At 42.0% G+C, this 230,870-nt stretch overlaps 2 protein-coding genes and 1 pseudogene across 6 annotated transcripts; 1 reads left to right on the top strand and 2 right to left on the bottom strand.

Moving 5' to 3' along the window:
- Window positions 1–62,902: 62,902 nt before the first annotated feature.
- GOLM1 (golgi membrane protein 1) lies at window positions 62,903–120,678 on the top strand. Its single transcript, XM_045469010.1, has 10 exons — window positions 62,903–63,010; window positions 74,512–74,660; window positions 76,474–76,653; window positions 93,287–93,341; window positions 96,573–96,675; window positions 104,544–104,673; window positions 109,081–109,240; window positions 109,930–110,202; window positions 111,732–111,845; window positions 118,445–120,678. The coding sequence occupies exons 2-10, from the start codon at window positions 74,532–74,534 to the stop codon at window positions 118,519–118,521; spliced, it is 1,221 nt and encodes a 406-aa protein (XP_045324966.1). The 5' UTR covers window positions 62,903–63,010; window positions 74,512–74,531; the 3' UTR covers window positions 118,522–120,678.
- Window positions 120,679–121,876: 1,198 nt separating this feature from the next.
- Window positions 121,877–218,719, bottom strand: NAA35 (N-alpha-acetyltransferase 35, NatC auxiliary subunit). Of its 5 annotated transcripts, none has more exons than XM_045469004.1 (23): window positions 218,601–218,719; window positions 217,614–217,742; window positions 206,212–206,245; window positions 201,258–201,372; window positions 200,153–200,227; window positions 199,402–199,569; window positions 181,047–181,113; window positions 180,924–180,967; window positions 179,645–179,695; window positions 178,684–178,767; window positions 177,608–177,722; window positions 152,366–152,544; window positions 147,565–147,624; window positions 142,891–142,997; window positions 134,571–134,637; window positions 132,613–132,711; window positions 131,664–131,842; window positions 128,679–128,815; window positions 127,746–127,813; window positions 126,667–126,807; window positions 126,149–126,271; window positions 123,015–123,095; window positions 121,877–122,264 (listed from the first exon to the last, which is right to left on the bottom strand). In XM_045469004.1, exons 2-23 carry the CDS (start codon window positions 217,735–217,737, stop codon window positions 122,205–122,207), a joined length of 2,178 nt encoding a protein of 725 aa, XP_045324960.1. In that variant the 5' UTR covers window positions 217,738–217,742; window positions 218,601–218,719; the 3' UTR covers window positions 121,877–122,204. The 5 variants fall into 5 exon arrangements, with proteins under 5 accessions (XP_045324960.1, XP_045324961.1, XP_045324962.1 ...); XM_045469005.1 differs by having other exon boundaries at window positions 218,469–218,694; XM_045469006.1 differs by lacking the exon at window positions 218,601–218,719 and adding an exon at window positions 218,156–218,252.
- Window positions 161,850–162,484, bottom strand: LOC123593330 (annotated as a pseudogene).
- Window positions 218,720–230,870: the final 12,151 nt, after the last annotated feature.

Genomic DNA, 230,870 nt, shown 5'->3' with positions numbered 1-230,870 from the left:
CAGAATCGAAGCAGGCTTCAGGCTCTGAGCTGTCAGCACGAGCCCGACGTGAGGCTTGAACCCACGAACCGCATATTGTATTGGTTTAACTACCGCCCCTTCCTTGAGAGCAGGAACCATGCCTGAAAGTGCCTGGAGGTCACTCCTGACTCTCCTCCTCACACATCCTCCATATCTATCACCGAGTCCTGTCCATTTTACCTCATATGTGTGTTTCGAATCCCTCCATTTCTCTCCATCTGTAACACCACCTCCATATTTTGAGCCACCATTATCCCTCCTGTGGATTACCACAATTGTTCCTCTCGCATCATTGCCAATTCTTCTGTAATCCTCTCTGATGTATTGTCCACACCTCAGCCAGCATGATCTTTGAGAAATGCAAGCCTAATCCTGTTCAACTCTCACACAACTGTTCTTGGTATAAAGATGTGATCTAGTCGCACCCCCAAGGGGAGCAGAGACCCCGAGTCAAGCCTTGAGGGCCCTGTGTCTCCATTCTCAGCAGCAAGGTGGGGAAGGACAACCCTGTCATCTGATGCCTCATGGTCCTTAGTCTGCCACAAACGAATGCTTCACATATCATTCATTCACTTAGCATCTAGAGATCTTTCTGTATGGGCAAATAGAGACCTATTTCTTTTTTCTAATGACTGCACGGCATTTCATTGGGCTGATGTTTTCTAATTTATTTAACCAGTCTCAACCCCACTTAAGATTTGTCCAGGGCTGTAGGCACACATTCTTGTACGTATATCTCCAGTGACTATTCTTTTTCAAAATTATTTTTAGCTCTTCCTAAAACATTCTTCCTCTTCCTGTATCTTCCACATAAACTGTCGATTCAAAAAGCTCCCCAAAAAATTCTCTTGAAATTTTGCTCAAGTAATTGCAAAGAACTGCAAAAAAGTACATAGGGTGTATGTAAAGAATGAACAATGAGGATATGAAATATGATTCTCCGTAGTCTGGCACAAGCTGTTCTATGGGAGCAATAATTCTGTGCAAGAAGCCAAAAAAGAAAGAGCAAATTGGAAGCATAATTCAAGAAAGAAAAGAAAATGTAGTTTTGTTGAATTGGGAGCTCATTCAACTAGTGATTAGAAGAAGACTAGTGATTAGAGTCCCATAATCAGGCAAATAGACAATGTCTCTATATTCCAGTAAACATATAAACATGCACATAATGCACATATGCAAAGGTCCCGGATGGCGAGGGGGCACTAGGTGAAGGAATAAACACAAGAGATGGGAACTGGGTGACCAGGGAAGCTCGCCCTGAGAAGACATGTTCAAACTGAGCTCTGAGGGACAAGGGTCCAGAGCTGCAAAACCCCAAGGGGAGAGCATTTCGGGCAGAGGAAACACCCAGGGCAAAAGGCCCAGGGCAGGCCTGAGATGGGCAGGCTGGAGGAGCCAAGAGATTGTGGGCGGTTGCCAAGGGGAAGCACGGTGACTGGGGGGCCGGCTGAGTGAAATATGTCAGAGACTGACAAATACCACACCCTCTCACTTGGATGTGGAACCGAGAAACAGACAAGCAAAAAACAACAAACACCAGGGCGCCCAGGTGGCTCAGTTGGTTAAGTGTCAGATTCTTGACGTTGGCTCAGGTCATAACCTCACAGTTCAAGAGATTGAACCCTGCATCGGGCTCTGTGCTGACAGTGTGGATTCTCTCTCTCCCTCTCTCTGCTCCTCTCTCTCTCTCTCTCTGTGTCTCTCAATAAGCAAACATTTAAACCAAGCTCAGATACAAAGAAGAGATTGGTAGTCACCAGAGGTGGGGGTAGGGGTGGGGGAAAATAGGTGCAGGGAGTCAAAAGGTACAAACTTCCAGTTATAAAAAAAAGGTGTTTCGGGGGTGTAACATACAGCATGGTGACTGTGGCTGATAATACTGTATTGCGGGGGCGCCTGGCTGGCTCAGTCGGTAGAGCATGTGACTCTTGATCTCAGGGTCATGAGCTCAAGCCCCACGTTGGGTGTGGGACCTACTTAAAAAAAAAATACTGTATTGCATATTTGGAGTGGATCTTAAAATTTCTCAACAGAAGGAAAAAACATGTAACTCTGTAAGGTGATGGATGTTAACTAAGCTTATTATGATCATTTCTCAGTATGTATTACATATATGCACCAAATCATGTTGTACACCCTAAACTTACACAGCATTACATGCCAATTATATCTCAATAAAACTTGGGAGAGAGTGAGAGCCCCGCAGATAATGATCTTCTTCAGCAGGGCCAGAGACTAGCAAACCTGGCCTTCTACGTCTAACTCTCTGGGAAGGACTGTTGCATCCACATGACTCCTGCAACAGAATGCTACGGGCACCAGTGACAGTCACAACAAAGTTTATTACAATGAGAGGCAAGGCCGACCGATCGGGACCAACACTCTTGATACGAGTGCGGCCTAGAACAGCCGGGGTACAGAGTTTTTAAAACCGATCACATGGTTTTATCATCACCTGGGAACAGAACAAAGAAACAGTTTCCAGATGAGTTAGAAACAGTTGCCTAATGAGGTGTTTACTTTAGACTTTCTGCCTCTAAGTTGCAACCAGTGGATCTCCTTGACCCTGCCTCTGATGCTCTTTTCTTTGAACTTTTGTTCCCTGTATGAGGCGTAATTTATAAAAGTAAAGCAAGGCTGTTATCTCTGAACCTTCAATGTCAACACAAAGCTGTTATTTTTCAAGCTAAGCATTAGCCCTACACTACAATTTAACCCTTACAGGACCACAGGTGCCCTGTCAGTACAGAGGTGTGTCCCAATGTCGTCATCGGTCACCTTCTTCCTAAGGGTCCCAATTACCCAGGGCCTTTCTCCCCAGTTCACCTTTGCAACATTCAGGTTGAAGAAAAAAACAAAAGACAGCCCATTAGGAGCTCAAACAAAAAATTCCGTTGAGGATTCTGCAGGGAAGGACTAAGAAGGTCTCAGCTAGAAAAGAGCAGGGGTCCGGTTTCCTTTCACACCTGGATCCCAGAAAGTCAGTAACTGACGTCTGAGGGAACCTCTAATGGCTCTAGCCTGAGCCAGGCCAATTATGAAATGGAGTTTTCACTCTCACTCCCCGGCTAGCTCCTATGTATCCTTCAAAACCCTGCTCCAGGGGCGCCTGGGTGGCGCAGTCGGTTAAGCGTCCGACTTCAGCCAGGTCACGATCTCGAGGTCCGTGAGTTCGAGCCCCGCGTCGGGCTCTGGGCTGATGGCTCGGAGCCTGGAGCCTGTTTCCGATTCTGTGTCTCCCTCTCTCTCTGTCCCTCCCCCGTTCATGCTCTGTCTCTCTCTGTCCCAAAAATAAATAAACGTTGAAAAAAAAAAAAAAACAAAACCCTGCTCCAGTATTACCTCCCTACATGGTGTGGGTTATTGTTCCCATTTTCCATCTCTTTCCCCAGGCTAACACTAATGCACCCGCCCCCTTTGCGTATGACTTTGTACCTCCTCCCACTAGTGGGGAGAGAGCATATTTCTCTGCCTCCTGGCTTCGCCATGTTGAGCTGTTCTGGCCAATGCCACGTGGGTGGAAGCTGTGCTGTGACAGTTCTAAGCCAAGACCTCAGAGATGTTGCATGTTTCCACTTGTCCTCTTGCATTCCTGCCATTTGCCATGAGACTATGTCCTGGGGTAGCCGCTGGTCCAAAGTGGATGAGACACCTGTGGAGCAGACCTGCCCCCTCCTGCCTACCAACTTGCAGACTGTAAGTGAAATAAACAAGTATTTGTTATGATAAGCCCTGGAGTTTGGGGGAGGGTTATCATGCAACATTATTGCCTCTGTGAACCCTTCTTGACCCCACACCCATGCACACACATTAACACTCCCTCTGAGCCACTTTCTCACCTCCCACACTGGTTAAAGTGCACACACTTAGATATCGGATGTAGCAAGCGTGTGTCTGTCTGCTCTGCCAAGTCAAGCACCTTACTTCCCAGCAGCAGCACAATTCACCAAGTAGCTTCTTAAACTTTTCTTGAACTAAAATGAATCCAAAAAAAAGCTCCTTGAACTTTGCGTTACATCATTCTCTTCAGACCTCTCTGCCCTCTCCCTTTCTGCCCAAAAGCAGGGCATAAGATTTCCCTTTCCCCTTTGTGTCCCCCCTGCATCTTCTGTACCAGCAAGGGGAGATGATTCTTACCAGTGGAGACAGCACCCACTTGAGTCCACATATCAAATCTTGCTAAATGTCCTTTCTCTTCCATTAATTTTCCCTGTATATTTACCCTCGTACAGTTCACTACTCTTAGAAGCCAAAACTTTTTTCTTTGTCTTGTCACTTCTGCACAATGTATTGCCCTTTTTAAAAATGGCACAAAGCCCCCAGGCTTAACCACCTTTGGGGGTGGGGAGTCACATGGCTCCCCATGTGCATATGAAGTAAACCTTTTCAAGGCATCTGGATAGCTCAGTCCGTTAAGCCTCCGACCCTTGATACTGGCTCAGGTCATGATCTCTCCATTCATGGAATCCAGCCCCACATGCTGGCAGTGTGGAGCCTGCTTGGGATTCTCTTTCTCCCTCTCTCTCTGCCCCTCCCGTGCTCGCGTCCCCTCTCTCTCAAAATTAAAAAAAAAAAAATTTTTTTTTTTGAAGAAATAAACCTTTTCTCCTGTTAATCCATCTTTGGTCAGTATAATTTGCAGAGCTCAGTCATTACATCTGAGAGGGTAGAAGAAAAGGGTCTTTCCCTCCCATACAGAATCCAATGCACCTTTAAGGAAAATCTTCCAAAAGTCACTGCTGGATCAATTACAACAACGGATACAATTAATTTCACACCACTGTTTTGTAATTTCTCTAGCCAGTAATTCACAAGCTGTCATAAAGTGTGTGATAAAGTAAAGCTTGCAAGTTTATTAGCACCAGGCAAATTCTGACTGAATAATGACTAAAAGAAAAAAAAAATGTTAAGTTCCTTGAGGCTTTGTCTTTAGCCTTATATCTAGGTAGCAAGTGCTTTGCTGTTTAGAGGGTGTCTTCTGTTCTTGAAGAAGAAAACCTCATATTTGTGTATGGAGGGGAGTCCACATAAAAGAAGGGCTTATATTCTTTCCCTTCCCAGGTGTAATCATCTGAGAAGGGGTAGAAAGCAAGCAGTGGGGCCAGAGAGAGGACATCCAAACGCCGCCCCTCCCCCACATGTGTGCAGACCTTGCAGGTCAAGATAAAGAAATGCTATTTTTATTCAAACCAGTGGTAAATGTAAAGCAAATGTTCTCAAACATCAGAGTGCATCAGGGTCACCTGGAGGACTTCTTTAAAAAATTTGCTGGCCCATCCCCGGCATTTCTGATCTAGTGGATCTGGGGTGAGGTCTGAGTATTTGCATTCTAAATAGTTTCTGGTGGTGGTTCTGCTGCAGCAGGTGCTGGCCCCCATCGAGGGGCCACACTTTGAGAACTGCTGGTATAGAAGAAAGGAATCCGGGGCGCCTGGGTGGCTCAGTTGGTTAAGCGTCTGACTTTGGCTCAGGTCATGATCTTGCAGTTCGTGAGTTCAAGCGCCCCATCCGGCTCACTGCTGTCAGTACAGAGCCCTCTTAGGATTCTCTGCCCCTCCCTGCTGGTGCTATCTCAAAAATAAGTAAACATTAAAAAAAGAAGAAGAAAGGATTCTGTGAAGATTAAGTCACCTCCCCAGGGAATTTTGTGGCCAGGCCACTGACACCTCTTAGGAATCCTTCTGCTTCTCACAGAAGCATAGAAGGCTGTACTCTTTTTGGTCCATGGATGGTTGGTGTCCTGGGCAGGGTGCAGAAAGGAAAGCTACAAGACAAATGCTCAGAAGCAAGGACCACCCCTTGTGCTAGTTCAGGTTCCCCCGAAAGCAAAGCCTGAGGCAAAGACTTGGGAGCAGTGACTATCTGGAGGTGATCCCAGGACGCAGGAGTGAGGGCACCTCGAGAGAGACAGGAAGGGAGGGCACTCCAACATAAGGGCGCACTATTCAGGTCCCTCAGTTCTCCTGGGACCTCTGGGAAGCTGAATGCAAGAAGCAGACGCCAGAGGCTGCAGGCGCAGGTGTGTGTGAAAGCTGGGAGGACCCGGATGCAGGTAGGTACTGTGGGCTCTCCTTGAAAGCCATTAAAAAGAGTTCTACTTGGGGGGCCCGGGGGGGCCTGGCCCGTTAAGCCACCACCTTCGTCTCAGGTCATGATCTCACAGTTCGTGAGATGGAGCCCCCCTCCCCCCACACCGGGCGCTGTGCTGACGGCACGGAGGGAGCCAGCTTGGGATTCTCTCTCCCCACCGCTCTCCGCCCCGCCCCTGCTCATGCTCGCTTTCTTTCTCAAAATAAATCAACCTAAAAAAATCTTTAAAGAAATAAAATGAAAATAAGAAGAGCTCTAGTTGCACACCCAGGTTCATAGCAGGACTGTTATAATAGCCAAGAGTAGAAGCAAGCCCTCTTAAACACAGAGAAAGAGCTGGTGGTTGCCAGAGGGGAAAAAGCGGTAGAGGGATGGGTGAAGTACGTGAAGGGGATCCGGAGGTACAGACTTCCAGCTGTAAACTAGTAAGTCATGGACATGAAAAGTACAAGGTAGGGAATATGGTCAGTAATGCTGTAATAACGTTGTACAGTGACAACCCTTACTGTGGTGAGCATTGCACAACGTGGAGAGTTAGCGAATCACTGGTGCACACCCGAAACCAATATAACCAATTGTAGGTGAATTCGTCTTCAATTAAAAAGACACTAAGGGGCGCCTGGCTGCCTCAGTCCGTAGAGCATGCATTCTTGGTCTGGAGGTTGTGAGTTCAAGCCCCACGTTGGGCACAGAGCTCACTTAAAAAAATAAAATTTAAAAATAATTTAAAAAAAACCCCTGAAAATTATGAATTTAGAATATCACATCATTGCTTATTCGTTTTATTTCCTATTACCCACAGAAAAGTCCCAGAATAGCCAGGCCAACTATAATTTCTGCAGTTTTCATGTCATTTCTTTTTCTTCTTCTTCTTTTTTTTTAATGTTTATTTTTATTTTTGAGAGAGAGAGAGAGACAGAGCACAAGCTGGGGAGGGGCAGAGAGAGGGAGACACAGAATCTGAAGCAGGCTCCAGGCTCTGAGCTGTCAGCACAGAGCCCGACGCAGGGCTCAAATCCACGAACCATGAGATCATGACCTGAGCTGAAGTCTGAAGCTCAACCAACTGAGTCACCCAGGCGTCCCTCGTCCCTCGTGTAATTTCTTTAATCCCCTCTCCTTCAAGGTTCACCGTAGACCTTGCCAGACGCATGTGCGATGCACAAGTGTGGAAGAATAACGCCAACAGGGACCAGGGAGTGGAGAGCCGGGGACCCCTGCTTCTCTCCTCTCTGGCCGGGCTGTCCCCAACAGCCGTCCTGTGTGTGCCTCTCAGGAGCCAGTCCTGTAAGAAGGAGCCACCAGTCACGGTGAACTCCCCAGATGGGTCTCCCTCCAGTCCTGCTCCCTCGCTCCACTGTTGTCTCCAGGGATAAATCTGGGGTATGTAAACCTTTGCCTCAGGCTCCACACTCTGGGAAATCCAAGCTATCACTTTAGTCAAAGAAGATGTGATTTCTAAAAAGTGGTTCCATTTTACACTGCCATTTACCCAGGAGCCCAAGTGTGACCAAACCCTATCTCTGCCAATCAGATAAATGGAAATAATCCCATTAATTAATATGCATTTCTTTTGTGGTGAAAGAAATTGAATACATTTTCATATGTTTGTTGGCTACGCTTATATCTTATCTTTTCTGAGGTTTTTGATGTGTTGTGGCCTGGGAGCCAATGGTCAAGAAAGCATTCTTAAGATGTTTTCAGCGGGGGCGCCTGGGTGGCTCAGTTGGTTGAGAGACTGACTTCGGCTCAGGTCATGATCTCATGGTTTGTGAGTTCGAGCCCTGCGTCGGGCTCTGTGCTGGCAGCTCAGAGCCTGGAGCCTGCTTCTGATTCTGTGTCTCCCTCTCTCTCTGCTCCTCCCTCTCTCTCTGCTCCTCCCTCACTCATGCTCTCTCTCTGTCTCAGAAATAAATAAACATTAAAAAAATAAAAAAAAAAATAAAAAAGTGCAAGTCTCGTAAAAGAAAAGATGTTTTCGGTGCAGAAACATGTTTTTATTAACGCTCATGGGCAGGAAGAGCTTCACTTGGGATTGTGAGGAGCGGTTGATTATATATTTTTAAGTTGGGGATGTAGAGATAAAGGAGGTTTCCGGAAGAATTTTCATATGTTAAAGAAGACTTACGGGATCCTGGAGGTCTGGCTCTTGTCAAGCTTAGGTTGCCTTGAAGGCAGTTGTGAGCTCCCTGAGGACCGTCATACTCAGCCTGTCTCAAATATTGGTCCATGGGCGGCAAGTTGTAAGGAAATTTAATTTCTCTACATTTCTTTTGCCTTTCTTCTCCTTATCATTTTGCCCATTTTCCCTTGGGAGTATTTGTCTTTTCTCACCGATTTATGAACACTCTTTGTACTAAGGACATTAGGCTGTTGACAGTCATATGTGTTGCAAATATATTTTCTCAGCTTGCATTTTTTCCTCAGCCGTGCACAGAATTTCAATTTTCACTTATTTAAACTTATCAATTGGCTTATTTATTTGCCTCGTCCAACATTATAAATGTATTTTTCTGGGGCACCTGGCTGCCTCAGTTGCTATACTGTACGACTCTTGATCCTGGGGTTGTGAGGTCAAGCCCCACATTGGGCATAGAGATTACCTAAAAATAAAATCTTTTTTATTTTTTGTTTTTTAGAGAGAGAGAGCACAGGTGGGGGAGTGGGCAGAGGGAGAGAGAGACAGAGAGAGGAAGAGAAACTTAAGCAGACTTGACCTTCAGCACAGAGCCCAACAAGGGACTCAATCCCACGACCCTGGGATCATGACCTGAGCCGAAATCAAGAGTTGGACGCTCAACCTACTGAGCTACACAGGTACCCCTAAAAATGACACCTTTTTAATAATAATAATAAATAGATAAATGTATTTTTCTATGTTTACTTTTATTCCTTTTTTTGGTTTTAGTTTTTACCCTTGAATCATTGCTATATCTAGGTATTATTTTGCCATGAGGCATTCTATAATTTCATCTAATAAGAGGCCTAGAGTCCAAAATGTACTAAAGAAAAATCTGCCTCAAGAAAACAAACACAGAGTTCTGGGTATAAGTGGATTTCTGGCCTACAGTAGCAGCAAAATTTTAAAAATCGGGGATCCTTTATGCAGAAATTAATTCTGAGGTAACATCTTTTTTAAAAAGTAAAAAGCTACATGCACAAGCACTTTATATGCATTTTATTTATAATATAAAAAGTTATACAATGCATAATAATTGTGTTATTTTAATTTGAAATGTTTTCTTTAAAATTAGAATTGTCAAAACTATATAAAAACATGAAAATACATATACATTATTGTAAGGAAATACAATATCATATTTATGCAATGATTACAATGTATAAAAAGTAACATGGAAAATGAAAATTTTTTTCCACGAGGGTCTGAGTTTTTCTGATGGGAAAAAATCTGAAGTAACCACAATGAGATCTTGGCTTAGGGAGAAAATGACAAAGATAGGTTATTTAAGGCAAACAAAGGCATGTTGATTTTCAAGAAAAACAGAGGAAAAATACAAAATATATTTCAAATCTTATAAATGTGAAAATCTATTTCAAATGAAGTTGTTGCTTTTAATATTCAATGTGAAAAAAGAATGGCCCATAGCAATGGAGGAAGACTGTTGTGGGGTTTACGTTGTCCTTAACTGGGAACTTGGTAACCAAGGCTCTTGATGGCATTGAAAGATGATGGCTCTCTTTCTGCCCTGTGCAAGCCAACACATTCCCTTACGATTTCCAAAAGAAACTAAGTGAATGTTTGGTTTGGTTTTTAATAGACTTTATTTTTTAAAGCAGTTTTAAGTTTACAGAAAAATGGAGTGGAAAGTCCAGAGAGTTCCCATAATCTCCCCCTCCCCCAGTCATCTATAATTAGCATCTTGTAGAGTGTGATACTGGATAGGGAAAGAGTTAACATTAGGCAGGAAGAGATAAGGGACCTTCAGGGAGGCAGGCTGCAGCTGCAGGGGGGAGGCTGCAGCTGCAGGGGGGAGGCTGAGAAAGCTACAGCAGCAGCAGAGTTTAGGAAAAAAGAGGATGAGAGAAACGTGTTCCAGACCTGCCCGAGCTAGGTGCCATGCATGAAGTCTCACAAACTTTCTGATAAGGTTCCAATAAGAAGTCAGGGACAGAAATCCTCAGCGGTAACCCATTCGGGACTCCTCTCACTCTTGAGAACTTTATCTTCTCCCTCAATAAACTCCATCTTTGCTCACTCTCTGCTGTTGGCGAGATTCATTCTTCCACTCCATGAGACAAGGGCCACCCTCCTGTACCAGTACATTTGTTGCAACTGATGGTCATTATTAACTGAAATCCATAGTTTAGATTTTGGTTCACTGTTGCTGTTGTATATTCTGTGGGTTTCATGTAATGACGTCTATCCACCATTAAAGTATCATACAGAAAGTTTTCACTGCCTTAAAAACCCTCCCTTCCTCCCTCCAACTTCCTGGCAACCACTGATCCTTTACTGTCTCTGCCGTTTCTTCTTTTCCAGAATGTCCTATGGTTAGAATCCTACAGTATGTGGCCTTTTTTTTTTTTTTAATTTTTTTAAAGTTTATTTATTTATTTTGAGAAAAAGAGTGAGCAAGAGAGAGAGAGAGCACAAGTCGGGGAGGGGCAGAGAGAAGGAGAGACAGAATACTAAGCAGGCTCGATGCCATCAGCAAAGAGCCAGATGTGAGGCTCGAACTGTGAATCTCGAACTGTGAAATTACGAGTCTGATGCTTAACTGACTGGGCCACCCAGGTGCCCCGTGGCCTTTTCTGACTGGCTTCTTTCTTTTTTTTTTTTTTTTTTTTAATTTTTTTTTCAACGTTTATTTATTTTTGGGACAGAGAGAGACAGAGTATGAACGGGGGAGGGGCAGAGAGAGAGGGAGACACAGAATCAGAAACAGGCTCCAGGCTCTGAGCCATCAGCCCAGAGCCCGACGCGGGGCTCGAACTCATGGCCCGCGAGATCGTGACCTGGCTGAAGTCGGACGCTTAACCGACTGCGCCACCCAGGCGCCCCTAACTGGCTTCTTTCACTTAGCAATACGCATCTAAGTTTCCTCCAAGTCATTTCATGGATGGATAGTTCCTTTCTTTCTTTCTTCCTTTCTTTCTCTTTCTTTCTTTCTTTCTTTCTTTTTTCTTTTCTTTTCTTTTCTTTTCTTTTCTTTTCTTTTCTTTTCTTTTCTTTTTAATTTTATTTTAGAGAGAGAAAGTGTGCCTGAGAGGGGGAAAGGGGCAGACTGAAAGGGAGAGGAGCTCAAGCAGTTTCCAACGCTCAGCAAGGAGCTTGACATAGGGCTCGATCCCATGCCCCTGGGATCGTGACCTGAGCCGAAATCCAGAGTTGGATGCTCAACCGACTGAGCTACCCAGGCGTCTCTATAGCTCATTTCTTTTTGAATAATATTTTATTCCATATATCTAGCTGCACCACAGCTTATTTATCCGTTCACCCTAGGGAAGGAAGGTTTAGGTTTTTAATTACAAGTTCTGTTTTAATCAGCTTTAAGTGGCTAATGATAAACTTCCTGATATGCTCATTCATTGAAAATCTGGGCCGAGAGTAAAGGCAAGCAGCATCAAAATGGATGAAAGCAGCCTACTAACCTTGAAATTCATATTTTGGCTTTAAAAAAAAAAAAAAAAAAAGAAACTTCTCATTCCCTTATTCGTGCTTTATTATACTTTGAAAATAAGGGGCACCTGGGTTAAGCGTCCAACTCTTGGTTCTGGCTTGGGTCATGATCTCACAGTTTGTGGGTTCAAGCTCTGTGTTGGGCTTTGTGCTGGAGGCAAAGAGCTTGTTTGGGATTATCTCCCTGTGTCTGCTCCCCTCCCTGCTCACGAGAGTTCTCCTCTCTCTCTCTCTTAAAATAAATTAATAAGCATTAGGAAGAAAGAAAGAAAGAAAGAAAGAAAGAAAGAAAGAAAGAAAGTGATCAAATACTGGAAAACGTTGATTATATTTCCTGTGTGAAGATGTGCTGAGTCCATTTTAATACCTACAATTCGAGTAATACATTATGAACAAACTAGAAAATGCAGGTTGGCAAAAATGAGAAAATGCCAATGACTCTAATTTCCATTCCTTACCCAGAGATAATCACCATTTGTATATCTGTGTATCATTGGCATGATCTTTCAGATTTTCCTATGCACTTGTAGACATTTATGCATGACATCAAACTTATTTAAGTGGGTATATAGTTGGCTCTCATTATTCACAGGAGTTACGTTCTTTAAAGTCACCGCAAACCCCGAGTTAGAGAATATTTAACCATTGCTCCTAGAGAAAATACAGGGTTAGGTTCCTATGACCCTTTGATTGCAACATTTTCATCAGCTGATCAATACGTCATCTTATTTTATATAGATTTCTGTTTAAAGACCACTTAGTATATGTTGTCGATTCACTAACAATGAACTCATGGCCGACCGCACCAGAGCTCTCCCTGAATGAAGCTTATCTAACACACGTATTTTCTCCATAAGACACATCACAGTCCTCTCACGCCTAGGAGCTCTGGTCTACTTCAGTACTACACGCAGGGGCCATTTAAACCAGCAAAGAACACAAAAAATGTGAAAAAACGTAGCACCAAATAGACAGCAAAATGGACTTGTCTACAGCCTGAGCTGAAAAAAGAAGGCAGAGTATTGACTGTCTGAGCTCAACTGGGAAGATGTGCATCGGGCAACTCCTACTTTTGGCCTCTCTGGGCACGTCTGCAAATGACCATGAAAACACCATGAGGACTGATTTAGGGATTACAAATAAATTTTAGCAAGTAGGCAGATCCACAAACATGGAATCTGCAAATAAGACGGTTGACTGTATATGTGCCGAGTCAATCATGTCATTCTGTAGCTGGAACTTTCTTCTTAATATATGATTAACAGTCTTCCACATCATCACCTGTACTTCTACAGGATCATCTGTAATGGGTTAGTGGGTATTTTATTGCATGAATACAAGAACATGGATTTAGACAATCTGTTCATTTCCTGCGGTTGTTCTAACAGATTACCACAAACTTGGTAGCTGAAAACAACTGAAATTTATTGTCTCATAGTTCTGGGGGCCAGAAGTCCAAAATCAGCATCACTAGACTGAAACCAAGGTGTTGGCAGGGCCATTCTCCCTCCTGCCGTTCTAGGAGAGAATCCACTCCTTGTTTCTTCCAGCTTCTGGGGGCTGCGAGCATTCCTTGGCTTGTGGCCACATCATCCCAATCTTGAAAGCTGGGATCTTCAGATCTTTCCCTGCTACTTCTTGACATGCCCTTCTTCTCTGTGTGTCAAATCTCCTTCTTACCTTCCTCTAAGAGGGATACCAGTGATTGCCTCTAGGGCCCACCCTGATAACGTAAGACCTGAGCAGAGGAAAACTCAGGCACAGAGATAGTGTGCAAATCACATTTGCCTGCATCAGGCCTAAGGACAGCTTTTAGCAAGAAGGGCGCTCTGGGTGAGGGTGGCTTCTGGCATCTCCTCTTGGGAGATAAGCTCAAGGTGGCGGTTGCAAGGGTCAAAGGTCCGATCTCATGACAGCCAGATCACAACCTGAGCTGATATTAAGAGCCAGATGCTTAGCCAGCTGAGCCACCCAGGTGCCCCAAAAGGAGCATCCTTATCTCCAAGGAGGAGGGAGGAGGAGAGGCATCTGAACAAACATTTTTCCAAAGAAGACATATGAATGGCCATGAGACCTGTAAAAAGATGCTCAACATCACTCATCATCAGGGAAAATGCAAATCAAAACCACAATGAGATATCACCCCATACGGGTCAGAATAGCTAGTATTAACGAGATAAGAAATAACAAGTGTTGGCAGGATGTGGAGAAAAGAGGACCCTCATGCACTGTTGGTAGGAATGTAAATTGATGCAATCGTTCCAGAAAGCAGTATGGAGCTTCCTCAAAAACTTAAAACCAGAAATACTATATGATCCAGTAATTCCACTACTGGGCAATTATCTGAAGAAAAGGAAAACGCTAATTTGAAAAGACATCTGCACCCTTATGTTTACTCCACCATTATTTATATACCCAAGCTGTGGAAGCAGCCCAAGTGTCCCATGAAGATGCGGTACACGTACACAATGGAATATGACTTCGCCATAGAAAAGAATGAAATCTTGTCATCTGCAACAACCTAGAGAGTATTATGCTAAGTGAACTAAGAGAAAGACGAATACCATATGATTTTACCTCTATGTGGGATCTAAAAAACAAAACAAATCAATAAACAAAACCAGACTCATAAATACAGAGAACAGAGGGAAGGTGGGCGGGACGATGGGCAAAATGGATTCAGAGGTAGAAGTGCCTAGTTCTGAAATAAGTAAGTCGCGGAGATGAAATTGCAGCCCAGGGAGTGTAATCAATAATCTTGCAATAACATTGGATGGTGATAGATGGGAACTACGGCTATAGAGGTGAGTGTTGCCTAACGTATGGAATTGTTGAATTACTAGGTTGTACGTGTGGAACTAATTTAACAGTATAATATACCTCAATAATACATTTTTAAAGATTTCCCTAATGGGGCACCTGGGTGGCTCAAGTCAGTTAAGTGTCCGACTTCGGCTCAAGTCATGATCTCACAGTTCATGAGTTCGAGACCCGCATCGGGCTCTGTGCTGACAGCTCAGAGCTTGGAACCTGCTTCAGATGTCTCCCTCTCCCACCCCTGCTCACGGTCTGTCTCTGTCTCTCTCAAAACTAAATAAACATTAAAAAAAATTTTTTTTAATTTACCTAATTTTTTTTTTTTTTCATAAAACCCTGAGTCAACCCTCTGTAATTAGGACACTAGATGGGTTTCTAACTAAATCTGTATACCCCCAATTATAATTCTTTGATCCCAAGTAAACACCTTGCCTCTTAAACAGGTTTCTTGTATGTATGTATGTACATATGTATGTATATATTTTAAGATTTTCTTTCTGTGCAATCTCTACACCCAGCATGAAGGTTGAATTCTGAGATCAAGAGTCACATGTTCTACCAACGGAGCCAGCCAGGCACCCCAGGTTTCTTGTTTTTGGAATGACAATATTCATAGTAATATTAGATGAATACATAGTATATATGTCAATGTCCTGTATTGTTATATACATCTCACGTATGTTGTGTGTATCCACGTACATGTCACCTTCTAGTTACTTCATCAGTTCATGAAAGAATAACCTTTTAGTACCAAAATAGTATGAGGAAAATTATCTCAGAAAAAGCAAGTGTCAATTTGGTAACCATGAAAACTCAATACATGCTTTTATTTTTCCCATTGTGCAGCTGACAGGTAACTGATCTGTGGATGGGCTCAGAACCAGCACTGTTCTGTGGGAATCTCTGCCCTTCATTATGGAGAACATAGGATCCGATTTCACCATTGGTGTTGGCCACACAGCAAGTAACAGAAAATAGATCACCAGAAACATCTGTATAATATAAAACCTTTTTTGGGCAAGTGGTAGAGAGAAAAATCTTCCTGCAGGTAACTCATTCATTCATCCATTTACTGAACAGTCTTGAATGGAATATCTACCAGGGTCAGGAGCCACGCTCCTTGGTGCGGTCACAGGGAAGAAAAGGGGATATTTTTTGTCCTCAAGGAGCTCACATTCTCATGACTTACAATACAGTATGATGCATATGTGTACAGGTTTTAGTATTGGATTTCAGAGGGGCTGACCCAGCGTGGGGGACAAGAAGTGCTAATAGGAGGTGACACCCGAACTCTAAAGGTAGGTGGGCATGGTTGCGGGGGGGAGGGGTGCCTGAGCAGCTCAGTCGGTTAAACGTCCGACTTTGGCTCAGGTTATGATCTCACAGTTCGTGAGTTCAAGCCCCAAATTGGGCTCTCTGCTGTCAGCATTGAGCCCACTTCAGATCCTCTGTCCCCAGTCTCTCTCTGACCCTCCCCAGCTCGTGTTCTCGGTCTCTCTCAAAAATAAATAAATGTTGGGGCGCCTGGGTGGCACAGTCGGTTAAGCGTCCGACTTCAGCCAGGTCATGATCTTGCGGTCTGTGGGTTCGAGCCCCGCGTCGGGCTCTGGGCTGATGGCTCAGAGCCTGGAGCCTGTTTCCGATTCTGTGTCTCCCTCTCTCTCTGCCCCTCCCCCGTTCATGCTCTGTCTCTCTCTGTCCCAAAAATAAATAAACGTTGAAAAAAAAAATTAATTAAAAAATAAATAAATAAATGTTAAATAAATAAGTAAATAAATGTAGGTAGGCAACATAGAGGTGACGGTGAGAAGCAGAGGAGCTATTGGGAGAGGCGCAGGCAGCCTGAAGGAACCAACACATGTCTCACAGGCAGGAATACTGAACCCTACTGAGAACTCATAAATACACTCTGACGGCTACACATGTTCATATTAGTGCGATTTTGAACAATTTGTTCATCACATAAAAGAAAAATGAAAGGGAGCTATGGGTTTTTTCCTAGCTGCTCTACATTCATATTTTTTTATTAAATTGCAAATGTCTAAGTAAAATAAGCTTTCTACAAACTAGGCATTGTCTCCCACGATCAAGGCATCATGTGCAACATGATTTGTCTTCAGCACGAAACCAGTTTTCTCCCCAACACAAGACTTGCTAAACTAAATGAGCTCACACAGAAGGGTCTCAAGGAAGTGGGGAATATTTTCAGTGTTTGTTTCACAGATGGTGAAAGCCACACATGTTAAATCCGTTTTTACAGAATCCTGTCCTGCGTCACGTAGACTCATCTTCAAATAAAGGTTTCTTCCTGAAGAAACCACGTGCAACAAAATTACATATTCATATTCAAGTGAGCCTTGCTGCACAGCAGGAAATTAGACAAACATTCATCTAAATAATTCATGGTTAGGACCTCCTACCAAAGGCAGAAGACATCAGGATTTCAAGACAAACCTGAGCAGGAATCTGTAGCATCAATTTGTTTTTTACCCAGTAAATGCAGGGAAGTCCTTAAGTGAGCACTTGTTTTTTTGAAAGCTGTTAATTTTCAGGAAAGCTTGGAGAATATCCATTTGGACTCAGTCACATCTCTCCTGTGTGAATATGTTTACCATATTCACGAGTGCATTCCATGTCTGGGAAGATGCATGCCCTTGACTGCCTTTTTTTTTTTTTTTTTTTTTTTTACCACACCAAAGCCTGACCTATAGCCTTGACCTCCCCAGGGGTGACATGTGGCCAGGTGATCTAGAATCAAGGCAGAAACAATGTGTTAATCAAGAATTGTTTGGGGACAAGTAGCAGAAACCCATTTGAACTAGTTCAGATACAGAGAGGATTTATGGAAAGAATTCACCATGCCGTCTCTCGGACATCTGAGGGGACAGACGGGAAAGGGCTGGCCGCCCAGGAACAGGCGGCTATTCACATGGACCACATGTCTGCTTACTTCTTTCACCCAGGATCTGCTGCATTCTCCTGCTGACTCTTTTTTTTTTTCCAGTTTATTTATTTATTTTGAGAGAGAGAGAGAGAGGGAGGGAAGGGCAGAATGAGAATCCCAAACAAGCATCATACTGTCAGTGCCCTGACAAGGGGCTCGAACCCACAAACTGTGAGATCATGGCCTGAGCCAAAGTAGCACGCTTAATTGACTGAGCCACCTAGACGCCCCTCTCCTTCTGACTTTTAAAAATAGCAGCTTTATTATATTTACTTCACATGCTGTAGAATTCATTTAGAAGATACAGTACCTTGGTTTATAGTATGTTCACAAAATTATGCAGCTACTCTCTGGTTTTAGAAGACCTCATCACTCCAAAAATTACCCCTATCTGTTAGCGATGATTCCTCATCACCCCTCCTCCGCTAGCCCCTGACGACCGTGAATCTACTTTCTGAATGCCTCTGGATTTGCCTATTCCGGATGCTTCGTGTATTCTGCATACTTAGTGTATTCTGGATACACTATGTGTTTTTTTATGACTGGTGTATTTCACTTAGCATGTTTTCTTTATTTTTTTTAAAGATTTTATTTATTTTTTTTAATGTTTATTTATTATTGAGAGATAGAGAGACACAGAGCATGAGCAGGGGAGGGGTAGAGAGAGAAGGAGACACAGAATCTGAAACAGGCTCCAGGCTCCGAGCTGTCAGCACAGAGCCTGATGCGGGGCTCAAACTCACAAACTGTTAGATCATGACCTGAGCCGAAGTCGGACGCTTAATCGACTGAGCCACCCAGGTGCCCCATATATTTTTAAAAGGTTTTATTTTTTTAAGTCATTTCTATGACCGACGTGGGGCTCAAACTCACAACCCCGAGACCAATAGTCACATGCTCCACCAACTGAGCCAGCCAGACGCCCCTCATTTATCATGTTTTCAAGGTTAATTCATGTTGTAGCAGGTATCAGTACTTTGTTTCTTTTTGTGGCTGAATAATATTCCATTGTATGGATATGCCATATTTTGTTTATCCATTCATCAGTGATGGGCATTTGAGTTGTTTCCACTTTTACCTATTATAGAGAAGGCTGCTATGAACATTTATGTACAGGTTTCTGTGTAAATATGTCTTAATTTCTCTTGCATGTATACCCAGGAATGTAATTGCTGGATCATATGGTAACTCTATGTTTCACTTTTTGAGAAACTTCTAGACTGTTTTCCACAGGTGGCTGGGCCATGTGACCCTCCCACCAACAGTTTATGAGAGTTTTTATCTCTCTCTATTCTTGTCAACCCTTGTTATTGTCTGTCCTTTTAATTTTAGTCATCCCATTGTGGTTTTGATTTGCATTTCCCTAGAGATTAGAGATTTTGATCATCTTTTCATGTGCTTATTAGTTATTTGTACATGTTTCTTGGAGAGCTATCTATTCAGGTCTTTTGTCCATTATAATTGTGTTATTTGACTTTTGATTATTGAGTTGTAAAATTTCTTTATATATCCTAGAGATAAGTCCTTTATCACATGTATGATTTCTAAGTATTTCTCCTATTCTATAGTTTGTGTTTATTTTCTTGATGATATCCTCTGAAGCACAAAATGATTTTTCAAATTTTTAGGAAATCAAATTTATTTTTTCATTTATCACGTGTACTTTCAGTTTCATATCTAAGAAACCATTGCGTATTCCCAGGTCATGAAGATTCATTCTTCTTTTCTTCTGTCTCGCAGTTTTAGCTCTTTCGTGTAATGTGTAATTCTGTGATCCATTGTGAGTTAATGTTTGTACATGGTGTAAGGTAGGAGTCTGACTTCATTCTTTCACATGTGGAGATCCAGTTGTCTCAGTACCATTTGTTGAAAGAAACTATTTTTCCCATCGAATTGTCTTGACGCTCTTGTAGAAAATACACAGTAAGCTTCTACTTTTTTCTTTTAAGATGAGCTCTCTCTATCTCTCTGCCCCTTTACGATTTCAGCCCATGTTGCAAACCGTGGGACCACCTTGGCCCTGAATCTGCCTGACCTTTCAGGCAGGGGGTCCATTATTCTCTAATTCCCTGTTTCTCTTCAATTCTAGAAAGAATCTGATTGACTTAGCCCATTCTACAAGTTGGCTTCTGTTTTGATCAGATGTCTGCTATTGTCCAGTCAGCTCTGCCTAGGGTGAGGGCTGGGGCCTGTAGCCCACATCTAGGGTGACCAACTCATCCTGGTTTGCCTAGAACTTTCCTGGTTTTAGCACTGAAAGTCTCACATCCCCCAAACCTTCTCAGTCCTGGGCAAACCACAATGGTTTTGGCCTCCCCCTCCGCAACACTGTGTGTATGTAGGGCTGGGTGGGGTCATTTATAAGAGGGACGGCACAATGTTTTCACTCTCAGAGCAAATCAAATTTGTAAGTTCATTACAAAAAAAAGTGCAGTCCTAGAAGTATTATCAATGCTTGTTGGGCAGTGTGTGCTCAGCGCCATGATGTGAGACCATTTTTAGACACGGCCCTTGGGAAGACCCAACAAACAAAACAGAAAGAAAAGCTGTGTACACGAGATCTGAATCTCTGGATTAAAATCTGGTGGCCCACAGGCCAAACCCAGTCTTCCTTAGTCTGACTCAGTCTTACTCAGCCAACAAGGTGGTTTTATAAAATTTGCATTTGAATGCCTCTCAGCCTCCCTGGCTCCTTCCTCCTTGTTAACCTCCACGAAAACATCCCCAGCCTGATCCTGGTGTTTGAGTTTGTAACCACCCCCCCCCACCCCCCCCCACCCCGGACCTAAAGAGGACCATTTATCCTATTCCTTGTCTGGTGGTGAGACACAGAAAAGGGTGAGTGTTCGGGGATTGAGAGATACTATTGCCAGCTGCAAAAATGATCACTTGGGCATTGAAAACATTGGGTTCATTTAAGTGCATAACACGATTGATGAGCTAATAACACTTCTTGAAGGTCACCGATACTGAAAGGGGAATCCCCAGGAAAGGTTCGAATTGGCACAGGGGACGCAACTAGAAAAGTCACAAATCTGTGAAGATTTGGGTGTCCTCGCAAGCAAACCCTGAGGTGAGGACCTGAGTGGGAACAATTCAACGGAAGGTGATCCCAGACAACCCTGTAGGGAGTGGGAAGCTGACTGGGCAGAAAGCCAATAAAAGGCATGTCAGTGGAGAATCAGGGAGAGCGAGTAGACCAGAGCCCCAGGGCTGTCCCTCAGGAGGAGTGAGGGGAGCTGGCTGGGATATTTTGCCACCAAAGTCTGTCAGCCATTGCTTGAGGGCTGTTCCCTGCCCCAAAGAAAGCCCTGAAAGATGAAGCTGCTGGCGGTTGAAATTCAGGTCACATCTGCCGGCCTGGTGCTCGCTGAGGGCAGGGGGACCAACACCCCCGCCCCTGCGTGTCCAAACCCCCCCCCCCACCACCACCACTCTGCTGTCACTGTAGTACCCACATCTGACGGGAACACCGCATGTCTGTCCTGAAACGCAGGTGGTTTGGAATATTCGATTTTGTCAGTCAGCATTCTTGGCTGCGGACGCCAGAGTCACACTAGCTGAGAGAAGCAGAAAAGAAACATATTACTGACTATGGTATGGCTCCCGGCATCTCTGGGAGGGCCACGGGGTGGGCCACCACACAGGATCTCCCAGTGAAGACTCCACTGTCCTGCTGCCGGGCCGGGGACTGCACCGCACAGAGCTGTCGCGGGGCACTGTCGCTTGCCTGCGTCCTGGGTGGGAATCAGTGAGGACCACCCAAAGGAGAACAGGCAGAGGCCATTTTTGCAGATTGGGCTGTAGCAAGGGAGTCCGCCACCATCGCTTGTATTTGGCGGAGGCTCCAGGGCAGGCAGGGGAGTGGGGCCGCTGGAGGGTGGGGAACAGGGACAGCTTCGGGTGCAGGGCATCCCATACACCTGGGCACGTGGATTTCTCGGGTTCGTCTTGAGTCGGAAGCGGAGGGAAAAATCAGGGAAGCGGGCGGTTATCGACCACGTCCTGACTGTTTGGGGCTGAGTCGCTGCAGTTTGACTTCCTGGGCTCATGGCTGCAGAGGTGTGGATCCGAGTTCTGTTTTCACATGCGGTCTGACCATTGTCCAATCGTGTCTTCAGTCTGTCACCCACCAAATCACATGCCTCTGCTGCAGCTGTCTCCAGTCAGAATCCACCTGGCACCTGCTTCCTCGCCCCACCCCTTGCTTTGAATGAACCCCCTGCTGTTGAAAGTAGAGCCCAGATCAGAGGCCTGAGCTGCAGGGGGGTCGCCTAGCTCTTGGGGGGTGGGGTACCTGTGGGAGACCTTCATCCACAAGAGGAAGGGGTTCAAAGATGCTGGACAGCCACACAAATACAGCCAGTGACCAAAGATCTGCAAAACTTTGGAGTTTGAATCCAGAATGTTACATGAATCAATAGATAAAAATGATTTCTGGGTGCATATTCCTCCAGGGGATGAAACTTAAGCCTATTCTTCCAGAGAAAGTGCAGAAAAATTTTTAAAAAACACAAGGAAATCCTCATGCTTTCTCTGCCAAAAAATAACTATGGTTACCATTTAGACACAGTGTATTTCTTTGGTCCTTTAAAAAATTTTTTTAATGTTTATTTTTGAGAGACAGAGCATGAGCAGGGGAGGGGCAGAGAGAGAGAGAGAGAGAGAGACACACACACACACACACACACACACACACACACGGAATCTGAAGCAGGCTCCAGGCTCGGAGCTGTTAGCACAGAGCCTGACATGGGGTTCAAACTCAGGAGCGGTGAGATCATGACCTGAGCCAAAGTCGGACACTCAACCAACAGCCACCCAGGCACCTCTGGTCCTTTTTAAAAAAGTATTGAGATCACACTGTGTACACAATTTCATATTCTGCTTTTTGGTTTAACTCTGGATTACAAACATTTTACTACTTCCCCAACACTCTTTGTAACAACATTTTATGACTTCATAGTATTCCACCGTGTGGCTGCATATGCATAATTTATGTAACTATTCCCAGAATGGGTTATTCAGATTGTCTCTCATTTTCATTGTTATTATGAGCATAAATCCTTGTCTTTGTTTCAAAGTGGGATAGTTTTAGAAGGGAATTTCTAAGCATAGAGTATGAATGCATTTGCTTTAGTTGACCCTTGGTCTACAGGATTATTTACAAAGACAGGAGGGAGAAATACCTTTAACAATCTTTGTACTATCTCCTCTTTTTATTTTATTTTATTTTATTTTATTTTACTTTATTCATTTCATTTCATTTCATTTATTTTATTTTATTTTTGAGAGAGAGAGAGAGAGAGAGAGAGAGAGAGAGAGAGAGAGAGAGAGAGAGAGGCAGAGCCCTATGCAGGACTTGAGCTCACAAACCATGAGATCACGACCTGAGCCGAAATCAAGAGTTGGACGCTTAACTGAACCACCCAGGTGACCCTCCTCTCTATTTCTGTATGAACGACTTTCACCAGGAGAGAGGGACAGGGTAAGTGAGGATAATGTAAAGAAATAAACATTCAGGAAGGAGAGGCTTTCTGAAAAACTGTCCTGAGATGCCTCCTGGCTTGGATTATATTATGAAATGGTTTATCATCTGCTGAGGCACCCTGCAAGTGTACATGAGAAATTTTTGGCTAGCTTGTGGTTTGTACAGAGAGGAGAGAAACTCATCCTGATTCTAAATGAATAATGGAAACGTTTTATGGTAAATGCAGTGGCAGGCAATACGGATACTCTATTTTTTTTAATTTATGTATTTATTTTGAGAGAGAGAGAGACAGACAGCATGAGAGAGAGAGAGAGAGTATAAACCTGAGTAGGGAAGGGGCAGAGAGAGAGAGAGAGAGAGAGAATCCCAAGCACTCAGCCACCAAGGTACCCCGATACTCTAATTTTTAATTGGGGTGAAAAAATTGATGGGTTACTATCTTTTAAAAATGCACATCCTAGGGTGCCTGACTGGCTCAGTTGGTGGAACGTGCAACTCTTGATCTGTAGGTTGTAGGTTTGAGCCCCATGTTGGATGTAGAGATTACTTAATAAAAAATGCATACCCCAGAGAGAGAGAGGCAGAGCCCTATGCAGGACTTGATCTCACAAACCATGAGATCACGACTTCAGCTCAGGTCATACTCTCGTGGTTTGTGGGTTCGAGCCCTGCATCGGGCTCTGTTGCTGACAGCTCAGAGCCTGGAGCCTGCTTTGGAATCTGTGTCTCCCTCTCTCTCTGCCCCTCTCCCCTGCTCATGTTCTGTCTCCATCTCTCTCAAAAATAAATAAACATTAAAAAAAATGCATGTCCTAAATATCAACACATAGGGCCAAGCTTCACAAACATTAGTGGCCCATCAAAGTCACATGAAGGGCTTGTGGAAGCACAGGATTCTGATTTGCTGATGCAGTTGGTTCTGGGGACCACACTGTGAGGCTTTATTAAAGCCCATTTTTCAAACAGATTCTTTCCTTTTTTTTTTTTTTTTTTTTGGTGTTGAGTTGTATAAGCTCTTTATATATTTTAGGTATTAATTCCTTATTGGATATATTATTTGCAAATATCTTCTTCCATTCTGCAGGTTGACATTCTGGAGGTTTTGTTGATGGTTTCCTTCACTGTGCAAAAGCTTGGTATTTTGGTATAGTTCCAATAGTTTATTTCTGCTTTTGTTTTCATTGCCTGGGAGACACATTTAGAAAAAAGTTGATATGGCCAATGTCAAAGAAATTATTGCCTATGTTTTCTTTTAGGAGTTGGTTTCAGGTCTCACATATAGGTCTTTAATCCATTTTGAGTTTATTTTTGTGTTTGGTGTAAGAAGGTAATCCAATTTCCTTCTTTGGCATGTAGCTGTCCAGTTTTCCTTCATCATTTATTGAAAACACTGTCTTTTCCCCATTATGCAATTCTTGCTTCCTTTGCTATAGATTAATTGACCATGTAGGTGTGACTTTATTCCTGGCCTCTCTATCCTGCTGTATGGATGGATGTGTCTATTTTTGTACCAATACCACATTGTTTTCATTACTATAGCTTTGTAGCACATCTTGAAATCTGGGATTCTGAAAACACCAACTTTGTTCTTTCTCAAGATTGCTTTGACTATTCTAGGTCTTTTTTAGTTCCATACAATTTTGGGATTTTTTTTTGTTTTAGTTCTGTGAAAATGCATTGTATTTTGACAGGGATTGTATTAAATCTGTAGATTACTTTGGAGAGTATGGACATTTTAACAATATTAATTGTTTCAACCCCTGAGGATGGTAATCTTTCCATTTATTTGTGACATCTTCAATCTGTTCCATCAGAGTAAAGGTCTTTCACCTCCTTGGTTGAATTTTTTCCTAGGCATATTATTCTTTTTGGTATGGTTGTTTATGAGATTGTTTTATTAATTTCTTTTTCTGCTACTTTGTTATTAGAGTATAGAAACACAACAAATTTCTGTGTCCTGTAAATTTGCTGAATTCAGTTATTAGTTATAATAGCTTTTAAGCAGATTCCCTAGGGTCTTCTGTATATAGTATCGTGTCATCTGCAAACAGTGACAGTTTTACTTCTTCCTTACCAATTTGGATATTTTATTTCTTTTTCTTGCCCAAATGTTGCAGCTAGATTTCCAGTACTATGTCGAATAAAATTGGTGAGAGTGGACATCTTTGTCTTTTTCCTGATCTTAGAGGAATTATCTCAGTTTTACACCAATGAGTATGATGTTAACATGGGCTTTTCATATGTGGCTTTTATCATGTTGACGTATGTTCTCTCTAAACCCACATTGTTGAGAGTTTTTATAATGCACAGGTGTTGCATTTTGTCAAATGTTTTTTTCTGCATCTACTGGGATGATAATACTGTTTTTGTCCTTCCTGTAGTTAATGTGATGACTGATTGATCATTAATTGATTTCAAATATTGAATCTTCCTAGCATCCCTGGAATAAATCCTAGTTGATCGTGTTGAATGGTCCTTTTAATGTATTGCTAAATGTGGTTTGCTGGTATTTTGCTGAGGAATTTTGCATCTATGCTCATGAGGGATATTGGCCTGTAGCTTTCCCTTTTTGTAGTATCTTTGGTTTTGGTATCAGGGTAATACTGACCTTGTAGAATGAATCTGGAAGTTTTTCTTCCTCCTCTATTTTTTAGAACAGTTTGGTAAGAATAGGAATTAACTCTCTAATCTTATCTTGGGCTTTTGTTTGTTGGGAGTTCTTTTGATTACTGATGCAATTTCATTACTTGTCATAGGTCTGTTCAAATTTTCCATTACTTCCTGATTCAGTTTTGGAAGGTTGTATGTTCCTAGGAATTTATACATTTCTTCTAGGTTGTCCAGTGGTTGGCATATAATTTTCCTTAGTATTCTCTTATAACTCTTGGTTTTTCTGTGGTGTCACTTATTATCTCTCCACTGTCATTTCTGATTTCATTTACTTGGTCCTCTCTCTTTTTTCTTGATGAGTTTGGCTAATGGTTTTTCAAAAACACAGATCTTAGTTTCATTGATCTTATGAAGTTTTGTTTTGTTTTGTTAGTTTCTATTTCCTTTATTTCTGCTCTAACCTTTATTATTTCCTCTGTTCTACTAACTTTGGGCTTTGTTCATCTACTTCCTTTATATGTAAGATTAGATTGTTTATTTAAGATTTTTCTTATTTTTTAGGTATCACTATAAACTTCCCTGTTGGAACTGCTTTTGCTGTATCCCAAAGATTTAGGACTCTTGTGTTTTCATTTTCATTGTCTTCATGTATTTTTTAATTTCCTCTTTGGTTTCTTCAATAACCCATTGCTTGTTAGCAGCATGTTGTTTAGCCTTCATATATTTTGAGGGTTTTTTTTTTTTTTTCAGTTTTTTCTCATTGAAAAATGAGAATTGATTTGTAGTTTCATATCATCATGGTAAGAAAAGATGCTTGATATAATCTCAATCTTTTTAAAATTTATTGAGACTTGTTTTGTGGTCTAACATGTGATCTCTCCTGGAGAATGTTTCATGTGCCCTTGAAAAGCATGTGTATTCTGCTGGTTTTGGGTGAAATGTTCTGTATGTATCTTTTAGCTCCATCTGGTCTAATGTGTTATTTAAAGGCATTATTTCCTTGTTGATTTTCTGTCTAGATAATCTACCTGTTGATGCAAGTGGGGTATTAAAGTTCCCCTTTTTTTATTGCATTGATATCCACTTCTCTCCTATATTTGTTAATATTTGTTTTATTTATTTAGGTACTCCTATGTTGGGTGCATAGATGTTTACAATAGTTATATCTTCTTGCGGGATTGATTCCTTTATCATTATGTAGTGCCCTTGTTTGTCTCTTGCTACAGTCTTTGTTGGTTTGTTTTTGTTGTTGTTTGTTTCTTAGAGAGAGAGAGTGAGCATGAAAAGGGGGGAGGGAAGAAGGGGAGAGAGAGAGAATCTTAAGCAGGCTCCACACTCAGTGCAAAGCCTGACAAGGGGCTCAATTCCATGACCTTGGGACCATGACCTGAGCCGCGAAATCAAGAATTCGACACTTAACCAGCTGAGCCACCCAGGCTCCCGGCTACAGGGTTTGTTTTAAAGTCTATTTTGTCAAATATAAGTATTGTTCCCCTGGCTTTTTCCTTCTTCTTCCCTTTGCATGGAGTATCTTTTGCAGTCCCTTCACTTTCAGTCTGTATTATATCTTTAGGTCTGAATTGAGTCTCTTGTAGGCAGCATATATATAGGTCTTGGTTTGTTATGAATGCAGTCATCCTATGTCTTTTGATTGGAGCATTTAGACCATTTACATTTAAAATAATTATTGCTACGTATATACTCCTTGTCATTTTGTTAATTATTTCCTGCCTGTTTTTGTAGTTCTTGTCTGTTCCTTTCTTCTCTTGCTCTCTTCCGTTGTGATTTGGTGACTTTCTTTAGTGTTGTGCTTAAATTTCTTTTTATTTTTTGTGTATCTTTTGTAGAGTTTTGATTTGTGGTCATCTTTGATTTAATACATAACATCCTATGTGCATGTATAGCAGTTTATATTAAGTTGATGGTCACTTTAGTTTGATCACTGAAAGCACTAAATTCTAACAGCACTAAATTTTTACTCCCCACTCCCATGTTCATATATACGATGTCATATTTTACATTTTTAACATTTTGTTATCCCTGGACTAATTTTTGTACATATAATCGATTTTACTACTTTTGTGTTTTAACCTCCATGCAGGCTTTATGAGGGATTAATTTGCAACCTTTATTATGTTTGCTTTTACCTGCAAACATTTTTTCCTTACATGATTTTCTTACTTCTAGTGATGGCCTTTTCTTTCCACTTAAGTGGTTCCCTCTCACATGTCTCATAAGGCCAGTTTAGTAGTGATGGACTCCTTTAACTTTTAGCTTGGAAAACTCTTTATCTCTCCTTCAATTCTAAATGAGAGTCTTCCCGAGTAGAGGAACTGACTTGGCTGCAGGTTTTTTTCCTTTCAACACTTGGAAGATACCATGCTGCTCCCTTCTGGCCTGTAAGGTGTCAGCTGAAAATTAAGCAGGTGGGTGTATGGGTTTTTTCCTGTATATAACTGTTTTCTTTTGCTGCTTTTCAAATTTCTCTTCAGCATTACTTTTACCATTTTAATTATTGTGTGTCTTGATACATAATATCAAGTTACAGGTTTATCTTGTTAGGGGCCGTCTGTGCTTCTTAAACCTGGATGTCTATTTCCTTCCCCAGTTTAGAGAAGTTTTCAGCTATTATTTATCCAAATAAGTTTTCTGCCCCCTTTTCTCTATCTTCTCCTTCTGGGATCCCTATAATGTGATTATCATTATGCTTGATGACGTTGCAGATGGAGTTCCCTTAACCTATTCTCATTTTTTTATTATTCTTTTTTCTTTTTGCTATTCGGCCTGGTTGCTTCATTACCCTGCTTCCAGATTGCTGATCTGTTGTCCTGTATTCTCTAGTCTGCTCCTGATTTCCTCTAGCATATTTCTCATTTCAGGTATTACATTCCTTAGCTCTGATTGGTTCTTTTTTGTATTTTCTATCTCTTTGTTGAAGTTGTCATCCACTCTTTTCTCAAGTCTGGTGAGTATCTTTATGACCACTACATTTTGTCTCTTTTGATTGGAGCATTTAGGCCATTTACACTTATTTTTTTAAGTTTATTCATTTATTTTTAGAGAGAGCACAAGTGGGGGAGGGGCAGAGAGAGAGGCAGAGAGAGAGAATCCCAAGTAGGCTCTGCACTATCCGCACAGAGCCCGATGCGGGGCTCGAACTCATGAACTGTGAGATCATGCCCTGAGCCAAAGTCAGGTGCTTAACTAAGCCACCTCTCTCTGTCTCAAAACAAATAAAAAATAAACTTAAAACAAACTAAAAAAAAAATAAAAATATAAAAATATAAAAGAATATAATAAAGGGGGAAAAAAGAAGAAGAGAAAAAAAGAGGAAAAAGAAAGAAAAGAAAAAAACCAAAAAGAACAAAACAAAACAAAACAAAGCTAGGCAGCTTATTTTCTGTTCCCTGGTGCCACAGGGGCTGGTGTGGGCTTGTAGACCATGGGCTCCCTGGGATAACCAGACCTGCTACTTGTGGTGTCCAGATCCTGCTTCTGTCTGGACTTTCAAGGTGCAGTGGGAACCTAAACTGTGTTATTTTCCAGTCCCTCTGACCTAGAGGCCACTCCTGCAGCTCCTCTGCCACATGGTACAATTCTAGTGTCATCTCTTCTATACGAGAGTCGCTCTCTTAAACTGTGGCTCTTTTCTGTGCCTAAGGACAGAGGAAGCTGTTCCTGGTCCCTCACTACTATCCCACCCCACTGAGGTTCGTGGCATCAGGTGTTGGGCTTCCCTTTGTCACCATGTCTCTCTCTCTCACCGTTCTCTTGCTGTTCTCTCTATCTTTGGTTGTTCAGAAGCTGTTCAGTCGGCCCTCAGTTCTTCTTCACGAGGAATTGTTCTATAAACAGGTGTCATTTGGTGTGTTCTGTGGAGGAGGTGAGTTCAGGGTCTTTGCCACCTGAGACCAGAACCTGCCTTGACCTCTTTATCAGGCATACTGTTTATCTCCATTTCATTTAGCTTTTTTTTTTTTTTTTTTCTGTGATTTTTGTCTTGTGCATTCATTTGGGACCTATCTCTGTGTCCTCATGTTATAGAATTCTCTGTGCTTGTTTCTATGTGTTAGGTAGGTCAGCCATGTCTCCTGGCCTTAAAAGTAGTGGCCTTGCATGGAAGAGGTCCCATGGTGTTCTATGGTGCAACCCCCCTGGTCCCTAGAACCAGCTACTCCATGGGTGTCCCCTGTGTGGGCCACATGTGCCCACCTGTTGTGGCTGAGCCACAGCTGCCGTGTACACGTGGGTAGGTGGCGCTGGTCCTCAGTCCAGGCGGCTGCAGTGACCTGCTTTGGCTGCTGTCACGCACCCTGGGCAGGGTTTGCTTCCCGTGAGGTTGAGAGCCCTGGCTGCAGCTGCCACCGGGTTGCTGTTGGGTGAGGCTGGCACTCAGCCTAGAGGTTTGCAGTTAGCCTCTGCCATGGCTGCGGGCACACTGATGGGCAGGGCTTCTCCCTAGGTAGCCAGCTAAGACCCCTGACTGCACAAACTGTGGGCACGCTGGTGTTTGGGGCTATCTCCCCAACTCCCCAGGAGCCACGGCGGAGGGACACCTGCCAGGGCAGGTCTTCAGGGGAAAGTTGGGGTGGGGCATGTGGTGCTAGCCTGCCCCCATAAGCATCTGGCTGTCCAGGCTGGGGGAGGGCAAGAAAAATGGGGTAGCGATTTTGTTCCTGGAGAAACGTCTAGCGGATCCTTGCCCCTCTGGCTCACATTCTGAGATTAGTCAGTAAATCTTCTTCCCATAAACCCTAGGCACTTTTCAAACTTGCTGCTTCTGTGCTGTGTCTCCGGCCAAGTTATGTAGCATGCCGGATCTTTAAGGGGGGCCTTGGTTTTGTCTCACCGTCTGGCTCTCCCAGAGGTAAGCCCCGCTAATTTTTAAAGCTCCTAGGGTCAAGCCCTGCTGATTTTTTTTTTTAAGTTTTATTTTATTCATTTTTGAGAGAGAGAGAGAGAGAGAGCAGGAGAAGGGTGGAGAGAGAGAGAATCCCAAGCAGGCTCCCTGCTGTCAGTGCAGAGCCCGAGGCAGGGCTCAATCTCATGACAGTGAGATCATGACCTGAGCCCAGATCAAGAGACAGATGCTTAGCCAACTGAGCCACCCAGGCGCCCAAAGCCCTGCTGATTTTCAAAGCCAGACATTATGAGGACTTGTCTTCCCAGTGGGGGTCCCCATGCCAGGGGGCCCTGTGACAGGGGAGGGGCTGATCCCCTCAGTCCTTTCAGCTTGGAACGTCCCTCCATTTGTACTTAGTTGAACCGAGGGGTTCATGTCTCCCAACAACCATGTCTCCCCCAGCTCCTACCCTTTCTGATGTGTCCTTCTCTCTACAACTCCATGTGGACAGTCAGTTCTGTCAGTCTTCAGGTCATTTTCAGAGTTAGTTGCACAGATGTAGCTATTGCCTCTGTGTGACCACGCTGAGCTCAGAATCCTACTCCGCCCTCCTCCCCTGCTTACATATTTCTTCTTCATTGTTCTTTTTTTTTTTTTTTTTCAGCGTTTATTTATTTTTGGGACAGAGAGAGACAGAGCATGAACAGGGGAGGGGCAGAGAGAGAGGGAGACACAGAATCAGAAACAGGCTCCAGGCTCTGAGCCATCAGCCCAGAGCCCGACGCGGGGCTCGAACTCACGGACCGCGAGATCGTGACCTGGCTGAAGTCGGACGCTTAACCGACTGCGCCACCCAGGCGCCCCTCTTCTTCATTGTTCTTAAGAACAGCGATTCCCAGGGTGGAAGGAAAGAGGTACAGCTGTAAAACAGAAGAGGTTAAGTAGTCTTAACCTCTGTAGTCTTAAATTTGACCTGGAAACACCCGTTGAAACTATGATATACTCTTCATAAAACAAAGTGAAATACTTTTCTTCTATGTCTTTCTACTGGAAAAGCTTTGGAACAACAACAAAAAAAGGACAAGTTTTCATTGGTTTCAGCGAGCACCCTTAGCACGCGAAATGTTCTCCAAATCATTTACCATTAAAAGGAACCAGAACTCCTTGAGGAAATCACTTATTCCAGGTTTGAGTCTGGAAATGTACAAGATAAGACTGGATCTCCTATCATATTGGAAAACAAGGAAAAAAAGAGAAAGCAAGGAAGTTATCGAAGCTACTGGAGACATATCAAGAGGACCAGAAGCCAACTGAAGGGCTCCCATTGACCAAAGATAGATTAATTTGACCTCTAGGACAGGATCTGCTCGAGTCATAAACAGACCCTGAAAACTGAAGGGTATCTCAATCCCATTTCACCAAAAACCTCTACTCCTGTGCCATGTTGGATATAGTACTATTTGGGATACCAAGTTTGGATCTTCTTTAGGCTATATCTGGGGGAGGAGTGGCCAAAAAGTTTTCAGATTTCCCCAAACTTATTTGATTTTTCTACTCCCCACCTTCTCAACCTCACCCCCCCCCCACACACACACCCCTACACACAGACACACCAACCACTCACCCCCTCCCTCATCAAAAAGTCCTCTCCATTCTTGTTAGTGAGAACAGCTTTCCCCTGATAACCTCTCTGTACCGTTTCAATGGCTACAGTCAAATTCAGTGATTTGAGTCAACCAAGTCTTGGCTCTTCCTATATCAACAGATGGTTTTTGAAGTTTAGAAAGACATTTAATCTCTCCACCAAGCCTTTCAACAACCACTGATTGAATGGGTGGGAAGCCAGAGGGTAACCTAAGATTGAAGGGTCTGAGGAGAACACAAGGTTTATGTCTTGAAACCTGATATCCTTCATGTCCTGGGCCCGGTGGCCAATCTCCGTATCCCTAAAGGTGGAACAAAGAGACATTGTGTGTCCCTGAGGGAATGCGATATAACATGCTCATTACCGCCTATGAAACAGTTCTTACCTAAAATGTGGAGCCTGAATCTGAGAATCTAAATATAACTACCAACTGAGTGAAACCAAAGGTCAGAATAAAAGTTAAATCACACCATGAGAAAACAAACATAAATTATGGAACATTCTATGGGATAAAAGCACGTGCGAAATAGGGAGAGATAGGTGCTGTAGAACAACAAATACAACACGTGGACCTTGCTTGACTCAGACCAACTTATTATAGAAATATATTTTTTACACATCCCTGATTTTTTTTATGCAATCAGAAAACTTTGACTATAGAACAAACATCTGAAATCAAGGAATCACTGTTTCCTTTGTTAGAGGTAATAACGAATGACATTGTGCTTTTTTTTTTTTTAATGTTTATTTTTGAGAGAGACAGAGACAGAGAGACAGAGTGCGAGTTGGGGGAGGGACAGAGAGAGAGAGAGAGAGAGAGAGACAGAATCTGAAGCAGGCTCCAGGCTCTGAGCTGTCAGCACAGAGCCCGATGTGGGGCTAGAACTCACAAGTGGTGAGATCATGACCTGGGCTGAAGTCGGAGGCCTAACTGACTGAGCCACCCGGGCGCCCCTACAACCAATCAACTTCTTAAGAAAGCATATTTTATCGAATATTTGCTTTTAAGAAACAAGGAGAAGAAACGCTAAAATGTTAGCAACTGAATAATGCAAATACCAATGTGGTCACGATCAGCTTTGGGCTTCAAATCCTAAATTTGAATCCCAGCTTTGTCACTACAGGTGAAAGCGTTCATATATCTCAGAGAAAGCCTGTTGTGTGTGGCCAGAAAGGACTGTGATATCTAATAAAGCTAGCAGTTAAAGTGATAAGCCCCTGATTGTGGTTTATCACAGCGCAGATGGCACTCACGTTTGAGATAAGTGTCCCCGGGACGTCTGCTTGCCATTTCTGCCTCGGTCAAAATGCTAGCCAGTGATGGTCTCCCTGCATCTGAAGCCGGTGCAGAGACCACGTGGCCACCTTGACAGATCATCTTGTGCCCGTGTAGTGACACCGCTTGAAAAGACGCCCTTGAGGCTTCGGCATGAGCTGCTGTGACGCGCCCTTCTCTGAGCTGTGGGTTACTGCCTCTCTCCCATCCCCCTCCTCCCCCCTCTGCCCAACCGAGAGGGACATTTTCTGCTCAAGCCCTTGTTGCTGTGGGAAAGCACTTGTGGGCTCTGCAGTTTGCCCCAGTCTCTGAGAGTCCAGCCCATTTTGCTCAGATGTTCCTTCCACAGTGCCCTACGTGATTCTTACTCACGCACCACCCATCTTATTGGATGGATCCCACCATCTGTCGGTCGTGGCTGTTTTCTTCTGCATCCAAACACAAAGCTGTTCACTTTGCCTCTTGGTCTTATTCCTCTTGGATTTTTGGTTTTCTCCCTATCTTTCCTGTTTGGAGTGCCCACACAGCCCCCCAGTAACTGTAGGAGCGTGCTCTTACAGTGGACATCCATGTATTTGATGGCTAGAAAATGTAACGTACTAATATTTGTAAACACTGACTGATGGAGGCTGGCATTGATTTTGAGGGGAAAATTGCCATCAGTTCATGGAAGGATCACACTCCATGAGCCCATTTTTTGGCCATGCCCATGTAAATAAGGTAAGTTCCTACCCCAAACAGATGCTTCCAACTGAGATATTAATCACTTAATGTAATTTATACTGCTTTTTAAACGCAGTCCTTGGGGTGCCTGGGTGGCTCAGTCAGTTAAGCATCTGACTTCGGCTCAGGTCATGATCTCACGGTTCGTGAGTTCGAGCCCCACATCTGGCTCTGTGCTGAGACCTCTGAATCTGGAGCCTACTTGGGATTCCGTGTCTCCCTCTCTCTGACCCTTCCCTGCTCACGCTTTGTCTCTCTCTCTCAAAAATAAATAAACATTAAAAAATTTAAAGAAAAATAAAGGCAGTCCTTGTTAGGGCCAGAGTATGGCTCTGCAGAGGTTATAAGGATGTTAATAATTTGGAGGGTGGCCCTGGAGGTAGGGGAAAGGAGGAGGGCTTCCTGGGAGGAAGGCAAGGAGCCCGTCCAGCACTGCGGCAGGGAAGGGGTAAGAGGGGCTGACCCCTGTAAGTGGCTTTCCAGAGCTGAGCTATCTGCGATCAGGCGTGAAGTTTTGTTTTTCTGTATTTTTAGTTTGTGCCTGGATTTGGTATGACAGACCATCTTGTCTTCTCGGTGCCTTGTGGAAAAAAGAGAAATAAAGGTCTGTGCCCATACTTGGGGAGGAAGCGAACTCACGGTATGAATAAGGATTAAATGTACTTGCAAGTGATAGAAATCTGAAAATGAGCAAGTTTAAGCAAGATAGAGATTGTTTCTCTCTCCAGGAAACACGATCCAGAGATACCTAGTTCAGGACTGGGAAGGCGGTGCCGCGATCGGTGGGAACCTGGGATCCTGTCGCCCTGTAGCTCCACGAACATGTGGCTTTGACCCGTGGTCTGAAGTGCCAGCCACGCTGTCCACATGCCGGCTGCCAGGGAGGGGGAAGGAGATAAAGACAGGCACTCCTCTGGCCTCTAAAGACACCCGGTCAAGTTCCAGGTGACACTTCTACTCGTGTAACTGATCCGAACATACTCATGACCTCACTGCAGGGAGGCTGGGAAACGTCACTTTTGCTTGGGTGCACACAGATTCAGCCAGAAATCACAAGTTCCACTAGAATAGAAGGAGGGAAGAGTGATATCAGCCATGTGGCAGTTAGAGTAGTGTCCTCCCCCCCATCCCCAAGAAGTCCCTGTCCTAATCCCCAGAACCTGGGAATGTCACCTTACATGGCAGGAGGGACTTCGCAGATGTCGTTAAACTAGAGCTCTTGAGATCAGGAGATAATCTTGGATTATCTGGATGCGGCTGATAATCCAGATCACCTCTTGAATCCTTAAAAGCAGGGAATCTTTCCTGGCTGTGGTCAGAGGGAGGTGTGACTACAGAAGCAGGACCAGACACAACGACATTGCTGGCTTTGAAGATGGAAGGGGCCGCGAGCTAAGGAATGTGGAGGATCTCTAGAAGCTGAGAAAGGCAAAGGAACAGATTTCCTATAGGGCCTCCAGAAGGAATGCAAGCCTGCGGACACTTTCTTTTAGCCAGAACAACTCACATCAGACTTCTGAGACCTACAGGAAACAAATCTGTGTCGTTTTAAGCCACTAAATTTGTGCTCATCTGTTAAGCAGCGTAGGACACAAAGGTCTACAACCGAAAGTCTCTTCTGCACCCATGCAGACATCAAAGCGGTCCTCAGATGGGTAGCAGTGAGAGACCTGGGCAGGACGGAGCAAGCACCAAGCAAGGGATTTATACAAACTCACACACTCATCCAGGATCCTGAGCAGTAATCCCTGGAGAGGGGGCTGGACGTTCTGCCCACGTGCAGGATGAGGACTGCGCTATTAGTAAAGGAGAGGGTGACTTTCCCTTCTTAGGGGATGCAAAGATGTTATATTATCCCCTCTTGCCCCTCACAAATCTGCATTCCCGCAAAGAAAACCATGGCAGGGAATAGATTTTCGTTATCTGGATGGAGGGGGTGGTGTGGTGGAAAGTTAAGATCAAGAGGCCCAGATTTCGTTCCTTTTTTTCATGCAACATACATTCATTGAGTACCTACAGGGTATCCATGAAGTCTGCACACATAAATCATCATTTGTGCTTTCCAAATTGAAGAGGTCCTGGGTGACACTGTGTGCATTTGCCTGTATCCCTGGGCTTTGTGGACACTGGCCGTGCACCCCAGAAAGCAGTGAGCCAGACAGACGTGGGTCTGCTCCTGTGGAGCTTAGCGTCCACCAGGAAGGTTAAGGACTCCACATGGGGGGGGGGGGTGACCCTAGGTGGGGAGGGGTGTCGGGATGGGTCTGCTGTCACTGGCTCACATTGTGGTCCAGTCACTTACCAGTCTGTCCTTGAGCAGCTTCGCCTCTGTGTGCCTGGTTTGCAGAAAACAACATCTGGGTGGTTGCTAGGATTAACTGAGTTCACACACTTCCAAAGCATTTAGAACATAGTAAGTGCCCAATATGTATTAGCTGCTTCTGTAATTGTTGCTAGCTATGTGACCTGGAGCCTGGACCTCATTTTCCTGTCTTTTTTTTTTTTTTTTCTTAGAAAGAGAGAGAGAGAGAGTGAGAGAGTGAGCTGGGGAGGGACAGAGAAAGGGAGAGAGAGAATCCCAAGCAGGCTCCACATTGCCAGCGTAGAGCCTGATGTGGGGCTTGAACCCATGAACTGTGAGATCATGACCTGACCCAAATTCCAGAGCTGGATGCTTAACTAACTGAGCCACCCAGGTGCCCCGATGGGGGGGTCTCCCTGTCTTGATAACCTGGTACACCTCACAGGGTCCATGGGTTCAGACCAGGACAAGTGTAAAAGACATTTATGCGATTAAAGCACATTACAAAGCGAATGGTGCTTTATGGGTTTACTGACTTGAGTCTGTTATGTACTGCCGGTCTCTCCTTCACTACGTGTAAACTCACAACGGCAAGGAATCTTGATCTCTTTTGTCACTGATAATGTCCCAAGCTCCAAGAACAGTGACTAGTACACAAAGCCCTCAATAAGGAATTGTCACCTTCCTTGAATGAATGAACACATAAATGATTGATTAAGTGATCCTGGGTGTAGTCTGCTTAGGCTGCCATTACAAAATACCACAGATTGGGTGCCTTAACAAACAAAAATTTATTTCTCACAGTGCTGGAGGCCAGAAAGCCCAAGATCGGGAGCTGGCTGATTTGGTTCCTAGTGAAAGCTCACTTCCGGGCCCGCAGACAACGGCCTTCTTGCTGTGTCCTTACAGACAGAGAGAGAGAGAGAGAGAGAGAGAGGAGGAGAGGGAGACAAAGAGAGGGAAGGGGAAAGGAAGAGAAAGAAAAAGAGAGAGGGGAGGGTTGGCTCTCTGGTGTCTCTTCATATAAGGACAGGAATCCTACTAGATCAGGGCCTCACCCTCGACCGCTAAGCTGCTCTCTTCCCTGAGTGTCTGGCTGAGCCGCTGAAGGTCACAAACGATTCAGCAGGTGCAAGTACTGTCCACAGACTCTAAAAATTGATTTTGTGTTCATGGTGCACTTAGTACAGGACGTTGTTCATTATTAACTTGTTGCAACATGCCCTTATGCTTATGAATTTATAGGTATTGTAAATAATGTGACAATTGTTCAAAGGCATATTGCTAAATCTTTTTTAAAAAATTTTTTAATGTTTATTTATTTTTGAGAGAGAGATAGAGGACAAACAGGGGAGGGGCAGAGAGAGAGGGAGACACAGAATCCGAAGCAGGCTCCGGGCTCTGAGCTGTCAGCACAGAGCCCGACAAGGGGCTCGAACCCATGAACCGTGAGATCATGACCTGAGCTAAAGTCGGACGCCCAACCGACTGAGCCACCCAGGCGCCCCTACATATTGCTAAATCTTATGTCCATACTGATCACCAGCGTGCAAATATGTCAGTTTTGTGTGAAGGGCAAACGTTGTGCGTGGTTCATAATTCTCAGGGCCCTTATCTCTAAAGTACACACATGCCTGGAGATATCAAGTAAAACAAGACTCCAGATGCTAAGTAAATGGCCCCTGTTCTTGTGACAGCTACGTACTGGGTAACAAAACAAATAAACATGAAATCTAGACAATATAAATCTTACGACCAAGAAAATACGTCGAAACCAAACACAGCACATTGCTCTAGGCTAGATCTCACAAACACACACAGCATCGATTTCACGACGATTTCAGAAGCGACTCGGAAAACCACTCTGCCTCATTCATAGGTTCAATTAGCTTTAGGGTCCCAATTCCAGCGGGGCGCTGACCCAGGTCACACCTATTGCACAGTGCTGCAGGGACTCCAAGGGCCACAGGCATGGTGGCAGCCAGACCAGGAGACCAGGGGCCACTCCAGTACTTCAGCAGAGTCAAGTTAACGGTGGTTGTTATGGAGACAGCTAGTGTTCTTCATGAATGAACAGCCGTTCCTTTGCTCTGCCCAAAGAAACACTGTCTGTGCCTGGGGACCCAGCTGGCTCCTTACAAAGGCACATGCCACCAAAGAGGGGGCTCGGAGGCAGAAGTGACCTAGCCTTCTTCGTACATGTTGATTGAGCTCTGCTATAGAGAACGCGACGCAAGCCTATTTGCTCCCCTCCCTGCCTCCGGCCCAAACATGGCTGGATTGTGAAAAGGACCATAGACAACCACAACTGGCTTTTTGCCCTGTCGGTGACTGCACACACTGAGTTTTCCACAGCTTTCAAAGCCTTTCCTAAAGGGAGTGGTGGGAAAATTCCAGAAGACAAACACTCGGTAAGTGAACCCCAATACAGAGGGGTGTTCTCACAGACCGTAGAGCAGCCTGTCAAGCCCGGAGAGTTTTTCCGGAGATGTCACCTTCTTGCTAATGGACAGTCTGCTTACTCTGCAAAGCTGAAGCTGGCTAGATGCAAACTTCGCGCTGTGCGCTCTCTCTCTATCTGCTATGTGTGGAGCAGAACACTATTTCGCGATGGGGGATACGGCCTCGGAGACTGGAGTGCCTATCCTCAAGAAACTCAGAAATCTCTTGGGTCCACAAATGAACAATGAGATAAAGTGGAATAGAAGTGGATAAACCCAGCTGATACCGGGGCTGCCAGGGGTAAGCCTGTGAGATCACCAACTTTAGAGCTGAGTAAATGGAGGATGAATCGTTTAAATGCATAGCTTTAAAGCACCAAGAACAGGGCTATGCAGCCATCAAGAAGAACAAGGCAGAGCCACATGTGCTAAGAGGGAATAATCCTGGGATCCACTGGACACTGACCAAAGTAAGGAGCATAACAGCGTGTGTGATGTGTTGCCCGTCGGTGGAGACAGGCAGTGGCCAGGGGGAGGAAGAGAATGTGAACATGCAGAGAAAGAACCCAGAAGCATTCCCAAGAAACTGGTATCAGATTTCCCTTTAAGGACAGAAACTAGGAAATTAAGAGTTGGAGTGGGGGTGGGGCTGGACTTACTTTTCACTACATGTTGAATTTGTTACAGTGTGGGTGTATTAGCTTCTATGATCTTTTGAATTTAATTTAAAGTAACTTCTAAGACACCTATACGTAGCATTCTTTAAAAAATTTTTGCTTAACATTTATTTGTTTTTGAGAGACAGAGATAGCACAAGCAGGGGAGGAGCAGAGAGAGAGGGAGACACAGAATCTGAAGCAGGCTCCAGGCTCTGAGCTGTCAACACAGATGTGGGGCTCAAATCCACGAATGGGAGATCATGACCTGAGCCGAAGTTGTACACTTAACCAAGTGAGCCACTGAGGCTCCCTGATAGTGTTCTTTAAAAAAAAATTTTTTTAATGTTTTTATTTATTTATTTATTTTTTTTTTTAAATAGTTATTTTTTTGCCTTAGGTAATTTTATTTTATTATTATTTTTTTAATGTTTATTTATTTTTGAGACAGAGAAAGACAGAGCATGAACGGGGGAGGGTCAGAGAGAGAGGGAGACACAGAATCTGAAGCAGGCTCCAGGCTCTGAGCTGTCAGCACAGAGCCCGACGCAGGGCTCGAACTCACAGACCGTGAGATCATGACCTGAGCTGAAGTCGGCCGCTTAACCGACTGAGCCACCCAGGCGCCCCTGTTTTTATTTATTTTTGAGAGAGAGATACAGAGCATGAGTGGGGGAGGGGCAGACAGAGGGAGACACAGAATCCAAGGCAGGCTCCAGGCTTCCAGCACAGAGCCCAATGTGGGGCTCGAACCTGCCAACGTGAGATCGTGACCTGAGCTGAAGTCAGACGCTTAACTGACAGAGCCACCCAGGCACCCCTCCACAATAGCATTCTTTATTTGGGGTAAAGAGAAGCAACATTATGTGTGTGTGTGTGTGTGTGTATTGAACGCAATCCCAATCCAAATCTCAGCATGCTTTTTTGTAGAAATGGACAAGCCGATTCTAAAATTCAAATGGAGGAGCGCCTGGGTGGCTCAGTCAGTTAAGCGTCCTACTTTGGCTCAGGGCATGATCTCATCGTTCATGAGTTCGAGCCCCGCACGGTACTTTGTGCTGACAGCTTGGAGCCTGGCGCCTGCTTCAGATTCTGTGTCTCCCTCTCTCTCTACCCCTCCCCCACGCACGTTCTGTCTCTCTCTCAAAAATAAACAAACATGAAAAAAAATTAAAAATAAAATAAAACAAAATAAAATTCAAATGGAAATGCAAAGACCCAGAAGAGCCGAAACAACTCTGGAAAAGAACAAAGTTGAAGACCTAACACTACTTGATTTCAAGAATTATTGTAAAGCTGTGCTATTCAAAACACCATGGTATCGGCCAAAGAGTAGGCAAGAATTCAAGGAACGGGATAGAGGGCATGTACATAGCAAACTCTGGAAGGATATACAAGAAACTAATGGCAGTGACAATCTTCTTTCAGGCTGGGAGCTGGTTGGAGGCAGACCAGGAAGGGACACTTTTCGCTGTGTCGATTTAACATGCGAATCATGTGAATGTATTAACTATTCAAACAGTGAAATTCAATAAGCATTTATGGCACTCCTTAAAGTGCAGTTTATGCTAACTTTCCAGTTGGGAGAAGAATTATCAGGAAGTATTATACACTTTCCATTTGGCAAGCCAAAAAAAAAAAAAAAAAGAGAGAGAAATCAAATTGTCCATCAGAACAATTCAAGATAAGGTTTAGGTCCTGGGGCTCTTGGACTTTCCAAAGACAGTAAGTTCTGTCTGAGAAGATGAGGAGAGATCACATCTGAGAAAGGTGTTCAGCCTTTGCCAGTCCAGGGGGGTTCACATCCAGTCCCAAAGTCAAGAAACTTTGTCAAGAGAGAGGCTGGATTTCTGATTCTCTCCCCTGTAAGAGGTCACAGTCCACAACATGTTTTTTTTTTGTCTTCCTTTCTTTTTTTGAAGGTTTTTTTTTGTTTTCTTCTCCTTCTCCTTCTTCTAAATAATCTGTATGCCCAGCATGGGCCTCGAACTCATGACCCCGGGATCGACTCTCATGTTCTGCTGTCTAAGCCAGGCAAGCACCCCTGTCTTCCTTTCTTTTTAAAAGCAGCTTTATTGAGGATAAGGCAGCTTTAGTGGCAGATAATAAGTTGTACACATTTAAGGTGTATAATTTGATATTGGACATATGTATTGAGAATTGCAAAAAGTCTCAGCACTAAAGACTCCATCCAGCCCCCCAACACCACAAGACTCTACAACGGTGCCTAGTAGCCTAAGGTCTGGAATGACTGAGCCCCCACCTGGGAAAGCTCAAGCTGACAAAAGAATTTACTGTTTGTTCCAGCCAAGACGGATAAGCCCCCAACCTCCCTTGCCTTAGAGCATTTGCTTTAGAACACCTGCAATTGTAAATCCTTTATCCTGTCTCTATAAGATATATACAGATTTTCCGGCACGTGGGTGGCTTAGTCCATTGAGTTTCTGACTTCAGTTCAGGTCATGATCTCACAGTTTATGAGTTCGAGCCCCACATCGGGCTCACTGCGGTCAGCACAGAGCCCACTTCGGATCCTCTGTCTCTCTCTCTCTGCCCCTCCCCTGCTCAGGCTGTCTCTCAAAAAATAAATAAAAACATTTACAAAAAAGATATATACATGTTTCTACAACTCAGGAACATCTTTCTCAAGAATGTGGGAGCCTTTCCTTTGAAATGTGATCATCAGGAAGGATGTGGCCCCCCATTTCCCAGTCTCAGGAACGGTAGGAGCCTAACTTGGAGAAGCACCAGGTAGCAGACACAGATGGTCTTTTTTTCTTAACTTTTTTTTTCCCTTAGGGGCAGACAAAGAGGGGGAGAGAAAATCCCAAGCAGGCTGCACCATGGGTGCAGAGCCTGACGCGGGGCTCAAATTCATGAACCACGAATCATGACCTGAGCCCAAATCAAGAGTCCGATGCTAAACCGACTGACCCACCCAGGCGCCCCTGGACACAGATGGTCTTAATCACATCCCTGAACATCCTTCAGTGGCCTTCCTTTAGCTCACCCCACTTATTAAAGGGCTTCCTGCCTTTTGCTTCTGGGGAGTTAAGCTTAGGTCATACTGAGTCTTTCCCCCACGGCAGTAGTACTGAATAACTCTTGTCCTATGGCCTGTAACTAGTGTGCTGCTTTGTTTCTCTTTGACCCTGTACACCAATGAGATGATCCTCCCGATCCAGGTAGAGAACATGCCCAACCCCTTCAGAAGTGCCCTTGGGCCCCAAGGTAGGGCCTCCCTCCTGACCCTCCCCACCTACTTCCCATCCTAGGTAACCACGGCTATGCTTTCTGTCCATGTAGATGTGTTTGCATTTTCTAGACTTTTATATATACACAATCATACAATATTTATTCTTTTCTCATCTGGCTTCCCCACTCAGAAGAATTATTTTGAAATTCATCCATATTGTTGGGTGTGTCAAGAGTTCTTTCCTTTTTATCACTGAGTAATATTCTGTATATGCATATATTACATTTTTTGAACCCATTTACCCATTGACGGAGGAAGCTTCCTGACTTTGGGTATTACAAATGAAGCTGCTGTGGGGGCACCTGGGTGGCTCAGTCAGTTGGGCATCTGACTCATGATTTTGGCTTAGGTCATGATCCCAGGGTCGTGGGATCAAGCCCCGTGTGAGACTCCACGACGAGCATGGAGCCTGCTTAAGATTCTCTCTTTCCCTCTGCCCCTCCCCTACTCATGCTTTCTCTCTCTCTCTCTCTCAAAACAAACAAAAACAAATGAAGTTGCTATGAACATATTTGTACAAGTCTTTATATGGATGAATATTTCCTTTTGATTAAGTATTTAGAGTAGAGGACACCAAGTGTGTGACTCTTGGTCTGGGCGTCATGAGTTTGAGCCCCATGTTGGGTATAGTGATTACATATACAATAAATACACTTAAAAAAGTATCTAGAAATGGAATGGCTGGATCATATGGTAGTTGTACGTTTAACCTTTTGAGAAATTGCCAAATTCTTGGTTCTCGTAGTTTTGTTGTGTTATTAGTTTTGGGGCTTTTTTTGCAGATTCCATCAGATTTTCTGATACAATGATCTGATTGATGCTGATGTGTGCAAAAAAAAGATAGTTTTCTGACCTGTTACGCCTTTTATTTCTCTTGCCCAGTTACACCCCTGGTACGGCGTTAAAAGTGGTGGGAGCAAGCACTCATGCCTTATTCCTGACCTGAGGGGGAGAGTATTCAGTGTTTCAAACCCTTCGTCGTTTGAAGTCAGACAAAGGGTTTTTGTAGATGCCCTTTATCAGACTGAAGAAGTCCCCTTGTGTTATTAGTTTGCGGAAAGTTCTTAGCAGGAATAAACGTTGGATTCTGTCAAACACTTTTTCTCCATGTAAGGAGATAGCATACGATTGGGTTCTTGGTTTTGGCCTTTCAGTTAATACAGTGAATTACAATAAATGATTTTCAAATGTTAAACCACTCCACATTCCCGGGATAAACCCCCTTGGCCACGTTGTTTTATCTTTTTAATATATTGTTGCATTCAGTTTGCCAAAATTTTGTTCGAATTTTTGTATCCACGTTCATGAAGGATATCGGGGTGTAGTGTCCTTTTCTTGTGATATCTTTGATTAGTGTCAGTATGAGGATGATGCTGGCCTTGTAAAATGAGTTGGGAACTCTTTTTCTTCTCCCTCTTCAATGTTTTGGGGAGAGTTTGTGTAGAATTGTTACTATTTCTTCTTTAAATGCTTTTAAAAATTCACCGGTAAAGCCACTGGGGCTTTGTCTCTGTGTCTTCAGGCTGCCAGAACAAAACAATATAGACTGGGTATGGCTTGTAAATACCAGAAATTTATTGCTCACAGTTTTGGAGGCTGGAAGTCTGAGATCAGGGAGCTTCCGTGGTCGAGATCTGGTGAAAGCACTCTTCTGGGTTGCAGACTGCTGACTTCTCATTTTATCATCACACAGTGGAAGGGACAAAGGAGCCCTCTTGGGCCACTTTTATAAGGACACAAATCCCATCCATGAGGACTCCACCCTCCCAAATGTCCCACCTTCTAATACCACCACCTTGGGGGGTAGGTTTTGATATAGAAATTTTGGGGTGACACATTCAGGCCCTAGCAGCTTGAAGTTTTCTTTATGGGATTTTTTTTTTAAATTTTTTTTTTCAACATTTATTTGTTTTTGAGCCAGAGAGAGACAGAGCATGAACAGGGGAGGGGCAGAGAGAGAGGGAGACACAGAATGTGAAACAGGCTGCAGGCTCTGAGCGGTCAGCACAGAGCCCGACGCGGGACTCGAACTCACGGGCCGTGAGATCATGACCTGAGCTGAAGTCGGACGCTCAACCGACCAAGCCACCCAGGCGCCCCTATGGGATTTTTTAAAAATGTTCCTTTATTTTGAGAGAGAGAGAGAGCAGGGGAGGGGCAGAGAGAGGGGGAGAGAGAGAATCCCAAGCAGGCTCCGCACTACCAGCACAGAGCCTGATGCACAGCTTGAACCCACAAACTGTGAGATCATGACCTGAGTCAAAATCAGGAGTCAGACGCTTAACCAACTGAGCTACCCAGGAGCCCTTATGGAATGGTTTTTAATTACAAATTCAATTTCTTTAATAAATATGGGGCTATTCTGACTATGTATGTTTTTCTTTGGTGAGCAAAGGTAGTTTATGTCTCTGAAGGGATTTGTCCATTTCATCTAAGGTGTTGAATTTATTGGCATGAAGTTGTTTGTAAAATTCTCTTACCTTGTTAATATCTATAGCCATTATTTATTCTTTCATTCCCGTTTCATTTATTGTTTGGTTGGGTTATTTAAAAGTGCCTTATTTAGTCTCCAAAACTGTTTCCTGTTTCCCTGTCTTGGCTTACAGCAGAATCTGGGGCAAGGTTGCCCACTGGAGGCAGAGTCTTACAAGAGCTGAGAAGCTCAGTTTGGTGCTTAACGCCAGTTGTTATACCAAGACACAAGGATTTGAAATTGATAGGCATAGCTGATGTGCCCCCCACCCTTTCTTAAGTGCTTATTTATTTTTGAGAGAGAGGCAGAGCGTGAACGGGGGAGGGCCAGAGAGGGGGAGACGCAGAACCCTGTGTCGAACTCACGAACTCTGAGATCATGGCCTAAGCCAAAATTGACCACTTAACTGACCCCGCCACCCAGCCACCCCATAATGTGCCCCTTCAAGACAGGTGCCAGTGCTGGGGTGCCTGGGTGGCGCAGTCGGTTAAGCGTCCGACTTCAGCCAGGTCACGATCTCGCGGTCCGTGAGTTCGAGCCCCGCGTCAGGCTCTGGGCTGATGGCTCAGAGCCTGGAGCCTGTTTCCGATTCTGTGTCTCCCTCTCTCTCTCTGCCCCTCCCCCGTTCATACTCTGTCTCTCTCTGTCCCAAAAAAATAAATAAAAAACGTTGAAAAAAAAAATTAAAAAAAAAAAAAAAAAGACAGGTGCCAGTGCTCAGGTCAGTGACACAGGGGGGCAGAGGGGGAGGGGCAGTCCCCAAACAACTACCTCAAATTAACAGCTAAGAAAAAACAGCAGGCTTGTTGTGCAAACACAGGTCAAGACAAATCCTCAGTTGGGGATATCTGAATAAGGACAGTACAGATGATATTAGGAAAATTATTATTAATTTTGTTAGGTATCTGAATAATGGCTATGCAGAACAATGTGGGTTTTTTTCCCCCATACGAATATTAAGGTATTTGGAGTGAATTTGGAACTGTAATGTATTTTATTTCATTTCATTTCATTTCATTTCATTTCATTTCATTTCATTTCATATCAAGTAGGCTCCGTGCCCTACATGGGGCTTGAACTCACAACCCTGAGATCAAGAGTCGCATGCTCTCCTGACTGAGCCAGCCAAGTGCCCTTGAAATTTATTTTGAAATACTTAAGCAAAAGAAAAAGGGTTCTATCTCCTTCTCTCTTATCAAAACTAAGTTATGATCTGCATCAACAGAGCCCACGACTCAGCACCACTGAAGCTTTGCAGCTGGATGGAAGATGGAGGAAAGAAAGCCCACACCCCCTCCTGGTAGGGACATGTTGCAGTGAAACCGCTTAAAAACATAAAGTGAACAGAAATCAAAATGGCTGTGCTGATGCTTCAGCAAAGCTCGATTTTCAGGGAAACTTTATCCTTTCTTCTGCAAACCTCCTCTCCTCCCTTTTTAGCCTTTTGTATCCAGAACTCGGAACTCGGTACCACCCTGAAAACAGGAGGAAAGAGGCCAGCAGCATACATAATTCCTGTTGAAACCAGCTAGATCCTGTATTTCCCTACGAATCCCCACCCCCCAGCCCCTTCCTCCAAGAGGGCTCGAGGTGTTTTGAAGACCACAGCCTGCTGAACCTACTTTGCCCAGCAAAGCAATTAAAGCTACTGTTCCTCCGTATCCCAAACTCTGTCTTCGAGCTGTATTTTGGCTCCAAAGCACGGAGGTTTTCAACACCACCAGGAATTACATACGGCAATTCTTCCATCCCACTGGCCAGAACTTAGCCACAGGGACAGACTTTCCTGCCAGAGCAGGTGGGGAAATGGAGAATAGAGTCAAGGTGGTCCCATGCCCCATGGAAACTCGAGGTTCCTACTGCAAAGAAGAGAACAGATAACAGGGGACAGTGACTAGTGTCTGCCCCCTGTAAAAGTAACTACCAGAGCCAATTCTCAAAAGAATGTGCAGCTGTGGGGTTGAAGAGTTGATTCCAACAGGATACTGGAATCCAGCTGGGAATTCCAGGGAAAACAAGCCCCTATTTCCCACAGTTAGGTGTGAACAGAACATGTACCCTTTTTATTCGGAACTCTTCAGACCTATAACACAGCACTTCTCAAACTTTAACGTGCGGATTAATCACCAGGCATCCTGTTGAAATGCATATTCTGATTCCGTAGTCAGGGGTAGACCCCAGGATTACGCATTTCTTTTTTCTTTTTCTTTTGTTAATGTTTTTGTAGTTTTGAGTGAGAGAGAGAGAAAGAGAGAGAGAGCGAGCGTGAGTGGGAGAAGGGCAGAGACAGAGAGGGAGACACAGAATCCAAAGCAGGCTCCAGGCTCTGAGCTGTCAGCACAGAGCCCGATGCAGGACTTGAACCCATGAACCGTGAGATCATGACCTGAGCCGAAGTCGGACACTTAACCGAGTGAGCCACCCAGGTGCCCCAAGGATTATGCATTTCTAACAAGCTCCTGAGTGAGACCATGGCGGCTGGTCTGAGGATCATGCTTTGAGTACCGCACCCTGTAATAGGTTGAATTGTGTCCACCAAAAAGATGTGTTCAAGTCCCAAACCCTAGTACCTGTAAATACAACCTTATTAGGAAATAGGATATAATTAAGGCATAAATTACAATGAGGTCTATACTGAATTAGTGTGAGCCCTAAATGCAACCACGGTGTCCTTATAAGAAGAAGAGAAGACACACGATTCGCGCAGGGAAGGAGGCAGAGGTTGGGGTGGTGTACTTATAAGCCAAGGAATGCCAAGATTGCCAGCATTAAGCAGAAGCTGAAAGAGGCCAGGAAGGACCCTCCCCTGGAGACTTCAGAGGGATCATGGCCCCGCCTGCATCTTGAATTCAGATCTCTAGCCTCCAGAACCGTGAGAGAATACGTTTATGTTTTCTTAAGCTACCCAGTTTGTGCTAATTTGTTACGGCACCCCTCGGAACTTAATACCCACCCTTGATTTGGTATGTGGATGAGCTGAAGATTCTCTCTGGGTTCTGCATTATCAATGTTGTGCCACATTTCATTTCCTTTATTCCCAAGGCAGCATTCTCAAAGTGTAGAGCAATGACTTAGGATCTTCACTTAAAATCCAGATTTATGGGCACCACTCTACCCATGGCATCAATATTCCTTTTTTTTTTTTTAATTAGAGAGAGAGAGAAAGAGGGGGAGGGAGGAAGAGGGAGGGGGAGAGAGAGGAGGGAGAGGGAGAGAGAGAGAGAGAGAGAGACAGAGAGAGAGAATCTTAAGCAGCCTCTACGTCCAGCATGGAGCTCGATGCAGGGCTCGATCTCCCAACCCTGGGATCTGACCTGAGCCGAAATCAAGAGTCAGATGCTCAGCTCTCTGAGCCACTCAGGCGCCCCTACTCACGGACTCAATATTCTTCAACACTGGGCCCCACACTCACTTGATCAAGGTGACAGGCTCTGTGGCACTTTCCTTCATGTTCTACGGCGTACTCAGGCTCCCTGTGAGCCATGGATTCAAGGCCAAGATGCCTGAAAGCTGCCTTTCCACCTGAGGGCTGCCCTAAAATCCCACTGTCAAAGACCTCAGTCCTTCAGCTAAAGGGATCAAGGATTGAAATGCAGGTGACCTGGGGCGTTTGGCTGGCTCAGCTGGTAGAGCATCGTGAGTCTTCATCTCAGGGTCGTGAGTTGGAGCCCCGTGCACTGGGTATAGAGGTTACTGTAAAAAAAAAAGCTGATGCCACTACATTTGAGCCAGATGCTTTCAATCTCTTCCCAGAGAGCACATCACCCCCTTTATCTTAGATCACTTAATGCACATACAACTCAACGGGTCTCTGTCCTAAGAGATAGACAGCAGTATTTCTCTTGGACACTGGTCAGTGTTGGCACCCAGGTGGTGAGACTGTCCAGGGAGCCATTATCAGTCATTTCGACCGTAGTCTGAAAAGGGCGGCTGCCATGCTGCTCACTGGCCGTGGGTACTTTAGCCATCTGAACCTCAGTTTCCTCTTCTGTAAAACGGGGACAGTAACACCTGCCCGTGCTACCGGGCAGGGGCTATTGTGTCTGCCACAGAGCTACAGGGAGTAGAAGCTAGTCCTTAAGAAGGACGCAGCCAGGGAGGGTAGAATAGGAGCTCGCGGGTAGTCCCGGGTGAGGAGAAAACAGCCTGCTTCCCTGCAGAGAGCTCGCACTGTGGTGGCGTTTCGGAAACTGATTAATTAACTGTGGCTGACTTGGTTGGCTATTCTTTTTAATCAATTGCCCGGGGGTGACTCTTTAATGCTATGTAAAATTACTTTAAGAATTCAGAATAATCAGCCTCTATAGATCCCACCCCCCCCCCCCCCGCCCCGCCCCAGCCAGATTTAAAAGTGCAATTTTCCTTTCCGATCTTTCCTCCTTCCCGCCCAGCCTCCACTGCGTTTTGAGGGAGCTTGAGACCAATGTGGCAAATGCCTTACAGGCCCCTGGGAAGCTTAAGTGCAAATAAGTCTTTAAGAAGACGACACAGCGGCGCCTGGGTGGCTTAGTCAGTTAAGTGTCCAACTCTTGGTGCCAGCTCAGGTCATGATCTCACGGTTCGTGAGCTCGAGCCCCGTGTGGGGCTCTGTGCTGACAGCGCTGAACTTGCTTGGGATTCTCTCTCCTCCTCTCTCTGCCCCTCCCCCCTCATGTGTGTGCTCACTTGGGGTCTCTCTCTCTCTCTCTCTCTCTCTCCCAAAAAATAAAAAATAATAAAAATAATTTTTCCTGAGCAGGGGAAAAATTCGGAACTGTAGTGGCCTTTCTGGGTGGACAAGGATTAAATTGGAAAGGACGCGTTAGAGATGCCGTGACAATAATATGCTGTATCTTGATAGGGTTTGTAGTTATGCAGGTAAATGCATTTATCAAAACCCAACCAGTGTCCAAATGTCCATGCATTTCATTGTATCTAGATGTTTTTTTAATGACCAGCATTTAAAAAAAAGTTTATTTTTTTTTTTTTTAATTTTTTTTTCAACGTTTATTTATTTATTTTTGGGACAGAGACAGAGCATGAACAGGGGAGGGGCAGAGAGAGAGGGAGACACAGAATCGGAAACAGGCTCCAGGCTCTGAGCCATCAGCCCAGAGCCTGATGCGGGGCTCGAACTCACGGACCGCGAGATCGTGACCTGGCTGAAGTAGGACGCTTAACCGACTGCGCCACCCAGGCGCCCCAAAAAAAAGTTTATTTAGAGAGAGAGAGAGGGGGAGAGTGTGAGTAGGGGAGGGGCAGAGAGAGAGGGAGACAGAAGATACAAAGCAGGCTCTGCACTGACAGCATAGAGCCTAAAGCAGGGCTCGAACTCATGAACCGTGAGATCATGACCTGAGCCAAAGCTGGATGCTTAATCGACGGAGCCACCCATGGGCCCCTCCTTGTATCTAAATATTAAGCGCAATTGGGGCACGCAGCTGGTTCAGTTGGAAGAGCGTGCAACTCTTGATCTTGGGGTTGTGAGTTAGAGCCCCAAGTGGGGGAAGAGATGACTTAAAAATAAAATCATTAATTAATTAATTAATTAATTAATTTAGTACAGCTAAGAAATTGACCGACCAAGAGGTGTCTTTTCTCCTTCACAGCCCGACACAGGGCTCGATCGCACAAACTGTGAGATTCATGGCCTAAGCCGAGATCACGAGTCAGATGCTCAACTGACTGAACCACCCTGGTGCCCTTGTATCATTGTTTATTCAGAACAGTTTCAGGTTTACAGCGAAACTGAGGGGAAGGTACAGGGATTTCCCATTATTTTTCCTCCCTCCCCACACATGCATAGCCTCTCCCATTAATATCCCTCATCAGTGTGATACATTTGTTACAACTGATGAACCTATACTGATACATCATTAAAAAATTCCATAGTTTACCTTAGGGTTCACTCTAGCTGTTGTATATGCTACAGGTTTGAAAAAAAAAAATGTATAATGACGTGTATCTATCATTACGGAGTATTTTCACGGCCCTGGGAAAACTCTGTGACCCGCCCATTCATCCTGCTCCCACCCCAACCCCTGGTAACCACTGGTCTTTTTAACCACTTTCTCCACAGTCCTGCCTTTTCCAGAATGTCATATTGTTGGAATCATACAGTATGTGGCCTTTTCAAATTGGTGTCTTTCACTTAGTAATACGTATTTAAAGTTCCTCCACATCTTTTCATGGCTTGGTAGCTCATTACTTCAAAAAAAATTTTTTTAATGTTTATTTGTTTTTTTGAGAGAGACAGAACCCAAGCAGGGGAGGGGCTGAGGGAGAGAGAGACAGAGCATGAGTTGGGGAGGGGCAGAGAGAGAGGGAGACACAGAACCTGAAGCAGGCTCCAGACTCTGAGCTGTCAGCACAGAGCCCAACGTGGGGCTCGAACCCATGAACTGGGAAATCATGCCCTGAGCTGAAGTTGGATGCTTAACCGACTGAGCCATCGAGGTGCCCTGATAGCTCATTACTTTTTAGTCCTGAATAGTATCTCGTTGTCTGGATGGACCACAGTTTACTTATCCATTCATCTACTGAAGGACGTCTCGATTATTTCCAAGTTTTGGCAGTTATGAAGATAGTCTCTGTAAACATCCGTGTGCAAGTTTTTGTGTGAGCGAAAGTTTCCACTGTCTTTAAGTAAAAACCAAGAAACACAATTGCTGGGTCATTTGGGAAGGGCATGTTTTATCAGAAACTGCCCAGCCGTTTTCCAAAGTTTCAGTGCCAGCATTTCCCACTGGCGATGAATGCGAGTTCTTATTGCTTCGCATGCTTGCCAGCATTTGGTCTTACCAGTGTGGTGAATAATTTTTCTTTCACCCTAGTCCTGAGAATCTTCGACAATTCAAAAGTGCATCTTTAGCAACCCCCTCTCCATGTTTCTCTCTTCTCCCTTCTTTGTTATAATATGTGCCTCCTTCTGTCCCCTTTCCAGCTACTGCTATGTGAACTGTGCTCTATTCTGGTACAGGAGAAGAAAAAAAAAAAAAAAAAATATATATATATATATATATATATATATATATATATTTAAAATTATCAAATGTTTTAGTGCCTTGATATATACATATATATTTCTATCTCTGGAGGGTCTGCTTAAAGATGCACATATGTGTTAGGGAAAAGACCATGTAAGCAAACAAGGAGATAAAGTTCCCCTGGTACCTATCAGCCATCTGGAACAGTTAGGCTTTTTTTGTGGGACCATTGGGGTTAGGACAAGCTATAGCCAAGCCTCCCAAATGTCCCCCTCTGCCACCCTGCCCCTCCCCTGGGTTAGGCTGGCTTGGCTGCTGTATTTTTTTCTTCCACCATTAATTCAACTTCTCATGTCTCACTTCTCTGATTCTTTCCAGATTTCAAACTGTGGTCCTGATTTATCCTTTCTTTTATGAAGGTTGCTCTTCCCCGACAGGCTTGAAAAGCTTCCCTGGCTCATTACCATAGCAATAGGAGCACGCTGCAGAAATCAGCGCCAAAGAAGGGGGGTGGTGAGCTTTCGCTCCCACACACACCACCAGATCTGGGGCCACAGCCCCTCCAGGCCCACCCAAGAAGCAGCTCTGTGTTTCTGAGCTCAGAGACATTAACAGTGGGCGAATATTATCTCCTGGGCAAATTACTGCACGCCTCCAGACCTCCACCCTCTCTTGTTATCATAGGAGTTTTTCTCCAACCTAACGCAGAGGAAAATCTCCAGATGGTTCTGACCAATCCCACCCAACACAGGCGTGATCCGGTGTATAGTTCAGGGCCTCCTGTTCCACGGTGGACCTACCCCCAGAAGGGCCTAGGTCCACCTCATATCTAGAAAGAGGCAGAAATGGGTTGTTTGGGACTGAGCACAGCTGGGTAGCTGACACAGGCACAGGTCTCCTAGGCAGTGCATGGGGGCTTCTGGCTGCAGAGGAAGGCGACCCTTACCAGTGTCTGAGTGAACTGAGACAGGTCTATGACCTAGGCAAATAAAGCACCCACTCAGATGGAGAGCAGAGGGGCTGTAGACCTGGAAGAGCCCCCACAGAGGCCTCCTGGGTGCCAAGAGGGGGCTGAAGGCCTCTGGAGGTGAAACCTACCCTCCATTTCTCCCTAGCACTGGGGCTTTGGAAATTCAAACAACAATTAAACCTTTTTTGTCTTTCTGTTGTTCCTGTGCTAGTCACAGAGGGCCTAGATCAGGAGTCTCTGGACACCTTCTCAGAACAAAAACTTTAGATGCATAAAAATAAAATGGGGGCACCTGAGTGGCTCAGTTGGTTCAGATCAGGTCATGATCTCACAGTCCATGAGTTCGAGCCCCGCATCGGGCTCTGTGCTTTCAGTGCAGAGCCTGCTTGGGATTTCTCTCTCTCTCTCTCTCTCTCTCTCTCTCTGTGCCCCTCCTAGACTTGTTCTCTCTCTCAAAAAAAAAAAAAAAAAAATAATAATAATACTGATAAATAAATACATAAAACATAAAAAAACAATAAAGAAACCAATCATATTGAAACATAGTTGTCAATATATTAAAAAACAAATGTGTAATATATGTGCTTGCTTAATATATTAATAAGATCAGTACCTTGATTTCAGAGTGTTGACTTGCATATATGTTATTTGATGCAAATATGTGTTATGAAAACATCTGTGTTCTTATTGGTTACAAAGTCATAGGTACTGTGAATACGAAGAATGTTTTTAAGATTTCTCAATTTCAATGTCTAAAATAGTCATAGTGAAACCCACATGATAAAAATAACTCTTTGGGGTCATCAATAATTTTTAAATGTGTTTACTTAAAAATTTTCAGTCCTAAAACCCCAAATTTGAGAACCTCTGGCTTTGCTGATCAAAGATGAGAGATGGCAGGTGATGAAGGAGCATAATAAGGCAGGCTGAGGGCAAAGTACAGACTAACAGCACCCGCCCCCCCAGGTGGGATGTGTGTAACATTCCTCAGGCACTCCTGGCTGCCCAAGGACAAAGGAAAGGAAACAAATGGTTGACTGATAGAGATCACAGTCATGCAGGACAGGAGTCTCCTTCAGTTTACAGAGAACTTAGTAAACTGCAAGAAAAAGGCAATCTTATCCATAGTCTAATCTCCAGAAACCTATAGCCTCCATTTCCTGGAACCCTAATGTCACCCTCATCAAGACGTAAGGGGGTTTAAGTACTTGTCATGGCAATGTGGGAAACAAAGGCAAATGAAACATTAAATTCCCCTTACTGCCTAGAGTCCATTGACAAGTCCTTGAAACGGGCAGAGTGACCTTCCTCTAGGAGCTCAGCTGCCTCAATCATGACACTTTGCTAGGGGCAAAAGGGAATCTTAGCTTGACATTATCCCAACCTCTAGGATCCTGTGAGTCTAGTTTAACATATAAAAATTCCCTTGGAAACTTCGTTTATCTCTACCAGCCTCCCTCCCCCCCGACCCAAGATATATGTTGGTAATCATATTCCAGGCTTATGGCCCCCTGATACACATCTAAAGGGCCACATGACTGAGGTTTTACTGAACAGTAATAAATGACATTTTCCTAACAACAGCTAGACCCTCAAGGTCTTGGAAACCTTGCTTCCAAAATTCCTTACAGACTTATGCTGTCCCTAACCCCCTCCCAACCTAAAGGTATATAATTAGTCACTCTTCACAACCCCAGTGCAGCTCTTTCTGCCCTCAGGTCTTGTCTCCGTACTTTAATAAAATCACTTTTTTTTTTTTTTTTTTTTTGCACCAAAGACATCTTCAAAGAATTCTTTCTTGGCCACCATCTAAACCCCCACCATCACCCCAAAGCACCATCAGCAGGGTAGGCAAGAGGCAGAAAGAAGTGCTGGAAATAATTTTTTAAAAGATATGTTAGATAAGAATAAAAAACATTTAAAAAGAGGATGTTGGACCCAATGATACCTAAGGTCCCAACATTAGGATTCTGTGACATGGGGGACAAAACTCTCCTCAAGCCTCAAGTCTAGGCCACTTTGTTGGAAGATGCAACAGATTACCGGACGGACTAGCTTCCTAGTGAGCAGCCTAGTGAGTACAAGGCTTAATTCTTCTCTCCACTAGACACTCGTAGAGAGAGCAGAGGAAAAGGAGGAAATCCAGAAGAGATTGAAATAGACATTAAGACATTAAGTGGTGGGTTCCGGGCCTTCCTTCCCACTCCATGCCATTCCTGATGGGGGCTCAAACTCACAACCCAAGATCAAGAGTCGCATGCTCTATTGACTGAGCCAGCCAGGCGTCCTCAGAAGGGATTCATTCTACACAGGAGAGCAGCTGTGCTCTCCTTACGTATCCAAGTTACCACCATCCTGCCCTGTGACAGGGGTCTGGATGTCAGAGCAGATGGAGGAAAGGGTGAGTTGAGGCTTCAAGTCTCCGGAAGTCCAGGGTCAATGTGATGTGATCATCAGGCAATGCCTTGGGGCGTATCTGGGCTTCTGACAGCAGAGACTGAGCCTCTGGGAGGCTGGGGTTGGGGGACAGAGAGAAAACTGAGGGCAGAGGAGCCCCAAAGTAGACACAGAAGTTGTGTTCCTCACAATTCTGTGTAGGATGACCACAGAAGACGGGAGTGTATACCATTTAGATTTGTGGATACTTTGTCTTTCCTGATTTCCAGTCCTGGCCCCTTGGCACACATAATACGTTCCCCCCCTTTTTTATTCACATCGTGTGCTTTTTTTCTGGAAGTATTGTGCGACAGACTAGTGCCACCAAGGTCGAGGGCTGAAGAAGATGCCATCGTTGAGGAGGAGCTGCTGTCTTTTACAACATCCTCTCTGCCTGAAACCTCCATCCCTCCCCTTGGGCCCTGAGTCACTGTGTCCTTGATGCCTCTCCTGATGGATTTCCAGTTGCTGGCCTCAGAATGGTACTGGACTGGTCAATGCTAAAGTATCAATGCCCTGCTGGCTTTTGGTTATCCATTACTGCATAACAAACCACCCCCAAACGTAGTGGCTTAAGACAACAAACATTTTATGGTTATCACTAAGGGTTGGCATGCTGACTGGGCTCAGCTGGCCACTTCTGCAGCCACATTCAGATGGAAAACTCGGGATGGGCACAGATTACCATGGGGGAATCATCTGGGGCTTTCTTCCTACACACGTCTGGCAGTCGATGGCAGATGTCAGCTGAGACCCTGGCTGGGGCTGGTGGGCAGAATACCCACGTGTCACCTCTCCATGTGGCCTTGGCTCCCCCTGCCCCAAGCATGGTGGCTGGGTTCCAACAGTGAACATCCCAGAGACAGCCAGCTGGAAGCTGTGTCACCTTTTGTGACCTAGCCTCAGCATGCATTCTGTTGTATTCTTTCTGTTGGAGCAGTCAGAAGCCCCCACTTAGATTTCTGGGGAGGAGACACAGTCCCCAGCCTCCACAGATGAGCATCGAAGAATTTGGGGGCTAGAGCAAGCCAATGCTTTCCTCTTCCCCTGAGTCAAGGCTGGACCACTGAAACCCAGCTTGACCAAATACTAGGGCTTCACCTGGCACTGATGCAGGTAAATTGGCCCTCCTAGGAATGGCAAAGACTGCCAGCTGTCACCAAAGATCTCTTCTTCTTCCTTTCTTTTTTGGAAACAGTACCCATGGTTTCTAGCTGGGCACATGGCAACCCAGAGTAGGAAGCTCTGTTTCCCAGATACCTTGCAGTTGGGTGTGGGCACGTGCCTAAGATCTAGCGAAGGAATGTAATTAGAAATGTCCCATGCAACTTCTAAGAGGTCTCCTTAAATGGAGGGAGCAAGCCCTTCTTTTTCCCCTGTCATCTGGGTGGAACGTGGAAGTGACAGCTTCAGCTGCAATTCCCATCTTGGACCCTGTGAATGAGGGTCACATCTGGGCGCAGGGGAGCCTGAATCTCTGCCAAGACAGCCAAGACCGTCGGCTCAAAGACTTATCCTGTGAGAGATGAAACCTTTGTGAGCTTAAGCCACTATCATTTAGGCTTCTTGTCACCGGCAGCTGAGCCTCATCCTAAAATGATGTAAAAAGCAAGGCTCCCTTTCTCGGTTTGAATTTCATGTTCCATAAAGTGGAAGCCTACAGGGAAAAAAGCTCCAACTTCCCAGGTCCTTCCACCTGGCGAGTGTCCTTGTACTGCCCCCTGGGTCATTAGATTCTCTGTTGAGACCAGTGTTTGTCAATTGCAGAGGGAGATAGGGAGCCACTGTTGGCATTGGTGGGGGAGCATTTTTTCTTGTGCAGGATACTTACCTAAAGGTCAATAGTAGACCCCTCCCCCACCCCGTGAGTCATCGTGAAAAAACAGAAATCTCTTATAGACCACAATATTGTATTACAGTCTTCGAACTTGCCAAGAGACTGGAACTTAATTATTCCAACCACTAAAAAAAGAAAAGATAATTTATGTGGCCTGACAGAGGTGCTGATTATCGCTACAATGGCAATCATATTACATCATGTAAGTGTAATCGAACTCACATGTTGTACACCTTAAAACTACACGATGTTATATGTCAAATATGTTTCAGTTTAAAAATCTTTTCCCATGACTAATACCTGGCATGACCCATCCAGTAACCATAAGGGTGTAACCTCACTCTGGATAGACACAGTGGAACGACCCATCCAGTAACCATAAGGGTGTGACCTCTGGGTTACTCTGAGTGGACACAGTGGTTCTTCAGTCAGGTTGTTGGAAGATCTTGCTAGGTGCGGGGAACTTGCCAGACTGGGTAAGACAGTAAGTCAGTGGGCACATAAATCAAACTAGGAGAGGGAGCCAGGTACGTGTGCTTTATCCCACAGCACTTTAAGTACATACTTGTATGAAAAAAGAATACACATCAAATCAAAGCATGGAAACCACTGAAATACAATAGACCTTTCAAACTGTACTTTCAAGAAATAGCCTCTTTTTTTTTTTTTTTTTGTTTTTCAAACATCACTGGAAAGTCAGCTCTAATAGGAAAGCCATGAGCCAGGGAACTTAAGTTTATACATTTTCAAGTATTCTTAATATTGCTACAAAGTGAAACTGTGAATCTGCCATTCTGTATTCCTAAGTCTCAAGGTCAAAGAACCAACCCGCTTCAGAAGTCTTTTCTGAAGAGGCTGAGGGAACGTATTTTGAGAACAAAAGAGATGTAAAGCAGGAGATCCACCTTTTCTAGAACAACTTCATTTTGGCACAAAACACAGGACTTATCCTGGGCTATGGCATCACCGTGTATATGCAAAACATCACGTCTTCAGGTTGGTCCCCAGATTTCAGGATACCCTCAGCTTGGCCTTTTTCTTCTCTGCTCAAGGAAGCTGATAGGCATTGCACCGCCCACTCCCCTGCCTCCAGCTGGGTCCTTCATAATCCTTTGCTTCTGGACCATTCTGTAACACGTGTGTCACACAGCCAGAAGCAACTGTGAACACAGCTCTGTAAGGGCATCAGTTTTAAAGGAAATTGTAGGTTTCACAACATACAAAGGCACCTTTTTATTGCTTTGGTCAGTGGTAGGAGACCTTTAAAAACGGAGTCTGTCTTTCCCAACTTCAAAACACATTACGGTTCAAAACACCATGAGTGTATAATTACACTGTTTTACAACCCCGGTTAATACAGGACACTGAAGACAGTTATGTGTGTGCGTGTTTTTAAGTTTATTTATTTTGAGAGAGAGAGAGAGAGAGACAGAGCGCACGCATAGGGGAGGGGCAGAGAGAAAGGGAGAGAGAACCCTCGATTTTCCTGAGAATATCTAACTGTCAGTGCAGAGCCCCATGAGGCTCCAACTCACAAACCATGAGATCATGACCTGAGCCGAAATAAAGAGTTGGACGCTTAACTGACCGAGCCACCCAGGTGCCCCAAAGATAGTTATATGAATGTCTACAATTAGAAGAAGCATCTACTTTAGAAATATTACTCTTATCTTTTGTGCTATAACAACCTGGCTTTCCAAAAGTTTCCGATGATCAATAAAAAAACTTCTGACACAGGATTGCCTTAGCAAAAGCCAAAAACTAAACATCCAGATTGCCCAGGTAACTTTGAATTTCAGATAAGTAACAAATAATGTTTTTTGGGTTTTTTTTAGTATCTGACCCATGCAGTATTTGGAACATACTTATGCTAACTTGTTGAAGATCACATGTAACTCAGAACCCTACACCAGTAACAAAAGGCCTTTAAGTCAGAATTCTTTGGGCCTGCTTGTGACAGAAACCCAGTGCTAACTGGCTTAAGTCAAATGGGAAATTAATTGGCTGATATAACTGAAAATCCAGGATAGCCCTGGTTTCAGATACAGCTGGATCCAGAAGATCAAATGACGTCAACACTAGGTGTCTGTCTTTCTCAGAATATCAGGCTAATGTCTCCACACTGTGACCCTCGGCTCTAGGGTTATATTCTCCCAGGATGGGCTGCCTTGGAAAACAGAGCTTCTCTTTCCCAGTGGGTGCGGTGAGTGCCAAATGGAGTCTCGCTGAGGTAGCTGGGTCATGTGCCTATCTGTGAACCCGCGGACTCCAGGATTGTGTTAGTTTTCCTGTGGTTGCCGTAACAAATCATCCAAACTGGGTGGCTTAAAACAGCACAAGTCTTATTGTCTCATGGCAGTAGGGATAGGGCTGGGCTCTGTCCAAAGCCACTAGGAGACCATCTGTTTCTTGCCCCTTCCAGCTTCTGGTGACTCCAGGCCTTCCTTGGCTTGTCGGTGCATCACTCCAGTGGTCACACTGCCTCTGTGATCACATGGCTTCTTCCCCTCTCCGTCTAAGACCCTCTCTGCCCTTCTCTCCTATGGACATTTATGATTGTTTCCAACCCACCTGGATAATCCAGAACAAGTCCCTCAAGATCTTTAGTTTAATCACATCTTTTGCCCTCTAAAGGTCATGTTCACAGGTTCGGGGATTAGGCTATGGAAATAGCTTTTGGGAGGGGATGGTCACCATTCGGATTGCTATAGACATTTAGGACTAAAAGTCAGTGAGGAGTGAGGAAAAAAATGGTGATGCTGGTAGCTGGAGACAGGAAAAATGAATGCTGGAAAGCAAACTTGGCAAGATGTATGTGATAAGGACTTTCTATTCCATTCCATTGATCTCAGGTATTTAATATTTAGAGTGTCTCCACTGTGCTGGGCTCTGTATGTGTGTATATAATAAAATATTCTTTAGCCATAAAAAAAACCCCAGGAAATCCTGGGGTACCTGGGTGGCTCAGTCAGATAAGCTTCTGACTCTGGATTTCCACTCAGGTCATGATCTCATGGTTCATGGATCAAGCCCCATGTTGGGCTCTGTGCTGACAGTGGGGTTCTTGGGATTTTCTCTCTTTCTCTCTCTTTCTATCTCTTTCTGCCCCTCCCCTGCTGTCTCTCTCAAAATAAAAAGAAAAAGAAAAAGACAGGAAATCCTCCCATTTATGACAACATGGGTGTGCCTTGAGGGCATTATGCTCAAAGACAAATATTGTATGATTTCACTATATGTAGAATCTTAAAAAAAACAACCAACCAGGGGCGCCTGGGTGGCTCAGTCGGTTGAGCGGCCGACTTCGGCTCAGGTCATGATTTCGCGGTTCGTGGGTTCGAGCCCTGCGTCGGGCTCTGTGCTGACAGCTCGGAGCCTGGAGCCTGTTTCAGATTCTGTGTCTCCCTCGCTCTCTGACCCTCCCCCATTCATGCTCTGTCTCTGTCTGTCTCAAAAATAAATAAACATTAAAAAAATTAATAACAATAACAACAAAACCCAACCAACCCAACCACCAAACAAAAACCTCATAGAAAAAGACATCAGACTTGTCACCAGAGGTGGTGGGGCCAGGAGTGGGGAATTAGAGGAAGGTGGCCACAAGGTACAAACTTCCAGTTATAAAATAATTGAGCACCAGGGACGTGATGTACAACGTGACGGCCAGAGCTAACGCTGCTGCTGTATGATGTATGGGAAAGCGGTGAAGAAAGTGACTCGGAAGAATTCTCATCACAAGGAGAAATTTTTTCTTCCTTTTTAACAATTGCACCTATATGAGAAGATGGACGTTAGCTGAACCTCCTGTGGTAGTCATTTCACAATATATATAAATCAAACGATCATGCCATATGCCTTAAACTTCAACGGTCAGATATGGCAATCATTTCTCAATAAAACTGTAAAAAAGTCACTAATTACTTGCTGATAAATGAAGGGCACAATGGAACCCTACCAAGAGGGAAATGAGATGAAGGTGTGGCCCACCAGCCTAAGAAGGCAAAATATAACGAGGGGAGCCAGAAGGAACAATTAAGGGACTTTATTCTACCTTTCCCCAAACCCTGATTGTGGTCACTTACGGTCACTGGAAGATTAGAAAGAAGTGACACAAGTCTTGGGAAAAGCCAGGGTTGATGTCCAACACACCCTCGGCTCTTGCAGTCTTGGTCCAGCAGGGCAACGGTTTAATAGCAGGTAACAAAACTACCATTTGGGGCTAGAGTAGAATATTACTCTAAATTCAGTTAAGAGGTTTTGGTTCATAAAGGATCCTTTTCCTGAATTTAAGGAGACCCTGCTCAGGTGGCAGTAAGGAATCTGGGTCACCTTTCTCAAGGTGAGTCTTTGTTTTGGTTGAAAACCGTGTCCACTGTGAACATTCCCTTTAGGAGTTTGTGTATTGTTTTTTGTTGTTGCTGGGATTTGGGAAGGGTGAGAGGAAGGCGTTCCTTTCCTAGAAACCAGAGCTACGTAGGCTAGAGAAAAAAGATAAATCTTAAACTTATTCTTAGTCCTGAGCACATGTTAGAATTATCTGGAAAGCTTGATAACAAACAAAAACACCTACGTTTGGGCTCAAGACTCTGGGGATGGGACCCTAGCACTGAAATATCCCCAAAGCTCTCAGATCATTAAAACGCCTGGCAGAGGCTGTCAGGATCAGGAACCACTGTTAGAATTTTCTAGTCTGGATACCTTGCAGATCGTTAGTAGGGGGTCCGGGAGGTGTGGCCTAACGGTGCTTCTCAAATTTCCAGGAGTTCGCACTCCCACGCTTCACCCTTAGGGAGTCCCAGAAGGTCTCCCTTGCGCAGCGTCCAGGATTCTTCCTTTTATCCACTACAAAGTCTGGAGGGTCACAGCCCGAAAAATTAAAGCTTGAGAAGGAACAGCCGTGGGGACGTTAGGAACAGGGTAGGGCTGGTGGATGAGAAAAGGCAAATTTGTGAGTCTAGACCCCCGAAGTTCCTGTTACTGGTCGGCCCCTTTCCTCTGCGTAGTTTGGACCGGGACCACCGAGCAAGGAGACGCGAGTGTGGCAAGGTGGGTGGCGCTGGGTGCGGTGTCCTACATTCCGGAAACCCCGCTGCGGCCCGGGATCGGAGTGAGGGGTGAGGGGTCGTCTCTCCCCCAGGTCCCTTTGCTCCGCGCCGCCGCGTCCCACCTTCGCGCCTCCTCTGCGGAAGCGTCGCGCCCGCTCGATGGCCGCTCTCGGAGCCGCGTCCCGCAGGGGTCGCCGGGGGGCCGCGGCCGAGGCGGGGGCGCGACGCCGGCGTCGGGGCGCGGGCCTGGGGGCGGCGGCGGTCCGGGGCGCGCGCACCGTGGGGCCGGCGTCCGGGCGCGGCCCCGGCCTCGCCTCCCCGCGCTCGCGGCGCCGCCTCCTCCCCACGCCGCCGGCGCGGTCCGGGGGCGGGGACTCGCCGCTGCGGAGGCCGGAGACGCGGCGGCGCTGGGCGCGGCGCGGGGCGCACGGCGCGGGGCGGACGAGAGCGCGAGGCCGGCGGCGGGGGAGCGCCAGGCGGCCTGGGAGCCGGGCCCGCAGCGCCGATCGGCCGCCGGAGCTGCGGCAAGAGGTGAGTGCGCGGCGCGCGTGTCCCGGCTCCGGGGCCGCCTCGGCCGCCTTGCCCCTCCCCGTCCCTCCCTGGCGCACCGCCCGCGTCCGGAGACGGTCCCCCGGCTCGCGCCCGGGCCGCAGCCCGTCACCGGAGCCCGCTCGCGGCCCGAGCCTTCGCCGCGGGACCGCCTCGGCCCCCGGACCCCCGGCCGCCGCGAGGGGCCGTGCGAGCTCTCTGCCCCTGCGGAGGCCGGTCGGGACGCGCGGGGCCTTTCTTTTTTGTTCTCCGCTTTGTCACGCGAGTCGGCATCCAAAGTCAAAGGCATGCAGCCCCGAAGTCGCACTAGTGCCGGTCCCGCGGGCGTGACTGGCGCCGGCGGAGGGAGGGGGGCCGCGCCGCGCCGCTCACCACCGCGTCCTGGCCCTCGGGCGCCGCGCGGGTGCCCACGTTGGCAGCGGTCGCGTCCTGGCAGGTGACCGGGAGCTGGGCGCCGAGTCCCCCCGGCCACGAGCGCCACAGCGCATCCAGAGCCCGTGTCGGGGACGCTCCGGGCGCCCTCCCTTACGTGAGTTTCTCACCTTTGGCTTGTGTGGAGCATCGATAGAACTTTTGCTCTGGTGTAAAGATAGTCTCCTGGGCTTATACATTAGTTTCTGTTTCACACCCTGTGTGCTAGTTTAATGATTTTTTTAATTTTTTTTTTTGTAAAACACAGTAAGAAAATAACCTAGTTTGATGAATGATCTTTTCAGAGGAATTTGAGAACCCTTGTATTGGGAATGCCATGATGTTGGTCGTTTTCAGATAGCCCCTTTCCAAATTTGGGTGACCAAACTTGTGTGGCTTTCATGGGTCTGAGATTTCCTTTGTCTGGGTTGGGGTCTTGAAGGCCCTACGGCTCAAAATCCCGCAAATATTGAGGGGCATTCCTAGGGATGGGTTGTTAAGATGTCCCACAGCCTGATGAAATGTTTAACAACATTCTAGTGACTCTGTTTGGCTTATGGCCATCAGATTGACTCAAATTTAGGCAGCTTTAGTATTTCTGAAATTTTTGGAGCATGGGACCTGGGGAGGCATGGAATCTCTTGGCGGTTTGGTCTTTGTGGGTCTCCTACGGCATTCTAGCTCCTTCTGCTTGTGTTATAGAAGATTAAGGTAAGCTCATGTGATTGGGAAGAATGCAGAAACCAGTAATTTGGTAAGACTTGCTGTCCCTAGGCCAGAACTCAATTTTTAAGGCATCACTGGTCAAAAAGACGTTGAATTCTTAGGATGTTTAAAGAAAACAATAAGCTGTTCCAGACGTATCTTGTTCTCCTATGGAGGTTTTCACGTATGTGTGTATATGTATATGTGTGTGTATATATATATACATATATATATATATATATATATTTTTTAATTGGTTTAGTTCAAAAATGAAGGACTGTGAACGAGAGGACCGAATGGTGGTAGGGAGTCTGGGGGGAGGGTGTGGGTTATCAGATATGGACAACGTTGCTTTCGGGAGCTAAGGATGTCCTCTCCTTTCTAATTGCTGGCCATGGGCCCACTTATTGATGGGGGATGACAAGATTTTGTATTTATATTATTTTTTGAGGGGTGGGGTAGAATGAGGATGGTTGACTGTGTCAGCCCAGGGCTCTCTATCTTCCGTTGGCTTTTGTGGCCACCTTCCCCCAGCAGGGAGGAAACTGCTGACCTTATTGAAAATCCTCTGAATGTGCAGGCAGGCTTTCTGCATCTGAAGCACAAAGGGGAGAAGGGCAGAGCCTGGGGGAGCTGCCTCTCCAGGGAAGAGTTGGAGGCGTGGGGTGTCATTTCCAGAAGCCTGGGCTGAGCAGGTCCCATGGCTGAGCACCTTGGTGAAAGGGAGCTTGAAGGCCGCATGGCTCCCAGGAAGGGAGGGATGAGAGGCTCCATGCCCTGGTTTTAATTTAGTTGTATTATTTTTATTCCTTTTTTTTTTTTTTAACGACCTAATGTGAGAAATAACATCCATCATTTGGATAACGGGGGGGGGGTGGTGGGGGGAAGAACCTCTTATTTTTGTTGTTGTAGTTAATATAAAAAAAAGACTGTTTTACACTTCCTTTTTGCAGAAGTAGGAGGAATGGTCTTTATAATGCTTTTGTCTCACTTCAGAAGAGTGTTGAGTGGTATTTCCATTGCCTGCCCCCCCCCCCCCCCCCCCCCCACCGCAAGAAACATTTTTAGGTTGTGGTCATTTTCTTTTCTAGACTTTTCCAGTTACTGATGCCATTACATGAACAGTCTTGGCTTGAAGTTTAAGAACTGCTTACTAAGTTCCCAGAGTCTACTTTGCCTCACACGGAAATTTCCTACACTTTTCAGAGAAAAAAAGAAGAATAAAGATGCATGCCTTCTCAGATTGTTACAATAGCTTGATCTTCTTTTTCTTAAAACCCTTCAGGGCTGTGTTAATAGAACTTCCCCTAGCTAAGATTTTGAAGGTTAATTAGTGCCTGACAGGAGATATATATCTATGAAAGTACTATATGATTACAACGATACAGATTATAGTTTGCTGTGGTTTCCCAAATTTTTTGATTATTCTCATAATTAAACGAAACACTTAGGATTAATTCAGTGTTGTCTAGCAGTTATCTTAGTATAAAACCATTTTTTAGTTCATTATTTATAAATCAGGGGCACGTGCTGTTATTATGGTCTTCTATCTCAAGGCCCAGTGTGCAGTCGGGGCTGGATCCCTGCTTCCCCACAGTGGAGGTGGACCCCTGTTCCAAATACTTGAATTTTGAGTATTTTTTGGTCTGTTTCTTGTCAGGTCCGATTCTGTCATCATCGATTTTGCTTTGTGATGCGGCTCCTGCGGAGCTGACCAGGGATAAGAAGCCTGCACCTTCCGGGGGCTGGCTTGTGTTTGCCCATGCCTACGTTTATTGCAGTAACGTTCATTTGTGCCTTCTATATGAATCTGAAAGCTTCAGCGCTCCTGTAAGGTTTGGTTTAGTTACAATTTTTCAGTCTACCTCGCTGTGCCGGGTGCTAAAATCCAAGGAGTTCCTCAGGCAGCTCAGAGGGTGGTGACTTTGACCTTCAACAGAGGGGTTGAGAATGCAGATTTAGTTTCTACCTCTCCTTGCACCCGTTAGTATTTTATGGTTGTATAATTAGGATACATATAATATATACTTCTAAGTTATTTTTATGTAATTGTTGTGTTCCTGAAACATAGTTGCTCTCGCTTTTTGGATAAAAATAAAATGTAACTTTTAGGATTTTCTGCCCCAGCCCTGTGGAACATCTGCTATACCCTCTGGGATGCACGGGCCCTGCTGGTAGACTCAATTCTTACAGCCCAACAGCCATAGACCAGGCATACGTGAATGGGAGTGGTTGTGTCCCAATAAAACCTTATTTATGAACACCCACATTTTAGTTGCATGTGCCTTTCACATGTCATGAAATCTTACTCTTTTGATTTTTTTTTCCAACCATTAAAAACTATGAAAACTAGGCTTACGGGCAGTCTACAGAAACAGGTGGCTGGCAGGACTCAGCCTTTGGGCTGCAGTTTGCCAACTCTGGATCTGGAGGAAATATTTGGGAGTTCTTGCCAAGAGGTAGTCTTGGCATTCATGTAGGAGGCGGCCTTTCTTCAGAAAATTCCAAGTGCTGGAAAAAAACACAGTGGAATTTGGTTGCTCTCATTCATTTCATTCATCCATCTTGCTGTCTGATTATTTCCACCGTGTAATATTATATACGCTTATTAATCTTTAAGGGGTTTTTTTTTTAAAGGTTTTTTTGGAGGTATAATTGACATGTGATGTTATGCTAGTTTCAGGATGTACAGTGTAATAATTCAGTCTTTGTACCTATTGCAAAATGATCACCACAGTACGTTTGTCACCACAGTTACAAAATTGTTTTCCTAGTGGGGAGAACGTTTAAGATGTACTCTCAGCAAAGTCAAATATGCAGTACAGTGTTACTGACTGTAGTCTCCATGCTGATGAAGCCTTTTCTTTATAAACCATCAGCTTCCAGACTTGGGGAAAACATGGTGTTTATAACTGGGGGTTGAGGAAGTGAGAGGAGGAGATTCTCTGCCCTTCCTGGGAAGTTTTTAGAGCAATTTAAGAAGAGTGCAATGGACCTGGTCATTCAGTCCTAATGGTTTAGAGCAGGAGTTGACAGACTTCTCTTAGGGGCCAGATAATAAGTATTTTAACCAGTTTAGTCCTCGTAGTAACCCTGTGAGTAGATGTGGATAAGCTCTTCAACTCTGCCTTGTGGCCACAAAACCACTGTGCGCGATAAAAGGAACAGGCCTGGCTGTATTTACAGAGCAGGCCTACTACAAGGGGCTGGTATGCTGACCCCTGGCTTGGAGACCTTCTTGGGGCATCTTAGAATATCTTTATACCCTCAAAAAAATGTTGGTGACTGACAGCACCGAGCTGGGGCATTCTCAGGTCTGTTTGCTCAATGCGGGACGTCTGAACTTCCTGCTGAGCACCTCTCTGGCTGTCCAAGATCATGCGAGGCCATTTCCTTTGAGAAGGAATAAAGGTGGGGCTCTCTCACTGTTTGGAGAAGCCATCTTATTTCTACCGTGGTGATGTTGGTCTAACAAGCTGTTCTGATCTGATTGCTCTTAGGTACAGCTTTTGCCTATAGGATTAAAAACCCCTGTGTGGAGGGCTGCCCGGCTCGGTCAGTAGAGCAGGCAACCCTTGATCTTGGGGTTGTCGGTTTGAGCCGCACGTTGGGTGTAGAGATTGCTTAAAAAGAAAAATCTTTATTTATTTAAAAAAAATTTTTTTTAAGTTTATTTAGTTTTGAGACAGAGAGACAGAGCATGAACGGGGGAGGGGCAGAGAGAGAGGGAGACACAGAATAGGAAGCAGGCTCCAGGCTCTGAGCCATCAGCCCAGAGCCCGATGTGGGGCTTGAACTCACGGACCGCGAGATAGTGACCTGAGCTGAAGTCGGACGCTTAACCGACTGAGCCACCCAGGCGCCCCAAAAAGAAAATCCTTAAAAAAACACAACCCTATGTAGAAGTAAGGACATGAGAAAAAAATAAAAGTATTTAACCAGTAGGTTCAAGGGGCCAGTGCATTTAGCAGATTGCTCATTTTCAGGTGTTTTTTCTTTTCTTTAAAAAAGTAATTAGTGGTTTTTGCCTTCTATAAAAATTTTTGTCTTCTAGGCAAACAGTAATTTTAACCAGTAGGTTGAATTTTTTTTTTTTAAGTTTATTTATTCATTTTAAGAGGGAGAGTGTGTGAGTGAGCAGGTATGCACGAGCAGGGCAGGGGCAGGGGCAGGGAGAGATGGAGAGGGAGAATATAGGGCTCGATCCCACGAACCGTGAGGTCATGACCTGAGCCAAAATCGAGAGCCGCTTAGCCAACTGAGCCACCCAGGTGCCCCTCAGTAGGTTGAATTTTAAAAATTAAGCCGGGTTTGGGGGGCACCTGGGTGGCTCAGTCGGTTGAGCATTAGGCTCAGGTCATGATCTGGCAATTTGTGGGTTCCAGCCCAACATTGGGCTCTCTGCTGTCGGCACGGAGCCTGCTTCAGATCCTCTGTCCCCCCCAACCCCTGCCCCTTTCACACGTGCACACGCTCTCTCTTCCTCTCTCAAAAGTAAACATTTAAAAAAATAAAATCAAGCCAGTAGAAAGAATCGGCGGTTTTTCATGACTTCTCCAATTTACCAAGAGACTTTCGGTGTAAAAAACACACCACTTTCTCTTTCTGCAGGAAACCTGGGGTTTCACAGAGTTCCGCTAATTTAGGTTAATCATTTTCCAGTATGTCAGATACTTGTAATCCAGTATGAGACAAAGCATTGTGAAGCCTCAGTTGCAGCCAATGTTAACATGCCTGATGCGTCTCCTACCGCTGCTGCCACCCCCCCAGGTCCACAGCACTTCCAAGGTCAAGGGAGGAGAGTGTTTGGTGTGCCTGCCACCTGTAAACCGTGGCTCTGCGTGACCGTCTCCGTGTTGCTCAGGCTTCGGCATTTCCTACCTGGAAGTGCCCTTCTGTTGCAGTCCCGGAAGTCGGCGCTGAAGCACCTTACCGGCCCGGGGTTCGGTGCTGGCCTCCCTTCCGCATGTCACCCTCTTACCTGGGCGGCCCTGTGTCCATTGGGAGCCCAGGGCTTTCCTAACTGTGCCTTCTGGGCAGCCGCACCCCTTCCTGGCCAGCCAAGCACTGGGTCGTAGTGAGGGGCTTCCTGGAACCTCTCTTTTTCATAACGTGGTCCTGGTCGGGGGTGCTCCTGCTGCAGCGGCAGCCGGGAGCCAGCGCCAGTGATGGGGGTTACTGTGCTTCGGGACAGCAGAGTCTACAGGATGAACACGTCAGGCTGGTTCCTTATAAAGCAGCATGGTGGTGGAAGGAAGACATCCGTCACCTTTTTGTTGTAAGATGAGAAGACTCGCTGTAGAAATGGTTTCTTAATCCTCTTTCCATCTCTAATAATAATAGCATTTATTGAGCAGGTACTATGCGCCAGATGTGGTTCTAAGCCCTTCTCCTATCTCAACTCATGCAGTCCTTAGAGTAACCTTGTGAGGAGAAGAGTGATGCTCAGATAGGTCCTGTGGCCCCTGACAGGTGGAACCAGGGCCCCACACTGGCCAGCAGGTTCCAGAGTTTGTTCTGTTAACACTGCCCTGAGCTGCTTGCTGCTAGCACAGCACCTGTCTCCTGGTGGCTGCTCAGTATCTTTTTAGTTGGCTGGCTCAAGAAAGGAGACTATTGAATGATCATCAGAACGCTTCCCTTGAAGTGAGAATTGAGTCTATATTTATAGTTTTCAGATTTGTAGGCTACCCATCCGTTGACTTCTATCTGCTGGGATAACAAAAGGTCATCCAAGGATACCATCTAGAAATATAGTCTTAGGGAATTAAGTATATGATAAAGATAGGCTTTCGAAGCCCAAGGTAAAAACAGATTTTTCAGTAAAGGGTGCTGACAGAACTGACTAGCCATTACAAAACAAACAAACAAACACCACAAAAAAAAACACAACCTGTATTTTTTGATTTTTTTTTTTTTTACCTCTTACATCAAAAGGGAATTCCAAGTGGATGAAAGATTTAAATAAATATATGAGACTATAGGTATGTTGAGAGGAGATATGGGTAAATGTATTTCTAAACTTAGAGTAGAAAATGTCTAAGTATAAACAAAATCCAGATTCAATAAGAGACTGACACGATTAGGTTACTTTAAAACACCACCCACAACTAAAAACTATGGGCAAAAGATTTCAAAGAGAAAGTCAAGGAACAAATGAAAAATTGAGAAAAAAAAGATATTCCCATGAAAGACAAAAGGTTTGTTTAACAAAGAGCTCTTACGGATCAACAAGATGAACACCGAAGTTTATGGACAGAAAATAAAAGGCATTTTACCAAAATGAACATACAGATCACCAGTAAATGAAAAGATGTTCATTTATGCTTACAACTAAAGAAATGTATTTTTTTTTTTTTTTTTTTACTATGTATTTTGAGAGAGCGAGCTAGCCAGGATGTGGAGGAGGGAGGAGGAGAGGGAGAGGAGAGAAAGAGTCTCAAGGAGGCTCTGCACTGTCAGCACAGAACCCTGGATGGGGCTTGATCCCATGAACTGTGAGATGATGACCTGAACTGAAATCAAGAGTTTGGACGCTTAACTGACTGAGCCACCCAGGCGCCCCAAGGAATGTATTTCTTCTTAAGTAGATAGACTCCATGCCCATTCATGGGGCTTGACCTCACAGCCCTGAGGTTAAAAGTCATGTCGTCTACCTGCTGAGCCAGACACGTGCCCCAAGAAATGTATTTTAAAATATCATTACTGATGAGATTGCCAAATGTTAAAATGTTTTATTTTATGTGTTATTGTGTGAGAGAACAGACATTTCTCATACTACTAGTGTATTTACTAGAGTAAATTGTTGGAACTGCTTTGGAAGCCAATATAGTAAGAGCTATCAAACATTTTTTTTTAGAGAATTTGGATTTATAAGAGAGTTGCAAAAACAGTACAGAAGGTTCCCATGTATTCTTCACCCAGCAATCCCCTTAATTAGTTGTCATGTCTCTATGACAGTTTGTCAGTCTTTCCCTTGCTTTTCACAATCTTGACACTTTGAAGAGTGCTGGTCAGGTGTTTCGTAGAAGGTCCCTCAATTTAAGTTCCCCTGAACTTTTCTCCCGGTGCATCGTATGAGGCGTTACGTGACGTCAGCTTGGCTCAATGGTGACGTTTACCTTGATCACCTGGCTAAAGTGATATCTGCCAGGGTTCTCCACTGTGTGCCCGTTGTAGTTTGCTAACTATTTAGGAGGCAATAAGATTTATAAGTTTTTTTTTTTTAATGTTTGTTTATTTTCGAGAGAGCGAGAGTGCGCATGTGCACAGGCAAGCAGGGGAGGGGCAGAGAAAGAGGGGGACAGGATCCAAAGAGGGCTCTGTGATGCGGGGCTTGAACTCACAAACCATGAGATCATCATCTGAACTGAAGCTGGACGCTTAGCCAAATGAGCCACCTGGGTGTCCCAAGGGCCATCAGTTTTAAAGGCCTGTGACCCCACAGTACCACTTACTGAAATTTATCTCCACCTGTCTGTGATTTATTTCATCACCTGCAAAATGGGGGTGACCAGTGCCCCTGTCAGAGCTGATGGGAAGATTCAGTGAGCGCTGTATTTGAAACACTTGATCAGTGCCTCACGCACAGTAAGCTCCTTGCTGGTTCAGCCTCCCTTCCCAGAGCCCCTGGAAGCCAACTGTGTTTGGAATTCAGAATTCAGAGGATAATAAGATGTGCTTATATATCACATGACAGCCCCAGCAGGGTCATAACCAGACACTAATGCTTCTGCAGCCAAACCTATGAATATTCACATGAAGGGAGAAAGATAAAGACTCTAAGTAGCTTCAGGTGAGTTCTGATCAGACCTTGATCTGAGTTCAGGTCAGGTTTTGTTGCTGGGTAAGTCTTTTAAAATCCCTTTGGGCTTTTAGAGCCTTTTGGATTTCAGGATTGTGGGTGAGGGATGGCACCCCTGGATAGGAGTTTGCAGACACAAACGTGGATGTGAAAGGTGTACATGGCAGCATGGTTGGAAATAAGCCTAGAAAACCCCGAATGGTCCTCTGTAGGAGAGTGGTTAAATAAATCCTGGCACACAGTGGTGCCCCATTCAGACCTTTAAAGAGAAAAAGGCACACCATAATCTGCCTCTAGGAGAAGTACGATAAGATATATTACTAAATAATTGACATTTACAGAACAGTGTGAATGATCTTGTTTGCACTTAAAAATATGTCACTGCTCGTTTATGCATTAAGAAACATCTAGAGTGACCTCTAGAAGAGTTGCTGTGTATTAGAATCCCCTGGGAAGATTGAAAAATACCAATACCTGGGTCCTCCTCTGAAGCTGTTGAATTGGAGGGGCGCCTGGGTGGCTCAGTCAGTTAAGCATCAGACTTTTGCTCAGATCATGATCTCACGGTTTGTGAGTTCAAGCCCCACTCTGTCAACACAGAGCCTGCTTTGGATCCTCTGTGCCCCTTTCTGTCTGCCTCTCTCTCTCAAAAATAAACACTAAAAAAAAAAAAAAAAAAAAAAAAAAACCCTTTAAAGCCACCCAGTTGGAAGTGGAGGAGTGGGGCCCATGCTTGGGTCCCAGGCAGTGCTGGTGTCCTGCAAGGGTTGACATCATCTGGAATACAAGGGGTGATGACATCAGGTGGGAGGAGGGAGTCTTTACACTGCACTGTGTTTTTCTCCCCAGTTGTACTTGTAGTTATATATTTATTTTCTTTTAAGTTTAAAAAGAGTATAAAAAGACATTTGGATGGAAATCAGATATAAGGCAGTGAAAAAACACACTTTCAGCAGATACATAGAATTTTCCAGAAGTTCAGGATTTCTGAGCATTACTCTCCTTTAATAGGTACATGCTTGCTGATTGCAACTGGTAATCGATTTTTAAAAAAATTCTTTTCCTCTTTCATCCTGAGAGAGCAGAAGCTGGTGAGGAAGGCACCAGCAGAGGCTGAGGTCAATTCTGTGCTTCAGCATTCTGGGGGTGCTTTATTTCAGGTGAGTCGCCGAGATTGTGCATGTCTCCATTTAGACTCCCACACTAGTACTAATTATTCCGAAGGAAGAGGTCTCCCGGTGACACACTTAGAAATACTTTAGGGCTGGGGCGCCTGGGTGGCGCGGTCGGTTAAGCGTCCGACTTCAGCCAGGTCACGATCCCGCGGTCCGTGAGTTCGAGCCCCGCGTCGGGCTCTGGGCTGATGGCTCAGAGCCTGGAGCCTGTTTCCGATTCTGTGTCTCCCTCTCTCTCTGCCCCTCCCCCGTTCATGCTCTGTCTCTCTCTGTCCCAAAAATAAATAAACGTTGAAAAAAAAAAAAAAAGAAATACTTTAGGGCTAGAGCCGGCCCTGTCAGCTCTTCTCTGTGCTTACTCACATGAACTTGAGCTGGAGGTTGAGTCCCACATGGTCTTTGATTGCCCCTCCTCTCCCCCCTCGCCCTTCACACCTCCCTCCTGCCTCCATTGTGGCCTACACCTGGCATAAAAAGGTCCCTGTTCTCAGAGATGCCTTTTGTTGTGCGTGCCACCCTCCCTCTGATAAGGTCTCATTTTATCTGGCTCAGCAAAGCCATCTGGAAAGGTCGGCTTTCCTTGTGCGTTGTGCCCAGTGCTGGTGTCTAGGCAGACCTGGTCTTGGGTGGAAGCCCACGGACAAAGCTGATGGCTCCCTTCTTGTAGAGGCCATGTCTGGGCCTCTCTGGAGAAGGGGATCTATCCGTGAAGTTCTCCTGCTTAACGTGGACATGAACCCAGAGAGAGAAGCAGGCATTCAGAGCAAGACTGGGCCAGTGCCTCACTCCTGCTGGCAGAGCCCTACGGGGGGCGGGTGGTCCACTTACTCCGTGGGCATCCACAGTCCTGGGCGCTTTCCCGGCTCTGCTCACCAAATGCTTTAATTGGGTGTCATTAGTAATTCTGTCCAGCGTGAAAAACCCTCTCTTATTAGGCCTCAAATAAAAAAGCCCTCTTTGGGGAATAAATCAGAAATGGATTTTTTCCCCCTAAAGTGATGCGGAAGCATTTCATATTTGCTACTGCTGTTCACAGAGATGATTAATTCTCAACCTGTTCTGGAGAGGCAGGTACTACGCTTATCCCCATTTTACAGAGGAGGAAACAGGTGCACAAGAAGTTGTTGTGTGCCCGAGGTCTCCAGCCAGCAGGTGATGGGTCTCCAGGACGATGCTCACTCCCACGAGCCTGTCCTGGGGAGGCTGGCCCACCCCCTGGGGACGCACACCAGCGTGGGCTCGGGGTGCACTGCCCACGTGGTCTTCTCCTTGGATGGCTTCTCGTCTTGAGGTGAAAATGCCTTCGCGTTGGCTGTGAGGGTGAATGTGGCCTGCTTCGGGTCCGGTGCTGCTGGCGTGGAGGCTTATTTGCTTGTTTTATTTGGCAGATTCTCGCGCAGCCTTTGAGATGATGGGCCTGGGAAACGGACGCCGGAGCATGAAGTCGCCGCCCCTGGTGCTGGCCGCCCTGGTGGCCTGCATCATCGTCCTGGGCTTCAACTACTGGATCGCCAGCTCCCGCAGCGTGGATCTCCAGGTGTCTTGCTGGTTTGTTTGCATGGGTGTCTGAGAATATTTAAAGTTGCCAAGTGGTGGGGTCTGACGGGTTTGCCATTCACTACCCCTTAAAGTACTACACTCAGTGGCTTGAATGCTCCCTACCCTGAATTGGGGCCTCCACATATCCCTGCCCCCTGCCCGGGGCCGGACTTTGCACACCAGCTGTGCCCTGGGGTGGGAGAGGACCTCTTTGCTGCCAGAGCAGCCCTCTCTGCTTTTCCTGTGAGCGGACGATTTTCAGTTGAGCCACTGGGGCTGGCTCTGGGAAGGCCACTTACTTAATTACACTGACCGCAGCCCATCCGGTCCCCTAGTCCTCTCTAGGTCTCAACGGTGTTGGGAATGTATGTGCATAATGCATGTGAGAAATGTGTACGTAGAGGTGCCACTTGTTACTGGCTACTGCCAGTAACATCATATCAGTCATATCATCCGTATCAATTAAGGGTATGCATTTTAGTTTTCCATTTTGTTGTTGGTCATCGTGGGTCAGGCAGGTGCTACACAATGACAGAGAGTCTCGTTGACCAGACTCCTGTCAGGTGCCTCTGACCCCTCTTCCCCACGAGGCCTCCATCTTGGCCTCCCTCCACCCCTCCCGTCTTTAGCCGGCCCAGCCCACTTAGCAAAGAATCCTGCTAAGTCATCCCTACCTCCCAGTATCTGATCAGGCACCCGCTCCCTCTTCCTTGAAGTCTGACCCCTTGGCCTGCCTTTAGCAAGAAATCCGCCTGCCCTCCATGTCTCCTCCTAATACTGTCCTACCACGGACCCCTCACTCTGTTGGCTCTAAACGCTTAACTGTCCTGGCTGTGTTCACAGTGGAGCCGGTCCTCTCCCCTGCTGCATAGACATGACCCCTGTTGCAGGAGTCTTGAAGGAAGTTTTCCTTGCCATGTTAATGGTGTCAGAATACTTAACAGTGCTTACATACACTGTCTTCTTTTGTACACGAACTCTAAGTGTGGGACTTCATTTTCCCCATTTCCCTGGGGGGGTGCAGACCGAGGCACAAGAGCCGCTGGGATTCCATCCCAGTCTTTCCAGTGGCAGAGCTTGGGCTCGCAGCCGTGAAACCCCATCCCATCTGAGCGTCCCCACGTCTGCCTGCCCTGGGTGGGTGGGGGGGGGGGGGTGCTTTCATCTGATCTTCCACTGGAGCCGTTCTCTGGGCAGACGTGGGCTTGGTGTCCAGGGTTGAGGAACTGAATTTGTCTTCAGAGGATTTGTCTGCCAAAGAGTTAAGTGCTCTGTCAGCAGGGGAGGGAAACGGAACTAAATATTTGAGCACCTGCTAAAGCGTGAGGCCCTTTATGTACTTACCTCATTCCAGCCTCCCCGAGTCCCTGGGAGGGGTGCGGTGGTACTTCCTTGGAGGTCACAGTGGCCACAAGGAAGCGCAGAGAAGTGAATGCCTCTACTTATAACACTTGTCTCTCTCAAAACCCTGTCGTAGCTTCTGCACAATTCACTTCCAGTATTGTTCTTAACAGACAGAACCCCTTAAAGCACATTTTTGAGAGGAAGTGGTTTATTCTCCAGGAACACAATTTCCAGAAATTCCATGTGGGCTGTGCAGAACATGCAGAGAAGGTCTGGGGCACGAGGCCTCTGCCCAGTTAGGAGTGGGGAGTGTCTGGCTGGGGAAGGGGACTCAGGAGGAAAGGTCCAGCAGGACTGCCCATGGGGCCCTGGAGCACCTGTGTGCCACGTGTCGCTGGCTTCTGGGAGGGAGAAGCCCTCCAGGGACGGCGTGGGGTTCTCCCTCACACGCTGTGGGGTCCCTGTAGACTCGGATCCTGGAGCTGGAGGGCAGGGTCCGCAGGGCGGCCGCGGAGAGAGGTGCCGTGGAGCTGAAGAAGAACGAGTTCCAGGGAGAGCTGGAGAAGCAGCGGGAGCAGCTTGACCGGATCCAGTCCAGCCACGACTCGCAGCTGGAGAGCGTCAACAAGATATACCAGGATGAAAAGGCAAGACCCGCTTTGCTTTCCCCTCAGTTCTGTTCCAGATGCCGGTTGAGACAGCGTGGGGTTCGTCTCAGTGGGAGAATGAGCGACCGTGTGGGGACTTTTGTGATGATGTGGCATGGGCCTCTTGACCGTGCTGTGACACACTGACTTTTCCCAGTGCCGTACGTGGTGTCCCTGTCTTCTTTATTTTGTGCATGAAAGTTGTGTCTCTTCATCCCCTTCCCCAGTTTCACCCATCCCTCACCCCCTTTCCCTCTGGAAACCGCCAGATGGTTCTCTGTGAGTCTTTTTGCTTATTTTTAGATTCCATAGGTAAGTGAAATCCTATGACCTATTTGCCTTTCTCTGGTTTATTTCATTTAGTATAATAGCGCCTAGGTCCACCTGTGTTGTTACAAACGGCGAGATTTCATTCTCTTTTTATGACCAAGAAATATTTCGTTGTACGTTTGTACCACGTCGTCTTCGTCCATTTGTCTATCGATGGACACTTGGGCTGCATCCATACCTCAGCTGTCGTGAATAATGCTGCGGTGAACATGGAGTGTCTTTCCAAATTAGTATTTTTGTCCAGGTAAATACCCACAAGTGGAATTGCTGGATCATATGGTATTTCTGTTTTTAATTTTTTGAGGAACCTGCATATTGCTTTCCACAGTGGCTGCACCAGTTTACATTCCCACCAGCAGTGCAGGAAGGTTCTTTTTCTCCACATCCTCGCCAACACTTGTTGTTTCTTGTCTCTTCGACTTTAGCCGTCTGACAGTTGTGAGGGGATATCTCACTGTGGTTTTGGTTTAGAGAAGTACTCTTCATTTACGACATTCGCAAATGTGTATTTCTCCTCTGGAAATTGTTCCAGTTTCAATGTTGTTAGAGTAAATTGCTTCCGAATTTTTCTTCATTTTTCTTGTAGGTGGGTGGCACTATTTATGCTCCTTAAATCCTCTGGAACTGATTAGAATAGGACCCAGACATCACTCACAGTGTGTATGCAGAACCCCTTAAGGCAGATTTCGGGGAGAAAGGAGAGTTGATTCTGCAGGAATAGAGTTGGCAGAAACTCCATGTGGGTTTTGCAGGATGTGAAGAGAAGGTCTCTGGCCTCCAGGCCTCTGGCAGGTTGGGAAGGAAGAGTGTGGTGGGAACTGGGGAGTGTGGGGCTGGGAGGGGACCCGGGAGGGACCAGCAGGACTGGGCGGAGATGGGCTCCTTCTCCGGCCAGGGCCAGCTGGGGTCTAGAACCAGTTCTCCTGTGCAGGGAGGGAGGAAAAATAAGGGGGGTGTTTCAGGTGTCTGTCTGCCTGCTTCGACACTCCTGTGTGTGTACATGTGTCATGACCTAAAAACTGAACTCTCCTCCTTAGGAAGAGTGGCCTTTTACTCTGAGCCTCTGGCCTTTCTATGTTTTTATTTTTAGGGTTTTTCTTTTTGAAACGGTAGTGATGGGAGATAGGGTGGGTGTGTGTCCATGTGTGGTGTTTGGTTGTTGCTTTTAGGTATCCTTGTTTTCATTTATTTATTTTTCATGTTTATTCATTTTTCGAGAGGGGGGGACAGAGTGCGAGTGGAGGAGGGGCAGAGAGAGAGAGAGGGAGACACAGAATCCCAAGCAGGCTCCAGGCTCTGAGCTGTCAGCACAGAGCCTGATGCAGGGCTTGACCCACGAACCGTGAGATCATGACGTGAGCTGAAGTTAGATGCTTAACTGACTGAGCCACCCAGGCCTCGCCCCCCCTTTTTTTAATGTAAGTATCTTTGTTTTCTTAACTCCATCAGTCTGCCAAGTGCTTTTGAAATTTTACTGTCCTGTGAAATCCAAAATTCTGGGCGTGATAATCTCTTACTCTGTTCAGTCTCCTCCAAACTTCTGAACATTTCATGTGTGTTGCATGAAAGTGTGAGTGCACGTTTTGGGTGGGGAGAAGGAAAAGAGGTTGTGGGTTAATTTCTGCTCGTGGGCATTCTCCTCGGGTATGGGTACACGCTGGTTTGGCTCCAGACCCCTGTAAAATGGGCGGCAAACAACCAGGTTTCCCGTATCGGGTGGGCAGACTCCTCAGAGAATGTGCTGCATAAAACCGGTTGTTCCAGAGAATTCTAGGTAATGCAGTCAGTGAAGCATCATCCCACAGGTGAGTCCTCGAGATAGAAATGCTGGTTCATTTAAGTATAAGCCGATGTGGAGATAAGATCACAAGCTTGGAATTCTTTGAAATATGACTGAGCAGCTGTTTCCTGGAAATGTCTCCCTATATAAGAAGAAATGAGAGGGAACATCTTCCAGCCAGAAACCAGGTGACTCTTTCACCTTGGTCCTTTTTTTTTTTTTTTTTTTTTTTCCTTAAATGTTTGTTTATTTTTGAGAGAGCACAAGCAAGGGAGGGGCAGAGAAAGAGAGAGTGAGAGACAGAGGATCCGAAGTGGGCTCTGTCCTGACAGCAGGACACCCGGGAATCACGAGATCATGACCTGAGCCAAAGTCAGATGCTTGACCTATGAGCCACCCTCACCTTAGTTCCTAATGCTTCAGTTTTATGACTTCTTTTTAAAAGGGGGCGTAATGCAAGGTCTTAGCTGTCCTGCCACATGCCCAATAAGAATTGTTTGGGGGTTCAAGGTGGGGGGAGGCTCTTGTAGTTGCAATAAACAACTCACAGTAGATACTGAAAATCTAGGAGTCCCAGTAAAGAGGGTGAAACACACATTTGAAAGACAGACACTGGGGAAGAATAAGAGTCTCTTTTCATTTGGAGTTTTGAACTTTTAGAATAGGTGATAGAAAGTTGGTTTAATTTTGGGCGTGGGGGGCTAGTTTCTTAGCTCTAGGAGGATCTAAGCTGTAACTTGGTGTAGTGGTAAAAGGCACGGGGTGTCCAGTCAGGCAGACCTGGGTTCAAATCCTGTTTTCTGTAGCTCCATGATATCGGGCAAATCACTTAAATTCTCTGGGCCTGTGTTTTCAGCTCTCGACTGAGAATAACAGCAGAATCCCCGTTACGCTTTGTGAGGTTTCAGTGAGATAATATTTATGAAAGGCTTAACACAATGCTTGACAAGGACTAGCAGCTCAAGACCCAGTAGCTGGTGTTACTACAACTAACCCTAGTGATCATAGTTAACAATAACAGCACAGACACAGGGGTAGTAGTAAACCACAGCATCAGTGGTAGTAATGCTGTTCTTTTTGGTAAGGACCTTTTTCCCCCCAGTTAAAACCGTGAAACAAAACTGTCCTACCTTTAAGAAAGGATTAAAGGGGCGCCTGGGTGGCGCAGTCGGTTAAGCGTCCGACTTCAGCCAGGTCACGATCTCGCAGTCCGTGAGTTCAAGCCCCGCGTCAGGCTCTGGGCTGATGGCTCAGAGCCTGGAGCCTGTTTCCGATTCTGTGTCTCCCTCTCTCTCTGCGCCTCCCCTGTTCATGCTCTGTCTCTCTCTGTCCCAAAAATAAATAAAACGTTGGAAAAAAGAAAAAAAAATTAAAAAAAAAAAAAAAGAAAGGATTAAAAAGATGCTAGGGTGTCCATGAGAACCAAGAGCGAATACTGCAGCTGGGCCACAGAAAGAGTGTCCTAGTGACAGTCACCACCCCAGCGACGAGAGCTCACGTTCACGGAGTCTCTGCTTAGCCAGGCACCAAGGTAAGCATGCCACAGGGATTGTTCCCTGAATTTCTCTCAACCGCCTCATGAGATCACCAGTCAGGCTCAGAGAATTAGTAGCCATCCCCCAGGACGAGGCCCAGACCCTGGACAGCCCCCTGGTGGGCCTCCCTCGGCTCTGCAGACACAGGGCCATGGTGAGGGGGGGCTCTCCAGAGCTCTCCATCGTCTAAATAACACTGGGGGTGGATGGGGCGGGGGGTGCTGCAGGAAACCAGTCTGGCCCAAGTCCAAAGTTGTTGAAGCTTGGGTGATGGGATCCTGTGTGTATCCCTATGCTCCAAAAGACCACAGTATTGCAGCTAGCTCTCCTCTGGCCCTAATTCCAAATTCTCTGGCAAAAACACCTGATTCTTTCAATATGGCCAGGAAGTTCGCAGAGAAGTGGGGCTGGTCTGTCACCCCTGTATGTTATTCCCCACCCCCCACCATATGTATATATATGTACATAATGTATGTGTATATTTATGTTAGGAGGGTAGCACCTGTAGTTTGAGTTGGAATGAGGCTCTTTCTCAGAATGATCAAGAGTCACTTGGTGGTCTAATAGATCCCCTGGCTACGTATGGCTGTTGACCACCTAAAGTGTGGTTAGTGGGCCTGAGGAACTGAGTTTTGAATTTTATTTAGTTTTAACTACATTTAAATAGCCATATATAGGACAGCACATGTGTGAATGATAGAGGCAGAACTCTGGTAATAAAAAGGCTGGGTTTGGCTGCTGATTAATAGTCTTGTTCAGTGGGAGAGCAGTTGGGCCAAGGCGTGGTCTTCTTAGCTTCTCTGGTGTCTTTTGCCTTTTGCTGTTTGGTTCAGAATTGGGCCTTGGGAGGTGAGGTCACCTTGTGATCGGGCGACCGGTCTCCCTGTGAATGCATCTGTCGCTCGGATGTTGGGTCTCAGAGACTATTGAATTTTTCTCAAAAGATGATGCACACACGTGTGCAACCGTTTCTAAGTGCTCAGATCCTTGCGATGCAGGTAGCTCATCTGGAGAACGGTGACGGAGACGCTGGACGTTTTGCAGTATTGCATTTTTAAAAATAAAATTGCCTTACCAGGGTTTTTATTTTCATTTCTTTGACCCTCAAATCTGATTCCTCAATGAAATGATTTTAAGTAGAGGGCAGTAAGTTATGGGCTTTATGATTAAAAGATAGAATTCTTTTTTTTTTTTTTTTAAGTTTATTTTGAGGGAGAGAGTGAGCGGGGGAGGGGCAGAGAGAGAGGGGAGAAAGAGAGAGGCTCCAGGCTGAAGTGCTGAGCCCAACGCGGGGCTCGATCTCATGAAGTGTGAGATCACGACCTGAGCCGAGATCAAGAGTTGGACGCTCAACCGTCTGAACCACCGAGGCGCCCCGAGAGATATAATTCTTTAAAAATAATCTAGCAGTGTTGTTACAACGTTAATTGATGTTAATACTTTTTTTTTCCTAAGGTATTTCTTACATCTTTACCCACGTTTACTGGAATCCTGGAAATTTTTTAGGAGGGGCGCCAAGTTGGAAACTTACTGCTCACCACTTTTTCCCCCGAGGTTGCCAGCTCCCCCAGAGTGGGAATATGGGTGTGTGTGCAGCGCCTCAGCTCCGAGGCCAGCTTGCTTGGGCACCCCTTCCCATGTCGCCCGGAACAGGTGGGCCCCAGTGTGAAACCTCACATGAGCTCCGGATAGCCGCGCCGTGGGTCTGTAACAAGACCTAGAACAGTGTTATTTTGCAAGCAGGAACTGTGGAGAAGTCACAAGAATAATAAGCTCGTGCCTATGTGCTCCTCCCCCAGAAAGGATTTAAAACAAAAAATATTATAAAGTTGAGGTCCCCTGTATTCTCCTTCTCTGTTCTTTCCCTCTTTCCTTCCTGCCCAAAGATAGTCACCGTCACTAACTTTTATTTAAGAGTTTTAATTCCAGCATAGTTAACATACGGTGTTGTGTTAGTTTCAGGTGGACAGAATAGAGATTCACCACTTCCTTACATCGCCCAGTGCTCATCACAATAAGTGCTCTCCTTAGTCCCCAATCACCTGTTCACCCATTCACCCCACTATTAAGAATTTCAGAGGTAATAGTTTGTTACGTGTGTCGACCGGCCAGAGGATTGATCAGTCAGATTCTATCTTGGTAATTTGAATTCACCCACTGACTTTTTTTCAGGTTTGTTTATTTTGAGAGTGGGAGAGAGCGCGAGCAGGGGAGGGGCAGAGAGAGAGAGCGAGAGAGAATCCCAAGTGGGCTCCACTGTCAGCAGAGTCCAACATGGAGCTCGATCTCACAAACCGTGAGAGCATGACCTAAACCAAAATCAAGAGTCAGACCCTTAACTGAGCTACCCAGGCTCCCTTCACTGATTTTTTAAAAATTTGAACTGAAGTTTCTGATTTTTTAAAAAAATTTTAACGTTTGCTTATTTTTGAGAGAGAGAGAGAACATTAGCAGGGAGGGGCAGAAAGAGGGAGACACAGATCTAAAGCAGGTTCCAGGCTCTGAGGTGTCAGCGCAGAGCCTGATGTGGGGCTCGAACTCCCAAACCATGAGATCATGACCTGAGCCCAAGTCGGATGTTCAACTGACTGAGCCACCCAGGCGCCCTGAGTTTTGTTTTTTTATTGTAATCACTTCAACTGAGACTTCAGCTGATTCTTGAAGATGGACCTGTTGTTTTCATTTCCCTTCTTTTCTGCTTCCTCGTCTGTGGCAGAAATAGGTATGGTGAAGATGATTTGAGTCCATAAACGCAATTATGCAGGCTAACATACACTTCTGTAACTTGTTAGAAACACCGGTGTAGTCGCTTGGTGAGTTGTATATGAGAAGGGATATTCAGTTTTTTGAAATAAACAACAAAATGATTGTGTAAGGCAGCCTTAAATAACTTTCAGAAAAATTGCCTTTTAAATTACTGAGGGGTCCCGGGGTGGCTCAGTCCGTTGAGTGTCTGACTCTTGATTTTGGCTTCTGTCACGTCTCAAGGTTCACGGGATCGAGCCCTGTGTCAGGCTCTGCACGGACGGTGTGGAGCCTGCTTGGGATTCTCTTTCTCCTCTTTCTGCCCCTTCCCTGCTCGCTTGTGCATGCTCGCTCTCTCTCTGTCTCTCTCTCTCTCTCCCTCTCCCTCTCTCCCCCCCCAAAATAAATAAACATTAAATGACTGAAATACTATTACTCTTCGTTTTGAAAATGAAAAACAAATTTTAAATCCCCCGTGCTTCCATCACTCAGAGACAATGTTCTTTTTAAAACATACAGGTTGACATCTAAACTTTTAAACATCATTGTTATATTCAAGTTTTTGTAAATGTAAGTAAGCTATGAAAATAAGCAGGGGTGGGGGGATTAAATGAGAAACACACTTGAACACGTCTGGTTTTTGCACATCATTAAAAACCCAGAAACTCTTGGCTTATTATGCATTATTCTCTTAGCAGCGTTGAGGTGACCACCCCTTCCAGACGAGAATATTCTTCGTAAATGTTTGCTGAAGGGAACTTTTGTAGACTCCCTTCGTATCTAATTGGTACAGGCGACTGTGTTTTGAATGGGAAGATGCACATGTCACGTTCTGGTAATCCATTGTTGCCTCAGAAATTACCGCAAAACTTAGAGCTTTAAAACCTTGACAGCGTTTATCTTGCTCATCTGGGAGGGCTCAGCAGAAGATCGTCTCTGTTCCACATTTCTCTGTTTGGGTGCCCAAAGGCTCAAGGCAGAGTCACCTGAAGGTTCCCTCATTCGTATGTCTGGTGGTCAGTGACACAAGACCTCGGTGGGGTCAAGGCCACAATGCTTGCTTTTCCCACACGGCCGCTCGGCTTCCTTGAAGCCTGGAGGCTGGGTTCTCAGGGTGCCGTCCTGACAGTGAAGGAGGGGGTGGGCCTGGAGGAGGCCGTCACCTTCTGTGTTAGTTTCTGGGGGGCTGCCGCATAACAGGTTCACCCCAACCAGGCGTAGAGCAGTACAAACGTATCGTTTCCCGGTTCTGGAGGCTGGAAGCTCCACATCAAGGTGTTAGCAGGGCTGTGCCCCCTTGAAGGCTCTAGGGGCCTTCCTTAACCGCTTCTGGCCTCTGCCGTCTGTCGTCCCCAGGCTCTGCCTCCGTCCTCACCTGGCCATCTTCCCTTTGTGTCTCTGGAACTCTTGCCTCTTATCTTGAGTCCTGCTAACTTGGGCGCGACTTCATTTTATCCTGACTGTATCTGCACGGACCCCGTTTCTAAACAAGCTGATTCTTGGATTCTGGGTAGACATGAATTTTGGGGGTACACTGGCCAGCCCACTGCCCCTTGTATTGGCTGCTTCAGATGTCAGGAGGGTCACTGGCATTCCTAGGAGCATGTCGCTAGGGCCGGCCCACGTTGAAAAGGGCCGGAACTAGGCTCCACCTGTGGAACAGTGTCAAAGACCTTGGGGTCACGTTTTTAAGCCACCACAGTTTTGGTGAAATACTTTTATTTTTTTACAGGTGAATATATTTTTACATATCAAATAGGGTTTGTTTTTTTTAATGTTTATTTGTTTGTTTTGAGAGAGAGAGAGGGAGAGGGAGGATCCCAAGCAGGCTCTGTGCTGTCAGTGTAGAGCCTGATGCGTGGCTTGAACTCACAAACTGTGAGATTGACCTGAGTTGAAATCAAGAGTCGGATGCTTAACCAACTGAGCCACCCAGGTGCCCCTCAAACAGGTCACGTGGTTTTTTTTAATGCTTACTTATTTTTGAGAGAGAGAGAGAGACAGAGTATGAGTGGGAGAGGGGCAGAGAGAGAGGGAGACACAGAATCCGAAGCAGGCTCCGGGCTCCGAGGTGTCAGCACAGAGCCTGACGCGGGGCTTGAACCCACAAACCGCGAGACCATGACCTGAGCCGAAGCCGGATGCTTATCCAGCTGAGCCACCCAGGCTCCCCTAAGAGTGACTTTCTAAAGAACAAGTGACTAATGTTAAGTCTGGTCATTTGTCCTACTTCAGAGTTTTCGGAGTGCTTTCACACACTGAGCACTTGTCATTGCTGGAAGTGCCCGTCCTTAGCTCTGAGCTGCAGGTGCAGCCTGGGCCCTGGAGAGGTCATGCACTGGCTCTCGGGCCTGCGGAGTGGCCTGGGGGGCTGGGCCCCGGCTGCTGGCGCTTTCCATCACCTGGGCTTTACCCTGCTGAATTTTCTTACAGCCTTCAGAGTGTTCCAGATTCTTCTCTCTGGGCCAGCTTTTCTCGTGCCCCTGAAAGCGTGGTGATGTTCTTCCAGAGAGGTGGTTTTCTTGGGGGACCAGAGTGGACTTGTCTTCGATTTTTATCCCCTTTTATTACTGTGATTGATGGAAGAATCAAGTGTTCTAGAACAGCTTTCCTGTTTTTAATCGCCGCTGATTTTCCATGTCTGTCTGTGCATCCATTCAGTATTTACTCTGCCAGGCGCTGGGCTTGTGCCCCTTGGTGGAATAGTCTGCGTCTGCTGTCTGCCTGTTGGGTGATGGAAAAAGATGAGTAAGTGGGTCTGTGAGGGCCAGTTGCAGACAGAGAAACCATTCTAGCGACGTTAAGCAGAGAGGGTTTAGTGCAGGGAAGTAGGTGCCTGCAGAAAAGTGGGAAGGGTCTGGAGGAGCATCTCATCCCAGGGTGGCCTCCCGGATGGCTGGACCAGGAGGCTGCCACTGCGGCCTTAGCCCAGAGCTGGGGGCACCCCGCTTCTTGCTCCATTCTGTACCTACAGCCCCCCAGCTGCACAGCATTTCAGTGTCAAGTGAGTGCATCCGACTGGAATCTAAATCCCATAGGGAATGAGTCTGGAAAATGTACTTCAGCGTTACAGCCTCTGCTGTTCAGGAAGGCACACTAAAAGTTGGGTGCCGGAGACACGGAGGAGACGTTCCGCTGCCTCCTCCAGGCAGGCAGGGCATGGTGTCCACGTTCTGCACTGCATGAGCCGGGGAAGAGTCCCCTCCTGTCTCACCTGGTAGTGCCCTGTGACTGTGTCCCTCCCAGGGTGTGGGGAGGTGGGGGCAGCCCCTGGTGGCTGAGCATGGGGGGTGGGCAGCGTTGGGCAGATAGAGCAGAGACACCCCTTGAAGAAGGATCTTTTAACCACTCAGGAGCTTGGACTTGAGTTTGAGGATGGGAACCATCACATGGGTTAAGCTGTCGGTGGAACAAAGCTGCCAGCTCTCTGGGGGGTTTGAAAGGTAGGTCCGGGGCCTGGGGGGCCTGCTTGGAGCAGGGAGCAGGGCAGGGAGGAGGCAGAATGGAGGTGAGCAGCAGGGAGAGGCATCCACGGGCCCCGTGACAGGTGGGATGTGGAAAGGCCTGTGCAGGAGCAGTGGGAACGCCCAGGAAGGGAGTCTAGCAGAAATCTGTCTCCCTTGAGAAAGGGTCTATTTAGACTAAATTCTGTGGTTTGCTGGCTAGATGTGGCCTTCAGACAGCTTTGTAATTAAACTCGAGTAACTCATCTCCCACGTTAAAAAAGTGTGTGTTACTGGAAACCGCAGAATACGTGACCCTCCCACAGACTCCCTTTTCTGCACTGTCCCTGCATTGCAGCGGGCGTCCCCTCCCTCCCTCCCTCCTGCCCCCGTGGGAAGGGGCCTGGGATTGATTCCAGCAGAAGGTGCGATGCGGAGTTGCGGGGGAGGACTGACAGGTGCGTTTTCTGTGCATCGCTCTCCTGTGTCTGTGGAGGTGCCGGCTCGGGACTTGGCTTCTTACCAGAAGGAGCATCTCCGTGCTCCTTGCTGTGGCAGGTGTGGGGGGTGGCGGGCTTTCATCTGGCTGGAGACGTGGCATTGCTGGACCCCACGTTCGCCTCCGAACTTCTTAACCCCGCACTGCAGGACAGTGAAATACGTAAAGAACATCTGACCTACCTCTTTGGCTTGACAAGTGGGGGTCTGGGAGTCGGTTCTGTGACCCCTTACGCATCGAGTATCTGTGTGCACCTGTTTGCAAAAAGTCTGAATTTGCCAAGTTGTGGCCTTTCCCACAGGTGAGGGTGGAGAAGTTGTTCAGATTCCCATTTGGGAACAAAAGAACTAATGCCTGCAGAAGGGGCTCAGCCCAGGGCTTCTGCCCCGCAGGGCCAGTGGGGGCGTTTCCTTGGCTGGTTAAGGAGCAGGGGGAATGCTCCACATCCTGGTGCTGTCTGTGCTGCCACGAGTGTTTGTCCTCCTCTGAACACAGAGATGGTGATCTCAGGCCCTGCCCTCCACCCGCACCCCCCTGTGGTATGGTCTTCTACCCGGGCAGGACTTCCGGCTGCTGTCGGGAAGGGAGCAGGAAGAGCTGAGGGCTGGGTATGAGGAATGCAAGATGAAAGGGAGCGGCTCTAGGGGGAAGGGACCCAGAGTCTCTGGCAGCAGGCAGTTGCTGACAGAAGGATGCAGGCTTGTGGACTTAGCCTCAGTCAATTGCTGGAGAAACATCAAGGAACCTTCTGGAGTTCCCAGGGTGTGTCCCGTTCAGGTCCTCCTGGGAGTTCTCTTTGACCCTGATTAAGTAGGTCCCTGCGTGGGTTTGACCTAAAAGGCAGTTGTGGCAGGTGCTACGGGGGGGACGGGGGGGGGGGGGCAGTCTCCTCCATTGGCCCCATCCCTCCCTCCTCCCCTCCTCCCCTCTTCCCCTCCCCTCCTCCCCTCTTCCCCTCCCCTCCTCCCCTCCTCCCCTCCTCCCCTCCTCCCCTCCCCTCCTCCCCTCCCCTCCTCCCCTCCTCCCCTCCTCCCCTCCTCCCCTCTTCCCCTCCCCTCCTCCCCTCTTCCCCTCCCCTCCTCCCCTCCTCCCCTCCCCTCCTCCCCTCCTCCCCTCCTCCCCTCCTCCCCTCCTCCCCTCCTCCCCTCCTCCCCTCTTCCCCTCCCCTCCTCCCCTCCTCCCCTCTTCCCCTCCCCTCCTCCCCTCCTCCCCCTCTGCAGCAGTGTGCCCCTTCCTGGGGGTGGGCATGGGCCAGAGTCCGTCCAAAGCCGCCCCCCCTTGCACGTCGTGCTTGTCACCACAGTGGAAAGTGGGCCTTTCTCTGCAGAGCTGGGGACACCTGGTGACCTGCCTGGGTTATCCTGGGCTCAGCCCTGCCCCCCCCAGCCAGCTGGGGTGGGGGATGTTGTTCTTTCTTCATGACTGAGGACAGAAGACAGATGGCCATTTTGGGTGTAGACGGCAGCCGTGCCCTGCGCATAACTGGGTGTTTTCCCGGATGGGTGTGTTTCTTTTTTCCAAGCTTCACATAGAGTTTTGCTTAATCCCCCCACGACCTTCTCTCACAACTCCATGGCTTGAGCCCATTCTCCTGCCCACCCACCTTCTGCCCTCCCGGCGACCCCCGCTGACCGGGTCCTCCTGCTCGCTCTGCTGACTCTGACCCCCGGAGCACACGCGCTCACCCCTGGTCTCCTGTTCACCCCCTGCCCACTCCTGCTCTCTGGCATCCACGCCCTTGCACGCTCGTTCCCTGCCTCATGCTCTTTCTGGGGTTTTGCTATTGTTTTTTATTGTGCTAAAATGTGCATGATATAAAATGACCATTTTAACCGTACTTAAATGCACAGTGCAGTGGCGCTAATTACGCTCACATTGCCGTGCACCTGTCACACCAGCCGCCTCCAGAGCGCCCTCATCTTCCCCGGTGAAGCTCTGTCCCCATTAAACACTAACACCCATCCCCCCACCCACCGAGTCCTGGCAGTGGTGGTTTTACCTCCTGTCTCGGAGTCTGACTGCCCTGCACATCTCATAAGTGGGATCGTGTGGTGTTTATCCTTTTATGTCGGCTTCATTTCCCTCAGCGGAACGTCTGATACTCTTCGTCTCGGTCTGTTCCCATCTCCGCACCCACGCACGGACGCTCACCCCTGTGCCCCTGCCGTCTGCTGGACCTTGAATAAGGTCCAGCTGCAGGTTCCTATACTTTCTGGTGTCCTGGGTCTATGCTCAGACCTAGCCTTTCTGAGGACCGTCTTCTTTTTCACTGGGACTTAACCCCTCTCTGCTGTGTCACGTGTGCCTGCATCCCCTTCCCTCTGACTTATGCAGAAGGCCTGTCTGGAGAGCCGGGTGGCAGTGTGGAAGGCCCACCTTCGTGCCTCCGGGCCCACGCTCGTGCTGGACACCTGCTGCACACGCCGGGCAGGTGTGCTGAGTTCTGGAATTTGTCACGTGGCCCCTGGGCTGGAGGACAGCATGCCTCCCAGAGGCCTGCCTCCCCCAGTATGTGGCCCACAGGGGCCGTGGTGTGAGGTGGTTGCTGGTGACGTGAGTGGTGCTGCTGTGAGTGTGTAATCTTAGCCGAGCACCATAAATAAGTAATCGATGCTTCTTTGCCATTGAACTCACTCTCTGCCCTCCCTCCTTTCTTTCTTTTTAAAAATTTTTACTATTTTTAATAAGAATAAGAAATTTTATTCGAGAGAGAGAGAGAGAGAGAGAGCAAGGGAGGGGCAGAGGGAGGAAGAGAGAATCCCAAGCAGGGCTTCATGCCCAGCCCGGTGCGGGGCTCAAACCCAAAACCCTGGGGCCATGACCTGAGCCCAAATCAAGGGTCGGTGGCTCAACTGACTGAGCCACCCAGGTGCTGCTCAAAGCAGATTATTTTAATGAGCCAAACAAATGCAGCAGAGGTCACCTTTTCTCATTTATTACATGATCCGCATCATACTTGCAGCGAGCTTTCCCAAAGTTATGATTTTTAAAAGTTATTTATGGGGGCGCCTGGGTGGCGCAGTCGGTTAAGCGTCCGACGTCAGCCAGGTCACGATCTCGCGGTCCGTGAGTTCGAGCCCCGCGTCGGGCTCTGGGCGGATGGCTCAGAGCCTGGAGCCTGTTTCCGATTCTGTGTCTCCCTCTCTGTCTGCCCCTCCCCTGTTCATGCTCTCTCTCTGTCCCAAAAATAAATAAACGTTGAAAAAAAAAAAAAAGTTATTTATGTCTTACGGAGCTTTTAGAGTAATAGAATTTATTGTCAAATTACTACTTTGAAAATTTACTATGAAATGTTGAGCTTTTTTTTTAGGAATCTAATGTAGAAATAATTTAATCACGTGTACTCATTTCCCAGAATAGAATGGTTATGATTAATTTGTACGTGGGTGATTCATCTGAAGGCCTTCCGAGTTCAGTTTCCAGTTACACTCTGGTGGCACTTCCTGCCTCCTCGCCTGCTGCTGAGTGTCCCAGGGGACAGTCCACACACACACACACACACACACACACACACACACACACACTCACTCTGCAGGAAGCCAGTCAGTACCAAAATGGGAAAAACAGTTGGATTGTTTGGAGTAGCATATGTAATTCATTTAAAAATAATATTGTTTAATGCAGATTTTTTTCTTCATATTGAGTCTCCAAAAAGCTAGAAGCATTTTCATGGTTTCCTGAAAATGATTTAAGGAGATTTTCAATAAATATAAAACTGCACATAAAATATCTTGATGGTGTTTTATGGCTCTTTGCTCATTTACTTCAGCAGAGACTGTACTTTTCCATGCATCACTAAGCAGGTGGGGGAAGAGAACTAAAATGTATTTTCTTTGGAAGAGTAGAGTCACATGAGATGCAGAGATCTCAGGTCCTTTGACCACAGCAGTTCCTAAACTTTCCTCACCCCTCAGGTAGTTGCAGACTCCACTGTGGATTTCTTGGAGTGGGTCCAAGGAGAGCGAGTGGAGAAGGAGTGAGTGAAAATGCCATGATTTTTATAGAAATGGTTTAGCCAGGAGAAATCTGCTTTTGCAGATCATCAGAGTGCAGTCTCTTAAGTGCCCCTTTTCTTTCTCTGTTTTTTTTTTTAATGTTTATTTTTGAGAGAGAGCAAGACAGCAAGCGAGCAGGGAGGGGCAGAGAGAGAGGGAGACACAGAATCTGAAGCAGGCTCCAGGCTCCAAGTTGTCAGCACAGAGCTCGACGTGGGGCTCTAATTCACGAACTGTGAGATCATGACCAGAGCTGAAGTTGGATGCTCAACCGACTGAGCCACCCAAGCGCCCCTCTTTCTTTGTTTTGTGTCAGCCCTGCTGTTGGGAGGGAAGGTGGTTTCCATGCATGTGCCAGGGGGGATGTTCAAGTGTACATTTCCACTGTTGTGCAGCTGAACTCTCACCCTCACCTTGCAGCGCAAGGACTCTGGACCCATTAATTGCTAATGCCCCTCCCCTCTGCCAGCCCCGGGGAGACCATCTTTCTTCTTTCTGTTTCTTTTACCGCCCTGGACACAGCACATGAATGGAATGCATCCATATATGTCCTTTGGCGGCTGGCTGATTTTGCTTTGCATGATGTCCTCCAGGTTCTCCCATGTTGCAACAGCATATGACAGTCCTTTTTTTTTTTTCAAGGCTGCATGATATTCCCTTGGATGTAGATGCCACATTTTCTGTATCCAGTCGTCTGTTGAGGGTGGCTTGCTTCTAGCTGTTGTAAATAGCGCTGCTGTGAACACGGGGGTGCAGATAACTCTTCAAGATTCTGCTTTAAGTTCTTTTGGCTGTAGATTTAGAAGTGGGACTGCAGCAGCGATCCTGGGGTCATCTTTCATGTCTGCAGCCGAACTTGGGAAAGCCTTAACTGAGCTGTGCAAATCTGACTCCCTGCTGTGAGAGCCGCCCCCTCCCCCCCCCTTCTCTGCCGGCCAACTTGCCACTCAGGGCTCTCTTCTCTCCCCCACCCGCTAGAATATCTACAAACACCTCTCTGGATGATCTCTCCCAGAGAGATTAATTGTCCGGATACCATCACTGTGACTTCCTTCCTGTTGTGCCAGGAAATGTTCTGTGGCCTCAGAGCTCCCAAAATAAACACGATTCGTTTGGCCACATTTCGTTTCTGGGAGCACACCCCTGTACTCCAGAAAGCCCTGTACAAGCCAAAGGAAGAGTAGGGGCTGGTCAGAGGTCCGGGAGGAAGCTAGAAGCAGCGGGTGGCCTGGTTGTCATTGTCCACCAGTGAGCAGGGACGGGGCAGACATACGTCTCTCCAGCCTGTCCGGTGTGCGTGTGGGAGTTTGCAGACTTCGTTGATTGTAACGAGGCAGGAAATGTTCACATGACCGTCTGATGCACAGCTCTGTGTGTGTGCAAAACAACACCTACCTGTGTAAGGTGCTCTACCATTTAATATTTTAGTCCCCTCTTCTTCAGGTTTTCGGTTGCTTTTAGCACTGGGCACAGCCCACAAGCCTGGTATCCTGCTGGGGGTTTAGATCCCGATTTGGCAAGTAGTGACCACCAGCTTGCTTTCTGGATCAGGCCTGCCGGGGCTCAGGGTTAGGCTTTGCATGTTTGCTGTGAAGAAAGCCTCATGGCCTTGAGGCTCTTAAGCAGTCTGTGCCTCAGTTTCCTGTCCTTTAAAACGGGATCCTGTGCTGGCTACCTCTTGAACCTGGCATGGAGAGCAAGCGAGTGAGCAGACAGGGAGAGCTCAGAAGGGCGGCTGGTGAAAGCAGTCAGCCGCTCTCAGTCACGGGCTGCTTGTTACGTTATACTACTCCACACTCCTTCCCTCACTTTTTCCTTGGTTTTCACTGTTCTCCTGAGTCCTGTGTTGTTTCTTCCTCCTCTGTTTTCAGCCTCTCCAGTTTGGTGTAAGCCCTGTGAACCCTCTGTCCCGCCCACCCCCCACCTCGGGTGTAGGGAGCCCTTCCTCTCCTCTGCCGACTGTGGTCTGACTTGTGTCTGCACCTGGGCTCCCCCAGAGAGAGTCCGAAGTTCACGGAGGGGAGCACGTTGTGGGGCCCAAGTGTAGCGGGAGGATCCGTTTACCCCTTGCTCTGGTTACAGGCTGTTGTTCAGAAAGCAAACCTCCCAACGTGTGAGCTCCTTTTCTGGCTGCAGCACCGTCCGAGTGCCCAGCCAGAGGGCTGTGCCGGATCCCTCCCAACAGCTGCTGGGAGGTGGGGGATGCGGGGGGCACTGCCCCCTTTTGTCCAGTAGGAACATCTTATCAAGGCTCTTCTAAGTTGTTAGGTTGTGGGTGTTTCATATTGTGTTTATCTTCCTTGCAGGCGGTTTTAGTGAATAATATCACCACAGGTGAGAAGCTCATCAGAACCCTGCAAGGTGAGTTCTAATCCCCTTCTTTATACAAGACATTAGATCTTTTAGGAAAAGCCCATCTTTCCTCTTGTCCCTTTGTGGTGACTCCCATTCTAATCTAATGGGTAGGATCACAAGTGATCAAGTAATCTGTTTTTGTTGTTGTTGTTGTTTGTTTATTTAAATGTTTATTTTTGAGAGGGGGGTAGGGGGGAGGGGCAGAATGAGAGGGAGGACAGAGGATCCAAAGCAGGCTCTGAGCTGACAGCAGAGAGCCCAGTGCAGTGTTCAAACTCATGGACTGTAAGATCATGACCTGAGCCAAAGTCAGATGCTTAACTGACTGAGCCACCCTGGTGCCCCAAATTGAGTAATCTTTGGTATATTCTTTTTGCTAAACTACAGTTCCTTAAAGAGCTTTTCTTTTTAAAAACATTGTTGAACGCATTACAAGGTGTTATTGTTGTAAGAATTTTTTTTACCTCAATACCCAGGGTTCTTTGTCTCCCCACTTCGAAGAATGAGGAGGTGGACACAAAATGAGCAGCGGGCAAAGTTTGTTAAAGTGTAAGATCAGAAAGGAAGAATAGTATGAAAGCTCTCTTTACAGAGAGAGGGCATTCGAAAGTGAATGCTTGAAGACTGTAGGCGAGGGTCCTTGTTTCATAAGGTTCTGGTCACACCGCCCCATCCCTTCCCCGTTATTTCTTCTCAGGTCCTACCCTTACTGACCGGGTAGCTCTCGGTTTCGGGATTGTCCATTCCCGATTGGCTCGTTTCCATCGTGTGAGGGGCCGTACCGTTCCTTGTGGGTCATACGTTTTAAGGTCTACTTGTTTTCAGTTAGGTCTTTCATCAAATTCCTGAGGGAACCTGGGGGGGAGTAGGTGGTGTCTGTTACATTCTTAAGGGGAACCTGACGCCCGAGGGGGTTTGCTGTGGTCAGACCCTCCCAGCATTGTTCCAGACTGTGTTTTTCCCCACCCAGGGACCTCACATCCTAACTTTTTCCTTTCTGTCTACTGAATCCTGTCTATTCCTATCATGTTATGTACACAAGAATTCAGATTCTCACCTTTTGATAGGTTAAGAAGTATATAGAACAGATCACCTTTCATACGTGTGTGATATATATGGCATGTGATATGTATAATATATGTGGTATGTATAGGATTTCTTTTAATGGGGCCACCCCCAATTCAGAGTTTCTTTATGAAAATTGTAGAAATGATGCAGCCCAATTCCATTTCTTTGCTGCCCTGATTCAGCTTGGCAGTCAAGGCCGGTTTTCTGTCAGGCCCTAGGAAGCAGCAGTGTGGGTAGTAGTGGGGTGAGCCCCTCTGTGCTTGGCTCCCCCTTCCGCTGGGACTGGGGGCCCACAGCCCACATGGCCACAAGACGAGCCTGGGGAAGATCACAGAGCACTGGGTCCCGCGAGGGCCGGCCTTTGCTGTGAGTAGGAAACTACTCCCAGCCGCCCAAGCCGCAGTTCCGCCTCTGCACGGGAAGGTTCATCTGGAGCCACAGTATCCAGAGTGGTGGCCACGAGCCGTGTGGCCAGTGAACACCTGAAATGTGGCTCATGGGAAGGGACAGAAGTTTACATTTTTGTTTAATTTTCAGTAATTTAAGTTTAAAACTGAAACTTGACTCCGTTATTGGGAACGTTAAGTGTTTGGGGGGCAGCTTGGGTATATATCAGTCTACTTTTCCAGGGTAGATTCTGTGAAAACTCACTTCAGATCATGAATTCCCAGTGCACATTTAACGTCTGCATGGGGACGTGCTGTAATTGTCCACACCAGATTTCAAAGACAGCGTGAAGGAGAGAATATATTTATATTCATTCTGTGTTGGCATGATAATGTTGCATCGCTGTTGGGTTAGATCAGGTGATTTATTAAAGTTAATGCTACATCTGGTTTAGTTCTTAAAACTGTGGTTTACTGACGTGGCTTGCATTGTATTTCTGTTGGACAGGGCTGGTCTAGAATTCTAGTTCCGGCTCTGCTTCGAAGGATCTGAGTAGGAGAGATGCAAGGTCACGAGTTCAGTGGGTTACTTGACTGCCGGGGCCTTTGCAGAGTTTCCTTGTCTTGTCTGGCCTTTTGAGATTCATCCATGCTGTGGATGTCAGTATTTTTATTCCTTTTTTTGCCAAGCAGTGTTCCTTTGCCCCATACTTGGTTTGATTATGGGAATTTTTTTTCTTAAGTGAGGTTTCCTGAGGTGTGATATACTCAATAAAGTGTACCCTTTTGTAGGGTTCTTTGCGTCCCCTGGACCACTACAGTTGAGACCAGGCCCTGTCCCTCCAGGAGGTGCCCCCCTAACCCTTTGTGGTCAATCCCCTGCATCACCCATCTGCTGGGTGGTTCTACAAACACTGCAGTTTGAACCCTTGGAACATGTCCTAGCAATGCTTGTGAGATGGATCGTTGTTGCTGTGTGTTTCAGCATTTCGTGGAATCCTTCGCTTTTATTTAATTTTATTTCCCCCCTGGAGAGCCCTGTAGATACGGGGTTATGAGGACAGACTTCCAGGATGCGGGTGTGTGTCCAGGGCCGTGTCCCGGACCCCGGTGGTGGCCATCTGGCCACTCTGCTGTCACCTTCGTGGCAGCTTCTCTTTCCTGCTCAGCCTGGCCCTTTGGCAGCTGCTGCTTTTTCTGCAAGGCTTTTAGGAGCCCAAGGTCAGGGCAGCAGGGATGGGCTGGTGCATTTCCTTAAGGAAAGCTGCTGTTTCCCAGACGGGGTTTGGGTGGTTAAAGGAACACAGGCCTCAGGAAATTGCTGGTGTGGGTGAGTCACAGGAGGGGCCGCTGGCAGGAGCCTGGTGGCTGAGGTTGGGGTCCTCCGTGAGGGACTGCTTCTCTGAGCAGATGTCCAAATCAGTGTTCCACAGGCTGGATGAGTCTGCTGCAGGCCAGGGGACACAGTGGCATGTGTCACCTTGTGGGACAGCTCGTAGGATGTCTAAAAAAGAAACAAGTGAATAGGACCCCCTGACGCTTTTGAAGGGCCAGAGGTCAGGAAGGAGATTTAAGTGAGAGGTTTGGGAAAGAACCTAGGTGCAGATTTGGGTCGGGTTGCTGATTGCCAGGGCTCCTCCATGGTTCTGGAATGTTCTGAACCCTCTCTCCTTCCCTCCTTACTCTCCTGTGTGCCACCGCCCACTGCGTTCTGATGTGTCTGCTGTTGTCACGATGGCTGTGCCTGTGACCTGCGCGATTCTGGGTCCTCCTCTTGGCTCAGACCAGTTAAAGGCCCTGCAGAAGAATTATGGCAGGCTGCAGCAGGGTGTTCTCCAGTTTCAGAGGAACCAGACCAACCTGGAGAGGAAGTTCTCTTACGACCTGTAAGTGCGACTCTACATCTAGTGCGCACCCCTCGGGGGCTGATGTGTTCTGAGCAAGGGGGCGGGTGGTGGGCATAAGCTGGGCTCCCCCTTCCCGTCATGGAGCACACAGGCTCTGCGGGAGGTCCAGTCCTTCCAGGGGAGTCCTTTAGAACAATGTGCTTTATCACTTAAGCGTGAGCAGTGCCTCAGAAAGCTGTGGAAAAGCCGGTGGCTCATAATACAAAGTAAACAAGAGGGCGGTGCTCCTTAGAAAGAAATGACTTTGTCAACACACTTTTTTTTTATAACATATTTTTTTTAATGTTTATTTATTTAAAAAAATTTTTTTAACATTTATTTATTTTTGGGAAACAGAGAGAGAGCATGAGCAGGAGAGGGGCAGAGAGAGGGGGACTCAACCTGAAGCAGGCTCCAGGCTCCGAGCTGTCAGCACAGAGCCCAACGCGGGGCTCTAACTCACAAACTGCAAGATCCTGACCTGAACTGGAGTCAGACACTCAACTGACTGAGCCACCCAGGCGCCCTGAATGTTTGTTTATTTTGGGGGAGAGAGAGAGAGAAAGAAATCATGGGTGGGGGAGGGGCAGAGAGAGAGGGAGAGAGAGAATCCTGAGGAGGCCCGGGGAGCGAATCCACAAACTGTGAGCTCATGACCTGAGCGGAAACCAGGAGTTGGCTTAACCGACTGAGCCACCCAGGCACCCCCTTATCAACATACTTTGTAAAGTTACATTAAGTTTTAAAGTTCAGGCGTACTGGTGGTTAAGTTAATAATCAAAAGCCTTTAAAAACATTTTCCTGAAGTGCTCAGATGTGTCCCAAGTCCATCTCCTGGACTGAATGGCACTTTGGCATAATATCAGTGATTTGTTTCTGGGTGTCGGCATTGTGGACGTTCTGTTTCTGTGAGATTTTAGTGTCTTTCTGAATTTCTGCAGTGACAATGGAGTACTTTTATTTTTCAGCTTTACTGAAGTATGATTGACGATCATTATGTGAATGTAAGGAATAAAATGTGATATTTTGATATGCCTGTACCTTGTGAAATGATGTCCCAAATCAAGCTAGTTAATGATTCCTCATCCTTCTCTGTGTGTGTGTGTGTGTGTGTGTGTGTGTGTGGTGAGAACACTTACAATCTTCACTCTCGGCAAGTTCCAGGCATACAGTACGGCATTAGTCACCACAGCCCCCATGCTGTCTGTCCCATCTCCAATTATGACAGTCTGTTTTAAGCAGATGACTTCCATTGCGTACAAAAACCCTACACTTTTACTTCTCAGAGTATTTTTATGATCACAACAAAATGATGAACTTCTAGAAAGTTAGCTAGACCCCATAGTAGGATAGTATAAACCAACTTAGAGACTGGAGAGTAAGTTGTAGTCTGTGTATTTTTTCCCCATAAAGGCAGAATAATTCCAGTACAGGGGGTCTGGGATTCACAGGCAACCAGCCACCTAGGAGCCTGGTCCTCTCTTCCATTTGCTGACTTCTCCCTAGTCCGTGTTCGAGGTCATACAAATTTTTCACGTAATTGTAGTCACCAGTAGCATTTTAAAATCATTTTTTCCACTTACTTGCATTAGGTGTAAATAAAAGTCTGTACTGCTCCAAAATGTTGTATCGTTAAAAATGGCTGGTTAATATTGTACGATTTGGTGGGGGCACCAAATTTAATTCACGATTTGCCTGTTTGGATATTTAGGTTACTTCTAAGTTTTGGTTGTTATAACAAGCTTGACATCAATATGTATAAGTTTAAAAAATTATTATTTTGGATTATTTCCTTCTAAAAAGGACTCACCTGTAGGTTTAGTGTTTTATAAATTGCCAAGTTGCCTTCTGAATAAGGTTCCTCACACCGCTGCCCTCTTTAGGATTCTGAAGTCCTTCCAAAAGATTGTCCCCCCCCACAAAGCAATTTTTTCCTGATCGCTTTAAAACCAAATACAACTAAAACCAGGAAGCCCCAACTATGTAAATATTCAGAGGACCTGCACCAACAGTCAATACAAAGGAAACATAATTCGAAAATATGCATATGGGTTGCCTGGGTGGCTCAGTCAGTTAAGCATCCGACTCGATTTCAGCTCAGGTCACAATCTCATGGTTCATGGGACTGAGCCCTGAATTGGCTTTGTGCTGACGGTGCAAAGCCTGCTTGAGATTCTCTCTCTCTCTCTCTCTCTCTCTCTCTCTCTTTCTTTCTCCCTCTCTGAAAATAAATACACATTAAAAAATACACATATGAAAACTTAGCTAGGCCAGTGGTTCTTAATTTAGGATAGCAATTCTGCTCCCAGGAGACCTTTGGCAATGTTCAAGGACCTGATGCTGAGCATCCTATGATGCACAGGGCGGGCCCCACAACAGCATCTTTTTTCTGGCCCCAAACACTAGTAGTGCTCAGCAGAGAAACCCTGAGTTAGGCTAGTAATCAACAAGATGCATTCAGACAGAAGTGAAGACTGCCCCAGTCTTACTATTCATCCTTAAAAGATACCCTAATGCACATTTTCCATCTATTGATTGAAATAGGATAAGCCATTAATGGCCTCACTTGATAAATGTTGACCCAGATGAGGTTGGCCCAGCCAGAAATCAGAAATCAGCCAGGCCCGGGGAACGGGGAGGGCAGCTCTGCTCTCCATGGAGGAGCAGACAGTGAGCACAATGGCTGTGCATGCTGGCCTCACTCTTTTTCTCTTAGAAGGTCGGAAGCTAGATTGCAGCTCTTTCTAGCTGACCTCGTATATTGCAGTGGTTGTGCCCAGAGCCTTGTCCCAGATACAGCAGGTTTCGTGGGGATGACGTTTGTGGAATGCTGGAAGCTAGAATGAGTTATTCTTAATTTCTTTGAAATACAGACCCATTCTGAGAATCTGATAAAAAGTTATGGGCACCTTGTGAGCCATATATTCAAAGTTGTGCATTCAGTTCGTGGGACACCTGAAGCATACCTTCACCCCCTGTGAAGACACCCTGTCTGGCCTAAACCTTTTATAGAAGGCAGTCCTGGCAGTGAAAAAGCCGACAGCAAGGCCAGGGTTCCTGATGCACAAGTTAATATTCTTTCTTTAGGATCAGAGGCGGCCCGCATCCCCACTTCTCACGCCTGCACCTGTGGCAGACATCACTAAGCGATCACTGTATTGATCCACACACTGCTTTGCAGGCTCTCTCCCCAGAGCACTTAGGGTTGCTTTCTCATATGAACTGCTTGTCGTCTCATCTCCACACCATGAGGAAATAGTTTGCAAAAGCTACTGCTGGAATGCAACAGCACCAGTCGGATGATCAGTGCCCTGGATGATCGGGTGACCTGCCTTGATAGATCCCTGTACCGTGTACATTCCATTTACAGCGACTCCACCCGTTAACAATAATCACTGGTGGGCGAGTCCTGTGTGTCTCTCCTTTTAGCTCTAGTTAATGACTGAATGTTCACCACATGCGTGGAAGAGCAAGCTTACCCGAGGCCTTCAGGAAGTAACACTGTCACAGTCCATATGACCTGCGACTTAGAATTGGAGCTTCAATCTGAGGTTGTTCCCTTAATGCTGTTGAGCTGGAATGTGGAAAGCTGACCTTCATCCACAAGGCTGGGAGAGAGAGGCTCTTTGTACTTGATTTTGGCAGGGCTGAGAGCAGATGAAAACAGTACATTGTTTCCCATTGGTAGGTTTTTAAAGGCTCAGGAATGGCTGTGCACCTGTTCACTTGCTTCTGGGATATCGTCTGATAACAGTGAATTGGAATGGTTAGTACTTTGAGGACAGAGATCTCTCTTTTTGTTCTCTGTGTTGAAGCTACTGGTCTTACCACCGGGGACTCGTGTGTTTGTAAGAATTTTATTAAAATGAATTTTTCAACAAGCCTTCTCTTGTTCTGTAAGCCGTCCAAGGTCAGGAAGTCTGTCTTTCATTGATGCCCTCTCCCTGTGGGTCATTGAGAGCCACTCAGTCCTTTGAACTGAAGGGCACATTACAGGAGTTCCAGGCTAAGTGCGCCCATACCTGGCTCCGAAAGGCCTGTGACTCAGAAGAGGTGGCCGTGTCATAGAGGTCTGGCACAGAGCCAGGAAACCCCAAGTCCCTTCTGGGTTCAGTCTTGTCACTTTCTGTCCTCTGGCTCTGGTCAGTGTCAGACTTTCAGATCACCTCCCAGCTTCCTTATTTGTACAAGTGGGTAATTCTCCCATCACTTTTCAACCCTGACACACAAGATACTCTGAAAATAAATCCTATGCAGAAAGCTAACTGTGATGCTTCAGAATATCTTAGCTAAATAGGGGCTCAGTCTGAATTAGATTATATGTTCCAACAACAACTCTCTGACACCAGCTGGGTGGGTGTCCTCCAGCTCAGTTCATTTTTATTTTTATTTTTTAAAAATAAATCTTCGGGGCGCCTGGGTGGCGCAGTCGGTTAAGCGTCCGACTTCAGCCAGGTCACGATCTCGCGGTCTGTGAGTTCGGGCCCCGCGTCAGGCTCTGGGCTGATGGCTCAGAGTCTGGAGCCTGTTTCCGATTCTGTGTCTCCCTCTCTCTCTGCCCCTCCCCCGTTCATGCTCTGTCTCTCTCTGTCCCAAAAATAAATAAACGTTGAAAAAAAAATTAAAAAAAAAAAATCTTCAATTTTGGAACAGTTTTAGGCTTACATAGTTGCCACAGAGAGTTCCTGTAAACCGCAGAACCATTTTCTGTATTGTTAACACTCCTACATGGATGTGGTGTACTCGTCACAATTAATTAGCCAGTGTGGATACATTATTATTAACTAAGGTTCATACTTCATCCGTGTTTCCTCAGTTTATCCCTGATGTCCTTTTTCTTTTCCAGGATCCCCCATTAACATTTATTCACCATGTTTCCTTAGAGTCCTCTTGCCTATGACAGTTTCTCAGACTTACTTTTTATAATATTGATAGGAATACTGGTCAGGTATTTTGTAGAACAATTTCCAGTTGGGCTTTATCTGGTGTTTTTCTCATGGTTAAACTGGGGCAACACATTTCCAGGGGAAGGCCACCGAAGTAAAGTGCTGCTTCCATCAGCCTGATATCAAGGGGACTTACTGTCCATAGGGCTCGTCACTCTTGTTAATCTTTACCTTACCGAGGTGGGGTCTATCAGGCTTCTTCACCGTAAACTTACTGTTACTTCTCCCTCTGTGCTGCCGTCTTAGGAAGTCAGTGTGCGTAGCCTACACTTGAAGATTGGGGTGTTACGCTCCATTTCCCCTAAGGGCAGGGTGTCTACATAAGCTATTTGAAATTTTCCTGCACAGGAGATCTGGCCCTTCTTCTTACATATCTAATTATTTATATCAGCGTGGACATAGGAATATCTATTTTATACCTTGGGTTATAATCCACTACTATTTTATTTATTTTTTGCTCACATTGTTCCAGTTTTGATCATACTCCCAGCAGTGTGCCCTGCCCCCTTTTTGAGCACTCCGTGACATTCTGGCACCAGAAGACACTCCAGACTCATCTTCTGTGTATTCTGGAATCACCCAATCAGCCATTTCTCTGAGGAGCTCCTGGTTGCTTTTTAGTTGGAGAGTGGTGCTAAGAAACCAAGATCTGGGGACTGGGTGTGTTTGTTGCTGCTGGGGTGGTGGTGTTTCTGGGCCCTATCAGCTACAGAGTAGAGAGACCTGTGTGTGTGTGTACTAACCTGGGTTATATGCAGACATTGGTAAATGTTTCTGTATGTTTCCAGCTGTATTCATATTAAACCAAGCGTGAATTCATGCTGGTGTCTCCAATTCTAACCCTTTTAAGTTAATATAATAGTATATAATTGAATATGTTCTCAACTTGGGACTGTATGCAATCATTAATATTTTGTGGCTCAAAATATTTTTTTTTAATTGTTTTTTTTTTCAACGTTTATTTATTTTTGGGACAGAGAGAGACAGAGCATGAACGGGGGAGGGGCAGAGAGAGAGGGAGACACAGAATCGGAAACAGGCTCCAGGCTCTGAGCCATCAGCCCAGAGCCCAATGGGGGGCTCGAACTCACGGACCGCGAGATCGTGACCTGGCTGAAGTCGGGCGCTTAACCGACTGCGCCACCCAGGCGCCCCTCAAAATATTTTTGAAACTGCCTATGGAAAAGACTGGCCATTGCTTCTCTAAATCTGTTATTTTTTTATCCCCCAATGTAATTCTGCATTCCTAACCCTCCTTTCAGTTAAGTATGGCCCAGTGACTACATTCTGGCCAGTGGGGGAAGGTAGTGGTAGCGTGGGACTGTAGGAAGGCTTCTGAAGATGAGGACAGTCCACCACACCCTCCTCTCCTTTCCCTTTCCTCTTCGTTTCTTCCTGCTGCCTGGGACTCACACAAGAAGGCTTGGACTCTTCACGGACACCCTCTGATATCACCCCATGGGAAGAGGATGCGTTCCTGTCAGGTGTGGGTGGAAACACAGGCTTCCCACGTGCTCTCCAGTGACACCACCATGGTGTTCTGTGGATCCGAGGTCCCTGGCCAGTCTGCCTTCTTCTCTCTACTGTTTAGTCCTTTTATGTTTGTTTTAAATACAATGCCCAGGGTTTTTAGTTGTGCTTAATCGGAGGACTAGGGAAAAATACATCTATTCCATCTTTCCGGAAGCGGAAGTCCAGTTGGATTTTGACACTGTCCAGAGTTAGCACAAACCGCACAGGTTACAACGGGCTTTGGTCCCAAGACTCTCCCCTCTTCACATGACACCCACAAGTTCTGGGTGTCCCCAGGCCACCTGAACTCTGCTTCCTGTACTGCTCAGGGTTGATAATTCTCTAGAATGATTCACAGAACTCCTCAAGCATGTGCTGTACGTACAACTGCAGTTTTATTGTAAAGGATGTAACTCAGGAACAAGTTACATGGTAGAGACTCGGTTTTAGGGCATTTGTGGGGGAGACAGCTCCTTTCCTAGTGGAATTCGGTGCTACCTTTCTAGTACATTGGTATGTTCACCAGCTGGGAAGCTTGCCAAGCCTCATCACCCAGAGATTTTATTGGAGGTTTTATTACATAGGCACAATTGATTAAATCATTGGTCGCATGGTTGAACTCCATCTCTACTTTCCCCATTCCATGGAGGTTGGGGGTGGGGCTGAAAGTCCAACCCTATAATCATGGGATTGTTTCCTCTGGCCACCAGCCCCCATCCTAAGGCTTCATGAGTCAGCGAATTAGCATAATCTGAGGTCTGGTCCAGAGAGACTCCCTTTCACTAACAGAAGACTCTCCTATTACTCAGGAAATTAAGGACTTTTAGGTGCTCTGAGCTAATAGCTGGGGACAAGACCAAATGTATGTATTTCTTACTATATCTTAGGTTGTATATATATTTTTAATTTTAACTTATTTTAGAGAAAGCATGAGTCAGGGAGAGGGGCAGAGAGAGAGAGAGAGAGAGAGAGAATGAGAATATCCCAAGTAGGCTCCACACTCAACATGGAGCCCAAGGTAGGACTTGAATCCACAACCCTGGGATCATGACCTGAACTGAAATCAAGAGTCAGACACTCAACCAGCTGAGCCACCCAGGCGCCACAACACAGATTGTATTTTTTTAAATACTTTTTTTTCTAACCAATAAAATTCACTTGTTTTAGAACAGTGTGACAAATTTTTAGTGAGTTTCAGTCAACTGGTTTTCTTGCCACTTAATAAGTGAAACACACACGTTGCCCTGCCTTACGTATGCTCTTGAGATACAGAGCTGGAAGCAGGAAAACGATGAGCTCTGTCTCTTATTGACACCGTGGATTCCATGGTCATGGCAGGAAACACTTGGTGTATAGACACATCCCTAAATATTTGTCTTTTTTTTTTTTTTTTGCTTTCTTTCACCAAAGGAGCCAGTGCATCAATCAGATGAAAGAGGTGAAGGAGCAGTGTGAGGAGCGAATAGAAGAAGTCACCAAAAAGGGAAATGAAGCTGTTGCTTCCAGGGACCTGAATGAAAAAAAGGACCAAGGCCAGCAGGTAATCCTCGTTTTTGTTCTGTCCAGAATTTCCAGAAGGCTTTCTTCCCCTCAGTTCAGACATTCACTTCCCTTATCTGCTGTCTGATTTGCTCTTACCTCTGCCGTCCCTGGTAGGTTTGGTTCCCTGAGACATACCAGCCTTGTCTCTGGACACTGGGACTCTGACCGGGTATGCCGGGCTCTGACCCGACCCCGTGCTCAGGGCTTTACCAGGGTGACTTTACCAGGGTGACTCCACAGCCACCCTGCGAGAGAGTTGCTGTTGTTCTGTTTTGAAGGCCCTGAGCTCATGGAGATGGTTAAATACTGTGGCCCCTGCGCCAGTAGGGTCAGTAGGGGGGCCGGGAGCCCATGTTGGCAGGGTGCGTGAAGTTTGGCCCACGAAGCTGCTGCTCGAAGCCTTCAGGAAATCTTCGCTTGTTAGTCTTAACTATAACCGTTTTATTGAGAGGTAATTTTCATTCCATACATTCACCCGTGTAACAGTCACAATTCATTGGTTTTTAGTATATTCAAAAGTTGTGCAACCATTACAGTAAATTTTAGAACATTTTCATTACCCCCAAATAAACCCATAATTGTTAGCTCTCCCATCTCATCCCTAGAAAACCATTAATCTACTTTCTGTTTCTATAGATTTGCCTTATCTGGACATTTCATGTCAGTAGAATCATATAATATGTGGCCATTTGTGTCTACATCCTTTCACTTAGCATAATGCTTTCAAGGTTTGTCCATGTGTTTGTATGTATGAGTACTTCATTGCTGTTTATGGCTGAATAATATCATGTGTGTGCACCGCACTTTGTTGATTCATTTGTCAATTGATGGGGATTTGGGTTATTTCTAGTTTTTGGCTTATTATGAATAATGCTGCTGTGAACATTCATGTAGACATTTTTGTGTGGACCTAAGTTTTCATTTCTCTTAGGTATATACCCAGGAGTGGAATTGCTGGGTCATATGGTAACTCAGTGTTTAATGAGAAACTGCCAGACTATTTTCAAAAAACAATCACACTCTTTTACATTTTCACCAGCAATTTGAGGGTTCCGATTTCTCCACATCCTTGCCAACTCTGGTTATTATCTGTTGTTGTCATTATAGCCATCCCTGCGGGTGTGGAGTCCTATCTCATTGTGGTTTGTATTTGCATTTCCATAATAACTAACATTGAACATCTTTTCTTGTGTTTTATTGGCCATTTGTATATCTTTCTTGGAGAAATGTCTATTCAGATCCTTTGCCCATTTTTTAATTGAGTTTTTTAATGTTTTATTATTATTATTACTATTATTATTATTATTATTATTGAGAGAGAGACAGACACACACCAAGCAGAGAGAGGCAGGGAGAGAGGGGAACAGAGGATCTGAAGTGGGCTCTGTGCTGATAGCAGCTAGCCCAATGTGGGACTCGAACTCACAAACCGTGAGATCATGACGTGAGCTGAAGTCAGATGCTCAACTGATTGAGCCATCCAGATGCCTCTGATTGAGTTATTTTATAATTGAGTTGTAGGAGTTCTTTATGTATGTATATACATACACACACGTATGCATGTATATACATATATATATATATATATATATATATATATGCACACACACACACATATATATGTATAGAGAGAGAGATATCAGCTACATGACTTGCAAATATTTTTTCCCATTATATGAGTTATTTTTTCATTTTCTTCATGATGTTCATTGAAATATAAAAGTTTTTAGTTTTGACGAAGTCCAGTTTGTTATTCTGTTGCTTCCTATCCCAAGGTCATGAAGATTTATAATTTCTTCTAAGAGTTTTATAGTTCTTAGCGCCTACATTTAGTCCTGTGATCCATTTTGAGTTAATTTTACGTATATGGTGTGAGGTAGGGGTCCAAATTTATTCTTTTGCGTGTCAATATCCAGTTGTCTCTTGGCACCTTTTTTGAAAAAACAATTCTTTCTTCCACCGAATTGCCATGGCACCTTTGTTGAGAATCAATTTACTGTAAATATGAGGGTTTATTTGTGGACTCTCAGTTCTGTTCCATTGGTCTGTTTGTCCCCTATGTCAATACTATACCACCATGATTACTGTAGCTTTGTAGTAAGCTTTGAAGTCAGGAAGTGATGAATCATCCAACATTGTTCTTTTTAAAGACTATTTTGACTCCTCTTTGTTGGTTGACTTTCCATATGAATTTTAGGATCTGCTTGTCAATTTCTTCAACAAAGTTGGATGAGATTTTGACTGAGATTACAGTGACTCTGTAGATCAACTTGGAAGTATTGCCATCTTAACAACAAAGGACATCTTTTGTTCTATGAATGTGGGATGTTTTTCCATTTAATTAAGTCCTTTAAAAATCTCTTTCAAACATTGCTTCTCAACCTTTTGGCTAAGATCAAGTGTAAAAATCTCTTTCAAACAATGTTTTGTAGTTTACAGAAGTCTTGCACTTTTTTTTGTTCAGTTTATTTGTATCTTTTATGCTATCATAAATAGAATCGTTTAAATTTTATTGTCTTACTCATTGCTAGTGTATAGGAATACAATTCACTGTTCTATATTGATATATATATATATTGTATTGCAGCCTTGCTGAACTTCTTTATTCTAATATTATTTGTTGGTGTGTGATTCCTTTGGATTTTCTGTGTACAATATTATGTCACCAGAAAAGAGAGATAGTTGTACATTTTCCTTCCCAGTCTGGATGCCTCTTATTTCTTTTTATTGCCTAGTTGCCCTGGCTAGGGCAGTGCTAAACAGAGGTGGAAGGGCAGACATCCCTGTTCTTGATCATGGAGAGAAACCATTTGGTTTTTATCATTAAGTCTGATGTTAGCTGTGTGTTTTCATAGATGGACTTTATCAAGCTGAATAAGTTCCCTTCTGTTCTTAATTTGTTGAGTGTTTTTATCCAGAAGAGGCATTGGATTTTTGTCAATTTTTTTTTTTGCATCTATTAAGATGATCATGTGTTCTTTTGTCCTTTATGTTGATATATTACACTGAATGATTTTTGTATGTTTAACCTTACATTCATGGGATTTATCCCACTTGGTCATGGCATATAATCCTTTTATATGTTGCTAGATTTGATTTTGCCAGTATTTTGTTAAGGATTTTGGTGTCTGTATTCTTAAGAGATATTGGTCTGTAGTTTTCTTGTCTTTGGTTTTGGTATCAGGTAATATTTGTTTCATAGAATGAGTTGGGGAGTATTCCTTTCTCTTATTTTTTGGAGGAGTTTGTGAAGAGCTGGTATTGATACTTTAAATGTTTGCTAGAATTCACTAGTGAAGTCATCTGGGCTTGGGCTTTTCTTTGGAGGACATTTTAAAATTACTAATTCAATGTCTTGTTGTAAGTCCACTCACATTTCCTACTTGTTGAGTCAGTTTCGGTAGTTTGTATTGTTCTAGGAACTTGTCTGATGTCATCTAAGTCCTCAAAGTTGACATGCAGTTGTTCACAGTATTCCTTTCTAATATTTTTGTGTAAGTTCTAATATTTTATTTGCATTTATTTTATTTTTGATTTTAGTAATTTGAGTTTTCTTTTTCTTGTTTAATCTAGCTAAAGGCTTGTCAATTTTGTTCTTTTCAAAGAATTCACTTTGATTTCATGCATGTTTTCTGTTGTTTTTCTATTCTATATTTCTTAATTCCTGCTCTGACCTTTATTATGTCCTTCCTTGTTTTAGGTTTAGTTTGCTCTTCTTTTTCCAGTATTTTAAGGTAGAAGATTAGATTACTGTTTTGAGATCTTTCTATTTTTTTTCCTTAATATAGGCCTGTAAATTTCCCTCCAAGCACTGCTTTAGCAGCATCCCTTAAGTGTGGTATGTTATATATTTGTTTTCATTTTTCTCTCTTATTTGCATTTATTGTTTTTTCTTTGATCCACTGGTTATTCAGGAGTGTGTTGTCTCATTTCTACATATTTGTGAATTTCTCTAATTTTATCATCATTGATAATTGCATTCCATTGTGATTGACATCATACAAAGCATGTTCTCCGATCATTTCAAATTTGTTGAGGATTGTTTCGTTGCCTAAGTATGTTTCTCCCTGAGAATGTTCCATGTGCATTTGAAGAATGTGATTTGCTCTTGTCAGGCCAGTGTTCTATAGAAGTCAGCCTGGTGTGGTTGGTTTATAGTGTTCGGGTCTTCCTTGTCCTTGTTGATCTTCTGCCTACTTGTTAATACAGTATTGAAAATACTTTCTGGGAGATCTTAACCTCAGAGCTTGGATTTATGCCAGCTGGTAGAGCATGATCGGTGTATATCATAGCATTTCTCAAGGTTTCAGTGCGTTGACTGTCAAAAGAACATCCACTCCTTGCTTGGGATTGTTGTGAGGTTAAGGTCACGGAGCCCCCTGGCCGTCCTGTGCTCCTGTTTCAGCTCCGAGCCCCCGATGAGCCTCAGCCCAGGCCACAGGAAGTCGACCTGCCCCAGGCAGAGGTGCCACCAGTGAAAGGAAACATGCCCAGTGATGGCGAGCCCCAGACACCAGCCCCCAGTTCTGAGGTGGCTTTGGATTTGAGGAGACGAGGTGAGAAAGGTGAGTGAAGCTTGGTAATTCTACACGGAAACCCTCTGCAAAGCCATGTGATGACAGCTCGTGTCCAATATTTGTGCACGGGGCCTCAGGACAGAGTGTCCCTGCTGGAGGCAGTTGGTGAGCTGGGTTTGGGCTGCAAGAGGAAGGTGACGGTCTCTGTGGGCACCTGGAATTGGCGCCTCCCTCTCTTACCTCTCGTCCCTGTAAACCAAGTGCCTTGTTCTTTGGCAGCTGTGTAAAGAGAGGCCCAGGCCATGCTTTATTGAGGACATCAGCGGGACTGTGGGATTACAGGGAGATGGCTGAGTTCTGGGCAGCTGTCACTGGGAACCAGGGGCTGCTGTGTCCCTGTGGAATGACTCCGTGGCGGCCGGCACAGCCCACTCCCAAGTACTTGTCTCCGTTATTGCCATCAGATAACCTCAGCTTGTTGGTTGTCCCTGTAATCAGGATAACTGAGTCCAAATTTTTTCCCTGAAGCACTTCTCTCTTCCTCATGGGTCTGAAGATTAGCTGCAGGTTGAGTGGCACCTGGAGTCTTTACGGAGTCACAGAGTAAATTACCCAGTTGCTCCCCTAGCCACAACCCCTGGGAAGGCTCCAGAAACTGAGTGGTATGAGGGGTTGTGTTTTTGTTCCAATGAAAGTAAATGCTGGTGAGGTTGCACTGAACGGTGTTCTGTGCACAGAGGAGACCAACGAGATTCAGGCCGGTGGTGAGGAGGCTCTTCGGAGGGACAGGCCGGGGCTGCCACCAGCACCGCCGGGCCCAGAGCAGGCGGCCAATGAAGACAGGCCTGCGGGCGGAAGAGGCACTGGGGAAGCGGAGGCGGTGGGCCACACCCCGCGGGCGCCAGCAGCCTTGCTGGAGAGCCCAGAGAACCAGGACACCGAGGACCTAGAGCGGGACCAGCTGGTTGTCCCCGACGGGCAGGAGGAGGAGCAGGACGCTGATGAGGAAGGTGCGTGAGCTGCTCTGTGGGCGTCCGCAGACTCCTTTCCACCAACCATCCCCTGACACTGGAGGGGCCCCTAGGAAGCTTCCCAAACAGCAGTTTGCCATCCGCTGGTCTCATTCCTTGGGTGTCTTACAGAGTGGGAGGCGGGAGGGAAGAGCTGTGTGCTCGCACCAGTTGCAGGTTCACAGGGAGTCGGTGGGGGGGGGGGTGGGGGGTGGGGGGGGCGTCTCAGTGGAAGGCCTGACATGGGTGCTAGGTGCCTTGTGAACGTAGCCCACGCTGGGCCACACGCCTGGCCTGCGTCTTCCGCAGCCTCACGTGGTGTGGTGTTGCCACCGGTGCCCTGGGAATGGAGGGAGGGATGATTGGGTAGAGGGGGTTTCGTGCCGATGTGAGCATTGCAGCAAAGTGACATGTGACTCCTCCCTCTCTGGTTTGGTTGACTTTTCTTTAAAGGCACATGAAACTGTGGAAATGGAGATCAGCACAGTATCCTGGGGTGTACTTGGGTCCCTAAAAGTAGTGTGGAAGACTTCACTCCCGACCAAGCCAGGAATACTTAGGAAGAGAAGATACCTGTCAGTGGGATGACCCACTAACTGGAGTGGGGAATGTGCTTGTGAAAATTACCTTGATGTTCTATCGATCTAATTTGTATTCAAGTTTCTCTTTCTGAGGAATGTGCTCTCACGAGGGTGCAGTTGAAGAATTAAAAAGAAAAGGAAAGTCAGGGAGCCGACCCAGTGGCACTCAGGTTTCAGACTGGCCGTGGAGCGTAACAGCTGAAGATTGGTTCGAGGTCCCGCAGGGCCTGCAGGATACACGTCGTCCTGGGGCATTTGTAGTGACCTGATTGTACAAGAAAGTGGCAGGGGCCAAAGGCATGTGCTTCACTTCCATGTCAGGCAGTGAGCAGAGGGAAACATACCAGAGTGAAGTCTATCAATATGTGTATATGAGACATTCACGTGAAAATCTATGAACGTGTCTCTTGAACACATTTCGTCCTGATCTTTTCTGGTTGTTCTCTGTGGGGCTGACTTAAGTGATGAATAGTTGAATTGTGTAGGCAGGATGGAAAAAGCCATCCTTCGACTCCCAGTAGCTGCTCTGTTTCCTTCTGTCAGAGTCACCAGCCCTTCTGTGGAGGTGCCGTCATTAACTAGAAACCTGTTGTTTCCAGCAACAGTGGTGCCTTCCTTTAACCTTGAGTGGATTGTCTCTTCAGAAAACTGGAATATGGGTTTAATTCATTAGGTTCCACAGTTCCAGCCCTGAGTATTGTCCTGTGTTGAGGGCCATGGTTTATATGGACTCAGAGTTTAATTGGACAGAACATAAGTAGAGACCTCGCACCTGCTGTTTGTTCGGGCAGCAGGCACACAAGTCCTCCCTGCCTCCCGAGAGGTCGCAGAAAGACCAGATCATTAAGCTGTCACCCGGAAAACCCCAGTTCCTGGGCTCAGGTGCCCCTATGGCCACGAGAGAGAAATGATGTGGGTTGTGTGCTCTGTGCCTGTGCTTGTTTGCAGGGAGAAACCAGCAGAAGCTGGGAGGAGAGGAGGACTACAACATGGACGAAAATGAGGCAGAATCGGAAACAGACAAGCAGGCAGCCCTTGCCGGGAATGACAGAAATCTGAATGGTAAGAAGTGTAGTGGAGGCGGGGGTGGGGAGGTTCACCTTGCATTTCCCCTTGTGGTCCTTCACTTTGGCAGTGACTAAACAATGTCTCCCAACATTACTGTTGTAAGTAACCCATCATTTGAAGGAGACTTTCTTTTCTTCAGAAGCCTTTAAACATCGTGCAGTGGAGGGAGGGGATGGCAGAGAAGCCCAAGATGAAGACCTTTCAGAAAATCTGCGTGTTCAGGGGGCCGAAGCCCTCGGGTATCAGCTGGAGCATTTGTCTTCATGACTTCTAGGGGTTTCCTGACAGAATGGCTAGGTCACCACTTGATCACTCTGTAGCAACAGTCAAAAGGCCTCACTGTCTGCACAGTACTTCCAAGCAGCTTTTTATAGTGGCACTTTGTGTTTTATTTTGAATTTTTAAAGGATGCAGGGCAATGGGATGTATCAGATTCTGGATTTGTCCATTGGCTTGTGATTGGATTCCGGTTGGACATCTTGTAGCTGTATGTACCCTTCTTATTTCACACCAGGAGGCACATATTGGTTTGTTGACAGCACTGCCTGCCAGGTCTCGACATCGTGAAGGTCCATCTTTCCTTTGTCACTCGAGGGGGATGCTTTGAAATGGTGTGGCTTTAGCATCCATTGGACACCCCGTCTACTGGTGGCTTTCTTGACCCTGTCACCCCTCACATCTATTACCTCCTGTTCTTGAAGGATCCCTCTGGCCACATACTCTTGTTTTAGTATCCTGTGCTTCCTTGGTTCCCTTTTTTAAAATTCATTTTTCTGTCAGATTCTTGGTGTTTCCTTTCTTAGTTTTTAAGAGTTCTTTTATATGCTAGGGAGATTGCCCTTTATCCATGATGTCAGTTGCAAATACTTATTCCCAGTTTGATTTTTGGTTTTATATAGTGTCTTTCTGTCATATGACTTTTAAAATCTTTTATGTCCTCCCCTTTCTCCCCATCCCCTAGACTTATCCCCTATCTTGATCTTTCTCGTCGTCGCAGACTTTGAGTCTGGAGTTCTCTCTTGTCCCACAAGAGAGTGGATGCAGAATTGAATACGAGAGAGGCTAATGTCTGGGAGGAAACAAGAACCCTGAGAAAGGGTCCTTGCTCTGTTTTTGTTAGGATCAGAAGGCTGACAAACATGATGTACGTGCAGAAAGAGACAATGAAACAGTGATCATTAACTCAGGTGTGAGATAATGTGGTGTTAGGGGTTTGGGTCAATACAAAACAAAATCCCAGTGCTGAGCAGATGGCTGTTTATGGCAGGCACCAGGTGCTATGTCTGTTTATCTTAGCTTTTCTAGGGGCTAAGACAGAGCATGCTACCTCAGGGTCAACAAGGTATTTTTCTCACTAATTAGCTCTGGGCATTTTCACCCTGTGGCGGCTTTGCACCCTGTGCTTTGTTTTACTTAATGACTAACCTTGGGCACTTCTGCCCTGCTGCCGTGGCTTTCCGCCTCTACCTGTTTTCGAACAGACACTTTCTTTCTGTGGAAGTGGCTTTCCGCTCTGTGCTTTGTTCTATGATGAGCGCTTTCGTCCTGCGGCGGCTTTCCACCCTAAGCTTTGTTAACCCATTGGTGCAAACTCCAAGAATTCTTAAACTTATTCCCCACATCTAGTAAGCGTTTTCTTGAGTTGCTTTATGGGTTTATTGCTCAAGTGGGTCTCCGTGAACACCGTAATTTAGTTTTTCCCACTTTCTTAGAATTGATACATCTTTAAGTCTCTCTCAGTCTACAGCTTCCCCTTCCATTCCTTTCCTCCATTTGCCCTGGAGTTTTCCACAGTCTGTACAGTGCTGGTTATATATTCATAGTACAACTTAGTATGTTCTTATTTCTGCTCTGTTTCCTGTAAATTGGCAGCTGATATCCAGAGGCTTGATAAGACTCTGTTTGAGTTCAAGCCTGTGGTAACATGGTAGGTGGTGGTATGTTCTTTCATCAGGAGGCAAGTAATGTCTTTGTTTTGTGATGGAAGGATCAGTTGATGTTCAGTGCCTTCCTTAATTCTTTGGTGGTGGTGTTCTAATTGAACCATTTCTATTTCATTGGTTGATTGGGATATTTTTATAAATAGGCAAGTCAGTGGTTTTAGGCATAGAACATAGGATAAATGCTTTTTATTTATCAATTTTCATAATAACGAATTATTTTTTCTGTTATCCTTTGAAGGTGATGATTTTAAATATACAAACTTAATGGATTTAAACCTATTTTGATGGGTTTCATTCGGTTGTATTTATTATTCTTTTTGAAGTTCAAGTTGTCCTATCTTCTTTGACTAGTGGGACCTTCCCCACTTTTATCTGCTTTTCAGGTCCCTTGTCCCTACTCAGCCTCTGCTCTTCTGCTCTCCTTCACACTCAGCTCTCTGAGTTTTCTTTTTTTTTTTTTTTTTTTGCTCGTGGGGCTCTATGTGGGAAGGAGCCCCAGCAGATGAGTTTCAGAAGTTTGTGGGGCTCAGCCTCCCCCAGCCCCCTCGTCTTTGCCGTGGCCACTTTGTGGTCACCTGCTGTGGGGGTGGCAGAAACCCTCTTGCTTCAAGCTGCAGTTTGTACATTGGCTCAGTACTTTCTGGTGTAAATGTGTTGCCTGTTTGGGGTTCTTTTCTCCTCTTCTCAGGTCCATCAGGTGCTCCATTGCTCCCATTTTTTTTCTAGACACTGTCTGCTGCTGTTTGTCTCTGCCTGTGTTTTGGGGTCTGCAGGATTCCTTGTCATCTACTCTTGCTGTGAATGTCTGTGGTTTTTGAGTTTTTTAATGTAGTGGCTTCATGTGGGGACCCAGAGATTCAAAAACTGTGTCACTGTTGCCACTGTCTTTCCAGGATCATCTGGTTTTATATTTTACATTTAGATCTCCGATTCATTTGATTAACATCAAATGTATTCAAGTATGTGGCACAAGTTTGGGTCCAATTTTCTTTGTCCGAAGAGCCGTTCATTTGGCCCAACACCATCTCAAGGCTAGTGATTTGAGGCACTACCTTTACCAAACAGATTTCCATTTGTACTCAGATCTACTTTTTGGTCTTTTTGTTCCATTGGTTTCTCTGCTTACTCACACTGTACCACCATGTTCTAAGTGTAACAGCTAGTCCTTCTGGAAAATCTCAGTCAAGATCTCTTTGAATAATACTTCTTCCCATTTTCCTTCTTTAACTCAGGTCAGAAATGTTAGATCCTGGGGCAACTGGGTGGCTCAGTTAGTTAAGTGTCCAGCTCTTGGATTTTGGCTCAGGTCATGATCTCAAAGATCACGAGATTGAACCCTGCGTCAGGCTTGGTGCTGATAGTGTGGAGCCTGCTTAGGATTTTCTTTCTGTCCCTCTGCCCCTCCCCTACCCTCTCTCAAAATACATAAACTTAAAAAAAAAATCTATCATATTAAAAAAAAAAAGACCTTACCATTCTTTTCCTGTTTCTTACCCCCTTTTTCATATTACCCATTTCTTTTTCTTTAAATTTATTTCATGTTTGTTTATTTTTGAGAGAGTAAGAGAGCGTGAGTAGAGGAGGGGCAGAGAGAGAAGGAGACACAGAATGTGAAGCAGGCTTCAGGCTCTGAGCTGTCAGCACAGACATGTGAGATCATGACCTCAGCTGAAGTCAGACACTTAACTGACTGAGCCACCCAGGCACCCCTCCTATTACCCATTTCTGCCTCTCTACCCTGCATTCAGAATGATTTCCTCAGACATAGCTTCTAGTTCACCAATTTTTCCTTCAGCTATGCCTTCTCTGTTCTTTAATTCATGCTTTGCTTTCATTTCTAAGTATTCTTATTCCTTTCTCCTATTTTCAAACATCTTTTATTTCTTTAAATATATCTGAGTTTTGGGGCACCTAGGTGGCTCAGTCAGTTAAGCATTCAACTTCAGCTCAGGTCATGATCTTGCAGTTAATGAGTTCAAGCCCTGTGTAGGGCTCTGTGCTGACAGCTTAGAGCCTGCTTCAGATTTCTGTGTCTCCTCTCTCTGCCCCTCCCCCACTCATGCTATCTCTCTCAAAAATAAACATTAAAAAATATATATAAATATAATCTCCAAGTTTTCTATACCATGTTTTCCAATTGCAGTGTCTGAAAACCTTGTGGGTATTTCTTTTGTTTCTGCAGATTGTCCTCATGATAGCTTGTTTCCTTGTGTTTTGTGCTTTTTAACTGTGAGCTAGTTTCCTGGGAACTTTATCTGTAGGAAGTCTCAGGGGACTGAGTTAGAGTAGTATTGCACTAGAGATCATTCATCTCTATTAGTCTCAAGGAGGGTTACAGACTCACTACCACTTCAGTAAATTCTCTTCGGATTTTTTTGTTTCACATAGGAAAATTGAGTTCAAATTATACACTTGCATGGTCGTCTCGATTAAGAAGTCCCGTATTCTAACCACTTAGGTTTTCTTGTTGCCCATTTTCACTGCCCCACTTTTCCATTACCTTTAAACCAAGGACATGAGCATTTGGGAGTTTCAGTTTTATATACGGGTCTGCTTCTGGACTTGCTGCCTTGAGTGCAGTCCTCATCTTTATGTTTTGTTCCTCTGCATCTTTTGATGCTATGAAGGGAGAAGCCCGGAGTCTTCAGGCTTCAGAAGTCCTCAGGGCAGGTGTAGCTTTGATGCTTATTACCTTTAGGAGTTCTAACTTTTACTTCATTTTTGGCCTCATAGATTCCTTCTTCTTTTTTTAACGTTTATTTATGTTGAGAGAGAGAGAGAGAGAGGGGCAGAGAGAGGGAGAATCCCAAGTAGGCTCCACACTCAGCATGGAGTCCTAGGCGGAGCTCCATCTCATGACCATGAGATCACAACAACCTGAGCTGAAATCGAGTTGAATGCTTAACTGACTGAGACACCCAGGTGCCCCAGATTCCCTTTTATTTATTCCTTTTTTTTTTTTATTATAGACGATGCATTTTAGTATCTTAAAATTTAACTTTTTAATTTAAAAATAATTTAAAATAGTATATACCCTTCACCCAGGTTTCCCAAATGTTAACATCTTATAATGAAGACATTAATACTGACACAATGCTATTATTCTGATGTAGTGAAGTGTCCAACTAATACCACTTTTCTGGTCCAAGATCTAAATCCAGGATTAAACACTGCATTTATTGTCATACCTCCTTGGGTCCTTTAACCCCAAACCATTTGTCTTCATCATTTACGACGTTGATAGTTTTTGAAGTGTTGTAGCGAGTTATTTGGTAGAAAGTCCCCCAATTTGGGTTTGATTCAACAGTGCTTCTTTAAAATATCTTTTCATATTTCATCCAGCATGCCAGTGACTACAGTTGGTAGAATTGAGGGTTCTAGAAATGGGAATCCTAACTTGATTTTTAAGTTATTTTCAGACTGTGTAGGCGATTTAATGCAGAACATGAACATATTAGCAAGTCAGAATTTTAAGCAAATACAAAGCCAATTTTTCTGTTCCTTATCATTGGTTGCACCTCAGTCCTTGGAGGATTGCACACCTTTTCTGGTGTGTTACTGCCTTACACCTCTTTCACCATCCTTTTAAATCAGTAGTGTCCTAAATGTCTGGCTTTGCAGTGAAGCTTTGGGCTTTCATCCCCTACACTCAGGTGCTCCAACAAAGCGAGGACAGAGGCAGAGAAAAATGCTCTGTCAGCTCTCTTAAGTTGAAGAATTATCACCATCATATCATTAAAATAGTTTTCAGACCCTGCTGACTCCAGGGAGGTTAGAAAAAGGCATTCCTTCCAGCTTTGAGAACTTTTTGATTTTTATTTAAAAACGTTTTTTTAAATGTTTTATTTTTGAGAGAGAGAGAGAACGGGGGAGGGGCAGAGACACACACAGACACAGAATCCGAAACAGGCTCCAGACTCCGAGCTGTCAGCATAGAGCCCGACGTGGGGCTTGAACTCAGGAACTGTGAGATCATGACCTGAGCTGAAGTCAGATGCTTAACTGAGCCACACAGGCACTCTGAATAGAGAACTTTAAAAGACAGTTATTAATTCAAGGCAGCCATTTAATTCATTTAAGCAAATCACTGTTTAATATGTTGTTGTTAAGTCAGCATGGTGGTTTTAGATTTTGTGAGGTCTTTTCCTGTCCTTTGTGTGTCAGGGGATAGAGCAAGGACAGTCGAGCTACAGGGAGGCTTTGGGCTTTGGCTCCGTAAAGGGAAGACTTTGCAGTAGAGCTGACAGGGGTGGGGGGCAGCGGTAGATGCACCGCAGTGCCTGCGTCGGGCTCCCTGTCAGTTTCACAAAAGGGATGTGAGCAACACACAAGGGTTGTGATATCAAAAAATGTTAGTACATTTTGTATTGTCCATTTTAGAGGGCAATGGGGGCATTATTTCACTATTTTAAATAGGGAGTTTTTATTTGATGGCTTTATTTCATGGCACCTTTGTGGCCAGACCTGTAGCCTCTTTGCTCTGCTGTCCTTGATTGGGAATGCAGTGCCTCATGATATTGCCATGGGAGATGCTGTCCTCTTGATGAGGCAATTTCTGGACACTTGGGTCAAATGCAGCCTGCCTGGCTGGTTTTCCTAAATGTTTTAATATCAGAATATTATGTGTGGTTTTTTTTTTTTCTTTTTTAGTTCTTAATGCTGAAAATCAGAAAGGAGACATGATAAATTTACTTGATCAGCGTGAAAAGAGGAATCACACACTCTGAATCGGTTGGAATCCTGTACTTGATGTCAGGATTGACCAGAGATCACTACAAAATATTTATGAGGGGTTGAATACTGTGAAATGTACTAAGTAAAATACACATCTAAAGATGATTGTTGTGGAGTTTTAATATGTATTTTATGTAGGAAAATGATGGTCTGTTAGGTGGTTTTTGGGGGGTATTTTTGAAGTGTGCACCATGGTGTCAATTTGTCAGCTGATAGGTAAGAGAAGATCAACACCAGAAATAGAACCCAAGGTTTCCTGCAAGTATGGTGACAGTGGCACTTCTTCTGGAATGTAACTTTGCTGAAAACAATCAGAGCCCGTAGGAAGAGTCTGTCTTCTGACACCAAGAAGACCCACCACACCTGGGCATTCTTCTCTGGTACCTCTGGTGTCCCCATCACATGCTGTGCTGAGCAGCAGGTACCAGCCTGGTATTTCTGTTCTCCCCAATCAGCAATGAATGATTACTGGTTTATGTTGTCATGCGCTCACTTCTGGTTCATTCTGTGGCCTAGAGCGCAAAACTGTTAACGCAAACATCACTACCAACAGTTTTAAACAAGTCTGTAGACAGAGACATTTTGTGAGAAATTTTTAAAAGACCACTTGTATAACCTTTGTCATTAATGTACAAAAATGCTTCTAAGTGACTTATAATTTGAACATTTGTGTTCTTTGCTTAGTTATGTGTAGGCAAAGCAAAATTGTCTCTAAGAAGTCCGTATTACCAAGAGCCACAAATGGATTGACTTTTGCCACTACAGGGGCAGCAGCAGAGCTGATCCTGGGGCTGTGGCAGAGCATGGAGGGCAGCAAGGCACACGGTGGCGTGTTTGCTGTGGACAGACTGCCCATTCACTACAGGAGGACAGGAAGCTGACGCTTAAGGGTATATACAGTCGTTACACAGATGGAAAGTTTAGAAAGGCCGGAGAAACGCAAGTTGTTTTTGGCAGTCTATATATTTGGCTCGTAGTAGAGGACTATTTTAAAAAGTGATTTAAAAATCAATGTTAATTTGAAAAGGACTAATCCTAATTCACATTGAGCTGCTTCTCAGTATTTCTGGTAAATAGGCTCTTGCCACTTACGAATGACTGGCAGAGTCACACTTGTGTGACTCTCAGGCCCTCTAAAGGGCAAGTGGGTGGTGATGCTTATTAGGAAATGGGGGCCCAGAGAAGTTAGAGCCCTGCAGGCCAGACAGCTGGCAAGCTGGACACCGGCCCCTCAGCTGGCCTGGACTCCCCATACCCCTGGCAGGCCCTGAAGGCAGGACCTGGTTTGCATTCAGGTTAAGATCTCCAATGTGAATGTTACTCATGTAGGATATCTTGTTAATCACTAAGATTAAACTCTTCCACCTGGAAAAGGCAAAGAAGGGTGTTAAACACAGCTTTGTAAGGTTTTATCTAAGTCCTTGTCCAACTTCCCTTTGTGTCTTAGCCTTAGGGCTGATAGTTTTGCTTTTTCAATAATTAATAAAGTCTCTTCATTTCACGTTTAATCAGTGTCCACAGGGTTCTGAGAAATAAAGGACTGTTAGTCCAATTGCTTTGTTTTCCCTTCATGCCCTACTGGGTCCCTGAAGAATCAACTTGCAAACTGGATTAAGGGTGGTGATTTGCCCTATTAAACCTTTTGTGGACTGAGCTGGGACGTGAATATAAATAAAAAAAAAAATAACCACACTGATTCCATCTTCATGTGCTGAGGCTCCAAAGGCCATTTGTTCAGGAGGGGTGTCCTGTGAGCTGTTTCTCCAGTTATGCTTTATTACCCCTGGCTTACCTTGAGATCACGCAGGCACCTGTTGCAAGGCAACGATTCATAGATGTGTTGTGGTTTTATTTTAAACAAAAACCTGTGTAATAAGCAAGTAGATCTCAAATCCCCTACACTTCGGTTTTTTGGTTTCAGCCAAAATTAAATCAGCTATTCCCATTTTTAATAGGTGCAAACTTTTAAATTCACACCTTCCTCTATACTCAAAATGGCGTGTAGACAGGAGTGTGAGGATTCATCTTTTTTCTACAGATGGGACTGCAGATTCCCTACACAAGACTCAATCAGATTTCCCGAAGTGTAAGCACTGCACATAATGTACTTTCATGTGATGGAATTTGAGAAATAAACCAATCCCTGTTAAGTCTGTGTGCTGTCATTCTATAACTAGACCAATAACTAGCAGGATTGTTTAAACTGGTAGTATCTGGTTATCCATTCACAGTGGGACCTGAGGTACAAATTCAAGGTTCTTTAAGGTCCAAGGGATCAGTCTACTCCCACTAAGAGATTATTAATTACAAATAATCGATAGTTTATAGGACACTCAACTTCTAATGCTGGTCTCTGAAGTGAATTTTAGAAAAAACACAAGAAGATTCCATTAACTGGGTTATATATTTTTTCACATTGTCAGCTTAGGCTTTGAAAATGTTCATTAGTGTCTGAGTTGGGGAAATGGCTTAATTGTGTAAATAATGGTATGTGTTATTTCTCAGAGAGCAGTACAAAGTGTACTAAGCTGTCCCTTAGAAAATGGCTTATAAAATTCTGACAATGTATACATTGAAGGCTTACTCAAAGTTGGTATTCTCATATGCACTTAAAAAGCTAAAGTAAAATGCTTCATCATTGGTGTGCCTGTGAAACACATCTCTGGGAAAGTTAAAGGACTTGACATCTTTATGTATAAATTTCATACAATGAGTTTTGTAAACCAAGGCCCTCACTAGTTGAGACAAATTACACCATCTAAAGTAGAATAAAAATCCCTGATAGCATGAGAAAGGAAGATGGATGTGCAGCGAAGGAAGGGTGGGGTCTCTAGCGATGGGTCTGCAGGTACAGGTGGACTGAAGTCTGTTTTCCAAGCCAGCAGATCCTGGAAAGATCCCCACTTGAAAACATTTCACAGGTTAAACTGAGTATTTAGTAGTAACCAAAAAGGAGTATGCCACATTTAAACCTAACCCTACACATAATCTATACATTCCTACCTTTTGAAAATGTCACTAGCCAACATTACGCATAATGTTTTAAAAGTGCCAAAAGGACAGTTAAAGGATGTTTTTAAAAACCTCTATATTCTTAACAGGTATATAATTTAAGACATCATGACACACAAAATCACAATCCCCATGTAATTTGGTCTCCCTATATAGTCTAGAGCCCCCCCCGCCCCGCCATTCCCTTTAAATGTATTTTGCCCAAACCCCATACAAGTGTTTGCTAAATCCCTTGTTTTGAAACTTTTGAATAATCTGTTTGAATGACTTTAAGTGTAAACACCTTCAATTCTTAACATGCATCAACAAAGTGCTGTTGTTTCTAATTTCCAGTGGTGCATTTTTTTGTCAAGAAATTTATTAACCTTTACAAACACTATTTTCACTCATTCATAAAAAATGATTTATGATTAAATCTGTAATAAAACCATAGAACGTTCATCGATGCATTCAGTAAGACCAGTTTCATCCATGGAACATAACAAACCACTTTAAAACAGCAGTTTTCATTCACGTCGTATAAGGCTGTCAAATTAAAAGTATTTCTTATAATAGGTTGTTATCTAAGAAATCCATTTCACTTCACGTTACGTGGTAAGACTGACGGATGGATCCTCTTAGAATCTGAAAGTAGATTCTACCCCTTTATGACCCTTTCAGTCTCTCAAACAAGTTTCACAACAGGAAAATATTTGTGAGCAGAGAAATCAAATTCAGGAGGAACCTGTAAAGAAAGGCGGAAAGTAAACTAATGTATTTACAAATATTCAGACAGTACAGTTTTTTAGAGTTTCTCCAGATTTTAGAGGTAAGACAGCACAAGAGATACAAAACTGGTTTAAGGACAAGTTAGAAACTAAACTGGAAGGAACTAGCTTATCTCTGGGTTTATGAAAGAACACTTAACAAAGGAAAATGGACTTAAATTACGGGAAAGAGTCATAGCGCGTTTTTTAGTTCCTGGGTCAACAGAGTACCAAGCAATGAGAGGTATCTAATAAAGCAAGGCAGAAGATAAGGAAGCCAGACAGGAAGAAAAGGAAGCCAGACAGGAAGAAGCTCGGGGAATAAACAGGTACATGTAATGGGCAAATGGTCAGCAGCACACCACATGTTGATACGGCACTGATGGTGTAACACCACCAGCAAGAGAAGTTTAAAGAATTTACCATCTCCTAAGCCATTCAACAAAGTCTTTACCTTTTTTCCATAAATTTGTTTTCACACATTTTGTTTTACTCCAAGTCATTTGGTAATTTACACAGGGAGGGAGGGGAATGGAAGGGCAGATTTTAGAAACCAAGTCCATAAAATCTCTCCGTTTCAAAGCAAAATGGTACACTCAGGTTATTTTCTGCCGATGAACTTCTTTTTTGAATGTTTTAATTCTTTTTGTAATAATATTTATGCATCTTATTTAAAAAAGGTTTTACAATAATTTAACACCCATTTATTTTCCCCACAATGTACTTACCTTAGATTCTTTTTTGTGTCCTCCTGCCAATAACTTCATGACCACAAAGTTGGGTTTGGCAACCTTTAAAATTCTATTGACCTAAACAATGAGCAACATTAAGCTATCAAAACATAAAATTCATTTATGTCTTTACATTTTAGATTTTTTTTAATTTTTATTATTTTTGCTTTATTAAACAAAGGCAATTGAGCAACATGGACAGACATACTTTTCCACAGGGCTCTAGTTTGGTCAGCCCTGACAGCCTAGAAGGGCCCCTAGGTCTCCCTCTCATTGAACCTGAAGAATGTCAGGCTGCAGAGGTGGCAGCAGGGCACTTGGTGTGGCCCAGACTGTGCAGTTTGTCTGCTATAAATCCCACCTCTGCCAGGTACTAGCTATGAAACCTTTGAGTTCTCTAGCCTCTTTGTTCCTCAGTTTCTTCATCTATAAACATGGGGGCAATAATGTGACTCATCCTGCAGACATGCTGGGAGGGTTACTAAATTAGCTAATACATATCGTGAGCTGGGAACCACACCTGGCAGGGAGGCAGTGTCCTGTGTTTGCAGTCACTCCTGACTACTACTCGCTCAAGAGCCTTCACCTAGACATGAACAGCAGAGGACAGGAATGCTGTATTCCTCTTAAAAGGGAGTAGTGTGCAGTTTGAGGAAAAATGTTCCCACTGCTCCTTGCTGACCTCTCTCCAGAAACACCCCTCACTGCAGGTCTGGAATGGCTTCTCCTCGGCCTCATCACACATCCACCTGTCCAGATGACAGCTCCGTCTGGCCATTTAACGGGCACCTCCCAACCTGAGCTCCTGGCTTCCCAGCCCTGGCTCCCACCTGTTCTGCTCTACCTGCAGCCCTCCCCACTGGCTCCATCCATGCAGGGGCTCAGGCCCAAACCCTGATGTCCTCCTTAACTCTTCTTTTCCTCACCCACATCCGATCCATCTTGACCCTGGCATACTCAGAGAATGCAGTCACTTCTGATGACCTCCACCGTCCCCACCATCTCTCACCAGATTACTGCTGTGGCCTGCCAACTGGCTCCTCTGCTTCCACCTCTGCCCCTACCACAGTCTATTTGCAGCACCAGGGCCAGAGTGACCCTTCAGAACAAAAATCCGCTCTGGTCACTGCTCTGCTCAAAACTCTCCAGCAGCGCCCCCCTTGTTCACCCCGCTCCAGCAGTGGCCTAGGCACCTGTACACATGCAGATCCCTCTGCCCACAGGGCTCCATTCCTGTAGCTCTGTGACTTGCTTTCTCACCTCCCTCTGAGATTTGCTCACAGGCCATCTTAATTAAAAAATGCCTCATCCCCCTCCCACCTCCCTACTTCTATTTGCTATCCCCATTCCTAGCTTGATTTTTCTTCATAGTACTTAATATCTTCTAGTACACTCTATTATTTATTTGGTGTCTGCCACACACTAGCCTCCACTGCCCTCAGGAGGGCTGGGATTTGTCTATTTTTTTTCACTATTAAAACAAATTTTTTAAAGTTTATTTGAGAGAGAGAGACAGCACGTGCAGGGGAGGGCAGAGAGAGGGGGAAGAGAGAATCCCAAGCAGGCTCTGCACTGCCAACACAGAGCCTGATGTGGGGCTTGAACCCAAGAACCACGAGATCATGACCTGAGTTGAAACCAAGAGTTGGACGCTTAACCAGCTGAGCCACCCAGGGGCCCCCACTAGTTTTTTACCACAGGGCTGAGGACATAGTAGACAAGTATTTGTTGAGTAAATGAATGAAGTCCACTGAAATAAATCTATGCTATTATAGGTACCTTCCTCTCCCCTTGTATTTTCTTTTATTGCATGGTTATACACGACAAAAAGTCATCTCTCTCCTATCCTTGTTTCCCAAGACACTCAGTTCCCCTCCCAAGAAGCAAACACTGTTATCAACTCCTATGTATCTTTCTGGAGATATATTCCCATAATCCTTGCACACATACACACAGACTTGTTGGCAGCATACTATACACAGTTTATTACTTTGCTTTTTTTAAACTTCTTGTATCTTGAAGAACATCCCATTACAGTACATAAAGATCTTCTGTTGTCCTTTTATTGCAATATATGATGTATCGTAATTCATTTAACAGTCCCGACTGAGGGACAGTGAAATTTCCTTTCTTTGCCATCAGAATCCTGCTGCAATGAATACTGTTGTGTATTAAGCACTCACTTCCCACACGTGCTCATGCAGAAAAAATAAACCCCAAGAAGCAGAACTGCTTGGCCTAAGCATCTGTGTTTTTAAACAGAGAACTGCTATTAACTTCTCTTTCATGGAAGCTGTACCAAGATACACTCCCCAAAACAGTCTGAGTATTACAGGCAATGCATTCTCACTTATGGAATACATGCATTTCAATGTGATTAGGTACACAGCAAACTGTGAAAATAACAAGACCACACAACTTTAGTATTCTACAAGTTCTAAGGTCTGTACGATGATATCTCAAAGTGTTCGAACTAGCATTTTAAATGGTCAAGTGGAATAAGGTTTTTACTTGCTGTGATAAATGACTAGATCATTTTTCATATTAAAAAAAAATTTTTTTAAGTGTATTTATTGTTAGAGTGAGAGAACATGAGTGGGGGAGAGGCAGAGAGAGAGGTGGGTACAGAGGATACGAAGCGGGCTCCGTGCTAACAGCAGAGAGCCCGACATGGGGCTCAAACTTACGAACTGTGAGATCATCACCTAAACCAGTCAGATGGCCACCGATTGAGCCACCCAGGCGCCCCTCATTCTTAATATTTTTAAGATTTATATAATTATATTTCAATATAGTAAACTACACATTAAAATAAATATTTTATATGTTAACATTTCTGAACTGTGGACCATTTTGGATCTTGTGTTCTTCCTACTCATTTTACGGTTCTATGTCTTAATTTCTCCTTGCACTGATTTCTAAATTTGCACAAAAGAGCATTTACTTTCATCACATAAATTTTAAGTCTTAAAAGGCTAGGGTAAGCAAAGCCATTTAAAATCCTTGCCAAAAACACGACAGGCTTCACTATTAATACTGTTAAGGTTCATTTTTATAAACTGTCATCCAGTAGTAAGATACATATTTCCTGCCAAGCTTTTCCTCTAGAATTACTATGACTGCAGTCTTACCTCATGGTCTGGGTTTGGGATATTTTCCAGTATCATTTTTGCCTGCTGAAAGTGCTTACTAGCTGCAACATACAGTTCTGGAGACTGAGGAGGAGGGCTGTATTTATTGAGGTCAGACATTTCCTAAAAAGGGGGAAATGCTATATTATTCAAAACATGTTTAATACGAAAAACTCTAAAATACCTTTTTTAATTAAAGAATTCTTTACTGACTCATGATTTATATAGAGACACTAACGCAAATACTTGGTATATGTCCCTGTTTTTCCTGTGTAATATTCAATTCTCAATCTCCATATGATCCTCATATGATCCTCATACTTAAAAGTAACTCTCAATTTGATGAGTGCATCCAAAAAAAGCCAAGTAATTTTCACACTAATTAAAACTGCTCTTTTACCACCTTGTCATTGGCCCAATAATGGTTGGATTGGACCATTTTAACACAATGGCTAGGTACAAGACCTAAGGTCTAAGACAGAATGCTTTACAGTAAGTTGCTTCATGAGCCAAATCACCTTGAACTGCAGATAGTGCACCGGCGGTGGTGTCATCACACTGTTGAACGGAGCAAATCTGTGCTCATATCGAACTTGTTCACTATCAAGCTCAAACTTGGGTTTTCGTACCTTGCCATCCATGTCAAATGCTACCATGGTCTAAAGAGAAAAGAAAATGAGAAAAAAGATTATATCAACACGACAAAATGAACATCCTTATTAATACAGAATAGAAAACAAGAAACAGCTATTTACACAGGGCTAAAACAACTGTAAGGCTCAGAAATCAGAAATAGGAAGAGAAAAACTGGCTTCAGTATTCATTATGTAATATGCCATCATTATATAAAAAATTGTCAAGTTCCAATGTTTAATATATTACTACCTTTCCAAGTGAAACTGTACCACATGCACATTATTTTTCTAGGACTTACGCTTTCACAGTAGCTTTGAAACCTTCAAATAAAAGCTTCTAAAGAAAAAAAGTAGGATATAATAAGAAAAGCGCAGGTCCTGTTTTTCAAACACAAGTCCGTGCTCTGTTTTATGTATTTGAATATAAATTGCAGCAAATAATCTCTCGAATTGCCAAGCACAACTTACGAGTTAGTTAGTATGTACTACCTCCTAAAAGTGCTTTGCTTAAGCTGTGGAGCTCACCCTCTTCCTAATATGCTCCTAAAGAAATACAAACCTCTCTCTTCCAAGAAACCTCTTCTGATCATGAACCAGAAATAAACTCTTCCTTCTCTTATTACTTGTGTCACACATGTCACCTGACCCGTCATTACCTAGACACTTGAGACAAGGATCACCTCTGATGAGACTCGGTATCCTTAAATGTACTCAGTAGAAGATATGTGACACACAGCAAGGGTGTTAAATTAATATCCGTTAATCAAACGAATTGATAAACACTTGATAAACACTTGATAAACAAATTAATGAAAACTAGACTTGGGCAAAAGGTAATTTTCAAGCAGATGGTTAATAAACACAAAGGTGAAATCAGAATCTGGAAAGAATCACAGAAGAAAGCCCATTTTAATTAAACTATGTGTTGAAAAGCAAAAAGAACTTCATTTGCGACAACTTACTTTAAACATTCCAGCGCACATATTCTGATATGCCTGGCTCATTGTGATCTCTCGGCTCAATGGGCGAACTGTAATTAAAAAGAAAATCACCCAGTCTTTTCCCCCTCCTCTCACATTATTGCAGGAGAAAATCTAATTTAAAAAAAATCTTCCACCTTGTTTACTAAAATTAAAAATTCACAGTTTGTTCCTACAGGTTAAATTTAGTTTTATGAACAAAATCTACAAATAATAAAATATAACTGGAAGGTTAAAAAGTCATATTCCCTAAAATAAGTAATACCATAAAATTCTGGTATGAAGTAATTTGGGTTTCTTTTGAATTCACCATTACAGAGACTTAACTTCTAAAATAGGAAACCCATGGCTATAGTCATTTAATAACCCACCCAAGCTGTTGAAACCCTCATGAAATACAAAGTAATATTTTGTTAACATTTGGAGCAGTATCTGTACCCTTCCCTAGTGATCCTGAGGGCAGTGCCCCGGAAACATTTCTTCTTCCTCAGCTGCCCACCGCGCTCTATGGTCATCTTTCTGTGCCACTGGCCCAGCACAGCTCGGGACCCACTTCCCTCCTGAGCTGTCAGCCTTCTGTCAAAAGATCAAGGATCTCCTGCTGCCTTGTGCCTTAATTTATCTTGCCTGCACACTCCACGTGTCTACGTCACCTTGTCCTAAGGCCCTCCAACACATGGAATAGCAAAGAAGTAAAAGAAAAGCAAGGGAAGGCTCCAAGGAGGCTTATGTCACTAACGGTGGGACTCAGTGTCTATCTTGTACTTGGCTCAAGAGAAGATGGGTGAGAAATTGAGGTGTAATGACTAATTCAACCATAACAAGGCACAGGTGGCTCTCCATCTATTTATGTGTAGAAATTAAAGTGCACTCCAACGTTAGTTACTTCTTGAATTTAAAAATAGCCCACAGTACCTTTCTTCTTTTTCTTTGTTTTTTTACTGCTCCGGCCTTTCTGCTGCTCTTCCATTATCCTTTCCTCTGCCATTTGGGAGCCATCAGCACGACTTAACGTGGACATCAACCATGCATAAAGGAATTCAGAGAGATACCTTAAAGGGTACCAAATGTGAGTTAATGCAAGATGTCTACACGAGACAGCTTTATCACATGTATCTCTTAATAAAGAGATATTTTTAATACTGCTTTAAAAATCTTAAAAAACAAACAAACCCTGGATTATCCAATTAGATAACTGACAGATTTTACAAGAAATTAGCATTACAGATGGTTAACTTCTCCTCTCTTGTAGACTTATATGTTGCTGGACAATGCTTAAAAATGTTTAATTTCCTACAGTGATATGCATTTTATGAATTTCTTGATAATTATGTATGTAAATCAAATGAATGCCCATTAAGCTGTTTTTTCCTTTTTACTAACTATATGAGAACACACTTCACCTTCAACCTATTAAGTAAATATTTCATTTTCCCATTAATTGTGAAAGAAAGCAATTAATACTGAAAAAATTTTAAATTGTAGGCATTATATACCAAAGCATTCTAAAAAATTAAGAACATTCAGGCTTATAATTTACTTGAGCTTAATAAATGAAATGTGAAACAGATAACAGTACACCCAATACTAACTTTTCAGAAGTTTAACCAACATTACATTCTCCTATGCCAGAAAAGCAGTTCAAATCTAGGATATGAATATTTATGATTATAATATAATCATAATAAACATTAAGGACCACTACTACATTAAGCTAAAATCAAAGATTTAGAAGAAATTTTATTATGATCAAGGATGAGCATTTAATTCGTATTTCCAAAATTCCCCCAAAAGTTGTAAGGCAGGTTACAATATTAAAACATTTACAAAAAAAAAAATATTTTAAAGCAAAATGAAAACTAGTCAGAAGACACACCTTAGGATAAACAACATTCCTTTTTGTTGTAGCCAAACAAAACCCACACATTCGATAAATCAAAACAGTATGAACTGGCAAAAAACCAAAAAACCAAAAAAACCCCAAACACCTGGAATGACTTAGGTACTGTAAGTTAAACTGAATGCTATGCTTCCTGGTAGCAACGGCAAACTGGCAAACATATTTTCGTTTGATTAAAAAAAAAAAAGCATACAATTTCATATGAAAATAATTGTTGACAGTGAATTTAAGAAAGGCATTTAGAGTATCCTTTTACAGGATACAAATGAATCCCCCCCCCGCCCCAATACACTACAAAATCTGAGGGTATCTTAACTCAATGAGAGGATTTCTATAGAGAACGAATGCTGCCTTCTACCTTCCAAATATCGAACCCGAGGGGCATATATGAGTGAAGGAGATAATTTGGCACATGTCATGCTTTTCTTGTCAAATATCAGACATCTCAGTGAGCTTTTAAGTGCATTATCAAAATTAATACACAATCATATCTATGGAGAGTCAAAGTACCGATACTCTAGACCAGTGGTTCTCAAATTGTGATCACCGGACCAGCAGCAGTATCGCCAGAACTAGTGAGAAATGCAAATGATGGAGGCCTATCCCAGACCTGCTAAACCAGGAGCTCGATGGACTGAGAAGTGACTATGATGCACTCCAGAGTTTAAGAATCAATGTTTTCCACTGCTGATTTTTAAAGGGCCCACATGCTTTAGGGATGATATTCATGAACAATGTAACACGTTTATCTTGTGAAAATGCTGGAGCCCAATGTATAATTTTGAAACTAAAAGTAGTTAAAACTAACATGAATGTTGACCACAAGGGTATTTATAGGCATAACTAAAATTTTTTTCGTTAACAAGAAATGAATCTGCTCAAATATGCAGATACGTTTCTAATAGTGTTTATCTGATCATTTATTTGCTAATTAAGAGCCCAATTCTTTGTGCCAAAAAGCATATATATATAAATTTTATTCTGAGAAATCAAGAGCACAAAAGCTTCCCAAAAGCTGACTCAAACCTCAGAGAAGGAACTTGAGCATGTTCCCCCACAAAATGTCTGGTTTGGATACTTTGTCTACTGTGAGTTAGTAACAAAACATATGCCAAGTTGCTATATTAACACCTGTTGGTAAGAGTTAGTTGTTACCTACATAAATGTCACAGGGTATAGCAAATAATATTATTCTCGTATTACTTTAGTTCAATGTTCAAATTCAAGTTTCATAACCAAGTTAGGAGCCCTGGCAGCCATGATAACAAAACCATGTCAGCTTGAAAAAGAATTACTTTCCTTCCTTCATAGCGATGACTCCAAGGAATACACAGTATCTTAATTACTGTTAAATAATTCGAATAGGAGTTAAAAAGATGAACCTTATTAAGATATACTAAACTTAGCTGTTTGTGATAAGCAACACTGGTTATTTACCACCATACATGGCCAGACTGACTAGGTTTCTCTATTTCATCTTCAAGTGAAAGCAAAGAACTATTGGCTGAGGAGGACAGCTCTTATGAACTCCTTCAAAACTGCTGAGAGAAACCCCCAGGGTGGCAGTGTGCAACAGTTATGGCTCCCAATGATAATCTTCATTTCTTCTCAGAGGAAAGATCTGGTTCAAATTTTGAACTTTAATTCAGTTAAGTACATTCCACAGCTAGCACCTATTGTCACTGAAGTCAGAGCTAAATGTGTGTGATTTTTCTCCCTAGAAACAGAAAAAAGCTCTTCAATTAATCCATTTACTTTGGAATCACTTTTATTAATTTGGAAACAAACATTAAATGGCTGGAAAAAACATTTGTATGGTGTTACAGCACTTGAAGATGTTCAAGACGATCTGGCTCTAATTTCTAACAGATGTTTTTCAATTGTCCCACAACACATTAAATGAAAAAGTACCCTGAAACTATATTCTGTTCTACAGATGCTCTCTCAGATCTTCTCTACTCGCTCCCCACTACCGATTTTAACTCAAATTGTTCTCTCACCAATATATGTAGTAGTACTCGTGCATGCTGTAGAGTTCCAATTCAAAGCCGCTCAGAAGATACTGGATCATAATTCGCAGGTTATGATAAAGGACCCAGGTACCTAAACAGGCCAAATGTTGCCTTTGGGGTTCCTGTTTCAACAGCATAGTGTGAAGGGCTGCATCAACCTTCTCTGCCTATCAGAATAAAATGTCATAACACGGACTTTCGTTTCAAGGTAATGAAAGAATAAAAAAAAAACGACAAACAGCTAAAAATAGCATTTAGACAGAAAATATAAAACTTGTCACTAAAGAATTTATACTTTCAAAACATTTTTTGGTTCCATTCACATTTAAACTTCCCATTTCACAATGGATAACGTTTACCTAAACGCTCCTTAAACTAAAAAGACATTTTATAAAACAAAAATACAAAAATACAAAATACAAAAATAAGATTTTCTTTTCCACAGCTACATAATAAATCAATTAATTATTTTAATTTTAGTAATATAATTTAGTGATTCATCACTTACATATAACACCCAGTGCTCGTCCCAACAAGTATCCTCCTTAAGGCCCATCACCCATTTAACCCAACCCCCTACCCACCTCCCCTCCAGCAACCCTTATTTTGTTCTCTGTATTTAAGAGTCTCTTATGGTTTGTCTTAAGATTTTTGTTAGAATGTGAACTTGCTATAAAACTATATTCTACACATATTTTATAATTTATCCTGATTATCAAAGAAATAATTTAAGAGGTTTCTCAGTTTGGATTATTGTTCTCTTTTTGTAAACTCTTTCTTTGATATATGGAAATGTTACATTTTAAGTTAAAAGTAAATTAATCATGCTAAAAACTTAAATAGTTAAAACGTTGTTCCAAAGAACTGTTTTTAAAAATCTGATCAAGGTAAATGAACTGCTTAATTTTAGAAGGGAGGGCAACTTGTTGGCTCTTACCTCATCCTGCAAGGTAGCAAATTCCTCAAGAATATGACCAAGCTTATCTCTCTGTCGAGCCCGATTATGTCCATGGATCTGAATAAGACTACAGAATGGCTGCAAATACATACGATTTGTTAACTGCCAATGTGAAATTTCTTGACACTAAAGAAAATTAACATTCTAAGTTTTCAAAATCTAGTTTAAGGGGAAAAAATTACTGTGGAGGTAAGAATCAGGACTATGCGTATTTCTTACATAGGTATTTCTTTTTAAGGAAACTTAACACAAGATTTTATCAAGAGCCAGAAGAAAGCGGCTATTAATGAAACCTGTTTTCATATGGCAAAAATATGTTACTTCAATCTTTAGATATCTTCCCACAATTCCAAGAGAATAGTTTCCTCTTCTGAGGATCTCAAGCCATAAGCCAATGTTCAAGGGTAACATTTCTGTGCTACTTTAAATATACCAGAATAATTATAAGGCTTAAGTAATGGCTGATACAGCTGACCTCTGAACAACACATGGGTTAGGGGCACTTATATCTTGCAGAGTTGAAAATCCACATATAACTTTTGACTCCCCCAAAACTTAACTACTACTAATAGCCAACTGTTGACTGGAAGACTTACTGAAAACATCAACAGTCAGTTAACTCCTATTTTGTATGTTATATGCATTATATGCTGTATTCTCACAATGAAGTAAGCTAAAGAAAAGGAATTGTTATTAAGAAAATCTTAAGAAAGTACATTTATATTTATAGTACCGTATTGAAGAAAATCTGCACATGAGTGCACCTGCAAAGTTGAAACCCGTGTTGTTCAAGGGTCAACTGTTCTCTATAAACCCTAAGGTTCTTCAATTCCTATTCTATATCCTAAAATATTGTTAACACTTCACTAATCAGACAATATGCACGAATGGTAAGATGCTCTGATTTAAGAAATGTGAATCAGAAGATCCTTCAAATAGAATTGTTTTAAATTTGTACAGTTTGATAGATATTATCTCACTTGATCAATAACTAGCCTATGTATGAGGTACAGGGGCAGTATTAATACCTCACTTCTTAAAGATGGGGGAATTTATAGAAAAGTGAAGTGATCTTCCTGACAATGATAAAATGTTAATGATACAGACGAGATCTGGCCTTTTAGTTCTCCTTTCACCCTCCCAAGGTGCCTTGCTATATTTTAGTAACTGGAATTAGGCCTCCCAAACTGTTTCAGTTCTCCAAAAGAAATGTTTATATAATTAAATTAGAATGATTTATGATTAATTTAATCCACTACACGATTTATATTTTTTCCTAATTACCCTATATTTGAAAAAAATTTGTGCTCCCGTCTCAAGTAGTAATTTTAATTTTACTATAATCCTGTTCATTAAGGTAGCACAAAGAGAAGTATCTGGGGCTGGTACAAACATTCCTTGTTCATATGGTCAAAAATAGTTTTTGTGCACATTTACAAAAAATTTTAACAACTTCTGTTTTCCCAGATGGGGGTCATAACTGCTTGTGTGGTCCCTGGGGGTTATAGTGAGAGGACATCAAAGGTGCCTCAGTATTTAACGACCTGCCAGGAAGACTCCACATTAGAAAGCTATCTACTCAAGTGCAAGAACAGACAGAAATTTTTCATTTTTTCGGGGAAAATGACTAAGAACTGTTGGATGAAAAAAGTAACACAAATGAATGTGACTGAAGGAATTACACCCAATTTTTATTTTTATTTTGTTTTTTAAAATTTTATTTGAGAGTGTGTGTGTGTGAGCGGGAAAGGGGCAGAAAGAGGGAGAGAGGGAATCTCAAGCAGGCATCTTGATATAGGGCTTGATCTCATAAACCATGAGATCACGACCTGAGTCGAAACCAACAACCAGACACTTAACAGACTGAGCCACCCAGGCGCCCCACTCCCCACGATTTTTAAAGTATCCATCACAACGATCCAAACTGCAGTTCTTACCCGAACACAGTGAGTAACAAAGGAGTCAATACAGTCCTTAGCCTGGTGATTATTATATAGGCAGCACCTGTAAGATAATGCTCATTAAAATCAAACTATTTGGCCTACAAAAAGCAGCAGGGATACCAACAGACCAAAATTCTGGAAAAAAGAGAAAATGGAACCAAATACCTTACTAAATTAAACACGGTTAGCATTAGATTAAGAAATATTTCACTATTATTGTGTTATTCACACAACAAATGTACATTTCCAATTCTTCCAGTTCTATACTTGGACAGAGTTGGATCCAACAAGATCAAATTAACAAGGAGAGAAGAAAAATTCCAAAGTTCTACTTTTTCATGGCCCTACTACAATGTTATTTATTTTTCTACAACTAACACCCTCATAGATTATACCCATAATAATAATTACAAAGAAAATGCTATACAGAATCCTAATTTTTTAAAGATGTATCCACATTTCCAACCACTGGCCAAAATCCTCACTTATACATTTCTGGCAGCTCATCCTCTATCCTCATCAAGTGATTTCCTTTCTGGTGCTCCTTGTCTCAGTTATTAAAGTGACTAAAGCCTTCCTGAGCAGTCTGGGAGGGTCTGCTACCTGCCTGGCTCTAGAGGAGCCAATTCAGCCAATTCGGGGGCTGAATAGATGGGAAGATTATTTTTGTTTCTATCCCTGAGGTCAGTGGCCTTTGCACTTAAGAACATGGGAAAAAAGCAAAGACTTTTCCCTGGCACACTGACAGGAGCAGACAACTCACTACTTCTAAGTATTTGCCATAACTGAACAATCTGACCAGAGCCTCAAAGATCAACAGAGCCACAATCATGCAATGGAAAATGACAATGCACGCAGCAGCCATGAGAAAGAGGAGGCAGAACACCAGGAATAGGTGGTGGCAAAAGAGAAGTACTAGAAGGTCTGCTAGATCTTTAACTCCAAAGTAAGAAAGTTACTTAAGGTGATTAAAATAAAGCTCTTAAAGGAGGAAAAAAAAAAAAAAAAAAAAAAAAAAGACTTTCTGGATCCCAAAATTAGGATTTTCAAATTTAAAAATTCAACAGATGAAAAGATGCTCACTTGTAGTCTTGAAGGTCAAGGAAGAACTTTCTCACATCACAGCAAAAATGACAAGAGATAAATAAAGGAAAATTACTCATTGGAAGACTTGAGGCTTTAAGGACTGAGTTCCCGACAGGTGTTGCTGAAAATCAGACACGTACATTCTGGTAAAACTCTTTAATTCCAGAAAAACCAACCAACCAACCAACCAACCAAACCAAACAAAACCCAGAAACTTTACAATCTTCCAGAAGAAAAGTGTCCAATCACTTAACAAAGGAAAAAAAGAATTAGATCAGGATCACATTTCTTATCTCTAACACTGGAATTCTAAAACAGTGGAATAACATTTACATGTTATCATGCAATGAACTCTGTCATATATACAGTCAATTCCCGGTACTCATGATAGTTCTATTCTTTAAAGCTGCTGCAGACACTGAATTAGAGAATACGGCAACATTGCCGCTAGGGTAAAATACTGGGTTAGGTTCCTGCCAGCTACTGGTGACACCGTCTTCATCAACAGATCACTACATGACCTTGCATTATGTGTTTAAAGATGCTTTATGTGATGTATATTGCCAATTCATTACCAAACTCATGGCTGAGTGAAGCTTCTCTAACATACATATTCTCTCTGAAAGGCATGCCACAGCCTTCTTGTGCTAAGGGACACTAGACAGCGTATCATTACAGATGGAGGTCATTTGAAACTATGAAATCACCAACAAAAAGCACAAAAATGTGAAGAACATGGCACCTAATGGAGCTGTTCACGGTATAAGAACTGAAAAAGAAGGTAGAGAGTTTCCTTATTCAGTATCGGGAGACTCTAATTTTTTTTTGTTGTTGTTGTTGCTCTGCCCATGTCCATGAATTCAGCGAGAGCAGAGCAATGATTTGAAGGTTACAAATATATCTTAGCAAGTAAGCAAGATCTGCAAATATGGAATCTTCAAACAATGAAGGTTGAACTGTAACTAACCCTAAATAAGTAATAATAAAAGTGCTAAAGAAGACTGTTAAATAGAAAAGGGAAAGATGCAAATCAGACACAGACACTATTTCACACATATCAGATTGTCAAAAACTGAAGAGTCTGATTATGACAAAGCACAAAGTCTAAGAAAACTGGAATTCTTATACCCTGTTGTCTGGAATACAAATTGGTTAAATTATTTTGTAAAGCAATTTGGCAAAACTAGTGAAGTTGAAGATGCACATACCCTACGATCAGCAATTAATTCCAGTTCTAAGTATAGACAGCCTATGTGCACAAGGAGACATACTCAAAGAAGTTCACTACAGCACTGTTTTCAATAGTAATAAATTAGAAAGAACTTAAATGTCCATTTATAGAGAAACAGCAAAACAAACTGCAACATATTCCAAGGGTGGATTTCAATGAACGAAGTATCAAACCTGTTGATTTCAAAACCCTAATGTTGAATGAAAAAATCATGTTGCAAAAGGATGTATACAGTGTGACAACATTTATGTGAAGTCTAAAAACATATAAAATAAATGGATGTATTATTTCTGGACACATATTTGGGTGAAGTGTATAAGCATTCATAAGAGACACAAACTGTAGTGCACAGTGGACACCTCTAGGACCAGAGGTGGAGGAAAGGACTGGGTGGAGTGTTGGGGGGCGGGGGGGGGGGGGGGGGAGTGTGGGGAGTTGGATTTGAAATGGCAGCCAGCAGCTCTCAGAATGTGGCCCAGGTTCCCCCGGTAGGGGTGGTGACTTTAGGATGCTTTCTAGGGGACAAGGTCAAAACCATTCTCACAATAACATTAGGATGTTATTCGCCTTTGGTATTCCTTCTCTCACAAGTGTACGGTAAGTGTTTCTGGAGTCTACATGGCATGCGTTAACAGACTGAAAGCAGAAGCAGGTCAAAATGATTCAGCTATCTTCTATTAGGACAGACAGAAAACAGATCTACAAAAATGTAAAACTGCCACTTTTATCACTAATTTTTCTTAAAAACATGGTTGTCTTCCACAAAAATGTTTCGATTAATGTAATGGGTTTCCTATTTAAAAAAATTAATAAATATTTTTAAAGTATTGTTTTAATTTCTAAAACAGTAGGTAGCAATACACATGACCCATATAAACAAAAGCTATCTGGGTCTTTAATAACTTTTAAGAATGTAAAGGGGTACCAAGACAAAAAAGCTTAAGAACTGCTGATCTAGATGTATTTCTAATAATTTAATTCGTGAAAATTAGCTGCTCCTTGATATTCAAGCTCAGCTCTACTCTAGGACATGGTGTTGCTGTCGGAAGCCCGACCCTGACTCTGCACAGCTCACTACCTCAGTTTACTCACGTTTCACCACATGCTTTCTATAACTATGCCCTAAGAGATCTATCTATCCCCTTTATCTTTCTACAAACTCACATTATGTATTTGTCTACTGTTCAGTCTCTCCCACTGGATGCGAGGTGCCTTGTTAGCAGGTGTGTTCTTCTTTTCCCTAGAACCCAAAAAGGTTCTGGCCTGGCAACAACAAGTACTAATTTATTATATTTATTACATAAGGGAACTGATAAAATTTATAAATTCATATAAATATGCATTAAGTATTTATCAAATTTTATCAATTCTCCAAAAGGTGAATATATAAAAACCAAAGAAAAATATTGTTTAAATGGATGGTAGTGTATGTCACTTATACAAATCTGAATACTGGATGTATTTAATTACAAATTTTAAAATAATTTTTAAGTGTCTGTTTGCAGACAACATATTATGTAGAAAACCTAAAAATTCCATCAAAAAACTGTTGGACTACTTAACTGAGTAAAGTTGCAGGGTATAAAAAATCAATATACAAAAATCTGCTGTATTTCTATACACTGACAATAAACTATCAGAGAAATTAAGAAAGTAATCCCATGTATAAGAGGACCAAAAACAATAAAGTACTTAGGAATACATTTAACCAAGGAGGGGAAAGATCAATACACTTTTGAAAACTGTAAGACACTCATGAAAGAAACTGAAGACACAAATAAATAGATATTCTGTGCTTTTGGACTGGAAGAATATTGTTAGAGTCGATCCTTACTGAAATTCAAATAGCATGTTTCACAGATATAGAGAAAACAACCCCAGAATTTATATGGGACCCCAAACACTCTGAAAACAAAGCAATCTTGAGAAAGAACAAAAAAGCCGGAGGCATCACACTCCCAGATTTCAAACTATACTACCAAAGTGACAGTATTCAAAACAGAATATTATTGGCATAAAAACAGACACATAGATCAATAAAACAGAATAGAGAGCCTAGGGGGAAAAAAAAGCATGCATATATGGTCAATTAACTTTTGACAAAGAAGCCAAGAATATACAATGGGGAAAAGACAGACTCTTCAATAAGTAATACTGGGAAAACTGGACAGCCACATGTAAAAGAAATGACATTGGACCCTTACACCATACACAAGAATCAAACAAAAATGGATTAAAGACCCACTTTTGTATGTAAGATCTGAAGTTTCTGGTGTATTAGAAGAAAACATAGGGGATCAAGATTTTTTGGTTTTGCACCAAAAGCAAAGGCAACAAAAGCAAAAATAAGCAGCGGGATTATGTCAAACTGAAAAGCTCCTGCTCAGCAAACAATCAACAAAATGAAAAAGCAACCTACAGAATGGGAGAAAATATTTGCAAACCACACGCCCAATAAAGGGTTAACCAGGGAAGGGTCAACAAAATCCTGAAAAAGAATGTAGCCAGAGGACATGTCTTAACAAGATATTAAAACTTAAGACAAAGCCACAATAATAAGAATCATCAAAAACAAAACAAAAAGAAAACACTATCATTGGAACTGGAAAAAAATTTCAATACATAAAGGATTTCCAAGTAAAATAAAGGTGGTCTTCTTTTAATCCAGTGGGAAATGATGGTTTATATTGTAAGTGATGTTCACCCAACAGACTACCTACAAGGAAAATCAGGTTGAACTTCTATCTTCACACCACTTAATCTTAAATGCACAAGAATAAAAATCTTTGGACAAAACCTTGAACAAAAATCTTTGGAAGTGACTAAAGGTACAACCTATGTGCTGGGGCGATTTACCTCCAACAAGAAACCTAAAATATTGGATAAAATTTAGTAGCAAAAACTACCACACAGAAGGCAAAAATTGTGATGCAAAAGAAAACTTAAGGAAAAAAAATCTGCAATGCCTATCACAAATGAAGGAGTTGAAAGATAATTTAGTCAGGACTTGTATACTATGAGGAGCTATATACTGTATGATAGATAACTATTGTTTAACAATGTATATTAGATACTCATAATGTACAAACAGCTCATATAAATTTTCCAAAAAAGTAAACCACTTAAAAGTTAATGGGCAAAGAATATAAACAATTCATATAAAAGTATTTCTAAATGTTCAATAAATATTGTATTAAATCCTCAAATTAAAATAACAATGAGATATTGTTTCCTGCTAAACACACTGGAAAAAATTAAAAGGAGTTAGGGAATGTGCACTCTCATATACTGCTAACAGAAATACAAATTGTTACAATCTTTTAGAATGCAATCTGGTAATATCTATTATAAGTACACATGCCCCCATCCAGTAAACCCCAATGCACAGAATACATTCACATTATGATATATTTGGCAACCATTATAAAGAATTGGATCTACATCAGATCATTTGAAACACCAATTCATGATGTACCTTTGAGTGGGGGAAAAAAAGAATTTTAAAAACAAAAATTTTAAGAAAGCAATCCACAAAAAGTAATTAAAAGTTCATGATAAAAACAGCTTGTTTAACATGATCCCATTTACATAAAGTCAAATGTGTATCATACATCTATGTAGCACAGATCTAAGGGATCTAAGAGGTCTATAGTGATGGTCATCAAAATGTTACCTCAAGGCTAAGACTTCAGGGGATTTTTATTATTTTTCACATTTTATGCACTGTCTAAACTTCAAACACGACCATATATTTATATAATAATATAAACATAATATTATATAATAATATAAACAACTAGCTTCTGGTTTCTTTTTTTTTTTTAAAGCAACTTATTTACCTTCTTATTCCTTTCCTTCCCCTGCTGAATCAGTTGTCAAGTCCTATTAATTTTACCTCTGAAATGTTCCTCAGGTCTGTCTTCTTTATAATCCCAAAGTTTAATCCTTTATCATTTCTTGCCTGTAGTACCGAATTAGCCTACCTCAACACTTTGCCTCCTTTATCACTACCAGTTTGTTTCCTATTAAAAACTACGCACCATAAAAAAATACATACTATCCTATGCTAATTTCCTCCTAAAAACCTGAGCACTTCTTCACTGACCATAAAGACCAAATTTTACCAAAGCATTCAAAACTCGTAAGTCCCAAACTATCTTAACCATCCAACTGCCATTTATTTATTCACTCATTCAACAAAGATTCATCATGTGCTGTGTGCTAGACAGTGTTCTTGCACCTGTGATACATTAGTGAACAAAGAGCCAAAACGACCTGCCCTGACCTTGTAGAGTTCATATTCTAACGGGAGTGGGGGGAGGACGAGAGGGAAATAAAAAATGAACACAATGAAGAATTATGTAGTGTATATATACAGCACGTAAGCACAGTGAAAGAGCAAATTATACAGCAGGTAAGAAGATCGTTGTTAACAGGAGAGAGAACTATATACAGCCCAGTGCTGGGCTGAGGCAGGGAAGAGGTTGTACTTCTTAAACAGTCTGATCAAAGCAGTCCTGACTGAGATGAAGTTAAACAGACTTGAAGGCGGTGAGGCAGTCAGTCTTGGGGATTTCTGAGTAAAACGTCCTCCACCTCAGACTCTGTGTAAAGGTTGTAGGCTGAGAGTGAGCCTGTATGTTCCTGGAATAGCAAGGAGGGCAGTGTGGCTGATGGGGGGAGTGGGGTAAGAGATGAGGCCAGAGAGGCATCAGGACAGGAGTCTAGACCAGAGTGTATGGGACCTCCTAGGCTCAATCATAAGGACTGTGGCTTTTACTGTGAATGAAACAGGGAATATAAGCAACACTGAGGCTGCCTGGGAATTTACCTCCTCCCAGAGTCAGTCCTTAATGGACTCGTATGTGGGTAAATTCTCAGGCTCCTTTGTTTTATCCCTAACAACTCTGAGGTGCTACCCACACTATCTCCAGAGCTTCCCACCAGGACATAACCAGAGTTACTTTCCCTGAAGTATACCTCTGCACGTTTTTTTTTCCTTTGCATGTCCCACTTGCCGACAACACCGCTGGTTTCTCCTGGGAACAGTTTCTTTTTTTTTTCTTTTAAAGTTCATTTATTGATAGAGAGAAAGAAAGAGAGACAGAGAGGGAGGGAGGGAGGGAGGGAGGGAGGGAAGGAGGGAGGGGCAGAGAGAGAGAGAAAGAGGGAGAATCTCAAGCAGGCTCCACACTGCCAGTGCAGAGCTCAATGAGGGGCTTGATCTCATGAAGTGTAAGATCATGACCTGAGCTGAGGTCAACAGCTGGACGCTTAACTGACTGAGCCACCAGGCGCTGCTCCTGGGAACACTTTCTAAGTCTCAGGATCTGCTTCTGAGAAACCCAAGTTAAGAGAGGAAAAAGTTTTATGTGAGATGTGGCATGATTTATTCAACAAACTGAATGCTGAACCACTAACTGTTCCTAAAATACACAATTCATATGCTCATGTCTTTAGACATGCTGGTTTCTTTGCTAAGAAATAACAACACCTTTCTTCCGTCCCCTTTGGAAAAGCTTTATTCCTTTTCTAAAATGCCAACACAAATGATGATTTCTTGCTGTATGAAATCCTTTCCAGCCTCTTATTAAAGCAACATGTTTCTATCAGAACATAATTTAAGAAATAATTATCTGCATTTTCTATTTTTATCTAGACTCAGATCATTAAGAGACCTTATCTGATTTTTTATAATTACTCCCAAAGTGCTTACCTAACACAGTGCTTTGCACACAGTAAGAATCAATGCAACTTACTGTATTTGATAATTCCTTGTAAGGTTTTCTTCTCATATTGAGCCTAATGTCAACCTCACAAAAACTTCAGTTTAAATCTAAATAATATGCAGCAGAAATCAATTTATTTTACTATGAGTTATTTATTTTCTGCATGAAGATGTGATTCCAACAGTTTTTATGCCTTGGCTGTAAACGAGCACAGAGACCTGGGGCTTTTAAGAAATGTACACGCTATGTAAAGTCTCATAGTACTTACTTTGGGGAGAGCACCGGAGGACTGACAAAAGACCGAAGTGCATCTTTCACCATGTCTTGCATGAGATGGGTTCCAAAGACCTTTTTGTTATCCACCAGGAAAGTAGTCTTAAAACAAATGTCATGTGTTAGTAATGCTGTCAAAATCTTGACATATTGTACATATAACTGTCATTACTGTGACATGAACACAACAGAAGAGATTGAAGCATAAAAACCTGGTGGAAATCAATGCATCACTACCTCCACAATGGGTTATTACTTGTTAATCTATATTTAAGATGTATTCTGATGAAGGTGTATAAAGAAAAAATACCTCTCAAGCCAAAGGCAATAATAGTGAACTAGTCAAAATGAGCTGACCAGGGACACCTGGGTGGCTCAGCTGGCTCTTGTTTCAACTCAGGACATGATTTCACAGGTTCATAATTGTGCCTGTGTCCAGCTCTGTGCGGACAGTGAGGAATCTGCTTGGAATTCTCTCTCTCCCTCTCTCTCAAAAATAAATAAACTTAAAAAAACAAACCTCAAAATGAAATGACTAGTCTGAATACGTCAAATAAGCTAATATATAAGAAAGAGGGCTTCATAAGTTATTAAACAGCAAATGGCTATAAATATTTAGTTGACAAACTTTGTCTCTAATGAACATTTTGGAATACGTGCTTCCTGAAATTGGAAAAATTATTTAATGATTAAATTTAAAATAAATTATTTAACAATAGTTTGCATTTCATTTTCTCCCCTTACTGACCTCAGCATATTTTAATATTTCCTATACTATCCCTTCTTTGATTTCCTAACCCATTTGGGTTGTTTCCAGTTTTGGGTGATCATGAAACAAATAGCTATAAACATTCGCATACAGGTTTCCAGGAGAAAACTGGGTTTCACTTTTCTTAGGTAAACATTAAGCAGGAGTGGGATTTGTACATTTAATTTAATAAGAATCTGCCAAATTGTTTTACAAAGTGGTTGTAGCACTTCATGGAATTATCAGTAAATGCATCCTCACCAGCACTTGGTATTATCAGTTTTTCTTTCTTCTTTTTAAAAGATATTAGAAAAGAAAGATAGTGGTATTTCATTGTGGTTTTAATCTGCATATCCCTAGTACCAATTATGTTGAATCTTAAAAAAACTAGGTTGTCTGTTTTCTGTTAGGTTTATAAATTTCTTTGTATGATACAAGTCCTATACTACACATGATCTGCAAATATTTTCTCCCATTCTGTAGTCTCTTTTCATTTTAACAGTATCTTCCACAGACTTATACTTTTAAGTTGATCAACTGACCATTTTTTAAGAATTGTGTTTTTGGTGTCATACCTAAGAATACTCTGCCTTCTAAAGTCAAAGATTTCTCCTGTCTTTTCTTGTAAAAGTTTTATAGTCTTACATTTTAGATTTATGATGCATTCTAAGTCAATTTTTTTTTTTTGCATATGTCTGTCCAATTGTTCTTGCAACACTGTAAAAAATCCTGCTATGATTTTATTGAGACTGCTTTGAATCTATAGAACAATTTTGGGAAGAACATCTTAAAAATATTAATTCTTCCAATCCACAAACAAGGTATATACCTTTCCATTTATTTAGGTCTTTGACTTCTTTCACCAATACTTCTAGTTTTTCTGCATTGTCTACAAACAAGTATTAGATTTATATCTAAGTATTTTGTGGTTTTTTTTGAGATTATTGTAAATAGTACTGGTAAATTTTTTACATCCCATTGTTCCCTGAAAGTATATAAGAATACAATTGTTTTTTGTATATTGACCTCATATCCTGTGCTCTTGTTAAACTCACCCATCTGGTCTAGGAACTTCTCTAAAAATTCTGGTGCTCTACACAGAAAATAATGTCTGTAAAACGCTGATGATTTCTTCCCTGTTCAGCTGTATGCCTTTTGTTTCCTTTTCCTGCCTTTTTTCACTGGCTAAAATTTCCAATACAGATCTCCATCAACTTATAATGGGGTTACATCCCAAAACCCATTGTAAGTTGAATAAGCTACAATGCATTTAATACATCTGAATACATACCGAACACCATAGCTTATAGCCTAGACTACTCTGAATGTGCTCAGAACACTTACATTAGCCTACTGTGGGGCAAAATCATCTAACACAAAGCCTATTTGATAATAAAGTGTTGAATACCTCCAGTAATTTATTGACTGCGATACCGAAAGTGAAAAACAGAATGGTTAAACAGGCTGTTTACCCTTGTGATTGTGTAGCTGAGTGGGAGCTGCAACTTGCTGGTCATGCCCAGGATCAGGAGAGAGTGTTATAATACACATTGCTAGCCCAGAAAAAGATCAAAATTCAAAATGCAAAGTATGGTTTCTACTGAATGGACATCACTTTCAGATTGTTACAAAGTCGATAAATCATAAATTGAACCATCTTAAGTCATGGGCCATCTGTAGTATGTTGAATAAGAGAGGAGTGAGACAGCTGACATCCTCACTTTACTCCCAATCTTTGGAGGAAAGGATTTAATCTTTCATCATTAAGTATGACGTTAGCTGCAAGTTTTTTGTATATACCCTATATCAGGTTAAGGGAAGTTTTCTTCTATTCCTAGTTTTGACGAGAGTTTTTGTCATGAATGGATGCTGACTTTTGTCAAATGCTTTTCCTGAATGTACTGAGACTTTATTTTTTTTTTAATTTTTCTAATGTTTATTATTTTTAAGAGAGAGAGAGACAGAGACAGAGACAGAGACAGAGACAAGGTGTGAGTGGGGGAGGGGCAGAGAGAGCTGGAGACACAGAATCCAAAGCAGGCTCCAGGCTCTGAGCTGTCAGCACAGAGCTGGACACAGGGCTCTAACTCATGAACCGTGAGATCATGACGTGAGCCAAAGTTGGAGGCTTAACCGACTGAGCCACCCAGGCACCCCATGAGACTTTGATCGTATGGTGGATTACACTGTTTGTTTGTTTTTTTTAATGTTTATTTAAAAAACAAATTTAAAAAATAAATTTAAATTTAAAAATTTAAATAAAAAATGTTTATTGAAAGATAGAGTGAGCGCAAGCAGGGGAGGGGCAGAGACAGACTCCCAACCAGGCTCCATACTCCTTGCAGAGCACAAAGTAGGGCTCAATCTCATGACCAGGAGATCAGGACTGGAGCCGAAAACAAGAGCCGGATGCTTAGCTGACTGAGCCACCCAGGTGCCCCTACATGGACTGATTTTCAAAGGTTGAACCAGGCTTGCATTTTTGGGATAAAGCCCATTTGGTCATGATGTATTATCTTTTTTTTTATATATTGCTGAATTTGATATCATAATACTTTAAGGTGGTTCTATCTATGCTCATAAAGGATACTGGCCTATAATTTTCCATGCTTTTAATGTCTTTGTTTGGTTTTGCTACTGAGATAATGCTGGCTTTATTATGTATATTGTTGCCTCTTCTATTTTTTGGAACAGACTGTACAGAATTGACCTGGAATTTTCTCTGTTGGAAGGTATTAAACTATGAATTCAATTTAACAGATGTAGGATCATTCAAGTTCTCTGTTTCTTCATGAGTTTTGATAGTGTCCTTCAAGAAATTGGTCCATTTCATCTATGATTTTGAATTTATGGACACAGAGTTGTTTATAATATTTCCCATATATCCTTTTACAGACCCTTATGGAGTCTGCAGTGGTCCTTTCTTTTTTCATTTGTGATATTTTCATCTGTACTATACCTTCTTTTTTTTCTTATTCTGCCTGGTTAGAGGTTCTTCAATTTTACTGATATGTTCAAAAGAATCAGGATTTTAGTTACATTAATTTTCTTTACTGTTTACCTGTTTCCTATTTTACTGATATCTGCTTTTATCTGTAGTATTTCTTTTCTTCTGCCTGCTTTGAGTTTCATTTGCTTTTTTTTTTTAAAGCAGAAGCTTAAATTTTCAGAGCTTTCTTTTTAAAAAAATTTAATTGAAGTATAGTTGACATACAGTATTATATTAGTTTCAGATGTAGAACACAGTGATTTGACAATTCTATATACCAGGAAATGCTCACCATGGCAAGTGCAGTTACCATCTGTCACCAAAGTTATTACAATACTATTGACTATATTCCACATCCTGTACTTTTCACCCCTGTGACCTATTTATTTTATAACTGGAAGTTTGTATCTCTTAATCCCTTTCACTTATTTCACTCATTCCCCTATCTCCAACCCCTCTGGCAACCATTTTCTTTTTTTTCTCATATAAACATTTAATCCTATAAATTTTCCTCTAAGCATTGCTTCAGTTATATCCCACAGAATCTGTATGTTATATTTTCATTTTCATTCAGTTCAAAATATTTTCAAATTATCCTCAAGACTTCTTCTTTGGCTCAAGGGTTGTTTAGAAGTGTGTTAATTTCCAAATATTTGGAAAATATTTATGGATTACTAGTTTCATTGCAAAATAGTCAGAGAGAATACTTTGTATGATTTCAACTGATTTTAAATTATTAAGGTTTGTTTTATAGTCCAGCATATGGTCTTGGTGAATGTCTAATATTCCAATATTTCTATCACAAAAATATAACACTAACTGTTGAACATCCTTTAAATGCATCTACTTTTGTTCCAGCAATCAATAAAATAATGTCGACACACAAATAATTTGATGTTTAAAGAAGTATTTCAATACTATGTAGAACTTACTTGTAATAGAGATCTTGAAAGAACACAAGGAGATTGTTCACTAAATTCACAGAAAAAATCCTGATACACACAGAAAAAGTAATGTCATTAATAGATTAATAAAAGCCAGAAATGTTTTATTTAGCATGCAATTTTTATCAGACCTTCTGCAAATTAAATACTAGTAGAATTAGAATATGACAAAGAGCTAAGAATCATTTCTATAGGAATTGTCTAATTGTATCAATAGGACGATGGAGGATTTTGGAGCCTAATTTTTTTTTAACTGAACAATAGTCAATTGTGTATACAAATATTATGTATGCACACCATGAAAATAATAGTACCAATAATAATTTCCTAACTAATGGTAGAAGTTTACTTCCTACTTCACAGAAATAAATACCACGTAACCAGGCCAACTGGATTCATATAACTGTTCCTGAAAGATATGCTTAGAAAACTATATATGGGTTTATACATAGATAAAAGAAAAAAGCTAAGAAAATACACTAAAATGTTAACTTCTGTAGATTATAGAGGGTAGTAGTTACCTATCATTTTCATATTTTTCTGTATTTTCCAGACTCATGATCCTCAATTTAAAGGGGTGCTCTGCCAAATCCTACCAAGTTTCTCTAGTCAATTCACTTTTTTAACAACTAACTTTTATACCTTGCTCACACTTTTCAAAGTGAATGTTCTCCACCACAGATGTCCTCCCATTTAACATTACAAAGAAAATTAAGTCATCTATCCAGCAGGCAATCCTCTGCTTCAGCCTCTGAATGTTATTACTGAACCCACATTTGTACCTAGATCCTACCTTGCCCACTTTAACAACGGAGGACCCCCAACTTGTACTACACACTGCATTCCTTTTGGTCTTATCAGAACATTACACATGGTCAATAATCCATCCTTGTTTTCCCCTGATATTTAAGTTCTCCCTTTCTGCCATATCCTCCCCAATTACATTTAAGTAAAATTTTCTCCCATCTTTAAAAAGAAAAATACACATGGTCAATAATCCATCCTTGTTTTCCCCTGACATTTAAGTTCTCCCTTTCTGCCATATCCTCCCCATTTACATTTAAGTAAAATTTTCTCCCATCTTTAAAAAGAAAAATACTGTCACATGCTCCCACATTTCACTCTTAACCACTGCCTTCTCAGCCAAACTTTCTAAAGGAGTTGGCTGCATCATCTCTCCTTATTCAAAGGCCCCCTTCATCAACACACGCTAGCCTGGCTCTTCACTCTAGTCACCACTGTTGTCTGACACCAAATCCAATCAACATCTGTTTTGGACTTTATTCACCTCTTTCATCTGACCTCTCAGCAGTATGTGACAGGACTTCCTTTTTGAAAAACCTTTTAACTGACTTCCATGAGTTTCTTCCTCTGTGGTCACTTCTCAGTCTGCTCTGTAGGTTCAAAGTTTAGTTCCAGACTATTTTTCTTTTCTCAAGCTATATACTTCTTCCCTCACAATTGTCTCCGTATTCATGCTTCCTTTGATTACTACTTGTAATAGTTCCAAAATTATACATTGAACACAGACTTCTAAGTTCTATCCATATAATCAATACCTAATTTAATATCTCTACATAAATATTTCAAAGGTACCTCAAAATTGGCCTTACTAAGACCCTCAGTTGACTAAGGGTCTTTGAATTTCCCCATTTCGGTAAGCAGCACCAGTGTGTATCAAGATTTGCAAGTCAGAAACCCTGGGCCTTCCTGAAAGCTCTCTCATGTCCCGTATTTTAATTCATCACCAATATGCTATCAATTTTAGTTCATACATAGCTCTAATTCTGACAACCTCACATCACCTCCCTGCCATCCTTCTATTCTCTCTCCCTTGAACTGCAGTAACGGTCTCTTAATTTATTATCCCCCTGTGTTTACTCTGTTCCTTTCCAATCTTTTCTCTACAGTCAGCCACATGTCCCAAACTGTTAATCCATTTATTTAACTGCCCCACCCATATTCACCCATGTGAAAATGCAGAAACATGCAGACCATAAACTACAGTCATAACTGACATCTTGATATTTGTTATTCCAGTATTTGAAAAACTGAACTTCGTGGTGTCTGACCATCACTTCTGTGTGACAATGTATAAAATGGATAAAGTATTTTTGAAACAGGACTTGACATTCACAAACATTTCCTTATGTCAATATTTTTCTATAACATGCTTTTTAACGGCACTGTGGCATATATTCTACACATACCCATAGGATGGATAGTGGTATCACCAGTGTTTCTAGTTTTTCAAGATTACAAATGATGATGCACCAAATACCTCTTTTTTTTTTATTTTTTTATTTTTTTTTTTTTTAATTTTTTTTTTTTTTTTTTCAACGTTTATTTATTCTGGGGACAGAGAGAGACAGAGCATGAACGGGGGAGGGGCAGAGAGAGAGGGAGACAGAATCGGAAACAGGCTCCAGGCTCTGAGCCATCAGCCCAGAGCCCGACGCGGGGCTCGAACTCACGGACCGCGAGATCGTGACCTGGCTGAAGTCGGATGCTTAACCGACTGCGCCACCCAGGCGCCCCAATACCTCTTTAGTTCATCTTCGCAACATATCTTAGATGATTTTCTTATGCTAAATCTCTAGAATGGGAGTTGCTGGGTCAGGATATACACTATTTTTAAGACTTCTGAGAAAGACAGCCACAGGAGTATAGGAGAGCTACTATTTCCCTCCATCAACATTAAATATTGCTATACTTTTCAATCTAGTTATTATAAACTGCATTTCTTCAATTACTAGTAAGGTTATACCTTTTTCACATTTACTTCCTTTTCAGTGTGTATGCTCATGTCCTTTCCCAATTTTCCACTGAGATTTACTCCTTATCTGAACAGTGACCGGTTTCTTAGGCAGAACTACCAGACTGTTTGGTTCCTTCTCCCTCTAACTTTAATCTTTTCCTCTATTCTTAGCCTCAACTACTCCCTACCTTCCCTCATCCCACAACACGTATTCCAGTCCCAAGTGCTCCAGGGAGCCAGATTCTTCTCCTTCTATGCCCTCTTCATGTCCAGTGCTGGAAGTGCAGGCCTGACTCCCCCAGCTATGCTGTGTCATTCAGCATTCAACTTTCTGACAAGGCAATCCATAACTTTCTGCCAGAATGTCAAATTCCAACTGTTGCATTATTCTTATTCCAATTCACATTGATCAATTTCTTTTCAAAAATCTTACAATTAATCTGAACACAAATATACATTTACATAATTAAGAATCAAAAAAGGAGATATAGCAGAAGAATAAGAAAGTCTCTAACTCCTGATATGCCACTAACCAATCATCTATTTTGGTTACAAGCCCTCTAAGCCTTAACTTTGTTTACCTATACGATGAACTATAAAATGAACTGGGTTATGTCTATGATCTTTTCAACCTTTAAGATGCCATGATTCTTATGACAGAATAAGGACAAAACTACAAAAAAAAAAAAAAAAAAAAAAAGCAAACAGAAATGGGGTAACAAAGACACAAACAGGGGAAGTTTCACTAAGCAATGAAGACTCATACTGGTGTTAATGACAAAGAATTAGAAGGGAAAACAAAGTTATTACAAGAAAAAGCATAAACAAAAGCACAAATCTTTGCTGACCATGAAAAAATATATTCCAGAGGCTGCTGCTCAATTCCAGGAATGTAAATGAGATAATAATCACCTCCAGGAATACAGGAACAGAAGCAGCCTAGAACCAACAAGGAAGACCTCACAGGGAAAATGACATGGGCTAGGAATTACGTATCTCTATGCAGAGTTGTGCAAAATAAATTAGTGTGCTTATGTCTAAATAACAACAGTATTATTCTGCATATTTTCTACCTTCCTAACATTGCTTTTCTATATTTTAACCCATAAAGAAGATTAACCCAAAATATGTAAAAATGTATATACTCTTCAACCCAGCAGCTTCATGGTTTAGGATTATAACTTAAGGAAGAAGGAAGCAGATGATACAAAGGTGTACCTACAAAAATGTTCCCATTAGTATCGTTTATAACATTAAAACGCTGAAAAGTTGGGGCGCCTGGGTGGCGCAGTCGGTTAAGCGTCCGACTTCAGCCAGGTCACGATCTCGCGGCCCGTGAGTTCGAGCCCCGCGTCGGGCTCTGGGCTGATGGCTCAGAGCCTGGAGCCTGTTTCCGATTCTGTGTCTCCCTCTCTCTCTGCCCCTCCCCCGTTCATGCTCTGTCTCTCTCTGTCCCAAAAATAAATAAACGTTGAAAAAAAAAAAAAAAAAAAAATTAAAAAAAAAAAAAAACGCTGAAAAGGGCCTCACTATAATATGAATGAACTGGAAAAAATTGTGATCTATGTTTACAATGGAATACCATGTAGCCAATTGAATAATACAGAAATATGTTTATTTGTTGACATGAAAAGAAAGATGTTCATGATATAGAGATTAGTGATAAAAGAAAGCAGGTTAACAAGCACCACGATCTAATTTTTATATGAAAATATACATGTATACATGCATGTACATACGTATGTGTATACACACAAAAGTTTTGAAGACAGAATCCAGGGTTTAAATTCCCATTCTTCAAACTTGGGTGAATTATCTAACCTTCAGTCTGTCTTTTAATCTCTAAGATGGATAGTATATAATCCTTGTGAAGATTAAATAGAAAAATACACACAATACACATACAACACTTAATCCTCCAGCTATCAAAGAAAGCAAACAATATTATTTATCCATGGGACAGTCTAAAAAGTGATAAACTATTCTGTTGTTCAATCAAAATCATAATCCAAAACAGAGATTTGTACTTACCAGAATACAATGTAAATTTGTTAAATTGACCACCTCACAAACAGTTTTTATTCTATCTATTAATCTTGCAAAATAGTTGACCATTTCTTCCCTTTTAATTATTTTTGCATATCGAGGGAAGGTAGGTGGAAGTAGCCTCTGGTTAACAAGGGGTTCAAAACCCATCATAATTGGATGATCTAAAAAGAAAAAAAGTAAGATTTTTCAATGTTTTGCTGAACTTTAATCCTCAAATACTAGTAAATATGAAAAGAGGCCAATTTCAAAAGCATCTCCAAATTCTTGTGACAGTATTTTCTAAATGAATTTTATAATTTACACATATCTACACATGTGCATTTTTAAAAATGAGATAAGCAGATTTAATAACCTGAAAATTGTACTTCCCATCTACAAGTAATCGGTAGTAGTGATGGAAAGGGGTTGCTACCTCAAAATTAACTACAAGCCATGAATAAGATAAAATAGGGTGAATATATTCCCTCAAAAAAAAAGGCAATGCTGTATTAACTATGAGATTGTGAAAAGGTAAAATGGGAACATAAATTTTGGCTGTCTTCCCTTCAATTACTGAACAGCAGAATCAACTCAAACTTAGCTACATAATAATAATGCAAACTTAGCTCCCACCCCAATGAATCTGGAATGCATTTGATACTGACATTAATTATGGAAATTCACAATGCTTTAATGAAAATAACCCATTACAAAAGACCTAAGGGTGACTTCCTCTTTCCCATTTTCTGTCCACTGGTGACACCACTTTTCACACTAGCGCAAGGCTCCAAACTAAGTCTCTGTCAACTTGTAATCTAAAATGAGGAAGTATATAAAGTGAGAATTAAGAATTTGGGATTCAGGGGCGCCTGGGTGGCTCAGTCAGTTAAGCATCTGACTTCGGCTCAGGTCATGATCTCGCAGTCTGTGAGTTTGAGCCCCACATCGGGCTCTTTGCTGACAGATCTGGAGACTGCTTCAGATTCTGTGTCTCCTTCTCTCTGCCCCTCTCCCACTCATGCTCTGTCTCTTTCTCTCAAAAATAAATAAACTTAAATTAAAAAAAAAAAACAAGAATTTGGGTTTCAAAGTTCTCTTGCTGTACTACAAATAGGCTATAAACTAAGAAAAAATAAAATAGCTTCAGATGTTAATGAAAGATAAAATTAAGCTAAGCAAGCATCATTATTAAAATTAAAAGCAAGACTGATACTTAACCAAATTATAATAACGCTCTGTGACATACATAATTATTCCTGAGTATCAAGCAAATAAAGATGTTCCCCAGGGTTTCTGGCCTTCTTCCTTTCCTCCATACTTAAGTCCTCCCTGGTTGAAGGTATTTATTGTTATATAAATTTCAGTTTAACTAACATCTTCCAGGCTAAAATCGTTAGCCCACAATCTTTCTTCTGAGCTCCAAATCGGATTTCTAACTGTATAATGGACATTTCTACCTTGGTTCCCCACCTCATGTCAAAAGGCCCATGTCCAAAAACTGCCATGATCTTGCCCCAAAGACTGCATCTCTTTATATTCCTTGTAGTCCCTTTCTCAGTAAAATGACCCACTGTCCTTACAATTGCTTAGGCCAGAAACCTCCTTGTCTGCTTTATTTAATCAGTGCGTAAGTCTTAAAGTAGTCTACATCCTAACATCCACTGACCATCCCCCCTCTTCACTCTTTTTTTTTAAGTTTACTTATTTATTTTGAGAGAGACAAAGACAGTGTGAGTGGGGGAGGGGCAGAGAGAGACAGAATCCCAAGCAGGCTCCATGCTGTCAGTGTGTGAGAAGTGAGGGAGATGATTCATTTTCAGAAATACCAAATAAAAGCTGTGCTGTCTAGTTAACGGTAGGTTTACAGACTATTGGAAATATGTATGAACCCCCCTCCCCCAGCCCCCACCCCAACAGTAGAGTCCCAAACCCTTAGACATTTCACTTCTGGTTCTTCCCCTCTCCATTTTGTGGGCTTATTTTTGCTCATAAGCATGAGCCATAGAACAAAGGGAGGGGGGACTGAAAGTCTCTGCATCACCTCAGGGAATAAATTTGTTCTAATCAGACTACTTTTTGCCTTACATGGGCAAAGGCCATGTCTGGGTAAGTCTGTAGCCTCTGTAGTGCTCAGCCAATGAGGAACAAAGGGAGGGACTTACATGCTAGGAGATAAAATGTCTGCTGTAACTGCCCCGAGTGTGCCTGTCCATCAGACACCAGTTCTTGCAGGAACCTTGATTAAAGCCTCACTTCACTGTGCTCCCAGTCTCTGCATCCCTCCTTTATTGGATCAGTGGGCTTATTTCTCACAAGTGTGGAGCCTGACACGGCATTTGAACTCAGGAAACCATGAGATCATAACCTAAGCTGAAGCCAAGAGTCACCAAGACACTTGACTGAGCCAACCAGACGCCCCTCCCCACTCTTCACTTTTACTACCACTATAAAAGCCTAACTCATTCCCCTACACTGAATGTTCCCTCATTAATTAATCCTATATGCTGCCACGTCAATTGTTTTATCTAAAATTACAACCTGATTTATCTAAAATTACAATTTCATTCTCCTAATCCAAAAATTCTGTTGACTCCCTGTTATATACAGTACAAAGTGTCTGACAGGGCACTGGAAGGTACTTTACAATTTCCTGTCACTCCTGTAGGGAAAAAAATCTGTATTCCAATGGAAAACTATGCATTGTCAGATTAATTCAAGGCAGCTATTTTACAAATCTACAAATGGTAGGTAACTGACAGAAGACATGCAAAGACTCACCTGACTTCCTCCCAACTCTACAGAAGAGTTCTGCCTCCAATTATAATTTATTTCAACATTCTGATGCTTCATATAAATTTGAAAGTTTTAAAACTTTTCTATCTAGTTATTTCACTGAATGAGTTTAATAAAATCCTAAACACATGTTCACTGTTGTATCTGTCGGACAGTCACAGTTCTTTTTACTTTTTTCTGAAAATCATCTTTTACCACACTCTATTCCCTAAGCACCATAAACTATAATCAAGCACAATGACTTGGAAGTATCATGCTCTTTATGCCTCTTTACTTAGACAGTAACTATTCTTTCTGCCTATAAAGTCTACCCCTTATTCTTAGCCTGAGAGATCTGCGATAGCTTCAGTTCCCTCTCTTGCTTAGTCCTCCCCCAAGTATTGTGTACATAGGCTGCTAAGTGTAATCCATGTGGGATTACGTCATTTCTCCCCGGTTCTTTTGAAAGCAATAACTGGCTTGTGTCCAAAACACCGAAATACCTGGCTCATTATAGGCAATGGATACATGCTTTCTGAATGACAAGATTTGCATACTCAAAATAAAATGAAAGACTGTTACCACTATAAAGAACAGTTGGAATTTCTCATTTACAACATTTCATTTAAAACCAAGGTAAATGTAGTAATGAGGATGCTGCAAGAAGCTTTGTTACCATACCAATACATTTTGGGATTTAATAATAAATGCACAGAATCTAAATACCTAATAAATAGTACATTAAATAGTACATTATCCTTATTATCCTTATTTTCCCTGAAAGCATGCTAATTTTCATCTGAAATTATTACCCAGAAATATTCTTTTTAAGGTTTATTTACTTTCATTACTATTTTTTTAAGTTTACTTATTTATTTTGAGAGACAGAGAACACATGTGAGTGCAAAGAGGGGAGGAGCAGAGACAGAATCTCAAGCAGGATCCACACTATCAGCCAAGAGCCTGACGTGGGGCTTGAATTCACGAACACTGAGATCATAACATGAGCCGAAATCAAGATGCTTAACTGACTGAGCCACCCAGATGCCCCTATTTATTTACTTCTGAGAGAGAAAGAGCATGCATGCAAGTGCACGAGCAGGGGAGGGGGACGGACACACACACACACACACACAGAGGGAGGGCAGGAGAGAATCCCAAGCAGGCTCTGTGCTCAGCGTGGAGCCCCATGCACGGCTTGAGCCCACGACCATGAGATGGCGATGTGAGCCCAAATCAAGAGTCAGACACTTAACCGACTGAGCCACCCAGGTGCCCCAATATTCTTATTCTTAATACACATATTTTAAGGTTTTAAACCACACTTAGAAGATATAGCCACTCATGAAAATCTACACTACCATGAAAAGAAGGAAATATTAATGGGAAATGGATACCACATACAGTATATTTTTCATTACATTTTTATACAGATTTAAAAATGCAACATACAGCATCCCTGACCTCTACCCACTAGATGCTAGTAGAATCCCCACAATTGAGAAGACCAAAAATGGGTCCGGACATTGCCAAATGTCCCAGGAAGCCCCAGTTGAGAAACACGGGTCTAGACAAATACAATAAGCAAATTTAATTCAGTGTGGATAAGCTCAGGATGTAACAAGAGCATCTAATCCATGGTAAAATTAGATGAAAGACTGACAAGAGTAAAATCTAAGGAAAGACTCAAATGATATTAGTAAAATATTAGTCAGAAAAAAGTATTCCAAGCATATCAAAAGCCTAGAGGACAGAGAATATAGCTCCTGTTCTTTTTTCCATAAGGCACTGTAACTTTCCAAGTTGTAATTTCTCCAATCTCAGGGAGTAAAAATATATGCATCTGAACAGAAAGGGGACAAAGTCCCTATGCATAAAGCTAGAAGTTACCTGTATGCTTCTCTCCATTTTCCACATATATTTAAACTCTTCTCCCCACCCCCCATTTCTCTGGACCTAGTCCTCATTAATGGTTAAAATGATTCCTAGTAACTATTTTTATGTCTCAGCTGTTGCCGAATCTCATGCATAAGAACTCTGTGACTGTCCTATAGACATGGTAACCCATCTGAACAGAGAAGAACAGAAGTGCTGAGGTAGAAAAGACTGAAGAAGCTGCTCAGAACAGAGAGCAGTTGAGCAGGAGAGGGGCTAAGAGTAAGGTGGGAGTTTGCACCTGGTTTCATGTCAACCTAACCTATGGAGTGTTAAAAGAAGTTTTACCACATCCAAACCTCTCCTGGAATAAAATGCTCTAACATCTTCTCACTATACATCATGTATCTTCTCTACCACAATTTACCTCACACTGTCTTCTGTTAAAATAACCTGAAGAGCCTTTACTAAATGAGTCTGAAAAAAAGGTAATTCACATTACCTTCCACCCAGTGTGGGCTATGCTTAATCAAGTTTTCCTGAATTGAACTGGACAAACCAGATACTTCTAGTCTCTTTTTCTGATGTTCCAAGTCTGCAGATGTACAAAAAATTATCTTGGTTTTCCAGTTAAAATATTTCATACATAAAATGCTTCCTAGTACAAGAATGCCAAATAAGAGGATTTTCCCCTCCCACTAGGACTCTTTTAAAAACAAAGTAATAAAGTCTAATTGCTACTTTCAAAACATACAGCACACTGGATTAGAGTGTTTTAGATTACTAAAATTCTTGTTTGATAACCAGTCATTATCAATAGCAGAAAAGCACTACAAATAGTACAAGGTTCTTAGTTCAAAGATTTATAGTAACAATGTACTTTAATTTAACAAACTAAATTATCCTAAAATTAATTAGATGCCATAATTAAAGATCCAGAAATATATTAGTCAAGAGATAGAGATAATATATCATTTTTCAGACATCTCTCCCCAAGGTTACATAGACAGTGTAGACTTCCTGAAACAAGTTTTGGATGCTCTGAAGTTGGAAGGAATTCTAGAAAACAATGCAGAAGCTGCTAAGGATTTGTTAAGTGATGCTGCACTTCTTGGCTACATGATTTCCTTTTATAAAATGATTAACATTATGTTATGTGAAACAAGGCAGACAAAAAGGACAAATCTTGTATGACCCCACTTACATACAACAAAAACCAAGTCTCCAGAGCAGAAATAAATGGAGACCCCATTCCCCCCATAACAGAAAACATCAATGAAATTAACAGCTGGTTTTTTAAGATACACAAAACCAAGAAACATTTAACTACAAAATCTTTATCTTTTTATTGGAGATTTTAGTCCATTTACATTTAAAGTAACTACTGACAGTTACAGACTTACCATTTGTTATTTTGTTAATTGTGTTCTATTTTGTAATTCCCATGTTCCTTTTTTTCCTTGTTCTCTCCCATTGGTATTTGGTGATTTTCTATAATGATATGCTCTGATTTCCTTTCTCTTTACACTTTGTATTTCTACTATAGGTTTTTGCTTTGTGGTTACCACAAGGTTTGCAAAAAACATATCTGTAACAGTCTATTTTAAGTTGATAATAACTTCAAACACATAACAAAACTTCCACCCCCATTTCGTTTTTGATGTCACAATCAGCATCTTTTCACAATGTGTATCCATTAAATTACTGTAGGTACAGATATTTTTTAATGCTTTTAACCTTCATACTACAGTTACAAGTGATTTACTCATCACCATTGCAGAACTGGAGTATTCTGAATATAACTACGTATTTACTTTTACCAATGAGTATTATACTTTTATTTACCTTTTTTTTCCTCTCAGTTGATAATTCCATTTTATGTCTGTTTTAAAAGAATTAATGACATTTTTCTTTAGCCCTGGTTGCTTAAATGCAACTGTGGCCATATTTAAGGGATCTCTAAAAGGTTATCCAGGCTTTATTGATTTATGTGGTCCCAACAATAAACTCAAAAGTTTATGACAAATAGACGTTCTGATGACCTGTGTTTAAGTACTTTAGGTGCAGTTATACTGAAAGTCGAATTTATTTGAAATTCTTAAAAGGTTCCTCTGAATTTTCAAATGGTGCTTGTTATAGCTAACATTGTTACACGCATGCATTGAATACCTGTTATCCAAGCATATATGTACTACTTTTTTACCACTGCTTTTTATACTTTCTTTTCTTTTTTTAAGTTTTTATTTATTTTTTTAATTTACATCCAAGTTAGTTAACATATAGTGCAACAATGATTTCAGAAGTAGATTCCTTAATGCCCCTTACCCATTTAGCCCCTCCCCCTACCCACAACCCCTCCAGGAACCCTGTTTGTTCTCTGTATTTAAGAGTCTCTTACACTTTGTCCCCCTCCCTGTTTTTATATTATTTTTGCTTTCCTTCCCTTATGTTCATCTGTTTTGTATCTTAAAGTCCACATATGAGTGAAGTCATATGATATTTGTCTTTCTCTAATTTCACTTAGCATAATACCCTCTAGTTCCATCCATGCAGTTGCAAATGGAAAGATTTAATTGTTTTGATTGCTGAGTAATACTCCACTGTGTGTGTGTGTGTGTGTGTGTGTGTGTGTGTGTGTGTGTGTGTGTATACACACACATTGATGGACATTTGGGCTCTTTCCATACTTTGGCTATTGTTGATAGTGCTGCTATAAACATCGGGGTGCAGTACCCCTTTGAACAGCATACCTGTTTTTGGTGTCTTCCTCAATTTCTTTCATAAGCTTTCTATAGTTTTCAGTGTATAGATTTTTCAACTCTTTGGTTAGATTTATTCTTAGGTATTTATTGCTTTTGGTGCAATTGTAAATGGGATCGATTCCTTGATTTCTCTTTCCGTTGCTTCATTGTTGTGGTATAGAAATGCAACCGATTTCTGTGCACTGATTTTATACCCTGCCACTTTGCTGAATTCATGGATCAGCTGTAGCAGTTTTTTGGTGGAATCTTTTGGGTTTTCCATATAGAGTATCACGTCATCTGTGAAGAGTGAAAATCTGACCTCCTCCTGGCCAATTTGGATGCCTTTTATTTCTTTGTGTTGTCTGATTGCTGAGGCTAAGGTTAAGACTTCCAATTCTACGTTAAGTAACAGTGGTGAGAGTGGACATCCCTGTCTTCTTCCTGACCTTAGGGAGAAAGCTCTCAGTTCTTCCTCATTGAGGATGATATTAACGTTGGGTCTTTCATACATGGGTTTTATGATCTCGACGTATGATCCTTCTATCTCTACTTTCTAAAGGCTTTTTATCAAGAAAGGATGCTGTATTTTGTTGAATGCTTTCTCTGCATCTATTGAGAGGATCATGTGGTTCTTGTCCTTTCTTTTATTGATGTGATAAATCACACTGATTGTTTTGCAGATATTAAACTAGCCCTGCATCCCAGGTATAAATCCCACTTGGTCATGGTGAATAATTTTTTTAATGTATTGCTGGATCTGGTTGGCTAGTATCTTGCTGAGGATTTTTGCACCCATGTTGATCAGGGAGATTGGTCTATAGTTCTCCTTTTTAGTGGGGTCTTTGTCTGGTTTTGGAATCAAGGTAATGCTGGCTTCGAGTATTATACTCTTTTCCTGCTACTAACTGGCATTCTTTCCTTTCATCTTGAAAGATTCCTTTAAACAGTTCTTGTGAGGTGGGTCTGGTGACGATGAACTCTCTCAGCTTCTGCTTATCTGGAAAACTCTATCTCTTCTTCAATACTAAATGGTAACTTTGCTGGGTAAAGTATAATCAGTTGGCAGATTTTTTGTTCATCGCTTTGAATATATGATCCTTCTCCCTTTTGGCCTGTAAGGTTTCTGCTGAAAAATATGCTGAGTCTTATGGGGCGGGGGGCTGAGAGGGGTTCCCTTTTACATAACAAGTTGCTTTTCTTTGGCTGCTTTCAATAGTCTATACTTGTCTTTTAACTTTTTTTTTTTAATTCAACACTGAAAATTTGAATGGACTCAAACTGGCTTACCAGTATCTTCAAGGAGGAATTTCAATGAACTTTTCATATTTATATTTCCTTATATCAAAATCATTTTTAGTTCACACATTCAACACCAGGTCAAAGTCTTATTTTCCTTTTAAGTGACTACTGAATTCACACCGTTTCTTCTCTTGGTTGCTACTTTGGTAACAATTAGGTCCCCACCTCTCAAGAACACTGCATTGAACAGGCTGACACAGAGCCAGTGTGAACACAGGCCCCAAACCAGGGCTTGCAGAAGAACAACAGCAAAACCAGCCTTTCTCTTCACTTAGAAAGGGACTGTGAATCAGAGGGTCCACAGTTCCAATTTCCAAGCATGGAAAACCTGGAGCTCAAAGTGAAAATGGAAACCTCAATGCATCAGAAATGAACTACAGTACCTCCTCACATACTCAAGGTCAAGATGGTTCATGAGAAATACGTATCTGATCATCTGGCCTTTTACTGGGAATGGCCCCACTCCAGCATTTTTAAAGGAAGATGGTTTTGTTTCTATTTCACTTCCCACAGGGATATAAAATCTACAAGGGAATATAATCAATCAGAATAAATCAGCTCACTCACAAGATACTCCCAGATAACAATTTCTAGTTGCTGAGCATAATCAGGACATTATTTCAAAGACGCAAAATTCAGAATAATCTGAAAATTCAAAAGTGACAGCTACACTTGCCGGTAGGTTTATAGGAGACACACATAGATTTTTTCCAGTGTATATGTCAAAGGACCAAGACCCCTGATCATCAAAATAAGTTATTTTGAACATTACAGTGCACAGAACAACAGAGGGAAAAACACGTTCTGGGAGAATGACCAAAAGGCATCTTACAAAAGGTTCATATCACTCTGAAGGAGAAGGAATGGAGCCCAGTGCCTTATGACCTTCATTAGCTTGACCCTTCCTCTTTGATTACAGCGGCCTCAGTGGAACAGTCTCTTCTAAACGTTCTGCTGGCTTCTTCTCCTCCTACTCCTCGTCCTCCTGGGGATAGAGGTCGGGGTATTTCTGCATGCATTCTTGCATGACCCGGAACTGGTCTACACAGTCTGACCTCTTGACATCCTCTGTGCTATAGTGGAGGCAGGAAAAGGCCGACTTGAACTGTTCCCCACAGGGGCCACTGGCCATTCCCCCAAGGCATGGGCAGTTCCAGTTAACGTCTTCATCTAGCAGGATCAATCCGTGCTCCTCATATGGATCGTTGGGGTCATCAGCCACCAGCTCTGCATTGCTTGGGGTTTCATGGTCTTCTCTGGTCACAAATATGATTCGATCCTTCCCTTCCTGTTGGCAGTAGGCCATGGCTGCAGCCCCGGCACTCAGACCTCACGGCAATAGCGGCAGCGGAGGCCTAGGCGGCAGCAGGCTCCCGCTGTGACCTCTCCTCAGGCTGGGCGGGAGTCTCCGAGGCCCACGCAGATGCTGACCCGCCCCCTCTAGGCCTGCCCGCCACGTGCCTATACTTGTCTTTAACTTTTGACAATTTAATCATAATATGTCTTGGTGTGGGTCTCTGGATTTATCTTTCTTGGTACTTCCTAGCCCTCCTAGATCTGGATGTCTCTTTCTTTCCCCAGTTTAAGAAAGTTTTCAGCTTTTTCTGTAAGCTTTCTGCTCCTTTCTCTCTCCTCTTTCTGGGACTACTATAATGCATATGTTGGTTTGTTTTGATGGTGGTGTCCCATAAATCCCCTCAGTTTTTTTTTTTTGTTTTTTTTTTTGCTCCTCTGTAGGAATTCCTCTGTAGGAATTCCACTGCCCCATCAAGTTTGCTGATCTCTTCTTCCACTTGATCTAGTCTGCTTTGAAACCCTCTACTTAATTTTTCAGTTCAGTTATTATATTCTTCAGCTCTGTGATTTCTGTTTGGTCCTTTATATATTTTCTATGTCCTGTAGAAATTCTCACTTCAGTCATACATTGCTTCCTGACCTTGGAGAGAATCTTCATGACTTATTTTGTACTCTCAGGTAAATCATCTATCTCTGCTTCATTAATTTGTTTCTGAATATTTCTCTTGTTCTTTTGTTTAGAACATATTCCTTTGTTTCTTCATTTTCTTTGACTGGTTTCTGAATATTAGACAAAATGCTACCTTTCCTAGTCTTGACAGAGTAGTATCATGTAGATAAACTCTGCAGATCAGCCAAGCCCAAGCTCCTAGCTGTCTCTCAAACTTTGGACTATCCAAGCCTCTTCCTCTGTTCTTAGCAGCTACCAGTAGTTGAGGGTGTCTAAGCCTTTCCTACCTGTTTTAATGTAGGTATTTTCTCATCTGTCTGACTTGTAGGACTTACTCAGCTAGTTTTTGGATCTCATTCAGAAAGAAGTGTTCCATGTGCAGTTGTGCATTTAGTAGTGTGTCCATGGGAGGAAGGGAGCATCCTATGTCGCCATCTTGATCAGCTCCCACCCCTAGTTCATTTTAGTGGACAATGGTCTTGGGAAGCAAGAACTGGATGTTAGGCATTTTCACTTTTAGGGTGTCACTGCTCCCAGGTTCTCTAGATCACAGAGCCAGAAAATGTATGTACATAAGGACATACATACATCTGTGTTTACATATACACATATACGTATTCATACACATACACACTTACATCTACGTTTCTATATCAATCTATATATTAAAAACCAGGAATTGGGGTGTCTGAGTGGCTCAGTCAGTTGAGCGTCCAATTCTTGATTTCAGCTCAGGTCATGATCCCAGGGTCGTGGGATCAGCGTGGAGACCAGTTAAGACTCTCTCTCTCAGCTCTGCCCCTCTCCCCCACTTGCACTCTCTAAAATAAACAAACAAAACCACGAATTTATTCCCATACCTTTAATTTCAATGCAACACTACAGAGTTCAATCTACTTTCCTCCCTTTCTAGAAATTAGCATAACTCAACTCCCCAACTGAGAAATGGGGCATACCATGATTCTCAATACATTTTTATATCTGATCAATTTCACTATAGTTTATCTTTGTATTAGTTTCCAAGGCTGTTGTAACAAATTACCACAAAGTGGGCGAAAACATTTATTCTCTCAGTTCTGAAAGCCAGAAGTTTAATATCAGTTTCATGGGCTGAAATCCAGGTGTCGGCAGGGCAGCACTCCATCCAAAGGCTCTAAGGGCAAGTCTGTTCCTTGCTTTTTCCAGCTTCTGTGGCTATTAGAATTCCTTGGTCTACAGCTGCTCACACCAATCTCTACCTCTGTCTTTACATCACTTTTTTTTTTTAATTTTTTTTCATGTTTATTTGTGTGTGTGTGTGTGTGTGTGTGTGTGTGTGTGTGTGTGAGAGAGAGAGAGAGAGAGAGAGAGAGACAAAGTGCAAGTGGGGGATGTGCAGAGAGAGAAGGACACAAAGAATCCAAAGCTGGCTCCAGGCTCCGAGTTGTCAGCACAGAGCCTGATGCAGAGCTTGAACTCTTGGACCGCGAGATCATGACCTGAGCTGAAGTCAGACGCCTAACCGACTGAGCCACCCAGGCGCCCCAATCGTCTTCTCCTTTTGTGTGTGTGTCCAATCTCCCTCTGCCTCTCTTTTAAGAAAGACACCTAGGCAGTATTTAGGGCCCAACGAGATAATCTAAGGACAAGTGCAAGATAATCAAAACATCTTTACTTAATCACAAATAAGGTCGTGAGAATTAGGACTCTGATGCTTAGGGCTATCACTTAGCCCATTACAATCTCCTATCAATGACACTCACCTCCCCTACACAGACGTGCTCCCATCTTACTTAGGTTCTGACATGCCAAGTCATCACAATACCCACACCGTTTGGGCTCTTGTACCTCAAGCCAGGTCATTCTTCCACAGAGATGATTCCTTACCCCATTTAAGCTCTGAAACTCCATGCCAGGCCACTTCTATGTACAGATACCCTTCTTAAGCCTGCTTCAGCTACAACTCCCTTCACAGAGCCATCTTTCCATTCTGACACCCTCTTCTTTCTGCTTAGGCTCTGATATTCAATGCTGGGCTATCCTCCTGTATAGATGCTCTTTTCACTCTGCTTCTGATCTGACAGCCTGTACTTGGACACCTTTCCACAGAAACAGCTTCTTCAACATGCATAGGCTCTGAGACCCCACACCAGGCCAGCTCCGTACACAGATGCCCTTCTTCCCTTGCATGGTCTCCAACAACCAGGCACCTAGCTGCCTCTGTGAATCTGCCTCAGGTTCTAACACTTCAGGCCAGGCTACACTCACATGCCCTCCTCACCCTGTCTGGGCTCCCACATTCCTTTTAGGCTATAAAATCCTGCACTAGGCTGCTTCCCACCCCTCCCCCTTGCCCCCACTCTCCTTACCCTATTTAGGCTTTTGACACACTGAACCAAATTGTTCCCATGTAGTCACCCTCCTGATGTTGCCTAGGCTCTGACATCTCAAGGTCAGTTGCCCTATGTGCAGATACCCTTTCTCACCTCATTCGAGAAACAGTCAATCTAACCAGGCAGCCCATTCATATTGTCTTCTCTCAAGCCACTTTACCTCCAAAATCTTGTTCTAGGACCACCTCTTTATGCCTGCTTTCACTCCACTACCATTCTGACAGAGACATATCCTCACCCCACACAGGCTTTGATGGCCCTGAGGAATGTCCTGCTATGATCACATCCTTCCTAACCACATGGTTGCAACACACGGTTCCCTTTGCCGACACCATCCTAATCCTGCGTCAGCCTCCAACATCCTGCTCCAGTACCAAGTCCCTGCTTGCTCAGGCCAACTTCAAGACTTCAGGACTGAATTTTTTTAAGAGCAGAAGGAAAAAACAGCAAGAAACCATTCCTGGTTTTGTTCCCGTGTCACAGGAAATATATGCTGTCCTTTGCACTGCTTTTAATTTTTTCTTTCACTACCATTTACTTTGGCATATTTTCTTTCTGATAATTGAGAAGTTTTCTTAAATTTAATAACTAAGTTTCTGAATATCTCTAACGTTCTATATCTTCAGACAGGTATCTATTAAACTCCTCACCCATGAAAATCAATGATTTTCACCTCCCTTTACCCACCAAATTAGAATTATCTCCATCACAATTACCTATATTTAAATCTAACTATATTTCTGTGGTCGATTTGTTGACTGTTAACTAGTGTCTTTGGACAAAAACAATATAAAAAGAAAAGAAAAAGTCTTCTTTCCTCCTTTACCTCTTGACTTTTAAGTGATTACTTTTATACTGTCAAGGTTCATGGCACTTCAGTTATATTTAGTAAGACCAATTTCCTACAATGAAATGGATTTACTACTTACTGCTCATCCTTTATGCCACAGCTTTTCCATCTATGCCTTAGTAAGTTGAATTTCATTCTCTATTCCAATCTTTTTCCCCCAGGAAAGTCAAAGAAAAAATATTTCCAGAGTCCTTGCAAGTTTTAATAATATTTGAGTGGCACTTAAGAGATATGACATTCTTAGATCACATTTCTTTAACCAAGAACTTTTAGATTCTGTTCTACTTTCTGTGTTGAATGCTGATGTGAAGGACTCTGAAGTCAGGCTGCACACATAACTGTTGCTTTATATCTGAAGTAATTAATACTTACCAATGTTGCATAGGACATTATGTCATTATACAGGCTTCCAATTAAGCCTGTAAATTTAATTGTATTTGCTTCTTTCTAGAAATGTTTAAGATTTTCTTTCCTGTTCCATAATTTGGTTACTCTCTTAAGGGACACCAATTATGAATATATTGAATCTTCTTTGGCTATTTTTATTCACTTTCCTTTTGCTTAGTTATTTCCTCAGTCCTGATCTCCATGTCCTTTGCAGCTTTTCAGCAATGGGTAGCATACTTTTTACTTTTTTTCTTTTTTGAAGTTTATTTATTTGAAAGAGACAGCATGAACCAGCAGGGGAGGAGCACAGAGACAGAGAAGGAGAGAGACAGAATCCCAAGCAGGTTCTGTGCCCTTACTGCAGAGCCTGATGTAAGGCTTGACCTCATGAACCATGAGATCATGACCTGAGCTGAAATCCAGAGTTGGACACTTAACTGACTGAGCCACCCAGGCGGTCCAATTTTTACTGTTTTCACTTTCAGGACTTTTCTCCTTCTTAGCTGGACTCTGCCTGCTCACTTGTACTATGTTATTATTTTTTACTTTATTTCTAGTATTCCTGCTTTGCAGTCTTGTTTTATAATTTTTTAATAAACTCTTTGAAGTTGTGCAGAAAAATGTCTCTGGTCTGTGTTTTTCATCTGTCTTTTGCGTTTCTTTGTTCATTAAATTTCTGGAATATTTGTGTATAAATATCATGCAATTGCTTTTTTAATATCACATCACTGAATGAATGCTTCTTGAGGCAATTATTTGGCTGAGATGTTAAGAACAGTACTCTAGACTAAAAGGAAGCCTCACTGACCTGCAGTTAAGCCCCATATGATGTGCCTATGTAAGCATGCAAAGGAAATTATCTATCTCCTTTATTGAACAAAAATTACCAGTTGTTAGCTTGCTAATTAGCATCCTCTTCATCTTGCAGGAATAACATCTTTAGTGCATTTGCATGGCCCTACTTCCTTTGTATCCCCAGGATATTAATCAGACAGGTACCCACAGCCAACTTAATACCCAACTCTTACCTTATTCCAAAAGCGTCCCTAGTTTTTGTCTTTCAGATTACACCAACTACTTTGGAAAACATGTGCTTTGCTGGTCAACTTATGTTTACACCAAGAAATCTTGGAATCCATTCTTAATGTTCTCCCTCATCTGGGTTCTATTGCTAATGTGTTTGGCAGCCCTTCACTTTTTTTTTAAGCCCTTCTATTTTTATTTGTATTATAAGGGTTTCTTATTTTTTAAGAAGTTGGGAGGATTCTGTTTCTCATGTTCTTTATAGTTTTCAGTTGGTTGTGTAGAGAAGCTGCAGACATCTTTACCATCCAAAACCAGAAGTCTTCTGGATTATACACAAACACCCACATGGGTGGGACTGTGTGTGTGCGTGGATTTTTTATTAACAAGAAAAATGTTTTAATTAAGAGTAATATAAATGTTGAAACATTATGGTATATAACTGGAACTAATGTTATATATCAGCTGTATCTCAACTGAAAAAAAAGTAAACAACTCAAGTTTCTCACAAGAGTACGTCACAGCACAGGCCTAACGGGTTGTGATTTTTAAAAAAGTCAGCTCCCATCTCTCTTGTACACTGCCAGCTGGTAAATAAAATCAACCAGACTAAGGAAGCAAAGTTTCTGTTTCAGCACCAAGCTCAGTCCTCAGGAGGTTAGAGGTGCCATATTACGAAATGAAGCCATCTCTTTCACTTCCTCTTAGGTATTTTTTTTTTGGAACTTACCCCCATATCACCAAATAACAGGCTTATAATGCTACTCCATGTTTTTTCAGTTTTACACATTATCTCTGACTTACTCCTTCATCTTCAAGAAGTCGGATATATGTATGTATACTATAAACATGTATAAATTATATACATATATACACTGCCGCCCCCTCATCTCTAATATGGTTAAATCACAATTTTATCATGATCAATATTCAGACATGTACACCATTATGTAAGTGATATTCATATCTAGGCCACAGAAAACTTTGCAAACATGGAAATAACTAACTTTTAGGCTTATTTTGCAGTTAATCATTGTCTTACTTTATGTTTGCCTTCTTTCTACATAGTTAACATTTCAACCCCAAATCGTTTGCCAATTGTCTAAAACTCTTACTACATTAAACACAACAGCTACTGTATTAATTTCACTGGTGACGAAAGGTTTTATATTTGAGACATCTCCCCTAGAGCCCTGTGACTGTCTCCAAGCTAAACTTTTTCACCATGTATACACTGTTGAGTTACTATCTGGTGATCTCACTGCATAATTACCCTCAGGATTTTCTTGATTATTCTCTTATGCTGGATTCTCATATTCCCAAAATTCCATGTTTTCCCATTTCTTGATTTACTCCAGTTATGTTCTTAAATTCCAGTAAAATGAACATACAGTATTAAGTTTCAGACGCACTATATAGTGTTCAACAATTTTATATGTTACTCAGTGCTTATCACGGTAATTGTATTCTTAATCTCCTTCACCTATTTAACCCATCCTCCCTCCCCGACCTCCCCTCTGGTACCCACAGGTTTGTTCTCTATATTTAAGAGTCTGATTTTTGTTGGTCTCTTTTTTCCTTTGTTGTTTTGTTTCTTAATTTCCATATATGAGTGAAATATGGTATATCTGCCTATCCTGACTTCACTTAACCATTATACCCTCTAGATCTATCCATGTTGTTGCAAATGGCAAGGACCATTCTTTTTTACAGGTAGTATTCTATTGTTTGTGTGTGTGTGTATCATATCTTCTTTATTCACTTATTAATGGACATGTTTGTCCATAGTTTGACTATTATAAATAATGCTACAATAAACACAGGGGTACATATACCTTTTTGAAATAGTGTTTTCCTTTTCTTTAGGTAAGTACACAGTAGTGAAGTTACTAGATTATATGATAATTCTATTTTTAATTTCTTGAGGAACTCCACAGTGCTTTCCACACTGGCCGTACTGGTTCACATTCCTACCAATAGTGCACAGAGGTTCATTTTTTTCTATATCCTTGCCAACACCTGTTGTGTCTTGTGTTCATTTTAGCCATTCTCACAGGTATGAGGTGATACCTCATTGTAGTTTTGATTTGCGTTTCCCTGATGATGAGTGATGTTGAGCATCTTTTCAAGTGTCTATTAGCCATCTGTATGCCTTCTTTGGAGAAATGTCTGTTCCTGACTTCTGCCTGGTTTAAAATTGGATTTGAGTTTTTTCATGTTGAGCTGTAGAAGTTTTTAATATATTTTGAATACTAGTTCCTTACCAGATATGTCATTTGTAAATATCTTCTCCCATTCAGAAAGTTGTTTTGTTTCCCTTGCTGTGTAGAATCTTTTAATTTTAGTGTAGTTCCAATAGTTTATTTTTGCTTTTGTTTCCCTTGCCTCAGGGGACCTATCTAAAAAATTGTTGCTAATGGCTGATGTCAGAGAAATTACTGCCTCACTCTCCTCAAGGATTTTTACGGTTTATTTTGTATGTATGATGTAACAAAGTGGCCCAGATTCATTCTTTTACGTGTAGCTGTCCACTTTTTCCAACACTATTTGTTGAAGAGACTTGTCTTTTTCCCATTGCATAGTCTTGTCTCCTTTGTCAAATGAGTTTATTTTTGAGCTCTCTATTGTTTCATTGATCTATGTGACTATATTTGTGCCAGTACCATACTGCTTTTATTACTACAGCTTTGTAGCATAGCTTGAAATCTGGGATTCACATACTTCCAGTTCTGTTCTTTTTCAAGATTGCTTTGGCTATTCAGGGTCTTTTATAGTTCCAACCAAATTTTAGGATGACCAGTTCTAGTTCTGTGAAAAATGCTGTTGGTATTTTCACAGGGATGTTAAATGTGTAAATTCCTTTGGGTATTGTGGACATTTTAACAATATTTGTTCTCCTAACCCATGAGCATAGAGTATCTATTTGTGCCATCTTCAATTTCTTTCATCAACAGTTTATATAGTTTTCAGTCTATCACCTCCTTGGTTAAGTTTATCCCTAGGTATTATTATTTTTTTTTTCAACGTTTATTTATTTTTTTGGGACAGAGAGAGACAGAGCATGAACGGGGGAGGGGCAGAGAGAGAGGGAGACACAGAATCGGAACCAGGCTCCAGGCTCTGAGCCATCAGCCCAGAGCCCGATGCGGGGCTCGAACTCACGGACCGCGAGATCGTGACCTGGCTGAAGTCGGTCGCTTAACCGACTGCGCCACCCAGGCGCCCCATCTAGGTATTATTTTTGATGCAATTGTAAATGGGACAGTTTTCTTCTCTTTCTGCTACTTTATTAGTGTACAGAAATGCAACAGATGTCTGTTTATTGATTTTGTACTCTGCAACCTTACTGAATTCATTTATCACTTCTACTAGTTTTTCTTGTGGCATCTTTAGGGTTTTCTACATACAGTATCATATCATCTGCAAATAAGCCTTACTTCTTCCGTATCAATTTGCTCGCCTTTTATTTTTTCTTTGACTGCTTGCGGCTATGACTTTCAGTTCTATGTTGAGTAAAAGTAGTGAGAGTAGACAGCATTGTCTTGTTTTTGACCCTAGGGGCAAAACTCTTATTAATTTTTCAGCACTGAGTATGTTGGCTGTGCATTTTTCATATATGACCTTTATTATATTCAGATATACCTACTTTTTTGGTTTTGTTTTTAATCATGAATGGATGTTGTACTTTGTTAAATGCTTTTTCTGCATCTATTGAAATTATCCCAGTTTTTAACCTTTTTCGTTGATGTGATGCATCATGTTGATGTAGATGCAAATCTATTGAACCATCCTTGCATCCCAGGAATAAATTCCATTTGATCATGTTGAATAATTTCTTTAATGTATTGTTGAATGTGGTTTGCTAGTATTTTGATGAGAATTTCTGCACCTATATTCATCAATAATATTGTCCTATAGTTCTCTTTTTTTGTAGTTTCTTTATCTGGTTTTGTATCAGGGTAATGCTGACCTTATAAAATGAATTTAGTTTTCCTTCTTCTATTTTAGGATAGTTTTAGAAGAAGTATTAACTCTTCTTTAAATATCTGGTAGAATTCACTTGTGAAGCCATCTGGTCCTGGACTTTTGTTTGTTGGGAGCTTTTTGATTTTTGATGCAATTTCATTCCTGGTAATTGGTCTGTTCAAATTTTCTAATTCTTCCTGCTTCAGTTTTGGTAGTTTATGTTTCTAGGAATGTATCCATTTCTTCCAGATTGTCTCAATCTGTTGACATATAATTTTATATAACATTTTCCTATAATCTTTTGTATTTCTGTGGTGTTGGTTGTTATTTGACCTCTTTCATTTTTTGAGTCCTTTCTCTCTCCTTTTTGGGGAGTCTGGCTAATGGTTTATCAGTTTTGTTGATCTTTTCAAAGACCCAGCTCCTGGTTTAATTAATCTATCATTTTTTTTAAGTTCCTATTTCATTCATTTCTGCTCTAATCTTTATCATTTCCTTTCTTTCTTTTGGGGTTTTGTTCTTTTTCTATTTTTGAAATGTATTTATTGATTCTGAGAGGGGACAAAGGGGCAGAGAGAGAGAATTCCAAGTAGGCTCCACACTCTCAGCACAGAGCCAAACGTGGGCTTGATCTCACAAACCATGAGATCATGACCTGAGCCTAGATCAAGACTTGGATGCTTAACTGACTGAGCCACCCAGGCAACCTTGTTCTTTTTCTAGCTCCTTTAGGTGTAAGGTTAGGTTGTTCGAGATTTTTCTTGTGTTTTCTTTCCTGTATCTCTACCAACTTCCTTCTTAGAACACCTTTTGCTGTACTCCAAAGATTCTGAGCCACTGTTTTCATTTTCATTTGTCTCCATTTATTTTTTTATTTCCTCTTTGATTTCTTGGTTGACCCATTCACTGTTCAGTAGTATGTTATTAACCTCCATGTATCTGTGTTCTTTCCAGGTTTTTTTGTGGTCGATTTCTAGTTTCCATCGTGGTTGGAAAAGATTCATGCTATGACTTTAATCTTTCTGAATTTGTTGAGACTTGTTTTGTGGCCTAACATGTGATCTATTCTGGAGAATGTTCCATGTGCACCTGAAAAGAATGTGCATTTTACTGATTTAGGGTGCAGTGTTTCCAATGTATTAGATCCATCTGGTCCAATGTGTCACTCAAACCCACTGTTTCTTTGTTGATTTTGTTTGGATGTTGTATCCACTGAGGTAAGTAGGGTGTTAAAATCCCCTACTATCATTGTATTACTATCAATTATTTCCTTTATGTTTGTTAATAACTGCTCTATGTATTTGGGTGCTTCCATCTGGGGTGCATAAATATTTACAATTGTCGTATCTTCTTGTTGGATTATTGCCTTTATGACTATGTAGTATCCTTTATCTCATTACAGTCTTTGTTATGAAATCTATTTTGTCCAATTTAAGGCTTACTATACCTGGCTTTCTTTTCACTTCCATTTGCATGATATATGCTTTTCCATCCCTTCACTTTCAATCTGCATGTATTTTTAGGTCTGAAATGAGTCTCTTGTAGGCAACATATAGATGAATCTTGCTTTTTAATCCATTCTACCACCCTATGTCTTTTGATTGGTGCATGTAGTCCATTTACATTCAAAGTAACTATTAACAGTTATGTACTTATTATTTTATGGTCGGATTTGTAGTTCTTCTCTTGCTTTCTTCTCTCATGGTCTGTTGGCTTTCTTAAGTGAAGCTTTCCTTCCTCTATTATTTCTTGAAATAGCATGATATACTTGGATTTCTTTCTCTTTATTTTATGTATATCTATTACCAGTTTTTAATTTGTGGTTACTATTATGTTCTTATAACAAGTTACCTATACAAGTTACCAAGCAATCTATATTAATTTGATGGTCAGTTGAGTGTGAACTGAATATATATATATTCAGTTTATTTATTTTTGAGAGAGAGAGAGAGAGAGAGAGAGAGAGAAGATCCAAAGCAGGCCCCACATTGTCAGTACAGAGCCAGATGTGGGGCTCAAACTCACGAACTGTGAGATCATGACCTGAGCTAAAACCAAGAGTCAGACGCCCAAGTGACTGAGTCACCCAGGTGCCCCAAGTTTGAACCCATTCTAAAAGCACTAAATTTTTACCCTTCTCTCCCCCATGTTTTAGGTGTACAGTGTCATACTTTCCATCCTTTTGTTAATCCCTTGACTGATGTCTAACTGTACTTACTTTACAACTTTTGTGCTTCCTACTTTTCTTAATCCTGTTTATGGTCTTTCCTTTCCACTCAAAGTACCCTTTAACATTTCTTATTTAAAAAAAAAAAAAGTAACATTTCTTATAGAGCTGGCTTAGTGGTGAAGAATTCCTTCAACTTTCGTCTGGGAAACTCTTAGCTCTCCTATTCTGAATGACAGCCTCGCTAGATAGACTTGGTTGCAGGTTTTTTTCTGTTGGCACTTTGAATATATTATGCTACTCCCTCTGGGCTGCAAAGTTTCTGCTGAAAAATCAGCTGATAGCCTTATCAGGTTTCTCTTGTATAGAACTGTTTTTTCGTCTTGCTGCTTTAAAAATCCTCTTTATCCCTAGTTTTTGCCATTTTAATTACTATGTATCTTAGTATTGACCTCCTTGGGTTGATTTTGTTGGGGACTCTCTGTACTTCCGGATCTGGATTTGTTTTCTTCCCTAGATTCAAGAAGTTTTCCACTATTATTCCTTCAAGTAAATTTTCTGCCCTCTTTTCTCCTTCTGAGATCCCTAAAATGTGAATGTTACACTTGACAATATTAATCTACTTAATCTACTTCTCATTTTTTAAATTATTCTTTTTTTTGGTCCTGTTTGGCTTGACTGCTTTCCATTATTCTCCAGGTCACTTATCTGTTCTTCTGCTTCTTCTAGTCTACCATCTATGCCCTCTATTTTTTTTTTTTAATTTTTCAAATTTTTATTTTTGACAGAGAGTGAGCACACAAGTGGGGGAGGGGCAGAGAGAGAGAGAGAGAGAGAGAGAGAGAGAGAGAGGACAGAGGATCCAAAGAGGGCTCTGCATGGGCAGCAGGGAGCCCAACATGGGGCTCGAACTTGTGAACCTGAGATCATGACCTGAGGAGTTGGAAGCTTAACCAACTGAGCCACCTGGGTGCCCGCCCTAGTGTATTTTTAATTTCAGTTATTGAGTGCTTCACGTCTGATGGGTTCTCTTCTGTTTTCTATCTCCACGTTGAGGATCTCGCTGAGATTTCCCACTCTCTTCTCAAGTCTGGTAAGTATCTTTATAACCATTATTCGTAATGGCATAACAGGCCTATTACCTCAGTTTCATTTAGGTCTCTTTCTGTGTTCTTCCATTTGGGACCTGTTCCTCTCTCCTCATTTTTTCTAACTCTCTGTGTGGCTGCTTCTATGTTTAGGAAATTCAGCTATGTCTCCTGCTCTTGACACTAGCGGTCTTATGAAGAAGAGGTCCTGTGGTACCATAGTACAATGTCCTCTGTACACCAGAACCTGGTGCTTCAGAGTGTCTATATGTGTTGTGTGCACCCTACTGTTGTTACTGAGCTGTGTTTGCTTTCAGTGCAGTCCTCTGCAATGACTCTCTTTGCCTGTTGTGAGCAGGGTTTGGTGCCTGTGTTGTTCATGAACCAGTCTGCCACTGCCTTGGGTTTGAGGTGGGTCAGACCAGGCGTTTGCCAGAGCCGTGGTCACAGAGTACTGCAGGCCATTTTCCGTGTGTCTTCCCCTGAGTAGCTTTTGTTGGTGGGCAGGGCCTACAGTCAGACCAATGTGTGTGGTTATCTTTCCCTCTCCCAGGGTAGGAGTCACTTTGAGAGGTGCCGATCCCTGTTGGGGATGCCTGCATGCTGTCATGCTTGAGGCACCACTCTGGATGGACTCCTGCTGAGGAAGTGTTAGAGGGGGCGGGTCTGCTGGTGAATGCAAGGAGGGGCATACAGTGTTACCAAGGTTTGTGCTGGTCTGTTGTGATAGGGTAATAGAGTAGCTTTGGAAAACTCCTGCTGTGTGTGGCAGAAGACCACAGAGGTGGGATGTGCTGTTAGCAAGCTAGGTGGAGAGTGTGTATCCTGCACTGGTTCCCGTGACCGTTTATCTAAGCTGGGCAGACGGGAAGGGAAATGGCACCCGCCAGCTCTTTTGTTCTTCGAGAAGTCTCCTAAAGATCTGTTCTCCTGCAGCATACTTCAGAGACCAGCAAATAAATCTTGTTCCTGTATACCTCAGATGTTTTTCAAACTGCTGCTTCTATGCAATATCTCAGCAGGGCTGTTGTGCTGTCTCCTGAAGGGCAGTGTCTCAATTTCCTATTGCCTTCTGGCTCAGAGCTGAGCTTGTTGATTTTTAAAGTTCCAGGTGTTAAGCCCCACTGATTGTATGAACACAAGAAGTTAAACCCGTCTGGTTTTCAAAGCCAAATGTTATGGGGATTTATCTTCCCAGCGTAGGTCCCCTTTGCCTGATGTGGGGTCTGCTGCTCTCCCCTCTCCGCATCCTCAGTGTTACTCATTCCCACAGACAGCCCTGATGATCCATTTAACTCCTGACCACGTCTCCATCCTTCCTACCCTCTTCCATGTGGCCTCTTCTCTCCATCTGGCTATGGAGAGTTGTTCTGACAGGCTTCCAGTGGTTTTCTGGGTAATTAACACTGATGTGGGTGTTATAAGGTGTATCTGTGAAATGAGGGGATCTAAGGATCCTCCCACTCTGCCATCTTCCCCAGAATCCCCTTAGTCCTTTTTTTGGAGCACATACCCAGTGGTAACTTAAAAAGCTTTGGGGAGATTAATTTGGAGATTTTACTTACAATTATCTTCCTTCACAATTAAATGATACCTTGAAACTAGGATTCGAGATTAGAATACATCCCCTCACCCAAATTCTGAAAACACTACTCCATTTTTTTTCCTTCTTTCTTTCTTTTTTTTTAAGCAGGCTTCACACCCAGTGTGCAGCCCAACACAGGGCTTGAACTCATCACCCTGAGATCAAGACCTGAGCTGAGATGGAGTCAGATGTTTAACCACTTGAGTCACCCAGGCACCCCTGGCTCCATTTTCGTTTAATCACAAGTCTATGGAGATACAATTAACATACCATATAATTCATCTACCGAAAGTACAAAATTTAAGAGAATATAAGGGGCGCCTGGGTGGCTCAGTTGGTTAAGTGTCCGACTTCAGCTCAAGTCATGATCTTGTGGTCCGTGAGTTCGAGCCCTGCGTCGGGCTCTGTGCTGACAGCTCAGAGCCTGGAGCCTGTTTCAGAGTCTGTGTCTCCCTCTCTCTCTGACCCTCCCCCGTTCATGCTGTGTCTCTGTCTCAAAAATAAATAAACGTTAAAAAATTAAAAAAAAAAAAAAAAAAAAGAGAATATAAATATCATCTCATTATAGTGAGTTTGAAGAATCACTACTGCTACAAATTATCTAAAATGTTAACTCAGCTGCAACTTTTACAACAAAAAGGTACATTATTCCTTTCATTTTAAGACAGATTTCATAAATATAACCTACTGTCAACAATGTGCCAAGCACTTCAGAGATACACAAATAAGATAGCTCCTGGCCTAAGATACTGTCATGGAAAGACAAACAGGCAAACAACTACAATGTGATATACTAAAAACATGTTCTAACACAGGCATGTATGAGTGCAATGAGGCCGCAGAGGGCATATCTAGGCCAAGTATTCAGGGAATACTATGTAATCGAGGTGATGATCTCTCAAAGGAGTAAAGGGGAGAGGTGATTAAAAAAAGAATATAATGCTGACATCACAGAATGATCACCAGACAGGGTAAATATTCAGAGCCCAAACAGTAAGATACAGGAGACGGCCAAGTTCTATAGTACATTTTATGTAAGTCTACAGAGTAAAACATCCCATGGTCCCAACAGGCTGACTTACATGAAATTTTAGAACAAACCAAACTATATAATCTGGATGGGTAAGAAAGAAAAAGAGTAAAACAATTACCTCCTTTTGTAGTATCATTCTGAGCCTGGATGCCATGATGCAATGAATTATGAATGGCAGAAAGAAGATCTGCTGCTTGAACCATCAATTTTTGAGCTTCTGCAACAGCACTGGTCTAGCAAATAAATCACCAAAAACATTCTTACATATTCTTTCACTGAAAGATATACATTAAATAGGAAAATCCTATAAACAATAATGAAATTAAATGTTGTAATGACATTGGTTTTCAGAAACTATTCACTTAATACAGGATGCTCAGATCCTGTTAGGATAGAAATTAGTTTTTTACCCCTTCTTATATCTTGTAGGAGCCATTAAAAACTAACAGGAAACAATGCTGGCTTATTCTGTTCATCTTATATTTAAAAAAAAAGAAAGGAAAAAAAATCGAGTTTCAGGCAACTGGAAAATTTCAACATTTCTCCTATGCTATTCATTAAGTTGAAATTTAAAAAAAAAGAAAACAGGAAAACAACAGACTTAGATCAATGGTAAAGGTTGGCTCTCTACTCACCACTTCCTAACTATCTACATATTAGTTTGTAATTGACTTCAATTAATGCAAATACACACAAAGAAAAAGTATTCACCATCTAGGGCTTACTTCTGGTTCTACACAAATCCAACAGTTAATTATTTAACTGAATGAAAGATGTCTACCTAAAATTCCCATTTTTGCTTTCTCCTTTTCAATTCACAAGACTACCCACAAGCAATTTCAGCTTCTATTATTATATCCATTAACAAGTAATATAAAATATATTTATATACCAACAACAGACACGGATATGTTATGGAGCAGAATGTAAATTCATGTGACTTTTTGAAAAAATTATCAGGGCTACTCTAATATTACATATATATGTAATATTATATATATGTGATAATATACACACACACAAATATATATAAAATCACCAGATAAAAATATACCAAATGCTCAATTCTGTATATGTGTGGTTGGGGGTGCTTTGATGGAAAAGCCTCAGAATTACTTCAATAACACACTCTATCCCCCCAAAGGGAAAAAAAATAAATAACCCACTAAAATAGATTATAGTAAATGCCCTTACCTCTTTCTTAGTAAAGGCTATGAGCACTGTCAGTAACACTCGAGTGAATTTCACTCTGCTGAATACTGCTAAACATTGTTGGTGCTAAAAAATAAGGACTAGAAGTTAAAAGATGCAAAGTCTGGCAAAGGAATTTCATTTTCAAATATAGTATTTTAAGTCCTAAATCTCAATGTTAATGACTTACTATATTATACACACTTTCACTTACAGTCTTTTAAATGCCTGAAAATGAGCTGCAGAAAACATAAAACCTATTCTACTGAAATAGAGATATAAAGTAAAACTTTTTTATCAATGGGATGAACTTTTCCTTAAGTCAAAAGTTACATTGATATCTCAAAAACTGAATTAGCATTTAAAAAATTTTTTAAATATTTATTCTTGAGAGAGAGAGAGAGAGAGCGAGCGAGCGAGCATGAGGAGAGGGACAGAGAGAGAGAGGGAAACACAGAATCCAAAGCAGGCTCCCGGCTCCTAGCTGTCAACACAGAGCCCGACATGGGGCTCAAACTCACGAGCCGTGAGATCATGAACTGAACTGAAGTCAGATGTTTAACCGACTGAGCCAACCAGGTGCCCCTGAATTAGCATTTTTAACAGGAATAATAAAAAGATGCTGTAAGCAGAGTCAGAAAATTAAGGATCTTGACAAAGGTTCAGCAACTTTTCATACTGTCCAAGTTCTTGAGTTTTGCCAAGTTTTGGTGTATCATCTGTAAAAAATCATTTTTCTTCCTACCTCACAGGAATACTGAAGAGCTTTGAAATCATGTATTTGAAAGAGGTGTACTATCATTCTATCAAAATAAATACAAGGGAAATAAAATCCCTTGCAATGACCAACTTTTAAAGAAATACCTTAAAAAGGGCTTCCATAAATTATAACGCAGTTCATAAAACTACAACATTAAGAGGTAGACTTCTCTGATATTATCTACCAGAAAATAAGTTCAATTACTTCTAGTTCAACTTCTGGATCTCTTTCTTCTCCTTGTCGACTTCGAGTACTCTAAAATTTTAAAAAAGGTGAATTAAAATAAACACAAACTTGTAGAAATACTAGTTTATAAATACCAAAATAAAGCACTAAATTAATTTATTGAGTATATGCAAGAATCTGATTTTAAGAAAAATATTTGGAAGAAAAAAGCTGTATCTACTATTTATTTTCCTATTAATACTATATACAGAAAGTTCATTTTGATACAAATTATAAAGATCATATGGAAGAGTAAGGTATTAAAAACAGCAAAAGCAAAACAATGAAATAAGTAAAAGCATGTGGCACACGGTACTTCTTTCTTTTTAAAACGATGTATTAATTGAAAGTCTTGACACTCTCAAAACTAACCCTGTTAGAAAAAAATAGTAACCTTTATAAAAATCACATCATAAAAATAAAGTCACACTGTAAATACTGATTATTCTACACTAAAATGCAAAACCTCTCGTTTATACGTGAATGACACACGACTATTTTGACAACTGCAGGGCAGTACTATGGGAAGATCTGGCAGAAGATCAGGGTTCTAGCCCCGCACTGCCACTTCCGAGTGGCATGCCCTGTATTAATCTCAGACAGCTTACTTAACTCCTTTAAGCTGTGTTTTCCTCATCTAAAACTAGGGCATTGTATGCAACTTATTGCCTAATTCACTGCACAATTATAAATATCAACTAAGGCAATAATATATAATCACTGTGACAACCATGCTGTGTTATACGTGTAGAAAAACAGCAGAAATAGAACTTTTTTCCTTTTTTAAATCTCTGTGCAAACCAAATCGTCACATCATCTGGCTCAAGCATATTATTCACAGAAGGCTTTCACCAGATTTGGGGAGCCACCATTTACTGAGGTCTTCTACTGTGTTGCACACATTGTACTAGCTATTGAAGATACAAAGTTGAAGACGATAGTCCTTACCTCTGAGGAACTTAACATTCTAGAATATTAATATTTAATATTTAATATTCTTAAAACAGCAGAGTGTAATTCTAAAACACTGGCAAAAAAGTGAAACATCTTAAAGGTTACATTTTCAATACTTGAAAGGAACATTAATTCACCAGAAACTCCTCCTGTGAAGTTGTCTTCAAATTCATTGCAAAAAAGACACAGCATATATCAAGGAAGAGGGTGGTCCTCCCTTCACTAGCTGTAATCGGCTAAAGGTAACCTCACACTTAGAAGAGTTCAAAGATCCTATAGCAAAGCAACGAGAGATGGAAAATACCTTTACTCTTCTTTGCATGTCATCCTCCACATCTTTTAGCATGCCTAGAAAGAGAGACCATGAGTTTAAATGGGAAACAAATCCAAACACAAAACTTGTGAATCATCGTATAAACTCTTTTACCTGTCACTCGAAGGTCTGTCACACTGTTAGCCATTTTAAATCCATAAGTCATTGATTGAAAATCTTCCTGTACAGGAAAGCAATAATTAGGCCTTTGAGTACTAGCAAAACCTTTTATTAGATTTCTCTTACAAAATCACAATTTGCTAATATGAACACAGTAATGAAATGTCATCAGCTTATCTATATACATCCACGTTTTCCCTACAATGTATCCTTAAAACATCATATTCTAATGCTGTCTCCATCTTTGTTTGTCTTTAGGCAATTTAAATACACTTGCATTTAGTATGTTCATTTGCAAAATAAGGTTAATGCTTATGACAATATCAGAAAATAGTAATTCACACTTACGGAGTATTCTCACATTCACAAGTGAACAGTAAATACACAGAAATTACTGCTTGATAAGATTGAAAGATTTAAACAAGACTTTTAATACAAAAATTATCAAATGCTTGTTTATACACTGTTCGGCTACAAAGGTTAAGCCTTCTCAAATAAAATTACTCAAAGTGATAGCAAAAGCACATTTCCACTCAGCCCCACTATAAAGAAAAAGTTATTCATACATGGATTCCTACCTGCAAAGTCATTTAAAACACTGCTGAGACATTAACAAATTAAGTAGTTTGCTAGACTCACTTTGAAGACTAGAAATTTAATATCATTTGGCTGACTCTATTAAGTCACAAGCTCTATTAAAGGAATGTTTCTGTCATGTTAGAATTCTCAACACGTATATAGAAGCCTAATACAATGGAATAACAGGCGTTTACAGCAGGGGCCAGAACTATAGCAGAATTTTTGGATTCTTAAAAGTATCAGTGTAATCTATATGTAATCTATATCACGTACTATAGGTTACAAACAGAAAAACAAACAAACAAACAAACATCAATGTCCCTGGGTTCAAAGAACTGTTAGTGTTATTACAGGACTCACAGGATTGGGACTTTTAAAAATCTCAGGTTGTGTTACAAAGCTGTGAGCTTATCCTCTAGGTAAAGTTTATGCTCTACCCCTACTTGGCCACCAAATAGGATTCTCGTGTTTTACACATCTAAAAAGGAACTCTCCCAGTGTTTACCACATTGCTAAATGGCACCTCTATCCACCCATAGTTACTCTGGCTGAAAACCTTCACCTCGATTCCTCTCATTTTCCCACGTTCTGTATCAGATCATCAGAACAGATGACAGACTCAAACTTCCAATTTCTCATCTAAGTGCAGCTCCCGGCTTTCACAGCTGTCTCTAGTGAAGGCACCACCGCCTCTCACTTCCACAACTGCCTCCACACAGGGCCCCCCCTTCCATGCTTATCCCTGCTACAATTTATTCACCACCAAAAGCCGAAAGGGTTGTTTTAAAATAAGTCATTTCACATCACCTCCTACTGAAAACCTTTCAACTGTTTCCCTCCTCACAGGAAAATCAAAAATCCTACATGGACTGAGGCCCTCCATCAATCACCATGTGGCCCAGCTTCCCTCTCCAACCTCATTTCCTTCTACCTACCATTCTTCTCCACGATCCCTGCACTGCAGCCACACAGGCCTTATTATCCTTCAGACACATCAAACACCTTCTCTTCTCAAGACCTCTGTACATGCTGACCCCTCCCTACAAGGAGTTTCTTCCTAAGATCTCCAAAGCCCCCTTCACTCACTGTATTCTAGCCTCTGTTCCCGTGTCAAACCTCAAAACAGAGCTTTGCACTGTGCATTCTCTTTAAAACAGCATCCCCCGCCATTCTACATGCCCTGTGCCTGCTTTACTCTTCTACATAGAACTCACCAACACCTGACGAGATGTACTTGTTTAGTGACACACTATCTGTCTCAAGGAATGCATGCTCAATGACATCAAGGCTTTGTTGTATTCACTGCTTTATCTCCAGGGCTTAGAACTGTACTTGGCACAAAGTATTGTTCAAAATATATTTGTCAACTGAATGATGACCTACTGTAGGACAGGGGCTGTTTTCCTGGTCATCTTCCTATGTAGATCAAGTTGGCTTGGGATACTTGTGGGACTGGTGGACACCGTGGCAAACTGGAGAAGACATGCTTCATCTGAAGGAAGCCAGCCACTACTTATCTTACTGAGTAATGAAGGCACAACTAGTGTCTTTCAGAACAAAAACTTAATTTAACATAAAATCCTCCAACTTTTGAATGTTACTCATTTTTTAAAAATTAAGTAGGCCAACACCGTGAAGATGAAACAAAACACACCAGTAAGCCCCATCGATGCAACGTTTTCCAAGAGGAATCATTGCATCTAAGGAAAAGCATTCACATGATAGAATACCACAGGTCTATGTAAATAAATACTAGCCTCAGTAACAAGAACTTCATCTAAATCACTGGAGGACTGAAGCAGACCAAGTTACATAAGCAGATGCTACCATTAAAAGATCATTCCTGAAACCTTGTAGATTTAACAAGAGCAAAAATCAAAGTGAAACCAGGGAGACAAACCAGTTACTGGACACTACCCAACAGTACAAGCAGGAGCTGATGATGATTTGGATTGAGATTATAACTGGAGGTGATGAGAGGTTGTTGAAATCAGGATATATTGAAAAGGTAAAGCCTACACGATGTGCCAAAGACGCGAATGTGGAGTAGGAGGTAAACTTCACAATCAAGGATCATTTTCAGGTGTTTCGTCTGAGCAACTGGTATATGATAGCACAATTTACTGAGAGGGAGCAGACTTTCAGAGGAGTAGGTTTAAAGGCAGAAATGGAGTACGATTTTGATTAAGTTTATAATTTCTTTAGTTATCCAAGTGAAGATTTCAGGAAGGCACTTGCGTGAGTCTGGAAGTCAGGGGAGGAATCAAGACTAGAGACATAAATTTGGGCTTCATCAGCACAGAGTTGGTATAATATGGAGCAGAACCAGAGGACATCAACTGAAGCAGAAGGGACACAGGAGCCCAGGTGCGTTCCAGCATCTAGAGGAGCAAACACGAGATATGTGCTAACCAATGAGGAAGAAAGAAATCCAAGAGACAGCTGTATCAGGAAGATGAGAAGGAAGTATTTCAAAGAGAGGTCAACTGTGTCAAATGAAGTCAAAAGCTGCAGAGTATATTGGGGCGCCTGGGTGGCGCAGTCGGTTAAGCGTCCGACTTCAGCCAGGTCACGATCTCGCGGTCCGGGAGTTCGAGCCCCGCGTCAGGCTCTGGGCTGATGGCTCAGAGCCTGGAGCCTGTTTCCGATTCTGTGTCTCCCTCTCTCTCTGCCCCTCCCCCGTTCATGCTCTGTCTCTCTCTGTCCCAAAAATAAATAAACGTTGAAAAAAAAAAATTAAAAAAAAAAAAAGCTGCAGAGTATAAACAATGGAGTTAGCAAAATGGAGATCATTAAGGGCCTTGTTAAGACCAGTTTCTGTGCAGTGGTAGAAAAAAATGTACGAGAGGGTGAGAAGAGACAAGGAGAAAGTAAAATAAGTAAACATTAACAGCTCACTCAAGGAGTTTTTTGCACAGGGTAGCAGAGAAATGACAGTGTAGATATAAGGAGTCATGGGATCAAAGGAACTGTGGTATTTTGTTTTAAACTGATATTTAAAGCATGTTTATATGCCATAAGAATAATCTAGTAGGGAAAGAGACACTAACAATGCAATACAGAGACGGGTTAATGATTGCAGCAGGCAAGAGGGAACAGAATGGAGAACACAAGTGGAGGCTGAGCTTATATTGTCAGGGATACTTGTATTTTCACAAGATAATAGGTAGATGATGTGGGTTCCAATACAGGCTAGCATGTGTGGTTGTGAGAAGATGAGGTACTCCTACCTACGTCTGATTCCATCAAATATTTCATTAAGGTACAAAGTAAGCTGACACTGGCAACGGAGGTCTTGAGAGATAAAAGATGTGGAGAAGTCCCTGAGAGGCTATGAAACCAAGTTTACCACAGAAGTGTTGAAAGATAGGACTGTCTCTAGTGCTGAGTGCCCATCTGAGATTTGCAGTCCTAAAATTAAAGTGAGAAGAGACACACAGATGTGGGTTTTCTCGAGCAGCCTTCTGCTGTTTGGGTGCAAGCAGCAAGTAGACAGATGGTTGGGGTTTTGCCATGTAAGTGACACATTATGATGAGATGAGAAGGGCAAGGGAGTTAAGGGTGTCTGAAAACGAACGATTTCACCAGTGGACCATGGAAATGAGGCCACAAGAGAGAAAGGAGCAGCATCTGGGAATCTGGGAGGTCTCTGTGGAACTGAAGGATAGCAGGAGCAGGGGAAGCCAGAAAGTAAGTGGTAGCGATCAAAGGGTAGTATTTTTGAATTCAACATCTTGAAAGTGTAGATTAGTAAGGAAAGTTTTGCCTCCCTTATCCATTTCTGAACCATTTTCTGAGGACACAATGGTGGCTGGTATGGACTAGATAACCAGGGATACAATGGCGAAACACAACCATAGCCATTAAAGAGTCTGTTATCCAGTGAGAGAATTAAGACATCTTGACAGGTACAAAGCCCCATGTTCTTTACTGTACTTTACAATACTGCCAAGATATAGTTGCAGAAAGTTATCACAGATATTCAGGGTTCTATAAAACACAGTATTTAAAACAATGCAGCACCACAAGAAAATTTAGAATGATAAAATATTTATAATCATAACTGCAGAACACCCAATACCAGTACTTAATGCGATTCCAACTAAACCAGTAATCTTGACTGTGCTAATAATATAATAGTCTAATCAAGTAAAAATGTTTTCAATCGCTTCTAAAACAATTGCAATATATCAGTTACAATTTAATATTGCTTTAAAAAATCATTTCAGAGGCTCCTGAAATGATTTGAGTCATTCAACCAAATCTGAGTACCTTCTACAGACCAGAAGGAAGGGTAAAACATGGTCACAGATGATTCACATCAAGACTTCAAACAATCTAAATGTCCATTAGTAAGTGCCTTGTAATTTACTGTATATACAATGGAATACTAATAAATAATAACATTATTATGTACTTACTATATGCCAGGCACTCTTCTAAAAATTTTATTGTATTAACTTTACTAATCCTCACAACACCCTGAGGTGGGGACTATTACAAACTACATTTTATAAATGAGGACACTGAGGCATAGAAGCACCACACAGTGTATAGGTGACAGAGGAAGGACACAAACTTAGGTGGCATCAATCCCTGCAGGCTGTACTTTTTAAACTTTTATTTTGAAAAAATTTCAGAATACGAAGTCCCATATTCCTTTCCGATATTCTTCAAATGATAACATTTTACCATATTTGCATTATGATTCTCTAGATTGTTTTCTTAAACATTTGAGACTAAGTCCTACCCTGTGATGCCATTTTACCTCTAAATCCTTCAGTAAGGGGGCGCCTAGGTGGCTCAGTTAGTTAAGCGGCAGACTTCCGCTCAGGTCATGATCTCACGGTTCACGTGTTTGAGCCTCCCAGTGGAAACTCCCAGTGGAAACTGCACGTGTCTGCCCTCCCCTGCTCGTGCCCATGCTCTCTCTCAAGATAAACTTAAAATAAATAAATACTTGTGTGATTTTTCCAAAACAAATAATCACTCTCTTGCATAATCACACTACAATGATTAAATTAGGAAATTCATGTCTCTTTAATGTGGAGCCTGACATTTTGGAATAGTACAGGCCAAAGTTATTCTGTGCACATCCTTCAATATGGGTTTGCCTATGTTTCCCCAAGATTAAATCCAATTTATGTCATACTGGATAGGAATACCACAGAAGTGATGCTGTGTTCTTCATGGAGCATTGTATCTGGAGGTACATGTTGACCTGTCCTATCGTTGGTGATATTAAATCTGGCCACTTAGCTAAGATGGTATCTGCCACGTTTCTTCACTGTAAACTACTCACTTCCCTTTGTAATTAATATATATCTTGCCAGAAGATACTTGGAGGCTAGGTACAAATCCTGTGCTCATTATACTTTTGTTCACTAGTTTTAGCATCCTTTAATGATTCATGCCACAGATAATTATTCAAAACCTGTACTCTTAACATGATGTTATGCAGCTAATAAAAAACAATGAGGTAGCTCTCCACCTACATGTGTTGGTAGGTATAGAAATCTATTTTCTATTGTCTGTGGGAAAAAGTTGCAGTTTATATAATTTTATCACGTTAAATAAAATACACATGTATACATATTATCAGGAACTATGTGAAGAAATATACACCAAATGGGTAATAGCATTTACTCTTTACCAGGCAAACCAGAACTTTAAAAAAAAAATTGTTTTTAATATTTATTTTTGAGAGAGAGAGAGAGAGACAGAGCTTGAGCAGGGGAGGAACAGACAGAGAGGGGGACACAGAATCTGAAACAGGCTCCAGGCTCCAAGCTGTCAGCACAGCGCCCAACATGGGGCTCGAACCCACAAACCATGAGATCATGACCTGAGCCAAAGTCAGATGCTTAACCAACTGAGCCACCCAGGCGCCCCAAACCAACTTTTATAGTTTATTTTTGTATTATAAATATGTTTGGCTGCAAATAAGACAAAAATCCAACTACAGTGACTTAAGTGATACACACTTCTAGCATGCCAAATAACAGGAATACCAGAAGTAATCTTTCAGCTCCATCATCCTAAGCTGAGACCATCTCAGATTTTCAAGTTTACAAAATGAAGCAGGAGTTACCTTCAAACATTACATCCATAATCAAAGAAAATGACAGAAGGAGTGGGCTATACATGCATTCATTATTCAAACTGGCACACTATTGAGAGTAAAAAGGGATGCTATTAATAACCATACAGGATAAAAGGTGCCAAGTAAGACTGTTCCATGCAAGCCAGTACGCAGACACCAGCTGTAATAGAAGAATGTGCTAAGAAGAGCAGAGAAGAAAACTGAAATCTGTATGGGCAAGTCAGGAGAGTGGGATCCAAGCCTAAAGATAAATAGGACTTTTCCCTAAATAGGTAAGGAGAAAAGACGTAAGAGCCAGAAGGAGCATACTGTGCACAGGCATGGGATAATGAAAGAGAATAGCGTACTCAGGAGCAGCTGAACAACAATATGCCACAGGGAGAAGGAAGAGGAGTAATGAATACCACAATGAAATGACAATGTAAGAGTGATCATCAAGAAGGCAAGAGATGACAAGTGTCGGTGAGGATGTGGAGAAAGAGAACCCTTGTGCACTGTTGGTGGGATTGTAAACTAGTTCAACCACTATGGAGAACAGTATGGAGGTTCCTCAAAAAATTAAAATAGAACTACCCTAAAAAAAAAAAAAAAAACCTACCCTATGATCCAACAATCCCAATTCTAGGTATAGATCAAAAAGAAATGAAAGCAGATAACGAAGAGACCTACATAGCTCCCATGTTACTGCAGTACTATTCACAACAGCCAAGACACAAAAACAACCTAAGTGTCCACCAATGCATGAATGGATAAAGATGTGGTATGTATGTATGTATGTATAGACAATGGAATTCTACTCAGCCATGGGAAAAAAGGAAATCCTGCCATTTGCAACAACATAGATAGACCTGGAGAATACCATACCACATGAGTAAGTCAGAGACAGAAAAACAAACACTATACATTACCTCTTACGGTGGAATCTAAGAAAACCAAAATTATAAAAGCTAGTAAAATGGTGAGTAAAAGAATAAAATGGCGGTTGCCAGGAACTGGAGGGTGAGGAAATGGGAGAGGTGTTCAGGGTACATATTTACAACTAGGCGGTAAGTCCTGGATCTAACACAAGCGCAGATTATAAACAACAAAACTCTATTATAAACACTAAATGTGCTAAGAGACTAGATTTTAACCGTTCCCAGCACTAGCAGAAATGATCATTATGTGATGCAACAGGTGTGAGCTATGGCAATTATACAGCAATATAAATGCATCATATCAATGTGCACTACACCGTAAACGTCCACAACACTGTATGTCAAATATAACTCAATAAAACAACAAAAAAAGATGAGTAATAAAGTTGGGGCTGGCTCATGGACAGCGTTACTCTAAGAGGTTTTTGACTTTTATCATGTAGGCAGCAGAAAGGGTGAACTTCTGGTTAAATGCTGACTTCTACTATACCTCTTAAAATCATACTAACAATGACACTATAGGAATTACAAGTTTGAATCCCAAAGGACAAAGAGAATGGAGGACAAGAGACAAAATGCATGAGACAATTTTTGGAAGATGCAAAGTAATGGACAAAAAGTAACTGACTTATGTGAGTGAAAAAAGCTAAACCAATGCCACTCGGAAGTAAAGACAAAGAAAACTTTCAAGAATTCAGAGTTCCTGGATGGCTCAGTTGATTGAGTGTCTGACTTTGGCTCAGGCCATGACCTCACAGTTTGAGTTCAAATCCTACATTAGGATTGCTGTTGTCAGTGCAGAGCCTGCTTGGGATCCTCTGTCTCCCTCTGCCCCTCCCTGCTTGCATGGGGGCTCTATTTTTCTCTCTCAAAAATAAACAAACATTAAAAAAAAAAAAGAATTAGAGGTATCAGACACCTTTGTAGACTGAGGTATGGCATCAGAAGAAGCTGATGTTTAAGGAAGGAGCTCTTAGTCTCCCTCCACCCTCACCCTACATAAGCAAGGCAATATATGCCTGTCATTACGGTGCGTTAACACCCAGCAGCACCTGGCACATGCTAACAAATAGATAGTATCAGTCAAAGACTGGCAAACTATTTCTTACAGAGCCAGATAATATATATTTTACCCATTGCAGGCCAAGTGGTAAAGTGGAGAATATTACGTAGGTACTTATATAACTGTTTAAAACACAGAAACCGTTCTTAGCTCAAGAGCCATAAAAAACAAAGGCAACAGGGTAGGTTGGTCTTCAGGCTGTAGTTTGACAGCCTTTGGTTCACAGGACTTCCTGAGGGTTTATATGTGGGGAATGAGAGAAAGAGAAGAATCAAGGATGACTGCAGGATTTTTGTTCTACACAATGAGAAGAACGGAGCTCCATTTGCTGAGATTGAGAAGACTACAGAAAGAAGAAGCTAGGAGGCAAGGGGGAAATCAGCAACTCCATTTTGGAAACGTGAACTCTGAGACAGACATCTAAATGGAGAATGCAGAACAGGCAGTAAGCACATAGAAGTCTGAGATTTAGGGAAGTCTAAAGTCTAGGCTGAGGATACAAACTTAGGCTTCATTAGTAGAGACAGAATTTAAGACTATGAAACTGCACGAGGTCATCAGGGAAGTGAGTACAGACAGGTGTAAAGATGGAGCCTGAGCCACACCAATATTTAGACTGTGCTGTCCAATATGGCCATCACACAACCAATCAAGTAGTGAGTGCTTCAAATGTGGATGGTTCAAACTGAGATGTGCTGTGTTACATACCACACTTGGAATACTTGGTACCAAAAAATACAATTTTATGTTTCATTAATGGTTTTTAAATAATTATATACTGGAATATTATTTTAGATATATTGGACTAATAAAACGTTCCAAAATTAATTCCACTGATAAGCTACTAGAACATTTTAAATGATATAAATGGCTTGTATTCTGTTATCTATTGGACAGCGCTGGCCTAAAGAATGAGATGACAAACCGGGGCACCTGAGTGGCTCAGTTGGTTAAACGTCCGACTTTGGCTCAGGTCATGATCTCATGGTTTGTGGGTTCAAGCCCCCATGTCAGGCTCTGTGCTGATAGCTTGGAGCCTGGAGCCTGCTTCGGATTCTGTGTCTCCCTCTCTCTCTGCCTCTCCCTCATTTGTGCTGTCGACCTCTCAAAAATAAATAAACATTAAAAAAAATTTAGGGGCTCCTGGGTGGCTCAGTTGGTTGGGCGGCTGACTTCGGCTCAGGTCATGATCTCGCAGTCCATGAGTTCGAGCCCAGTGTCAGGCTCTGTGCTGACAGCTCTGAGCTTGGAGCCTGCTTCGGATTCTGTCTCCCTCTCTTTCTAGCCCTCCCCCGTTTGCACTCTGTCTCTGTCTTTCAAAAATGAATAAATGTTAAAAAAAATTTTTTTTTAATTTTTTAAAAAAAGAATGAGATGACAAACAAGAACAATCAGTGAGGCAGGAAACCAGGGAAAAAGAGCCAAGAAAATAATTTGTTTCAAGGATGGACTCCATGTCAAAAATCTGATAACCAATCAAGTTTAAGACCAAACATTTTTTTTTTTATTTGCATGATTATTTTTACTAAAACCAAAATAATTATGTAACTTTGCTTATTGAAGACTTTTTATTTTTTTATTTTTATTTATTTATTTTTTTTATTATATGAAATTTATTGTCAAATTGAAGACCAAACATTAACCAACGGGTTTAGCAACACTGAGGTCTTGGATGACCATGACAATGAAGCTTTGGTGGAATACCATTCAAAGCCTGACTCGAGTGAATTCAAGAAGTCTAGCTGAAAAGAACTGAGATATGGGGCAGAAGCTGAAGTATGCCAAAAAATGGCATTTTTTTAAGATTGAGGAAGATAAGGCATGTTTGCATGCTGACAGGAATGATCCAGTACAGGGGCAAATTCATTATGCAAGGGACAGAGAGAATTACTAGAGCAGTATTTTTGAATATAAGACAGGGTATGGGATCTAATACATAAGCAGAAGGGATCAACCTTAGACAGGAGAGAAGGTTCATCTGGATAGAAGGGCCAAAGAACACAGGGCACATGTGCAGGTAGGTGAGAAGATTACTTCCATTATTTAGTGCAGCAAGAAGGTAGGTTTGCTTCAAGTGAGTAAATTGGAAGCCTGAGGAGAGGGAGGGTGAACGAACCAGGGAAATGTAAGACTGCTAAGGAGCACTCATGGCCCACTTGAAGTCAGTGGTGATGAACTGAAAGTAGGAAATCAGTGTGAATGTATTTTTCTCCAGTTACACTGTGATGTGCTAGTGTAAAGGCACAGGAGATGGAGGGTTGGATTTAACTAGAATTGAGGTCCAATAAGGCAAGAGAGGAAGAGAGCTGCAAGTGTAGGCAAGGGAGTTATTGCAAGGAAGGAAGATGGTATTTAAAATCAGAAAATAGGACCAAACGGGTAATGACAGTAAAAAAACAATATGACATATACAATGGAGTATTACTCAGCAATCAAAAAGAATGAAATCTTGCCATTTGCAACTACGTGGATGGAACTAGAGGGTATTATGCTAAGCGAAATTAGTCAGAGAAAGACAAATATCATATGACTTCACTCATACAAGGACTTTAAGATACAAAACAGATGAACATATGGGAAGCAAAAATAATAAAAACAGGGAGGGGGACAAAACAGAAGAGACTTTTTTTAATTTAAAAAAATTTTTTTAATATTTATTTATTTTCGAGACAGAGACAGAGCATGAATGGGGGAGGGGCAGAAAGAGAGGGAGACACAGAATCTGAAGCAGGCTCCAGGCTCTGAGCTGTCAGCACAGAGCCCAACACGGGGCTCGAACCCACGGACCATGAGATCATGACCTGAGCTGAAGTCGGACATTCAACCGACTGAGCCACCCAGGCGCCCCAAGAGACTCTTAAATACGGAGAACAAACAGAGGGTTACTGGAGGGGTTGTGGGAGGGGAATGGGCTAAATGGGTAAGGGGCATTAAGGAATCTACTCCTGCAATCACTGTTGCACTGTATGCTAACTAACTTGGAGGTAGATTAAAATAAATAAATAAATAAATAAATAAATAAATAAATAAATAAATACAATGCAAAAAAAACGAACAAACAAAAAAACAATATGATAAACTGGAGCCCAAGTAGAGATGAACCATAGGAGTCAGAATACAAGCAACCCAGAAACAGAGGTGGGAGTCTGAGAATAGGATCCTTCAAACTGAGATCAGTAAAGGGTTGGAATGACCAAGTTTAAGGTATAGTCATTAGAAAGAAAACTCCTAAAAGCTTCCAAAGAGAAAACATGGGTATAAAAAATCAGGGTGGCAACACTGAAACTAAGAGTCAGTAGAATAAGGCCTTCAAAATTCAGAGGAAAATTATTTTCCAACCTAGAAATCTATTACAACCAAACTTTCAATTGAGTGTGAGGGTAGGGGAGACATTTGCAAACATGTAAGTTCTCAAAGAACAATTCCCTCTCCGTCTCCCCATGGAACTGGAAATACTGCACCAACCAAAGTAATAAAGAATAATAATAAAGGCATAAAATCCAGGTAACCAGAAATCTAACAAAGAGAGGGAAATGAAATTCCCAGGAGAAGGGCGAAGAGAAAACTGGAATCCCAGCTATACAGTAGACCTAGAAGGGCACTGATCCAGCCTGAACCTAGAGAACAAAGGAGCTAAAGAGGGTAATTTCAAAAAATACATAAACCGATAAGACGATCTTATGATGGGAGAGGGAGAACCAAGTACACAGAAAACTAAGCAAACCAAAAAACAAGAGGCAGTTATCATTTCAAGAAAAACAAAAATTTGTATGAGAACGGAAATATACATTTACACCACTTTGGCTCATCTGTCATTAGTATTTATACAATCACAATAATGTCAACGCTGATTAATGATTTAACAAAAAACTGAATTACTATTTGGATACCGGACAGGATAATATGTCAATGCTAGTTATATGCTAAAAATGTGCTGACATACCAGCTAAAAATTGCTAATATCCAGGGGCATCTAGGTGGCTCAGTCAGTCAAACTTCCAACTTCAGCTCAGGCCATGACTTCAGGGTTCGTGAGTTTGAGCCCCGCATCGAGCTCTCTGCTGTCAGCTCAGAGCCCGCTTTGGATCCTCTGTCCCCACTCTCTACCCTTCCCCTGCTCACATGTATGTTCTCTCACTCTCTCAAAAATAAGCACTTCAAATTGTTTTTATCCAGAAATTAGAATACACGCTTATTATCCAGAAATATGGAATTAACTACTGGCAAAAAGCTAAAAAAAATTTAATATTATTATGGAATGAGGAAAAAAACAGAGAACTATAATTTCTCATTATGCATATTGTGGGGTACTTGATTTTGCATAGTATGTACAAGTACTTTTTAAACATTATTTCTAATGTTTGGTTTTTGAAAGAGAGAGACAGAGTGCAAGCAGAGGAGGAGCAGAGAGAGAGGGAGACACAGAACCCAAAGCAAACTCCAGGCTCTGAGTTGTCAGCACGGAACCCGATGCCAGGCTCAAACTTATGAACCATGAGATCATGACCTGAGCCGAAGTCGGACGCTCAACCAACCAAGCCACCCAGGTGCCCTTGTACAAGTACTTTTATTAAAATACACGTAGTAGGAAAAATTTTCAAAGAGCAAAACCAGATATGACCAAATTACCTACTTTTAAGAAGGTAACTAGTGGTCAAGTGGAGAGTGGCCTAGAGGGAAAGAGTGGGCCAGAAGGAAGAGTACAGACACTCACAAGGAATCTAAACCTGAAGCTAAGAAAGGCTCAAAGTAAAGCAGGAACAATAAGAGAGAAGGAAAAGCAATGCCCAGATTCAAGACACTTGAAAGGTAAAAATAAAAGAATTCAATCAGATAACCCTATAGATTTTGCAAGAATGTAGAATGCAAGTGGACCAGCAGTGTGATGGGGGAACTATGGTTCCCATTTTGTATATGTACACAGGATATTAAGAAAGACACATCTTTAGACAAGTGAAATGTCTCCAGTTCAGAAGTAAAAACAAAGCAGAGACACATCTTGAGGGCAAAATATAACAGCACCTAGAACTTCAGAAGCAGCATTTCAAACAAAGAAATGACTGGTTTATTACAGTTCATTCTTATTCATTACTAGCTCTCTTAAGAACTTTCACTAGGCAATCAATTCTTTTTCTAATTTAAAAACAAGATAAACCTATCTAGCAAATCTGAAAAGTTTATAGAAACAAGAAAACATAGGGGCACTTGGGTGGCTCAGTCAGTTAAGCATTTGACTCTTAATTTCAGTTTAAGTCATGATCTCATGGTCATGAGATCCAGCCCTCCTCAGGCTCTGTGCTGAGTGTGGACCCTGCTTGGGATCTCTCTCTCTGCCCCTCCCCAGCACTCTCAAAATAAACAAACATTAAAAAAACAGAAGAAGAAAGAAAAAACAATCTCTTCAGCCCAGGAGATTTTACTTATATTTCTTCCTAGTTTTCTTTTAATTTTACACAGTTGCTTACACTATGTGCCACTTTCCTGTTTAAAAGTATATACTCTCCTATGATCCTAAACATCATTTTCACTATCACTATGTATAATAAATTATAAATTATTTATTTATAATTATCCATAATAAATTATCCATGGCAATAAATTATCCATAATTTACTTCAAGCATAACCTTAATAGTGGCATTTTGGTTGATGCTTACTTTGAAAACTTATTACTATTGAAACTTATCACTATTGAAAACTTACCACTATTGAAAACTTATTAAAGTATTGGGCATGAAGTGTCCATGCTTCTAATCATTTAAGGCTGAGTTCTAGAGATGAATTAATTTCACCTGTGCTAATGCACACTCCCAGTATAATAAAAACCAAAATGACAACTCACTGTATCCTTACCAATACTGAATGGTCTCATTTATAAATATATTTAGTAGATGAAAAATGATCTAATTACTTTTTATTTTAATTGTATTTCTTGGATTACATAAGGCTAAATTTTAAAAATATGATGGCAATTTATTACCTTCCTCCAAGAGTAAGTTGTTTACTTTACTGCCCATTTATTCATCTGGGCTTTAGTGTTATGCTTTATTTGAATGAGAGCCTAATAAAGAAATATTTGGTTATTTTTGTTATCCAGATTTTTCTAAAAAATTTTTTATCAGCTTTTTCCTATTAGTCTTTCCCTTTACAATTTCTCCCATTTGTAAGTCCTTCATCCAGAGGATATGCAGAATTTCAATTATATTTATATTACAAAAAATTTATTTTCATTTATTTTAAAGTTTTCTATTTATTTTGAAAGAGAGAGAGCACAAGGAAGGGACAGAGAGAGGTAGAAAGAGAATCCCAAGCAGGCTCCACACCAGCAGCACAGAGCCCAATGTAGGGCTCAAACTCCCTAACTGCGAGATCATGACCTGAGCTAAAATCAAGAGTTGGACGCTTAACTGACTGAGCCACCCAGGTGCCCCATTTTCATTTATTTTAAAACAAATTTATCCAGGCACATAATAAAAATTCCAACAGCACAAAAAAGTATATATCCCAATCCTCAAGATTCCAGTTATCTTGGAGTGCCTGGGTGGCTCAGTCGGTTAAGTGTCTGACTTTGCCTCAGATCGTGATCTCACAGTTCGTGGGTTTGAGCCCCACGTTGGGTTCCACGCTAATAGCGTGGAGCCTACTTGGGATTCTGTCTCCATCCCTTCCTCACTTGCGTTCTCTCTCTCCCTCTCAAAATAAACTTAAATAAAATCTTCCAATTATCTTATTTATGAAGATAAATACCTCCCATTTAAAAAAAAGAAAATAAAATGGGAGTAACCTACTACATACTTTTCTACACCTGACTTATTTTACTTTATTTTGGAGACCTAATCTTACTTGTATACATAAACCTACCTCCTTTGTAAAGGGGGCACAATACCCAACTGTATGAAGGTAGCATCACTTAATGAGCCTCCTGTTGATGGACATTAAGATAGTTTCTAGACCTTAGTTACTACAAACAAAACTACAATTAATGTCCTTGCATACAAGTCTTTGTGCACAGCACAGATCTATTTGTAGAATTCTTAAAAGTGAAACTGCGGAGATAAGTCATACACATTTTAACTTATATTAATATTACTAATTGTTCTTTAAAACAGTTGTGTGAATTTATGATACCATAAAAACATATGAGTCTTGCTTACACTGGAAGCCTGAGTCCTTACTAACAAATGTGGAGGGCATGCTAAACTTAGAAAATCATCATTTTACAGTGAAGATTAAACCAAGGAAGTATTGATGGATGCTAAATCTAGGGGATAGGTTTTAATGAGCAGGATATTTCCATGATCTTAAAGAGCTTCCCTACAGATTGCTTATTATATGCCAGGCTAAAAACTAACCATACAGTAATCAGAAAACACCTTGGAACAAAATAACATCACCACTGAGGGGGCCGATGGACACCGTATGCCTCAGCTGTGGCACCGGAAGGAAGACACAATATTACTTTTGTTGTATTCCAGCCAGGATTGCTTAATCTGAATGTAATCATGAGGAAAAACACACAAATCCTAAGTGAGGAACATTCCATGAAAAAAGGCAAACCAGGAGAGTCCTGTGTTCTCCAAAATTATCCATGGTATGGAGACAAAAAAAAAAGGCTGAGGAACTTCTGTGGATTAAAGAGACTAAAAAGATAGGCAACCAAATGCAGGACATGATCCTAGACTGGAACCCGTAGTATAGGGTAAAAATGCAAAGAAGGACAATGCTGGGTCACCTGACAGGAACAGAATACAGAGAATGGACTGTTATTACAGATTCACTGAAGTTGATAACTGTGCTGTAGCTGTGTATGAAAGTGCTTCTTTCTTAGGAGATGCACACTGAGAGATGTTTGGAGGGAGAACTTCAAAATGTATGCAACTTAGTCTCCAACGGTTCGGGGAAAAAAATACATAAACATGTATATTCATACACAACAGAAACTGAAGAAGTAATTCAATTGGAACAATTCATTAATAGCAGCTGAATCAAGGTGAGAGATATATGGTCTTTGTGTGGTTACTATAACTTCTGATAATTTGAAATGATTTCCAAATAAAAAGGTTTTCTTAAAAAAAGATTAAAAAGAGAGATGATGACTGTTCATCTCTCTCTCACACACACAGCACGAGAGTACCTGTTTCTCACCCTCATCGACATAGTATAAGAAATTTCTAATCTTTGCCAATAATGGGTAAAAAAAAAGGCACCTCAGTTTTAATCTACATTTCTCTTATGTATCTTTTCTCATGTTTAAAGGCCATTTTATTTTCTGTAAACTATTTTCTGACTTTTAACAACTTTTTACACTTAAAATATTTCATTGATCTGCAACTTATTTTGATGTTGTTATAGACTGAATGTTTGTGTCTCTCCAAAATTCCTGTTAAGTCCTAACACCCAATGTGATGGTATCTGGTGGTGGGGCGCCTTCTGAGAGATGATCAGGCAATGAGAGTAGAGCCCTATGAATGGGACCAGTGCCCTTGTAAAAGAGATCCCAGAGATCTCCCTTACACTTTCTGCCATGTGAGGACACAGTGAAAAGATGGCCAACTATGAACCAGTAGTCAGGCCTTCACCAGACACTGAAGCCGCTGGTGCCTTGATTGTGGACTTCTTAGCCTCCAGAAATATGAGAAATAAACTTCTGTTGTTAAAACAACCCAAAAGATTAAGGCAGATATAAAATGATGGTAAGTTAATTCTCAAGGGTGCTAACCAACTGTCCGAGTACTATTTGCTAAATGAATCCTTTCTCTGCCCTAGGACTAGGATTTTTGATGTCCTTTTGGGCATACGTTGAGAATATAAGTATTTAATAATTTGTGTATCTCTTCTCATTAACTTAATCTTTTTAAAATTTTCACTCAAATGTGTAAGATATTCCATAATGATACCCACAGCAATTAAAATAGGTAGTTAAGTAACAAATAAGTGTATAAAAGTAGGCAGTATTTCATAGACAACTCACAAGCCATATATTTAAATGTGATCATATTAGCTATATATTTAATTATTCTCACATATATAAATTTAGAAAAGCTATACATTGTATACACTGAACCACTGTAGGAGACTAAAATATTTATTTTGGATTAGTAACAGTGTTAAAAAGAAACATAAGTTTCAACAAAAGGAAGAATTAAAAAAATAATTACTTATCAATAATTTTAAATACTATCACATTTCTCCATAAAATTTCTCATAAGGAGAAAAAAAATCTTTCTATGTCTAAAACTTAAAACACTTCCTAAGGGCAAGGTACTTCGTATAAACTGGAAGAAAATATTTATATCCTGAAATATTTTTCATACCTTTGTTTTCCTTAGCTCCCTATTATCCAAAAACTGAAAGTACAACACTTCTGTGTTATAATTTTTAAGAGACTTGAGGCTGTGTCTTCATAGTCTTTGTGAATCCTCATAATATTCAGAGCAAAGTACTCTCTCAGCACATAGTGGATACTCAATGAATGGTACCAACAGAACGAACATATACTAAGATGAAAGTTTTTTCTTAGAACTGGATTATTTCAGTCAATATATCTGTAAACAGCATAGCATCACTTTTAAAAACTGTTTTTAATTACATGTATCAATAAAAACATGTATCATATAATCATTTAAATACATCACAATAAATAAAGTGGTCAATGAGTTTCCGGAATTCTTATATTACAAAATCTTACCTCTTCAAAAACAGCAGCTTTATTTACTTTTTCCCTTGCAATGTCACAGATTTTCAGAATTCCCAGAGCAAAAGCTTTCATGGCAGGATCTTCTATAAAGTCTGGATTATGAATGTAAAGGCACGTGAATACTGTCTGTGCCAAGGAATGGCCTTCTAGCCAGGTTATCTATAAAGAAGTAAAAGAATGTATATGTTTAAGATGACACAGAGGGTCTGCAAAGTCTAAATAGATCCGACAGTCAAGGGCTAGAAAGCCACAGACCCAAATAAATATATAATTAACCACAGGATTTCAAAGATGATTAAAAGGAAGCTAAGAAAAGACAGAAGAATTACAATTCACTTTCACTGACTAAAGTCTTTCAAAAATCATACACCATAAATATGATTAGCTATCTAAGGGAAACATTCTTATACAGAATTCAGTGTGCAATATATTTGGAGACTAATGAAATTAGAATGCCACCTTACATAGAATCTAAAAGCAATCAATTCCACAGTGGAGTCAATAAAAATCCATTAAGTAGGGAATTCACAATTTTGGAACTAACCAGGTGCTTAGCCACTCCTTTTACTCTCCTTTTTCATCCTCACTACTATTAACTTAGTCAAGAGCATCACACCTCCCCTAGATTACTGCAAGAAACTGCACAATGGTTTTCCTACCTCTCTTCTCTAATTCAATTCTCCCAACCAGAGGGAACTTTCTAGGAAGTCACAGTTTTTAGATTAACCAAGTGTACTCTTACCAAACAGCAAAAACAAGTATCCATTATTCCTATCAATTCAGGCAAGGTGAGGTCTTTAATTTTAATGGTGCCATCCTAAAAGAGGAGAAATATGACATATGAGAAGTTTTTATAAAACTTATAGTTTCTATGTCCAGTAGCATTTTGGCCTTCAAGAATTAAATATTTAAAAAATAATAATTCTAGAACTATATCATCATCTGATAAAAACTGAAATGCCAAATTAACTCTGTATTCTTGAAATATATCTTAAATAGATCTTCAATACAAAAAAATCAAAGCCTCTTAATTTGAAAAGAATAAAGGCCTTTATAAACAAAAAGTTAAACAAGTATTTAAAAACACAGTTCAAATTAGTTTTAAGCATTAATAAATATGAATCATTTTAATGGATCAAAAGTACTCAGAAAAGTAAACATTTTTAAAAACCCTTCCCTTGGGGTGCCTGGGTGGCTCAGTTGGTTGAGCATCCGACTTTAGCTCAGGTCATGGTCTCACGGTTCATGCGTTCAAGCCCCACATTGGGCTCTGTGCAGACAGCTCAGAGCGTGGAGCCTGCTTCGGATTATGTGTCTCCCTCTCTCTCTGCCCCTCCCCGACTTGTGCTCGCTCTCTCTCTCAAAAATAAAAATAAAAAAAATTTTTAAAAACCCTTCCCTTAAGGTGATTAATTTTACTACTTGTAAATTTTATTTAAATATCCATTTATTTAGCAAATCTTTCTTCATAAAATATGCAAAATTAAACTCTGTGGCAACTGTGAATGAATTTCTAAGTCAATCCTCACAGAATGAATTTCAAATTCACAACCACAAGCATTCTGCTTAGTGTGTTAATATATAAAACTTAACCGCTTAACCAACTACCCTGGTATTTGAATATATACTGAAATGCTTTAAAAAATTAGTAAACACACACACAAATTTAGTGCCAGCTTGTAATGAAGACCTTTGAACAATTTACAGACTTCAAAAAAAAAAGATAACTAAAGCTTGTAACTAAGTTTTGTTTATGTACCTGAGATGCTTAATATGCCAAGTTTGATGGGCACTGTTTTAACATGTGGAATAACAAATGATAAAACAAAAAGCACAATGGTATTTACCTTGATAGCTTGTTCAAAATTGAGAACTTTTCGATTAACTTGGTTTCCAATCATGCCAGCATCCATCTTGGGATCCATCATTTCAATGGCAGACATGGCTTCAAAAAGACCAAATCTGCAAACAAAAAAATTGACCCCACAAATTGTTTTGAACCAAGAAGTTTACCCAGATTCCCTCAATGATATAATAATTATAGTACTTTAAATATATAGTGTTCTATATATTTAGTCTTCCCAATTTGCTAACACTTCTATTTCAATTAAATAATCACCCTCTGGGGCACCTGGGTGGCTCAGTCAGTTAAATGTCCAGCTCAGGTCATAATCTCAGGGTCGTGAGATTGAGCCCCACTGTCGGGCTCTACACTGGGCATGGAGCCTGATTAGGATTCTCTCTCTTCCTCTACCCATTTCTGGCTTATGCATGTATGTAACTCTCTCGCAAAAAAAAAAGAAAAAAAAATTTTTAAATTAAAAAAATTAAATAATCTTATTTTAACATAAAAATTCTATGTAGTGGTCAAATTATTTGCATACACTGTGCAGGTGAAAAAACAAAAGTTGTTTTTTGTGTTTCCTTTAAAAAGGTTGCACATTAGAAATTTTGGAAAAAAGATCAACTGATCTATAATGGATTTCACTTTGCTTTCTTTAAATGGTTTTCTCTACTTAATATTTAGAAAGTTGTATTGGAATAATCATTACCAAATGTAATTTTTGATTTATTTTCTTTATATCTTGAATAATAGGAATAATGCAGCACATTACCATCTACAATGCCCGAAGTTCTGGCAGTAACATAATGAAAAATAATCCAGGAGTCGTGTTAACTTGTATCTGGTATTTATGGCTTATTAGCCATATAAACAGATAGTTGTGGTGCACTGTGGACTGGTTAGTGAGTATATCATTAACAGATATGCCTTAAAAAATGGGACAGGAACAAGAAAAGCTTAAAAGAAAGTCTGATAGGTGATCAAGCTACTGACTTCACATTTTGCTTAGTCTAAGCTATTAGACTACCAGGAAAATAAAGACATTACCTTGTTACAATACATCATTTCCTCTTAGAAAAGCAGCAAGACATTAAAACCAGCTTTAAGGAGACAAACTCTTCCCTTCAATCCCTCAAATCTCTCAATGCTTCAAGATAATCTGACAAGATGAGTATGTTATTATTGAAAACAACTCTAAACTATGCTAATCAAAACCCAAATAGTATTTTTCAAAGAGCTTGCCAAGACAAAACAGAAAATATGCAAAAATGGAAGAGAATTCTTTCAACAAAAACAGTATTCACCAAATATCAAAGACACTATAAGACATAATAATTACAAACATCCTAGAATACACAGATCAATAGATAAGTCTAAACCCACATTTCCGTAGGAATTCTATATGATAAAGACAGAATTTCAAAGTAATGAAAAATAGTGGATTAATCAATAAATACTGCTGAAACAAGTGGCTAACCATCTGGAAAATGTGAAATCTTTGATTCACACAATTTTAAAAAGTAAACCCAGGCAGATTTAAGTTCTATACCTAAAACAAGCAAACAAACAAAAGATTTCAATAATTTTTGAATTTCTGAACAAAAAAAAGATTTTCAATAATTTCAAAAAACTATAAGGAGAAGCTGATGTATGCAATTGTGTAAATATTTTAAATTTATATGCAATGATAATAAACCATAGTTAAAACACCATAATTATCTAGAAAGGGTATTTTTTTTTTTTTAATTTTTTTTTTCAACGTTTATTCATTTTTGGGACAGAGAGAGACAGAGCATGAACGGGGGAGGGTCAGAGAGAGGGAGACACAGAATTGGAAACAGGCTCCAGGCTCTAAGCCATCAGCCCAGAGCCCGATGCGGGGCTCGAACTCACGGACCGCGAGATCGTGACCTGGCTGAAGTCGGACGCTTAACCGACTGCGCCACCCAGGCGCCCCGAAAGGGTATTTTTAATATAGGTAATTTTTGGGGCGCCTGGGTTAAGCGTCCGACTTCAGCCAGGTCACGATCTCGCGGTCCGTGAGTTCGAGCCCCGCATCGGGCTCTGGGCTGATGGCTTAGAGCCTGGAGCCTGTTTCCAATTCTGTGTCTCCCTCTCTCTGACCCTCCCCCGTTCATGCTCTGTCTCTCTCTGTCCCAAAAATGAATAAACGTTGCAAAAAAAAATTAAAAAAAATATATATATATATAGGTAATTTTTAAAAAGTTGTTATCCAGAATACAACTGACTCATACAACAAATAAGGCAACTAGTCCAAAGAAAAAGAGGCAAAGGACAGGGTCGCCTGGCTGGCTCAGTCAGTGGAGCATCCAACTTCGGCTCAGGTCATGATCTCACAGCTTGTGAGTTCAAGCCTCACGTCGGGCTCTGTGCTGAGAGCTCAGAGCCTGGAGTCTGCTTCGGATTCTGTGTCTCCCTCTCTCTCTACTCCTAACCCACTCACATTCTGTCTCTCTCTCAAAAATAAACAGACACTTGGGGCGCCTGGGTGGCGCAGTCGGTTAAGCGTCCGATTTCAGCCAGGTCACGATCTCACGGTCTGTGAGTTCGAGCCCCGCATCAGGCTCTGGGCTGATGGCTCAGAGCCTGGAGCCTGTTTCCGATTCTGTGTCTCCCTCTCTCTCTGCCCCTCCCCCGTTCATGCTCTGTCTCTCTCTGTCCCAAAAATAAATAAACGTTGAAAAAAAAAAAATTAAAAAAAAAAAATAAAAAAAATAAACAGACACTTAAAAAAAACAATTTAAAAAAAAAAAGAGGCAAAGGACATGAATGGACAATTCACAAAAGAAAAAAGTGTATATTTATAATAAAAGTGAAAAGCTGCTCAAATTCAAATGTAATCAGGCAATGCAAAACAAAACAATGAGGAATTGCTCTGGCCACTCAGAAAACTTAAAAAATATACCTAGTTTACTCTCATATACTGTTGGTGGGAGACTGATACAGACTTTTTTTTAGTAAAGTTTGGCTGAACCTATTAAAATCCAGTCATTTGATTTCTAGGCTTCCATCCTAAAATATATTTGCACATGCATACAAAGAGGTTTGTATAAATTAAATGTCTTCAATTTTCCCATGTTACTAATCCCATGTTCCCATGTTGCAATCTAAATGTCCATCGATAGGGATACTGCAGAATAAATTATGGTATAGTCACTGTAAAATACAAAGCAACAGTTAAAATGAACGAGGTATAGCTTATATACTAACATGGAAAGGTCTCCGAGATACACTGAATGGGAAAAGAATTTTCAAAATAATACATACTGTAGACAGGAATTTAAAATCAACTATTTTTACAGATTTTATTCATATATATATTTCATAGGTCCAAAAGGACATGCAACAATCTCATAATAGTGATGATATCTGAGCAAAGAGTAAGCATGGGGGACGTGGGGGCAGTACAATGGGAAATTTTTGCTTCATCTCTAATGTTTGAATTCGTTTAAAACAAAGTATCCATTACTTACAAGAGAATAACTAAAAACAAGTTTTTAATGGCACAATTAAAACCCTAGACCAGTGAAGTACTTGCCTAATTAGTAAACGCTCTACAGAAATTATAGCAGCATTAAATTAGGATTTCTCCATTCATTCAACAAATGCTGAGCACCTAATATATGCTAGACGCAGTTCTAGGTTCAAGTGAACAAAACAAATTTGCCTGCCGAGATTCCAGAGAAAGGAAACAAACAGTAAAGATAAAAAGTTACATATATATTGGGGCACCTGGGTGGCGCAGTCGGTTAAGCGTCCGACTTCAGCCAGGTCACGATCTCGCGGTCCGGGAGTTCGAGCCCCGCGTCAGGCTCTGGGCTGATGGCTCAGAGCCTGGAGCCTGTTTCCGATTCCGTGTCTCCCTCTCTCTCTGCCCCTCCCCCGTTCATGCTCTGTCTCTCTCTGTCCCAAAAATAAATAAACGTTGAAAAAAAAAATTTTTTTTTAAAAAAAAGTTACATATATGTTAGAAGATTGTATAGTAGGGAGAAAATACAAGACAGCTAAGGGAGAGATAAATTACAAGAATATAACTTCAATAGGTGTTCAGGGGAGGCTGCTGACAATCATGTTTCCTGGGCTGAGCCTAAAACCTTGGGGAAATGAAGACCACTTGGTCCCTCTTCAGCTGTCTTCTCTCAAATCTTGTTCCACAGTGAGGAGTCACACTCCTTCCTGCATTTGTTTGTGGTATGGTTTCGTTGTATCTTTCCTAGAACCGCCTGCAGCACCAAAAGGATGACCCAGAGTGGTTCTTAGTGTGGTCAATCCCTGGATCAGCACATCAACCTCACCTGGGACCTTGTTGGAACTTCAACTTCTGCAGGGTCCCACACCAGCCCTAAAGAAGGAACTCTGGGGGGTTGGGCCCAGCAATGTGTGTTTTAAAAACCCCTTGATGTCTCTGATTCACATTAGTTTGAGAAAAATTAAATTTCAGGATCTACTCCTGCTCCTCAAATGTCCCATCTTGGCCATTAACTGATTTAACATTTCACATTCCTAATTTTGAAACTGAGCCTGGCCATAGTAGTACAGGAATTGAGGTTATCTGCGAGAGTGCAAATAAAATCAAGCATCTCCCTTTTTTCGCCTTTCCCAGGATTCTCTCATCCAGCCATTAAATCATTCATCGTTGGTCATCAACCAGCCTATCACAGATAACACAAAATCTGTATCTTTTCCTCAAGAAATTCCATATCCTATACATCTAACTCTTAAAGAAAGGACCATAAATCATAGTTTTACCAGGTACAACCATTTCATATCATAACTAAGGTCAGCTGCCCCAAAACAGCTCACCAAGATTAAAAATAGATTTCTAATTCATTTTATTTTTACAGCTTTGAAATGTAGTTATTACCCAGGCCTCAAGGAATACTATTGCACACAAAAAAAACCCAGAAATATTAAACTACGCTATTTCATATACTTACAGCTTATCATGAAGCAGTTCTCCCAACTTTAATTCTAAAAGAAACAAACAGAAAAATCCTTTGAATAACACCATCTTTATATTTAAATTTTAATTCTAAGAAAAAAAAAAGAAACAAAACAGTTTTGTTTGAAAATGGGCTTTCATTACTTTAAACTTCATTTTCTAAGAAATTATTTCTACTCCATTACTAACATAATGCCTTCTACACGATGAATATTTAATCCCTATAAATTGAACTTTTAATAATTAGCAAGCAACCCACCACAGGCCACAAAAATCCAATCAGAATTACCAACCTCATTTTAAAATATCACTAGTAAATTTCCCCCAACTATGCTTTTTCACAGAACTGACTGCTGTTTTTTAACTTTCTTAAACCACTTCTTTTTTTTTTTTTTTTTTAACGTTTATTTATTTTTGAGACAGAGAGAGACAGAGCATGAACGGGGGAGGGTCAGAGAGAGGGACACACAGAATCTGAAACAGGCTCCAGGCTCTGAGCTGTCAGCACAGAGCCCGACACAGGGCTCGAACTCACAGACCGTGAGATCATGACCTGAGCCGAAGCCGGCCGCTTAACCGACTGAGCCACCCAGGTGCCCCTACCACTTTTAAGTTGTTTCTTAAATCGCTTGGGGTCATAATCTAACCTTTTTTTGTCCCAGGAACAGTGTCAAAGCTACTTTTTAAAGTTACATTTTATTTAGGGGCACTTCAGTCGGTTGAGCGTCTGACTTCAGCTCACGTCATGATCTCACGTCCGTTAATTAAGCCCCACATCGGGCTCATGCTGTCAGCCTGTCAGTGCAGAGCCTGCTTCAGATCCTCTGTCCCTCTCTCTTTGTCCCTTCCCTGCTTGTGCTCTCCCAAAAATAAATATAAAGAAAAAAGAAAAAAAGGAAATCCCATTTCATTTAAATGTAGAAAACACCTGAGTAAACAGCTAATCAAAACAGTATACGGGGCGCCTGGGTGGCACAGTCGGTTAAGCGTCCGACTTCAGCCAGGTCACGATCTCACGGTCCGGGAGTTCGAGCCCCGCATCAGGCTCTGGGCTGATGGCTCAGAGCCTGGAGCCTGTTTCCGATTCCGTGTCTCCCTCTCTCTCTGCCCCTCCCCCGTTCATGCTCTGTCTCTCTCTGTCCCAAAAATAAATAAACGTTGAAAAAAAAAAAAAAACAGTATTCATCCTCTATAAAGCAGTTCTCAACTTTGGCTTCATGTTGGTATCAACTCTGGAGCCTGTGAAAATCCCAACATCCAAGCAGCACCCTAAACCAATTAAATTCTAGGGGTGGCCCCTCTGCAATGGTTTCAAACCACTACAGGTAAAATCCCAATGAGCAGGGAAGGGGAGAACTACTACTGTAACATTTTAAGTAACTTAAATATTGATGGTCAAATCCGGTAAAAGATGCAAAGCCCCAGTTTTCCGAACTGTACCCCTCCTACTGATCTTAAGTTAAAGAACATTCATTTTTAACAATTCCAGGGAACAAAACAGATAAATCAATGAGAAGCATATCAAAAACTACAATATAGTATGACAGAACATAACAGCAGTTCTCACAGATGGTCTGGGAAGGCAGGTGTCTGTAACATTAAAATTACTTTCACAGTAATATTAAAACATTTTCTTTTTCATTGTATTGACATCTGCACTGATAATACAAGAGCAACAGCATAAAGGGAAAAATAAAAAAGCAACGAGGGCTACACTGCCTTAGCTTCACCACAAATTAAGACAGTGGCCCCCAAGCTAAATAGTGTATTTTTTTACCTCCAAGCACTTGCAGTTAAAAAGACAACATTTTTAAATGTCACTTAAGTCCTTGATGAAGCAGTAAAATCACTAATCTCAAGGCTGGGACCAGGGTGCAGCAAGTGAAGCATTTCCTGTGAGAAATTTAAGCATGAACTCACTTTCAGGTAGTGAGTTGTTTTTGTTTTTAAGTTTACTTATTTTGAGACGGAGAGAGGGAGAGCATGAACAGGAGACGGGCAGGGAGAGAGAGAATCCCAAGCAAGCTCCACACTGTCAACACAGAGCCGGATATGGGGCTCAAACTCACAAACCATGAGATGAAATCAAGAGATGGACTGACTGAACCACCCAGGTGCCCCTCAGGTAGTGAATTCTTAAGTTTTCCACCCTAGGTGCCTCACTTCATTCTAGTGCTGGTCCTGATTTACCTGATAAAGTCTCAATCTTTGAGTACATCTTTTAAATATTCTATTTGACAAAATAGGAAATATAAACAAACACGTCTGCTGCATATCAAAGTAAGCTGTTATTGTAAGGAAAAGCACTTGCACAATTACAATGGAACACCATTTTTACTTGAAATAACAAATGACAAACTATACTTATTCAGACTTAAGAATATGCCATTTTCTTAGAAAGGAGTTTGTTGCTTTAAGAAAAACTGAAATTTTGTGTTGCCAATGATAAAATTCGAGCTTGTAAGCAAAACTTAGAATTTGGACAAACGTATCTACCACTGTGAACCTGATAGCTTCCCAATATTAAAAAAGACTTTTCTGATAATAGTGGTAATATTAACAAATGTGCTTTTCAGTATTATATATCAGCATTTAGAAGATATGCTTAAGTCAATGAACCAATATTTTCCAAATGGAGACACACGTTCCAAAATTAAGCATTCCAAGTTCAAGGCACACCAATGGATTTTAATGTAACAGAGAGAATGGAAAGTCCACTGATAACAGATCTTCAGATTCCATATCACAACTCATCTTTAAGAAACTACCACCTGTCAAGTTTTGTTGTACTGTAGTATCAAAGAAGTATATCCACAATTATCTGAAAAGGTTCCTGTTTTTCAACTATATATCTGGTGAGGCCAGATTTACCTCATGTACTTCCAACAAATACAGACAGATTAGCAATTCAGATGCCCTCTATTATGCTGACATTAAAGAGATTTTCAAAAATATAAAACAACTCTAGTCTTGGAAGTTATTCTCTTTTGAAAAATAATTTATTTTTCATCAAAAGACATATTAACATGGAATGGGTTTATAATTGCTTTTAAATCAATTGGGAGGTATTTTTAAAATTTGTTTTAAGTTTTAATGAACATCTATATCCATATCCATATGGAAACACACAATTTTTGAGTGTAAAGGTATAATTTTTAAAAGTATAATGGGGTCCCAAAATCAAAAAATTTGAGAACTGCTGTAATAATTTATCGAATACTTATGGTAGATTTAGGGTACCAAATAGCTTCACCAAACTTAAAAAGAAAAACACTCCACAGACCTTGAACCAAGTCACTCTGTGCCTTGGTTTCCTTATCTGTAAAATGAACTGCTGAACTAGCTGACTCTCAGTATGGTCCCTTAGAACACCAGGAATCAGATCACAGTAAACTATAGGCAGGAAGCTTGAAAATTTGCTCAACTAAGCAGAGTGCAAGCACTTTTACTGCATGATCAACACCTGGACACGGAATCATGATCTTCTACAGCACTACAGACCTGAGTAGTCTGGGTCTTATCCAACTATGCAGCAGTTCTGAAAAGACTTAGCGAGAAGGATAATGTTTTACATTTATCATTAGCAGTCAGAGCAATGACATCATAACATATCATGTAGTCTCTGGACTACTAATAAGAGAATGAGAGTCAAAAAGGCAAGTTAACATCTTAGTACTACTACAGAAATTGTTTTGATCTTGCATGCTGTGGGAAATGTTCTTGATGATCCTAGGGATTACAGATGCACCAAACCACTGAACTAAGTTAACACAATGATTAAAAAGTAGTTACTTCTACTTTTAAGTTAAAGCCTTAAATAGGTACAGTAGTACATAGCTTAAACCACTCCAAGCAAAGGAAAAAATTAGATATGAGGAAAAATTGATGATTCAAATTTTTTGACTACCTTGACAATCGTCTTTTTCTTTTATCCTCACTCTCATATAAAGTATGAATGGATCTGCTGTGAGAGAAAATTTAACTCAACTTTGTGGGTCACAGAATTTCCTAACATTTTACTGAGGACATCATTCATTTTGCCTTGGAAATGAACAATGAATCATAACTCATGGTGGAGTTTGGGTATGCAGCAGTTGAAGCATATGCTCAATTGGATGAAACGTTATCTTGCAAAAGAAAAACATGCACCTATGTGACAACGCAAATACATATACGTTATCATCTTGTAAATGAGATCATGTGTAAACTGACGTTATAGATCTTTGATAAAATTTCTACCCATAACGTTGTAAATGATGGTTAAGTTCCCAGCTAGGATCCTTATGAATACCCTACTGAATCTATGATATAACCGAAATCCAATACCACTGTAATAGTAATATTTAAACAAAATGACGGAGGTTTACCACTGGGTAAGGGTGGCCAATTGAACACAGGCAACTACCTTTAATTCCCTCCAGAAATTTCATTAAAACAACCAAAGGAAGTATGTATGTGTGTGTTTGTGTTTTAAGAAAGGTATACACTCCAAAGAAGAGAAACAGGTACAGAAATAGTGTAATAGTACAACTTGGAAACAAAAAGACAAGTAGTTTCTTAGCAAACTCAAGAAAACCGAATCCTAAAAAGCAGGAGTGAAGAAAGCCCAAAACATGGCTTACCATTTGCCTCTAAAAGTACAGATAAAGGGAGGCTAAAACATGGAACTGAGCAGACAGCGCAGAGCCCTGTCCTAATGTACAGAGCAGGACAACTGCCCTCCCTTCCCCACACGTAACACTGAAGACTTTCTGTGAAGAGGGGGAAAACGTCCCCAGGGACATAAGGTTACCTGAAGGCCAGGGTAGAACACTGGAAAGAGGGGGCATTAAGTGAGTATGTGAAAACCCCAGATCTCTTCCCTCACTTATCTGTTAAATCACAGGCAGTCAAGTCAGAGCACCAGCACCAGTCAAGTCCACATCAGTAAGTCCCACTCAAAAATTCAGAGCTTCCCACTGGCTTTTGGTCTCCCACCCTCAGACAACAAAGAAATCTTAGGTATCTGAAGTAATCCTCAAATATGAAAGATATAAAGGAAACAAACTTGAAAAACAAAAAGGCAAGTTGGCAGAAAGACACTATGTAGAGGAAAATTCAAAAGAACTATTATCCTTAGAGAGATAAAACGGTGCAACCCTGAAACAAAACCAGGACATTTTACTTAAAAAAAGGGGAGGGGGGAATTGTTCTGAGAAAAGAAGTCTTAAAAACATTACAGTGGAAAAGAAAAAATCAGTAGGTTTGGAAGATGCGAGTCTTAGTCCATTCGGGCTAGTGCAACAAAAAATACCATAAACTGGACAGCTATAAACAACAAACATTGATTTCTCACAGTTCTAGAGGCTGGGAAGTCCAAGATAAAGGCACCAGCAAATATCTGGTGAGGGTCTACTTGCTAGATAGCCATCTTTCTATGGTAACCTCAAATATCAGAGGGGACTACACCCATTCATGTGGGCTCCACTCTCACGATCTAAGCACCTCCCAAAGAAAGGTTCAGTATCCAAAAAACAGTATCCTTTTGTAAGGAGAATACAAAACAATAAGAAAGAAAGAAAGAAAAGAAAGAAAAGAAAGAAAAGAAAGAAAAGAAAGAAAAGAAAAGAAAAGAAAGAAAAGAAAAGAAAAGAAAAGAAAAGAAAGAAAGAAAGAAAGAAAGAAAGAAAGAAAGAAAGAAAGAAAGAAAGAGGAAATAGAGTAATTAAAGAAAGTTTCTTAGAACTGAAGGATCAGACAAGGTAAGAAGACCCCAGAGTCATCAACCAGGCAAGCCACTATGAGAGGTCTGTATAAGAGGTCAAACAGAAGACTCTAAAAGGTTACATAGGAAAGCTCAGTTATCAGAATGTCATCAAACTACTTAATAGCAAAATCAGAGCAAAAACATCAATGGGTCATGCCCTCAAAATTCTTAAAGGTATCCAGACACACTATGTTATCAATAAAGTGGGAGGATAAAATAAAAATATTTTCAGACACCCAGAGCCTCAAAAAATTGTATCGCCCATGCATTTTACTCAAGAGGAGAAAAAAGATGTCTAATCTAGGGGTGCCTGGGTGGCTCAGTCGGTTGAGCGTCCGACTTCAGCTCAGGTCATGATCTCACGGTCTATGGGTTCGAGCCCCACGTAGGGCTCTGTGCTGACAGCTCAGAGCCTGGAGCCTGCTTCTGATCCTGTGTCTCCCTCTCTCTCTGCCCCTCCCTCACTCTCACTTTGTCTTACTCTGTCTCTCAAAAATAAATGTAAAAAAAAATTAAAAAAAAAAAAAAAAAAAGATGTCTAATCTATATTAAAGTAAGAAACCCCAGGCTGATGATCTCAGGATCACACTATGTACAAAGCTTCAGACTGGAGCAGTAAGAGGCTCGAGGAGAAATTTCTTCAAAGAGATGAAAAACAATACGATGTCTGAGGTATCTGAATGTCGTAAGGAGCTTAAGACAAATGAACAATCTAAGGTAGAACTAATGATAACTACAAAGATTCTGAATAAGAGTTTTTTGTGTATAACAAAACTGTGCGGGAAGGAAAAATAACAGCTTTACTCTTTGACTCCACAATAGGTAATATTTGCTTATCCATAGTGTAGCTATAACTATATGGGTAGAGGTACATACGTGATTTCAAATTGGGAGTGCGAGGAATCAAGAAATAACAATAGAAGCATGCTATCTATAATTATGAATACTGGAATAACCACCTCAAAGAGGGAAAGTGGTGAGTTCTGAGGACACCTCTTCTGTTAACCAAACCTCCCAACATAAAGGAGGATATACAATACCCACCTGATTAAGAAGAAATCTGATAGATGCATTCAATAATGCAGAAGAGCCCTCAAAATGTATCAACGGTCCCACTCTCTTCCCACTGCTTGCTCTATGTTAATGCTAGTTGTTAGAGGTGTTAAGACATCCAGTAACCATATGTTCCTTTCCTGAAGAATCCAGGGTCAGAAAGGGTAAATGATAGTTGAACATTCTTGAAAGTTATCTAAAGAGAGTGAACTATGCAGTACTATTGACATTTTGTGCAGAATAATTACTTCTTTGTGGGGGCTACCCTGTGCAGCATCTTTGCTGTGTACCCGCTAGACACCAGTAACAGTCCACCCCCACACTGTGACAACCAAAAACATTGCAAGACACTGGCAAGTGTTCCTTGAGGGGCAAAATCATCCCTGGTGGAGAACTGCTGATCTCAAGTGACCCACAATTACCAGCGCTGCCCAGTCCCCATGCCTTACGACTGAAAACACTCTTGATAGGATGGAACAAGGAAAACATAATTTTCATTTCCAAAATCAAAATCACTTAAAGAAAAAAAAGTATTTTACAGGGTGCCCAGATCTTTCACCAAGACAATTTCCATCCATCTTTTCTTTTTTTTTTTATCTTTGAATAAAGTGCTAACAAACAGCAAATTCCTAGAACAATGATTCTCAAATTGGGGTTTATGAATTCAGCAAGGGAGGAGTCTATATTTTTTCTATGATAATTGTTAAATGCTATATAATCAGTTCGATAATTTTTTTTAAAAAGATTACAGAAGCATACTGCAAACCAACTGGATAATAAGGTTTATAATCAAGTATTGCTACAATTTCAGTGCTCAATCTTATGTTCATAATGAAGCTAGTTTCAGGCAATCACCCAAAATGATACCATTTAATGTAATGCAGGGGTTCTAAAACTTCTGAAGTAGAAGATCCAGATACTCCGATTTGAAGAAACACGGCCTTAATATATTCATTCATTCTTAAAACAAATATATATTAGGCACCTACAAGTGTTCTAAATGAGAGAAGACAATATAGAAAAGAAGAGAAAGAAGCTTAAGAATCCTAGGTTTTGAAACAGGGAAATCAATAAAAGGAGTCTTCTGAAGAAAAGTAATGGGCAAGAGTTGAAGAAAGTGGACGGGAAAAGAGGCCTTAAACAACAGGGCCTCTGAGAAAGACAGACTAATGACGAATGAGTGAAGCCATCAAAGACATAAGAAGATGGGATGACAGGAAGGGCCCATGTCTTTCTAGACTAAAGCTCAAAAAGAATGAAATAATGATAACGAACCTTGGATTACCTCTGGGTTCTAGACACCTGAAGGTATCATCATCCTAGGAGAGGCTGTTGGCTATCCACAGAGTGTGTGGAAGAAGGGAATCTGGTAGGTAGAAGGAGCAACGTACGTTTTATGATCTTCTGTGTTTAAGTGAAATTTCTAAATTGAGGGTTTGTTTATATTCAGAAAGTACCTAACTTTAGACAACCAAATGAAATACGAAGATCAAAAGCTTTTTATAGGAAGCAGAGATGGTTTGAATTCGGCAAAGTTTCCTGGAGAAGCAAAGCTCAGAGGTGTTATTTAGATGAATATATTATATATCAGGCAAAGTAACAATAATGGCACCATATATTCAAAATAATTTCAGGGGAAAAAAAGCCAAGGGCCTCAATGTCAGATACAGGAAATGTCAAGGGAATATGTGCCCTCTGCCTAACAGGAGATAAAGGAAGTGATGAAAGTTACAATTTGATCCAGAGGAGTTTGACGAGCCACTAAAAGAACAAGTAGAAATGTGCATGAAGAACACTGTGATCACTATGCAGATTGTTTTCTCAGTACCAAAATAAATAAATAAATCACCATAGTTTAGCCAAATGCCATCACAGTGTTCCTGAAGAGACCACTACAACAGTTAAAAGGTATTAAGAACATTTGTTTTAAATTTGGTCTTCTGAAAGTTGCTAGAACAGAAGTCTAAACTAAATTGATGCCATGGGGGTGCCTGGCTGGCTCAGTCAGATGAGTGTCCCGCTTTTGATCCTGGGGTTGTGGGATCGAGCCCCCTCAGGCTGGGCACTAAGTGTGGAGTCTACTTGAGATTCTCTCTCTCCCTCTCCCCTGCTTCTCTCCCCCAACACACTCTATTAAAAAATAAACTGAGGGGCGCCTGGGTGGCTCAGTCGGTTGAGCATCCAACTTCAACTCAGGTCATAATCTCAAAACTCATGGATTTGAGCCCCACGTCGGGCTCTGTGCTGACAGCTTGGAGCCTTGAGCCTGCTTCTGATTCTCTCTCCCCTCTCTCTGCCCCTCCCCCACATGCACATGCTCACGTGAGCTCTCTTTCTCTCAAAAATAAACATTAAATAAATACAAAAATAAATTGACATCATGAATCTGATTATTTCAGGAAGAGAAAACAAATTATTAATACCACAGGCTCAAGAACTGCCAACAGCCTTTAAGCCCTAAATCTACATTAACTTTTTAGTTTCAAGAATGCCTCACACCTGTGTCTCCTGAGACAAAGCAACAGCTAATTATAGAAGATTTAACAGAATGGTTTGAGATTGGCGACAAAATGACATGCTACCCCCTCTCAGTCCCCACTGAAACAGGTATTAAACCATATTGCCTATTCAAGGTTTCTTCCATGAAGCAATGAAATTATTTACTCTTCCTCAAACATCAAACTCTCACTAAACTCTGGCTGTAATAGTTCATCTGTCTAGAATAATTCCCCCCCATCCACTTATAGAAACTTGACCACTCCTTTAAAGCCCAACTCATGCCTTAGGAACTTCATAAAACCTTTCCCATTTAGGTTCAGAATGACAGCCCTCTAATATAGATCATTTAAAAAATTAGTGCAGGGGCACCTGGATGGCTCAGTCAGTTGGGCATCCGACTTCAGCTCGGGTCATGATCTCATGGTTTGTGAGTTCAAGCCCTGCCTCGGGCTCTGTGCTGACAGCTCGGAGCCTGGAGGCTGCTTTGGATTCTGTGTCTCCTCTCTCCCCCTCCCCCACTTGTGCTCTGCCTCTCTCTCTCAAAAATACATAAATGTAAATAAATAAATAATCAGTGCAAAATGATGGGTATGATCCACTTAATAGTTTAAGATCTCTAGGTACAACAATTACACTGTAACTTAGACTTCTTTCTCTCTCCCTTGGATACACAGATATGAGCAGTCCCCCAATTAGTCCCAGTGTAATGTTCTTTCCACTATCTCACTTACGCCTACTTTAACTGGACACGTATCTCGAAACAGTGGATGGGCAGGCACATGATTTATCATTTTGCTTATATTCAGCTGGCTCTCTTTCCACCTTCAGCTGCTCCAAGTCTCTACTCTTCCTCTCAAGAGCACTAAACACTCCTCCTCACCAGCATGAGAAACTTAACTCATTCAGTAACGAAACAGAAGCCGTCCAGGTGTGCATCCCTCCACCATTCCTCACCATCCACTTAGAAATATGTTTCTTCACCAATCCTAACCTCAGTTCCTCCTGAGAAATATGTTTCTTCACCAATCCTAACCTCAGTTCCTCCTGTCTCAGTATGTCCTTATTCTATACCCAAAAGTTAATTTCCCTACCATGTTCTTGATCTCATCCTCTTCAAATTCAAGCTCTCACTCTACCATTTGTTTCTTTCACTTTTCAGTCTCTCCCTAAGGCTCCTTCCTCTCAGACAACAAGAATGCTCATTTCTCTCATCATTTATGCCTATGCATTTATTAAACTATTACAATGTACCAGGAAATGTTCTGTGTGCTAGGGCTACATCAAGATCTCTGCACTCACAGAGCTTACATTCCAGTGGGGAAGGTTGACAATAAACAAGAAATAACTGAAAATGACGGTTAAGCATTACGATAAAAATAAAACAAGTAATTCAACTGAGGTGGAGTTGTACAGAAGAGAATGGGGCTAACTCTGCTTAGACCGGTTGTTTTGAGAAATCCTCACTGGAGAGGTAACATTTAAGGAGCTGGCTACGTGAAGACCTGGAAGCAAAGGAGTTTAAAACATAGAAAAGGAAATATACAGACGTCCAAAAGGAAACTGCCTTGGTGTACTTAATGACATAAAAAGGACCTTGTGACTAACATAATGAGGCTAGTGGGGCAGTGGTACAAAAACGAAGTCAGTGGTAGGCAGGCACCAGACCATACAGGCCATGGGGACAGAATACGGATTTTATTCTACACAGAACAGGAAGCCACTGAAGGCTCTTAAACAGGGAATGATGTGATTCGATCATTTACAAACCTCAAACATACAATACTAACATCTTTAGTTCCACACAACTCATGTTTCCACAGTTTGAAATTACTGCCATGTACTCTCCACTCTGTTAAAGCTAGACAAACTGAAGAAATTGCTTCAACATCTGTATTTCATGCGATATCAAATACCGACTGGCTTTGAATGAAAGTTAAAATCAGAAGGTAGAGAATGAATACGTGTGGTTAACAAACTTGATAAAGCACACTTACCTGTTGATTTCCTTACATTTAATGAGTTAGTCCACAAATCACAATCAAGATTGTATTTTATCTTTTCCCAGATTTTGAGCTTCTAATCCAAAAATTCGAACTCACCTCGACAAGCTTCTTCAAAATCTTGGGTTATGTCCACCCAGCTTGTATTGCTTTTTTCCATCTTTTCTGGTATACTGAGCTCCCATCCTGAATCATCATCTTCTACAGAAGCTTTCATGACCATAATGCCTATAAAATTAACACTGGTGTAAAAGAGATTGTGGCTTTCAAGGCAAGGGTATTTTTGCAATCCTTGTGTGTTTGCTGAAGTACTCGATGGAAGTCTTACTAAACTGCCAGACCTCATCCGAGTTTGAAGAAGGTACTGGAAAAAAAAAAATACCTTAATGCAACTAAATCTTACACGGACACTATCGCTGTTCATTTACTAATAGTCCAGCACCTACCAGGGCTCTAAGAGTTTGCCTTCCCACTATCTAAGAAGAAAAATCACAAGCCGCCCCACCACTGGCCCCAACAGAACCAACTCCAGAGCTTTCAACTTTCCACACTGGCCACAAATGGCCAAGACACTCTTCACAGTCCCCTCCTGCAGCCCGGGAGCCCATGAGGCAACTACTCAAGTCAGGGTGGTCCCTCACCTGGCCGGAACTCTCTGGGCCGACCTGGACCCCCGCAGAGCCTCGCACGGTGGGCATGGAGTGCGGGAGCGCCTCGCGGGGTCCAACCCACCCGGGGCAGGGTGGCGGCGCACCTGAGGCGGGGACCCGCCCCACGTCCGCCCTACCCGGGTCAGCCCGGCCCGGCCCCGGCCCCACAGGGCACGGAAGCAAGGGCAGAGCTGTCGACGCGCGGGAGGGCGGGCACGCCCGGTGCCGGGTCGTCGCCCCGGCAACACCCGGCAAGGCCCGGGCCTCGGCGGGCAGCGGACTCGGGGGAGCCTGCAGCTCCTACCTGAAGCGCGGCGGGAGGGCCGGGGCCCCAGGGTGACCTGGCGTCCCAGGGTCTGCCACACGCACGGGGGGGCTGCGACTCTAGGACACCGGAGGGAGGGAGTTTCAATGGCTCTGCGCTGGCGGTCCCTACCTACTTCTCCCGTGGCCGCCCGCGCCGCCACGCACCGTCCAAACCGCGGAAATAACGACGCCGCCTCTGCCGCCGCCGCCCCCTCCCCTCAGCCCTGCCCGACCGGCCGCGTGCGCGCATGCGTACGCCGGGTGCGCGCGACCCCGCCCCCTCTCCCTCACTCCTGGGGACTTCGCATACCCCGGCCACACCCCCTCCCTCACCACCGCCGCCGACGGCAGCCGTCTTCTCTTCTCGCGGGATTAGAGCCAATCGCGAGACCGGAAGCTACCTTCCTTCTGCCTCAAGCCGAGTCCCGGGCAGTGGGCGGGTCCCGATGAGGGGTGGAGCCAGAGGGGGTGGTCTCAGAGCTGGCCCAGATGGGCTCCGTGGGATATTTTTAGAAAGGTACCGCCTAAGAGGGGGGAAAAAAGCAAGGACAATATTTGTAGACCTTAGCAGTTGTGGCCACGCAGGAAGAGCCTGGCTGTGAATTTCATCGAGCTAGTGCTGCCTGACACAGGATTTATGTTTCCTAGAGAGCCTGGAGGTTTCTTGGGGGAAAAGAGAAACGAAATATCTAGAGTCAAGCCATTTTCTTTGAGACTTGTAAATATTTTACGTTTTTCTTAAAGTTAACAAAATGATCAGTTTTAAAGTGGGATTATGCAAGTAGACTTCCACCAGTAAGAAGCACATCTTTACCACTAATTTTATTCTCATTAAAATGGCCAAAATTTAAAAGACGACACCAAATGTTGACAAGGATTTGGAGCAACTGGACCTCTCCTGTTGCCGATGAGAAAGCAAAATGGTACAATCACTTTTAACAGTTTGTCTTTTACCAGAAAATTGATCATACACTTACCATTTGATCTAGCAATTCCACTCCCAGGTATTTTCTTTTTTTTTCTTTTTTTTTTTTTTTTAATTTTTTTCAACGTTTATTTATTTTTGGGACAGAGAGAGACAGAGCATGAACGGGGGAGGGGCAGAGAGAGAGGGAAACACAGAATTGGAAACAGGCTTCAGGCTCTGAGCCATCAGCCCAGAGCCCGACGCGGGGCTCGAACTCACAGACCGCGAGATCATGACCTGAGCTGAAGTCAGACGCTTAACCGACTGCGCCACCCAGGCGCCCCTGTTCCTTTTTTTTCTAACATTATTTTAAATTTTATTTTTTATTTTATAGACAGAGTGAGTGCAGGAGCAGGGGCGAGGAGCAGAGTGAAAGAGAGAGAATCTTAAGCAGACTCCATGCCCAGTGCAGAGCTCGATACGGGGTTCAATCCCATGACCACGAGACCATGACCTGGGCTGAAATCAAGAGTTGGACACTCAACCAACTGAGCTATCCAGGTGCCCCAAGTTTGTTCCTTTTTCAATGTCCACCAGCAACATGCAAGACCACTCATTTTCCCATGGCCTCATCAACACAGTATATGGTCAAACTTTTAGAGTTTTGCCATATGGCTACATGATAAAAATGGTATCTCAGCATAGTTTTAATATGCATTTTCTTATCACAAATGAGGTAGAAAGTCTCTTTGTCTTTTTAAGTGAATTTTATATCTTTTTGTTTTTATCTCTAGCCTTTTTTTTCCTGTAGAGTACTGGTTATTTTTTTTTATACTTTTAAGAAGCTCTCACTATTAACTCTGTAAGGATTTACGTTGCAATTTTTTAAACCAGTGTGTCATATGTCTTTTTACTTTGCTTTTGGTTGTTCTTTTATACTTGCTACATGGAAGTATTTTTTAGTCAAATTTATCAACAATGATGTCACTTAGTACCGTGGGTATTATTGAGATGCCATAAGAGGATGGTGTCAAGAGAAAAGTACAGCAAAACCTTGGATTGTGAGTAACTTGTTCTGTGAGTGGTCTGCAAGATGGGCAAACATTTCTAATAAATTTTAACTTGATAAACAAGCAATGTCTTGCAATACAAGTAGTACGTGAAGCTGAACATTACATGATCACAACTGAGCCAATGGTTCTTCTCTCTCTTGCTGTGGGATTGTGGGTGATCATCAATGCAATGGCACATTTCCGAGAAATCCTCAAAAGGAGGCAAAAGCAAGTGTCATTGGATAGGTTCCTTGTTAACGTTGCACAAAAAGAAGATTCCATTGAGCCAGTAGGTAACAGTGATACTGTTAGTCACAGTGAAAATCTTCCTACATAATAACCCTCCTCTCTCTCTTGTCTCCCTCACACCAGCCACGAAGGTTTTCAAAGGTAAGTGCAGGTTAATTTGTTTATTTTTCTTTTTATTTAGTATTTTCTTTATTATTTTGTATTATATTACAGTATTGTAATCATTTTTATATGAATATTTTTGGGTTGTGAAACAAATCGTTGGAGTTTCCATTATCTCTTATGGGGAAATTCGCTTTGATATACAAGTGCTTTGGATTACAAGCATGTTTCCAGAATGAATTATGCTCACAAACCAAGGTTTTACTGTAGGATCAAAATGGAGTGCTGAGGAAGCCCAACATTTGAGATCAGGTAGAGGAAGAGAACCTATGGAAGGGCTCTGAGAATAAAGACCAAAGCAAGAGAAAAATCAGGAGAGTGGTTCACTGAATCTGAGAGAGATGTCAACTGTCAATTATCCTTCTTTTTTAAAGTTTTTTTTTTTAATTTTCATGAAGCCCAATTCCTCCATTTTTTTCTTTTTTTTTCAAATTTATTTATTTAAGTAATCTCTAAACCTAATGTGGGGCTCGAACTTACGTCCCCCAGATCAAGAGCCCATGCACTCCTCTGATTGAGCCAGCTGGGTGCCCCTCAATTATCCCTGTAATAAGACTTACATAACTTATTACAGTCTTTTCATTGTAAAAAATCTTTTCGTAATTCCTTTTTATAAATGATTCTCAGCAGTTCCTTCAAACTTTATCATGTGAATTTTTTACTTAACAAAAGGATTAACTACGTATGTAGACTTTTTATGAATTCCCTTAATGAGTTGACTAATCCATTAGATCTTGAAACTCTAAAACTTCTGTCAAAAGGGAAGTGAGCAGAGCAGACACCAATAAATACTGGAAAAAAACCTTTATGAATTAGATAAACTTTAGATCCTACTTGAAATACACTGAGAAGAATTTGAAACTACTGAGCAAACTTAAACAGCGACTGGATATTTGATATCCAGAAATTAATATTTTTACATGGTATAAAGACATTGTAGTAATCTTTAAAAAAAAAACAACCTTTGTTTTTTAAGAGACCCATATTGAAATATTTATAAGTGAAAAGATATGATGCCTGGTATTTCCTTCAAAATCATCCTGTGGGTTGGGGATAAACAGAGAGAGGAAATAAGATGTGTTGATAATTGTGGAAGATGGTGATGGATATAACCACTCACAGTATTATTCTCTCTACTTTTGTCTGGTTAATTTTCCCATAATAAAACTTTTCCTTAATAAAGAAATTAAGAACCACATGTTTGTCCCTAATGGCTTTAGCTCATTGAAGAATATTCTTTACTCTGCTGTGTTACTATAGTCCCAGTGTAGGAGTGCTGACAATACTGACGCCATCTTTGATGCTCCATCTTGTTCATGTTCATCTCTCTTGGGGCTTCCAGGCCCCTTGGAGATTAATACACATACCTTAGAAATGCCTGCCAAGGTCAGGATAGGTAGAGGGGAGGACTGCTTTGGCTTCCCATGACTCTGTTAGAGATAACAGTCTTTTGCCTTCCTGGTGCACAGGAGATGCCACAAGGTCTAATTAAGGGTTACCTGTCAGGCACATGTGAACACTTTGATCTCACTACACAGCCATTCTGTGTGCCCCCTCCCTCTATAAAATCTGTGGACTAAGGTCTGCCCTTTTTGGAGAATAATGAAGCAGCTGCCATGGATCAACCTCCACCCGATACTCCCGGGTAGGAAGTTACACTGAATTAAAACTCGTGTAAACTGAATGGAGTTGCCTGCTTCGTTTTCCTGTCTCAAAGTGCCTCCTCGGTTCAGGGGATACTTTACCATTTCTCCCCCACCTTCTGGCACCTAGCCATTTAAATAACATAAAACACTGCAAGTAAGTTGCTGTGAAATAAAACATGTTGGTGTGGACACTGCAAACTGGGAATTTAAAAATGTCTTCCCTTAAATGTTACACTAAACACTTACTGTTCAGTGACCTAAATTTTTTTTAATGTTTATTAAAAATGTCCTGCAGTGACCACTAGGTAGATTTCTCATTATAAAACTAAAAAGTTTGGGACACCTGGGTAGCTTAGTAGGTTGAGCGTCTGACTTTGGCTTAGATAATGACCTCACGGTTCATGGGTTCAAACCCCACATCAGGCTCTGTGCTAACAGCTCGGAGCTTGGAGCCTGCTACAGATTCTGTGTCTCCTTTTCTCTCTGCCCCTCCCTCACTCATGTTCTCTCTCTCTCTCTCTCTGTCTCTCAAAAATAAACATTAAAAAAAAATTTTTTTTAATAAAACTAAAAAGCTATTCATGCATGTAAGCTGAAACATAAAAATCACCCATAATCCCAGGTAAGAGAAAACCTTTGTTCATACTATTTATTCATTGTGTCCATGCATATATAGGTTTTTATTTTGTCTATTAAAAGTGGGTTCTCACTGTACATATTGTTTTGTATTCTATTTTTTTAACTTCAAGATTGATTCTGAATATCATTATTGTAGAACCCTCAGACACACAAGTATTTTCCCACTCAGGAATCCTTTAAATCCCACTTATAGATGTGGTCATTTCTCCTCTGTGATATCTGATCTTGTCAATTTTTTCCTTATTGTGCTTGTAAGAAGTTTAACTCATACAATTTATCCCTTTTTTTCAAAAACCAGTTTTTTAATTTTGTCTTTTTTGTATTTTTTCTAATTTATTCCTATCTTATTAATGTACTAAAATTTCATAATGACTTACTAAGGCATAACTCTTATTTTCATGTATTTTTCTGGGCATTAAATGAACCCTTTGAATGTAAAAATACACATCTTTCAGGTCTAGCGAGTTACCTTAGTGTTTTATTATGTCCTTCCCTTTTCCCTCTGTCCTCAACTTCTAGAAATATTCTTCAGATATCAGATTTCTTGAACTGGTCAATTTTTTCACCAAAAAAATTCTGTTTTGAGGCGCCTGGGTGGCTCAGTCCGTTAAGCATCCAACTCTTGATTTCAGTGGATTATAAAATTACATAATGTAAATTTCCCCTACTTTTCTGATATTTTGGTTATTCAGTACCACTTGTCTATCTATATTGTCTAGAAGGCTATTTCATACTGAAAGTAAAATTCTAGTACTTTGTCACACTCAGATTCATGGCTGCTTACTCCATTTTTAAACATCTTTGAGGAAAAGGATCTTTATTTTATATTCCCGTCTCTTCAAAATTCCATTTCAGTGACTTGAGTTTATAAAACTATTAAGGCACTCATGCTTCAGATTCTGTACTTTACAAGTACACAGTGTAGTTGAAAACAATAATTTCAGTTGCCTAAAGAACAGCTTTCAGGTGCTTGAAGGTTTATAGGAAACCTCTTATGATTATCAGCCCTGAGATAAAATGTAAAACCACTTTTATTCTAAGTAAATTGAACCAAAATATAGACACTTACATGAGACATGATCTTGTAAATTTCTCTTTATCTTCACACATGATTTTTATTTTTTTATTTAAGAAAAAAATTTTTTTTAATGTTTTATTTTGAAAGACAGAGCGAGCTAGTGAGCGCAAGTAGGGTAGGGGCAGAGAGAGAGGGAGAGAGACAATCCCAAGCAGGCTTCATTCTCAGCACAGAGCCCGACACAGGGCTCCATCCCATGACTGAGATCATGACCTGAGCTGCTGTTAAGAGACATTTAACAGACTAAGCCACCCAGGCGCCCTTGAGCAGGACTTAAAAAGCTACAAATGATCATGTTTATCTTTCAGAAAATATGAAATGCTACTTTAATCTGCACAGTCTCTTAGGATCTGGAGTCCTTGGAGAACTCTGCCAAAGTTAAAGTTTGGGCAACTCAAATGTAGAAAATCATGAAGGAAACTTTGTTATTTATAGAATGGTATATTTCCATCTTTCTGCACCAGTTATTCTTAAAATATGCTTGAGGATAAACAAAGGAGAATAACATTCATTGGTATTATTAAGTGAAAATATATAATGTGAAGTTAAGACTAAGATTTATTCAAAGCCAAATGCAGTAACTAAAGAATGCAAAATGAAATCTACTCTAACAAACTTCCTAACAAAATGATTACCAAAATAATTTGAAAATAATCCAGATAAAATATACTGGCAAGTGTGTAGGGGGGAAAAAAGTTCATCTGGTACAAACTATGATTCATAACATTTCCAGTATTGTTCTAGCCTTTTTCTCTTTGGAGACAGTCAAGAACTGGGATTTCTGCAGATATACCAATATATGAAATATAGAGTTCATGTTATAATATAATGCCAGCACATGAGTGTTGAAAAATCTAGAGTTATAAAAAAGAATCTGAAGCAACATAACTTGCAGGTTCTAGGAGAGGCTAAGCTATGAGTTCCATCCTTCCACACACACACATATTGCAATGAAACAAACAACGTAAGAGAGATCTGCAAGGTGTTTGGAACACTATTCTTTCATTATTTGCTCATCTTTTCTGGAAATTAAAGTAGATGGGCAAGACATGAAACGACTTTCTTAGTTTTTTTTGTACAGAACTTTCATTTCTGCATAAATTTTTTCCTGCTAATGGCAGTGTGCATCCGCATTGTGGAATCTTTCCACATAACATAGACATGTAAGAACTACAGGTTTCCTTGAATCTTCACGTGGTCATGGCCTCTCTTTATTCCACATAAGAAAAATATAAAGAAAAAATTACTTTGTTATCAAGTCCTGCATTCCAAACTCCACTTTTCGGTTCTGAAACTTTTACTGATTACTTCCATAACTCAACAAATACCTACTAAGCGCCTCTTCTGTGTCGAGTACTCTTCTGTGCAGTGGTGACGTCGCAGGATGCAAGACCAATAAGATCCTTGCTCTCGGGGCGCCTGGGTGGCGCAGTCGGTTAAGCGTCCGACTTCAGCCAGGTCACGATCTCGCGGTCCGGGAGTTCGAGCCCCGCGTCAGGCTCTGGGCTGATGGCCCAGAGCCTGGAGCCTGTTTCCGATTCTGTGTCTCCCTCTCTCTCTGCCCCTCCCCCGTTCATGCTCTGTCTCTCTCTGTCCCCAAAATAAATAAACATTGAAAAAAAAAATTAAAAAAAAAAAAAAAAAAGATCCTTGCTCTCACAGAAATTACAACTTAGGAAGGTAAGTTATTCTGGTGTTTTATTATTTAAAAACCTAATTAGAGGTAATTCAGAAGAAAGAAAAGCAGGAAAAAGAAATTCTATGCCAACACAATTACTATTAGTATTTTGGTCTCTTTGCTTCTAGTTATTTTCTCCCCCTCTGCCAGAGTTTTTGGCTGTTTTCCTGTGTTGGGGGCGGGAGTGTGACGGGGTATTAACGTACCACATCCTAGGTTTTTCTCCTTGTAAGTGTGTGCCCGTGTAACCGCATAATCTTCATGATTATCATTTTTAAAAATTTTTATTTATTTAATTTTAAGGGGAGGGGAGAAGGGCCGAGGGGGAGAGAGAGAGAATATTAAGCACACTCCATGCTCAGCATGGAGCCCAAGGCAGCGTTTGATACCATGATCCTGGGATCATGATTTCAGTCGAAATCAAGAGTCAGTTGCTCAACCAACTGAGCCACCCATGCACCCCAATCATCATTTTTATCGTTGATAATATTCAAGTGTTCACTATTTCTTGAGACTGGTATTTGGATGGGATCCCAAACACCAGTTCACATATTCCATCCTTAGGGAAAACTAATCTCTACTGGGGTTTGTTGACAAATGCTACTTATATCCCAAATCCTTTTTTTTTTTTTTTTTTTTTTTTAACTTTAGGCCTGCTGATCAGGAGTGGCTAGGCTTGTAATGGCTTTATACGGACAGGAGACACGTGTTTATGCTGTTGTCCAATGGTGAATGGTGTGACATACTTTCCCATAGAAATAAAATGATTAATGATGCTTCAATTCCCAGGCCAGTCCAGATCACGAAGGGCTTTGTTGGTCTTGGATGTACTTAGGTGTACTCTTAGCATGAAGCGTCTTCAAAAATTCAAATGGCTTTTGGACCCAGAATTGTAAACTGAACGAACAACTGCTGTTGCGTTGGTGCTAGAAGAAAATATGTGTGACATTACCAATGACTACCATGCAAGTGAATTTTTGGAATAGGGCTTATTTATAAACTTTTGACTGTTACAGCAATGCTATTTTTCCTTGTTAAAGGGAACAATTGTCAGTGGATAGTCAATTGTGTTCACCCATTTACTTTATCTAGATAAAAAGAGTCTGGTTGCCTTTACTTGGAAAGGAAAATCTCTGGCTTTAGAGATGTTGTTTGACATTCTTCAGATGATAGAACCTATAATTCAGACCTCAATCCCCAAAGATACTGTGCATATGTGCAGAGAACAATCTGGGTTCTGAGGGTATACTAAAAGATATGACCATCAATTGGCTTCTAATTTCAAGGGAGAGAGTTACAAGCTAACAACTACAACAGGAGCCACAATGAAGTAAAGTGCCACAATAGTGGTAGAAGCTTTGAAGAAACTGAAAAGACAACACAAAAAATGGAAGAAAATTTTTGTAACTCATTTATCTGACACAGGATTTGTAGATAGGGTATATTAAAGACTGTTACAACTCAATAATAAAAAGAAACAATTTAGGGGCGCCTGGGTGGTGCAGTCGGTTAGGCGTCCGACTTCAGCCAGGTCACAATCTCGCGGTCCGTGAGTTCGAGCCCCGCGTCAGGCTCTGAGCTGATGGCTCAGAGCCTGGAGCCTGTTTCCGATTCTGTGTCTCCCTCTCTCTCTGCCCCTCCCCCATTCATGCTCTGTCTCTCTCTGTCCCAAAAATAAATAAATGTTGAAAAAAAAAAAAAAGAAACAATTTAAAAATGGACAAAAGATCCAAGTACGATACACAAATGGCCAATAAGCATACAAAAAGATAATCATCATCTTTAGCTACCAGGAGAATGCAAATCAACTGAGATACCGATGAGATACCGCTTCATGCCAATAGAAGAGACCCATCATAAAAAATGTTGGTGAGGATGTGGAGAAACTGGAACCCTCATACGTTGCTGATGGGAATTTAAAATGGTACGGCTGCTTTGGAAACAGTCTAGAAATCCCTCAAAAGGCTAAACATAGGGAGACCATTCTACTCCTAGAATGGCTTCTACCCAAAGAAATGAAAACATATATCCACACAAAAACAAGGACATGAATGCTCATAGCAGCCTTATCCATAATAGCCCCAAAATAGAAATAACCCAAATGCTCATCAACTGAAGAATGGATAAATAGAATGTAGTATACCTATACGAGGGAAGATTATAGAAACAAATGAGGTACTGATATGTGCTATAAGATGAATGGACCTTGAAAACGTTAGGCAAAGCGAAATAAACCAATCACAAAAGATCACACACAATTCCATTTATGCAGAACATCTAGAATAGGCAAACCTGTAGAGATAAGAAGCCGAAAATCCAGGGGCGATGGAGGGCTGTGGGTGATTGCTAAGGGGAACAGGGTTTCTTTCTGAGGTAATTAAAGTGTTTTGAAATTGATTCTAGTAATGACTGCACAACTCTGAATATGCTAAAAGCCATGGACTTATACACTTTAAATGGGTGAATTGTACGGTTTGTGGGTTACATCTCAATAAAGCAGTTTTATTTATTTTTTTGTTTTAGAGTGAGAAAGAGCATGCGTGCACATGAGGCGGGGAGAGGGGCAGAGGGAGAGAGAATCTCAAGCAGACTCCACTCAGCGTGGAGCCCAATGCAGGGCTTGATCCTATGACCTGGGTTCATGATCTGAGCTGAAATCAAGAGTCCAATGCTCAACCGACCGAGCCACCCAGGTGCCCCTCAATAAAGCTGTTTTAAAAAAGAATTTGGGGTAGCTGGGAGTGGGAATAATGAAGACTGCCTGCAAATGGTCATGATGAATCTTTCAGGAGTGGTGAAAATGTTTTATTATAATGATGGTTTCACAACTTTAAATTTATTAATAATCATTGACGTATACCCTTAAAATGAATAAAATTTATGGTATATAAAAAGTATTGATATATAACTTAAGTAAACTCTCAGAGGGCTTAGGATTCCGGCTCAACGGCAAGAAACAGTCTTGGTAAGAGCTCAAATTTCTGGAATAGTATGCTTCCTGAAGCAGAAGTGCCGTAAGGCAGCATAATTTGTGGCCAGCCTCAACACCCAGAGGCGTTGCTGCTAACAATAGTATTTCACACATTCCAGGTGACTAGTCCCATGCTGGTTTTCCACTGGTTAGGTGGCCAAGAAAAGGCAACTTGTAAAGATGAGCACTTGGTCATGGCCCCACGTGAACCTTCAGAGCACACAGCTATGTATAGTAGGCTTGCCAGCACAGCATGGCCATCCATGGTATCTTCTTACACTGCAGTGTAAGAAGATAACTTCTTGGCACACAAGTTATATGAGCCCACTGGATTGGATTGCTTCCTGGCAGATGAAATGGTCTAAAACCCCCAGAGAATGCCAAAGTTCAAATAGATGGGGACCGGGGGGGAGGCGTTCATCTACAAAACTCCAGGAGAAGTCAGGAGTTCAGAATTTTTCTGCACAAAGTAGAGTCATACCCAGCTGGTGCCTGTGCTCTCTCCCATGCCTGGCAGGCCAGAACATACCCATATGGCTAGCCATCAATGCAGGCAGAACCGTATCCATGATCCAGACGGGATGTCTGACTTGGAATGGCAAGGAAAGAGCTTTGTCTGATTACCTGTTTTCTCTGCCAGTCAGGCCCATCAGGATTCCACTAAGACCATGGAGCAGGTAAAAACACGTACCTAGTTTCTGGTCAAACGTGGCACCCTGATCACTCACTATAGCTTAGCTACCTACTGTGATATTCACAACTCCAGAGGCATCCCAAAAAACCCTTCAAGTAGCACATGAATAAGATGTTGCCTTGGTCTTAGGCTGAGAGCTACCAACCACCAGGAACCAAGCTAATGTGGCCCACTACACAGTACCTTGTCCAAGATCAGTACCATACCTGGCAATTGAAAGCAAACAAACATTGATGGAGAAATTAAGTGAAAGGATGACATACTAGTACAGCCCATCTAATCTGTGTGGGTTGAAGTGCTCAGGCTGGGCTAGAGGCCCAGAGTCCTTAAGACAGTAGGATCTCTGGAGAAAGATCAGAAGAGCTGGAAATGTGGGTTTGAGGGTCATCTCAAAGGGTAAGTGGTAGTGACTGCATGAAGCGGGACTTGAGGTCTTTCTCAGGCACTTTCCAGCTAAATATCTAAGTAGAAAATTTACTTTTCCTGGCCAAACCTCAAGTTCATCATCTGTAGAACTACCTGTCTTTAGGGTTGTCAATATAAGAGAATTTTTTCTATACCCCTGAAGCCACAGGAATAAGTGAGATACTCTCGCCCACTCCCAGGATAGGTTCAGAATAAGACAGAAAGAGCAGGGGACGCCTGGGCGGCTCAGTTGATTGAGTGTCTGACTCTTGATTTTGATCTTGGAGCCCAGTTGGGATTCTCTTTCTCCCTCTCTCTCTGCCCTTCCCACATTCTCTCTGTCTCAAAATAAAAAAAAAAAAAAAAAAAGGAGAGAGAAAGAGCAGAAAGACATAATGATAACAAAAAGATAGCAAACATGTAAGGACTGATTTTATATTTGCTGATAGTCAAGAACAAAGCAGGATAAAAATATAGGTTACCAAGATAGGGAAGGCAATTTCTGTTTAAATATAAAATGTGACATTTACATGACAGATTCTCAAGAAAGAAGTGGTCTGAAAAAACAGCAGCATTGGATGATTGTTTTATAAATGTAGTGTTCCAATTTTGAATATGCCTATTCAAGAAATTTCATTTAAGTTTCTTTAAATTGAGGTTTAGGTTACTAACTTGCCAATAACCCACTAATTCTAAGAATTGTCACATTTTACATTATCTATTATATGACTACCAGTAGGAGGAGTTTAATAGGAGTTTAGAGTTTAGTGCAAAGTGAAAACAGTGATTTCTCAGGACACAGAGGAATATACTGTTTGATAGGCAGATCAGGGGTAAACATGACTCTGAATTTGGATCCACCAACACCTGAGTTTTAATTTTGGCTTCACCATTTACTAGCTCTCTGAACTTCAAGTCA

This window comes from Leopardus geoffroyi, chromosome D4, assembly GCF_018350155.1.
Source record: "Leopardus geoffroyi isolate Oge1 chromosome D4, O.geoffroyi_Oge1_pat1.0, whole genome shotgun sequence".
Lineage (NCBI taxonomy): Eukaryota > Metazoa > Chordata > Mammalia > Carnivora > Felidae > Leopardus > Leopardus geoffroyi.
This window is presented reverse-complemented; position numbering and strand designations above follow the sequence as displayed.

What these genes read in the sequence shown, in the direction of transcription:
- GOLM1 (XM_045469010.1), top strand. Translation starts at nt 74,532, where the DNA reads ATGATGGGCCTGGGAAACGGACGCCGGAGCATGAAGTCGCCGCCCCTG. An exon ending in GCTCATCAGAACCCTGCAAG is followed by an intron (nt 93,342 to 96,572) that starts GTGAGTTCTAAT and finishes CTCTTGGCTCAG; the next exon opens with ACCAGTTAAAGGCCCTGCAG. An exon ending in GCAGGACGCTGATGAGGAAG is followed by an intron (nt 110,203 to 111,731) that starts GTGCGTGAGCTG and finishes GCTTGTTTGCAG; the next exon opens with GGAGAAACCAGCAGAAGCTG.
- NAA35 (XM_045469004.1), bottom strand. Translation starts at nt 217,737, where the DNA reads ATGGTCATGAAAGCTTCTGTAGAAGATGATGATTCAGGATGGGAGCTC. An exon ending in ATACTTGTTTTTGCTGTTTG is followed by an intron (nt 199,570 to 200,152) that starts GTAAGAGTACAC and finishes ACTTCTTTATAG; the next exon opens with ATAACCTGGCTAGAAGGCCA. An exon ending in ACATGCAAAGAAGAGTAAAG is followed by an intron (nt 179,696 to 180,923) that starts GTATTTTCCATC and finishes TTAAAATTTTAG; the next exon opens with AGTACTCGAAGTCGACAAGG.